Consider the following 288,358-nt stretch of genomic DNA (forward strand, 5'->3'; position numbering starts at 1 on the left):
TGTAAGATACAAACTTTGCTCTCAAATTGTTTGCCACCTTATTGGTGAGAAATAAGAGCAACATATATAAAATGCTTAGAGTACAACACATGATAGGAGCAGAGCAGCAAGAAGTGTGGCATTGGGTCTGCTAAGACTATCCCATGGACCATGAAATGAGCTGTCCAGGTCACTTTCAAGGACACAAGTTTACTTCTAAAAGAAGTATTGCTTTAGGATGAGGCAATAAACCCTTTATATTTCTTTGGTCCCTCACAACAAGAAGGCTAAAGGCATAGAGGGGTGGAGGCTTCATCAAAACTGTGTCAGGTAGAATTGGCCAGATTAGAGGAGCAGCCCTCTCTGTTGACCCTAAAAGGGAGTGATTCCACTCTGTTTCTTTTTCCTTTGTCTTGGAATTATGTAACTCTGGGATTTAAATGTATACAACTTGGATAGTTGTATACTATAAGCATACAACTGAGAGCAGGGGTGCAGTTAGGCATGAATATAGTAAATAGTTTTTTTGAGTAGAGGAAATAAGTACCATTCTACTTGGAGATATTGTAGGTTCAGTTCCATATCACTGCAATAAAACGAATTTTGTAATAAAGTGAGTTACATGAATTTTTTGGGCTCTCAGTACATATAGAAGCTATGTTTACATGACACCAATAGTTTTATGTTTAAAAAACAACATACAAACATTAATTTAAAATACTTTTTTGCTAAAAATGCTAATCGTCACCTGAACAAATTGTAATCATTTTGCTGGTGGGTGTTCTTGCCTTGATGTTAATGGTTGCCAATTAATTAGGGTGGTGGTTGCTGAAGGTTGGGGTGGCTGTGGCAATTTCTTCCCTTTATTTTTAACCCTTACCTTCCACCTTAGAATCAATAGGCAGAAGAGTGGTAAGGGCTAGGCAATGGGGGTTAAGTGATTTGCCCAGGGTCCAACACAACTAGGAAGTGTCTGAGGCTAGATTTGAACCTAGGACCTCCCTTCTGTAGGCCTTTTGCTCACTCCACTTAGCTACCCAGCTGCCCCCTTTTTTCCTTTTTAAAAAATATTTTATTTTTTTCCAATTACATGTAAAAACAAAATTTAAGTTTTTAAAAAAAAAATGTTGAGTTCTGTAAGATTTAAATTAATGTACAATACTTTAAGTATTATTTTTATAAAGTTTATTATCTGATGAAATAGAACCACATGACTAAGTTTTCTAAGTGCTTAAAAATCCCTGCTCCACCAAATCCATGACAGGAAGGAAAAGAGCAAGAAATGGAACTACAGAGAACTTATATCCTGTCTACATGAGCATGTAACAACAGGAATTGAGTAGGATGCTGGGAATCGTAGTTTTACTGGGGATTGTAGCTTTTAGGGTAACAGATTCTAATTACACAATACCTCCCTGGGATCCTTTGGGAGACTAGTCTCCCCAGTGAATCATGTAAACATAACCAACTTATAAATTACAATAATTTGGGGATAAAAGGGAAAGAGAACAAAACCAATGATTGCTAGGTGCATTGACAAAAAAAGTCAATTAGGGGGCAGTCCCCTTTGGTGTAAGAGTATACATACAAAAAAAATGTATTACAACCTCCCACAGTTCAATCAATTATACTCCCTGGTTCATTCTGGGTCTTCTGATGCTGAGTAGGTTTCTGCAGGCATCTTTCTCCAAACAGTTCATTTTCTGGATTCAAGGAGTTAGCAAGCTTCTTTCCTAAAATGTTTCTTTCTTATAAGATGGTTTAGTTTTATGACAATTATACAATCCCTATGACAATTATGTAATCCCCCCTGAGGAAGGTGTGGACCAAAACTCAGATCTACTCAGGTAGTCACTGAAGCTCATGGCTTTTAATCTCCGCTGAAATGCTCCCTCTTGGGGGCCATTTAGGGGTACCATGCCCCTTAGGAAAACTTTCTAAGACTATAACCCATCATGGGGTAACCAATCCCTTGGGTTTGCTCCCTCCTTTGGCATAGGGCTGTAACAGCTCTGAAAGGCATGTCTTTCATATGTCTCATCCATTTTAATGTGGAGGTGAGGAGTAGTGCTATAGCACTTCACTTCAGCTACTAAGTGGACCCTTACCTCTTGCTATAAACAACTCAAAGGTGCTTTTACAATGGTATCTTCTCTAATCCAGTCCTAGGGGAAAGGTACAAATACAGACAGTGCAACAGAATATATAGCTAATAGTCAAAACATAGTAGCTTAACATGATTCAGTGTAACAGAATTTAACAAACAAAATAAAATCTTAAAACAAGCAATTAGCAAATACAATATATGTGACAGGATACAGGCACTGAATTCAAGAATTCTTTTTTTTTCATTCCAGAGATTTCCATAAAACAATGGAGTCTGAAAAGGCTTAAAATCCACCTCCAAACTCTTTAAGATTCCTTCCCCTCCCCAGTATCATCATCCATCTAGGTTCCTTTTGGTCACACCTCTGGGATCTCCCATAGTGAGGGAGAATTCCAAGCTGAACATAGTGTGGAGGAATTACATATTGAATGTATTGTAGAGATTGGGCAGGCCAGAATGGCAAGGGAGTGTAGGGAGATGAATTTCTCCCCTGAATCTCAGGATTACCTAAACTAATCGCAAGGACCAGTGCCCCCAGGAATTGGAGGAAGAAAAGACATTCTAAAACTGGGAGCTGTTTGAGATAGGCAATGCACTGCTCTTTCATAGAGTGGGCCATGCTTGCAATTCTACTTCCTGTTTGTAAGAGTAACCTTCCTTCCCCTCCCCTCCAGGGATAAAAACACTAGTTCCCCTGCCACATGTACAGGGAGTTAAGAGGATAATAACTCTCCTCAGGTAAAAACCCTTTAGGAGGCTAATTATTGCCTAAGGGAAACATACCTGGGCTTCCAAGTCAAGCAGCAAGCAAGTACTCAGGTGTTGGTAATGTAAGGGAAAGAAGGATTTATACTTTCCCTGCTTGTTGACTGTAATCAGCAATATCAGCAGCAGCAGCAGCAGCAGCAGGTGTGAACCTTAAAAATTCTCAGATCCTACTTCAGAACACTTGGTTAAGACCATTCCCCATTTTAAACAATGAGGGGACTTAGATCAGGAATGTGAGACCTTTACTCCACCCCTACTTAAGCATACTTTAGGGGAAGATAAAGTTGTAAACTCCTTGCTGAACAATGAAAAGTACTTAACCTATACTTATAGTAAGGCAAAAGCCCTTAAGCTGTGCCTATTTTTAGATCTAATACAAAGGGGTGCTAAGTACCTATAAAGGTCAGGCAACTTGTGAACTTGCAAGTGGCAAAGAGGTGAGAACTTACTCAAAGGGTTTTAGTCTACTCAGGTGTGAATTAAGAATGGTCTGTCCTTTGGAAAATGTCTACTGTGATTGGTAGATGTGAGAACTTAGGGGAGGTGACATAGGAGAAAATTCTCTTTAAAAGGAGATGAGAAGCTGAGAGCAAGGGACTCTCTCAGAGAACTCTCTCTGGAGATTGAGCTGGCCAAAGCTGAACTGGTGTCTCTCTGAATACTAGAATCTTGCTTGGACAAATCTTGTGGTGAGTTGATAAAAGACTGACTGATCTCTCTCTTAGGGCTTGGGCCTAGCCTGGCCTGGGCTGGCCTGGGCTGGCCTAGCCCCTTTCTCACTATTTCCTCTTACTCTCTCTCTTTCATTAATTCCTTAATTGGTATTAATTAAAATCTCTATAAAACCCAGCTGACTTGGGTATATTTCATATTTGGGAATTTTCCCCTGGCGACCACTTTATATTTTTAATTTAAAACAAGACACTGTCTTGAAAACATATTTCTGCGGTCACAATTTAAGCCAACCACTCTTTTAACTGCCACAGTTTATGGCAACAACTATTTTAATTGCTACACAGGAGCTTAGCTGGGATAACCCAGTCAGGGAGACAGGATTGGCAGGAGTAGGCATCAGTGGCAATTCCAGGAAAACTCTGAAGAGAGTTCCCTGGAGTGGGGGCAGGAGAAATGTGGTTTCTTTTCAAACTAATCTACTCAGAGAGAATTAAGGGTCTTGAACCCCACTTCTGGTCACTATAAATGTAAGATTTAAATTAATGTCCAATACTTCAAATATTATTTTTATAAAGTTTATTATCTGACAAAATAGAATCACATGGCTAAGGTTTTCTACCTGGTCAAAAATCCCTGCTCCACCAAAGCTGAGACAGGAAGAAAAAGAGTGAGAGATGGAACTACACCAATTTATATCCTGTCTATGTCACCACTTAATGATGGGAAGTGAATAGGGTGCTAGAAATCATTTTGCTGGGGATCATAGTTTTTAGGGTAACCAATTCTAATTACTTCCAAGTTCTCTCCTTCCCTTTCTCTTCTGCCCCCTCTTTGAGAGGGCAAACCATTTGATACAGATTATATATGTGGAATTATATAAAACATTTCCATATTTAGCCATGTTGTGAAAGAAAACAAAGACCTCCACCTCAAAAAAAAACAAGAAAAACAAAGAAAGCAAAAAAACCCTGCTTTGATCTGCATTCAGATTCCAGTTTTTCTCTGGAAGTAGATAACAGTTTCTATCATAAGTCTTTCAGAACTATCTTGAATCCTTGTACTGCTGAGAATAGTTGAGTTGTTCACAGTTCACCATCATATAATATAACTACTGCTATGGACAGCGCTTTCCTGGTTCTACTTATTTTACTTTGCATCAGTTCATGAAAGCCTTTCTAGGTTTTTCTGAAGTCATCCTGCTTATTATTTCTTTTTTTTTTTAACATTATTTTATTTGGTTGTTTTCATATATTATTCACTGGAAACAAAGATCATTTTCTTTTCCTCCCCTCCCCCTCCCCCTCCCCCCTCCCCCACCTTAGCCGGCGCATGATTCCACTGGTTATCACATGTGTTCTTGACTCGAACCCATTTCCCTGTTGTTGGAATTTGCATTATAGTGTTCATTTAGAGTTTCTCCTCAGTCTTATCTCCTCCAACCCTGTAGTCAAGCAGTTGCTTTTCATCGGTGTTTTTACTCCTGCTTATTATTTCTTATAGCACAATAGTATTCTATCACAATCACATAACACAACTTTTTCAGCCATTCTTCAATTGATGGACATCCCCTCTGTTTCCAATTCTTTGCCACCACAAAAAGATCTGTTATAAATATTTTCACACAAATAGGTTCTTTTCCCTTTTCTGTGATCTAATATTTAACTGATTTTTGTGTAGGTGTCATGTACTATTGAGGGAAAGGTATATTTTTTTCTACCCCTTTAAATTTTCTCCAGAGGTTTGTTGATGTGGGCAAAGCTGATTCGGGTCTCATCCAAAGTACTGATTGAAAGCTCAGACTGATTGCATTGTAAGGGACCAGGCTTTATTATAAGAGAATATAGTAATAGTGTAGTTAGTAAAAGAAGCAAGTAAATAATTAAGGTAAGGTATGTAAGTAAGGCAAGCAAAGATAAGTAAAGGTAGATAGAGGTTTCAGGAATGCTTTTTTTCTTGATTAGTTACTAAGGAAGGGGGTCCTTTAGTTAGTTGTTGCCATGCCATTTCAAAGGAATTGATGTCACCTTACCTACAGTCCACTTTAGTTTGTATGCCTTTACCCATGATTCACTCTGTTTGCCCACTTTTCTTGGTTTTAATTGTTGGGCCAAAATTACCACAAGTAGCAGAGAATCAATCCATATTCTGTCGCATTTAAGCCTCAGAGGTGAGGAGTGCCTAATCACCTGCAAACAAAAGAAAAGCACCAACCCTCTTTCCTTTAGCCTTGTCTTATAGACTTTTCAAGTTAAATAATTTCCCATCAGTGCAATAGCTAAACTTGATGCCATTTTAGTTCTCATCAAAGATGTCTGATATCACTGAAACATCAAGCTAAAAAGCATAATGTAAACCTCAAATTTCCTTAGACTTATAATTGTTGGAAATTTCACCATTGGGATATTTCATACTTGGAAAATTTCTTACTGATAGTCTATTGGAATGGGAACTCCATTGGCATGGGAGGTTCCTTCTCTTCCCTTCTTAAGATTACTTTAGGACAGAAACCCTTTGCTGAACAATGGAAAGGACTTTGACCTATGCTTGAGCATAGAACAGGAATTTCTTTGAGTCTTGATTGATTTTAGAATTGATACAATGGAGATACTCCACCCTATTCAGTCCTAATAGGATTGAGTAAGGGCTGCAGCCTAGATCAAAATTTAATTATTCCAATCTCTACCATACTCAAGTTAACAGGATTTAGAAAGGGCTGTAACAAAGGAGTAAAGATTTAATCATTTGAAAAATATGACCTTCAACAGACATGTGCAAAAGCCAGAAACCTCTGGGCGGTCCTGGGTTAAGCGAGAGCCTCCATTGACAGGGAAATTGATGAAGAGTGATTGGTAGATGTGAGGACTGAGGGGAGGCAACTTGGATGGTTTCCTTAAAGATAGGAGGGTCTGGAGACTCGAGGGGTGGGGGTTTGAGTTTTGGTCGGTGTGGTTCCTGGGCTCTGAGGAAGCTTGCTCCGAAGGAAGCTGAAGGTGGGGGCCTCTGAGACTGTTTCTCCATTTTGGACACGTGAGTAATAGGGACTGATCTCTTTTCTTTGCCCCAGCTATCTAAGGGCTTGGGCCTTTTGGCCCAGCCTAAACAGAAGGGGTATTTAAGCCCTATTCCCTTCTCTCCCCTTTCTCTCTCTATATATATCTCTAATTCCTTTCTTGCTCCTATTGTAATTAAACTCCAAAAAAGGCTGACGGCTGACTTGAGTTTTTCATTTAGGAATTACATAGCTGATTCCTTGGCGACCTTAAATTAATATATATCAGTCTTTTAAACTGATTCCCTTGTAACAATAAGAGCAAGCGCACACTCCTGCTTCACTCCATTTGTGATTGGGAAAGCTCAAGAATATCATCCATAATCCAGAACCATCATGGAAATGGCATATATTACTGATGAACTTCTCTGGGCAATAAAATTTTGCCATGATGCCCTCATGATCGACAGTATTAAAACCCTTGGTTCAGATCAGAGACTCTTGTGTAAAGACTTCTGTTCTGTTCCTGGCATCCCTCCTGGAGTTGTCAGTAGCAAACACCACATTGACTGTTCTTCCACCCTTTCTGAAGCCACACTGATTCTCCTGGAATGGAATTAGCACCAGGTGCTTTGCCACATGGAGAGGAGCCTAGTAGCATTCAAAACCTCTTCTTTGATTGGAAATTCAACTAGAGAGGAATTGACTTCTACCTGAGGTATACAGTTAATGACTTCAGCATTGGTTAGTGATGGTCTACTGAGAACATTATGGAAGTGATCAACCCATTTCTCCAGGATCCTTATCATTCATTGACCAGTGTGGTTTCATCAGTGCAGAGTAACTGAAATACACCATAGGTATTTGACCCATAAATAGCCTTCAGGCTAAAAGAAGTGCATTGGGTTGTTCTTATCAGCATAAAACTGAATTTCATCTGCCTAAGACTGATCCAAGAATCCTGCATTTCTCTAAGCTTCTCTTGTACTTTACTTTTTTTTTTTAAGTTAAAACCCTTGATCCAACCTGACTTGGAATCAATACTGTGTATTGGGCATTACCCCAATAATCAAGAGCTTAATAGAACAAGGCATACTAAGACCAACAATATCATAATACAATAGTCCTATATTAGCAATCAAGAAACACAAATCATCAGCCAATGGCAAAACACATTGGAGATTCATGTAAGATCTCAGGATGATCAATACTTTCATAAAAAGAACCCACATAATCATTCCATCCCCTAGTGCTATAATATCAAAGATCCCTAGTTCAGCCAAAAGGTTTACCGTTATTGACTTGGCAAATGCATATTTTACGGTTCCTCTCTATAAGGAGAGTCAGAACATCTTCATGTTCACATGGGGGGACACTTAATTCTGCTGGACTAGATTGGTCCAGTGCTGTTCTGAAAGTGTATCTATATTTTACCAATTATTGAAAAGCGACCTAGAAGCAATAAAATTCAAACATAGCAAAATAGTGCACTATGTGGATGATCATTTGTTTGCATTGCCATCTGCAAAAATATGCATGCAAGACTCAAAAACACTGCTGATTGAACTTTACAAGAAAGGGCATAAAGTATCAAAGAAAAAATTGCAGTGGGTCTTACCAAAAGTAGAATATCTTGGCTTCATCCTAGAGAATGGCACTAGACAGATCTCAAGTAAAAGGATAGCAAACATCCAAAAACTAGGAGTGCCAAAAACAAAAAAGCAGCTAAGAGTATTTCTCAGGGTTTGTTTGTTTTCGAGAATTGGATTATTGGGTACACTCACATCTCTAAATGCCTGACTGACCTAACAAAAAATGAAATGAAAGAACCCTTGAAACTCACAAAGGAACACCTAAATGCTTTGGCACAACTAAAACAAATCATTCTCACAGCTCTGGCCCTTGGAATCCTAGATTACAGCAAAGAATTCCACTTGTATGTTCATGAAGCAAAGGGGATAGCTTCTGGAGTCTTAGCTCAGAATCTGGGACTTCAAATGAAGCCCATTGCATACTATAGCACAATACTGGACCCCATAGCTCAAGGCATGCTACATTGTTTAAGGTGCATAGCAGCAGTGGCAGCTCTAATGGTGAAAAAAGCAAGTGACTTAGTCCTGAGATGTAAATTGCATGTATACTCATCACACCAAATAGAAAAGATACTGAAGAAGAGTAACATGCAAGCTTTTACATCTGCCAGATCATCCCAGTATGAAGTCATCTTGTTAGGCAATGAGAACTTGTCCTTACACCATTGTGCACCACTAAATCCAGCTACCCTTATTCCTGAGTTACCCCTAGCAGGAGAATCACTACATGACTGTTTACAGACCATAGAACTAGTGCAAAAATGTAGACAAGACTTAAAAGATATACCATTAATTAGTCTTCACCTGGATATGTTCTCCAATGGATCTTCATATGTATCTCATGGTACAAGATTCACGGGAGTGTCAGTAGTCACCTAAATGGACATGCTATGGCATGCATGCCATGTCAGCACATAGGGAGCAGAATTTAAAGCTCTCTTTATGGCACTCACCATAGGAAAGGACAAGAGAATCAACATTTTTTGTGACTCACTTTATGCTTTTTTAAAGTTTTACATGGTATGGGAGATATATGGAAAAATAAGGATTTTATAACATCTGCAGGAAATGGGGAACTCATATCACAACTCTTAGATGCAGTTCAGTTGCCAAAGGAAGTAGTCGTAATCCACTGCAAGGCTCACTCCTTTTGCAAGGACAAGATATCCCAGGGGAATAACAGGGATGATATAACCACAAAATTTGCAGCCAGGTTTGGACCCATAAATGTGCTGAATTTCTCTCTAGAGAAAAGCAATAAATCACACAAGCTTATAATGAAAGAGAGGTTTGGGCATGGAAACAGCAAATGGGAGCCAAGCTAGTGCATGGAATTTGAATAGCAGAAGGAGGGAAACCCATTTTGCCCAAGACATTGTACTACCATTTGTGCAATGCCATGCACTCAAAAGGACATTATGGTACCCTTGCCCTGATAGATAGCATCCAGAGATTTTGGACATCCCCAGGGATATCAACATATGCAATAAGAGTATACTAGGCATGTACTCTTTGCAAGCAATACAATCAAGGGAACTTTAAAAGCAAAGTGTTAGGGGGTAGACCTTTAGCTTTCACACCCTTTGAATGCTTGCAAATCGACTTCATTAACATGCCCAGTGATAAAAGCTATAAATATGCCCTAATGATTATGGATAGGCTAACCAGGTGGCCTGAAGCTTTTCTAGCCAAGAAAATAACATAGCCTTTGTAGTTAAACCCTCTTAAAAGAAATCATTCTCAGATATGGTATTGCAGGCAACATAGATTCTGATAGAGGAAGCCATTTTGCATCTAAAATCCTACAAGAAGTCTATCAGAATGTGGGGAAAAAAGGAACTCTACACATGATTTATGTGTGTAGAGTTTTTATTTTTTTAATTATTTTTTTAAACCCTTGCCTTCTGTCTTATAATCAATACTATATATTGGTTTCAAGGCAGAAGAGTGGTAAGGGCTAGGCAATGGGGGTTAAGGGGCTTGCCCAGGGTCACATAGCTAGGAAGTGTCTAAGGCTAGATTTGAACCCAGGACTTCCCATCTCTAGGTCAGGCTCTCAATCCACTGAGCTACCCAGCTTCCCCATGAGTGCAGGGCAAGTGGAGCATCTTAATAGAGATGTCAAGACTGCAGTGGGAAAACTATGTGCACAAACACACCATAAGTAAACAGAAGTTCTCCCACTTGCACTATTCCATCTAAGAACAATGCCTCAAGGAGATTTACACATATCTCCCTATGAACTATTATAAGGACAACCACTTTGGCAGGGAAGGACCATAAAACCTTATATTTTCATGCTGGGAGGGGAATGCCAATTACATACTTATTTAACAACCCTAAAAGACAGGCTAAAAGAATTACACAATCTTGGCTTAATTGTACAAAGAGTACCACTAGACTTTGCCCTGCATAACATCAACCCTGGAGACATGGTTTTTGTAAAGACCTTTGCCAGGAAGATAGTAACAGACCAAAATGGAACAGACTACATCAGGTGGTAGTCACAACACCTACCTTGATAAAAACCATAGGGAAAGCCCAATAGTATCATGCCTCACACTTTAAACCCCAAAATGCCTTGATTAACTCAAAAGAAACAAACTCAGAGACCATTCCAGACCAAACACAAGATGAAAGACTCAAAGTGATGTTGACGTGAACAGGAGACCACAAACTGCTGATAGCTTAGATCAAAGTGATGCTGAGACATAAAGTAATGACAAAGAGGACTGATTCTTAAAACTTGAAAAGATGAAAAACCCATTACTCTCTCTTGGAAGAAAAACTATCACACATAATTAAAAAGCCTATTGCAGAGAAAAAACTCTACATACATTCTCACCCACACTCACACAATCTCAATCATTCTTATACACCCCCACTCACCTAATCGAACACAAATCTTACACACACACACATGTTCCCGTGCAGGAGAACAGATAATTCAAAAAATAGACAACAGGCAAAAATATGTTTCCTGAACAGATGAAGACAGAATCAACAAAGAGCAAGAGAGAAGAAAACTCCTAGGACCAACAAAAGATTTGAATGAACTATAAGGGATAGATAAAGAACTTTACCCAAGAACAATCTGGAATTAAGATCTTTACAGGACAGGTCACATAAGATAGTACACCATGAACATACTAACTTCACATTAGGGACATGCATCCAACATGCACACAACTCTGGGAAAGAAGATAGACCCCTTCAGAAAACATGTGACAAGGACATCCAGTCAACATGGAGTAAGTATATACACACCAACATGACATATTTAGCACATGACCATTAAACACACTGACTTAGGGATCCTGTCATAAATAAGCAGGAAATTAAGAATGTAAAAAAAATTGTAAATAAAGTACTTGCAGGGCTCCAACAGATAAAAAGGACGAAAGGAACCTTTTTGTCTGGTTGACTCCAAAGCAGAACTCTTGTATATATGTAATATATGTATGCATACAATATGTAAATGCTATACAGTAAAACTTAAATGTACATAATGTAAATAACAGGGCAAAAACCTACTAATACCACATAGAGATTAAAAATAGGGGTACCACTAACAATAGTAGGAATAACAAACATAGGATAACACAAGAGTAGGAAAAGCATAGGGAAATAGAAAGGTTGATACTCAATAAATTAAAAAGAAAGGGAGAGAATAGGATAAAATAAGATATAATAATAAGAGATTAAAGAATTTGTAATAGCTAAAGAGAATTTAAGTAAAATACAAAGTAGTATAAGGATTTACAAAATTACCATAGTGCAACTGTATCAATAAGAGATTGTTGCCATATAGTATTTAAGTTAAATTGTTGTAAATAGTTCTGGGACATTGTGGGTCTATAACTTGATTCAAATGTATCAACTCCATGTAACCCAGGAATTATTTACCCAAACTGTTTTTCCCATAAATCCCATGTCAGAGTAGGTTTAAGGAAAATAAGATTTTTTTTCTTTTGGGGGGAGGATACAAAAAACAGATAAAAACAGTGGTAAGAACAATAGCAGTAAGTCACTTGTTTAACTCTGGTGTGTTGTCTAAGTGACAAAATGCACAAGACAAAAAGGGAGATTTGTAAGAGAAGAGAGCTTTTACATGGGCAAGAGATTATCTCTTGGAGAGATTTGCTGAAGGAAGAGTGGGGGAAGGGAAAGAAAAAGGCTGAGAGTTCTAAGGAAGGAACAGAGGCTTGGAAATCCAACTGGCAACTCACTTCTGGCTTGGGGGAAGGAGAGGAGAGAGGTGGTGGATTCCCTGAAGCTAAGGAGAAACCTATTTCTTGGGCAATCTACTGTCCCTTCTGAACCTCTGAATACCTCCAATCAAACTCTCAATAACAGTAGTCTAAAGTCCTCAGTGAGATTATGGATTGGGATTTTTAAAGCAATCTATCCACAGATACTTTCCAAGGATTTCTCTCTCTGTCTCTCTCTCTCCCTTACCTGTTCCTGGACTCCTATATTCAAATTTTAGTTAGCTTAAGAACTAAATGGCAGTTGGCAAGAAAGAGAGATCAAGGCTAAGAAGCCTTGAACCCCTAGACCTTGGAGGGCCAAACTGGTAGAGAGAACAATTTGTAGGGCTTCTGTGTTTACCCACTTTCCTACCTGATATCCTTGCCACCCCTTCCCTGCTAGAACCGCAATAAAAAACCTGATATTAAGATTTACATCTGAGCCAGTCTCTAAACAACATAGTTAAGGGGATTGAAGATTTGGGGAGGTTCACACCTCTCCCCAAAAGGGGGTTGAATTCTAGATCCCGGTGATTTAATATTGCCAGGACCAAGGAACTGACATCTTTCCTTGGCAGTTGGGTAGTCCTAAAATCCTGAAGGGGACTGACAGATGCCCCAGCGGAAAGCAGAGGCATAGGAAATCATCTTGCCTCTCAAGGATAAATTGGACCACAGGATGCCTGGCTTCTCTGAAGGGGGCATCTTGTCATCTCACTAAGGCACTCCCTCTCTAATCTTCTGTCCTCCATCTCCCAGAAAACATTCTCTGGGGAGACATACTCCCCTTTCAAGGAGACAGGATTTGGCTATCTCCCCACAGGAGGGAGGAGAAGAAGAATCTCTTCACTCTCTCAACTCCATTCCCCCTTTCTCTCCATCATCATTATCCTTTCCATTCTCCTGTATTACAAGTGGTACCCCAGTTAGAGAACAAGAATCCACGATTGCCAATTACTGGCAGTTAGGAATGACTGGGGGGAAGGGTAGCCATCTTGTTTCATAGAATCCTGTGAACAGTGTTCATAGTAGGGAAATGCTAAGAAGGTGGATTCAAATGAACAACTTTTTTTCTGTGGGAAGGCTTGTACAAGAACAAGGAGTGAAGGTGGGGTACATTGATATACAAGATGTACCAAAAGATACTGTGGACCTGCACAGTGCTAATGATAATGGCACACATTTACTATTCACTTTTTGGGATGATAACTAACATCATTTATGATGTTACAGGGACAGTACTGAAGCTGACTAAGTACTGGGAGCCAATAACATTCCAGATAACAACCTTGTGGCCAATGTTTCCTGCCATTTATGGGTCTATAATGATGGCATGGCAAATCTACAGTACTGCAAAAAGGGGACTTAGAGTGATCATGGGCAAGGGTGACAACAACACTGATAATAAACTAGAGAGAGTGCTTTCTCAAATGTTCTCCATGACAGAAATGTACCAAGACTTCATGACCAAGATAGACAAGTTGGGAATGGGAAAGGACATTATGGCAAACACAGATACTGGAAAAGACAATGACAATGAGGAAATAACATCAACTGCTTTGACTATAAGGCTCTGCACAGAGAAAACAATGGTAGACAAGCAAACCAAGATAGAATCCACACAAACAGAGGGGGATGCAGAAGCACAAAGATCATGCCTCTGCAGGATTTTGCAAAAATAATACCTGATTCAGGCATCATCCATATGAAAGTTCACAAGCCCTTTTCAGCCCTGGACTTGGAGACACTTAGTAAATGAATGCCCCATTTTTGCACCAAACCTTTCAAATGTCTGAAGGAGCTGAAACAGGCCTTTAAATTTTTTGAGCCAAATTTTGAGGATACTGAACATTGCAGGAATTATTTACTCCCCAAGAGCAAGCCCAATTCATTAGGAAAACCAAAGAAGATGCAAATCTCACCAGCTGGCCAGAATATCTAGACCCCAGAACTTAACTTACCTCAAAAAAGCTAGAGAAGATCTATTAGAGGCAATTAAGTCATTCTGTGTTCGCCCAAATGCATGGGGCAAATTTGAGCAAATCAGACCCAAAGAGCACCCTTCAATCTATTTAGACAGACTGTTAGGGAATATGGAAGCCAATTTAGGATTCCCCCCAAGATAGTGAGCCAGCAATACCACATGTAAAGAGACAATTTTAAATACCACATGTAAAGAGACACTTAGAACTTTCTTCAAGGGTTTTTGTCCCACATACAAATCTCTCAAGAACTTAGGAGTTCTGCAACCTACTTGCATGACACAAATGCAGAAAAGCAGAGGGGAAAGGATGACCAGAATCATGGATTTAAGCAGAAAGTAGATGAGGCTAAGGAGTCATTAAACAAAAAGAGATAGAGGAAGTTAAAAATCTGGCAACAGTAACAACTTTCTCTCAAACAAGACCTCAATACCAGCAAAAGGGTCAAGGGATTGCAAAGAAATGCTTTTTATGCAACAAAATTGGGCACATAGTCAGATTCTGTCCCCTGAAATCACAATAAGAGCAAGGAAATAACAGATCACATTATAACAAAAATTACAATAAAAATAGAAATAATTACAGAGAAAACAATTACTACAATACTTACAAACCAAAATGCTGTGACCATTGTGATCTCAGAATACAAAATACCTCAGATTTGAAAACAATGCAAAAACTAATCAATGATGGCACTAAGCCTAGGTATGCAACAGTGGTTGCAAAAGGAAATGCCCAACATATCTTATGAAGCTAGAAGAGGGCTGTACCTACTACAAAAACAGTACGGGGGTGCAATTCAGGGGCTACTGCACATAAGGTACTGAAAGAGTTCTTAGTAGAGGAAATAGAATCTGGGGAGGCAGAGATCAAAAACAGAAACTTAAAACAATGGAAAAGAGAAAAGGAAGAGAGAGAGTTGCAAAAAGATATACCAGACACGAAAGAAAATCTTTGAAATACACAAGAGAGTAATGGATGAACAAGGAACAAATCAAGAGATACTTAGAGAATTTTCTGACATGCAATATGGGTTGGGAACAAGCAACATAGGGTTTCCTCACAAGTTCTCAAATCACATCCAGCATCACAATAGAAAAATTAGCAAGACCAAACCTTTTACTGATTCTACAAACCCCAAACAGAAGAAAATAGGCAAAAAGCAAAAGATAGCCCAAGAAAAGTCCAGTGTTACAGATCCTAGTACGCAAGGATGTATAGCCCCACATTCTGAAAAGCTAGGGCAGTGTCTGTACAAAAGAAAACAAAAGATTGTGAACAAAAGTCCAACTTAGATCCAAATGCAAAAAAAAATTTTTTCCCGAAACAATAGCTAGTCTACAACCCTCAAGTAACAACACAGAATCAAACAGTGGTCTCAAACCAACACCATAGATCACTGGGAGAAAGAACTGAGAAGGGGAGGGCAATGTCCAAACTTCAAATCAGAAATGCATGCCTTCCCATGAGCCAGTACTTTTCTTAAACTCCAGGGAGATGGATGTGGGAGGAAAGAAAGAAGATCAAACAACTTTTCCTGGTCTAGAAGACTGTTAACATTCAACTTATTCAAAAACAAGAAGCAGCTTTGTTACACTCTACAACAGAAGGTCAGAAAAAGAGAAACACAAAAGATTGCATATCAATACTTACATTACCCAATACAACATCAAGCTATACAAATGAAAACCAAATCATGACAACTTCACAAAACAGGGTAGATAATCAACATGTAGCAGAAGGGGTGACATGTTTACAAACTGAAGTCATGAGTCTAGAGCAAAAAATCATTGGAGAAGATTTAGTTCAAGGCATGGAAAACACGGAATCATTGAATGAAATCTTGCAAAGCAATGACGATCAAGAACCTTACATGTGAATAAAAGGTGGGGAACAAAATTACAAAGCTTTAAATGATACCAGGGCAACAAGGTCTGTTCTCATCTCCAGAGAACAGCACCATAGATATGTCTGTGAAAATCACTTTTAGTCCTACTCTTTTTTTTTTTAACCTTTACCTTCCGCATTGGAGTCAATACTGTGTATTGTCTCAAAGGCAGAAGAGTGGTAAGGACTAGGCAATGGGGGTTAAGTGACTTGCCCAGCATCACACAGCTGGGGAGTGTCTGAGGCCAAATAAGAATTTAGGACCTCCTGTCTCTAGGCCTGACTCTCAATCCACTGGGCTACCCAGATGCCCCCTAGCCCCTACTCTTAAACTGACTAAAACTTGAATATAGGAGTCCAGGAACAGGTAAGGGAGAGAGAGAGACAGAGAGAGAAATCCTTAGAAAGGATCTGTGGATGGATTGCTTTAAAAATCCCAATCCATAATCTCACTGAGGACTTTAGACTACTGTTATTGAGAGTTTGATTGGAGGTATTCAGAGGTTCAGAAGGGACAATAGATCACCCAAGAAATAGGTTTCTCCTTAGCTTCAGGGAATCCACCACCTCTCTCCTCTCCTTCCCCCAAGCCAGAAGTGAGTTGCCAGTTGGATTTCCAAGCCTCTGTTCCTTCCTTAGAACTCTCAGCTTTTTTCTTTCCCTTCTCCCACTCTTCCTTCAGCAGGTCTCTCCAAGAGATGATCTGTATCAAGTGTAGCAAGGGCTATTCCTGCATTCATAACATAGTGTTCTGTGTGTCAAAGGGAGGCAGAGTAGTCACTTCTAGACTCTTCACCCCCATCTTCTCCAAGGGAGATCTGAATTCCTGCCAATAGGGGAAACAGGAGTTTGAGGCTGGAAGTTTTCCCACTCTCTTCTCACAGGCAGTGGTCCTGGGCTGGAATCATATCTGTCTGCATCCTTAAATAGTATCAGTCTAATAAAACAATGGCAAACCTTTTAGAGACTGAGTGCTCAAACAGCAACGGTCATGCATACCAGAGACAGGGGAGGGAGGAAGCACTCCCATTGGGCTTCTGGGCAGAGGGGGGGGCCATATGAGAAATGTCCTCAGGTGCATGTGGAGACTGAGGAAGGGAGCAGCCCCCTGTGGCATGCTCCAGCACACATGCCATAGGTTCACCAGCACAGGTCTAGGGAATGTGACTTTTAGATGCAGTGTGGTCTCTCTTTTTGGTTTTTTTTAACATTGTTTTATTTGGTCATTTCCAAACATTCATTGGAAACAAAGATCATTTTCTTTTCTTCCCTCCCCCACCCCACCTCTCCCATAGCTGACGCGCGATTACACTGGGTATCACATGTGTTCTTGATTTGAACCCATTTCCATATTGTTGGTATCTGCATTAGAGTGTTCATTTAGAGTCTCTCCTCAGTCATATCCCCTCCACCCCTGCAGTCAAGCAGTTGCTTTTCATCAGTGTTTTCACTCCCACAATTTATCCTCTGCTTGTGGATAGTGTTTTTTAGATCCCTACAGATTGTTCAGGGACACTGCTTTGACACCAATGGAGAAGTCCATTACCTTTAATTGTACCACAGTGTGTCAGTCTCTGTGTACAATGTTTTCCTGGTTCTGCTCCTTTGGGGTGCTCAGAGAGGAGTAATATCTTTGGTATGGAGGGCTTGTCGTGCCCTTCTAGGGCAGCTCTCCAGCCTCTGACCCTCACCTGACACCCAGCTCTCACTTGTGGCTCCCAGTAGCTGCTGCCATGCGGCAGTGGCCACACCCCGGGCAACAGCTTCAACAGGCTGGCTAAACCTTGTGAGGGTAGCCATCAGGTCATCGACCCCTGGTGAACCAGCGCTTTGCTCACCCAGCATGTGAAGACTATTTTGGCGGAACAGGCGGAAGAAACCAACAAGAAGGTTCAACGGCTGAGAGGGCGACGCAGCAAAGCACTGTGAAGTGCTTAGGGCGTGTTGGAGCACAAAAGACCACACGGCCATTCAATGCAGCTGAGGAAGTCTCCAGGTGTAACGACTTTTCGTGCCACTGGACCCAGGCTTCCAATGCCGAGAGAGTGGGACTGTCTCTGTGCATCGACTTTTCCACTTAAATCTTCATGCACAAGTGTCTTTGAGTACAAAAACTCACAAACACAATCATCATCCTCAGTTACCGAGACTACTACTACTTTGCATCACTTCCTGGAGGTTGTTCCAGTCTCCATGGAATTCCTCCACTTTATTATTCCTTTTAGCACAATAGTATTCCATCACCAACATATACCACAATTTGTTCAGCCATTCTCCAATTGAAGAGCATCCCCTCATTTTCCAATTTTTGGCCACCACAAAGAGCGCAGCTATGAATATTCTTGTACAAGTCTTTTTCCTTATTATCTCTTTGGGGTACAGACCCAGCAGTGCTATGGCTGGCTCAAAGGGCAGACAGTCTTTTATCGCCCTTTGGGCATAGTTCCAAATTGCCCTGCAGAATGGTTGGATCAATTCACAACTCCATCAGCAATGAATTAGTGTCCCTACTTTGCCACATCCCCTCCAGCATTCATTACTTTCCATAGCTGTCATGTTAGCCAATCTGCTAGGTGTGAGGTGATACCTCAGAGTTGTTTTGATTTGCATCTCTCTGATTATAAGAGATGTAGAACATTTTTTTCATGTGCTTATTAATAGTTTTGATTTCTTTGGCTGAGAACTGCCTGTTCATGTCCCTTGCCCATTTATCAATTGGAGAATGACTTGATTTTTTGTACAATTGATTTAGCTCTTTGTAAATTTGAGTAATTAAACCTTTGTCAGAGGTTTTTATGAAGACTGTTTCCCAATTTGTTGCTTCCCTTCTGATTTTAGTTACATTGGTTTTGTTTGTACAAAAACTTTTTAATTTTATGTAGTCAAAATTATTTATTTTACATTTTGTGACTCTTTCTAAGTCTTGCTTGGTTTTAAAATCTTTCCCTTCCCAAAGGTCTGACATGTATACTATTCTGTGTTTGCCTAATTTACTTATAGTTTCCTTCTTTATGTTCAAGTCATTCACCCATTCTGAATTTATCTTGGTGTAGGGTGTGAGGTGTTGATCCAAAACTAATCTCTCCCACACTGTCTTCCAATTTCCCCAGCAGTTTTTATCAAATAATGGATTTTTGTCCCCAAAGCTGGGGTCTTTGGGTTTGTCATAAACTGTCTTGCTGAGGTCATTTACGCCAAGTCTATTCCATTGATCCTCCTTTCTGTCTCTTAGCCAGTACCAAATTGTTTTGATAACCACTGCTTTATAGTATAGTTTGAGATCTGAGACTGCAAGTCCTCCTTTCCTTGCATTTTTTTTCATGATTTCCCTGGATATCCTTGATCTTTTGTTCTTACAAATGAACTTAGTTATGGTTTTTTTTAATTCAGTAAAGAAGTTTTTTGGTAGTTCAATGGGTATGGCACTAAATAAGTAAATTAATTTGGGTAAGATTGTCATTTTTATTATGTTAGCTCGTCCCACCCATGAGCAATCAATGTTTTTCCAATTGTTTAGATGCAGTGTGGTCTCTTAATGGAGATTAGAGGACCTATAGTCAAGACCTGACTCTCTTACCACCAAGCGCCAGTTCTACAATGAATACACCTAGAAAATGGCAAAGAAACCTATTTATTCAAGTCAATAGCAAAACCAAGGAGAGGAAGTGTACAAAGAAAGTATAGCACATAATAGAGAGTGAAAGAGTTTCCCCAAAGGTGAGTTAACTCAATCAGTAGAGAGAGCATCTTAAAAGATCAAATGTAGCAAGATGGAAATGGTGGCATGCTAGAGACAGCCAGTTACCTTTCATCTTCTCTTTCAGAACTGGAAGCCAGAAGTGCCTGGAGCAATTGCAGAACCCAGAGACATCAAGAAGCCTCTCAAGACAAAGAGCGCAAAACTCTACTCCCTTCAGTGCTCTCTCCAACTCCTCCCCATCTTCATGAAGTCAAGACGCTGAGGAGTAAAGTCTTGTGACAATGAACCATAAATAAAAATAAAGCACAACAACGATGTTAATTTGTGGTTTTCTAAGTAAGTGTGCTGCAAGTGAGGATTCATTTTTCTGTGTTTAACCCCACTGCCTTAGACCTTGACCAGCATTACACTGGATCAACTGAGGGACTATAGCTCTGATTCCTAGGCTGGGGGCATGATTTTTCTCCAATTTTCTTTCACGTCATAATTTTGAGATGGGGAAATTTAGATCCCCTTCTCCCCTTTCCCTTTGCAACATGTGGTTGTGTGCACTTGGGTAGACTCCTTCTGCACTGAATATCCAACAGTAAATGGGTATGATGGGAGAGCATTTCTATTGTCTTTTGCATTTTAATTTGTTATTAAAAGTTCTGTAATCACAGTACACCAAGTATCTTAAACTAGGAATGGAATGTCCTTTAGAGTGGCAACAAGTCAGAATATAAAGAAGAGCTTTACAATTTGAATGTCTTATCAATATTTCATCTCTTAGATGAGACTAGAGTTTGGCAGCAAAGCAAAACACCACCTAGTAAGATGTGCTGGGGTCAGGAAAAAGCCATCCATGTTGTTCAAGCTGTTGGCTTCCTGGACAGCCAGTGTCCAGGCACAAAAGACCTAGAAACCTCACATAGGTAGAAGGTCACCTGGTGGTCAAATCCAATGTATTCTATAGCGAATCCAGCCCTCTTGACTGGATCTTCATTTTTGTAACACCATATCCAATACAGTGAAAGTCTGGGTAAATGCTTCACGTTAGGTGTTTACTTAGTACATGTAGAGGTTAAATAGGTTACATGTGCTTTCCGTCTTGTGTTGGGGACAGCAAAGGTCATAGGATAACATGCCTGAAATGAAGAATGGACTATGAACTTATAGCATGAACTTATAGAGTCTGGAGTCAGGGGAAAACCATAATTTTGGGGACATTAGAGAGACAGAGACCCTCCAGTGACCAAAGAAGTATAGATATGTGTCATGCAGCAACTGGCCAAGATCCAACTTTCTATCTCTAGAGAAGTTAGGAAGGGAGATTATTGTGCATTAAATAGCAAAAGTGTTACTTTTCAAAATTTTTTTTTGTAACTTTGAGATAGAGAGAATTATTGATAGTCTTCCTCTACAAATAAAGTGAAGTTATGGAGGCAGCTGTGTAGCTCAGTAGATTGAGAGCCAGACCTAGAAATGGGCAGTCCTAGGTTCAAATCTGGCTTCAGATACTTCCTAGCTGTGTGACCCTGGACAAGTCACTTAAACCCCATTGCTAAGCCCTTAGTCCTTTTCTGCTTTGGAACCAATACCTAGTATTGACTCTAAGGTGGAAGGTAAGGATTTTTTTAAAAAGGTGACGTTGAGAACAGATTAAAAAAAAAATACATTTATTTTTTTAAGGTCATCATTATTGTAGTTCTCTTCCTCCCCCTTCCCCAAGCCATTCCAGATAACAAATAGCATTTTTAAAGACAAAAAAGAAAAATCAGCATAACTGATCAATACAGCAAAATAGTTTAAAGAATGTGCAATGCACATTTATGAATCTCCTACCACTGCAAAAAGAGTAAGATGGAAAAAAGTCTTCTAATCGCTCTTCCTTTGTACCATGCTTATTCCTTTACTCCAGCCTCTTACCTTTACCCTGTGGGTGTCACCCTGCCTCAAGTGTGTTTCTTGTAAAAGACATATGGAAGGATTTTGGTTTTTAATCCACTCTGCTATCCACCTCTGTTTTATGGGTGAGTTCATCCATGCTCATTTTAATTTTAAATGCTTTTAAATTTTGCAACATTCACTTTTTTTTATGGTTGTTCTCTCTGGTCACATCATCTATATTGTTTTCTCGGTGTTGGGCACTTCATTTATTGATCTTTTCATGTTTATATCCATCACCTTGACTATTTCTTATAGCTCAGGAATATTCCATTCCATTCACATACCACCATTTGCTTAGCTGTTCCCCAGTCAGTGGGCATCTACTTTGTTTCCAATTCTTTACTCTCATCAAAAAGTGTTGCTATATGATGTTGGTGTATACGGGCACTTTTCTTATCTTCTGAGGACACAAGCCTAATGGTGGAAAGGGGATAAAAAGGGCACGGATGTTCTAGTAACTTTATTACCCAAGAGTTTTCATGCTGTATACATTTTTACTTTTTATTCCCGTCAGTAATCTAAACTGTGTACGTAGTGGGTAGAGGTATCACAAGTGGCCAGTCTTAGGACTTGAGTGCCTTTTCTTAGAGTACCATCTGGTGGCTGATGAGGAAGTTGTGCTCTAATCATTTCAACACATTTTTCAGCAGGACTGCTAGGCTTTTCTCTATACGGTTGTTATCCTTTCCACATTGCAGGGACAAGGGGCCCGGGATCCATGATCTGGAATATCTTCCATGTAAACATTTCTTGGTTTTAGTGTTACTTTTGCAAACTTTAACTTGTAACTTATTTTAACTTTTAAAAAATTGTGTATATTTATGGTATTAAAAGATACAATACATGGATATTATGCAATATTCTACATATATTTTATGCATTTCTGAGGTTCTAAACTTTTTTTATGTCATCTACTGGCTTTTGCGTTTCATTTGAGGCTTCTGCAAAACTCACTGCAAATTCCCATTTAGTTTCTTATGGTGACCTGCAATGGGGAAAGCCACGATATATATAGAAGATACCTGTTTGTCATCATATTACCTGTGAAAAGAGGTACTTTTATTACCTCTTTGACCATTCGAATTCTTCCAATTTCTTTTTCTTTTATTGCTATTGCTTGTATTTCTAATACAATATTCAATAATATTGGTGGTAATGTAGGGGGCAGCTGGGTAGCTCAGTGACTTGAGAGCCAGGCCTAGACATGGGAGGTCCTAGGTTCACAAATCTGACCTCAGACACTTCCCAGCTGTGTGGCCCTGGGCAAGTCACTTAACCCCCATTGCCTAGCCCTTACCACTGTTCTGCTTTAGAGCCAATACACAGTATTGATTCCAAGATGGAAGGTAAGGGTTTAAAAAAATATATTGGTGGTAATGGGTATCCTTATTTCACTCTTGATTTTGTAGGGAAGGCTTCAAACTTACTTTCATTACAGATATTTACTGATGGTTTTAAGTATATATTTCTTATTATCCTAAGGAAAAATACATTTATGGCTATACTTTCAAGTGTTTTTAATAAAAACGAGTGTTGTATTTTGTTAAAAGCTTTTTCTTCATCTATTGATATAATAATATGATTTTTGTTACTTTTTTTGTTGGTATAATAAATTCTGTTAAATATGCTAATAGTTTTCTTTTCCTTTTTTCTCTTACTTCTTTAAATCCTTAACTTCTGTCTTTGAATCAAGAGTGGCAAAGGCTACACAATGGGGGTTAAATGACTTGTCCAGAGTCACACAACTAGGAAGTATCTGTTGTCAGATTTGAGCCCTGGCAGGACCTCTCATCTCTAGGTCTGGCTCTCAATCCACTGAACCACTTAGCTACCCCTGAGTTTTTCTTATATTAACCACCCCTGCACACATGGTATAAATCCTGTTTGATCATAATGTATACTCTTTATGACAGATTTCTGTAGTCTCCTTTGCTAATTCTTTTTTTTTAGGATTTTTGTATCTATGTTCATTAATGAAATTGGCCTGTAATTTTCTTTCTCTGTTTTTGCTCTTCCTGGTTTAGGTATCATTGCCATATTTATTTCATAAATGGAGTTTGGCATTACTCTTTTACCAATTGTTCTAAGCAATTTATTTAATATTTGAATGAAATGATCTTTAAATATTTGAACTGTTTGGTAAAATTCATTTTAATCAATCTGGTCCCAATTTTTTCCTTGGGAATTTCATTTTATGACTTATGCAATTTCTTTGTTTAAAAATAGTTTTATTTATTCTATTAGATATTATTTAAATATTATACTTCTTTCTCTGTTCATCTAGGCAATTTATTTTTTTATGTATTCATCCATTGCACTTAAATTATTAAATTTATTGGTGTATAATTGGACAAAATAACTCATAATTGTCTTTATTTCATCTTCATTACTGGAAAATTAACTCTTCATTTTTTGATGCTAGTGATTTAGTTTTCTTCTTTTTTTTAAAATTGCATTAGTCAATGGTTTATCTAGTTTGTTGTTTATGTTAAGTAGAAGTCTAAGGGTATCTTGAAATAACAAGATATACCCTTTTCAGCAACTATTCAAAATGAGACTGGGAAAACTATCAATTAAAAGGCAATGCTTTATTGGGAGAGAGAGAAAAATATGAGGCACTGCCTCAAGTCATTGACCTAAAGATTGTATAATTGAAAATCTATTACCCTAAAAAAGAACTACATTTCACGGGAGCCCACTGTCTTCCTGTCCTTATGCACTTCCTGTAGGCAGAGGATATTAGCGAGTGGGAGGACCTCTTGGATCTCTTGGGCTTGTAGCCAGCATGGTGGCAGTGGTAACCCAAGTGTGGGGATTTTAAATGGGCTAATCAGCCATGGGTATGTGGCCTTTATTTTGTATCCTCTTTATTCCTTGATTTCTAATAATCATATTTAATAAATCTCCTAAAATATAATATTTTCATTATTGGGATCTAATTTAAATTTTTATAAGATTTCTAGAAAAAATCCCTTATTTACAGGAAAATCCGGATACAATCAAGCCTCCCTGAAGGGATTATAACATTTTTTACAAGGACTGGAGACAGAGATTTTCCTTTTGAATGAATTGAGTAAGTTTTACAAAACCTGGGAGTGGGGGACAGTTGGGTGGCTCAGTGGATTAAGAGCCAGGCCCAGAGATGGGAGGTCCTGGGTTCAAATCTAGCCTCAAACACTTGTAGCTGTGTGAACCTGGGCAAGTCACTTGACCCTCATTGCCTAGCTCTTACCACTCTTCTGCCTTGGAACCAATACCAAGTATTGATTCTAAGACAAAAGGTAAGGGTTTAAATTTAAAATTAAAACAACAACAACAACAAAAAACGAAACCTGGGAGGATTAACATTTATTATTATTTTCTAATTTTAAATGTACTTATTTAGTCAATTAATTTAGAATATTTTTCCATGGTTACATGATTCGTGTTCTTTTCTTCCTCTCTTCCCTTCCCTCTCCCATAACCAACTGGCAATTCCACTGGGTTTTACAGGTATTTGCACTAGGGTGATCATTTAGAGTCTACATCCCTAGTCATATCACCATTCAATTTTGTGATCAAAGAAATGTTTTCCTTCTGCGTTTCTGCTCCCAGTTCATTCTTTGTATGTGGATAGTGTTCTTTCTCATAAATTCCTCAGAATTTTCCTGGATCATTGCATTGCTGCTAGTAGAGAAGTCTATTACATTTGATTGTACCACAGTGATCCATCTCTGTGTATAATTTTCTCCTGGTTCTGCTCCTTTCACTCTGCATCAATTCCTGGAGGTCATTCCAGTTCACATGGAATTCCTTCATTATTCATTACTATTTATAGCACAATAGTATTCCATTACCAACAGATACCACAATTTGTTCAGCCATTTCCCAATCAAAGGGCATCGCCTCATTTTCCAAATTTTTTTTTTTTTGGCTACCACAAAAAGAGCAGCTATAAATATTTTTGTACAAGTCTTTTTCCGTATTACCTTTTTGGGGTATAAAACCCAGCAGTGTTATGGCTGGATCAAAGGGCAAGTAGTCATTTAAAGCCCTTTGGGCATTGTTCCAAATTGTCTTCCAGAATGGTTGAATTAATTCACAACTCCACCAGCAATGTATTAATGTCCCAATTTTGCCACATCCCCTCCAACATTTATCACTTTCCTTTGCTGTCATATTAGCCAGTCTGCTAGGTGTGAGGTGGTACCTCAGAATTGTTTTGTTTTGCATTTCTCTAATTATAAGCGATGTAGAACACTTTTTCATGTGCTTATTAATAGTTTTGATTTCTTTATCTGAAAACTACCTATCCATGTCCTTTGCCCATTTAGTGATTGCAGAATGACTTGATTTTTTGTACAACTGACTTAGTTTCTTATATATTTGAGAAATTAGATCTAGAGGTTTTGTTAAAAGATGTTTTACCAATTTGTTGCTTCTCTTCTAATTTTCATTGCATTGGTTTTGTTTGTACAAAAACTTTTAAATTAGGATTAACATTTTAAAGACACTGATTGTTACTGTTTCCCTCAGACCAAAGGGGATTAAGAGGTCTTGGTATTTCAGATGGAGTGGGATAATCTTATCTTGAAGGGAGAAGCATGGGGTTGACACAGGAGTATTGATTTGTTACAAGCCAAAATGATACTCTGAGAATTATACACTGATTTCATCCCAGTTATTTCTTACAACCAATTCTTAGTTTATTAATTCAATAGTCTTTTTACATTCAGCTTATTAACCTTACCTTTAGATTTTAGGATTTCAAATTTGATATTTAATTGGGAATTTAAAATTTGTTCTTTTTCTAGTTTTTAAATTTTATACCCAATTTATTGATCAGTTATTTCTGTTTTATTGATAAAAGCATTGAGTGATATAAAATTCCTTTAATTACTCTATTGATGGATCACATAGATTTTGGTATGTTGCCTTATTATTATAGTTTTCTTTAATAAAACTATTTGTTATTTCTATGACTTATTCCTTAACCCATTCATTCTTTAAGATTAAGCTATTTAGTCTCCAATTAATTTTTGTTTCCATAGTCTTTTATTAAGTATAATTTTTTATTGCATTATGATCTGGATAGAATCCATTTAATATTTCTGCTTTTCTACATTTAACTATAGTTTTTGTATCCTAATATATGGTAAAGTTTTGCAAAGGTACCTAGAACCCCTGAGAAAAAAGTATTTCTATTCTCATTCAGTTCTCTCCAGATTATCTATTATACCTAAATTATCTAAGATTTAATTATCTCCTTGACTTCTTTCTTATTCATTTTTTTGGTTAGATTTATCGAGTTCTTAGAAGAGAAGCTTAAAATTCTTCACTACTATAATTTGGTTTTCTCTTTCCACCTGTAACTCTTTTAGCTTTTCCTTTAAAAATTCAGATGTACAACATTAAATGCATATAGGGTTAGTATTAATAATATTTCATTATCTATTCTACCTTTTAACATAAGTTTCCCTGTTTCTCTTTTAATTAGATCTATTTTAGCTTTAACATTGTCATTATTGCTACCTTTTTTTGTCAGTATACAATATATTTTATTCCATCCCTCTATTTTTACTCTATGTGTTTCTCATTTTAAAATGCTTCTTGTAAGCAAAATATTGTTGGGTTTTGGTTTTTGATCCATTCTGTTTTGTGGGTGAATTCATTCCATTCACATTCAAAATTATAATGATTAGTTGTGTATTTCTCTCCATTCTATTTTTTCTCACTCTTTTCCCTTTGTCTCTTGTTTAATCTTATTCCTCCTCAGAAATCTAATTTTTAAAAAATCACTACCTTTCCAATCTTCACTCTTCCCAATCTCCAATCTCCAGTCCCTAGCTTTTTTTGCCTTATCCATTCTTGTATGGCTCCTAGCCTCTTCCTTTACCTTCCTAGTTGTTAATCTCTTTACCTTTCTACAGGTTCCTCCCTTATCCACACTCTTGTTTGTTAATATAAATTACTTCTATTATTCCTTCCCTGTCTGATCACCTTGCCATCTTTTTTCTTAATCTATATGCCTTTTTAAGATTCCGTCTTCCCTCTTATCTCCTTATAATTTAAGAAAGAATTTATCCTGCTATATATATGATTTCCTTTTTTACACAGATATGATAAGAATAAGTTATTAGCATTACCAGCCTTCCATCTCCGTGCTTCCTTTCGCTATAACATTTCTTTCATCCATGCCTTTTATATGAGATAATTATTCCATTTTATCCCTCCCAATCTAATTTTATTTTGTGACTCATTCCATTATATTTAATTCAGCTTCAAAGCTTCTATCAATAAATGCTCCTTCAAGCCACTCAGTTAATATCATTCTTAAGATTTAAATATGCCATTTTCTGATATGAGAAGTAAACAGTTTGACATCATTAAATCTTTCATAATTGCTCTTTCATGTAATCTTATGCTTCTTTTTATTCTGATAGATCAAATTTTCCATTCAGTTCTGATCTTCTTTTCAAGAATATTTATAAGTAACATAGTTATAAAGTTATATATAATTATAGTAACCTAATTCTAAAGATGAACTAAGACTCCTGACATAGTTCTAAAGAAGTAGGAAATAGTTTATCAAGCTATCTAAAAAAAAAGTAGAAGATAAATCCTTGTTCCCCTTTTAATCATGTTAGTGTGGCAAAAACGGAGCTGAAAGCTTACATTTCAAAAACTCTGTGATGCTCATATGTTCTCTCTACCTTAGAGACCAGTTATCTCTGACTTCCTTATGTAAACTGAAACACGGGAAAGTGAATTCAGAATCTGGAAATACCAGTTCTTGACTGTAGGTCATTGTTTTAAGTTAATTTTACTATCTATCTTCACTGTGACACCCAAACCCTTGACCCTTCAATTCCTTCTGTTGTGCTATCACCTCGTACTAGCCATTCTCTTTTCTCTCCATCTTTACTCCTTGTTAAACCATTTCAACTCTATACCTCCTCCTCTCTTGAACACCTATGCCATGTAGGGGGTTTTCTGGGAGGAAAGCCCTTTGGTGTTCCCCTTTCACTCAACTCTAACCTTTAGCTCCAAGAAGCTGTAGAATGGCTTGTGGTCACCCTGAAAGGCTAAAATGTCGGGCCTCAAACCATCAGTGCCTTAGGGGATGTCTGCCCCAAGCGTGCGAAGACTTCCCCCAGCAGAATGGACACATGAGAATGATTTGTTTCAAAGGCCATGATGGTGGCAGCATCAAGAACTGTGGAACACTTAGAGCTCCATCTGATGCCAAAGATGCCAAGGTCATTCACTGCATCTGACCTTTTGTCTTGCAAATGGACTTTGGTGATTCTGGAAGAGAGAATGAGGCTGACAATTTTGTGCAAGCCTGCTTCAATTAAATCCAATTAACACACTAGTTAAGACATTACTCTGTGATGTCATTGATCCTCTATGAAAGCAAAGGAGGAACGACCCCCTTATATCACAGATTATGTTTGGTCTCAGCGTTGGGATCACTCCCACCATTTGGCCTACATACATGCTACTGAATGAAGGTGGAGGCAGTCATGCAACTGCTATGACTGGGTTCATTACAAATTTATGTTACAGAACCTTGGCTGTACCCTTACTGCTGCTAGGCAATCCTACAATACTCTCATCAGGTCACTATTAGCTCCTCTCCAAAGTGGCTCTTCCCAATCTTTCATTCCTCTCCCACCTCCTGTGCCTCTCTGTCTACCCCTTCCCTTTCAGCTCAGAACTTTGCCTCATAGTTTACAGAAAAAAAATTGAGGCTGTTGACTGCAAACTCTTTCTTTTCTTTCATTTCCTATCACTTGGGTACCATCTACCATTTTCTCCTTTTTCATAGGATGAAGTGGGCTTACTCTTTTTTTAAATTTTTTTAAATTTATTTTTTTAAGCATTATTTTATTTGGTCATTTTCATACATTATTCTTTGGAAACAGAGATCATTTTCTTTTCCTTCTCACCCCACCACCACCCCTCCCCTAGCTGATGTGTGATTCCTCTGGGTATCACATGTGTTCTTGATTCGAACCCATTTCCTTGTTGTTGGTATTTGCATTAGGGTGCTCATTTAGCGTCTCTCCTCTATCGTGTTCCCTCAACCTCTGTAGTCAAGCAGTTGCTTTTCCTCAGTGTTTTTACTTCCTCAGTTTGTCCTCTGCTTGAGGATAGTTTTTTTTTCTCATAGATCCCTGCAGATTGTTCAGGGACATTGTAAAGCTATTAATGGAGAAGTCCATTATGTTTGATTATACCACAGTGTATTAGTCTCTGTGTACAATGTTCTCCTGGTTCTGCTCTCACTCTGCATCACTTCCTGGAGGTTGTTCCAGTCTCCATGGAATTCCTCCACTTTATTATTCCTTTTAGCACAATAGTATTCCATCACCAACATATACCACAATTTGTTCAGCCATTCCCCAATTGAAGGGCATCCCCTCATTTTCCAATTTTTAGCCACCACAAAGAGTGCAGATATGAATATTCTTGTACAAGTCTTTTTCCTTATTATCTCTTTAGGGTACAAACCCAGCAGTGCTATGGCTGGATCAAAGGGCAGACAGTCTTTTATCGCCCTTTGGGCATAGTTCCAAATTGCCCTGCAGAATGGTTGGATCAATTCACAACTCCACCAGCAATGAATTAATGTCTCTACTTTCCCACATCCCCTCTAGCATTCACTACTTACTTTTGCTGTCATGTTGGCCAATCTGGTAGGTGTGAGGTGATACCTCAGAGTTGTTTTGATTTGCATCTCTCTGATTATAAGAGATTTAGAACACTTTTTCATGTGCTTATTAATAGTTTTGATTTCTTTAGTTGAAAATTGCCTATTCATGTCCCTTGCCCTTTTTTTCAATTGGAGAATGGCTTGATTTTTTGTAAAACTGGTTTAGCTCTTTATAAATTTGAGTAATTAGACCTTTGTCAGAGGTTTTTGTTATGAAGATTGTTTCCCAATTTGTTGCTTTCCTTCTAATTTTACTTTCATTGGTTTTGTTTGTACAAAACCTTTTTAATTTGATGTAGTCAAAATTATTTATTTTGCATTTTGTAACTCTGTCTATGTCTTGCTTGGTTTTAAAATCTTTCCCTTCCCAAAGGTCTAACATGTATACTATTCTGTGTTCACCTAATTTACTTATAGTTTCCTTCTTTATATTCAAGTCATTCACCCATTCTGAGTTTATCTTGGTGTAGGGTGTGAGGTGTTGATCCAAAACTAATCTCTCCCACACTGTCTTCCAATTTCCCCAGCAGTTTTTATCAAATAATGGATTTTTGTCCCAAAAGCTGGGGTCTTTGGGTTTGTCATAGACTGTCTTGCTGAGGTCATTTACCCCAAGTCTATTCCACTGATCTTCCTTTCTGTCTCTTAGTCAGTACCAAATTGTTTTGATGACCATTGCTTTGTAATATAGTTTGAGATCTGGGACTGCAAGGCCACCTTCCTTTGTATTTTTTTTTTCATTATTTCCCTGGATATCCTTGATCTTTTATTCTTCCAAATGAACTTTGTTATGGTTTTCTCTAATTCAGTAAAATAGTTTTTTGGTAGTTCAATGGGTATGGCACTAAATAAGTAAATTAATTTGGGTAGGATTGTCATTTTTATTATGTTAGCTCGTCCCACCCATGAGCAATCAATGTTTTTCCAATTGTTTAGATCTAGTTTTAATTGTGTGGAGAGTGTTTTGTAGTTGTGTTCATATAGTTCCTGTGTTTGTCTCGGCAGATAGATTCCTAAGTATTTTGTATTGTCTTGGGTGACTTTAAATGGAATTTCTCTTTCTAATTCTTGATGTTGAACTGGGTTGGAGATATATAGAAATGCTGATGACTTATGTGGGTTTATTTTGTATCCTGCAACTTTGCTAAAGTTTTTGATTATTTCGATTAGCTTTTTGGTTGATTCCCTAGGATTCTTTAAGTAAATCATCATATCATCCACAAAGAGTGACAGCTTGGTCTCCTCATTGCCAATTTTAATACCTTCAATTTATTTTTCTTTTCTAATTGCTACTGCTAGTGTTTCTAGTACAATATTAAATAATAGAGGTGATAATAGGCATCCTTGTTTTACTCCTGATCTTATTGGGAAGGCTTCTAGTTTATCCCCATTGCAAATGATGTTTGCTGATGGTTTTAGGTATATACTGTTTATTATTTTTAGGAAAGGCCCTTCTATTGCTATACTTTCTAGTGTTTTCAATAGGAATGGGTGTTGTATTTTGTCAAAAGCTTTTTCTGCATCTATTGTGATAATCATGTGATTTTTGTCGGTTTGCTTGTTTATATGGTCAATTATGTGGATGGTTTTCCTAATATTGAACCATCCTTGCATTCCTGGTATGAATCCTACCTGATCATAGTGGATAACCCTTGTAATGACTTGCTGGAGTCTTTTTGCTAGTATCCTATTTAAGATTTTTGCATCAGTGTGGATGCAGCTAGATCCTGTGTTAACCTCACCGTGTTTCCATGGTATCTGAATGGCTTCTTCTTGGCAGCTTGTAATATCTTTTCTTTGATCTGATAGTTTTTGAATTTGGCTATCACATTTCTTGGTGTTGTCAGTTGGGGATTAAATACAGGGGGTGATCTGTGGATTCTTTCAATCTTCACTTTCCTCTCTTGTTCTAAGATCTCGGGACAGTTTTCCTGAATAATTTCCTCTAGTATTATGTCCAGGCTTTTTCTTTTGTTGTGGTCTTCTGGTAGTCCAATTATTCTTAAATTGTCTCTTCTTGAACGATTTTCTAAATTGTCTGTTTTGTGAATGAGATGCTTCACATTTTCCTCAAATTTTTTCATTCTTTTTGTTTTGTTTTATAGTGTCCTGCTGCCTTGTGAGGTTACTTAATTCCAGTTGTTCTATTCTGGTTCTTAAAGATTGGATTTCATCTCTGGCTTTTTGGTCATCCTTTTCCTTCTGGTCTGATTTTCTTTGAAGATCTTCTTTCATCTTCTTTACCTCTTCTTTCATCTCCTTTGCCTCATCTTTCATCTCCTTTGCCTCATTTTCTAGCTGGTTGATTTTGGCTTTCAAGACACTATTTTCTCGTTTTAATTCAAGTGCCTCTGTTTCCAGATGACATCTTAATTTTTAAGTTCTTTTCCCAATTGTCTTCAGCCTCTCTTAATTGTATTTTTAATTCTTCCACAGCCTGTATCCAATTCGCTGGGATTTCTGGTTTATCGTTTGCTGATCTCTCCCCCTCTGTTCTATTTGCTGAGTAGTAGCTGTCTATTGTAGTTTCTTTCTTCTTTTTCTGTTCTTTGCTCAAATTCACCCCTTCTTTACTCCCCTTATTTGTCTGTGCTCTTGTTCCTCTCATTTTTTTGTTTTTTGGGGGCTTCTCTCAGTCTCCCCTCTTGGAGCTTTAACAGAAGATCTCTTGGTGTCGTCTCTGGGGAAGGGTTGTTGGGGGTTTGAGCTTCCCTGTCCTCTGGGGGCTTTTGATTGGCTTAAAGTCCAGCAGTCAATGAGGATGGGTGGGGAGCCTGAGTTTCCCTTAGTTCTGGAGACTTTTGATGGGATTAAGTTCAGCTTAGTTGGGCTGGGTTTGCTCTGAGTCCTAAACTTCCTGGAAGGCTGGAGCAAATATGGAGATCTCCAAAGCTCTGGCCAGGCTGCCAGGTCTATGCTCCCTCTCTAGCTCCTTCCCCGCCCTCTGTGTTGGTCGCTCTGAACTGGGCCAGCCCTGCTCTCAAGCTTTGCCCTTCAGACCAGCACCTTTGCCCACCCAGAAGTTCCTGCTGCTGCTGGAATCTCAGTGCTCTGGGTGGGAGGGGGTATGGGTCCTGGGACCTTCCTTCTGTCTTCCCCTTAAACCCGAGTGCTCTCGGATTCCGGCTTTTCGGGGGTCGTACCTTTTGATTTAGGTCCAGCAGGAGGGTTCCTTGCCTCTGTCTTGTTAAGTTTGGTTTTCATTCCCCTGGGAGCATTCAGTTTGTGATCAGTAAGGAAGGGTTTTCAGAGGTCTGAACTTCTGCTCCTTCTAGGCTGCCATCTTGACTCCGCCTCATGGGCTTACTCTTTACCAAGGCTAATCCCATTCCATCTTGTCTCCTCCAACAGAAATTTCCCATCATTCCCACTCTCTCACTTTTCAATCTCTCCTCTCTACTAGATCATTTCCTATTGCCTACATTCTTATGTCTCCCTCTTCTGAAAAAAAAAAAAAACAAACCCTTCCTTGATCCTCCCACCCCTGCTATCATCTTATCATTTCTCTTCTCTCCTTTGTAACTAAACTCCTCAAAAAGGTCTTTAGCAATAGGCGTCTCCGCTGCCCAAATTCTCTTCTTAACCTCTTGCAATCTACCTTCTGTCTTTATTCCACTGAAACTACTCCTTCCAAAGTTACTAATGATCCCAAATCCAATGGTCTTTTCTCAATTCTCATTTTTGACCTTTTTATAGTTTTCATCATTCTCTCTTCCTTGATATTTTCTTCTCTCTAGGTTTTCAAGATACCACTTTCTCCTGGGTTTCCTCCTTTTTACTTGACCTTCCACTCAGGCCCTCCAATTGTAGGTATCTCCAGGTTCTGCCCTGAGGCTTCTTCTCTTCTACCTCTATACTGCTTCACTAGGTAATCTCATCAGCCTCCACATATTTACTATCTGTGCTGATGTTCTCAAATCCACTCATCTTGCCCCCCCCAGTCTCTCAGATCCAAATGCCTTTCAGACACTTCAAACTGGATGTTCAGTAGATATTTTAAACTTGGTATTTCCAAAACAGAATTTCTTTATCTTTCCTCCAGACCCCTGACCCCCCACTTCTACCTTCCCTATTACTGATGAGGACCACATCATCATCTTAGTTTGCCAACATCCTAATTTCTGACTTACCACCTATCCAAGTTGTTGCCCAAGATCTATTCTGTTTATCTTTGTAACATCTCTCAAACATACTCTCTTCCCTCCTCTGACATTGCCACCACTCTAGTATAGGCCCTCATCACCTCGCATTTTGATCATTGTTGGCGATTATTGCTTGTTGGTGGGGGGACCTGCCATTCTCCATTTAGCTGTTGAAATGATTTCCCTAAAATGCAGGTTTGATAATGTTACAGGGCACCCTCCCTTGCCTCCAGGGACAAACACAAAATGCTTTCTTTGGCATTCAACACTCTTCATGATCTAGCCTCCTCCTGTCTTCCCAGGTTTCTTACATCTTACTCCCAAACATCTACTCTTTCCTCCAGGAACAATGGATATTCCAAATAAGATGCTTTCAGGCATTTTCTCTGGCTGCCCCCCCCCCCCCCCCAATGCTCTGCTTTCTCTTGCCCTCCTGACTACTGAACTCTCCATCTTCTAAGTCCCAACTAAAATTCTGCCTCCCACAGGAAGCCTTCCGCAACCCTTCAGTGCCTGCCTTCTGTTAATTATTTTCTACTTACCCTATATGTGGTTGCTTTGTATATATGTTTGCATGTTGTCTCACTCATTTTCTGTTTCTCCAGTGCAAGTATAAATCTTCCACCTCTTTTTGTATCCCCAGTATTTAGCAGAGTTCATGGCATAAAGTCAGTGCTTAATCAATGTTTATTGAATTAAACTTAATTCATTTATTTTCCTCCATTCAGCTCAAAGCTCTTTTGGGCTAGGTTTTTTGTTTTGTTTTGTTTTTTTACCATCAGGTCACTAATTGTGGAACTTCAACAGTTATAAATGATAAGATTTCCAAATTACTGGAGGCTTCTCCATAGGCAAGAGTTACAAATGTCAGGCTTAACAAAAAACCCATTTTGTTGCTTGCTCTTAATAACCACCATCAAAGGTCTCCTAGGAAATATGATGAAAAGTGCCATCTTATGGCTTCTTTAGAGCTAAAACAACCATCAATCCCACCCCCAGCCCTTAAACCTGTGCCCCCAATATTAGGACTTTTGTGGGAAGGAGTCAGTTTAAATTTTCCCCGAACCTTTAGATAACCAATGGGGTGGATGTGAGAGCCAAATATTGGAACAATATGTGTGTGTGTGTGTGGGTATTGTTGGTAGCCCTACTTCCCTCCTTGTTATTTGAAGAGCAAGGCACAGTAGACATGAAATCCCTACTTTAATAAAACCATAAGAGCTAGAAGGGAACTCGAGATCTTCTCCTGGTCTACTGCCCTACCTTTAGTCAGGATAAGAGTCAAAACATCTAAGAAAGACACTTGTCTCTGCTTAAAGTCAGTCTTTTGGTGGCCTATTTGAATTTAGTTCAAATCTTTAATGACAATTATGATAACACCTCACAACAACCCTGAGGTAGGTAGTACAGTTTTATCATTCTCGTTATACAGGTGAGAAAACGAGAGCCTCAAAAAGCTGAGGCCTGCCCAGTCACACAGATGCTAAATGGTAAAAACCGGGGTATTGATAGAGCACTGTAAGGTTGGCAAAGCACTTTACAAATATTATGTTATCCTCACAACAAAACTGGAAGGTAAATGCTATTTATTATCACCCTCATTTTACAGATGAGGAAAGTGAAGCAAACAAAGGTTAAGTGACTTGCTCAAGGGCCACAAAGCTAATAAGTGAGGCTGGATTTGAACTCAGGTCTTCTTGACTCCAAATCGAGGGATTTATCCACTGCAGCACCTAGCTATGGTAACCAACAAGGGCTTGAACATACAAGTTATCTTCAAGTCTAATGTTCTTCCTCCTACACACTGCTTCTCACGTGCTAAAGGTCCCTTCTAGTTCTAAAATTCTGATTGTTTCCAAATTATCCCTTAAACAGAAGCTCACATTCTCTTATTCATCATAAGAAAAGAACTGGTCCGAGTTTTCTGAGTTGTTACCATTGGCTTTCTCTTTTTCAGGTTAAACTTAATTCCTTTAATTTTGCTTATCATTTATTTTCTATGTCTGTAATCATTCTGGTTTCTCACCAGTTTCTGAAATGGTTTCATTTCATTCATTCAGCAAGGGTCAACTTTTGACCAATCTTTCTCTAATAGATGCTAGAATGGACAAAATATGTAATCTGGCCACCATTTTAAGAAGTGTTACAAGGCTATGTTTTCCCAAGAAATGACAGGATTTTAATTATAATGGCTAGAAAATAAATATCTAAATATCACATAATTTACATTATAGAAAGTTGGCTGTTATAGCTATTCATCTTACCTGTGAAAATGAGTTTCATCAGTTTAGAGATGGATTGAGACAGAGGGTTTTGACAAGTAACTTAACCTCTCTGGGTCTGTTTCCTCATTGTAAAACTAGGTGATTGAGTAACCCCCAATAGCTATAATTCTATGATATCACTTCAAGCAAGAGACTCTAGTGTTACTGAACTGTTCAAACCTTATGTTTTCAGGAAAATATTGTTTTAAAATATTGAGACACATTTGTCAACTGTCCTTTGACAAGAACTGATTAAAAGTGGGAAAATAAATGTTTCCTATCATTTTTCCCTCTCCCCCTCTTATTTCTGATACAAGTATTAAAAGGTAGCATAAAATGTCTAAAAGGCATATGGCAAGATGTAAAAACAAAAGTAAAGGAATGGAGAGAATCTCCATCTTGAATAATTTAGTGGTGACTACACGACAGGGACTGGCTGTGAATATTTTTATTAAGGAATAAAATGATACTGCAAAATTGCATTGGTTCTGGAGAAAGGATTGGGTTCAAATCTTGCCTCTGATGTGTCCTACTTATGTGACCTTATACAGATTACAGTGTCTTCATCTATAAAACAAGGGGCTTGGACTAGAAGGTGGCTGAAGTCACTTCTGGCTTTATAGCTACAATCCCAGAATCTGGAACTAGACAGCTTATAAGAATCAAGTACAAGAGTCAAAATAATGTACATACAATTATTAGATTAAAACAATAGGAAATATAGCAGAATCCTTGAAAACCTATGGGGAAGAACCAACCACATTAATACAAACTGAAAAAATAAGCAATAATAATAGGTCACAGGAAGAAGTCACTGCTTGCAAATCTGTATTTTTTTGAAGATTATAAAAATAGGTAAAGTTACCTTCAGCCATCCATGTGTTCACTTTCCTAAACAGAGCTGGCATTAACAAGGCCAGCTTAATTATTCAGTTAAAAAACTTGCATAGAGCAATGGTTATGACACTTAATTTTCTTGGGCAAGATTCATTACCTCAGCAAGGGAAAAAAAACACGTATTTCACAAAACTTCTAATTCACAACACAAATGAAATGAGTAAGACAAAACTGTCTGCTTTAAAAGTTTATCAATAACCTCTTATATACACATATATATTCACAAAGTGGTTCAAAGAGTCCCCTTAAATAGTCCTGTCATGTTCCATTGGATAGGAACTCTCTAATGTGGCCATTCGTTGGCCATGTAAAGTAGAAATTGTGATGATTTTTAATAATCTTCATTCTTCTGACTTCACTAGTCTTTTAACTGGGAACAGAAAGTAGTCCATTTTCATCAGCTGTGTCTAAAATTTTACAGATTACTGGAGATTCTACCTACAGAACAAAAAAAAAAATAAAACATGGTTTAAAATTACAAATGTGAATATAGTCTTTAAGACAAAAGAATAAAGCAATTTGTGTTTCGGGTTTTAATTGTGTTTAACTGTTCAGTATATATATTTTTCAACCATAACTTTGTCTTGAAATGAGTACTATGTATTGGTTCCAAGGCAGAAGAGCAGTAAAGGCTAGGCAATGGGGGTTAAGTGACTTTCCCAGGGTCACAGAGCTGGGAAGTATCTGAGGCCAAGTTTGAATCCAGAACTTCCTGTCTCTAGTCTCTAGGGTTGGCTGCTCTCTCTATCCATTGAGCCACCTAATTGCCCCCTAGAATATTCTTTTAATATTATAAAATTATTTCAACATGTTATACAATCCTCCAATTGATCCCCAATGAATTCCACACAAGGTACAATATCATCAAAAAATTAAATAAAATACCACAAAAAGTTGAGATTCATAGTATATGTAACTTCCATAATTTTATTTGTTAAAAAGAATATTAAACATCTAAGATTGCATCAATATTGTTTAATGTCTATCTGAGTTCTGCAACAGGTTAGAGTTGTCTTAACTTACAATTATATTTTTGGATATTATTCAATTTGTTTTTGCCTTACTCACTCTCGTGATTTCATATAAGTCTTTTATATTTTTTTAAACCCTTACCTTCTGTCTTGGATCCAATATTGGCTCCAAAGCAGAAGAATGGTAAGGGCTAGGCAATGGGGGTCAAGTGACTTGCCCAGGGTCACACAGCTAGGAAGTGGCTGAGGCCAGATTTGAACCTAGGACCGCCTGTCTCTAGGCCTAGCTCTCAATCCACTGAGCTACCCAGCTGCCCCCTCATATAAGTCTTAACCACATATCTCTTTGAATTTTTCACATTTGTCGTTTCTTATGACAAGATTCCAAAGTAGTAATATACCACTATTTGTTTAGACATTCTCCAATTGTTTCCCTGTTTTTGCTCTTACAAATAGTGCTGCTCTAAATATTTTTTGTATTAATAAAACTTTTCTTGTCAATTATCTACCTTTGGGTATGAACCTAATGGTGGCACCACTAGGTCAAAAGTTATAAACAATTCCAGTCTATTTTACCAGCTGTCTGCTATTGCAGGTGATACTGCCACCTCCTTCCACTCCAAAGGAAAAAGGCAGGAAAAACTGTCGCTGGTAACCTCTCTTCCCCATGTATTGTCACTTCTGATTAGAACGTATGACCCTTGAGTTGGAACTATCTTAGGTCAGATTTGAATTTAAGACCTCCCATCTCTAGGTCTAGCTCTCAGTTCATTGAAACACCTAGCTGCCCCCAAATGATTGCTTTTTAAGGACTTTTGGCTCATAGAGAACATGTTCAATATGTCGCCTTTCTGTATTTTCTGAGTTCTATGTCTTTTTTGATGTCAGAATTCATTTGTAAATTATTTTGGATCTGGAGTTTTAGGTTTATTTTCCACAAGAAAATGATCATTTTTTGCATGTTATATATATTTGTATGCCATACATATGTTCTCTTATCTTCACAGGTCTCTCAAATAGTTTTGCTAATTCTTTTAAACTGTTTTATGTATTTTTCCTTTAAATTTGTCGTACTCAGTAGAGAAACATTTAAGCTGCCTAAAATTTGCGTTTCATTGTATAGGCAATTAGTTTCAAATATACATCCCTTACTATATCATGGTTCACTTATCACGGCCTCACCATATTGAGAATTAAAAAAAACCAACAACCTAATTCTGTATTGCAGTTTTCAATATACTGTGGGATCTTGTGGATGAATACCGTACTGTACACAATGGAAATGCACAGTACCCCCACTAATGCTTGTGCAAGTTTGCCAACATGAGATTGTACACACACACTACTGGCTGATGGAATGAAAGGTGACCAACCACAGCACTGTGTTCTATATCCTGAGCACTGATTGGCTCAGTGACTGTAGGTTAATAAGAGTTTGGAAAAGGTTTGTAGGAGAGTAGGAAGGGTTTATAAAGCCTCAAAATAGATAAAAATAATAAAATAAATATAACACCATTTCACAGATTTTCACCCAGTATGGGGGTCTCTGGAATGTAACTCCTGAGAGAGGTGAGGTGTCACTGTCAATCTTGCCCAAGCTACAATTTGGAGGGATGATGGTCAGGAAACAATATATGCTGGGTTTACCAAGTTTCTGACCTGAGCTGGTTCACCCTTCCCTGGGAAACTTAGCGGGACTCACTTTCCCATGTCATTCTGCTGAAGATCCCTAGGTAATCTTTAAAGTTCCTTCCAGCTTTAGCACACTAGGATAATGGAAAGTAGGGTAGCTGAGAGCAGAAAATACCAATGCTATTTAAACAAACAGTATTTGTGAAAATGTTCTCTTTGGCTCCGTTATGATATCTTGATGGGAAGACAGAATGGAATATTTGGAAGGAAAAGGAGGCTTAACTCTTTGGAGCAAGGAGTGAGGATACAGATAGTTAATGAAGATGCAGAAGCCAAGATTCTACTGACAAAACGAATATCAAAAACTATGGCAAGATAACATACACAATTAAGATAAAAGCAGGATGAAGAGGCTTTTAGTCTGAATTATCTAGAGAATTGTCTCAATTCACTCTATCAGGGAACATTTAGCTTCAAGATGATATGTCCTTACAAAGAGTTAAAAAAAAACTGCACCATGTTCTTTCATGGATCTAATATTATAGGTAATATTAGTAATTAATAAGGAGGATCAAAAGGCCTTTGGAGAAGGTAGTTCCCTTGATATCTTAGAAACAAGTACATATTCCTACAAGAGGAATCTAGGCAGTAATATATGAGGTAAAGATATTAAATACAAGAGCAGAAGAAACATATACTACAAATTCTGAACATGGCTTTGACAGTAAATGGACTTAGATGTTCATCACTTTTGTTTTCTCATTTTGTAGCAATGACAATGTGTCTCATAAGACTGTTGAGGGGATAGTGTACAAAATTATTCTATTTTTGCTCTTTATCCTCAATAAAGAAAATACATTTTTCTTGGGAATTCTTAGATGTCCAAGGGTAAATGAACAAGAAAATGAACTATCCTTTCCATTACAGGTACAGGAGAATCCCTCCCCTCCTCCCCCCCACAAAACATCCATGTAAGAGAGTCGGAACTGCAATGCTTGCCTGGATCTTCTTTCTGGTGTGAAGCAGAACTGTAAAATGTAGTTATGAAATGACTGTTGATTTCATGTTTGCAACACCTCTTCTATTTACTCCATTTTCTCCTCTGACAATTCACTATGCTGGCGGTGGATGTGTCTGCCTTGAGTCTCTCCCCATTCCAATCCATTGTGCATTTAGCCACTAAAGTGATTTCCCCAAAGCAGAGGTATGACCATGTCACTCCCCTACTCAATAAACTGTAGTGATTCCCTATCTCCTCCAGGATCATACAAAATGCTGTCTTTGGCATTTAAAGTCTATCATAATCTAGACCACTCCTACTTTTCCAGTCTTCTTATACCTTATTTCCCAACACACACTTTGATTCAGTGATACTGGCCTTCTGGCTATTCCATAACATTTCTGCCATGTTTTCTGGCTATTCCCCATGTCTGAGTTGTTTTCCCTTATTTCCTTTATCTCCCCTTTTGGCTTCTTTAAAAATCCATCTTCTATGAGAAGTCTTTCCCTCCCAATCTCTTCCCTCTATTAATTATTTCCTTCCCTCTATTAATTATTTCCTAATTATCTTGTATGTAAGTTTGATTGTATATATTGTTTTGCTTCTCAAGGTTGGAGAATGGCTCTCTCTCCTTTTCTTCTTCCTTCCTCTTCCCTCTTTGTTTCATTTCAGAAAGAAAGGAAAATTAATCTAAAGGAATTTAGGAAAAGCTTCCTACTTAAAATGGTACTATGGAATATGGATATGAACTAGACTTTTTGCAAGTTGAGATAGTTTGAGGAAAACAGTCATCACAAGTTCAGTAGGAGGAATGCTGGGTTTGTAGTCAGGAAAACCTGAATTCCTGTTTCATAACTAAATGCACCATGATCCTGGGTAAATCACTCAAGCTCTCTCAGGTTCTATCAATAAACATTTATTGTCTTCTGTGTGTCAGGAACTGAGCTAGGCACTAGGAATATAAAAAATGAGGCAAAAGATAGTTTCTGTCCTCAGGAAACTTACCATCTAACAAGAGGAGACAACATGCAAAGAAATATGAAGCAAATTATATTCAGGATAAATAGGAAGTAATTAACACAAGGAAGGTCCTAGAATTAAGAAGGATGGGCCAAGGCTTCCCCCCTAAAAAAAGAGATTTTAGTTGGGACTTAAAAAGGAAGCTAGGGAGGTCAACAGACAGAGCAGAGGAGGGAAGATAATCTAGATATGGAGAAAGCCAAAGAAATTTGTAAAATGAAAGAATCTTTAAGCTCTTTTAAGGCTCTAAATCTGTGATATTGTGAAAAATTCCTTTTGGACATGAGGATATAGTTTAGGTGCTCCTTATAGGCAGCAAAAGACCATAATTTATACTCTATACTTGACCCAAGACTGAATTTATGACATTTGTTGTACTTACCCCAAGAATGTATTGGCAGGTATGAGGCTCTAACATATAAACAGTAACAGCATGAGGTGATTCTGATTCTTTACATCTAAAACAAACAAAAAAGTAATTTAAAGAATTCTACAAACTAAAGCTATAAATCACAAAAAGGCTTAACTTAGGAAACAAATAAAACCAAGATCCTGTGTAATCCTAAACAGGATCTGCTTTTAGAAGTTTATTCTCTATTTATGAAAATTCTAATATTTAAAAAAGTATTTTATTTTTCCACAACTACATGTAAAAACAATTTTTAACATTCTTTAAAAAATTTTTTTTTCAGTTCTAAATTTCCTCTCTCCTTCCCACTCTTAATCCCTCCCTCCCACTCTCACTCCCCAGTGTCAGATAGTAAGCAATCTATTATTTATTTTACATCTATAATCATGTAAAAATTTCCCCATATTAATCATTTTGTGGAAGAGATCTCAAATGAAAAAAAAAGTGAAATATATCATGTTTTGGTCTGCACTTAGACACAATCAGTTCTTTCTGGGAGGGTAGATGACATTTTTCATCATGAGTCTCTGGGATTGTCTTGGATTAATAGCTGAGAATAATTAGGTCATTCACAGTTGCATCAAAAAATGTTGTTATAACTGTATACAATGTTCACCTGGTACTACTTACTTTTTATCAGTTCATGTAAATCTTTCCAGATTTTTCTAAAATCATCCTGCTTGTCATCTCTTACAGCACAATAGTATCCCAATACAGTCATATACCACAAATTGTGCAAGGCATTTCCCAATTAATGTACATCCCTCAATTTCCAATCCTTTCCACAAAAAGAGTTTCTTTTGATCTCTTTGGGATTCAGATCTAATAGTAGTATTGCTGGATCAAAGGGCATGTACAGTTTTAGAGGCCTTCTAGGCATAGTTAAAAATTGTTTTCCAGAATGGTTGGATCAAATCACAATTTCACCAATTTTCCTGCATCCCTTCCAACATTTAGGATGATTCAAATGTTAAACTCACTTTAGTTTTACAGTGACCTGTCTTGGTTTGTCAGTTATATCACAAATATCTCCATTTCCATAAAAATGTGATACCATCCTATCAATAGAGAAGAAAAAATTGTTATTGATAAAGTAAGTTTATTCATTAAGGATAAATGGAAGACCAGCTTTGAATTAGTATAAAATTTGACTCATACATGTATTTTAAGAGAAAAAAATTAAGGTTTTAAGTACATATTATAATTTAAAATGACTGTAACTGGTTGCCAAGTTTAAATCCTACTCAATGCTTTAATTACAGATAACATGCATTCTTCAATGAACAAATTATACATATGCTCTAGCAGTAAACTATGCTTAAAAACAGATTTCTTATTAAATTAGTCATATCCTACTATTTACACATATCTATTTCGCTAATGAGTGCCCTCTCCTTTTAATATATTAAAGTATACAGGCTCAATAACAAATTGTAAATTAATTTAATATAAACTAGTAGTTTTTCCTTATTTTCTAAATGTGTTTGTTTCTCTATAACTTTTTTTTAAGGCAGAAGAGTGGCAAGGACTAGGCAATAGGGTTAAGTGACTTGCCCAGGGTCACATAGTTAGGAAGTATCTAAAGCTATATTTGAACTCAGTACCTCCTATCCCTAGGCCTGACTCACAATCCACTAAGTCCCCACGCTGTCTCCTCCTGTATAACTTTAAAAACCTATTTTCTTTTTTATAATTATAGACTTGACAAACAACAATAAACAAGAATATTTGCATATACAAAGAACAGAAAAAGAATATAGTATATGCTATATGAAACCACAAATTTCTATTATGTAGAGCTTTAAAAAAAAATTGTCAAATTAAACACTGTTTTTGGAGCTGCCCTGCTTGTCTGTGGCTCCCACTGAAATTCTTCTGTTCTTTTCTAAGCATTTAAAAAAGTACTTCATTGCTGCGGCTTTGGATTTTTTTTGGCAACACTTCTCCCCCCAGTCCTTCACACTACCTTCTCCTTTGTAATAAGTAGTCAAGCATATCTGATATCTCATTCTGCACCTCTTTGTCAAGGGGTGGGAAGCATGTATCATCCCCAGTCTTATGGAACTGTGGTTGATAATTGCATTAATTAAAGTTTCTAGGGCTTTCAAAGTTGTTTTCTTTTACAATATCGTAGGCATGTATAAATTGATCTTTTGGTTCTGCTCACTTCACTCTTCATCAGTCATAAAAGCCTTACCAGGTTTCTTTGAATTTATCCCTTTTGTCATTTCTTAGGGCACAATAACATTCCATAATATTCATATACCATAACTTGTTCAGCCATTCTCCAATTGATGGGCACTCCCTTAGTTTCCAGTACTTTTCTATAACAAAAAGAACTACTATAAATATTTTTGTACATAGAGATCCTTTCCCTTTTTCTTGGATCTTTTTGGGGTATGTGTCTAGCAATGGTATTACTGGGTCCAGGGTTATATATAGCATAGTAATTTTTTGGATATAGTTCTAAATTGGTTTTCAGAATGGCTGGATAAAACTACACCAAGAGTTCATTAGTGTGTCTTTGGACATTTTCTCCAACAACTGTTATTCCTATTTTTGTTAGTTTTGTCAATTTATTCCCCCCCCCATATTTCTTTTAATATTCTTGACCCTTTATTTCTCCATATTAATTCTATCTAGCTCTGCAAAATAACACTTCGGTAGTTAGGTATGGCATTGAAGAAATCAATTTGGGGATTACTGTCATTTCAATATATTGTCACAGACTAACCATTTGCAATTAATAAATCTCTATTTCCTTAGGTTTGTATTTACTTCTTTAGAATGTTTTATAATTGTATTCATACAGTTCTAGTGGGTCTTAGCATAGACTTTCAAATATTTTATACATTTTGTCATCGTTTTGAATGAAACTTCTTTTTTACTTCCTCCTGGGTTTTCTTAGCATACAGAAAGGCTGATGAGTTCTAGGAGTTTATTTTACATACTACTTTTTTTGCTGAAGTTATAGTTTTATTTAATTTTTAGTTGATTGTTTTCTCTATGCATGGTCATCTTATCTGCAAAAAGTAAAAGTTTTGTTTCAATAGCATTTCTAGAACTATATCATGTAATAGCAGTGATAATAAATTGCTTTATTCTCAATATTAGTTTATATCTACTATATATAATTATATATATTGAATTTATATAGATTCTATTTGCCTTATTAAGGAAAGGTCTGTTTAATTCCTATGAGTACTTAACAGGAATCAGTGCTGTATCAAATGCTTTTTTTTTTTGTACCTCCTAATATAATTTGAAAAATTCAGTTTTTGCTTTAATATGGTAGGTTATGCTTAGTTTTCCCTAACTCAACTCTGAATTCTTGGTATAAATTAAACCTAGTTAATATAAGCTATTAAAAAAAATACTGCTATAGCTTCTTTGCTAATTTAAAATTTTGGAGCTGGAACTTATTAGAGATATTGGTCTACAGTTTTTTTTTTCTGTTTTCTCTTTATGGTTTAATGATCAAGTACATCTTTTGTATCAATGAAGAAATTTGGTAGGATTCTAAGCAATACGTTTTTCTTTGAATGTTTGATAGAATTCATTTTTAAATCTATCTAGTCTTATTTTTTATTTGAGAACTCAGTAAAGTTGATATTTTAAAAAATATTCATCTATTTTATTTAAATTGCCAGTTGTGTTGGCATTTAATTGGACCAAACAGTATCTAGTAATTTTTTATTCCTTCATTTGTTAAGTATTTGCAATTTTTGAGAGTAGTTTTTCTTTTTTAAATGTAAACTAGTTCATCTTTTTAGAAAATTTAACTGGTTTTTTTCCTTTTTTTGCTTTCAATTTTGTGAATCTCTATTGCCTTTCAGAATTTCTATTTTTGTGTTTGATTGGCCTTTTCCCTAAGTTAAAAAAAAAATATGAATGCCAAAATCACTGATTTGTTCTTTATTTTGTTGATAAAAACATTCTGAGGTAAAAATTTTCCTTTAAGGAGTGCTCTAGTTGAATAGTCAAAGTTCTGCTTTTATCACTTCACTCTTCTAATTTTCTTTGATAAAATGATCTATTGTTTCCATTATTCATTCTTTGATTCACTGATTCTATAGTAATGTTAATCTCAAAAAATGTTTACATATTTTTAAAAGCCTTTTATTGAACATAATTTTTATTGTACTGTAAGCCATAAAGGATGTATTTAATATTCTGCTTTTCTTTGTGAAGTTTTTATTTTTTAATAAAAGTTTTTGTAGAGGGCAGCTGGGTAGCTCAGTGGATTGAGAGCCAGGCCTAGAGATGGGAAATCCTAGGTTCAAGACACTTCCCAGCTGTGTGACCCTGGGCAAGTCACTTAATCCCCATTGCCTAGCCCTAACTGCTCTTCTGCCTTGGAACAAATACATAGTATTGATTCTAAGATGGAAGGCTCCTAAAAAAATAAATAAAAGTTTTTGTAAATGTGCCAAGAACCATGAAATGTTTCTCCTTTCTATTTTCATTCAGTTATTACCTGAGAGCATGATATTTAGCTTTTCCAATATTCCATGGAGGTCCTTAATTTCCTTTTTGTTTATCTTTTTGTCACATTTGTCTAGGTAGGTATACGTAGCTAGGATGGCACAGTGCTGGATCTGGAGTCAAGAAGACCTGCCCGTGGTCAACTCTCCTCCTCAGACATGGTCATGGGTAAGTTAAATAACTTATTTGCCTCAATATATTTGCCTCAATTTCCTCTTCTGTAAAATAGGGATAATAGCAGCACCTACCCTCCTAGGATTGTTATGAGGATTAAATAATATTTGTAAAATTTTTAGCTTAGTGCTTGGCACAGTTGTTCACATGTGACCTTGTGTGGACCATAGCATGCTAAGTCCTTCTGTCTTCCATTCTCTCCTGAAGTCTGTTTAAACTCATGTTCATTGCTTTCAAAATACCATCTATTCATGTTATCCTTTGCAGTCCCCCTCTCTTTTTCCTTTCAACCTTTTTCACATCAAAGTCTTTTTTAGTGAGCCCTGTCTTCTCATTATGTGGCCAAAAGAAACTTTCAGCTTCAGTATTTGTCCTTCCAATGAATAATCAGCTAATTTCCTTAAGTATTGATTAATTTGATCTCCTTGTTGGAATTTTCAAAAGTCTCCTTCAGAACCATAATTAGAAAGTATTAATTCTGTGGCACTCAGTTTTCCTTATAGTCCAACATGTTATTACTGGCAAAATCAAGACTTTGACTATCTGGACCTTTGCTGGCAAGCATCTTTTAATTTCATGGCAGCAGACACATAGTATGTACTTAACAAATGCTAGCTATTATTGTTGTTCTAAAATAGGTACACTGCGGTCCTTAATTATTAGAATTTTACATTTATCCTGGTGATTGTATCAACTTTTCCTTTAAATATTTAGAGAAGTATTGATTCTAAGATGGAAGGTAAGGGTTTAAAAAAAATTTGATATTAAGCTCAAGTATTCTTAGCAGGAATACTTAGAAGTCCTCTTTCATTAAAGGTCCATTATGATTATTAGCTATGTTCAGTAACTTATTCTTTGTAGTACACCTTTATCTTTTTGCCTTTTGGAATATCATATTCCAAGTTCTCATCTCCATTAGAGTATTGTGTTACTTGGGTTGTGGCTCCTAGCTACTTGAACTCTTATTATAATTACTTATAGTACTTTTTCTTTTCCTTTGAAGTTCTGGGTTTTGGCTATAAAGTTCCTGAGATTTTTCATTTTGGTGTTTTGTCTGGGATTATTTCCATTTTAACTTTGTCTTATGATCCTAAGTCTGGGTAGCTTCCATTCATGATTCCCTGGAATATGGTATTTAGGCTTTAAAAAGTGATTTTCAAGAATTCTGATTTTAATTATCTCTCCAATTTATTTTTGATAGGAGACAATATACATTATTTTTTTCAGTCTTGTTTTTGCTCTTATATTGTTTGTCTCATGGAGTCTTTGCCATTGACTTCCTATTTCATTCATAATATAATTCTTAGCTCTTGCTTCAATTCCTTTAGGAATTCTAGTAGATTTTGTTGTCAAGTTGTGTTTTTGTTTGAGGTTTTACTGAGAGAAATTATATTCTCCTCTTCTGGGGTTGTGCTTTGGTCAACCTTGGATTCATAATATTTCTTTAACATGTGTCTTCTAGTTACTTAATTTTTCTTGAATTGATACTCTAGTACTTCTGAAGAAATGTTGGGGTCTTGTTGGGTTCTTAGTTGGGGTTCTGTCAATGATTCTTTTGGGTACTGAGTGTTGTGTTCTTCAAGGAATTGAGGGGTAGCTCAGGTCAGTGAGTGGCAAACTTTCAGTCCTAAAGCACAGAAAAATGTAGGGTACAGTCTGATTGTTATGCTCCTGGTTGGAGTTTTTCATGCTCTCAATCCCTGTCTAGAGTGAAGATTACAAAATATAGGCTCTTAGTGTTGAGGGCTTACTCCTTGTTTATGTTTTCATCTTCTTACCCTTAGGTAAATTACTACTAGATTCAGTTTTTTTCTTGTTCACCCCAAACCCACAAGCCTATAAGGTTTCAATATATTGCTCTAAGGCTGGGCTTTTCTGACTGGACATGATTCACAGTGACTGCAAGCTTCTGGCTCTCGCTTTATGTGAACCTGAAATGCTTACTGTCTTTTTTATTAGACTTCATAATCATCTCTTATTCATGAGTTGTTTTTCTATACTCTTCCTAGAGCAGTTATGTGAAAGCTGAGCTGTATACTCCTGATCATATTGTCATCTTAGTTGAAATTCCTTTCTTTTCTAATTTTAGCTGCATTGCTTTGTCTGTGCAAAAGCTTTCCAATTTTATGTAATAACAGCTGTCCATTTTTCTCTCCTATGATCCTCTTTATTCTTATTTTAGTCAAGAGCTCTTCCCTTATCCATCTGTAAAATCCATTTCCTTCTTTGCTCCTTTAACTTGTTTATGACATGAACTTGCTTATATGAAGGCTAAGTATTGATTTAGTCATGTATCATGTGAGAAATTGGCCTAAACATAATTTCTATCAGATCCTTTTTACAGTTTTCCCAGATTTCCCTGAATAGTTAGTGAGTCTTTATGCCAGTAGTCGAAGTCTCTGGATTTATAAAAACCCAAATGCTAGTATGTTTGTTCACTTCTAGAGCACATATATCTAATTTGTTTCACAAATCACTGTCTATTAAAAGGGTATACCAATATGAGAAAATCCAAAGACTAGACAGGGAAAGTATTTAGGAGGGTATTTGAGTAAAGGTCCAAAGTTGGAGAAAAATGAAGTGATTTTTGTCAACTAAAATATAATACAGATTACCTTGATGGAAAGAGGAAATGAATAGTTTTTTGAAACAAACTGGGAATGGAAGCATGGTATAATAATGATGCTTAACTTCCATTATCTAATCATCTGCTAGCGTTCTCTCTCTGCCAGAAACAGGGTGGATAATAATTTAAGTACTACAGTGTTAATTTTACCTTTTAAAAAGTAGAGAGTGCAACAAGTCTGGATCTGATTCTTACTAACAGGAAGTAGTTATTGAGAAGGAAATGATAAGAACCTTGAGGGAAGTGACTACTCCTTAAGAGTTTATGACAGAGGAGAAGACATTTTGGCACAGTTCAAAAGATATGAAGTGGGAACTTAAAAAAATACCTTTTGGTTTGACATGCATCCTAGATAACGGGAAAGTTGAGAAAAGATAGATAGTATTCCACGGAATAAAATGCCTCAGGGAAGTCAGCCCAAGATAGATAGGAGATGTTTAAGAACAAACTTTTGAAACCTCATAGGGAAACAATTCCAGTGAGGAAAAATGGGATTTGTTTGAAAAGACTGATGTGAATGCAAAAGGAATTCATTAACTTAGATTTTAAAAAGTAATGTACAGAAGATGGAAGCAAGGCCAGATAACAGAAGATGAATGTATAAAAGAGGGTGGTATGATTCTGTAAAAACAAAATGCAAAAGTTCACAATGAGTTGAGACTGGTGAACAAAAGCAAGAACTACAAAAAGGGACTTTTAAAAGCTATTATGAGAGAAAAAGGAGAGCCAAAAAAGAAGTAAGGGTTGGATGAGATGACAGCAATTGACAAATAGTTTTTATTCTGTTTCTGAGGGTTTTTCTTTTTTTTGTGAAAGAGAATGACCTTTACACTGGAAATGATATAATAAAATGACTAGCAAGGAGCTGAACAAGATCATTAAGAAGATATTATTGAAGTCAGGTTGTCTACCTAATGTAAAGGATAATTTTATAGTTGTGACTTAAAATCTAAATTAATTGGTTGCCAGGGAAAATCCCAAATAATAAAATACCCAAGTCAGCTGGAAATTATGGTGATTTAATTAATATATAGAGAAGGAATTAAGGAGAAGAGAGAGGGAGAAAAAAAGAGTTAATTTAAACTGCTCTGACTTAGGCTGAGCCAGGCAGGAGTTGGCCAAAGGGGCCTCCCTGAGCCCAAGGGAAAAGGAAGTCAGTCTTATCACTCACTATGAGACCATCTCAAGGATGCTGTCTGAGTGAGCTCCTCTACGCTGAGTTCCAGGATTGAACTGGTGCCCAGCTGATCACAGGAAGTGATTAGCTAGATCCAACTTTCCAGGGAAAATGTTTTAAGAGATGTTTTAAGAGATGAAAAAAATCCCAAATCTATAGACCTTTCACCCTTGTGTCTCCTCTAAATTTTCACATCTACCAATCACATCAAAGGCTCTCTCCAGGATTGCCCATACATCTTTTAGAGTTACTTCACACTTTTTTGTTAAGTTCACCTTTTGTTAGTTACTTGACCTTTTTGTGATTAATTTAACCTTTATAGTTACTTAACTCCTTTTTGTATTAAGGTCTAAAAATAGACTTAGCTTAAAATTCTAGCTTCACTATAAGGTGAGAACTAAGTACCTTCATTGTTCAATTAGAAGATTACAACTTTGTCTTCCCCTAAAGTATGTCTAAGTAGGGTGGAGTAATGTAAAGTACTACAAGACATTCCTGATTCTGTTAGAGTGTCTTCATTGTTACAATCAGGAGATAGCTAAATCAAATCTTCTAAAATACAGTCTGAGTAGGGTGGAGTAGTTTTAAAATTCACACTAATCAGAGGACCTACATCTTTGGGTCCTGAAAGAATTAGCAGATATAAATGCCAAACCACTATTACTGTTTGTTTTTTTTTTTAATTATGGGAAAAGGGAGACAGCACAAGAATGCAGAAGAGTACTATTATGATTTTCAAAACAAAAAAGTTGAGTGTGCAAACTATAGGTCAGTGAGTTTGCTTTTGATTATTGAGAAAATTCTAGAATGACTCATAAAAGAGATGACTGAACATCTAGAAAGGGAAGCAATGATTACAAAAAGTCATCATGGCCTCATCAAGAAGAAGTCTTCCTAGATTAACCTCATACACATTTTTGACAGAATTACTAAACTAGTAGATTAAGGGAATGCTATGAACCTAGATTACCTTGATTTTAGCAAAGTTTCTGGCAAATATTTTATTCTATTCTCATGGACAATATGGAAAGATATGGAATAGACAATCATACAATCAGATGGATTCAGGATGGGTTAGATGGCTAGATTCAAGGAGTAACTAGTAATGGTTCAATACCAGCATGGCAGGAGGTCTTCAGTAGAGTACCCCAGAGTTTTTTGTTTATCCTTGTCATGTTTAATTAACATTTTATCAATGACTTGGATAAAACATAGATTTGCAAATGACATGAAGCTTGGTGGGATAGCAGCCCAATGAGAGTTAAGAGTCAAAAGAATCTTGAAAGGCCTTGAGTTAGTATATATTTTAAAATCCTTACCTTCCATCTTAGAATCAATGCTCTATATTGGTTCTAAGGCAGAAGAGCATGATGAGCAATATGGGTTAAGTGACTTGCCAAAGTTCACACAGCTAGGGAATGTCTGAGGTCAGATATGCATTCAGACCTCCTGTCCCTAGGTTTGCTTCTCAATCCACTGAGCTCCATATAGCTAATATTCTTGAGACCACAAAACTGAGTTTCTAGACAGAAAATTCAGTACATTCAGAAACTAGAGCTTCTCAATAATAATCAGCTCCTCAAAGGTTAATTTTAGAGCTTGAGAGGCAAAAGAAAGAATGCAATCAAAATCAGATGTCTTACCAACTTTGTCCTAAGACAAAAGACTAATGTTTAACTTATAGTTGGAAACCAGGGATAACAGCCAAGTCACTAAGTCTTATAATCAAAGAAGATCATTTAAGTTACATGATAACTTCTCTTTAAAGATGAAAAGGTACCAAATATATTGAAACCTCTATAATACTAGTATTAAGAATGAAGTTCCCTTGGAACCAGTCTAAACAAGTATAGTTACCAAAGCACCAGAGCAGTAACATATCTATTTTTTTGTCTTATTGATTCTAGTATAAGGTGATATCCTCACAGAGAAATTAGAAATCTTGAAGTTGTAAATTAAAACATTCACATTTTTAACATTACTCTCTGATTTTTCTTTGTTCCTAAATAAAATATTTACTCAGGTTAATAGAATTGGATTTTACCTAACTATTTGTGTACCATCGTCACGGAGATGATAGGCTCTGGCAGTATTCTTCTTTGCCCATTCAATATGCTCTTCTTTGTTCCATGTTCCCACAATCACAGATGTTTTTCCAACTTCCTTATCCTAAAAAATGGGAAAATGCTTGTAACAAGTTTTACAGTTTGAAATATCATATCTATATTGAAAACTCTCACCTCTCTCTTCCCAATGTGCTTTGACCATTAGTCCTGTATCTACAACTACCTACTGAATATACACATTTAAATACCTTGCCATTCCTCAGATTTAATGCAATCAGAATTTACCAACTCACTCAGAATCAGTTGTACCTTTTGAATTATTTTTTCATTAATGGTACTGCCAGTCTCCTAGTCACCCAGACTACAAACAATTCTCTGACTTCTTTATTTTCCATCTTCTTCAATATCTACAAGTACCATTACTTTCCTTGAAAGATCTCTAGCATCTGACTCTACCTTTGTCATGTAAGAAGCTGTAGTGTAGTAAGAAAAAAGCAAAGGGCTCTGTCACTCTCTAAATGTGTTATTTTGGGGAAATCATTCTCTTACGGGAACAATCTACAGTTTTAAGGATCAAATGACAGATACAATTAATATAAAGGCTCAGTAAATTACAAAACACCATTTAATTACAACTGATTTCTATCAACCTTAACAATAGCAACTGCCTCTTATGTGACCCCTTTCCCTTCCAACTCTCCTGTAGGCTTGATCACAGAATTTTGGAGTTGAAAGGGAATTTAGTGGGCAGTGTTATAGCCCAGAACTTAAAAAGAAGCCTGTGAATCTTGAAATTTCTCAGACTTGTGAATGTTAAAAAATTCCCCATTGGGGAATTCTCCATTGGGACAATTCTCTATTGGGACCATTCCCCATTTGGACAGTGAAAACTCTACTTAGATAAAAAATGTGAAGACCTCTACTCCACCCGTACTTAAGCCTGCTTTAGGGGAGAAAACTCCTTGCTGAACAATGAAAAATACTTAAGCCATGCCTATTTTTAGAATTAATACAAAGGGGTGCTAAGTACCTATAAAGGTCAGGCAACTTGTGAATTTACAAGTTGCAAAGAAGAAAAAACTTACTCAGAGATTCTAGCCTACTCAGGTGTGGATTACTAAAAGGATTAGTCTACTCTGGTGTGAATTCAGAATGGCCTGTCCTTTGGAAAACGTCTACTGTGATTGGTAGATGGAAGAACTTAGGGGAGGTGACATAGGAGAAAATCCCCTATATAAGAAAAGGACAGTCTGTTGAAAAAGACAGTCTCTTGAGAGACAGTCTCTAAGGAGGTTGTTGAGAGAAGGACAATCTCTAAGGAGGTCTCTCAAGGGAGGCTGACTCTGGCTGGAACTCCCTCTGGGGAGACTCTGTCTCCCTGAATCCTCGCTTGAACAGATCTTATGGTTAGTGATTAAGGACTAACTGATCTTTTCTTTTAGGGCTTAGGCCTGGGTTGGCCAGGGCTGCCTGGGACAGCCACTCCCTACCTCCCTCCCTCCCTCCCTTCCTCCCTTTCTTCCTTCCTCCCTCCCTCCCTTCCTCCCTTCCTTCCTTCTTTCTCTCTCTTTGATTCCTCATTGTATTATTAATTAAATTCTCTATAAAACTCAGTTGACTTGGGTATATTCATAATTGGGAATATTTACCTGGCGACCACCTTATATTTGATTTAAAACAAGACACTGTAGTGAAAACATATTTTCTGAGATCACAATTTACTCACCCACTCTTATATCTACTACAATTTATATCTTCCACTATTTAATCACTATAGTTTATGATCCAACCATTTTAATTATAACAGTTTATGGCACCCACTCTTTTAAATGCCATAAGCCTTTCACTACAAACCTCAAAGTGATTATCCAGCACTGGTTTGAAGAATTCAAATGTCAGCAGTGGTGGGGGGTGGGGGTGGGGTGAAATGGGGTGGGGGACATTAACTCCTGAAGCAGCTTGTTCCACTTTTGACTACTTACAACTGTTAGTGTGAATTTCAAAACTATTCCACCCTAATCAGACCATTCTTTAGAAGATCTGATTAAGCTATTTCCTGATCAATAACAATAGAGATACTTAGAATAACAGAATCAGGTCTTGGAAACTACATTTCTCCTCCCTTCTTAGTTTAACAAGATTAGGAAGGTCTGCATCAAACTCAAGATTTAATTATCTGAGAAAATGGCCTTCAACAGACATGTGCAAAAAAAGGACAGACCTCTGGGCTGTCCTAAGTCAAGTTTGAGCCACCATTGGTACATGTGAGATGCAGGAAGTGATGTAGAGAACAGTCTCTGGAGCTCTCGTGACTTCCTCTGGAAAGGGCTAGAATTCAGTTCGATCCTGGAGCTTGAGCTTGGAGGAGCCCCGGCAGACAGCTTTCCTTCAGACCGGTCACGGGAGTGCTAAGGACTGACCCTTTCTCTGCCTTGGCTCTCCAGGGCCTTAAACTCCCGCTTTGGCTCAGCCTGAGTCAGAGAGGTTTCTGAGTTAAACTTCTTACCTTCTCTCCCTCTCTCTCTCTTCCTCTAATATTTTTTCTTCCTCTTGTTATAATTAAATCACCATAAAATTTGACAGTTGACTTGGGTATTTTATTATTTGGGATTTCCCTTGGCGACCACTTAAATTTAGATTTTTTCAGTCTCAACCATAATTTCACCCTTTACATTAGGAAATAAAATTATTTATGTTGCCAGTCTAGTCTTCTTAAGATACTCGATTTAATCATGCTCCTTTTCTAGTCAAACATTTTCAATAGTTTCCTCCTAAAGAATAAAGTTCAGATTACTGAGCCTGTAAATCAGAGCCCTTGATAACTTGGTCTTGGCCAAATTTTCCAATTTTATCTGCAACTACTGTTTCAGGTACCCACCAGATTAGTTTCCATACCATTCACTGAACATGTCATAGCCATTTACAATGTCAATATTTTGCGAACTTTGTTCACCTCTCTCTGAATATCCTTTGTACAACAGTCTACTTATCCAAATTCTATCTATCCCTGACATTTCAGTTCCAGTCCCATATCCTCTGTAATACCTTCCCTAATTGATCCAGGACACTTTCATGTCCCATTCTCTAACTTCTCTATTATTTACTGTCTACATTCCTTTTTGTCACTTAAGTACACTGCTTTGTATTATTTTAGTACTTTAATAAGCACATATTTGTCAATTTAATGGATAATTTAATAAAAAGTACCAGGTTAAAGAATGCCTTAATTGTCTGGGATGATTTGAATATTGTCTTTTCTAAAATTAAGAGGATGAAAGTAAGGTGGCTTCTTTTAATTCCTTTAAAAATTTATGAATTTAATATCAAATAAAATAAAACGGGCATTTTCATATACATGGAACATAAAACCGAGGACTATATATGAATGTACACCTTGCTTTTCTTGGAAAGCATATAATAAATTCAACCTATAGCTCTCAAAGCTATCCTACTTATCTAAGTTTCTTTCTGGCCTTTTTTCTGTTTTTTTTTTCAATAGATGGCTCAATGATCCCATAATCTTTCCATTCTTTCTCTTCCTTCCTCTTTCCTTCTTTCTTTAAAAAACAAATAAACAAACCAACAAAAAAACTTTTCCCTTCTGTCTTAGAATTGACACTAAGTTGGTTCCAAGGCCGAAGAGCAGTACGGGCTAGGCAATAGGGGTTAAGTGACTTGCCCAGGGTCACACATATACAAAGTGTCTGAGAACAGATTTGAACCCAGGACCTCTCATTTACAGGCTCTCTTTCTTTCTTACCCTATTCCTATCATCAGAAAAGGATTTTCTCTCCATACCACATTTTCCCTCATTAATTAAAATTGGATCTTTTTATCTTATTATTACCACAAAAGTTCCAAAGAGGAAATACTATAAAACATAAAAAGTGGAACATAAAAAGCTGTTACCTAAAGGATTTTGAGTTCAGAACAGCATTTTCTATGAATACTTATTTTTTAGGCCCCTACTCAAATTCTAGTGGCTCCTTATTGTCTACAGAATAAAATTATAAATCCTTGGTTTGATTTTTAAAGCCCTTTAGAGCCTGGCTCCAACTTATTGTTCTATCCTTCTTATGCATTTATTTTGCTTCCTTTATTCTGTGATTCAGCTAAGTTGGTCTTCTTTGTTCTTGCACAATATAAACCCTTTTAAAATATTATATCAATCAACCTATCTTTCAATGTTTTATTCTATGATGTAACATAATGCAAGCTTTTTGAGAACAGTGATTGTTGGGATTTTTTTGGGGGGGGTCATTGTATTCCCAATGCTTAAAAAAGTAGTCGGCACAAAGTGGATGTTTAGTGAATGACTATTAATTGAAGGAAAAGAAGGAATAATGACTAATTTAAGAACTTATTTTCATTTTTTAAAATGAGGCTATTTTGCAAAAGTATTAGTAACTATAATATTTTACAAATATTTAACTATAGCTTAATTATAATTATTTTTGTCATAAGTTATAGGATATAATAGATCTATTTTCAGAGTAACTAGCTTAGTTTACTAAGATTTATTGAATAGTATAATAATATAAATATTATTCCATACCTCATGGTACTGATGTACATGTTTACCATAACAAAATTCGTATTTCCACCAACCTACACCCTAAGGATAATAAAAAACAAAACATTAGTGACAGTTTCAGGGGGTTTTCAGTACAAGTAAGAAATAATAGTGAAATCAATTCTACTTATACTGCAGAAGAGATGTTCAACAGATGTTTTTTGATTATGGTGATGATATAAAGGATATGAATACAGACAAAGAAAATATAGTTCAAAATGGAAATATTAGCAATTTAAAAACAGAATGCATTTCCCCATTTTCTTCTTGTTTTTACCACTGTGTCAGTAGGAATACATAAAATGAAGCTGCTATTTCAATAACTAAGTACAAACTAATTTAGGTGATGAAGTAGAATATTTCAGGAAATTTTTTTTAAAAGTCCACCTAAATACTTCCTTCTTTATCCTTTATAAGCTTGAAGCTAGACAACATCAATTTTTTCCATTTAAATTTAGACAAAAAAATAAACTGTGATTTGTATCAACTATAGGAGCTGCTCTAGATTATATATAATTTTTCAAAGTAATTGATTATTCCTTAAAATAAGAATTAGCACAAACATAACACATTCAGGTTATTTTGTGGCTATTAGCAAATTTAAATTTAAGAAATTCTGGTTGGATGTTTCCATGAAAATTGTGCAAGGTGGTTCAGTAGATTGAAAGCCAGGCCTAGAGACCAGGAGGTTCTGGGTTCAAATTTGACTTTAGACACTTCCTAGCTGAGTGAGCTGTGTAAGCCACTTAACCCACATTCCCTAGCCCTTACCAATCTTCTGCTTTGGAATCAGTACACAGTAGAGATTCTAAGAGAAGGTAAGGGTTTAAAAAAAGAAAGAAAATTGTTTCTTAAAAAGACAAGCATTTCCTCCAATTTTTAATCTTGTCAATATACAATTATCAAGTCACTAAAAAATTAAATAGATAATTCATTTCTCACCCCATGAAAACAATAAGAGCCACTAAGAAATTCCTTTATAAGTTGGTCATCAGTCAGTTTGGAGATGTGCGTTGTCCCAACAGTGAGTAGTTGATGAGTGCCAAGAGCAACTGGTTTTGGGACGAAGGTAAATTTGTCTTCTTTACCAGAATGCACTTCTTCCTGAAGTTGAACACATGGATCTTTAAGGATTTCAAATGTACACTTTAAATATGTTAAACTAATGTCTTATGCTACTCCTCTAACCAACAATTTCTGTTATTTCTCAATAAGCTTGACTCTGCAAAGAATCTTCTCTTGAAACAAATTAGTATTGTTTAACAAAATCAACTTGACATAATGATCCTATCTAGCAATATACTGTCTATTTCTACACCAGGGATCCACCACCTCTCTTTTTGGAGGAAGGACATCTATGTCACTGTTAGTCCTATAGGGTCAAGACTAGTCACAGCTCTGATTTCAAATCTCATGTCTTTTAGTATTGCTTCCTTTTTATATAAAGAAAAATGCTTATTCAAACATACTCTTAAAAGAATTATTATTGCACAGAGAGAAGACAATAAGATTACTTGGATTCATATCCTGCCTCTGAGACCACATACTCCTCATGTAACTTCAGTTAAGTGATCTAACTCTCTGAGTCTCAATCTTATCTATAAAATGAGGAAGTTGGCCTTTAATGTCCCATCCAGTTCTATGATCTCATGGTCTTATTGTCTCTTTATTTCTCTATATTGCCAATGATAACTGCCTCTCTGAAGAACAGTTTAAGAACAGGAGATAAAGGCAAATGGAAAGTAGTAAGAGAAGAGATCCATGTGTATAAGAAAAAGTAGAAATCAAATTATTAAAGTGATTTGGTTTCTAAAATATTTTTAGAATCTACTACTCTCCACTTTCCATCTATAGTTCTGCTTTGTTTGAGCTCCACAGACCATGAAGCCCTAGTGTAAGCAAGGTACTGCCTGATGGAAATGTTTCCAACCGCTCTGCTTTCCAGCTTCCTTTTTCTGTGTTGTCTTCCACCATAAGGTTACAAGCAACTTGAGAGCAGAGATTTTCTTTAGTAGAGTGCTTGGTACAGAGTAGGCATTTAATAAATGTTTATTGAAATTGACTTTTAATTTTTACTATCACTAATTCATCAAGTTTCTCATTATCATAACCTACTCAGAATATTAGTATGCCTCCTAAATTGGTCTTCTGTTACTCAAGATTCTCTTTCCTTGACTCACTACCCACATTGCTGTATTAATCTTCCTTATGTATGGATCTGATCATGTCTATGATTTGTTGAAAAATTTTCAGTGCTTTATAGAACATGAACATGGGTTGTTATTGCTACTTTAGGACAGAAGATAAAATTTCAGTCTAATAAGAGAAGTAAGCTCAAATTTCTATAATAATGTTTTCACTTTCATAACACCAAGTGTCAAGACAGTTTTTTTACTGCTAAATGAAGGCAAAGTATATAACTAGTTAGCACATAGAAAACTCAGAGAACATAAAATATTCTTATTTTTTGTTGAAGGGAAGAAAGCAAAAGAAAAATTAGAGGCATGAGAGGGAGCAAGGGAATGTGAATTTTAATTATCTGTATTAAAGCTTGAAGCTCTAACTGAACTTTACAAATTAAAACTAAAAACTTTCAGCAATTCAAATCAAGTTTTAACCACAGAATCTAGCCTATTATTCAAGAAATATTCATATTTAGGATTTGTGAAATGTTATGCCAGGAAAAATATTTTCAAAACATTAGATCACACAATTTCAACTTCATTTACTGAAATGGGAAATGTATAATAACGCTTAAAATTATGCTGCTGTTTCCTTGAAGAAAATATAAGAGGGGGCAGCTGGGTGGCTCAGTGGATTGAGAGCCAGGCCTATAGACAGGAGGTGCTAGGTTCAAATCTGGCCTCAGACATTTCTTAGCTGTGTGATCCTGGGCAAGTCACTTAAACCCCATTGCCTAGCCCATACCACTCTTCTGCCTTGGAACCAATACTCAGTATTGATTCTAAGATGGAAGATAAGGGTTAAAAAAAGAAAAAGAAAATACAAGAAAGTTGGATTTTGCCCAGCATCTTGACTAAAGTTAACTATAGGTATGTCAGTAACAGTTATAACAATAGATCATAGGATATGGAAGAGATCTAATTCTATCTCCTAATTTTATAGATAAGAAAACAAAATTCCAGGGTGATGGGCCCAAGGTCACAAAGTAGAAGTAGCAAAGCTGGGCTTCAAACATAGACATTTTTCAATCTAAGTCTAATACTCTAATACTACAAATACTACTAGGAAGATAGGCCTGGATTTCATTTGGAATGGAAACTCTTAATATCATGTTTTAAATCATTTTTTCCTCCTTCCAGAGTGACATTGTTGGTCATTGAATAAAAAAAGAGCGCCCACATTTTCTTTCAAAAAGCAAATAAATATATTATTGTGGCATGTTGAAATGATATTTTAATGATCTGTTAAAATCCATTTAGTGCCTTAAGGCTCAGGAAGCATGGGAAAAGTGTGGCTTGTATCTGAAGCTAAAAGTGGAACTTTAAAGGAACTGAACTGATTAAGAGGTTTACAAAATTTAAAATACTTTGAAGCTCTGTAGTAGTAGTAAAGGGAAAGTAGAAATGAATGAAATTAAAAAGGAAAGTTGAAATAAGGGGAAAAAAATTTAAATTTCATATTTGAAACCAATATAGTTTAGGTCATAAAAGAGAATGACTTTTAGAGATCATGAGCATATTAAGACAATACTAAAATCAATGAAGAAAATAGCATTAATTAATGACAAGAAATATTTTATACCTCTTTAATTCTTCTAAAAGGGATCTTCATTACTTCTTGTTGCTGTTCCAACTGCACCAGATTGTGAGGCTTAAGGGGTGATCCTGGGAGTGATTGGCAAAATATGTCATTCACTGGGGAAGATCTGAACCTACCCAGACAACAAGAAGGATATAAGCCATTATGTACAAAGGGCTGAGTAAATATTACAAGGATTGATGGATATGATGCTATTAACTCTAAAAACCTTACCTATATTTAGGATGATTGCACAGCAGAGGTGTCAATATGACAACTTCATATTCACAAGTAGTAACTTCAGCTACTGAAAGAATTTCATGTTTTGCTTCAGGATGACAGATGTACATCACCATACTTGATCTGGGGAGGTTCTGTCTCAAGCTACAAGGGGTACCATTTCCCATCCACACAGCATAGTAGGGAGTCATCTGACCTTCAATATTTTTAGTCGGAATCTTAAAAATAAAAGAAAAAACCCATCACAAAAGACATTTCTTATCTGGCCAAGTATACATATTGCAAAAGCAAGTTTTATATAGAATAATGAAATCATTTTAATAGCAATGATGAATAATTCTGATATAAGTCTGTTTTTAAAGCTATATGGTGTGCTCAATCATTTTGATTATTTTCTAAATCCCTACCCCAACAAAAACCTTGTACACATACACATGCAGACTATATGAAAATAATTAATATACATGAAGTTATTTACTAAATAAAGATCATTGTTTATGAAAGAGAAAAACTAGCAAATTCATTTATAGCCCTGTTTTCATTTTTATAGTCTCTCTATATATTATGAAAAGTTTCTGTATTTTAAATGCACTTATTATACAATAAAAGTACATATCTTTTTTTTTGAGATAATTATTGTATAGTGGATAGAGTAGGTTGACCTTGAAGAGCAGGCTGGCCTTGAAGGAAGGATAACTTAGATTCAAGTACTGCCTCAGAAATAAACTGGCTACTAGACCATGGTCATATAATTCCTCAGTGTCCCTGGCAATTCTTTTAAGATTTTTAATTTCATAATAGTTTTTGATCTGAATTGTTACAGGGGCTTTCCTTATCAGGCATTCTGTACAATTCCAAAGGTAGAGTTGTACAAAATGAATGTAAGCTCACATATGAATGTATCTTTTTATATTAGAAGTATTGTGACATGTAGTAGATAAATAGTTTTGAAGTCATCTGACCAAAGTTTAAGTCCTGGCTCTGAATTTTACTGTGTTTTTTATTATTAGTTTTTGGGTCATATAAGCCTACTAAACTTGAAAGTACTCATTTTACCTTTTCATGAAATCATTTGTAATCCTAAAAAAATTCCGAGTCCCCAAATTTCTTTCCCTCAAGCTTCTTTCCAACACACAGAGAAGGCAAGCAATATATCAATTATGTATGTGAAATACTACAAAATAGTCTTTTATGCTGGCCATGTTGCAAAAAAAAATCAAGGAAAAAAGTGAGAAAATTATATTTCAAATTGTACTTAAGAGTTCAATGGCTTTCTCTGGAGGTGGAGAGCATTTTTCATCATGATCTTTCAGAACTGTCTTGAATCACTGTATTGATCAGAATAGCTAAGTCTTTCACTGTTAATCATTGTTATATTATTGTTTCTGTGTATAATCATCTCCTGGTTCTTTTCACTTATGCTTTGTATCAGTTTATATGCTTTCCCAGGATTTTCTGAAACCTCTGTTGTAGCACATAATATTGTAATCATTTACCACAGCTTGCTCAATGATTCCTCAAATGATGGGTATCACCTCAAAGTTCAATTCTTTGCCACAACAAAAAAAAGCTGCAATAAATATTTTTGTACATATAGTCCTTTTATCTTTTCGGGATTCAGGCTTAATAGATATTTCTGGGTCAAAAGGTATGCAGTTTTATAGCCTTTTGGGTATAGTTCCAAATTGTTCTCTAGAATGTTTGGACCAGTTAACAACTTTACCAACAGTTCATTACTTTACCTATTTTCCCCACATACTTTCCAGGATTTGTTAATTCTGATAGGTGTAGTTGATGCCTCAGAGTTGGTTTAATTTGCATTTCTTTAATCAATAGTGATTTATCAATTGGGAATGGCTCTTTTTATAAATTTGACTCTTTTCTCTACGTTTGGGAAATGAGGCTTTTATGAAGGAAATTTAACTATAAAAATTTTTATTACTTCATTGTCTAAGGTACATTTTAGAAAAATATAATTTCCCTGATCACCTCTTTTAAGTAATCCTATTTTGGCTTTTGCTTTGTCTTGAGATAATGATTACTGTCTGCCTTTTTTTACTTCAGCGGATGTATAATAGATTCAACTCCAGTTCCATATTTTAACTTGATATGTCTTTCTCTTTCAAGTGTCTCTTGTAAATATATTGATGGATTCTAATCCATTCTATCTGCTTCCATTTTATGGGTGTGTTTAACCTCTCCTTTTCTCCATCTCCCAGTGCATCTCTCCTCACTCCATTTTTTTCTGAGATTATCCCATCAAAATTAACTCATATCTAAGTCCTCTATCTAGGTATATTCCAAATACTCTAATAATGATAAAGTTCTTAGGAGTTAAAAGTATCATCTTCCCATGTAGTAATGTAAACAATTTAATCTTACCTTTCCCCCCAGCCCCACTCCCACTCCCAAGTATTATACTTGTTTTTTTTGGGGTAATTGTTCTTGGTTATTATCCTAGTTTCCTTTACCTTCTGGAAGACTGTATTTCAAGGCCTTCATTCCTTTAATGTGGAAGCTGCTAAATCTTATGTAATACCGATTGGTGCTTCACAATTTAAAATTGTGCCCTTCTCGCTGCCTGCAATATTTTCTCCTTGACCTGGAAACTCTGGAAGTTGGTAATAATATTTCTGGGACTTTTCATTTTGGGATCTCTTTGAGGCTGGTTCCTCCTCTGATATCACAGACCTCATTTACTAACCTGCTAAATTGTCTTAGTCTTGAAACATATCTCACCCTGACCTTTTGTTGGCTCTGTTTCACTTTAAGGGTTATTGTAAAGTTGTTTGGAGGAGAATGTTGAGAGAGTTTGGCTGGATTGCTGCCTTTACTCTGCCATCTTGGCTCCATATCCCTCCTAATTCCCCCTTCCCTGGAAAATCCATATTTTAAAGTATCTACTACTTATGGACGTATTATCTCTTTGACTTGGAATTAACTACCAATGATGCAGACTCTAGACCATTAAGGATTTTGTACAACTCTTGTCTCTGTCCTCCCACAAGATTTCCTCATATTTAAAATGGGGATAAAAATGTTTCTATTACTTACCTCACAGAATTGTGAGGAAATGCTCTGTGTAATTAGTACTATATATCCATTTCACATTAAGTGAAATTTGCCTCTTCAAGACAGAAATCTTTCTAAACTTCTAAAATAGAATTTTTGACCTTAAAAAAAGAAATTATATTAAACCTAAATTTAATATTTTTTCTGATTCCTCAGGTTTATCCCATGAACATCAATTATTATAATAACTATTAAGCTTGGTGGATAGAATGCCATCTTTGTAGGTAGTAAACACACCTGCTCTACCACTTCATGAATAAAATCACTTCATTTCTTTGTGAAACTCAGTAAAATATGACCGATGTGTAGAACTGCATTGGGGAAGGTGTTTTTGTATTGAGAGATTTTTTACACTGATGACCTCAAAGATCTGGACTAAACATCTCTCTCTTGCGCATTTTAAAATGGCTCTGAACCCTGGGAGACTACATCTTCCAGGACTTGCTATCTCAGCTTCCTAAGACACATCCCACTTCCTTTGTGGAAGGTGTCTGAGAAGATGTAAAAGAGAGAAGTGTGGGTTTGGGGGTCCTTTTCTCCAGAGGGGTCTTTTCCTGAGAAAGAGCCTTTGGTCCCTGCATAGCCACTGGATATCTAATTTTCTCTAGCTTTCCCAAACCTTTATTTTCCTAGCCCAAATGAAACTAACTATCCCTAGAGTCTGGCTTGATTTAATTTAATTCCCTGGCCTAGTTATAGTATAGTTAAGAAAGCCTGGTCAATTTCCCTATGGGGTGGGGGGTGGGGGGTGGAACGGGACCCTCCTCCCCTGAGCTACCTTTCTTCCCTTCCTTTCCCTACCTTTTCCCTCAAATTTTCCTTCAACACTCCCCACTTCAAACAACACATGGAAGCCCTGATAGGTTTTCTTTTTTTTTTTTAAACCCTTACCTTCCGTCTTGGAATCAACACTGTGTATTGGCTCCAAGGCAGAAGAGTGGTAAGGGCTAGGCAGTGGGGGGGGGGTCAAGTGACTTGGCCAGGGTCACACAGCTGGGAAGTGTCTGAGATCAAATTTGAACCTAGATCCTCCCAACTCTACACCTGGCTCTCAATTCACTGAGCTACCAAGGTGCCTCCTTCTGATAGGTTTTTGAGACTTGCCAGTCTGCTTGTCACCATAACTGGCCATGTGGTTCTTTTTCTGTATCCATTTTAGATTTTATTTCTGTCCTGGATAGCAGATTGTCAGCTTTTTGCCATTTCTCATTGCTAACAGCGATCATGCTTCTAGTAGCCCATTTTTTCTAATCTTCTGCTTCTAAGTTGGTTAAATTCAAAAATCTTAGCAGAAAAAATTGTTCCCAAGACAAAATTTCCATTAAAGTAGGCAATTTCATCCCATTAGTCTTTTTTCTACTTTCTTTTATGATATTAATTCAGTTCTAATAAAGTGCCAAAGTCAAAATATTCACACAAACTCTAGGAAATTCATTTGCCTGGACCCACATTTGAAGACTGGCACTTCCCTCCAAATAGTCTTTTTCTTTTTCCAAGCCAGTAATTAAGGGGTTAAAAGGAAGATCAGTTAACATTTAGGGCAAAAAACATTAATTGGTAAATTATTTGCAGTGGTCACTTATAGAGCTGAAATATCAGGGAAAAACTCAGGAATCCCATGGAGAATATTAGGGCACATTGCATGATATGGACAGACCATCTCTTCAAGGCTGGAAATGGGCACTTCAGGCTGATATGTTAAATCACAGGTAACTTGATAGTTACTAGGTGACCTATAACTTAAAAGTCTGTCTTATATGCAGGAAAGAGTGTCAAGGAATATAAATGATTTGATTCTTAAAGGGATTAAAAAAAAAAGATTTCATTAATTTAAGTTGTTTGTAATATTCTTTTAACAGATAAAAGCCGAGTACAGAACTGACAATGCTAGGACTTCCTAAATTCAACTTTCGTTGGCTTTTATTATAGATTTTTAAAAAATGAATGAAATTATGCTAGTAGGTAGCTTTTTTAAAAGAAGCAAAGAAAAACAACAATAACTTCATTAAGAAGACATAAAACCAATGGTTTACATTGTTCTTAGTAACAGTCATTAAAAATACTGCCCTAATCTAAATAAACAATGGTTAATAATAGAAATATAGAGTCAATTAAATCCTTAGTTCAGTGGCCTCACTGTCAGTAAGTAGCAAGAAATGAAACTCGACATTTTTCACTTGCCTCCTTTGAATTCTCTTTGAATATTTCATTTTCCTTTTCTTCTTTTTCTATGGAGTAATATAAGAATGAAGTAAGTAAAGGAACTGATAATACAGTTATAAAAGAAAGTTTTCAAGTAATTTAGAAACTCAAAATTTGAAAAAATGGCTTCTAAACTTCCTTCTAAATTTTCATTAACATATTTCTGAAAGAAAATTTTAATATTGGACATAAGACGTAAGAGGTTTACTTTTATTGGTCAACATATAGTACATTTTAAATTCACTTCTTTGAAAAACTTTTGCATTAAAAAATTGTCATATAAGATTTTTATATTCTTTATTTTCATTTGGAAAATATTTTCAACTTTTCATACTAAAACTAAAAATGTTCTTTTGAAATGTTTTGGGTTTTTCTGAATAAAATATTCACTAGGGAACTTAGCGAAATTTTCACAAGTTGCCTTCGGAATTTTTGTATATGTGTATATACATGCAAATTTCCATATGTAGTTTCTTGAGAAAAACAGGCGGAGGAAGAAAATGGTATTTACCAAAGCACAGAATAATAAAAGAAAAGAATCTAAGAAATAACTTCTTTTTTTTTTAAACCCTTACCTTCCGTCTTGGAATCAATACTGTGTATTGGTTCCAAGGCAGAAGAGTGGTAAGGGCTAGGCAGTGGGGGTTAAGTGACTTGCCCAGGTCACAGAGCTAGGAAGTGTCTGAGGCCAGATTTGAACCTAGCACCTCCTGTCTCTAGGCCTGGCTCTTACTTAATCCACTGAACCACCCAACTGCCCCCTAAGAAATAATTTCTAATAATTTAGAGCTTTAGTATTTAAAAACTTTCAAGTCTCTGAGACCATCCTGGAAATAATTACTATTTAAACATGTACTTTAAGATAAATTCCATTCTTACTATTAAATTATCATGCAATGACAAACCTGTTTCAGTCACTGTATTCTTTTTTATCTTGTTTCCAAGGAAGTACTCCTGAATATTTATTTTCTATATTTGGAAATAAAATAAAAAGGAAAAAAATTAGTTCAACAAGATATACATTTCCCTCTGTCTTTGAAACCCTTTTGGCTCTTCACAGCCTGCTTGTCTTCAATTCTGGCCGCCTCTATTACCTGATTTTTCTACTCCTACTCTCAAGTCAATGAATAAGAGTTAATAGCTATTTTGTTTGGTTCTAGAGGGAAGAACTAGGAGCAAGAGATTTAAAGTTCTTTAAAACAAAGAAACCCTTACCTTCCATCTTTGAATCAATACTGTGTATTGGTTCCAAGGCAGAAGAGCAGTTAGGGCTAGGCAATGGGGGTTAAGTGACTTGCCCAGGGTCACACAGCTAGGAAGTATCTGAGGCCAGATGTGAACCTACAACCTCCCATCCCTAGGCCTGGCCCTCAATCCACTGACCCACTGAGCTGCCCCAAGAGATTAAAGTTCTTAAGATACCAGGAAAATATACCAATTAGACTTGTGCAAAAGTGGAATGGGCTACCTTATGAAGCAGTGGATTTCTCCTTATTGGAGGTCTTCGGGTAAGGGTTGTTATTGTTAAGTGTGTTGTAGTAGGGATTCTTTTTCAGGTATGTGTTGGACTAGAAGGTCACAGGTTTCTTCTAACTAAATTCTGAGAATCTCTGCTAAAAGTAACTTCTCTACATGTGCTTTTTAGCTAATTCCTGCTTTTCTTTTTAAGAATATAATAAATTCAACTGTAACTTTCAAATCTGTCCTGTTTATCTGTGATTCCTTCTGCTCTATTCTTATTTTGCGGGTAGAACAAGGGGAATTTTATCTCAGGTCATCTTCTTTCTGTATCCCTGACCCTCAAACTGTAAAAACAAAAACAAACAAAAATGAACAAAAAACAAGAAAAGCAAAACAAAATTCTTGTAACAAATATGTATAGTCAAGTAAAATAAATTCCCACACTGGTCATATCCTATAACATATGTTTCATTCTGTATCTTAAATCTATCACTACCTTTCTGTTAGGTGAGTGGCATGCTTCAAAAATGGCCCTCTGGTGTCGTGGTTGGTAATTTCTTTGTTCAGTTGTGAAGTCTTAGAAAGGCTTTCTTGATCTTCTAGCAAAAGAAGTGTTTTCTTCTTCCTCAAATTTTCCCAAAGCACTTTTTTTTTTGCAACTATCTTTGTCCCCATTAGTCTTACACAAGTCTACAAAAACTAAAGGTTTCTTGTCATTTTTTTAATCTTTGCTAGATGTTAGGAAAAAGAGTAGAACTTTGGTAGTTAATAAATATTTTATGGAATTGTTGACTTTGCTATATATAATTGCTTTAAAAATAAAGGAAAATTCTTCCTCTTGTTCAATTTCATTTGATAAATATTTATTATTGTACCTACTGCATATTTTTGGCATCAGCTGAGACAAGGTTTGGAAAAGGGCAAGGTGTAATTTCAACACTCAAATTACTCATAGCCAAGAAGGTGGATATAGTACAAAGAAATTATGATAATATAAAATACTAATTGTTTTTGAGAGGCTCAAAACAGTGTCACTGAAGTTCAAATTTCAATATGAAACTATAATAGTTTTTGGTCATGCTTTAAGAAAAACATACCTGACCAGTTTCTTTTTCTTCATGGTACTGCCGAATGTGTTTTCCATGACATACTTCATAAGTCCAATAAGACTCAATCTTTAAAAAACAAATTCCAACACATTTTTAAATATATGAAAACTTAAATTTTTTAAATCTAATTTTATATTGAGGAATTGCTCAAATGCATAGCTGATAAGATGGTTAAGTGAAAGTGGCTTGGAAAAATATGAGAAATCTCCTCTGTTGAATTGAAGGGGAGATTTTTTAAAACCATGAATTAATCATAATTGAATTTTTATGGGAAAAGGGATTAACTAGCAGATAGTTTGATTCTTCAGGGATCTGTCATAGTCACCAAGTTCAGAAATAATTTTCAACAATTAAAAATACATCAAAAAGCATTTACTTAAGGAATAAATTACCTCAAGAAGTAAAACAATATGCAAGTGTAAACCCAATTTGAAGATATTAAATATGTTCAAGAAATAAATCAAATAAATTTTTTAAAATTTGACATTCACTTATAAGCAATTTAATTAGATATAACAAAATATCTGTTCGGTTAGTAGGTAGGAATATTTTAAATTTCAGGTACTATACACTTATGTGTGTTTCTGAAAGTTTCAGAATCTCTCTCTTCCTTTAAGTCATAACTAAAATTCTACCTTCTATGGGAAGCCTTCCCTAAGCCTTCTTAATTATAGTGCCTTCTCTTTTAAAAGTTATTTCCCATTTATCATGGATTTGGCTTGCTTTGTATATACTGCATATGTTTGCTTGCATGTTGTCTCTCCCATTAGTTGTTTTTTAAAAAACCCTTACCTTCTGTTTTAGAATCAATATTAATAATCTGTTCTAAGGCAAAGGAGCCATAAAGGCTAGGCAGTTGGGATTCAGTGACTTGCTTAGGGTCACACAGCTACCAAGTCTGTGAGGTCACATTTGAACCCAAGTCTTCCTATCTCATGGCCTAATTCTCTATCTACTAAGTCACTTATCTGACCTCTCTCCCATTAATGTAACTTCCTTAAGGGCTGTCTTTCGCCTCTTTTTGTATCCCTAGCACTTAGCATACTACCTGGCACAAAGTGAGTGATTAATAAATGCTTCCTGATTAAACTTACACATGTAATTTATTAAATATCTGCTTATTTAGTCATAGCTTGTTTTCTAACAATGAATTACAACATATATTAAAGTAGGAACAATTATTTTTGATAACTAGGTGCTGAGTATTTGTTTTCTAATATGTGAAATAAGGTTAAACAGAGAGATATGTAGTATTTAAATAGCCAATAGCATACTATTATGCACAAGGATCTGGGCATAAGAAATGATATAAATAGCGAGTTTAATTCAAATAGAAAAAGAGCTGCATATTGACTTCGAAAACATCAAATTAATATTATCTATGCTGTATTTAAAAATTTTTTGTTAAACATTTTCCAATTATATTTTAATTTAGTTTGGCTTCACTAAAGAGTTTTGCCACACCAATTTTGACATATTTGGTATAAGGGATATTATTTAAGAAATGTTTGACTGGAATTTGATTTTGGTTAAGTCATACAGCAAGAATAATAGCTAAAAGATGGAAAGCCTAAGTCCAGCCCATGTACACATCTAATGTTAAGCAATCAAAAGGAATACCTCCAGTATATTGAGTATATTTTCTATGAAAGATTTATAGAAGTTGGGACCAAAACCCACTTTTTTGATAAAAACTGCTGGGAAAATTGGAAGACAGTATGGGAGAGATTAGGTTTGGATCAACATTTCACACCCTACACCAAGATAAACTCAGATTGGGTGAATGACCTGAATATAAAGAAGGAAACTATAAGTAAATTAGGCAAACACAGAATAGTATACTTGTCAGATCTTTGGGAAGGGAAAGACTTTAAAACCAAGCAAGAGCAAGAAAAAAAAATCACAAAATGTAAAATCAATAATTTTGATTATATCAAATTAAAACTTTTTTGTACAAACAAAACGAATGCATCCAAAATTAGAAGGGAAGCTACAAATTGGGAAACAATCTTCATTACAAAAACGTCTGACAAAGGTATAATTACTCAAATTTATAAAGAGCTAAACTAGCTGTACAAAAAATCAAGCGATTCTCCAATTGAAAAATGGGTAAGGGACATGAATAGGCAATTTTCAGTTAAAGAAATCAAAACTATTACACATGAAAAAGTGTTCTAAATCTCTGATAATCAGAGAGATGCAAATCAAAACAACTCTGAGGTATCACCTCACACCAAGCAGATTGGCTAACATGACAGCTATGGAAAGTAATGAATGTTGGAGGGGACGTGGCAAAGCTGGGACATTAATTCATTGCTGGTGGAGCTGTGAATTAATCCAACCATTCTGGAGGGCAATTTGGAACAATGCCCAAAGGGTGATAAAAGACTGTCTGCCCTTTGATCCAGCCATAGCTAATAATATAATATAATAGATAATAAGGAAAAAGACATGTACAAAAATATTCACAGCTGCATTCTTTGTGGTGGCAAAAAATAGGAAAATGAGGGAATGCCCTTCAATTGGGGAATGGCCATACAAATTGTGGTATATGTTGGCGATGGAATACTATTGTGCTCAAAGGAATAATAAAGTGGAGGAATTCCATGGGGACTAGAACAACCTTCAGGAAGTGATGCAGAGTGAGAGGAGCAGAACCAGGAAAACATTGTACACAGAGACTGATACACTGAGGTACAATCGAATATAATGGACTTCTCCATTAGTGGCAATGCAATGACCCTGAACGACTCGGAGGAACCTACGAGAAAAACCACTATCAACATCCAGAGGAAACACAGTGGGAGTAAAAACACTGAAGAAAAAGAACTGCTTGAATACATGGGTTGAAGGGATATGGTTGGGGATGTAGACTCTAAATGAACATCCTAGTGTTAACAACAACATGGAAAGAGGTTCTGATCAAGGACACAAGTAATACCTAATGAAATTTCATGTTGGCTGCGGGAAGAGTGGGTGGAGGGGAGGGAGGGAAATATGATTATTGTAACCAAGGAATAATGTTCTAAATTGACTAAATAAACTTATTCAAATGGAAAAAAAAAAGATTTCTAGAAGTACATGACAAGCATAGAACAGGATGAGAAGTGTGGATGGGTTGTAATTTGTACCCCTGGAATTAATATTCACACTGATGAGATCATAGACCTATTGAAGTTCTAAAGTAAAGGTCAAATTAATGGAAAGTACGTACCCTGTATGAACAACTGCTTTGTTTAAACAGTGGTTCCAATAATTCACCTGGAGTAGGGCCTTTATAGTCCTTATCTTCTTCCTGCAAAAATTGAGGTTTTACTAATTGTAAGTTTTCTGTATTAAAGATGGAAGGAGAAGGGAGAAGCATGTGTGTGAGAACAAGCAAAAATAGAGAAGTGACAAAAGGTCTGCCAGATTTATTTTTATCTTTAATATAAAAATGAACAAATATATATCTAGATTATATCTCGTTGTGAAAGCTTTGTTCTAGGTTTGGTCACTCATTTGATATTTATAACTGGGCACTAATTCTTCCAAGTGTAAAAAGGAATTCTTTATTCCTTTTTTAATTTAATGGGGGACCTGGAGGTCCTCTTACCATAGAGATGTGTAGGGATTAACCATCCCACAGTGGGAGGAAGGAAAAACCATAGAGACAGGAAGGGAGGTAGGAAGTGATAAAAGAGCCAAGCATCAGTTGGTTGGGCTGTCAGTTGCTGACAGTTCGTGGGGGGTGGGGGGTGTCAGTTGCTGACAGTTTTAGGCTGTCAGCTGCTGATATTGAGAGCTGTCAGTTGCAGGAAGTTGGCTGCTATGTGTGAGTTGGTCATTGGTGGTATGGGTTGGTGATTAATTGGTGGTTGGCGTTTAGTTGCTGGGATATAAAGGCAGGCCTGAGCTTACTAAGAGGGCTTTTGGGTAGCCTTTAGAGCAGTGGTTCTCAACCTTTCTAATGCTGTGACCCCGCAATACAATTTCTTATGTTGCAGTAACCCCAAACCAAAAAATTAATTTGGTGGCTACTTCAAAACTGTAATTTTGCTACAGTTATGATTCAGAATGTAAATACCTGATCTGCATTATGTATTCTCATTGATACAAATTGAGAGGTTGAGAACTGCTGCTTTAGAGGATTTTGGCTTGGACTGTTAGGTTTTTTCCCCTTCCTTGAACTTTTTGGAAGGTGGATGATCTTCATTGATAGACCTAATTGGGGTTGGATTAAACACTAATTGGGTTGGTTTGGATTGGGTGGATTGGGTTGGAACTTTGTGGGATAGTTGTTATTAGCAATAGTTATAGGTAATATAGGGTAAAATAGGGTTATAGGTAATATAGGTTATAGGTTATATAGGGTAATGTAAAAATGGAGACTTGAATTCAGGACTCCAATCCCCAGAAGTCCTTACACCAATTCCCCAGAATGCTTTGTAATCTCACTGAATTCTCACCTGGGATGAGAGCAAATTACTTTTTAAAGGGAGTTCTCCACCTACTGGGCCTGCTTTTCTACTTCCGCTTCAGAGCAGATGCGTCTCTCATGATGTGAGTAAAATTGAATTGTGCCTTTTGGCCCACCTAGCATGTGCCTTTCTTACTTGTATTTTCTTTAATCCTTAACCTTTAATAAACCTCATAAAATATAATACTCCTTGCAGAGAGAAACTAATTTCTACCTGCCTCAGTTTCCCCAAATTTTAATCTTTACAGTAATGAGTATAGACATTAGGAAATTTCTTTCTCTACCCCTTTCCTCTATTCATTTTACTATATTCTTTTACTATCTCTATTTTAATTAAACTAAATTGTTAATTGTTAAAAGCTGCTAGAAGATTTCTTTTCTCAGGTTTAAAGGGATAATATTAATTTACAAATCTACTATATTCTTTTTCTTTTTTAAACACTTACCTTCTATCTTGGAATCAATACTGTATATTGGTTCCAAGTGTATAAATGGAGATTTTGAACCTTTGATTTCATTCCCCAGAAGACCTTAGTATTCCCCAAAATTCCCTATAATCTCTCTTGCATCTCCACATTGGCGAGATCACGTTATTGGTATTTAACTGGTGGTAATGCCTCCCATTCTCTCTTTCTTTGCATGATGTAGCATCAGCAGTGATGGTGGTAAGGTGGGGAAAATTTGAAAATGGCTAACCAGCCATGGGCATGTGGTTTTTATTTTGTATCCTCTTTATTCCTTGATTTCTAATGATCTTAATAAAACTCATAAATATAATATTTTTATTATTAGAGATATAATTTTAGATTTTACAGTTGGTAACCAAAAGGGACAAGAGAAAAACTCTTGAAAAAATTTTTAAGATAGCCTAGATAGTTTTTTTAAGCCACATTTCTCCTGCCAAAGCTTTTTGCCCACCCCATCCACTCATTCTTGCAAAGCCACTTCTCCTAATTCTGCTCCCTCCTGCTGCTAAATTCCAGCGGCTTGCTTCTACTCTTGCTCCTGCTACTGCTGCCTACTCCTGAGTTGTCCCAGTCATCAAATCCTGACCTTCTCAACCCAGATCGTTCACCTGGCCTTGGCCCCGGCTCCAGCCTCTAGAAATCCTCCTCCTGATCTGACTCTGCTCCTAAATTTGGCCTCTCACCGGACCCCGACCCCTACCACTGTTGTTGATTGCTGCCACCGAGAAGTCAGGGCAGATGGTAAAAAACTGGGGTGTTGTTTCCTTAGGCAACAATTAGCCTCCAAGTGGCAAGGGACCTCAGCACGGGGACTAGGAGAAGGAAGAGACTCTTGCAAACAGGAAGCTGATTACAAGCATGGCATATTCTATGAAAGAAGCATTACCTATCTCAAACAGCTTCTACCATTCATGAGTGCATTGATCCTTTTATTTATCTTACCTGAGATTCAGGGGAGAAATTCATCTCCCTGTAACTATTTGCCATTTGGGCCTGCCCAGTTTGAGATTCCTAAAACCATGTTCTCCCCTGCTATGGGAGCTACCACAATACTGACAAAAGGAATCTCAATGGATAAAAAAAAGGAACTTTAAAGAGACTGGAGGTGAAATTTTTGAGCCTTTTCAGATTCCAATGTTATATAAAAGCCTCTATATTTTATTGTATTTTGCTGATTAAGATTTAATTTTGTGGTTTTAAGTTCACATATTAATGTATTTAATACTATCGTTACAATGAATCATTTTAATGTACTGGGTTTTAACTACTGTTATATTCTGTTGCTTTTCCCCTATAACTTTACTGAACAAATATTACTGAAAAAGCTGGTATAAAAAAGTATTTTTTTCTATTTTAGCTTTGTAAATTGTCACATAGAGGCTGGATGGACTTCATCAAAGTGGTTATAATTGTATAACAACCTTTGGAAAATTTAATGAGCTAAATATCCCAAATATATTTAAAGGGGTCTTTAGACATGATTGATAGATTTTTTTTTTCAACAACTGATCATTTTGCCTGCCTCTAACAGGAGGTAAGGTCCATTTTAGTAGCTGAAGTGAAGTACAAATATAATCCCCACCTCTTGATGGGACATTACAGTCTCATACCAAAGGATCTGGGAAGTTGATCCCAGGGCATGGTACCCCTGGATGGCTCCCAAAAGAGGGGAGTTTCTCATTTGTAACTCCTCAGCTCACTTTACCCTTTCACCAGAATGATCTCTAGATCCTTGGTAACATTCTTAGACCCAACATCAATAGTACAGAGGTTTGGTTTTTTCTAGACCCTCTGTCACATTTTTATAATAATGACAGTAATATATATATTTTTTTAATTTCTCAGTCAAGGTTGAAACATTGCTACACCTGAAAAACTTGGGCAAGTATTCATTAGCTTATAAGGTTTTTTTCATTATTTGTCATACAGCAGACCCATGTAAAATATAATAGTGGGTTTGTTTGCTATTGTCATTAAATGGACTATTATAACTGGGGATTTTGATAGTTTTTGAATGTGCATTACATGCTGTACTACTGTTCTTTATAAAAAACTGTTACTTTGTGAAAATCATTTGCTTATACTCACAGTGGATCATGGCCAAGTTTGAAAAAGGAAATGGATCTCATTTTTTGGTGAGAAACTTTTGTATTCCACATTTCCTTAGCTGACACAGTGTGTCAATATTGGATTATAAGCTATATTGTTTTTATTTTAAAACTCTTTTATTATTGTTTTTGCTTGCATGTGCAATATACTATTTCAGTTTTTTATTTTTTCTCTCCTTTTTGTATTTGAAACACAAGTCACCAGTATTGAGAAGATTTTCTTTTTTTGATTTTGCAGTAAGTTTAAGATACATTTTTCCTAATGTCAATGCATACCCAAAAAGCTTTAGACTATAAAAATTATGCCATTGATTGTTTAAAAAAAAATTTCATAGGAATTTGCTTAATGATTTTGTTTGATTCCAGGAGAGGAGAACAAAAGAGCCACTATACAGTGCCATAGAAGCACAGAATTTAACCTGAATAGTGCCAAAAAGAGCACACAGATCAAAAAAGAAACCAATCCATGTAGGATTGATGAATTTCTAAGCCAATACAAAAGGACTTGAACCTGGTGTGAGACTCGAGGTTGCGACGCTTGACATATGTTAAGATGTAGGACTCCTTGTATCCACACACTTTGTGAAATACTAACAGAGAAGTACTGAAGTTTGGCTATCATCCTGGCTACTCCTATCCCTGAATGAAGGTAAAATCAGACTAGGGAATGACACTTTCCTATCAGTCTTTTTTTTCTCTTTTATAGTATGGCAATTTCTTGTAGTCTTGGCTGCAAATGGGTAAGTGAAATATTACTACATTTTGTCCTACAGATTTGTGGGACAGAAATCACTTTATTTGGGCCCTGATTCAAAGACCTATTATGGATTTCTTTTTTCCTTTACTTAGAATTTTTACACATAAGACTTTGGTAGTCTGTATTTCATCCAGAATTTTTTTGGGGGGATTTAAAAAATATTTTTTATTTCTCTTGCCAATTGATTCATATACCTCATAACTCAGCCATGCATCCCTAAGTGATCCCTGTGTTTTTCAACACTCACTTAAGGAGGGAATGTATAATTGTTTTAAATTGCAAAGTTTAAGTTTTTTTTTAGAGTAATTTTAGGATAAGAAATATGCTACCTCTCCAAATCCATAAAGTAGAATCTTTAGAGAAGACACCATGAAGATGCCTCCACAGACCACAAGCTGAACAAGGTTTGGGATGTGGTGATCTGAACTGTGTGGGATTGAATGCGTTTGTTTTGTTTGTGTACTTTTATGCCAAAGTGGACTGCCCCCTAACTGGCTTTTTGTCAATGCATCTAGCAATCATTGGTTTTGCTCTCTTTTCCTCTTATCCTCAAATTATTGTAATTTCAAAATTGGTATATTTACAAGACCCACTGGAGAGACTAGTCTTTCGCAGGTCTCGGGGGGGGGGGGGGGGGGGGGGGAGGGGAGCGTGGAGGGGGCAGGGGATGGAGATTTTGAACTTTTGACTTCATTCCCTAGAAGACCATGGTATTTCCCAAAATTTCCTATAATCTTTCCTGAGTCTCCACATTGGCAAGATCATGTTATTGGTATTTAACTGGTGGTAACGCCTCCCATTCTCTCTCTTTTTGCATGATGTAGCATCAGCAGTGATAGTGGTAAGGTGGGGAAAATTTGAAAATGGCTAACCAGTCATGGGCATGTGGTTTTTATTTTGTAACCTCTTTATTCCTTGATTTCAAATGATCTTTAATAAACCTCATAAAATATAACATTTTTATTATTAGAGATATAATGTTAGATTTGACACAAGGCAGGAGAGTGGTAAGGGCTAGGCAATGGGGATTAAGTGACTTGCCCAGGGTCACAAAGCTGGGAAGTGTCTGAGGCCAAATTTGAACCTAGGATCTCCCATCTCTAGGCCTGGTTCTCAATCCACTGAGCTACCCAGCTGCCCCCAACTCTACTATATTCTTATTAAAACTTAAATTATTAAAAGTTGCTCTCTTATTTTGTCAAAACCCCTATTTTAACCTGTACACAAGGAAGAATTTTAATGTATGCATTGCATTACCATTAATAAATTTGTCAAAACTTACCTCATCTCCACTTGCTACGAGGGGGAGTATGCATTTATATCTTTCTTTATCTACTGTTGTCATGATGACATAATTCTCTTCTTTATAGAAAACACCAGCAGTAGGCTAGAAATATACAAAAATATTCAGACATTAATAAATTTAACTTTCTAAATGAATGAAATAATATGTAGTTATAGTTGTAGTTTATTAACACTATTCTACTGTTGCAACTAGTGTTTGATATATGTATGTTCTTTACATATTTGTAAGGGAAATATCTGTTACTGATACAATGTGAGGAAGAATAACTAAAATACTGAATAATAGAATTGAGATTTAAAAGTATCTTTTAGGTTGGAATAATGAATTGAAAGAGGCAGAAGAACGAATGACTATGACTTTGGAGAATTCACTTTTCTAGAGCATCTGAGACATAACAAGTGTGTGTATATGGTAGAGTTTGGATTAGAAAATATCTAATATCCCATTCCAACTTTAAATATATGATTTCAAAAAAGTAATTAAGTAAGCATAAACATGAAATTTGATATGTAGGTTCAAAATATCAACTCTACTACAGATCCTTTTTTACATGACAAATATATTCCAAGCCCCCTGCATAAGTTGAAAAACTTAAGCAATAGTAAATTGAGTTAATTTACAAGTATTTCTTATATAAACATAGCTAGGCACTTTGACTTTTCCTAGGCTTATCAAAAGTACCAGCATTACTACTTTTGTACTTTGGGGTCATTATTAATCACTAAATAGTGTTAATAAAATAAAGAGAAGCATTGCTCTGATGCAAATACAACCAGTTAAAAGTCAGAACTCTGGGCAAAGACTGATGCCAAACTAATGCTTGGAACACAAAATTGTAATGACTCACATTTATGCTTCTCAAAGAGAGAGTAAGCATGACTGAGCAAACTTGCAGCAAGACTTTATGTCATTTGAGAAAATAGTGCACGTTCAGTATAATTAAAACATTTTATTTTACATGGTTTTTTTGCCTTTATTTTTTAACAATCACATATACGTGAATTTATGTGTGTTGAGTTTGAGTAAATTAAATTCCTGCTCTACTCCCTACTCCCCATTATTTACCTTAATATTCCTTTTGCTCTTCCAAATCAATTTTACTATTATATTAGCTTAATCTATCTAAGGAAATTTCTTTATCTTAACTCAATCAAGTAATTTTAATTCAATCAGTCAGAAGTTTTTGAATCCTTTGATAAGAGTTTACACCCTCAGAGGAGGAGGGGTGGATCCCATAAACACTCCAATTGAAAGATTGCTATTGGTTTTTGTAAAGAGGGGGAGAAACAGGAAATGACATTGAAAAAGGAGTATAAAAAGAGACCAACATGGCCTGGAGGGGATTCCCTTCCTTGGTTTGTGGAAAGATTGGTTCCAGAGATTCCTTCCTCAGCTTGTGGAGAGACTCCTTGGATTCTTCATTGGCTTGCTGGAGACTACCGGACTTTCATGTGGAGATCGGGACTTGAGGAAGCCTTTGCCCAGGGCTGAACCGGACTTCACAGAAGAAACATGTAGGGCTTGTAGGCTTGTTAAGGCTTTTCTACATTTCCCACTTTCACTTTTTCTACCTTGTAAATAAAAGCTGCTAACAGTCATTTTGACTTAAGGGCTAATATTTTATAAACAGTGACCACTTTTATAACTCTTATATTGAGTCAAAACCCAATTATATTTCTTACATATCTATTAGTATTAATATTTTCCCAATTATTTAGATTTGTCTTTAAGAGTTTTGTAATTGGATTCATATAATTCCTTTGTCTTGACAGGTAAACTCCCAATTATTTTATGCTATCTATATTTATTTTCAATGCAATTTCTCTATTCCTGATGGATTTCTTTGGCAATATGAAGATATGCTGATGATTTTTGTGGGTTTACTTTTTATATACTGAAACTGCTGAAGTTACTGATTGTTTCAATGAGTTTTTTGTTGATTCTCCAGGGTACTCTAATAAGCTATCTGCAAATAGTGATGATTTTGATTCTTTACCTATGCTTATTCCTTTTCTTTTTTTCAAAAATCATTGCTACAGCTATATTTCTAGTACTATGCTGAAGAGAAATGGATCTAATAGAAATTCTTACTCTACCCTTGATCTGACTGGAAAAACTTCCAATTTATTTTCATTACAAATAATGCTGGCTCTTGTTTAAGAAAGCTACTGGGGACAGCTGGGTGGCTCGGTGGATCAAGAGAGCCAGGCCTAGAGACGGGAAGTCCTAGGTTCAAATCTGGCCTCAGCCATGTCCTAGCTGTGTGACCCATGGCAAGTCATCTGATCCCCATTGCCTAGTCCTTACCACTCTTCTGCCTTGGAACCAATATACAATATTGATTCTAAAATGGAAGGTAAGGGTTTAAAAAAAAAAAGAAAGCTACTACTTAATGAAAGCTCTGTTATTTTCCTGTGGTTTTTAACAGGAAAGGATTTTGTATCTCATCAAAAAGCTTTTTCTGCATCTAGTGATATAAACATCATATTTTTTGTCAGTTTGTCAGTTAATCCTTACGGTTTTTAAATATTGAACCAGCTCTACATTCCTGGTATAAATCTTATGTGGTCACAATATATAATCTTTGAGATTATACACATTTCCCATCAGATATAATGCTCTTACAACTTCTTTAGAACTCTATAATCAGGCATTGCTTTTCCAGGAAACTCATCTTTGGGAAATTTCATTATTTTGCAAGATTGAATTTGCCTGGTAATCACATCTCATCAGTACTCTTTGAACCCCAATTAAACCCTATGACTAGAGGATGGGGTCCTGGGTAACTTCTCCCTCCATACCATCTTTTTAAATTTCCTTTTGTGTGTTGCCTTCCCCTACTGGACTATAAACTACTTGGGGGCAGGGATTATCTTTGTTTTTATTTGAACTTGTATCTCTAGAACTTAGCACAGTGACTGACACATAGTAGGTGCTCCATAAACTAGTTTATCAACTAGTTGCTGTAGTCTCCTTGCTAATATTTAAAATTTTTGCACTTATGTTCATTAGAGATGTTGGTCTGTAGTTTTTCTTTCTTTGTTTTGACTCTCCCTGGTTTAGGTATTAAGATTATATTTGTGTCATCAAAGGAACTAGATAGCCCCTTCTCTAATTTTTTACCAAGAGAAAAAAAATTTTTTTCCAAAGAACCCTTTTACCTTTAAATGGAATCTAAGTATCACTTCCAAAGCAGAAGAGTAGTAAGGATTAGGCAATTGGGTTAAGTGACTTGCCCAGGATTACACAGCTAGGTAGTATCTGAGGCCAGAGTTGAATTATAAGAGAAAATTAAAGCCAAAGGTTTTGGTGTTAAACACAGAGAAAGGGAAAAGAATCTTGTTAACAGAGACTTTACAAAGGAAGCAAGGTGATACTCATGAAAGGAAGATGAGATTGGCTGGGGACATTTACAGTAAGCATTGAAGGTAATGTTTTTTTTTCCTCTTGCTATTAATCTCTTTTGATACAATTAAAAAAGATAACACCAACTTTCAAAACCTACAATATAGCAGAGATCATGAAAAATTAACCCTACTCTGGACCCTTTTTACTTTTATCCTAAGATTGACTTAAATTTTAAAAAGAGTGTCATATTGAGCTTGAAATAGTCCACTTTCTGACTGAATTAAGTTGTAATTTAACCCTACCCTTTGAATGAATTAAGAACAAAGTTTGGTGCTTACCTGTCAACAAACTACCTAAAAACACTAAGAAACACTTTGAAAGGGGGCAGAGAGAATGCCAGAGGCCTCCCTGGCATCATGAAGATGATGGTCTTTTCTCTTGTCCTTTGTGACTCCCTGGCATCTGGAAGACCCACCTCTTGCCCAAAGTGAGTTTGGAGTCCTTCAATCAGAGGGGTTTTGAAAAGGGATTAACTCATAGTGTATAAATTTTGAATCCCGAAATCTTTTTTGTTGGGAACAGAGAGTGAGAAGGTGTATGTGGGCATCACCCCTAAGCTGGGAGGAGACTTGGGTAAAGGAATGGCCAGCTTCATTTGGCTTTTTTACTCATTGTAAACTATGATAATATTGCCAAAGGTTATCTAGAATCATTTGGGAGAACTACAAATCAGATATATTATTTTAAAAATCAATTCAATTATTAAAGAAATTATTTAAGGGAAATAAATTAAAGCTAGATCAATGCACTAACTAGCTTTATATCTTTTATCTATGTCTACTCTCTACTTTAGTAACTATCTGATATCAGTTATAAGGAAACAAGAATTATTGGATGCTCTGAAAATGTGTTAATTATTGAAATTAGGAACATGGAACATAAGAAAAATGATTTGGAGCGAAAAGGGTCCTAGAGTTTATCTGTTCCAAAACTTAGAAGTCTAGTATGATGTAGTGACTTGCCCCAATATTAAATAGGTGGTAAGTGAAAGAGTTTGTGTCTACAGATCCAGCCTTCTCTGAAAAAAACTGGAGACTGCAAATGTAACTCTGAAGCCTCAGCAGAATAACTGTGTACAAAGAATACAAGACAGAATTAGCAGCCCCAGTTCTAGGCCTTCCCTATCACTCTGTGACACATGGCAAGCCATTTCATTTCTTGCTGGTCTGATGTAAAATAAGGGAGGTTGGACAAACAATCAAGCTCCAACATTCTATGTGTTAAAAAAATATTTCTTGCAGTCAAATATCAAACAGGCAGTACTGAAAATAAAGGTGAGACTGACGTGGGATTTTGAATTTACATTAGATGACAGACACAAGACTGATGACAGAGTCAAAATTTCTCTTGGTCTGACCCAATTCAACAATAATTTTCAACTAAGCCTCAGAAAACCCAAAGGGCAATGGAAGATATGGGCAATTATAAATGGCTGCAGCATATTTCCAACAGTGATCTCTGTCCATGAGGGAGGGTAAGAGAGAGTGCAACAGCTGATTCAACAAACAATTGTTAAGCCTACTCGGAAAGCCACTGGGAACACAAAGATAACGAGAAAAGCAGCTGCTATTATCAAGAAATGCAAGTTTGAAAAAGGAAGTGGGCTAGTTATATAGCAAGGTAACAACAGATGGACAGAATGGTGCTATACGTACTAGTGGACACAAAACATTTGAAAAAGGCCCAGAGGGCCTCTAGTACACTTGATTAACTTCACATGGGAGGTCTATAGAACAGGAATAGGAATTGAATAGGACAGGAAGATGTGGATAGGGTGTGGACAATTTACACTGATTCAGGGAATACCAACAAGTGATGAAATCACGGATGTACTAAAGGATTGGCTCACTACAATGTCTTCATGTGTCACTAACATCTTAAGAAAGGGATTCTCAAAGTGGAAAAAAATAATTCCTCAGAAAACTAAGGTCTGAAATCTGGGATGGGCAATAGTATATATATATAATTTGTTTTGAGCCAAGAATAAACAATAATAGTAGGGCCTAGCAGAGGACTATGTTTTCTATTCTAGGACCAGCCTAGCTAAATTTAGAAAAACTATTCCCCTGATTGAATACAGTGATAAATGTTCAACCATAGCAATTCAAGACTATATTTGGGCTTAAAGAGTTTGTGGTGCCAGTTAGAAAACATGGGACCTGATTATTGAGCTCCTGACCCATGTTCCAGGATTAAAATTTAAAAATTCAACTGTGTTGCATTTATATATGTTATTTCTTAGGGGCATTATGACTAATGAGCATGGGTAGTAAACAGTCTTACTCTTATTCCATTCTTCAAAATGGCCCTGAAGGGAGATATCTTGCTCTAGAATTTATATAGTATATTTGTAAAAGACAAAATGTCTATTTTTGAGGGCATAACCACCTTCTAAATTAACTAGGTTTATAACACTAGAATTTTTCTGGATTTTTTCTTCTTTACTCTTCCATATCCAATTAAGTTGCTAAGTTTTTTGATCCTTTCTCTACAATCTGCCCTCTTTTCTCTACTCAACAATGCCAACCTGCCATTTCAGGTCCTAAATGCTTCTCACTTAGATTACTGCAACATGGCCTGCTGACTTTTTAAATTTATCATCTACAAAGAGGACAAAATCATCTTAATGCTCAAATCTGATCATATTACTCTCTTGATCAAGAAACTTCAGTGATTCTCTTTCACCTCCAGGAAACCATTCAAACCCCTCGAATAGATATTAATGCCTTTAAAAATCTAGCTTAATTAACATTATTCCCTTCATGAATAAGCTCCATTCTGGACAAACTGGCCTAGTTGCTGTTCTCTTAGCACAGGACATTACCTCCTAACTCCTTGACTTTGCACAGGCATGCCAGAATGCATGCCTTCTTCACCTCTACTTCAGAATCCTTAGTTTTCTTCAAAACTCAGTTCATGTACCACCTATTTGATGCTAGTGCTTGCTCTCTGTAGATTACCCCCAGTTTATCACATGTCCTTCCAAGAATATGGTGAATTCCTTGAAAGCAGAAATTGTCTTTCCTCCTTCTTTGTATCCCCAGCATTTAGCATAGTGCCTGGCACATAGGAACTGAATAAAAACTTTTACTAAGAATTTACTAATAATTACTAAGAAGCCTGATCCTCTCTCACAATTATATCAGATTTACATATCTCTTTAGGATGCTATATCTTTCCTACCATGTCCTCTCCACCTCTGGAGGGCAGAGATGGTTATTCTTTTCTCTCCCTACGTCCAGCACCTAGCTCAGTGCCTGATATAGAGTAGTTTAAAAGATGCTGAATTGGTTTGGAAAGGAAAACTGCCTTTGAAGGCCTTTGAGAAGGCCTGGTGGTATGAATATAAGTAGAAAACCGTGGTTATTTGGAGAAGGAACAGCTGTTGGCCACTGTCCAAGGGGAAGGCAGGAATGAAACACATACTCTTAGTGTAAACATTTTATAAAATGGATATAAATGTGTATATAAGTACAGTATGTGGTCTCATACTGATAGTCTTTGGGATTCGGGTTACATTAATATTTGTGTATGTATATGCACAAGCATTTGTGCATGTTATGCGCATAGTTAAGTATGTTTTTGGAAATATACATGTGAAAATATACGTGTGTATACACACACACACAAATTATTATTTTTTTTTTTGAGGGCGGAATCTAGGAATGCTTCCTGGGGAAGGTGGGAAGGTAGTGGTTGGGCAGCCAAGCTCCTGCCGTAGGTGGCGGGTATCTGTGTGCGACTGTCAAGAGGCCAGAGAAAACCTGGGCCAAGTTAATGAGGAAAACCCTTGCTGGCTTGGGCAAGTGGGGCTGGGGACGCTCGGGGGCCACCGTGGGGGCTGGCGCGGGCACTGACCAGGGAGAATTCGGTGCCGGGCCAGTTGACTCGGAAGGGGATGTCGTCACTGAGCGGAGGGAGCACTCGACCGCCCCCGGACGCCTCCAGGAGTCCGCAGAGAACCAGCAGCACAGGCGCGCCCGGGACCAGCCTCCGTCCGCCACCGCCTCCTTCTTCCATCCTCCTCCGCCTCTTTCTCCAGCCACCGCCGCCACCGCCACCGCCGTCGCTGCCTCCTTGGCCCATAGAAAGGAGGCGGAGGCGGCGGGACTAGAGATCGCCCAGCGAACGGGAGCCCCAACCGCCGCCACGTCTTCTTCCGGGGAGCCCCTCGAAACCGCCCTCACTTTCGTGCCGCTGCTTCCGGGACAAACGGCCTATCAACATCCGGGTCCACCTACGGAGGCCGAGAGCCAGTAATTCCCATTCCTCCTCCCATTCCTGGTGCAACTGCGATTTGCTGGTCCAGTAGGGTAGTGGCTCCGCGGTGGGGAACTGACACCCACTTCACCAACCACTCACCCGCCCCACTTAATTCTGGGGCTTTTTGGACTCCAAGGGGCCGAGATTCCGGTCTGGGGGTCCTGGACGGCGGGGAAGTAGGTCGCGTAGTGGCCGCGCGTTAGTATCCGCAGCCGGTGAGTCCCGGAACCCCGGCTGAGCTGCAGGTTCTCTCGCCGTAGACCCTGGTCTCTACGCGGTTCTTTCCTTCTCCGCTTCGGTTCCAACTTTCCTTTGATTTGTTTTATACTCGGAAGGTGGAGTGGGTGGGGGAAGGGTTGTAACTTAGGTTTCAAAAAATTTAGGGAAAGTTAGGGAAAAGAGGAAGAGGGATTGCTTCTTCGGGTTTCTCGCTCCGGGGTGAAAACATTCTCCGCTGCGTAAAAGGGCTGTAGTTATTTTTGTTGAACTCAAAAGTCCCTTTGGATCGTCCACTATTCGTTAACCTGAGGTTTTCCCTGCGCTGCCCAACTCTCTCTGCTCCCCACTATGTCCAGATGACTCCCAATAGGTATAGGATTTACATTCCCAGAGGAGACGAGGTGAGCTTGACTATATGTGTCCCACTTGGGTTCGGAAGCCAAAATTAAATGGTGTGGCCTAAATATTGTTAACTAACGCAATGGAGAGAGCACAGATAGTAAAATAGATCTGAAATGAAATTCAGCCTCTGACATTTAATCTCAGTGTGACCCTGGAAAAAGTCACTTTTTAATTGTTTCCATTGCAACCTGTATATAGCTTGGTTGTACATAGTTGTGATGTGATGTCCTTACCTGTTAGATTGTGATCTTCTTGAAAGCAAGGAATAATTTTTTTTTTTGCCTATTTTTATATCCCCAGCACTTAACACTGTTCCTGGCACATAGCTGTTTAGTGGATTCAGATTTTTGGTGATGCCATTTGGGGTTGTCTTGGCAAAGATACTGGAATGGTTTGCCATTTCCTTCTCTAGCTCATTTTACAGATGAGGAAACTGAGGCAAATAGGATTAAGTGACTTGTCCAGGTTCACACAGTATCTGAGGCCAGATTTGAACTCTTTATCTTCCTGACTTAAGGTCCTATATGCTATCCACTGCCACCCAGCTGCCACTACATGTAGTAGGCTTGCTTAATAAATACTTTCTGACTTGATCAAGTCTAAATTTGTTTCTCTGCAACTTTCCCTCCTTTTTGCAAAGAGCTGCTCCCCTCTCCCTCTCCACTATGCCTGAGGACTTTTTCACATCCCCCACCCCTCTGCCAAGCAGCCTAATGGAAGTGCACTGGGAATTAGGTGCTGGATACTTGAACATAGCTGTAGGGAAGGGAAGTACTTGGGCCACTCCCTTCCCACTCTCTTTACTGGCAGAAGCAATTCCTCACATCACTCCCCCTTCCCCCAGCAGCTCAATGGGAGCATTTTCTCCATCCCATGTATGGGATAAGGGGCACAGCACGTGGGGGTGGGGTCTCAGCACTCCATCTCCAAAATTTTCACCATTGCTGTGGCACCTAATGGAACTCATGCATTCTCTTTTCCATCTTCTAGGTTTTCCATTTTGACATTATTCTGGGTTCTTTCCTCATCCCTCATCTCTAGCATTTGTAAGCTATCTTGCATTAGGTCCTTATGTTGTGGAGTGTTAAAGGTGAACCCCTGGGGTTCAGGAAGGGTACCTTTTGCAAGAATGCAAGACTCTGAAACTTAGCTTAAAAATAAAAAGAGAGATTTATTAGTAATGTTGAATTTTTGGTCAGCAAGACAGCATGAGTGGAACAACCTGGAAGGTTGCTCCCAGAATGCCTCAGTTTTGGGGTTCTTACACTCTTTACTACATCGAGGATGTGACTCTGTGCTAGATGTGGACGTGACTTAGAGTGGTAAACACTCAGGCATTCAATGGGAAGTTCAGTCATCTGACCTGGTCTGCCCGGAGACATAAGGGGTGACCCTCATAGTTTAGGGGACAGATGGATGTTTGAGATACAACTTGATGTTATCCAGGATGTGCTAAAGGACAATCCAAGGAGGATAATTTTCTCAGGGTCTTATAGGAGTTATCAGATGTTATGTTTTGGGTTAGGAGTTATCAGATGTTTTGGGTTAGGAGTCACAAGGGTGTAAGAGAGCAAAAGAATTTCCCTGCTAATAGTTTGCCTGAGTTTCTGGAGTACAGTGCCCATGCCACTTGGGTCCCTTTACATGGCTACCACCTTGGTTTAGGTTCTCATTCTCTCTTTTCTGTCTTGTTGAGATGGTCTGGCTTCTTCCACTCTTCTGTTTTAGAATCTTTTTACCATACAACTGCCAAAGTGATATTTCATTCTCAAAAACTTAAGTACTTCCTTATTGGCTGTAGGCAAAAATACAAATTCCCCCTTTTTTCTTTTAAAGCCCTTCCTAGTCTTTCTCCAACCTAGATGATTTTACATTATGGTACTTTGCCCATACACTTTGTGTTTCAGACAAATTGGCCTTTGTAAAGTATAATTTTAGTGTTGTGACCTAAACTATATTAATTATTGGCTGCCATGGATATCCCAAATAACAAAAAAAAATTACCAAGTAAGTCTGGAAATTTATGGTGATTTAATTAATATAGTGGAAAGAAATTTAAGAAGGGAGAAGGAAATGGTGTAGGATTTCTCCCGCCTGGCTTATGCCAGGTGGGAAGATTAGAGGCTCTCGAAGGTAAGGTTTTGGAGAGTAAAAGAGGAAGGAATCAGCCTGAACTCTAAGAGGGCGTAGCCAAGATGACTGAACCTGAATTAGCTCAAGGGCAAACTCACCAAAACCTGGACAAATAGCTGCCACCACACCAAGATGTCGGAAAGCTTAGCAAGCTGCCAGCTAGAGACGCCTCTCTGGGGAAAGGCCCCAAGAGAGGAAGTGGTGTGGCCTATATAGATGGTTTTCCGTTACTTTCCTGCATCTTATCTGTACCAGTGATAGCTTAGCTTGACTTAGGACAGCTCAGGGGTCTGTCCACTGTTTCTGCACATGTCTGTTGAAGGACATTTTCTCAGATACTTAATTCTTCAGTATGGTGCAGACATTTCTGACCTTGTTAAATTAAGCAGGGTGGAGAAATGTAGAGTTCCCAAGACTTGATTCTGTTAGACCAAGTATCTCCATTGTTACTAATCAGGATATAGCTAAATCAGCTCTTCTAAAGTATGGTCTGAGTAGGGTGGAGTAGTTTTAAAATTCACACCTTGATGCTTCCTCTACATACCATTCTTAAATTTCCTGCCTCTAGGCCTTTGCCCAGGCTGTTGTAAATTTTAAAAATTAATATTCAGTACTTCAAGTATTATATTTAATAATATTTAGTCATATTTAACTTGAAGCAAAAGGAAACTAAAAGCTAGAGAAGCAGGGAGAGCTTTCCTGGCCTCACACATGAAAAAAAGCACGGAGGCATTACCCAAAACTTATATACAATAACATAAAAGACACATGTAAACAGAAAGGGAAAAGGAATTTTGGGATGAGGGAAGGATTCTGGGAGCTGAAGTCCAAAGGATACAGAATTTCCACTTATACACTATTCCCATCACTAGTATACTCTCCTTCCTTGCCTCTGACTCTTGGAATCTAAGTTTCCAAAGTCCACTACAGAGAGGTGTCAAATACATATTCATTTTTTGGACCAAAATTTTTTAAATATACTGTCCAGATTCAGCTAAAGTGCTATTTCCCATTTGTTCCTTCCTGAATCTCTTACTTGTTAGGGCTTTCTTTTCCCTCTTCTCAAAATTACTTTGTAGTCATTTGATATATTTTGTATTTACTTTGCTGTCCATATGGTATTAACTACTCTGAGGAAAGAAGCCATTTCATTTTTGTCTTTGTATCCAAACCTAGTGAGTAGTAGATATATGTTGAATTTAACCAAATCTTGCCTTGATGTTCTTCTTGAACCTAGGTGCCCTCTTTTGTACCTTGTAGTTTGTTAGATCCCTTCTTGAAATTTGTTGTCTAGAACTGAACATAGTATTTCATGAGACAATGAATGAAAAAGGATTTATTAAATGCTCACTCTGTACAGAGCTTTGTGCTTAGTCTAGGAAAACAAATGCCTCCACTTCCCTAAATTATTCTCTGATTAGGCAACTCAGTAACATTATCTTGCACTGTTGAAATGTTTCCTGTATATATCTTGTCTTGATTAATAACTTCCTTGGGTATAGAGATTATTTTGGATTTCTTTGGTGATACTTTCATCCACCTCTTACCTTTCCTTTCTTTACTATGTTACCATAGTAGCCATTCCAGAAATAGCATTATTGACTGATTTAACTGAGATAAGTATATTTATCTCTATCTTGACTAATTGGATTGTAACAGTTATCCATGCTCTACTATTTATTGAACACTTAGGGACAGCCTATGAAAAACAGATTTAGATTCCAAGGAGCTTCTATTCTAATTGGTAATACATTATATAAAAAAAAAATATGTCCTGAAAGTCTTGGTGCAGTTTTAAGCTTTAATAGACCTTTAGGATATGTATACAGAGTATGTAGAAGGCAGTGTCAGAAAGGAAAACCTTCAATAGAAGCTGGGATTTGAGCTTAATCTTGAAGGAAGTAGAGAGAATTCCAGGCATGGTGGGCCAAAAGAGAGGCGAAATGGATTAGGCCAGTGTAGCCAGATGGTAACAGGCATATAGGGAAGTTAGGTGTAAGAAGACCCTATTTCTGTAAATATTCTTATCTTTGCCTTGGCCTGTGCTCTCTCCTAATTGAATGTACGTGCAATAGTTACATATGAACCCTTTTGTTTTTCATGATTCAGAACTTTATGTTGCCATCAAAAAAGTATTTATTAAGTAATTGTTTGGGTTGTCTTGAAATCTTGCAGAAATTAGGATAATATGAATATCTAACACAACATGTATAAAGAAATGCAAAAGGCTTGTTTGTATGTTGCAAATACTTAACATAAAACAATAATGCATCATACTTTTTTATTTTCCTGGGAGCTGAAAACAACTTTTGGAGGGCCAGCTAAAAAGATATTTCTCTTTCACCTCAGGCCTCTGCTATCTGAACAACTTACAAAGTCTAGATCCTCAGGCCTGGCAGTTATGCCTTTCTAACTCCTTGAACTGGAGGATTTTCTCATTGGTGTTTATCTCCTAAGAAAATTAGTACTTGAAAAAAAGTACTTTCTTTTTTTTGACAGCTGGCCCTGTTAAGGAACTCTTGAACAAACTAGGGTATTTTCTTCATTGCTCCTCCAATTTGCTTATGATGTGAACATTTATCTCTAAGTTCATATATCTTATTTTGGTATATGTATTGGTCATTTGTATAAATCTGATTTCTCCCAGATTTCTTTCTGGTTTCTGCAGCAGTTTTTGTCAAAACTTATTCTAGATGTTAGGGCATTTATGCTGCTGTGTATTCATTTGCTTCTGTAGATTATATATTTAATGTGTTCCACTGATTGCCTTTTCTGTTTTTTTAAACGGTATCAAGTAGTTTTGATGATTACAACTTGGAACATATGTTGAGATCTTTGAGATTGTTAAACCTCCTTTTCCCCTCAAATTGTTTTCATTATTTTCCTTGAGATTTCCTTTTTTTCAGATATATTTTATTTTCCTAACTCTATAAAGTAATTATTTAGTAGTTTGATTGGTATAAATAAATTAATTTAGGGGTCATTATTATTGTATTGACGTAGCCTACCCATGAGCAATTAATATTTCTCCAGTTTAGGTCTATTTTTTTCTGTAAAGAGTATTTTGTAGAAGTATTCATATAGTTCCTGTATTTCTTGGTATTTATGATCCCAGATATTTATATATTTACTGTTTATTTTGAGTGGAACTTATCCCTTCCTGATAGATTTTTTTTTGGTAATATACAGAAAAACCGATACCTTATTTGTTTTTGTATCCTGCAACTTTGATGGTTATTGTTTCCAATTAATTTCTAGTTGACTCTTTAGAGTTTTCTAGAATCCCCCATAACACCTGCAAAAAGGAGTAGTTATTTTCTTTTGCTTTTTCTTATTCCTTTGATTTCTTTTTGTTAAATTATTGTTATAGCTAGCACTTCTAGACCTATAATATATAGGTGACTTCACTTGCTCTTTTCTCACATAAATATATAATAACATAGTCTGACTTTTAATCTCTTAATTCTACCAAAACTTCTCTCTTCATAGTTACCAGTGATTTCTTAACCGGCAAATTTAAATGGCCTTTTTTCCAGCCCTCATTCTCCTTCATCTCTGCAGCATTTGACATTGTTGATCACTCTGCCTTCATGCTCTTTTCTCTAGGTTTTTTGGACACCACTTGTTCCTGATCCTCCTCATATGTATCACTCCTCATTCTCTCTTGCTGGATCCTTATCCAATCACATCTTTTAATCATAGGTATTAAGTAGGATTCTGGACTCTCTTCTCTTCTATGCTACTTTACTTGATAATCCCATAGATTTGCCTGCTTACTTGATTTCATATTCCATTTAACCATCAAGTGATTTTCCTAAAAGTGCAGGTCTGACCATGTTACTTTCCCACCCCCAGTAACCTCTAATGCAGGAATCCTCAACATATCGCCTACAAGCCACATGCGACCCCCTGAGGCCATTTATCAGGCCCCCCACAGCTCTTTCTGAAGGGGCACCTCTTTCCTTGGTGGTCAGTGAGAGGAGCCCTGTATGTGGCTCATGTACAGTACTACTTCCTGTGACATAATCCTTTGCCTGGTGCCTTGTTCTGAGAATGTGCAAAGGATTATGAAGGATTATGTGGCTGCACAATGGAAGACTCAACATAGTGAGTGGTGATCTGGGGGAGGGGATTCTATACTGTGTATACTGCTATACAGTATAGTGGTATAGTGGTGGCAGTGATGGGCCTGGGCAAGGTGTGATAGGCTCTAATAGTCCGGCCCTCCAATGGTCTGAGGGACAGTGAACTGGCCTCCTGTGTAAAAATTTTGGGAACCCACTAGATAAGATTCTAGTGATTTCCTGTTGTTTCTGGGATCAAATACAAATTCTTTTGTTTGGGATTTAAAGCTTTTCATAACTTAGCTATTTTACACCTCCTAGTGACCATGGGTACCTTGCTGTTCCACAAATCTTAGTCTCTCTCTTGACTCCAGGCAATTTCTCTGGTTGTCCTAGATACCCAGAATATTCCTTCCCCTCATCTCCATCTCTAGGATTCCTTCCTGACCCAAATCAAATCCTACCTTCTATAGGGAAGTCTTTCCTAACCCTTCTTGATTCTAGCAACTTTTTTCTTTTAATTTTTTTCCCCAATTTTTCCTGTATATAGCTTGTTTGTGCATATTTGTTAACTTGCTATCTCCCCCATTAGATAGCGGGCTCTTTGAGGGCAAGAATAGCCATAGAATTCTAGACATAAAGTTAAATTAATACTAAATCCAAGATGTTATAAGGCTCAGCTATGGTATCTTATTAATAGCCAAATTTTCAAAATTTTATTTCAAAGTAAATTTTTGTAATTTGAAAATTTTAGTAAATTATAGATTGCATCCTGTGGGTTACCAATTATTTTTTAATTGCCAAATCTAATGGTCCTTTTCTTTCTGTTTTCATTCTTCTTGGACTCTCTGTAGCCTTTGATATTATTGATTACCTTATTTTCCCTGATTCCCTCTTCTTTTTAGGCTTCTATGACACTACTGTACCTGGGTTGTCCTCCAACCTGCCTCATTGTTCCTTCTGATTGTCTTCTGCTGAACCTTCAACTGGGTTACAACTACTAAAGGTGAGCATATTCTAGAACTCTGTCCTGAGCTCTCTTCTCTTCTCTTCTCCCTCTCTACTATTTAATACAGAGATCTCATTTGTTCCCATGATTTCAATTGTCATCTCTGCTGAGTCCCAGATTTACTTATCCAATGTTAACCTCTTTTCCAGCTTCCAGACTTATTTCTTAACTAGCTGTTGGACATTTCTAACTAGATGTCTTATAGAAATCTTTTTTTTTTTGTTAAAACCCTTACCTTCCGTCTTGGAATCAATAGGCCTGACTCTCAATCTATTTCTGTTCCCACAATTCTTTCTTTGGATATTTTTTTAGAATATTTTTAGATAACCAAAATAAAATTAATGAGATTACAAAGGAAAAGAGTTCTATGAAAATAGTTATAAAAATATTTAAACAAATTCCCAGATCCCAACTTAGGAACCCATGTACTAGATAATCTTTTAAAGGCCACTACTAGTTCTAAATTATAGTATGTCAGGGTTAATAAGTTATGTTCTGTAATAATTACATATTTGCAAAAAAATTACTATTCAAGAAGATAAGGTATAATACATAATATTCACAGGAAAATTTTTATATGAAAATGTTAAAGCTTAAAGGGACTAACAAACCTTGAAAAACACAGAAGAGTGAGGACTGAAATCTTTGTGTTTATTACACTATATATAACAATCACATGCTAGTCTTAAGTTTTTGCATTTTTAACCATGGTTTGTTACAGAATTAATTTTACAAGCATAGATACATGCTACAGAATTTCAGGTTTCAGTTTGGTTCTCCAGTAATTTCAAAATAGTATTAACTTGGCAGGTTGGTAGATGTAGAGATTGTTTTTCCACAATTGATGGCAAGATACAGCTATTTCTACACTTGTATCAAAGGACAAACTTACCTACTATTTCATGCTTCCAAATTAGTGAAGGGAAAGATGTGATATTAGAAAACTACTTTACTTTCTAAGGCTAAAACATAGCAAGAATCCTCAGGTTATCTTGTTTCTCACCAAATTTCTCACCAAAGTTAAAATTTGTATTTTGTTTAACATTCTCAAAACAGGATGCATATTGATTTCTTTAGCTGTATATTTCTAAACAAGAATATATTCCTAATGGAAAAAAAGAGTCTCTGTCTTATAGCTTAAGAGACTGGACGTTATTTAAATCTGATTAGCTGGGGACTTTTACAAATGCTTGAACACAGATGTGTATGTAGTTTTTCCATTTGCAGACTACAAATAGCAAACTATGTTATTTGAACACACCATTAAGAAAAAGATTATAAATGACATGTAGGAGAAACCATTACCCTGAAGATGCAATGTTTGTTTGCAAAATCAATGATTATCTCTTTATATGCAATTGAGGTTCTGTTTTCGTTCAGAAAGTTCTTTTACTAATTTTTCCAAGGAAAAGAGATGCTCATCTGCATCTTCTGGCACAAGATTCCTGATGGAATTTGCAAGTTCAAAAAGATATTCAGTATTTCTTCCACTAGGACCAGCTGCATTAAAAATCTGTTCAGCAATGTCTTCTAGAGGGGCTGGACCAAGGTAATTAGGATTATCACATGTTCCAATATATAATAGTACACTGAATGGTTTCATGGTGTGATCTTTTGGGTAGAAAATGACTGTTGTAGTCCTGTAGCCTCCTTTCTCTCTGAAATCCAGATATGCTTTCACTTCCTCTTCTTTTCCTGCTGGTAGTCGGTATGCAACACCCCATACACAACCCTACAGAAGAATAAAAGTGTGTAAATTTATCTTATGTTTTAAAAGATAGGTAAAATATTTTCAGAACATGGGAAAATATTATATCCAGAGTATTTTTGAAAATTTTAAATCATACTGAGGAGGTATTTTTAGGCTTTATGATTATCTTTTGCTATTGGCACAGTTGGGAAATAGTCTATGCTATTGTTTTTTCTTTCTTTCTTCTCTAATCTAGGATTGAAAAAGAGGGTCCAGTCACTTAGCCAGAGTAAGGGATAACCAAAGAACAGCTCATGTCTTACATTGTTTTCCTCATGTCAAAAAGGCATCCAACATGCTGGTTGGACTCCATTGGTGAATTTATGGTAGGACATGGTTGAATCATATAAGATGGACAGGCATGGGTAGGAAATAACCACATCAGTGGGATCACAGTTTCACTGCAGTAGTTATATTTATTCTTAATTTATATTTAGTGAGACTGAAATTAAAGTAAATATATATTTATATATATAGTAAACATTTCTCTCCAAATATTACTTCTCAAAAACAAGAGATTCTTATGCTACATGGTAACCAATAACCACTTTGTAAATTTTTTTCTTTTGCCTAAGGCTTTCAATAACTTTTTGTAGTTTTCAATGAGTGGCTAAAAATGAAAGTACCCTTAAAAAAATCAGTATCTTATTCTAGAACAGCCGTTCTCAACCTCTCAATTTGTAACAATGAGAATACTGCATATCAGGTATTTACATTCCAAATCATAACTGTAGCAAAATTACAGTTTTGAAGTAGCCACCAAAATAATTTTTTTGTTTGGGGTTACTGCAACATGAGGAACTGTATTGCGGGGTCACGGCATTAGAAAGGTTGAGAACCACTCTTCTAGAATAATAGCATCATCATTTTATTTTAAAATAAAACTGTTTTTGGTGGTTGTCTTTATCCATTTTTATATAAAGAGAAGGCATAAAAAAATAAAGCAATGTACTTTTAACATCTGACATTTGTTCAGTGGACAGAGAAAAGAGGATTGTTTTTTAATTGTGTTTAAAGTTAAAGCATATGCTAAGTTAGATACTTGATTAAAAATGTGAGAAAAGTGGAAGCTATAAAGCTGGTGGAAAGCCAATCATTAAACTCTAGGTAGCTAATTATCTTTTTGAATAGATAAATTGTTTAAAGTGGTTTACAAAATCAAATGTCATTTATTAATTGTTCATTTTGGGGTTTATATCTACAATTGTTTAAAATCTTTACCACATAAAAACATGCATCAGTGCATTTTCTAATTTATAGCATTAACTTGCTCATATTATGAAGTATTATGATGCATTTGCTTTATAAAATTAACTCTTCAATCTTATTTTTTGGAATTAACTGTTTATCTCCCTAAACTGGTAAGTAAAAAAATCTCCCTAGAAATTGAAGAATATGAATTACTTAAACACGTGGAGTACCTCCTCATGTACAAAACATTGTCCTAAGGACAGTTAATAAAATTTAATCAATAAAAGAAAGAATTGCCACAGCAGGTTGTTAATCTAATGATTAGATTGTCTTTGTAAATGGGGAATGACTTTAAAGTTGCATTGATTAATCATTATTATTTCTTTAAACCCTTACTTTCTGTCTTACAATCAATGCTAAATATTGTTTTTAAAGGCAGAAGAATGGTACCACCACTACTATGGTAAGGTCAAGGCAACTGAGGTTAAATGACTTGCCCAGGGTCACACAGCAAGGAAGTATCTAAGGCTACAGTTGAACCCAGGTCCTCCCAATTCCAGGCCTACCTCCCTATCCTCTGATTCATCTATCTGTCCAGCATTGATTAAGTAAGAACAATTTAGCACTAGGTAGTTATGGAATAAAAATGAGCTTCCCTTAAACATCATGAGTTGACACTTGGTTGATATTCTCTGACAGATTTATGGAAAGGTAGAAATCTATTTTTTAGTAAACCTGTTAAATGATAATGGTAGTCAGTTTGTGAGGTCATGTGGCATAATAGGTAGAGAACCAGACTTGGGGGATCAGAATACCCACATATACAAACATCTTTATTTTTGTATGTGGATGTATATGTGTATGGATGGAATATATTTTTGTTGTGGGACAGTGAGCTGATCTGCTGTAGGGAGTTCTGACATCTCCACCCCCACAAAAAATCTTTAACATTGGTTTTGTGATCTGAATGTCCAAATCTATTTGAAAGAATGTAAGTTTACTCAAAAACACATTATTTTTAAAAATGCTTTCATTTTGTCATTTATACTATGTCTGCCTCTATACAACCATCTTCCCCCTACAGACCCAAAACCAAACCAACAATCAAAAGGATGTCTTAACTTCAAATAACTGGGGATCCTAGAATTAGAATAGCCATACATTCTCCTTCTATTATGCCACCTCCCTTTAGTACTTCTTTGCCTATTTTGATTGCAGTGGGATACATTTCTTATAATTTCATATAGACATCTTTATATAAAAACTGTACCATACCCCAGGATCTTCAACAAGAGTCACAACTCTTCCAGGCTGGAAAAAATTTCAAAAATATTTTTTTAAAAAAAGCCTTAAAATCTTTTAACCAATAAAAAATAAAACTAACTGAATAGTAGTATCAACCTATAGCTAAAATAGAAACATCATATACCAAGTTAATAAATACAATCATGTTCAGCAAAGGACTTAGTTTTCATATTTTATAATATAAATGTATTGAATCAGAAAATATACTGATATTTTTTCCTAAAAGATAATTTCAGTGAGTTTATATTGGATGTATCTTATACTAATATAAGTTGAAAACTAGAAAACATTGACAGAGATGATTCCAAAAATAAAGGCAAGGTGAGGCAAACCACAAGTAAAACAAAACATTTGTTTATTTTTTGTTACAAGAAAGTTTGAAAGTAAAATTATAATATGCTTGGGTACCATTTTACAGAGAGCACCAATAGAACAGAGGGAGCTCCTAGAGAACTAGGTAGCATGTACTTCTCAGTGGTCATGAGCTAATCTCGTCATAGGAACGGACACTTTTAAGATTTATAAAGCACTTTATACAGTCTCTCATTTAATCCTCACAGGGTGGTAATTAGACGTATTATCATCTTCATTATATGCCTAGTATTTGTCAGAAGCAAGACTTGAACCTAAGTCTTCTGATCCCAAGTTGGCCTATTCCTCTTTCCACTTCATCATTGTTTTTCAAAAATTTAGCTCAATATAGCATTTAAAAAAGTTAAAATTGCTATAAGTATTTCTAGTTTTGTCATGACACCTTCATTAATAAAAATTCTAATTTTTAATAATGGTACATGTGGTTTCTTTGATAGTTTGGGTTTACTTAGTATTTTGGAAATGTTAATTTAAAAAACTTATTTACTTTTCAGATAAATTTCCTAAATGCCATTGATTATTTTAAAATCAATATTAACTTATTACATTATTTTTCAATATTGAATGGGGTAGGATGATACAGAGAAAGTGGGACAGTAGTTGGTAGAATCTGATGTGGAGTGGGGAAGATCTGGGTTCAAGTGCTACATCTGACATAATGGCTACGTGATCTGGGTAAGTCACTGTAACCTACTGATATATAGACAACATAAGACTAGAAGACCACACATTTTTGAGACCGAGAAACAATAGTTATGTAATCTAACCCCCACATGGAAAGAATTGCCACTATAATATACTCAATAAGTATTTGTCCAGCTTCTGCTTGAAAGCCTCCAGAGGGTGGTGGGATCCTACCATCTCCCTAAACAATACATTCTACTTTTTGAACAACTCTAATTTTAGGAGGGTTTTCCTGTTATTAGGCTTACTTGACTCTTTGCAGCTTTCATTTGTATTTCTCTGCCTTCTGGGGCCAATCAAAACAAGCCAAATTCTTGCTCCATGTGATAGCTTTTCAAATCCTTGAACAAAGCTATCGAGTCTCCTTGCAGTCAGTGCATTTTCATATCATGAATTCAGGGCCCTTCATCAAGTTGGCCTCTGGACACTACCATAGCATTGGTGTATAAAACATATCACAGCTCAAAAGTGGGATTATGAACTCCAATCCTTGAAACTGAACTGTGCCCCTCTAAATGCAACCCAGATTGTTCTTTTGGATGCCATATATTACTACTAAATTATATTATACTTGCAGTTCACTAAGAAACCATGGGATCCTTTTCAAAACAACTGCTGTCTATCAAGCCTTCTCCATCATATTTTTGAAGCTGATTTTTTTGTACTCAAGTGCAGACTTTACATTTATCTCTACTTAATTTAATCTTCTTAGATGTTGTTTAATTTTGTACCCTAGAAGTGGCCAACATTGAGGGTATGAAACAGATTAAAATGTAATTGGAAAATATTTAACAAACTAAATAAAACAGAACTTTACATTTTGAAAACAATCATTAAAACAGAACTTTACATTTTAAAAACTGTAATTATGTGGCCCATAGAGATTCTTGTGTAAGGGCTAGTGGTCCCCATTTCTATTTGATACCACTGTTCTAGCCATTCGAGATTATTTTAGATCTTGACAGACTAGTGTTAGTTATCCCTATAAGTTTTCTGTCATCTGCAAATCTGATGAAACTATCATCTACAACTTTACCCAAGTCAGTGATAAAAATATTAAACAGTAAGGACAGACATATCTCTGGAGTATTCCATTAGAGACCTTCTGCCATAATGATTTGAATCATTAATAACTATTCTTTCAGGCTGGCTATAATTAGTTCTGAATCCATTTCCCTGTATTACTATCTGATCCACATCTCTTCATCTTTTCCAAAAGTATATGAGATTTTGTGAAAAGCTTTGCTAAAATTTAAGTAAATTATATCCATATTATTCTTCTTAGCTAGCTAGATGTGTTTAGTTTGATATATTCTTAATTATACCATGATAAATCAAAGTTTATTCTTTGTAAAAACTGCTTCCTTGTCTAGATATTTGTTTAGAATAGTTGTCCTTCAATCTTGTGCTACCTCTCCTGTTTTCCATGATCTTTTTAATGTCATTGAGAATGCCTCAACAATCACATCTACCAGGACCAAAGACGATAATTCATCTTGCCAGGTAAATTGAATGCAACAAGAACAACTGTGTTCTTATTTACTATCTTTTTTTCCCTAAAAACAAACAAACAAACAAAAACAACCCTCATATCTAGTCTTAGAATCAACACTAAGGATTAATTCCAAGGCAGGAGAGTCTTAAGGGATGGGCAATTGGGGGTAAGTGATTTGCCCATAATCATACTGCTAGAAGTATCTGAGGCTAGATTTAAACCTAGGACCTTCTCTCTCCAGATCTGACTTTATGCACTGAGCTGCCCCATCTCATTTTTCATTTTGTTCTGTCTCCAGTCTAAAGAATTAACACTTCTGCTTTTTATCATCCTATTGATCCAAGTAAAAATCCCATCTCTTCCTTAATTATCCTTTACTTCATAATATTACTTTGAAAAAATCCTTTTTGTTATCTTTAGTTGGAGAGCAGGTGTTGACATACATTAGTAGAGGGAGTTTCCTTACTCTGGGAACTCTTAATATTGATGAAATCATAGGTCTGGATGAAAAATTAGTAGGGGAAACAAATAAGACATGTCCTTACCCTAAATAAACTTGGAGAGACAAAAAAATATGTAGGAAATAAAGAGAATATACTAAATTGTGTAGTCCAGATTGTAAGTACTCTAGGTTTTTGTGGAGGTAAAACTGGGCCTTGTAATACATAAAGGACTTAAATAGATACAGCATTATACAGACGTATCTAAAAGGAACAAAGGCAGACCTGAGTGGCATGACTAGAGAATAGTTAGGAAACCAGCCATCCTAGTTTTTAAGATCTTGCTCTCTCCTAGTTCTCCCACCTCTTGGACCACTTGCTTAATGTCAGAGATTTTTGTAACCTTACTTGAACTTTATTCCAGTTCCATTACCACCTCTAGGTGTCCTCAAAGGCCCTTTTCTCTTATAGACATAGGGCTTCCCAAGGTTTCAGTTTTCTCTATGTAGATGGCTTCCAGATCCAGGCTTATTCTCTTTCAAATTTTATGACCACTTTTCTTTTAGGCATCAACAACTGCATTTTCCAAAGATTCCAAAGAAACCATAAACTTGATGTGTAGAAAATGGAGCTTATTGCTTTCCATGTCTAAATCAACCTCTCAAACTTACCTATTTCTTTTGAGGATTTGTCTGCCATTTTTTATCACTAAGGTTCACAATCTTAAGAGTGAGCTTCAATTTGTAGATGCTACTTCCACAACATTTCATGTCCTATTCTCTTCATTCACATCAATAAAAATGTATTAAGTTATCTACTATGTGCCAGGCATTGTGCTAAGTATATACAAAAAGCAACAAAAAAACAGTACCTTCCCTCCACACCTAACTACTTCATATATTCAATTAGCTCTTGCCTGGACTACTACAGCTGCTTCCCAATTGGAATTTTGATATTTGGTCCTTCCTCTCTCCATTATATCTTCTACATTGCTGCCAAAATGATCTTTCTCAAATAAAACTCTGACCATGACCTTTCATTGCCCCATGAGATTTAGTGACTTGCTACTTCTTCTGGGATAACATACAAAAACCTCTGGCATCAAAAACCCTTCACAAGAATGGCTCCAGCCTATTTTTCCCCCCAAACTTTTTGTACTTTATTTCCCTTCACACAGCTAAAATAGTCTACTTGATTTTCCATGTCCTATCTAGTTCTCTGAGAGCAGGTACTGATTCATTTTTGTAATTGTATGCCCTGACAGTGGCACTATGTCTGGCCCATGATAGTCTAGTACTAAATGACTGCTGATTGAATTTGCTTAGGCTGTTGGCTAGAAATCATTCCTTCATTTCTGCCTCTTAAAAACCTTAGCTTCTTTCAAGGTTCAACTCATGTGCTTCCTATGGTATTCTCCTTTCCTCAGCCTTTTAATGTCATCCTCATGGTTTAGATAAGTAGCCCCTGAACCATGTCTTAAAGGCCTAATCTCAGCCTCAATCAGGTCCAGGTCCCACCTAAAGAAGTTAAATGATTTGCCCAAGATAACTGATAGGTATCAGAGCTGGGATTAAAATCCCTCATGATTCCAAATCTAGTGTTCCTAAATGGCCAGATGAATCATGCAAAATAGTTTTGAGAGATCTAGAAAGAGAATCAATAGGATTTAATAAGAGAAGGGATCTTAAGCATAAGCTAATCAGTTCTTTCACTTTACAAAAAGGAAAAGCTGATTCCCAGTTAAAAACTGGTCTTCTGACTCCAAATGCAATTACATTCTGATAAGGTTTATTATCTCAGGGTTGGCCACCAGATGAACTATTTTTTTCAGTCTTTGTAGTGTGAGATTATTTATTAAGGCACCCACATATAAGAAATCACATTTTAGGTCTTAAACTATAGAACTTGATACTTTAAAAGATAAATTTCCTTTATGAAAGGGGATAATTTTAAAACTAGGTTAAATTATCTGAAACCCAATGGCTTTGCAAAATCTTCCAATGGGTCAATTTTTATTGTTTGACTGAAAAAGTATTTTAGAAATATTCCTAATAGGCATAGAAAAGATGATAAGCAAATATCTACTACACGTTAACCTATTTCTTTCCTTTTGATATTGTGTAAAAATGCCATTTCACATTAGAAAAATAAACCAAGTTTGGGGTGACAACTCATTGAGATATGAAATATCTTGATTCCATGTATTAAACAAATTATAAAATAAATGCATATTTAGCATTTTGGCTTTAGTTTCTTCATCTGTAAAATGAAGCAGCTTGGATTCCTTTGGCTTCTGTGGTCTTTTCTAGCCTTAAATTTATGATCTTATGTGTCAAAACACTGTGGACATAATTACTATTTTTACATATTACATTGTTTGTTAATGATTAGATGCTTTTATTTACTGAATTACTGGGAGTATATATGCTGCCTTAACTTACTCAACCCTTTAGCATCTATATCACTTCTAATTTGCTGGAAATATTTGCAATCTGTTGTATCATTTGTTGAGAGTACTTAGAATCTATAAAATATTGATCACTTGCGTAGTCAAATTAGTATAAGATTTCAAAGTGAAATTATGATGTGTATTTTTTGTATTTCTTTGGCTAGACCTAACTTGGAAAATGATTAACAGCAATAGGATATTTAATTTACAGGTTATTTTAAGTAAAAGAATAAGCAGAACTGTAGGGGTTTATACCTTTCCACCTTTGATCAACTTATGTGTGAAAATAATTACTATTTTTACACATTTGATTGTTAATGATTAGATGCTTTTATTCACTAAATCACTAGGAGTCTATATGCTGTTTTAAATTACTCACATTAATGATTGCTAATGATCACATCAAAGTAAATCTTTTAATAGAAATAGAGGTTGGCTTTGGGGGGGGTGATCTTCATTTTTGAAACCTGAGGTTTTTCTACTATTTTGAATGATCAAACACTCTAATTTGTAATTTTTTTCTGTGATAATTATTCTTGATGCCAGTAGCAGATTCGTTTAAAAAAAGATAGTAGCTGGTATGCTAGTAAAAATAGTTTCAAAATAGATTTTAAAATGGAAAACTTAAATGTTAATCAGTCTTGAATAATTTTCAAAAATCAGTATTTGTTCTCTGAAATGCCTATTGGTCTACATTATTTGCATTGGCCTCACTATTTAAATATTATCTTATCCCCAATCTTTAACTTCTCCCTGTACATATCAACAATCTAAGGAAAAATCAACACCTTAGGTAAATTGTAGGTGGAAAGTGCTTAGCATTTATATTTTGTTGTTATAAAATTCTGCTTCCCCACTTCTGATCATTTGCTTTCACAACCTTTAGCTTAAGGTTAGTGTGAAGGCCTAGGTCTGAATCCTGTCTCTGACATTTATTAGCTCTGTGACTATAAACAAGTCAGTGAGCCTTGGGTATAAAAAATGGAGACAATACTTCTTAGGTTGTGAGGATGAAATGAAGTAATGTTTGTAAATTTTGTAAACTTTAAAACCCTAAATAAGTGTCAGCTGGCTTAAAGTCATGTCATATTTTCTTCAACCACTTCAAACCATATTCTTAAATATATATCCTTTTAAAAAACCTGTCTCCTTGGTTGTTGATTTACCCAATAGATTGAAAAAGTTTAAAAAATAAAAACAAAACTGGGCAGTGGTTCTGCTGTACCAGCATCTGAAAGGTGAATATGAAAACAATGATATATCCTGTTTAGGTTTAAATCCTGCTTCTGACATTTAAACTGTATAAGACTCTGTAAGTCACTTCCCTCTTCTGAGACAAAATTTCCTGATCTGCAAAATGAGGATTACATTTGCCCTACCTCCTATGTTTGTAAAGAATGTACTTTGCAAAAAGTAAACTTAAAGGGGGCAGCTGGGGACCTCAGTGGATTAAGAGCCAGGCCTTGAGATGGGAGGTCCTAGGTTCAAATGTGACCTCAGACACTTCCAGTTGTGTGAACCTGGGCAAGTCACTTAACCCCCATTGCCTAGCCCTTATCACTCTTCTGCCTTGGAAACAATACACAGTATTGAGTCTAAGACAGAATGTAAGGGTTTTAAAAAAAGTAAACTTAAATTTGAGGAACTTACCTTAAGAAGTTTCATTATATAATTATTATATGTTACTTATGAATATTTAAAAGGATAAAAGGGATCATCAAATTTAAAGCTCTGTTTTCAAAACTTTATTTTCTTCAATAAATGATATAAGTCAAACATTTAAGGCAATGTAAGGCTGACTTAAATAACTGATGAGTTGCTGATTCTGTTTGTGTTATGTATACAATTGAATGCCCATAAATGAGGATTGTAATAATTGAGAAGATAATAGGAAAGATAAGGGAAACAAAGTTTCCTTAATTTAGCTTTAGTGGGGAACTAACAAAAATACACATTGGTTAATTAGTGATTCTATTTTTATCATCACTAAGTGCTTTTAGTAAATGGCTTTCTCCGTTGTGACAATAAAAATTGCTTTCCTTTTGATCACTCATTCAAGTCTAAGTATAATTTGAGAATTCTGAGTAGAGTATATTTGAATCCAAATTAGCACAAGTTTTAATGGTAGAATGTAGAAATTTCCAGGCATTTAATTGCTGGAAAGCATATTGTGGCCAACTTGATTTCAGTGCTGCTTGATAAGACAAGTTAAATTCACCTGTTTCTCCTGTTTGGTCTTGTTGTGACCTGACTCAATGAAACCTCGTCTTAGCACCAAAACCCAGTAGTGGAGGCACTTCCTAGATTATAAAACCTATATATTTTGCCTCTGCCATAGCGACTTTTCCAAAAGTAAGCAATGCCTCCTCGTTAACAGTTAACATCCCTGGTTTTCTCCTTAAATGCATTTTTGAGGGATTTGGGCTTGTAGGTAGTTGAGGAGGATGCAGACAGGATTGAGTAGAATAACTTTGTCTGGGCTTCCCTGAAGCTTTAACGGTGGAGGAAGTGGGGTGTATGTGTTCTATGGAGGGGGAGTGTTAGGGTCGCTAGGGGTGAACTGGGGCCCGGGTGGGAAGGGGCAGCAGCGGAGGTCGGGGCTGGTTCCTCACCTTGCCGGGGACCCCGCGGTGGTCGGTGCTGCCCTGCCAGAAGCGCCGGCTGTAGCCTGTGATGGACCCGACCAGTTTGTCCTGATAGGGGAAATCCACCTTCCAGATGAGGGACCCATAGCCGAAAACCCACATTTTCCTCCGCAGCCTCTTCCCCTCTCCAGCCTCCCGAGCCCCTCGTCTCCCGGAGCGGCAACTAACCGGCTATCCTGGCGTAGGCGTGACGGCTGCGCAGCCGCCGGCCACGCAAGGCATTCTGGGACATCTGGCTTAAACTTCTCTGAACCTGTTACTTGAGGATTCAGTTTTTCTGTACTCTTGGTTCAAGAACTGAGCCTTTTTCTCATCCTAGGACGACAGACTTCAATATTCCTTATTGTCTCTTCTCGTCCGTTTTCTGTGCTATGAACAACCGTGCCCACAATGCCTTTCGGCAAGTGGACTTTTCTCCTCGGCCCTCCTCCCTATCATTAGGGGGGCGGGGAGTTGTTGAAGCCCGGAGGGCTGGCACCTGGTGCGTCCAGATAGGGCCAAGGGAGGTGCCGGCTCCGGAGGAGGGACGTTGTGTACTGCTCCAGAATTTGGATTTCTGCCCAGGCACCACCTCCCCAGGAGTTTGCTTACAGCCAGTTCATTTCTGCTTATGTGTTTCGTCTCAAAAAACAAAGTTTGGAGAGGAGTTTGGTTAGCAGCTGCAGAGTCTTCCCCTATCCTCAATTTCATATGACTTTGTAAGTTTTACAAATGACCTTTTTCACCACAGTAAGGATGTCCCTGGTTTAGTGGAGACAGCTCTGGCCTTTGTGTCGAGACGCCTGGATTCCAATCGCGGCTGACATACTAGCTGTGACTGAGCCTCATTTTCTTCATCTGGAAATTGGAAGGATAATACCCAAAGGGCCGATTATACAGAATTCCTTTGAATATCAAGTAAGATAATGTGCATAAATCCCCTTGCAAACTTTAAAGTGCTTATTTGGCAATCCTCTGAGTGCAAATATTTTATAGATGAAGTTCCAGAGGCCAAGTGATTTCTCCCCAAAGCTCATAAATTTCCAAGCTGAAATTTGAGCCTCTCTGCTTCCTGACTGCAAGTCTGAGCCTCTTCTTTCTATTGCTGTTTTGGTGTTAAAAATGTTGCACTTTAAATTCTGGTTGTGATTCTTTATGAAGGATGGTCTCTTGCTCCTGATTCCTAGATGAAAATGATTAAATTTTGTTACTAGTTTGTATTAGTACTAGTTTGGGTACTCAAACATTCTTATAGAACTTAGTGTCTTTTTTCCCTTGCATTTTATTTTCTCAATTACATGTAAAATATTTTAGTATTTTTCCCCAAAATGGTGAATTCTAAAATTGTCTGCCTCTGGCCCTTCCCCCTTCTTGAGAAAGCAAGCAATTTTATGTAAATAATTCACGTGCAGTAATGGAAAACATTTCCATATTGGCCATGTTGCAAAAGAAAATAAAGACCAAAAATAATCCTCAATAAAAAGAAATGCTGGGGGCAGCTGGATAGCTCAGTGGATTGAGAGCCAGGCCTAGATATGGGAGATCCTGGGTTCAAATTTGACCTCAGACCCTACCCAGCTCTGTGACCCTGGGCAAGTCACTTGACCCCCATACCACTCTTCTGCCTTGGAGCCAATACACAGTATTGACTCCAAGAGGGAAGGGAAGGTTTAAAAAAAAAAAAGCTTCATTCTGAATTCAGACTCTATCACTTCTTTCACTGGAATTGGCTAGTATTTTCCTTCTGAATTGTCTTGGATCATTGTATTGATAAGAATAATTAAGTCATTAACAGTTGATCATCCTACAATATTGTCATTACTTCCTATAGTGTTGTTCTGGCTCTGCTCAGTTCACTTTGCTTCAGTTCATAGTCTCAGATTTTTCTGAAAGAATCCTACTCAACATTTCTTATAAAACCATTAGTAGTCCATCACAATCATATGCTGCCTTCTTCAGCCCTTTCCAGTTGATGAGTATCCTCTCAATTTCCAATTCTTTGCTATCATATAAAGAACTGCTATAAATATTTTTGTACATATAAGTCCATTTCCTTTTTCTTTGATCTCTTTGGGATAGAGAGTTAGTAGTAGCATTGCTGGGTCAAAGAGTATGAGTTCTTTGGGCATAGTTCCAAATTGCTCTCCAGAATGGTTGGATCTACTCACAACTCCAATATTAGTGTTCCAGCATTAGTGTTCCAATTTTTCCACATCCCCTCCAACATTTGGCATTTCCCTTTTTTGTCATATTAACTAAACTGATAAATGTGAAGTTATATCTCAGTTGTTTTAATTTGCATTTCTTTAATCAATAGTGATTTAGAGCATTTAAAAAATACTGTTATTTATAAATAGATTTAATTTCTTCTGAAAACTGCCTTTTCTTATCTTTTGATTATTTCTTAGCTAGAGAATGACTTTGTATTCTTAAAATTTTGCTCACTTCTCTATTTGAGAAATGAGACCTTTATCGGAGAAACTTACTCTAAATAATTTTTCCCAGTTTCCTACTTTCCTTATAATTTGGCTGTGCTGGTTTTGTTTTTGCAAACCCTTTTAAATTTAGTGTTATTAAAATTATCCATTTCATATCCTGTAATTTTCCCTTATCCATAGATCTTACAGGTAAATTATTCTATACTCTCCTAATTTGCTTATCATCTCATCTTTTGTGTCTAAATCATGAATCCATTTTGACTTGGTATATCTTGGAATACTGTATGAACTGTTGGTCTATACCTAGTTTCTGCCAAACCCCTTCCCAGTGTTCCCAGCAATCTTTGTCATATAGTAAATTCTTGTCCTAAAATCTTGGATCTTTATATTTGTCAAATACTAGATTACTATGATATTTTACTGCTGTTTATTGTGTACCCAATCTATTTCACTGATTCACTACTCTGTTATTAGCCAGTACCAGATTGTTTTTGATGATTATTGCTTTGTAATTGTTGTTTTTCAGTGTCAGACTCTTGATAACCCCATTCAGGGTTTTCTTGGCAAAGTTTTCAAAGTGGTGCCATTTCCTTCTCCAGCTCATTTTACAGATGAGAAAAACTGAGGCATACACAGTTAATTGACTTGCTCAGAGCCACATAGCTGTCTGAGGCCAGATTTGAACTGAGGAAGATGAGTCATCCTGCTGTCCACTTAGCTGCCCACCACTTTGTAATACTCTTTGTAATATCTCTTCTACTTCTCAATTTTCCCTTTAACATTTTGATATATTGTGGGTTGACATTAGAAATTAAATGGGAATTTTTTTTTTAGTTTTGTGGAAGCTGAAGACAGTAGGCCAGCAGACAACACAGAAAAAAGCTTAGGAACACAGAAATGCTTAAAATATATGTATAGCATTATAATACAATAAGTATACACAATTTCCTTTTTAAAGTTAAAATAAGTAAAAAGTTGCAGCAAGAAGAACATGAAAGCTAGGAAAGACTAGAAATGTAGGTATCTTAAAAAGTTTAACTTATAAATGCACAGAATGTGTGTACTGTTGTGCATATTATCTGTATAGTGTGTATTTTACTATTTAATAACATAAATGAACAGCTACAAAAACTTTCTTAAAATTAAATTCGTAGTAAAAGGACTGTGGTTTTCTACATTATTTTTGGGGATGTTCAGCATGTTTATGGCAATCTCTCATGTGATCTTGCAGTGATATTTGCATTTTGAGTTTCTCATATTTTATGCCATAATCTATTAAAACCTGAGTTCCAAGCATAGAATTCTTGGTGATTTGGAAGGTGATCTCAAGAAACAGAGGAAAGTGATGATTATGAAGAAAAAGTAGAATATTCTTCTTTCAGGCAAAATAGCTGCTGAGGTTGGCCTCCATTGTGATTTTAATGCGTTGACCATAAAGCCTATCTAGAAAAAAAGTGAAGGAAATTGCTCTTGCTATAGCTACACCAACACTTGCAAACATTTGCATAAGCCATGGAAAGCCCATCTCAAAAGAAAAGTGCAACATTCTTTTGGGTGTAGGATTGTTAGAAAAAAGACTTTCTGGTAGGCTTTAGCATCACAAAAAAAAAGACTGTCTTTTTTCCCTAAAGGAAAATGAGTGTGAAAGGCTTACCCTAATGGATTTTCAGCCAGTAAAGTCTGGTTTGAAAATGAAAAAAAAAAAAGTTAGCCAGCTCAATGTAAAACTAATGGGAGAGTCAGCATCTACTGATCAAGAGGCAGCTAGAGTTTCCTGAACCGCTGAAAAAATTGATTGAAGAGAAAAGCTATAAACTAGAACAGACATTCATTCAGTGTTGATGAAAATGCCTAATATTGGGGGGAAAAATGCCTTAGATGACATACATCAGCCAAGAAGTGAGCTCCAGGTTTTAAAGCCCAAAGGGATAGAGTAACTCTGCCCTTTTTGTGCTGTCATGAGGTTCATAATAAAGACAGCGCTGATATAGCAAACTGCTAATCCTCGACATTTGAAAGGACAAGTACCTGCTACCTAACTTCTGGATGTTCAAAAGAAAACATGAATGACTGAGAATTTAACATTTGCTCATACCCATTTTCTTGGTATCCTAAGATCAGCCTTGAATTTTAAAGGGAGTTTTAACACTAAGTTTGATTGGTTTGGATTGGATTGATCCTGATTGGATTAAGTTATAACCTGCCCCACTCTCTGGTCACATCAAGACAGTGGGGGAGGAGGAGAACAGACATGCATGGGGATGCTGGAGACCTTGTGACTCCCTAGCATCTGGAAGACCTGCTTCTTGCCCAGATTAAGGTTGGAGCCCTCCAATCAGAGAGGCTCAGAAAAGTGACACCACAAGCAGCATAAATGGGACTAGGGAAAGAAAATAGAGTTCTATTCCCTTGGAACCATATAGAGAGGCTAGGAATGCCCAGTGGTTGGTGCAGCCTCCTCAGGGAAGAGGTTTACAAAGGGAACAACTAGCCACATATAAATTAAGATACATTTCCCAAGAATTATAACATGATCAGACTCTTTTTTTTGGACTGGTTCCAGAAGTGTTTTGTGCTGGAGGTTAGAAAGTATTTTGCCAGCATGGGATTACCCCTTAAAACATCGCTGCTTTTCGACAATGCTCTGTGCAACATGAATTCAAAGTTGAAGGTGTCGAAGTCCTCTACATTGCCAATGTCTCAGTCTCATGATGGAGTTGGGGGGTGGGGTGTGATATGGACATTTATAGCAAATTACACACACACTCTTCAATGGAGAGGATCACAGAAATCCCTGACAAGATGAAAAATTTGATGTGGATTTTCCAGATTTGAGAAGAGAGTAGAGTACTGTGCTCCTAACCCCTACAAAAATATGGAAGGGATACCTGTACAGTTTGAGATCTGATATTGCTAGGGCCTTTGTTTTCCTTTTTTCCCCCTTTTTACCCCCATTGATTCCCTTGATATTCTTTGCTGGGTCTAATTTATCGTAGTTATTTTCTGTTTGTTATATTTGCTATAGTAACTATTTGTTTACCAACTGTCACTTATGGTAGTCAGGGACTGTTATTTTTCATAATTTTATCACTAGAACCGTACTTCTTTGTTGATACAACATTTATTACATTGATTTGAATGGATACTATCAGGATTTCTTTTGTTGCCTTTTTATAAGGTAGGATATTAGGCAAAATTTGACATCAGTTTTCCTTTTAGTGGAAATGTGATTTGTTCTACCTTAATTTACTTCCTTGCCTCTTCTGACTAGTATTCTTAGCCCTCAGAAGTCTTGAGAAAAACTAGGACAGTTTACTACCTTCTATCTTCTGAGTTACTAGACAGTGTAGTTGATTATATCTTAGAGGATGAGACTAATTCCACAAAGATGTGTGCATGAAAAGAGGGTCTTTCAAATTATTGTTTCATTTTAGGAAATTTAAAGCTAATATCATGGTTTTTGCTTTTGTAAGAAAAAACTACCTCCAAGCAGCCAAGTTCAAGTGGATATAATTTTTGTCCTTGGAAAGAAAATTACCTAATGCAAGGGTAATAGTGTGAATGAGAAGGGCACCCCACTGTAGAAAAAAGTATGTATTGTTTTAAAAGACATCAAAGGGTTTTTTTTTTCAGTAGTCTTTTTGAGCTATCTTATCCTTTCTGACATTTCTTTAAATTATGAACTATTATGGATAGCATAGACAATCACATTAATATATTTTAAAGAAGAATTAAAGTTGTATGGCTTTAAGCTGTCTGATACCAAGTTTCTTTTGCACTATAGAATGGTACAATGGAACAATGCAAGATTTGGGGTCAGAGGACCTGGTTTTGAATTTTATTTCTACCCCTGACTATCTTTTTTTATGTATGTAACTGAGGAGAAAATCATTTGGCTTCAGTTTCCTCATTTATAAAATGAGGGAATTGAACTTGATGGAGGCAATTTCCAATTCTTATTTCTATGGTCCTAAATTCCAGTGTGTGTCATAGTAGGACATTAGTAAATGCATGTTATTGGTTGGTTGATATTTTTGAAGAGGCTCGCTGTTTTCACCATGTAGTATAGTAGATAGAGAATAGGTCTTGGAATCTTGAAGACCTGAATTCAAGTCCTATCTTTGACACATACTGGCTTTGACCTAGGCAAGTTGCTTAAGTAATGAAGACTTTCAGAGGCAACTTTCTGATTTTGAAACTCTGGACATCCACAAGGATTTTGTTGAGAATTCTTTTCTGGATCTTCACTAACCATTTCTGAAGGTCCTAAAGAAGCAGTTGCCAGGCTACATTAACATGGGAATTACTTCTTGAAGTTTTAGATGAGTATGGAGGGACTAGGCTGGAAGTGACTGAAAGTCTAGATAGAGCTGTCATTCCTAGGCTCTTGTCATTGGGAATGTCAGCAGTTGGTATTGGAAATGAGGAAGATAGGCTCCTTTTCTACAGGGATTGCTGTCCTCAATGATGTCTGTAGGGCCTTATTATAATAGCAAGGCAAGTGTTTGGGGGGGAGGGCTGTGCTCTTGAGTTTTCAGGGATCGTGGATACAAGATTCAGGGGTTTTTCCATTGAGTGGGAAATGATGGTGGTGTTTTGATTTGCTTGGCACTTAGTGTCTTTTCTCTCTTCCCTCAGGGTACATTGTAGCTTTAGCTAAACTGACCTGTCTGTCCTTTAGGAGGCAATAATAGTTGCCTATGGATGGCTGGCCCCTTCTCCATAGGATGGCTTTAGGGACTGGGTTGAAAGCAGAATAGGTGGTCTGGAAGAAGCTTCAAGAGCTCTTGGACTTACTTACCCTATTATGTTGGTATCGGTGTTGGTAAGTGTAAGGATAATTTTATAGTTGTGACTTAATATCTAAATTAATTATTGGTCACCATGGGATATCCCAAATAATAAAATACCCAAGTCAGCTGGAAATCATGGTGATATAGAGAAAAGGAATTGAGGGGGGAGGGAGGATGAGAGAGAGAGAGAGAGAGAGAGAGAGAGAGAGAGAGAGAGAGAGAGAGAGAGAGAGAGAGATTAATTTAAAAAGTTAAAGGTCTTGGTCTGAGGGAGCTCCTCCAGGCTTGAGTTCCAGCATCATCGAACTGGTGCCCAGGCTGCTCACAGGAAGTGATCAGCCAGATCCACCTCTCCCGGGAAAGAGAGCGAAGAGAGGAAGTGACATGCCCTATATAGATGGTTTTACATTACTTTCCTGTGTCTTATTTGTATCAGTGGTACCTTAGCTTGACTTAGCACAGCCCAGGGGCTTGTCAGCTGTTTCTGCACATGTCTATCAAAGGCTATCCTCCTAGATTCTTAATCCTTAAGTATGGGTGCAGACATTCCTGACCTTGTTCGACTAAGTAAGGTTGAGCAATATAAAATTCCCAAGACATTCCTGATTCTGTTAGACCAAGAATCTCCATTGTTACAATCAGGAAATAGCTAAATTAAATCTTCTAAAGTATGGTCTGAGTAGAGTGGAGTAGTTTTTTAAAGTTCACATAAGGAAAGTGGGCCCCTTTTTCACAGGGACTACTACCATCAGTGATTTCTATGGGCTCCAGGTTGAAAGCTGTGCCAGTGGAACCCATGGATCAGGGTCTTGGGCTATCTTTATTAGAGTTCAAGTAGGGGTGGTAGTAATTTAACTTGCCTAATACATGTCACCTAATGTCTGGCCCTCAGGTTGTCTTGTTGCTATTTAAGGTACTCTCTTCCATTCCCCCTTCCCCCCCCCCAATTTTTCTGATGTGCCTTTTATATCTAGGCCATAGATACATAACTTATTACAGAATAAGATGTTGTTCTCAACAAGTATCTCTATTGTTATTGATCAGGAAATAGCTAAATACCATCTTCTAAAGAATAGTTTGAATAGGGTTGAGTAGTTTTGAAATTCACAGTAATGCAAGGAAATCTAGTAACTTTTGTGAATTCATTCATTATGTGCTATTGAATCTCCAGATGGCTCTAAACCAAAATATTATTTGTGTATATAGATAACTTTACTTTTTCTTTGCCTGTGCTTATTCCATTAGTATCTTTTTCTTGTTATAGCTAGCATTTCTAGAACCAGAAAAAATAATTGTGGTAACAATTTAAATCCTTTCTTTGCCCCATATTGCATTGGAAAGGCTTTTGTTGTTTCTCTGTACAGACAGATAGATACTGTATGATATGGTATATATATGAAAAAATTATTTTTTAAAACCATCAAGTGTTATGTTTTGTTGTTTTACAGTTTTCAAAACATTTTTGTTTACATTATTTTATGTGATTCTCACAATAACCCATTTAAGTAGTGTCAATGTGGAAATCCAGAAGTCCCCAGTTTATTTAGTAAGGAAGTAGAAACCCCAGGTTTTGACCTTGTCACAGAAGAGTTTTCCCCCTGAGAGAAGGTCCCACTTCACCAGACAATAGACAATCCACTTCAAGTGGGAGATAAACCCAATCTGAAGTCAAGTGACAAGTAGGTAATTCATCTATCTGGGTCCCCAGTTCTATCCTCTGAAGGAGGGTGTGATATACTGGGAAAGGCTTCTGGGGACAAAGAGTCACTTGACTTCAGATTGGGTTTATCTCCCACCTGAAGTGGATTGTGTATTGTCTGGTGAAGTGGGACCTTCTCTCAGGGGGAAAACTCTTATGTGACAAGGTCAAAACCTGGGGTTTCTACTTCCTTACTAAATAAACTGGGGACTTCTAGATTTCCACATTGACAGTGGGAAGGCTGAGTTATATATACTCTTGTAAGTTTATTGGTGAAAAAGTTGAGACTCAAAAGATTTGGACCAGTCACACAACTGACAAGGGGGCAGGGAGCAATGATATAGCTCAGACAGACTGATTATGAATCCATAAACTTTCCTATTACTACACAGGTTGGTTTCTGTGACACTGGAAGTTTTGATGAAAGGGATTTACTGAGGTAAAAAAGTTTATCCATGCTGTCACATTCTTTATAGAAAATTTAAGTTTGGAATAATATTTTCATTCTATTTTGCTGAGGCCAACACATATATTCAATGGCTCACTTAAAAATGTAACATTTGAATGCTGACCCATTTATTCTGCTCAGGAGCAGATAAGCTATCTTGGCATAATAGGAGAACCTAGAACTAATAGCCATTAGAATGACAGGCAGAGAGTAGTGGTCTCCATTGAAGATATCAGGATGGAAATATTAGGGAGACAGTGACAAAGGCTGTTCCTAGGGAAGTAGAGAACAATGGTTTTCCACTGTTATTATTGTTAAAAATTGCACAGGCTGAGAAGGTACACACATTTTTATGTTATCAACCAAACTCTCTGTTCCCAGGCCTGGACATTCCATCTCCTGCCTCCATACTTTTGTCTAGACTGTCCCCATGCCCAGAATGCTCTCTTGACTAATTTTTGCCTCTTAGAATCCTTAACTTTTTAGAAGTTTCAGCCCAGGTTCCTTTTCCCTCAAAGAAGGCTTTCCTGATTCCCCAGTTTTGAACTGTCTCCTGTTATTTGGGGTTTTAGTAAATCTGAAAAGATTTTCATCATAACAATTTTTTATAAGGATATTTGAACTCACATTTGAACTTTCATTTGCTTATAGAAGAGATAAGAATACATTGGAGAGAAAAAAAAGATGTGAAAAGCAGCTTGGTTGGGCAAAGTATATTTAAAGGAGATGTATTTGTGTTGAAGGAGATGTGATTGTAAGAGTGTTGAGGGATTGGTTTACTAGGTTTTCTGGAAGAGAGAAGGAAATATATTAAAAAAAATATTTTGGAAAATAGTAATTCCAAGAAAAGATAACTGGGAGAACATCAGCTACAAATTTATATACCTATTTCCCCTTTTATATAAATTTTTATGTAGATCACATATATTCAAGGTCAAGGACATCCTCCATGAAGGTGTTAGTAGGGAAAAGGAAATATTTTGGAAGTAGTTTTTCACAATGGATGATGTCTTTACTATACAGATTACTGAAGGATATAGAGTATAAGATCCCACACTGTGCTTTCTATTGCTTATAAAACAATATTTGATTTAGTTTCATCAAATGTGACCTTCAAGACTTTCTTCTTCTTTTTTTTAATTTTAAACATTATTTTATTTGGTCATTTCCATACATTATTCACTGGAAACAAAGATCATTTTCTTTTCCTCCCCTCCCCCCTCCCACCACCTTTCCCTCTTCCATAGCTGACGCACGATTCCACTGGTTATCACATGTGTTCTTGACTCGAACCCATTTCCCTGTTGTTGGAATTTGCATTAGAGTGTTCATTTAGAGTCTCTCCTCAGTCATATCCCCTCCAACCCTGTAGTCAAGCAGTTGCTTTTCATTGGTGTTTTTACTCCCACAGTTTATCCTCTGCTTGTGGATAGTATTTTTTAGATCCCTGCAGATTGTTCAGGGACATTGCATTGACACTAATGGAGAAGTCCATCACCTTCGATTGTACCACAGTGTATCAGTCTCTGTGTACAATGTTTTCCTGGTTCTGCTCCTTTCGCTCTGCATCACTTCCTGGAGGTTGTTCCAGTCTCCATGGAATTCCTCCACTTTATTATTCCTTTTAGCCCAATAGTATTCCATCACCAACATATACCACAATTTGTTCAGCCATTCCCCAATTGACGGGCATCCCCTCGTTTTCCAATTTTTGGCCACAACAAAGAGTGCAGCTATGAATATTCTTGTACAAGTCTTTTTCCTTATTATCTCTTTGGGGTACAAACCCAGCAGTGCTATAGCTAGATCAAAGGGCAGACAGTCTTTTATCACCCTTTGGGCATAGTTCCAAATTGCCCTCCAGAATGGTTGGATCAATTCACAACTCCACCAGCAATGAATTAATGTCCCTACTTTGCCACATCCCCTCCAGCATTCATTACTTTCCTTTGCTATCATGTTAGCCAATCTGCTAGGTGTGAGGTGATACCTCAGAGTTGTTTTGATTTGCATCTCTCTGATTATAAGAGATGTAGAACATTTTTTTCATGTGCTTATTAATAGTTTTGATTTCTTTGGCTGCGAACTGCCTGTTCATGTCCCTTGCCCATTTATCAATTGGAGAATGGCTTGATTTTTTTGTACAATTGATTTAGCTCTTTGTAAATTTGAGTAATTAAACCTATGTCAGAGGTTTTTATGAAGATTGTTTCCCAGTTTGTTGCTACCCTTCTGGTTTTGGTTACATTGGTTTTGTTTGTACAAAAACTTTTTAATTTGATGTAATCCAGATTATTTATTTTGCATTTTGTAACTCTTTCTAGTTCTTGCTTGGTTTTGAAGTCTTTCCCTTCCCAAAGGTCTGACATGTATACTATTCTGTGTTTGCCTAATTTTCTTATAGTTTCCTTCTTTATGTTCAAGTCATTCACCCATTTTGAATTTATCTTGGTGTAGGGTGTGAGGTGTTGATCTAAACCTAATCTTTCCCACACTGTCCTCCAATTTTCCCAGCAGTTTTTATGAAATAGTGGATTTTTGTCCCAAAAGCTGGGATCTTTGGGTTTGTCATATACTGTCTTGCTGAGGTTGCTTGCCCCCAGTCTATTCCACTGATCCTCCTTTCTGTGTCTTAGCCAGTACCAAATTGTTTTGATGACTGCTGCTTTATAATATAGTCTGAGATCTGGGACTGCAAGACCCCTTTCCTTTGTATTTTTTTCATTATTTCCCTGGATATCCTTGATCTTTCCAAATGAACTTTGTTATGGTTTTTTCTAAATCAGTAAAAAAAATTCAAGACTTTCTTCTAAGAAAGTATTTCCTGTTTTTACTTTAAAAACATTTAAAAAGAGATACATGTTGGTTTGGAGTGGGCAAGCACATCAATTAAGTAATATATCCACCAAAGTATAATATTTTAAGACAAATGTCTTGAGGGATGGAGCCATGACAGCAGAGTGGTAGGAAGCAATGCAGTGGTCTCCACTTCAAAAATTCCTCAAAATAGATTTAGAAAAGGAAATCTGAAAAAGATTACAGTTAATCCTGTCTAACCCAACCCAATATAGGAACACATAAAGGCAATTCTGGGGTATTGGGGACATATCCAATCAGTGCTAAGGGAAAGGCCATGTAACTGGGCAGGAGGAAATCTGAAACCTATAGTGGAACTTCACCGAACCCCTACCAAGACTTTTCAGTTGGGACAGATATGAATGGCAGCTTGGTTGCCTACCTTCTAGTTCTGGATCACAGAATCATGATGAATTGAAAAGGGAACCTGTGCAGGGGAGTGGTGTTGCTGAATGAGAAGGCCCTGGTCTGTGTATAGAAAAAGGGGCAGAATTTAGAAGCCCGAGTACAGCAGTGGCATAGCTTATACCCTAGGAGCAAAGCAGTTTTACTTTCAGCATCTAGTCTAGACTGCAGAAAAATAACCAAGATAGGAATTCCTGACCAAGGTGGAGCCTACAATTATTCTACCTTGAAATTCTGAAACAATAGAGCTTGCCACCTGATAAAAGTGGAGTCCAGGGGCATTTTATTTTTGCTCAGATCCAAACCCAGAATAAGAACTTGCAGAGCCTACTGGAGAGGTTGGGCAGGTGGGCAATGCAGAAATTAGTCTTTGGATCCTACCACTTTTGGGGCACTGAAAGCTTGAAGGTCCATAGCCTGTTCCTGGAGTCCTAGAATAACACAACTCTCAGTACTCCAAGAAAGTAGCAACAGGACCAGCCCAATCCTTCCTTTCAAAAGTGTGGCAGAATCCAGCTCTAATATCAAGTCTGAATTGACAAAGTAAGCTGGAAAAAATGGACACAGAAAGATAACCCTGCCATATCAAGTTATGATGGCAGAGATGCTCAAGACATAAACACAGATATATCTTCAGATATCTCCTCAAAGAGAAACCCTATACAGATAAAATTCAACTAGAATTCCTGGAATAAGTAAAGCAATTATTTAAAAAAAAAAGTTAAAAGTAATTTTAGAAATGTAATGAGAATGCTTGAAAAATTGTGAAAAGAAATTGAGTTACAGAAGAAAGAATTGCAAATGGAATTAATAGCTTGGAACAAGATGTACAAAACCTTTCCTAAGCAACAAATTCCCTGAAAATTTGAATGAATTAAATAGAAACCAGTGATTCTATGAGGCAATAAGAAATACTAAAACTGAGTCAAAAAGGCTCAAAAAAATAAAATACAAGGTGTTACTTGGCAAAAACAACTGACTTGGGGTAAGAAATAAAGTAGAAAAAGATGAAAGGATAATTGGACTATTTGAATGCCATGACTCCTGACCTACCCTCCTCCCCCATCCTGTAAGCCTAGAAATTATATTTCAAAACATCTTAAAATTGCCCAGATCTCTTAGAACCAGAGGGCAGTGTATAAATAGAAAGGATCTATAAATTGTCTTCTGAAAGAAACTCCTAAATAAAAATTGTCAGAAACACCATAGATATAATCCAGAACTTTCAGGTCAAAGGACAAATACTGCAAGCAGCTAAAAAAAAGAATGCAAGTAGCAAGGAGCCACAGTGAGATTACATATGATCTACCACTATAAATGAGTGGAGAAATTGGATTATGATACTCTAAAAGGCAAAGCATATGGGTTTACAGCCAAGAATACCTTATCCAACAAAATTGAGTATAACACTATTAGGAGAAAAATAGATTTTTAATGAAATAGAGGATTCCCAAGCTTTCCTGAGGGAAAATAAAGGACCAGAGCTGTGGAGAAGTTTTTGAAGGAGTGAAGAAAAATATGAAAGAATAAACATGAATGAACGATGATAAAAGACTAAATGAGGATAAACTACTTACATTCAAATATGGGACGGTGATATGTGTGTCTCCTCAAAACCTTTGTTATCATCAGGGTCTGTAGAGAAAATACAATTAGACAGGGTTTGGGAGTAGTTTGGTTATTCTTTATGATTTTTTTTTTAAACCCTTACCTTCCGTCTTGGAGTCAATACTGTGTATTGGCTCCAAGGCAGAAGAGTGGTAAGGGCTAGGCAATGGGGGTCAAGTGACTTGCCCAGGGTCACACAGCTGGGAAGTGTCTGAGGCCAGATTTGAACCTAGGACCTCCCGTCTCTAGGGCTAGCTCTCAACACACTGAGCTACCCAGCTGCCCCCCCTATTCTTTATGATTTTTAAGAAAACAATGGAAAGAGAAAGGAAAGTTGGGAGAAATTAATTCTCATATAATGAGAATGTGCAAGTCTACATCTATACAAACAAGGAGGAGGGTAGGGGTTGGTTAATTTTAATTCTATCTGAACTGGTCAAAAGAAGGATAAATACCCATACAGAGTTGGGTACAGAAATACATTTCACTCAAGGCCAAAGGATAAAAGGAGGATAGGAGGGAAGGGAAATTAATAAAAAGAAAAGTTCATAGCATTCATAAGACTATTTATAGCTCTTTTTGAGGTGACAAAGGATAGGGCTCTAATACCCACAAATTGGGAAATGGATGAACAAGTTTGGTATATGAGAGGATTAATGATGAAACATTCTCCCCCATTTCTTGATAAAGAGGTCCCAGAATGTGAAATTTTTTTTTTAGACATGATTAATGTAGGAATTTGTTTTGAATTTGACTATGCTGGTAATTAATTTTATTTTTCTTGTGTTCATGGTGGTGATGGTGGCAGTCAGGAATTGAGGTGGAAGGGAAAAAAGACCGAATCTTTGCTGATTAAAACAAAATAGTAAAAAAAAAACTAAAATAAATATCACTACAATACTAATTAATCTTTTCAAAGAGAGATTTTTAGAAACTTGCTTCAGCTTAGGCTATAGACATAAGCTCTAATCTAAATGTAGACTATTTTCTTTCTCTCCTTTTTTCTTGCCTAGAATGTGTGAGATGCTGGGCTATTCCATTGGGTATAGTTAATTTCTAAGTGTATTATTCTTTGTTGTCCTTACAGAAATATACTTGTAGCCCCATTGATAACATGAATCATTTTTTCCCTTTTTCATCTTTAGATCAGTCTGAAGTAATGGATTTTACAGAGGCTTACTCTGATACATGTTCTGCAATTGGCCTTGCTGTCAGGGAAGGAAACGTAAAAACCCTAAGGAAACTCCTCAAGAAAGGGTATAGTGTTGATGTTGCCGACAACAGAGGATGGATGCCAATTCATGAAGCAGCTTATCACAATTCTGTAGAATGTTTACGACTATTGATTCGTTCAGGTAAAGTCAAATTGAGGTATGAATAATTGGAATCATTGAGCTGTTGCCTAATTTTATAACTATTATCAGGAGTATTTTCTCTTCACCTATACAATAAATGACTGAAGGGTCATTTGAAGGCTGGTGAAATCCCCTGCTCTTCATATAAGAAGTAGTATTGTGCTGGGGAAATATTCATGAAGTGAATTTAATTTTTTTTAATGGAAATACTTGACTAACCTCTTATTGTCTTAACCAAGTAAAATGACAAAAGGGAGTCAGGTATTTTATGTTTCAAATAACAAAAGGACAATTTGAAATTAGAGTGTATGCTTATATTTAATATATACTATAATATTTATTGCTTTTTAGTTTTCCTCATTTTGGGCAATCTGGTCAATTACTTTGATTTTATTATCTTGCTACATGTTCTTGTATCTGGCCCACAAGGTAATAAAATAGATGAATGTTTGTTGCCAATGTCAATAGAAAAAATAGTTGATTAAGTTAAACGACAGTAACTTAACTTGGCAATATGGCAGCTAATCACAGCTAGGTTTCTCCAAGTTCTATAGATTGCCTTCTGTTTACCTTCCTATCTTAGGAATTTGAAATTCATCCATGAAATATTTTGTTTCCATGAAGAGAGAGTGATTTTTCTAGTAGTAGTAGTGGTTTTGTTCTTACCAGTTAAGACACATTCTTCTTTTCCTCAAATATTCAGAATTATTCATTTAAAAAAATAGCATTTCTGTTTCATATTTCTTAAATCTCACCTTTTCATTTCATATTAATCAGATAGAATGCAACAAAGGACCTAAATAAGAATCATCTATTTATCTCAATCCAGAATCTTTCATGGGAGAAGAAAAAATCAGTACATATATCAGAATATGGAAATTCCTTTTAAGTCAGTGCAGAATTGGAGAGCCTTCCCTTGAAAGCTACTTAGAATAATATTCTGCATGTGTGTCTATGCAAATGTAAATGTGGTTTGTGAATGGGACAGAATATAATTGGGACTTTTAGAGGACCTTAAATTTTTGATCACTTACGAGGCATTTAATAAGTAGAATAGGCAGAAAAGAATGTGGGGAAAATGCTTAGAGAAAAGAATGAAAAGAGAGTTCCTTTTGAAGATTTGCTGAAGCAAATAAAAAAGATAACAACAGAAACTTATCTGTGTCAATGGAGAAGAAATTGACTTTAGAGTAAGACCAGAAAGTATTTAACCTTTTCTGTGTTATAGACCTTAAGCGACAGTTTGGTGAAGCCAATGAACCCCTTCTCAAAATAATGCATAAAATAAAATACATAGTATAAAAGAAATTAATTATATTCAAATACAGTTATTTAAAAACAAACAAACTAAAATAAGATCATTGACCTTGATTTGAGAACTCATGCTATAAAACATGGAGAACTAGAAGCAGGAGCTAAAGAAAGAAAACTTAAGGAAGTTTCTATGAATTTGGTTTTACTGAAGCTTAGTAGCTTCTGACTATTCTTCGTTGTCTTTCCAGTTTGGAAAGTATATAAGTATTCTTGTGGAGAGGAGGTTTCATAGTCTCTTGTAATAACCAGTTATGCTCCTTGGTTATTTGTCAAAATTTAATTTAGGGAATCAGGTAAGAGATGGTGCTGTTTTATTCCTGCTGATTAAATCAGCCCCATGCAGCTCAACTCAACTCCTCATTTTGTTCAGCTCAGCAGCAACTTTGATGAAAGTAAGTGTTGCTCTCATTCTCCCAACCCTAACGTTTATTGGAAGATTTCCCAAGATAGTCACTTCAGAATTCTAGAGGTAATCCTTATGGGTTGTCATTTTTGTCCTCTTTGCCTGGCTGATAAACTGCTTTTATTTTTATTTTTTTAATTACTAGTTATTTGGAACATTTTTTCATATTGCTGTTGATACCATATTTTGAGAACTGCCTGCTCATATTCTGATCACTTTTCAGTTGTGGAGTTACTTTTTCTAAAAATTTGAGATAATTCATCATTTATCTTATAAATGAGACCTTTTAAAGGTAAATTTGCTGCAATGATTGTCCCCCGCCCTAGTTAACTGGTTCCTTTTTGACTTTGGCTGCATTGGTTTTGTTTATGTAAAATCTTTGAAAATTTATGTAATCAAAATTATCCATTTTGTCTTCTCTAATCCTCAGCATTCCTCTTTTAATTATGAATTCTTCTCCATAAAGGAAGGATATGTTTTCCTTGTTCCCCTAATTTGTTTATTATGTGACTTTTTTTTTCTTCCTAGGTCATGTATTTATTTGAAGCTAATCTTGATGTATGGTGTAATGTGTTGGTTTAAACCTGATTTTTGCCAGATTGATTTCCAATTTTTCTAGCGGTTTTTGTTAAATACCAAGTACTTCAGTATCTAGGGTCGTTGGGTATATCAAACACTAGTTTAATAGGATTATTAACTTCTATGTATAATGCACCTTATTCTACTAATTGAGCTCTCTTTTTAAAACAACTTCTTTATAGATGTTCCTATGTTGCAGGAACATGGTTCTGTATTCCCACTCATAGTAAGTGGATCAACAGGGTGTGATGGGTGAAATAAGAAATAACTGGGGAAAAAAGGTTTAAACTCCTCAACATATTAGAATATATTAAGTAATGCTTGCAATTATAGAACATCAGGACAAAGCCTCTTCATCTTGGTACTGGGCCCTAAATATGGAGGAGACACAGATTTTTATGCATTAAATGAAAGCGACTTACAGTATATAAACCAGGATACAAGAATGGGTAATCTGATTTCTAATTGGAGGAAGGATTGGGCATTTTTCATGTTAGGAGGGGGGGAATGAACAGAACTTTGAAGAACAAGAGTAAATGATGGTATTACTAGGACAATGTATATTAGGAGAAGATGATTTGGTCAGGTGGCAAAGATGAAAGATGACAAATGAACAGCTTGAGTTATACTGGTGCCCTCATGATGTCAGGAGCATTTGAAGTTTCTAGCATTATTAGACAGAATTTCTGTGGTCAGCCTATTGGAAGACGTGGAGAGGGTTACAAAAGTTGGTCAGGTACAAATGGACTGTACATCATTGTAGAGTATATGTAAATCATTGAGATTGTAATATATGGCCAGTAAGGGGGCATCATACCCACCTACATTGGGGAATTGGAGAGAAGGAGAGAAAGAGTTGAGAGAATTGAAGAGAGGGAAGAGATTGATTTTCCCCTCACTTCTCTTTGGGAAAGGTAAACCAGTTTTGTCTCCTTGAGGGACTGCATATGTCTCCTCAGAGAGTGGTTCTGGAAAGTGGAGGTTAACTAGAGGCAAGAGCTTTAGTGAAGTGACTCACTGCCTCCTTTCTTGGTCTCAGCTATTGTTGAGAGGCAGAATACTTTCCTGCCTCTGGGTCCTCCCAGTACCCCAACTGCCACTTCTTCCCCTTAAGACCTGATCACTTCTTCCCCTTAAGACCTGATGATACTCCTCAGCCCAGGGGAGAAGATTGCTCTTTGGATCTATCTGTTGGATCCCTAGGATCTTGAGCTAACCCCTCCTCTTTGGGGAGAGGTATAGTTCTTCCCAAATCTTCAGTCCCCTTCTTTAGTGTCAGAAAGTAGGCAGACCTGAACTAAGTAGTAACACTTTAATTGGAATCACTCAGGGAAGGGAAAGATGAAGGATTTGGGTGAGGAAAGTGGGTAGCAGGAATCCCTATTGGCTGGCATACTGACCCCCTCCCCAAATCTCATGGGTCCAGGCTCTTGGCCTCAACCCCTTTTCTGGTCAGCTGCTTGTTTGTCCCTACTCCTGAGCTAATCTAATTAGAATAATGGAGGTCAGGACAAGTTGGGGAGAGAGAGGTGGGGAATAATCTTTGGAGAGGATTTTTAAGTAGATGGCTTCTTTCAAAGTCCAGTCTACAATATTTGAGCTGAGTAAGAGATTTCAGATGTTCACTAGGAAGCAGTTGATGTCCAGAGGGATCATCAACTTCAGAGATCTTCTCACACTCTCAGCATGATGAGTGAGTGAGCTGGCAGTTTTTGAGTCCCCCAGCTTCTGTTCTCTCACTGGAATCTTGGGTTTTTCTCTCTACACCTTCCCTGCATGAGCTGTTCTTTGTACCACTGGATCTGATTTCTCTCTTTTGCAAATTCCTCTCTTACATGATCACATATACATATAAATATTTTTTGGTGCATAAATATAGAAAAAAAACTTTTAAGTAATACTTTTTTCATGTTGTATCTGTTCTCTCTGCTTTGGAATATCATCCTTTCCTGACTTCTTCCCCCCTCAAAAGAAGACAGAATTTGGTATTTAAGAGAAAGGAAACCTCATTAATTTTTTTTTTCTTTTTAGCTCAGGAAGTAAGTGATTCTGAGAAGTGAAAAGGAATCAGATAATAACAATGAAGAGAATAAGCAAAATAATAGGCTGGCAATTATGGTGACCTTTTTTTTTTTTTAAAGAAGAGTGCACTAAACATTCCATAACCAGAAAAAGAGAAGAATTTGTTCATGATTTTAGGCATAGAAGTTGCTAATGTATAGTAATATATAGTTTACACCAATACTAAATATTTGATGTTCTGTAGTTCTTACTTGTGACCTCAGAAACTCTTCTCTTGACTCCAGTTGTGATGAGTCCTGTCATTAGGTATTTTTCACTATCCAAAAATTCTTTGAATGTCCCTTCGTTTAACTGAAGAAATCTTTGCTTTATAGAATCAGTGCAATGAGATTTGATATTTTACCTGTTTTAATGGTTTTTCTTTTTCTTCAGAACCATCTGAAAGACACGTTAAAACGAAGACTTTTGAGGGCTTTTGTGCAATACATCTTTCAGCAATTAAAGGATTCTTGATGATAACAAAAATGCTTTTAGAAGCTGGGGCAGATGTTAATGAAACTACTGTAGAAGAAACCACTCCACTATTTTTAGGTAATGTAGCCTAACAAAGATGTTGAAAAAGGAAATATCTTTTTAACTGCATCTAATCTTAACTGCTTCTGTAATGTCATGTTCTACTTGTGGAATATTTTACTGATAAATATTTTGATACTTATTTTTGCTTACAAGACTGTTAATATGTTCTTGAGTTTCTCCTGATTTTCTAATTCCTGTGTGAAAACAAGTGCTTTCAATGCTCTCTTTATGTGTTTGAAATTGGAATACCTATTGTGAGTTACAGACACAATAATTTTTTCTTCTAGCTGTGAACCTTAAAAATTCCCAGACTCTACTTCATAAGATTGGATTAAGACCATTCCCCATTTGGGCAGTGAACTCTACTTAGATCAGGAATGTGAGAACTCTACTTCACCTACTTAAGTCTTCCCAAAGGGAAGATAAAGTTGTAAACTCTTTTCTGAACAATGAAAAGTACTTAAACCCATACTTATGAGACAAAAAGTTCTTAAGATAAGTACCTATAAAGGTCAAGCAACTTGTGAATTTACAAGGAACAAAGAGCTGAGAAACTTACTCAGAGCTTTCCTGGTGTGAATTACTCAAAAATTTACACCTTCTTAGGTATGAGCTAAGAATGGTCTGTCCTTTGAAAAACGTCTACTGTGATTGGTAGATGGAAGAACTTAGAGGAGGTGACATAGGAGAAAATTCCCTATATAAGGAGATGATAGGCTCTTAAGAAAAAAACAATCTCTAAGGAGGCTGTTGGGAGAGAGCTCTGGAAACAGGTTCTTGGGACAGTCTCTTGAGGACAGTCAGAAGAATCTCTCTCTGGAGAAGGATGGCTGGCTGAACTGGTATCTATATTCTTGCTTGGACAGATCTTGTGGTGAGTGATTAAGGACTGACTGATCTCTCTCTTAAGACTCAGGTCTAGGCCATGTTGGCTTAAGGTCCTTCATACTTATTCCTTTCTTACTCTTTCTCTCTTTAATTCCTCATTGTATTATTAATTAAATTATCTATAAAACCCAGTTGACTTGGGTATATTCATAATTGGGAATATTTCCCTGGCGACCACCTTATATTTGATTTGAAACAAGACACTGTAGTGAAAACATATTTTCTGTGGTCACAATTTACTCATCCACTATTATATCTACTACAATTTAAGTCTTCCACTATTTTAACTCCTACAATTTACTGCCTCAACTATTTTAACTATTACATAGCAGTTTAGTGAGACTAAAGTACTTAACAAATTCTTAATCATTCAATGATTTATGTTTAGAATTGATTTAAAATTCTTTGATTTCATCATTAATTACCTTGGACACGTTTGAAAACAGACAATATTTTTAGCATATATTAATGAAGTTGTGGTTTAACATTGTCGTCTGTTAGAATATAGTTAACTTATAACTGAAATGCATTGTCATCTTATTTCTGTAGTACAACATTAAGGCTCCTCAAATATTTGGAAAATATTTTCTAGCAATGGTAAAATATAGATGTGGAGATCTGAATGATTTAGATTTAAGTATAGGTAACTTGAAATTACTTGTACTTATAAGGGGATTCAGTGATATAATATTCCAGCATACAACTAATTCTAAGTTATTTTTAACTTATTGTGGTGATGTGATTTCATTGGCTGCAAATATAACCTTATATAATTTTTTAAATTTAGCTCAATAAAAAGGAAATCATTTGTATCTTTTGAACTCATAATAAATTCCGTCTAGGGAGAAATGGTACCCTATTTTCACTGAGGTAGCATGGTATAGTGCAAAATACCCAGAGTCATAATACCTGGATTCAAATCTTGACATTACCATTTTACTGGCTGAGTATCTTGGCAAGTTCTTTAACCTTATCTAACCTCAGTTTCTTCATCTGTAGAATGGGGATAATAATTACACTACCTACCTTACAGCGTTGTTGTGAGGAAAACACTTTATAATGCTTAAATTTCTTTTTAATTGTGAAAGTACTTAAGGGATACAAACTAATTTTTGTGTTAGCCTAATAACATTAATATTAATACTTTGAGGATATATGACTTCAATCTGGGTCTTCCCTCTGCTAACAAAGATCACAATTCTCCAATGCCTCAGTAAACAGTTTCTGAATGATGACATGTGGTTGAAAAATTAATCACCCTGGAGCAAAACAGATAATGAGCCTGCTGTAAGCTAGGTTAGTCCTTTAACAGGCCCGTTCTCAAAGCTTTTCCAACTTAGTATATAGATGGAGCTTCTGCTCTGCTCACAGCTTTTGAGGACCCAGGATCCTTTGAGGATGCCATGATGAAGCATTCAAGTAGGCCTTTAAAGGAGGATTATTATTATACTAGATGGATTATCAAGACATGGTAATATGTAGATTTAAGGTAGCTTGGTTCTGGGCAATGTTTGGCTTTTGACTTGGCAAGATGTAGTTGAATGAGAACTGAGGTAAAAGTTAAAAGACCTAGAATATTATTCTTTCTTTTTTTTAAAACCCTTACCTTCCATCTTCGAATCAATACTGGGTATTAGATCCAAGGCAGAAGAGTGATAAGGGCTAGGCAATGGGGGTTAAGTGACTTGCCCAGGGTCACATAGCTGGGCAGGTTATGAGGCCAAATTTGAACCCAGGACCTCCCATATCTAGGTCTGGCTCTCAATCCACTGAACCACCCAGCTGCCCCTCTGGAATCTTATTCTTACTCTTTTATAGAAGCAGTGTGGCAAACTTCTAGCAAATCTAACCTTTTTTGGTGTCTATTTTTTTTTTCCATCTCTGTAATGGGGGATGATAATCCTTTCTCCTATTCTATCATGTGGGTAGTCCAAGGAGGAAATAAATGACATATAAATGTTTTGGAAATAAAGGTGTTCCAAAGAACATCTTTTTTTTTTTTGCATTGTAAAGGAAAAAAAATCCTGGCATTTTCTTCAGTTGATCCACCCTCATGTTATGTGCAAAATAACATTGATAAGTAGGAAATTCACATTTAACTCTGTGTGATTTCATGGAAAAATTCTGTGAAAATTGCTCAGCATATAGCTTTGGCTTTTGATGGATTATTGTGTTCAATTTTGTTTATTCTAAATCTCTTTTGTTTGTTCTATCTGACCTTCAGGTTTAAGAGTAACATTAATGTTTTATTTAGTTAAGACTATTTTGTAAGTAGAGTTTGCAATAGTTTGCATGTTTCAATATGTAATAAATAAAACACCGGTCAATCATATTTACCTTGAAAGGGTGTATCTTGTACCCTTTGGAGAACCTAAAAAAAAAAATAGCACTATTCTTCTTATGCTTAGCTATTATAATTTTGTTGTTCCCACAATTGCTTTTCTATGGAACAATAATAGTGTCATTTTCCAAATTGCTAGGAGCATATAGTTAGCACTTTTATTGTTTAATTCTCTTTGAATTTTTTTAATTGAAAGATAATTCATTTTATTTTAGGGACCACTGACAAAGTTCAATGAAACCAGGACATTATAATAATAATCCATTGTGCTTTAAGATTTGTAAGTTATTTTATGTAAATGATTTCATTTAACCTTTTAACAGTTCTCTGAAGTAGTTACTGTAGGTATTTCCCCTATTTTATAGATGAGTAAATAGAGGTACAGAATTGAAGTCATTTATTTAGACATACTAGTGTATATAAATTAGTGACAGAAATGGAATTTTAAATTTTTTTTTCTGATTCTTAAGTTCAACTATGACTTTCCACCACATATCACACTACCTCTTGTCTATAATGTTCTGGTTTTGCCATACATATCAGCATTTTTATAAAATATAGTTTTTATCACCGATTAAATAATCAGTATATTTCAATTCTAATATCAGGCTTCAGTGTTTTGCATGAGGAAATGCAAATGAAGAAAACAAAAAGATGATGAGAAACATTGAACTAGAACAAGGATATAGAAAGAAGATCCATGCTGGAGGTTTAATAATTTTTAGGGCATTTCAGGATCAATTTTAAGATAATTGAAAGAATGGACAGCACATTAATCATAGAAAGCAATCTTAGACCTTATCACTACTTAAAAAAATAAAGACTAAGAGAGTATCCATAATTACTTTACCTATTTGCCTAATTTCTTATCTCTTCAGAATTTAAAGACTACTATATACATACAATTGAAAGCATTCTTGGTGAAAGTGTAAGAAAGAAGACATGGAGGCTTTCACAAATAAAATTCTATAGTAGATCACATCTTTACAAGTCACAAAATTTACTGAACCATATAGTGTATTGTTTAGGGACTATAAAGAAGGATTTGAATCATCACAGCCAAATATACTATAAGGGTGTTGCTTCAGTAATGGATCTTCCATTCATATGTCAATTTTTTACATAATTATATTTCAAGATTCCATGAATTATGTAATAACATAAATCACATTGCTTAGTGACCCTCTGGTCACATAAAGGCATAAAACAGTTAGATGTATGCTTACCAAAGGTATTTTCTTCTCTTATGGAAGATATTAAATTCATAATCCTGATAAAAGGGAGTTTCTTTATGGGAGATGAGGTCCTCTGGATTTTCTGATGGAACTGTACTGATTGTATATCCTCCTGGGTAAGGTCCATAATTACTCAGAAGCTGCCTTGACCTCTCTTCATCCACTTTTGAGTGGATAAAGAGACTAGAAGGACTGGAAGATTTGGACTTCTCATCAGCTTCTCCATGGCTAACAGTATATTCATATTGGGAGCCAATGACTATCTGGACATACTGAGGAATTGTAGTTTTAAGACCTATGAGGACCTAAGGGTAAGAGTGACACTGTGCTTACGGGAATGTCATGAGTACCCCACAAAGGGAAGAAAGGAATTTCCAGTACCATGAAGCTCAAGGTTGCCCTTTGCCATCTGTGCTTTCTAAGCTTTAAGCCCACTTTCCTATGGACCATATATATCCTGGTGGAAGAGCTGGTGAATGAATTTTAGAGGCCTTCTAAAAAGATCATTTGTTCTTACTATACCACTTTAGTAAACACCCATTTCTAAAGGCAAATTAAATCTGCCTGAATAAATTATAGCAACTGGTAATACTTTGAAGCAAACAGGTGGGACTTCATGAAATGAAGCATTAGAAAGATGTCCCTACACCCTTCAGGGTTAACTTTAGAGCTCTGAAGGAAGACAGCAGTTACTCTGCCTGTGCAACTGGTGGCTGAGGGGATAGAGTACTGGGCCTGTAGATAGGAAGCTCTGAGTTCAAATGTGACTTCAGCCACTTTCTAGCTGTATGGTTGTGGGTAAGTCATTTAACCAATGTTTGCATCAGTTTCCTTAACTGTAAAATGAGATTATTAATTGTAACTACTCCATAAGGTTTTTGTCTGGATCAAATGAATTAGTATTTGTAAGAAGTACTTAGCCCAATGTCTGGCACTTAGTAAGGTCTGTATAAATATTTTTTCCTTGCCCTTCTCCTTTGCATGTCTAAAGGATGATGGCTCCAGAGCAGATGTTACATAATATGAACTATTCTTTTTTCCTTCATCATCTATATTCCTCATCATGGTAAATTGATTACATGTAATCTTCACTGATCACTTAATGTAGTCCTAATAATCATATTGACCCTGTTGTGGTCCATTTCTTTTTTGCTGTATGATTGAAGTGTAGTCTTTTCTCACATAAAATTAATACTTTGGCTTGAAGTTCATCTGTTCCCTTTTCTTTAGTCTAAGATAAGAACAAGAAAGCTCTCAAGAAAAATAGATTTTTGCCTTTTTTTTCCTCTGAGCCTTTACATGGATATTTTCACATCCGTGTCTATACAGATTAGCCTTGTTCTATAGAGACTTGTTTTACAAAGCACCTAATTTAATAGTTACAAGGAATGACTACTTTTTATAAGTAGGTATACTTTTTATGTATGGCTGATACACTAGAAGGTAGCTGTTATCAGAGTTACTCTGCCTAGATAAAGAGACTGCTCAGAATGCTTGATAGGTGACTAGTTTTTCCATATGTTTAATATGAGATTCTTGTGTCCTTGGCCAGTTTCTAGACTTTGTGTTTTTAGTATATGCTCCTTATTTTCTACCATTGATGGTTTCTTTTAATGTTTCTCTGACAGTAACTTCTCATAATGCTGCATGTTAACAGCAAGAATAGAGACTAGCATGTCTATTTGAATCTTAAGAAGGTTTGCTGTATTTTTTATTGTAATTTTTGTTAATCAGTATAATTTTTATTAAGCAATTTAAAAAAAAAACCTTACCTTCTTTCTTAGAATCAGTACTATGTATTGGTTCCAAGGAAGAAGAGTGGTAAAGACTAGGCAATGGGGTTAAGTGACTAACCCAGGGTCACACAGCTAGGAAATGTCTGAGGCAAGATTAGAACCGGACCCATATCTAGGCCTGACTCTCAATCCACTGAGCCACTAGTTGCCCCCCCCCCCAAACTTTTTTTTCATAAAAACTAATTTCTGAAATTGTAATCTAAATCAGTATGAAGACATGTTTAGTGATAACAAAATTAAGTATTTCTGATTCTTCATAAATCAATTATACTTATCATTTCTAATACCTCCTCAGAATAAAGTTTACTAAACTTCAGTATAATGTTTCATTATAAAGCTTGCTATATTCTTGATTGTAACTTATTAATTAGTAAGGCCAACTTTAAAAAAATTTAAATACAAAGCTTACATTATAATCTAAATCAGTATGAAGACAACAATTAGTTTTATTAAATCCTAACCCATGCTACCATTTAAAGAAATGTAAGAGCATGATTCCATGGCTGAATACTACATTCTCCATTTTAATTATCATAAAAATATATTTTTAAAAATTTTATTTTTAAGTATTTCCAAGATTACATGATTCATGTTCTCTCCCTCTCCTCTTTCTTCTCCCCTCCCAAAGTTGAAAAACATTTCCACTGGGTTATACAATTCATCATTCATTCATCCTATTAAAATCATTATAGAAACATACTCATTAAAAACTAGAATTTGATCAATTTAGGCCCATTTTCACATTGGCGTAAGTAAAATGATAGATGCTTCTGGGTTTCTACAAAATATATTGTCATATAAAAGAGTTGACTAACTAGTTCAAGCAGATATTGTGTTAAGAATTGTACTTCAAGAGTCTTGTTGTTCCCAATTGGTGTTATTCCTTGGAAGTTCCATTTGAGGAAGTACCCATGCTAGCCATGCTCTCTTCAAAGTCCAACTTAACTAAAAACTCCTCAGACTTCTGTCACTTTACCTCAGTGGCTTTCTTAATACTGAGTCACTTCTTTTCCCATTCTCTTTTGTGTGTCGTCTTCCCCTTTAGGCTGTAAGTTCCTTGAGGTTAGGCTCTGTATTTCTTTTTGCTTAAATTTATACTCCCAGCACTTAGCACAGGGCCTGATACCTATTAAGGCCTTACTCTATACTTTAGTTGGCTAGCTAGCTAGTTATCTGCATATGTAAATGTGGCATTGGGGGGGAAAGGTACAAAATCTTAGGCCATGGAATTAATTAGCAAAAACATTTTTTTTGTAGAAATTTTTCATGTAGAAATCTGACTAGTAAAATCTTACTGTAATGAAATTTCATTTCTGGTTCCACCAGATGTCAGTATGACCACAGAAACTGCAGGAAACTAAAATGGGCTGTATGCATTCAAGTATGCTTCCTATTGTAATAAGTAGTAAGAAGGGACTATATTGATTGGTAATTGATAACTAACAGATTAGACTGTTATCTATTTCTTCTGTCTTTCCCTCCTCCCTCTCTTCCTCCCTCTTCCGCCTTTCCCCCTTCCTTCTTCTTCTTCTTTTTTCTTCTAAGTCAACTTAGGGTGAGTTTATGATGTTTCAAATGAAATGCCTTTTCTCTTCTTTATCTTAAATAAATAAAGGGTTTATTGGAAAAGACAGGGAAGGAAATGAAAGGAAAGAGGATTTGGGGATTTCCCTATCACTAGGAAGAGTCTTAGATTGGAGGATGGTGGAATATAGTTCAATTGAGAGAAATGGCTGATAGGTCTTTAAGTTCAGTCACTATCACCAACAGAGCAAGTCAAAGAGATATCTGGACTTTTGACCTTCTTTCTTCAGTCTCCAAAATCAGAGAAAAACTTCTTCCTTCTTTCAAGCCAAAAAGGTTCAGCCACAGGTTGAACTTCAGTTGGCTTCCAACTGCCTTGCCGGGTAACATTCCAAATAGAACACTCTTATTTGACTGACAGTACATCATTCAGCTGCTCCAAACTCCTGCCACAAAATCATTCTCAATTTCTCACTTCCATAGTATTCTCCCTTTTCGTCTTTTGAAAAAAAAATGCAACCAGCATTTTTTAATGTTAGATATATATATTTTTGTTATATTTCTAACTGTCTAATTCTTTAACCCTGTACTATGTTAAATATTCCTTTACCCTCCCAAAACAACAAATCTTAATCTATTTTAGCTATTCTGTCTATCTAATCCTATGCTAAGTTTGGGTATAGGAAAATGGTTTAGGTAATAGGAATTTTACATGAACATAGTTTTTTGAACATAATAACAAGTCATGTAACAATTTTAAACAATTTCAACAGTATTTTGAATGTGTAACTGTCTTCTAGTGTCTATAAATTCATCTAAGTAAAATGTTTTTATTATTAACAACTGCTAACTCAAAACCATAATGTAATTTGGCTTCTATATTTAAGTACTTTTATGTCTGTCCCTACTTCTCTAAGTCTTTGAAAAAAATTTTCTAAACTATCCCTTTTGTTAGTTGTCAGAACATTAATAAATCATTCTAATATAGTTAGTTTGTTAGTATATTAGTATTCATGTATGTATATAAGTTGTATCTATACAGATTTACATATGTACACATATAATACATTGTTCTTGATTTCTGTGCAAACTCATGCAGATAAGAAATTTCTTTGTCTGTTTGAATTTTCCACAGAAATTTATATATCAGTGTGAATTTTCTGTTTTGCAATTATGCATATATTATATACTTACCCAGTCCATGAGATTTCTTCCACATTGTATTTCTGTGTATCATATGTATGTATTTATGTGATGTTAATGTGTATGTTGCATTCTTTTTTTTTTTTTAATTTGGTCATTTCCAAACATTATTCATTGGAAACAAAGATCATTTTCTTTTCTTCCCTCCCCCCCCCCCCCCACTACCTCTCCCATAGCCAAGGCGCGATTTCACTGGGTATCACATGCGTTCTTGATTCGAACCCATTTCCATGTTGTTGGTATCTGCATTAGAGCGTTCATTTAGAGTCTCTCCTCAGTCATATCCCCTCCACCCCTGCAGTCAAGCAGTTGCTTTTTATCAGTGTTTTTACTCCCACAGTTTATCCTCTGCTTGTGGATAGTGTTTTTTAGATCCCTGCAGATTGTTCAGGGACATTACATTGACACTAGTGGAGAAGTCCATTACCTTCGATTGTACCACAGTGTATCAGTCTCTGTGTACAATGTTTTCCTGATTCTGTTCCTTTTCGCTCTGCAATCAGTTCCTGGAGGTTGCTCCAGTCTCCATGGAATTCCTCCACTTTATTATTCCTTTTAGCACAGTAGTATTCCATCACCAACATATACCATAATTTGTTCAGCCATTCTCCAATTGAAGAGCATCCCCTCATTTTCCAATTTTTGGCCACCACAAAGAGCGCAGCTATGAATATTCTTGTACAAGTCTTTTCCCTTATTATCTCTTTAGGGTACAAACCCAGCAGTGCTATGGCTGGCTCAAAGGGCAGACATTCTTTTGTCGTCCTTTGGGCATAGTTCCAAATTGCTGTACGGAATGGTTGGATCAGTTCACAACTCCACCAGGAATGAATTAGTGTCCCTACTTTGCCACATCCCCTCCAGCATTCATTACTTTCCATAGCTGTCATGTTAGCCAATCTGCTAGGTGTGAGGTGATACCTCAGAGTTGTTTTGATTTGCATCTCTCTGATTATAAGAGATGTAGAACATTTTTTTCATGTGCTTATTAATAGTTTTGATTTCTTTGGCTGCGAACTGCCTGTTCATGTCCCTTGCCCATTTATCAATTGGAGAATGGCTTGATTTTTTTGTACAATTGATTTAGCTCTTTGTAAATTTGAGTAATTAAACCTATGTCAGAGGTTTTTATGAAGATTGTTTCCCAGTTTGTTGTTTCCCTTCTGATTTTAGTAACATTGGTTTTGTTTGTACAAAAACTTTTTAGTTTGATGTAGTCAAAATTATTTATTTTACATTTTGTGATTCTTTCTAAGTCTTGCTTGGTTTTAAAATCCCTTCCCAAAGGTCTGACATGTATACTATTGTGTTCACCTAATTTACTTACAGTTTCCTTCTTTATGTTCAAGTCATTCTGAATTTATCTTGGTGTAGGGTGTGAGGTGTTGATCTATTCCTAGTCTCTCCCACACTGTCTTCCAGTTTTCCCAGCAGTTTTTATCAAATAATGGATTTTTGTCCCAAAAGCTGGGGTCTTTGGGTTTGTCATAAACTGTCTTTCTGAGGTCATTTATGCCAAGTCTATTCCACTGATCCTCCTTTCTGTGTCTTAGCCAGTACCAAATTGTTTTGATAACCACTGCTTTATAGTATAGTTTGAGATCTGGGACTGCAAGTCCTCCTTCCTTTGCATTTTTTTCTTCATGATTTCCCTGGATATCCTTGATCTTTTGTTCTTCCAAATGAACTTATTTATGGTTTTTTCTAATTCAGTAAAGAAGTTTTTTGGTAGTTCAATGGGTATGGCACTAAATAAGTAAATTAATTTGGGTAGAATTGTCATTTTTGTTATGTTAGCTCATCCCACCCATGAGCAATCAATGTTTTTCCAATTGTTTTGATCTAGTTTTAACTGTGTGGAAAGTGTTTTGTAGTTGTGTTCATATAGTTCCTGTGTTTGTCTCGGCAGATAGATTCCTAAGTATTTTATATTGTCTAGGGTGATTTTAAATGGTATTTCTCTTTCTAATTCTTGATGCTGAAATGGGTTAGAGATATATAGAAATGCTGATGACTTATGCGGGTTTATTTTGTATCCTGCAACTTTGCTAAAGTTGTTGATTATTTTGAATAACTTTTTGGTTGATTCTCTAGGATTCCTTAAGTAAACCATCATATCATCCGCAAAGAGTGATAGCTTGGTCTTCTCATTGCTAATTTTAATACCTTCAATTTATTTTTCTTCTCTAATTGCTACTGCTAGTATTTCTAGTACAATGTTAAATAATAGAGGTGATAATGGGCATCCTTGTTTTACTCCTGATCTTATTGGGAAGGCTTCTAGTTTATCCCCATTGCAGATGATGTTTGCTGATGGTTTTAGATATATACTGTTTATTATTTTTAGGAAAGGCCCTTCTATTCCTATGGTTTCTAGTGTTTTCAATAGGAATGGGTGTTGTATTTTATCAAAGGCTTTTCCTGCATCTATTGTGATAATCATGTGATTTTTGTCAGTTTGCTTGTTTATATGGTCAATTATGTGGATGGTTTTCCTAATATTGAACCATCCGTGCATTCCTGGAATGAATCCTGCCTGGTCATAGTGGATGACCCTTGTGATGATTTGCTGGAGTCTTTTTGCTAGTATCCTATTTAAGATTTTTGCATCTATATTCATTAGGGAGATTGGTCTATAGTTTTCTTTCTCTGTTTTTGACCTGCCTGGCTTTGGGATCAGTACCATGTTTATGTCGTAAAATGAATTTGGTAGAACTCCTTCTTGGCCTATTCTGTCAAATAGTTTGTTTAATATTGGGATTAGTTGTTCTTTGAATGTTTGATAGAATTAATTTGTGAATCCATCTGGACCTGGGAATTTTTTCTTAGGGAGTTCTTTGATGGCTTGTTCAATTTCTTTTTCTGATATGGGATTGTTAAGGTAATTTATTTCTTCCTCTTTTAGTCTAGGCAATTTATTTTTTTGTAAATATTCATCCATATCACCTAGATTGCCATATTTGTTGCCATGTAATTGGGCATAGTAGTTTTTAATGATTGCCTTAATTTCCTCTTCATTAGAGGAGAGGTCTCCTTTTTCATCTTGGATACTGTCAATTTGGTTTACTTCTTTTCTTTTTTTAATTTGACTGACTAGTACTTTGTCTATTTTATTTATTTTTTCAAAGTACCAGCTTCTAGTCTTATTTATTAAATCAATAGTTCTTTGACTTTCAATTTTATTAATTTCTCCTTTGAGTTTTAGGATCTCTAATTTAGTCTTCATCTGAGGATTTTTAATTTCTTCACTTTCTAATTTTTTAATTTGCATGCCCTATTCATTGACCTCTGCCCTTCTTAATTTGTTAATATATGAACTCAAGGATATAAATTTCCCCCTGAGTACTGCTTTGACTACTGTATGTTGCATTCTTACATAACCTCGTGTTCACAAATCCAAAATTTCCAAAATCCTTCCATGTCTTTTGATGTTGATTGTAGGAACTGTCTTTTGATCTCTTTTTTCATTTGTGCTGCATGTCTTATTTTGTCTGTTGTCTATTTTGATTATAGTCCTGTGTTCTTTAATATTCAGGAACATACTGGAACAATCAGGAACATGCATGTATGTAAGGTTTTTATATGTGCATGTATGTAAGATTGAAATTTTCATTGTGCATGGAAGTAAGATATGAGTGCTTGTCAATATTCATTAGTTATTCTTCATGTGTGGAAGTAAGCTTTACATATGATCATCTTCATGAGTGGTTATTGCATAATATATAAGTTCTTAGATTTATGTTAAGAATATGAATTCAAGGTTTTCTTATCTTTTGATGTTTGAATTTTTCTTTGACAAGGGGATTTATTGTTTTCTGTCTTTTAGATATATCTTGGAGATAGAATTTGGATATAATGTATGGAGTTATGTTTTCATTTGAAATAACTTTGTTACTTTCTTTGCTATTACTATGGTTGGCAGAGACTTTGTATAGATTTTGGAGAGACTTTTCTTTGGAGCTAATTTTTAAATGCATGTTTTCTTTTGTTCTGTGTTACTGGCTATATTTCTTTCCGGGGCTGTTTTATTTGCTTTAGCAGAGCTTTTCTGTTATCATTTTAACATGTACAATGCTCTCTTGTCTGTACTTTCTGTTGATACGTACTCTCGTGTGCTTTCCTTTCATAGGGGCTGTTGTTGATTTTTTGTTAGAGCTAGTCAATGTTATGGGTGTGATGCAATTTTACATGTGAAGCATGGAACCATAGATCTTTTTGATCAACCTTTATTGATGTTGGGGTTGTCATTATGACCGTTGTTGGACTGACCCATCTTTGTTCTGTAGGAGATTCCCTATTAAAGTTCTTGACATATACCTTATCTACTGGTTTTATCTTACGCAATGAAAAATCTAGTAGTATTCTTTGCACAAGCAAGCCCAGTTTTCTTAGTTCGTCTAGTCTATGTTGTATCTGTTTTAAATATTCATGAAGTACACATTCCCCCTTTAACATGGACAAGTATGGTGGCTTTACTGTCCTACCATGCCAAAGTGGCTGACCATATAGCTTTTCAAGTGGTGATATATGCAAGTCAATCCCAGGTCTAGTTCTTATGTTGAACAAAGCAAGAGGCATAACATCTGTCCATTTAAAATGTGTTTCTGAACAGAGTTTACCTATTTGTGTCTTCAATTCTTTGTTTATACGCTTGACCTGACTGGAACTTTGGGGCCCATAAACTGAATGATAATTGCATTTAATCCCCAAGTTCTTGTAGATTTCTTGCAGAACTTGGGAAGTGAAATGGGACCCCCTATCCGAATCTATGGTATTGGGAGTGCCATGTCTAGGTATTATCTCTTTTAATAGAAATCTCACTACTGTTGCTGTGTCATTTTTCTTGGATGGACATGCTTCTTGTCAGTCTATCCACAATTACCAATGCATATTTGTGTTCTACTCTTTGGGATCCCATTTGGGATTTTCTTGCAAAGATATGGGAGTGATTTGCCATTTACTTCTCCAGCTCATTTTACAGATGAGGAAACTTTACTTCTCCAGCTCATTTTACAGATGAGGAAACTGAAACAGAGTTAAGTCACTTGCCCAGAGGCAAATAGCTATTTGAGGACAGATTTGAGATGAGTCTTTCTGACTTCAGACTCAGCAATTTAGCCACTATAGCACATACCTGCCCTATTTTGGTTCTAGACACCCAATTTGGCTTTCCTTTTCCCTCTTTACTTGGGAAATGTATCGTTCTCAACTCTTTACTCTCTTTTATTCTTCATATCTAATAAGTAGGCACCTTGCCCTCTTTACCTTCCTAATATTTCTCTTATACTTCCCTTTGGCCCTTATCTATAACCTTAGATTTGGACTATTGCAATATCTTTCTGGTTAGTCTCTGTGATTCAAGTTTTTCTATACTCCATGCCATTTTCCATTCATCTGTCACATTGATCTTCCGTGTCTGACCATATTATCTCTCCCTATTCTGCCAACTCTAGTGACTCCCTTTTACTTCCAGAATTAACTATAAAATCCCCTTTTTGGTTATTGAAGACCTTTATAACCTTACCCTTTCCTGCCTTTCCAGTTTTATTCTCCCATTTACTGTCATTCAGTGACACTGATCTCCTTACTATTCCTCAAACAAGACACTTCCATCTTCCAACTTCTGCCTTCCCTCAGAGATTACTCCAAATTTATCCTGTATAAATATTGTTTATTTTGCATATATATATATATATATTCCTTTTTGCACCTTGACTCCCCAGTAGACTATGAACTCCTTAAGAGCAGATATTATTTTTTGTCTATCTTTATAACCCCAGATTTAATTAGTTCTTGTTATAATAAGCTTAGTAAATGCTAGTTGACTGACTGACTCATATAGCCTAATCAAACACTATACTTCAGGACCAGACCATTGCAATAACTTTATATTTGGTCTCCTAGACTCTCTTTTCCCTGTCTAGTCTACTGTTTACACAGTTGCCAAAATGAATTTCATTAAGGGCAGGTAGCAGCATGGTACTCACTCCCCACCTCCTAGTTCTAGTAGTCCTTTGTTACCTCCAAGCTCAAATATAATCTCACTTTTGGCATTTAAAAACCTGCTACCACCCACCCCAGCCTACCACTTCCTGGATAAACTGCCCTTTATTGTTCTTTTTTATATGACATGCCATCTCTTATCTTCATTGCTTTCTACTGGCTGTCCCCATGCCTGAAATGCACTTCATATCATAGTGTTGCTAATTTCCTTTGTCTCAAGGGCTGTCTCTTCCATGAGATCTTTCTTGATCCATACCTGCTGCTGGTTCTCCCCTCCCCATTATTTTGTACCTATTTCATATCTATTTTGTATATACTTATATATGTATAGGTTGTCTCCCTTGTCTGGATTGTAAAACTCCTCAAGGGTATTGTGTGTATTGTTGCCTCTTTTTTCTTAGCACCTAGCAGAGTGCTTAGTAAATAATAGACAAAAAGAATTTGTAGATTCTGGAAAAAAAGCTTATTCCAAAATACCCTGGGACAAATTTTTGAAGTAGTTGGCCCAATATAGTCATAGATAAAGCCAGAATATTTAGCGGAATAGGTATAAGCTAATAAGGACATACCTTTGCCTACTTTATATGCAATGTAGAAATAATGGATAGTATTTTAAATTGTTCTAATGTGGAGATCATTAATTGGAAGAAGTGGTTGATAATATTACTTTTTGGGAGAATGTTGCTTTTAACCTTTGATTCAGCAATATTTATGCTGAAAAGCAACTATTAACCCTGCCCAGGATGCCTTTATTCACCTTTCTGAGAAAGAGTCAAATAACCAAAAAGTTAATTGTCATCAGGGACTTTTTAAGAAAAAAATTCCAGGGCTTCAGTTGAGGTAGGTATCCATTCAGTCCTATTCATTCCCCACATAGTCAGTATATCATAGCATTCAGAATAATGACCTTGTCATTTATGAAAAGTTTAATATATGTTCTTAAGTGTGAATTAGGAACAGAGAATATTTTTGAAAAATATTAGAAAAATTTCTACAAAATCTAATTTAAAAGTAAAAAAAAAAACACATTTAAAGGTTCAGGCTCTCAACTATCTGGAAAATGTTGCTAGCTAAGAACACTGAATTTCCCATTTTTGGTTTTACTGTAGTGTCCTGCTCTCTTGATACATAGGAATTGTAGTGAACTGATATATATATATATATATATATATATATATATACATATATATATATATATATATATATATATATACATATGTATATATTTTTTTAAACCCTTACCTTCCGTCTTGGAGTCAATACTGTGTATTGGCTCCAAGGCAGAAGAGTGGTAAGGGCTAGGCAATGAGGGTCAAGTGACTTGCCCAGGGTCACACAGCTGTTAACTGATATTCTAGACATCTGATGTGAAAACTAGTGATGTAGTTTTTCCAAATCATTTCAGAAGAGCAAAAGTTTGATAGTATTATGAATATTTAAAATAAAGCTTTTTATTTGTCATTTTAAAAAAATGCTTAACTTCTCATTTATCAAATTTTAGAGGGCAAAATGATAGGGAAGTTTTTTTTACCCTGAGATTTTCTGAGTCTTCACAATGTGAATATTATCCAAATTACTCAATTTTGTGTATAATTATTCAGTAAATATCCAGGAACCTTGAAAGGACAAGGACTTTACTTTATTTCATAAGGTTATAGTAATAAACTTAGAAGGGACTTTGAGATATTATCTAGTCTAATCCATTGATTTTGCTGATTAAGAAGCTAAGACTAAGAGAAGTAAAAATAACTTGCCCCAAGTCCTACAGCTTAGAACTGAATTAAGATGATGTAGAACTGGCAGAAATCTAGGAATATTATGCCTTTATTTTATATATTATTATATAGGAAAAAGAGGCCCAGGGAGTGTGAAGAGTGAATCAAACTCTTTTTGTCTATCAATCAGAACTTTTAAGTTAATCAATAAAAAACTTAAATACTTTGTACCTCACCAGTCATTAATTATGAGAGTTCACAAGCCACTTGCTAGAATGGGTGATAACTTCAGAGGCCAGTGCCCTCCTCCCCTCCCCACTTTGGCAGTGCTAGGCAAATTGAAAGACTGCTATTGGTTCCCATAAAGTGGGGGAGTGACAGGAAGTGACATTGCAAAAACCGCTTTAAGAAGGCCAGTTCAAGGATTCAGTCTCTGAATCTGCTTTGGTGCAATGGACTGGAATAGGAGACTCTTTCTTGGATCCTGCAGTGGTGAGTAGAGTGATTCCTTCTTTGGTGAGGAGACTCTTCTCTGCTTGTTGGTGCTTTGGTGAGACACTCTCTTCAGCTTGAGTTCCGGTGATATTCTTGGCCATCATAGCCTCATGTACACTGAAGGTTGGCAATTCTTCAGGGTTTCCTGACTCTGGATTTTGGCTTCCTAGTTAGGATTTAGGATTCTGGTGAGATTTGCATTTGCAGTCAAAAGACATTAGGATTAAATTCAGGGTATTTGTAGCAGGCAGTACTTTCTGTCTCTTTACATTTTTCCACTTTCACTCTTTCCACCTCTTTGTAAATGAAGCTGCTAAAAGTCATTTTGACTTAAGCTGTAATATTTTTAATATGGCGACCACAATGTTACTTTAGAATTCTTATATTTAGCATAACACCTAAATTTAAATTCTTATAATAGATTGCCCAATAGTTTTTATGAGACATATCCTGCTACTCTAATGAACTTAGTAACTTTCAGTTAATTTTAATTCACTCTCTGGAAAGAACAATAATTTTGGTTCTTTTTTGTCACTGCTTATTTCTTCAATTTATCTTGTCTTAATAATTAACATTTCTACAAGTACATAAAACAATAGTCTTTTTTATTTTAATAATATTTTATTTGATCATTTCCAAGCATTATTTATTAAAGACAAAGATCATTTTCTTTTCCTCCCCCACCCCAATAGCCGACACGTGATTCCACTGGGTGTCACATGTGTTCTTGATTCGAACCCATTTCTATGTTGTCAATATTGGCATTAGAGTTTCATTTAGAGTCTCTCCTCTGTCATGTCCCCTCAATCACTGTAGTCAGGCAGTTGCTTTTCCTTGGTGTTTCCACTCCCATAGTTTATCCTTTGCTTATGCATAGTGTTTTTTCTCCTAGATCCCTGCAGATTGTTCTGGGCCATTACACCACCACCAATGGAGAAGTCCATTACATTCGATTATACCACAGTGTATTAGATTCTGTGTACAATGTTCTCCTGGTTCTGCTCCTCTCGCTCTGCATCACTTCCTGGAGGTTGTTCCAGTCTCCATAGAATTCCTCCACTTTATTATTCCTTTTAGCACATTCCTTTTAGTATTCCATCACCAACATATAACACAATTTGCTCATCCATTCCCCAATTGATGGGCATCCCCCTCGCTTTCCAGTTTTTGGCCACCACAAATAGCGCAGCTATGATTATTTATGTACAAGTCTTTTTGTCCATTTTCTCTTTGGGGTACAGACCCAGCAGTGCTATGGCTGGATCAAAGGGTAGACATCCTTTTGTCGCCCTTTGGACATAGTTCCAAATTGCCCTCCAGAATGGTTGGATCAGTTCACAACTCCACCAGCAATGAATTAATGTCCCTACTTTGCCACATCCCCTCCAGCATTCATTACTTTCCTTTGCTATAATGTTTGGTGTGAGGTGATACCTCAGAGTTGTTTTGATTTGCATCTCTCTGATTATAAGAGATTTAGAACACTTCTTCATGTGCTTATTAATACTTTTGATTTCTTTATCTGAGAACTGCCTATCCATGTCCCTTGCCCATTTATCAATTGGAGAATGGCTTGATTTTTTGTACAGTTGATTTAGCTCTTTATAAATTTGAGTAATTAAACCTTTGTCAGAGGTTTCTATGAAGATTTTTTCCCAATTTGTTGTTTCCCTTCTGATTTTAGTTACATTGGTTTTGTTTGTACAAAAGCTTTTTAATTTGATGTAGTCAAAATTATTTATTTTATATTTTGTGATTTTTTCTATGTCTTGCTTGGTTTTAAAGCCTTTCCCCTCCCAAAGGTCTGACATGTTTACTATTCTGTGTTTACCCAATTTACTTACGGTTTCCTTCTTTATGTTTAAGTCACTCACCCATTTTGAATTTATCTTGGTGTAGGGTATGAGGTGTTGATCTGTTCCTAATCTCTCCCATACTGTCTTCCAATTTTCCCAGCAGTTTTTATCGAATAGTGGATTTTTGTCCCAAAAGCTGGGATCTTTGGGTTTATCGTATACTGTCTTGCTGAGGTCATTTATGCCAAGTCTATTCCACTGATCTTCCTTTCTGTTTCTTAGCCAGTACCAAATTGTTTTGATGACTGCTGCTTTGTAATATAGTTTAAGGTCTGGGACTGCAAGGCCCCCATCATATGTGTTTTTTTTTCATTATTTCCCTGGATATCCTTGATCTTTTGTTCTTCCAAATGAACTTTGTTATGGTTTTTTCTAAATCAGTGAAGAAGTATTTTGGGAGTTCAATGGGTATGGCACTAAATAGATAAATAAGTTTGGGTAGGATGATCATTTTTATTATATTGGCTTGTCCTATCCATGAGCAGTTAATGTTTTTCCATTTGTTCAAGTCTAGTTTTAGTTGTGTGGTGAGTGTTTTGTAGTTGTGTTCATATAGTTCCTGTGTTTGTCTTGGGAGGTAGATTCCTAGGTATTTTATTTTGTCTAAGGTGATTTTGCATGGGATTTCTCTTTCTAGTTCTTGCTGCTGAGCTGTGTTGGAGATATATAGAAAAGCTGATGATTTATGTGGGTTTATTTTGTATCCTGCAACTTTGCTAAAGTTGTTGATTATTTCAATTAGCTTTTTGGTTGAATCTCTAGGATTCTTTAAGTAGACCATCATGTCATCCACAAAGAGTGATAACTTGGTCTCCTCCTTGCCTATTTTGATGCCTTCAATTCCTTTATCTTCTCTAATTGCTACTGCTAGTGTTTCTAGTACAATGTCAAATAGTAGAGGTGATAATGGGCATCCTTGTTTCACTCCTGATCTTATTGGGAAGGCTTCTAGTTTATCCCCATTGCAGATGATATTAGCTGTTGGTTTTAGATATATACTGTTTATTATTTTTAGGAAAGGCCCTTCTATTCCTATGGTTTCTAGTGTTTTCAATAGGAATGGGTGTTGTATTTTATCAAAGGCTTTTTCTGCATCTATTGAGATAATCATGTGGTTCTTGCTAGTTTGCTTGTTGATGTGGTCAATTATGTGGATGGTTTTCCTAATGTTGAACCAGCCCTGCATCCCTGGTATGAATCCTACTTGATCATGGTGAATGATCCTTCTGATCACTTGCTGGAGTCTTTTTGCTAGTATCCTATTTAAGATTTTTGCATCTATATTCATTAGGGAGATTGGCCTATAGTTTTCTTTCTTTGTTTTTGACCTGCCTGGTTTTGGAATCAGTACCATGTTTGTGTCGTAAAAGGAGTTTGGTAGAACTCCCTCTTTGCTTATTAGGTCAAATAGTTTGTATAGTATTGGGATTAACTGTTCTCTGAATGTTTGATAGAATTCACAGGTGAATCCATCAGGCCCTGGGGATTTTTTCTTAGGAAGTTCTTTGATGGCTTGTTGGATTTCAATTTCTGATATGGGATTATTTAAGAATTCTATTTCCTCTTCTGTTAGTCTAGGCAGTTTGTATTTTTGTATATATTCATCCATTTCTCCTAAATTGGTGTATTTATTGCCATATAATTGGGCAAAGTAATTTCTAATGATTGCCTTAATTTAATCTTCATCGGATGTGCTGTCCCCCTTTTCATCTTTAATGGTATGAATTTGCTTTTCTTCCTTCCTTTTTTTAATTAGATTGACCAGTACTTTGTCTATTTTGTTTGTTTTTTCAAAGTACCAGCTTCTTGTCTCATTTATTAAATCAATAGTTCTATCACTTTCTATTTTATTAATTTCTCCCTTAATTTTTAGGATTTCTAATTTGGTTTTCTGCTGGGGGTTTTTAATTTGATTGCTTTCGAGTTTTTTCATTTGCATTTCCAATTGATTGATCTCTGCTCTCCCTTGTTTGTTAATATAAGCATTCAGGGATATGAATTTACCTCTGATTACCGCTTTGGCTGCATCCCAAAAGGTTTGAAAGGATGTTTCGCCATTGTCATTTTCCTCGATGAAATTATTAATTGTTTCTATGATTTCTTCTTTAACTAAACAGTTTTGGAGTATCATATTGTTTAATTTCCAATTGGTTTTAGATTTGGTTTTCCATGTACCATTACTAATCATTATTTTTATTGCCTTGTGATCTGAGAAGGCTGCATTCATTATTTCTGCTTTTTTGCATTTGTATGCCATGTTTCTGTGACCTAATGTATGGTCAATTTTTGTGAATGTGCCATGTGGTGCTGAGAAGAAGGTGTATTCCTTTTTATCCCTATTTATTTTTCTCCATATGTCTATTAATTCTAATTTTTCCAAGATTTCATTCACTTCTTTTACCTCTTTCTTATTTATTTTTTGATTTGATTTATCTAAATTTGATAATGGTTGGTTTAAGTCTCCCACTAGTATGGTTTTATTGTCTATTTCTTCCTTCAATTCTCCTAGTTTCCCCATTAGAAATTTGGGTGCTATATTATTTGGTGCATACATGTTGATTAATGATATTTCCTCATTGTCTAGAGTCCCTTTTAACAAAATATAATTACCTTCCCTATCCCTTCTGATCATGTCTATTTTTGCATTGGCTTTATCAGATATCATGATTACCACTCCTGCCTTCTTTCTATCAGTTGAGGCCCAGAAGGTCTTACTCCATCCTTTAATTCTGACCTTGTGGGTGTCAAGCCGCCTCATGTGTGTTTCTTGAAGACAACATATGGTAGGGTTTTGGATTCTAATCCATTCTGCTATTCGTCTACGTTTTATGGGTGAGTTCATCCCATTCACGTTCAAAGTTATGATTGTCATTTGTGGACTCCCTGGCATTTTGATAGGCTTCCCTAATTCTAACCTTTTCTTCTTCGGCTCTACCTTTTAGTCCAGTGATTTACTTTGAATCAGTCCCCCTTGTCCCCTCCCTTGATGTTTCCCTTTTTAGTCCCTCTCTTTTTGTTCCCTCCCCCTCACCCCTCTCTTTCTCTCCCTTTTTGTTCTCCCTCTCCCCCTCCCCCCCTTGGTTTTCCCTTCTCCTTACCCTTGTTGGGTAAGATAGAATTCAAGATCCCAATGGATTTGGATGTTTTTCCCTCTCAGAGTTGATTTCCCTGAGATTGAGGTTTAAGTAACCCCCCCCCCCCTCTTCCTCTCCTTCTTATAGGAGTTTTCTTCCCCTCCCCTTCCCATGTGAATCTTTGTGTGAGAACGATTATTCTATTTGGTCTTTCTTTACCCCCTATTTATACATTACATTTTCCCCACATATTAGTATACATAGATTGATATAAATGTAGTCCTTATAGAAGAGAGTTTGAGTAAAAGAAGAAGATAACATTTTCCCCTTTCCTTGATATTTACTTTTTCAGGTATTCCTTGTTCTTTGATTTTCGGTATCAAACTTTCCACAGAGCTCTGGTCTTTTCTTTGCAAAAAGTTGGAAGTCTTCTATTTTGTTGAATGCCCATACTTTCCCTTGGAAGTATATAGTCAGTTTTGCTGGGTAGCTGATTCTTGGTTGGAGACCCAGCTCTCTTGCCTTTCTGAAGATCATGTTCCATGCCTTACGATCATTCAGAGTAGAACTTGCAAGGTCTTGTGTGACCCTGATTGGCATTCCTTTATATCTAAATTGTCTTTTTCTGGCTTCCTGTAGGATTTTTTCTTTTGTTTGAGTTTTCGAATTTGGCAATTACATTCCTGGGAGTTGTCTTTTGGGGGTTTAGTGTAGAAGTTGTTCTGTGAGCTCTGTCAGTGGCTGTATTGCCCCATTGTTCTAGAATCTCTGGGCAATTTTCTTTGATTATATCTTGTATCACCATGTCCAGTTTGGTGTTTATTTCTGGCTTTTCTGGGAGTCCAATTATTCTTAAATTATCTCTTCTCCCTCTATTTTCCAGATCTATCACCTTGTCGGTGAGATATTTTATGTTCTCTTCTAATTTCTTGGTGTTTTGGCTTTGCTTTATTAGTTCTTGCTTTAAAGCCTGGTTTTCTTTTACAGTTTGGTCAAACTGGTTTTGTAGATGCGTGAATTTCTTTTGCATTATTTCCCACTTTTCCTCCCAGAAGGCTTCCATCTTTTTGGTCATTTCTGATTCAAATTCTTCATGGGTTTGTGGAGAGTTTCCATTTCCTTTGGAAGATTTTGGAGCATTTTCTTGTATATCTTCTTCTATCTGCTCTGTATTTTGTATTTTGGCTCCATAGAATGTGTCCAACGTAGCCCCTTCTTATTTTTCTTGGTATTTTGGGGCTTATGTGCTTCTGTGGAGTTTGCCATCTCTGAATGTGGAGGATTAGCTTTTCTTATCTCTGTCTGGTGTTCAGAGGCTTTAGTCCTGGGCAGATTGTCGGTTCTATGAGCTTTCCCTGGGTTAAACTGAATATGCCTCACTGGAACTGGAATGGAAGGGTCGGACCACGAGGCCACACTCTCCCCCCGGCTCTCTGGGTCGGGTTCCTTTCCGGAAGTTGCCTTCAGAATCGCTGGCCGTGAGGCTGTTTCGTCCACCTGCGGGGGGATGGGCTGCAGCTTCCCCAATCTCCGAGGGCAGGGACTTTCACTGAGACTTGGATAGCAGGATCCAGCCCGTGAGGCTGTCTTGCCCGCCCTGAGGGTTGCTGTTGTTTCGACCCTACTCTCTGCCGGGGGAGCTCCAGGCAGTGACTTTCACTGGGACTCGGATAGAAGGCCCTGAGGGTTGTTGTTGTTTCAAAAGACCCTGCTCCCTGAGCAGGGCGGGGCTGCGGCTTCCCGGAGCCTTGGACTCTGTGCTCCTACCCCTTAGGTCCAAGTGATCTCGGGTTCTGGCTTTTGAGGGGAGCCGTACCTTTTGATCCGGGTCCAGGTCCAGGAGGAGGGTTCCCAGGGTCTGTGCTGTTGATCGTTTTGAATTTCTGCACCTTAGGAGCTTATAGTTTGAGATCGGTCGGGAAGGGTTTTCCGGAGATCTGAACTTTAGCTTTCTCTAAGCCGCCATCTTAACCGGAAGTCCGCAAAGTAATTTCTAATGATTGCCTTCATTTCCTCTTCATCGGAGGTGCTGTCCCCCTTTTCATCTTTGATGCTGTTAATTTGCTTTTCTTCCTTCCTTTTTTTAATTAGATTGACCAGTACTTTGTCTATTTTGTTTGTTTTTTCAAAGTATCAGCTTCTTGTCTTATTTATTAAATCAATAGTTCTATCACTTTCGATTTTATTAATTTCTCCCTTAGTTTTTAGGATTTCTAGTTTGGTTTTCTGCTGGGGGGTTTTAATTTGATCGCTTTCGAGTTTTTTCATTTGCATTTCCATTTGATTGATCTCTGCTCTCCCTAGTTTGTTGATATATGCACTCAGGGATATGAATTTACCTCTGATTACCGCTTTAGCTGCATCCCAAAAGGTTTGAAAGGATCTCGCCATTGTCATTTTCCTCGATAAAATTATTAATTGTTTCTATGATTTCTTCTCTAACTAAACGATTTTGGAGTATCATATTATTTAATTTCCAATTAGTTTTTGATTTGGTTTTCCATATACCTTTACTGATCATTATTTTTATTGCCTTGTGATCTGAGAAGGCTGCATTATTATTTCTGCTTTTCTGCATTTGTGTGCTATGTTTCTGTGACCTAATGTATGGTCAGTTTTTGTGAATGTGCCATGTGGTGCTGAGAAGAAGGTGTATTCCTTTTTATCCCCATGTCTATTAATTCTAAATTTGCTAAGATTTCATTCACTTCTTTTACCTCTTTCTTATTTATTTTTTGATTTGATTTATCTAAATTTGATAATGGTTGGTTTAAGTCTCCCACTAATATGGTTTTACTGTCTATTTCTTCCTTCAATTCTCCTAGTTTCCCCATTAGAAATTTGGGTGCTATATTATTTGGTGCATACATGTTGATTAGTGATATTTCCTCATTATCTAAAGTCCCTTTTAACAAAATATAATTACCTTCCCTATCCCTTTTGATCGGGTCTATTTTTGCTTTGGCTTTATCAGATATCATGATTACCACTCCTGCCTTCTTTCTATCAGTTGAGGCCCAGAAGGTCTTACTCCATCCTTTAATTCTGACCTTGTGGGTGTCAAGCCGCCTCATGTGTGTTTCTTGAAGACAACATATGGTAGGGTTTTGGATTCTAATCCATTGTGCTATTCGTCTACGTTTTATGGGTGAATTCATCCCATTCACGTTCAAGGTTATGACTGTCATTTGTGGACTCCCTGGCATTTTGATAGGCTTCCCTAATTCTAACCTTTTCTTCTTCGGCTCTACCTTTTAGTCCAGTGATTTACTTTAAATCAGTCCCCCTTATCCCCTCCCTTGATGTTTCCCTTTTTAGTCCCTCCCCTTTTGTTCCCTCTCCCTCCCCCTTCTCTTTCCCTCCCCTTTTGTTTTCCCTCCCCCCCTCCCCCCCCTTGGTTTTCCCTTCTCCCTACCCTTGTTGGGTAAGATAGAATTCAAGATCCCAATGGATCTGGCTGTTTTTCCCTCTCAGAGTTGATTTCCCTGAGAGTAAGGTTTAAGTAAAAACTCTCTTCCTCTCCTGCTTATAGGAGTTTTCTTCCCCTCCCCTTCCCATGTGAATCTTTGTGTGAGAAAGATTATTCTATTTGGTCTTTCTTTTCCCCCTATTTACACATTACATTTTCCCCACCTGTTAGTATACATAGATTGATATAAATGTAGTCCTTATAAAGAAGAGAGTTTGAGTAAAAGAAGAAGATAACATTTTTCTCCTTTTCCCTTTCCTTCATATTTATCTTTTCAGGTATTCCATGCTCTTTGATTTTCGATATCGAACTTTCCACAGAGCTCTGTTCTTTTCATTGCAAAAAGTTGGAAATCTTCTATTTTGTTGAATGCCCATACTTTCCCTTGGAAGTATATAGTCAGTTTTGCTGGATAGCTGATTCTTGGTTGAAGACCCAGCTCTCTTGCCTTTCTGAAGATCATGTTCCATGCCTTACGATCATTCAGAGTGGAACTTGCAAGGTCTTGTGTGACCCTGATTGGCATTCCTTTATATCTAAATTGTCTTTTTCTGGCTTCTTGTAAGATTTTTTTTCTTTTGTTTGAGAGTTTTCGAATTTGGCAATTACATTCCTGGGAGATGTCTTTTGGGGGCTTAGTGTAGAGGGTGTTCTGTGAGCTCTGTCAGTGGCTGTATTGCCCCCTTGTTCTAGAATCTCTGGGCAAATTTCTTTGATTATCTCTTGTATTACAATGTCGAGTTTGCTGTTTATTTCTGGATTTTCTGGAAGTCCAATTATTCTTAAATTATCTCTTCTCCCTCTATTTTCCAAATCTGTCACTTTGTCAGTGAGATATTTTATGTTCTCTTCTAATTTCTTGCTCTTTTGGCTTTGCTTTATTAGTTCTTGCTTTAAAGCCTGGTTTTCCTTTTCACTTTGGTCAAACTGGTTTTGTAGATGGGTAAATTTCTTTTGCATTATTTCCCACTTTTTCTCCCAGAAGGCTTCCATCTTTTTGATCATTTCAGATTCAAATTCTTAATGGGTTTGTGGAGAGTTTCCATTTCCTTTGGAAGGTCTCGGAGCATTTGCTTGTGTTTCCTCTTCTATCTCCTCTGTGTTTTGTATTTTTGCTCCATAAAATGTGTCCAAAGTCTCCCCCTTCTTCTTGTTTTTTTTTTTTTTAATTTTGGGACTTTTGTGCTTCTGTGGAGTTTGCCATCTCTATCTGAGTGTGTGTGTATGTGTATAATTAGCTTTTCTTATCTCTGTCTGGTGTTCAGAGGTTTTAGCCCGTTCTATTCAGTTGTTATTCTGTCTTCCCGGGAAGCCAGGAGTTTCTGGTGTGTCCCTGTTACTGCCCTCCTCTCCTCGGCACCCCCCTGATGCTTCTCTGTTGCCTTACTTCCACGCTCTAAGCCTAGCTTGGCCCTTGTTCCTGTGCCTTAGCTGGCCAGCGCCTGCACTCTGTGGGGGGAGGGGCCGCGGCTTCCCGGAGCTCTGAGGGCTCCTAATGAGATTAGCTTTCCCTGGGTTGAATTTAGTATGCCTTGAGGTAGGGACTTTTTTTGTGAGACTCTGATGGAAGGATCCAGCCAGGGGGTTACAAGCTCCCCCCTCTCTCTCTCTCTGTTTCCCTGCTGTCTGGGTTCCCCTCTCTGAGGGGGAGGTGCCTCAGCTTCCTGGAGCTCTGGGCAAGGGCTCCTGATAAGAAGATTAGCTTTCCCTGGATTGAATTGAGTGTGCCCTGAGGCAGGGACTTGAGACTTGGATGGAAGGATCCAGCCAGGGGTTTACAAGCTCCCCGGGCTCTCTGTTTCCCTGCTGTCTGGGTGCCCCCTCGACTGGGTCAGGTTGTTTTCAGGATGTGGCCTTCAGAATAGCCGGCTCCCGAGGCCCTTTTGCCAGTCCTGAGGGTTGCTGTTGTTTCAGAAGACCCTCCTCTCTGAGGGGAGGGGCCGCGTCTTCCTGGAGCTCCGAGGGCAGTGACTTTCACTGAGACTTGGATAGAAGGCCCTGAGGGTTACTGTTGTTTCAGAAGACCCTGCTCTCTGCGGGGGAGGGGCCGCGGCTTCCTGGAGCTCTGAGGGCTCCTCCCAGGGTCTTAAGAGATCCCCCGTCTCTCTCTATTTCCCTGCTGTCTATGTGCCCCTCCACTGGGTTGGGTTGTTTTCAGGAAGCGGCCTTCAGAATAGCAGGCCGTGGGGCTCTGAGGTTGCCTCTGCTGCCTCGGACTCGGACTCAGCGCTCTGGGTTGGGGGGGATGGGTCCTAGGACCTTCCTTCTGCCTACCCTTTAGGTCTGAGTGGTCTCGGGTTCTGGCTTTTGGGGGGGGCCGTACCTTTTGATCCAGGTCTAGGAGGAGGACTCCCGGGGTCTATGCTGTTGATCGTTTTGAATTTCGGTGTCCTAAGAGCATTCGGTTTGAGATCGGTAAGGAAGGGTTTCAGGAGATCTGAACTTTAGCTTTCTCTAAGCCGCCATCTTGACCGGAAACCATAAAACAATAGTCTTAATGATGGGTACTCTTGCTTTACTTGGACCTTATGGGAAAGGTTTCTATCATTTAAGATCTCAGTTTTAGATAAATACAATTTGCTGCTTCACAATTTATTTATATACTTTTAATTTTTTTTAGTAGAAATTGTCATTGTATTTTGTTAAATGGTTTTTTCTGCATATTTTGATTTAATCATGACATTTTAACTTAATATGGCCTACTGTGTTAATACTTTCAATAATAATTATAATAATAGCTAGCATTATGTAGCACTGTGTTTGCAAAGTGCTGTACTTGTTATCTCATTTGAATATTGAACATACATTACCTTCCTGGCATAAATGCAATATTCCTATGGTTTTCAATCTTTTTAATCTATTGCCAGTTCAATATTTTTGCATCAAGATTATTTAGAATGCTTTGTCTATATACTATGCCTTTTTTAACATGAACTCAGCTCATGTGATTTCAGGTATATGTGATTAGCAATAAAAAAAATAAAGGCTGAAAAATACATAAAATAAAGGTTTTTAATTGCACGCTAAATCTGCACCATATTCCCAAGCAGTAGAAAAAAATCTTACAATAGTTTGCCCAGTCATCCTTATTCTCATTTTGGAAGCATTAGTGTAAGTCATTACATTGTTTTGCACCAAACATTAGTTTCTGTGTCTCTTTGTCTGGAGTTTCTGCTTGTAACAGGTTGGGCCCATGTCAGAGCAGTGTTTTTCTTATTTTATTAACGCTACTTAATTATAGATAATGTCCTTAAAGTATAAGAATATTGATGCTGGTAGCTCTGACAAACCTTAGAAAGGTCATAAAGTACCTACGTATGTTAATATAAGAATATTTGCTAAATAATGCAGTTTGCTATCATGTGTGATTTTCATCTTATGTGAAGGGTCTTGTAACATATTGATTGTGTAAAACAAGGCCCAAATGTAGTTTTCTCTTTCTTTTATGTAGATTTGATTTCAATATCATGACAATATTGTCTAATAGGAGTTTTTAGAATATCCCTATTTTTGAAATAAATTCAGGTAATACTAGTACTAATTTGTCCAAGGTCAGATTTTGTAACGGTGAAATGCACAGCTGAGAACTGTATATTCCTCTTGGCTACCTACCATATCATAGTCATCAGAGAACTCTCATATCCAAGTTTTTAAAAATTCTTTCCAGGTATTTCTTTCATGTTTATCTTTTTTGTTAAAATTTTTTAGGTCTAAAAGAGTCTAAAATAGACCATCAAGGGTCTGTTTTATTTTCTATGAAATCTTTAAGCATAATGTAGTTTCCCTAAGGCAACATAGCATAGTTGATAGAGAGCCAATCTTGAAGACAGGAAGATTTGAGTTCTAAGCCTGCTTCTTGCACAAAATGGCATTCTGACCTTGAGAAAATCACTCATCTTCTCAGTGCTCTGGACAACTTGCTAGGACAATAAATTTCAGAGATGTAGCTTTGTTTGGGAGTCGATAAGTCATGTCTAGACTCTATCCTTTGTTTAGTCTCTTTATCCATATTATACTCTCTAAGCAAGGATGTCCTGGGACTTTTTTCATTTTCTTTCTCTACTATTGATACTTTTTTAAAAAATAGCCTTACCTTATTTCTTAGAATTAATATTAAGTATTGGTTCCAAGGCAGAAAAACAGTAAGGGTTAGGCAGTTGGGGTTGCATGACTTGCCTAGGGTCTCATAGCTAGAAAATGTTTGCCATTGAGCCACCTAGTTGCCCCTCTGCCCCGTTGGTTCTTAATGTGAGGATCATGAACTTAAAAAATATTTTTACAGTTATAATTCATTGTTATTTTCTTTGTATTCTAATGTATATTACTTGATGCATTTAAAAACATGGAGAAAGCATCCACAGACTTTCAGATTGCCAAATGGATCCATGACACAAAAATGGTTAAGAAACTCTCCTCTGTACTCTTTTACTGAGTGATCTCATTAATTCTTGTGAATTCACTTTATGCATGTCTATGAAGATATTTCCCAGAACATCCAGCCCTCGTTTCTCTCTTGAGCTGTAGTCCTGCATTGCCAGTGAACTGTGAGACCTCGTATTGGCTGACCTGTAGATGTCTCAAAATTAGCAAGTCCAGAGTAGAATTTCTTCTAAACCCTCCCTTTTCCCCAACTTCCCTTTTACTGTCCGGGCATTACTATTGTCCCAGTCACCTAGATTCACAATCTTGGTGCCATCTTCAGCCCCATACTCACTCATCCCATACATCCAATTCAATTTTTTCTTGTGATCTTTTAAGACAAATCTTTCTTATCTTCATATTCCTCATCTGTCTTCGTGTTTTATCTCAGACAGATCCTCTCTTAATTCAGGTACTCATTACCTCTCACCTGGCTTATTTCAGTAGTCTCAGTAGTCTTCTAGTTGGTCTTTTTCTTGCCTCAAGTCCCCCTTTAAACCATCTTCCACTTAGCTGCTAAACTGATTTTTCTAAAGCATGGTTCTCGCTGTGTGAATCCTGCTTTTTGAACTTCAGTGTTTCCCTCTTATCTCCAGGATAAAATACAAAGGCCATTGTTTGGCATTTGTAAGTTTTTATAAACTTACCCCTTCCCATTTTTCCAGCTTTCTTATATTTTAGTTTCTTTCATGTGCTCCAGTATTTAGTACACTGGTCTGTTTTCCATTCTTTTCACTTGATACTCCATTTCTTGTCTCAGTGCTTTGGTACTGGTTGCCTCCCATTCTTGTCACTTTCACTTCTTAGATCTGACTTTCTTCAAAACTTAGCTCAAATCTTGCCTTCTTTGGGAAGCTTACTTCCAACCACCACCACCTCCTAAACCCCCCCATTACCCTAGTGCTTTCCCTTTGAGATTACCTTACATATTTTCTGTATGTATTTTATTTATTTATAGTTATTTACGTGTTGCCTCTCCATTAGAATGTGAGTATTGTTAGGGCACTGGCTGTTTTTGCCTTTCTTTTTATCCTCAGAGATCATAGCATAGTTCCTGGTGTCTTGTAAATGCTCAATAAATGCTTGTTGACTGATCCCATATCCATTTGAACACTATGTTTTTTCTTAACTATTGACTCATCTGAGAGTCAACTTTTAAATTTCCTTAACTTTCAATTCTTTTAAATACCCTTTTAAGTTCTGCTGAGGCATAATATATTCTTCTCTAGTCCCTCATTTTAATTCCATGTGAATCTTTATTTTACAAGTATTGTTGAATTTTGCTTTTTAATCTATTCTTGCTGCATTCCTCTATTGTAAGTCATTGATCTCACTTACCTTCACTCTTATGATTCTTAATTTTGTATTTTCCTTTCATGTACAGCAATCTCTCACCTTGAATTACATTTCAGAGACCCTCCACGATTGATGAAAATCTGCAAAGTAACAGCATTATATTTATTTTGTTATTCTTTGATGGGAAGCATCTTTCTCTAATGCTTGGGTTCACTGCCAGAAGCTTTAGAAGGTGCAGAATGTTTGGGTGGTCTAGGGCTTTAAATAAATTCAAACTTTTAAGAAAACTTCACAAAAACAATACTGCAGGGCAACACTATACACAGTGATCAGATGTGAAGTGGGCAAGGAGAGATACTGAATGTATGGGCACAGTGCAGGAGAGCAAACAGACCAGTGTTAGAGTCACTGAGCAAATGCATGCCCAGGATACAGAACACAGTGCCATGGTTGCTTGCCTTTCATTCCATCAGCCAATAATGTTTGTGTACAATCTCACATTGGCAAACTTGTGCAAGAGGTAATGGTGTACTGCATTTCCATTGTGTACAGTATGGTATTCATCTGCAAATTCCACAATATAATGAAAACTCTACAATACAGAATTATATATAACTACATATATATATATTTTTTAAACCCACTATATAGTGAAGCCATGATAACTGAGCCATGATATCATGAGGGACAACTGTATTACCCTTTTATTTTAACTTTTTTATTACTTGACCCATTTTCCATCCTTGCTATAAGAGTTGGTAAAAGACAATAATGTGATCAACATTAATTATATATATTGTGACAAGGAAATCACTTTTAAAGGACTGATATATATTAATTTAAGGTCGCCAAGGAATTCAGCTATGTAATTCCTTAATGAAAACTCAAGTCAGCCGTCAACCTTTTATGGAGTTTTAATTACAAACAGGAGGAAGAAAGGAATTAGAGATAGAGAGATAGAGGGAGAGAGAAAGGGGAGAGAAGGGAATAGGGCTTAAATACCCCTTCTGTTTAGGCTGGGCCAAAAGGCCCAAGCCCTTAGATAGCTGGGGCAATGAAAGGAGATCAGTCCCTATTACTCACGTGACCAAAAATGGAGAAACAGTCTCCGGGGCCCCCACCTTCAGCTTCCTTCAGCGCAAGCTTCTCAGAGCACACCGCAACCACTCCGACAAACTCCTCCACCCCCTCCTCGAGTCTTCAGACCCCCCTATCCTTAAGGAAACCATCCAAGTTCCCTCCCCTCAGTCCTCACATCTACCAATCACCTGTCCATCAATTTCCCTGTGCCAATGGAGGCTCTAGCTTAACCCAGGACCGCCCAGAGGTCTCTGGCTTTGCACATGTCTGTTGAAGGTCATATTTTCAAATAATTAAATCTTTGATCCTTTGCTACAGCCCTTTCTAAATCCTGTTAACCTGAGTAGGGTAGAGATTGGAATAATTAAATTTTGATCTAGGCTGCAGCCCTTACTCAATCCTGTTAGGACTGAATAGGGTGGAGATTGATTCCAAGTATCTCCATTGTATCAATTCTAAAATCAATCATGACTCAAAGAAATTCCTGTTCTATGCTTAAGCATAGGTCAAAGTCCTTTCCATTGTTCAGCAAAAGGTTTCTGTCCTAAAGTAATCTTAAGAAGGGAGGAGAAGGAACCTCCCATGCCCATGGGGTTCACATTCCAATAGTCAAGACCCACTATCAATAGGAAATTTTTCAAGTATGAAATTTCCCAATGGTGAAATTTCCAACATTTATAAGTCTAAGAAATTTTGAGGTTTACAATATGTATATATAAAATTAATGTATAATTGCAATAGTCTCTTCGTTTGCATAGAATCCTGTCACTGCCTCTTACATTTTCTTTGTCTCTTATTTTTTCTCTTTATGAACCATCCTCTGAAACTGAAGATTGTTTTGCTTGTGATTGTTCTCTGCTCCCACTTTCTTTAACCCCCCTTTTCCCTCCTCCCTTTCCATTCCCATTTCTTTGTGTATTAGTGGGGGACTTTGAAGAAGGAACCAAAGTTCAGCTACTTGGGGATTGAATACAATGTGACACTTCCTTCCTTCTTCCCCCTTCCCCAAGTTGAGCTGTTGACCAATGGAGTCAGTCTGACTAGTACTAAAAGAGTAACTGAAATGTTCCCTTCAGCCTCCTTCTTAGAAGTGATGTTTTTGAAGTTCCCCTCCTAACACATTTGAATCTGATTCAAATTTCTATTAAAATCAAGATGCCTAATTTATTTAGATATAAAGGGTTGAAGGGTAAACAAGACAGGGGGAAAAGGAAATCCCTAGGTATTTTCCCTATACAGATCTTGAGGGTTTGAACTGGGTGGTCCTCTTTAGAAGTAAGCTCTAGGTTCCCCTAAAGCAGTGGTTATCAACCTTTCTAATGCCATGACCCTGTAATACAGTTCCTCATGTTGCGCTGACCCCAAACCAAAACATTTATTTTGGTGGCTACTTCAAAACTGTAATTTTGCTACAGTTATGATTCGGAATGTAAATACCTGATATGCATTATGTATTCTCGTTGCTACAAATCAAACATAATTTAAACATAGTGATTAATCACAAAAACAATATTTAATTATATGTTGAGAAATATTAATCCAGCAGGAGACCAGTACATGGATAACCAAAGTCACAGTAAATGGGAAGTATATTTTATTTTCAAGAGGGAGAGGTTAAAAGGGAAGGGGAAAATCCCTAATGCTAATTTTACTAATTTAAGTACCTCAAAATCTAAAGCCTTCACTTGAAGGATCTTCAGAGAATTGATTTCCTACCCTTATCTCCCTGTCCTAGGTAAACTGTAAAATCCCAGTCCCTGTTCCATATATCCTGCACTAAAATCCTCTCCTGGTTGTTACTAGAGATACTGGTCATAGATCAGACAGGGATCTAGGGGAAAGGTCCCAAGTCCTGATGGACTCAGACTTCTGCTTATTGACAGCTTGATATTGATACAGGATAGTGACAGGTTCTTAAGATCTTCTTCCAGGACACATAGCACAAAGACAGCAACATAGGCAGCAATAAGGATAGGGTTAAATCCTCAGTACTTGGCATCCATTCTCTCCAGGTTCAAGTCCAGAGAGAGCCAGACTCCTCAACAGTCTTCGAGTTTTCAGCTTAAGCCCCTCACCCCCACCCCCAGCATTCCAGAATTTTTTCCTGCTGGTTTTATGCCTCTGTCCTCTGCAAACCTTCATTTTCCTTATAACAGTACACAAGATGTACATATGGTAAATGAAAGGTAATCTCAGGAGAGAGGTATAGTAGTTGGGAGGGTAGCAAAGGTCTCCTCCAGAAGGTGGGACTCAAGATTTGATATTTGAAAGAGGCTAGAGAAGCCTGTCATAAGTGAAGAGGAGAGAGTATTTAAAGCATGGGGGTAAGTGAAAGAAATGGGGTGGAGGCAGGAGATGGACTATCATCTATGAGGAATAGCAAGTATTCCAGTGAAGCTTTATCTAGAATATGAGGTGAAGTCAATTTCCCTGGCTATCTTGTTCAGTGTTGGTTGTACTTTTACACATTCCCTCCAACTCACTAGTTAGTGTGAAGATTGGATTTAGCTCTCCCCAGATTGTAACAATGAAGGTACTCAGCTCTTCCTTTATTGTGAAGATTAAATTATAATCCCCTGTCCCTTTTTAGATTTGAATCCCTAAAGTGTAAACCCAGTACTCAAAGTAGATCTACCCATTTTAACCACAAAAAGGTATGAACCAACTACAAAGAGGTGTGAACTAACCACAAAAAGGTACATTCAGTTGGGAGGTCTGCGACCCATGTGTGAAAAGAGTTGGCAGTCCTGGAGAGAAACGTCAACTGTAATTGTTAGACTTAAAATTTAGGGGAGGTGACACAAGAGAAAAAGGTTTTCAAATAGTGGAAACAGAGACTCACAGATCAATTAGTCACTCGGGCTTGGAGTGAAGATCAGTAACTTGGAGCTTGCCTGCTCGCTCTCTCTCCCTCCCTCCCCCCCCCCCCCCATCTCTCTCTCTCTCTCTCTCTCTCTCTCTCTCTCTCTCTCTCTCTCTCTCTCTCTCTCTCTCTCTCTCTCTCTCTCTCTCTCTCTCTCTCTCCCCCCCCTCTCTCTCTCCCTCTCTCTCCCTCTCTCTCCCTCTCTCCCTCTTCCTCCCCCTCTTATCATTCAGTAGCCTATGTTCCTTTGAAGTTAACTCTACTGTTAAATCCAAATTCTGGTGATTGTTGTCTGCTTTAAGGGCCAGAATATAATGGGTTAAAATTAAAGGATTGGACTAAATTATTTAAGAGTATGGTTGCCAGGAATTATTATTCATATCCAAATGATTTTTATTTACAAAAGGAGAAAGAGTGAAATTGAGAAAATCAGAGAGAGGATGGGGAAAGATATCTAACCTAACACACTATTTTTCTCTGGACCCTGGCTCAACTCAGGCAAGGCTAGTCAGTTCTCAGCCAGAGGAGCCTAAGCCTTGAGTTGAAGGCCCAGTGATGAATAATGCAAGGGCTTCAGCCAGGAGAGAGGGGAGGCCTCTCCTGAGGCTAGTCCCTCCAGAAAATCCAGGAAAGGGAGAAATTTAAGAATAGTCTCACCAAGTCCAAGGTCTCAGGTCCAGTAAGCAGATTCTTCACCAGCCTCCAACTCAAACTCTGAAGAATGAAGCAGAATTTTCACAGGAAGTTTTAACTCCTGACACTTCTTTGTTTCACTTCCTGTGCCTTCCTCTACTTTATATGGATTAATTGTAGTCTATACATTTTCTTAGGACTGCCCAGGAGGCAGTCAGTGGGTTCTGATTTGTCACCCACTTTCACACACAGACCTCCCCCACTTTAAGGGTAAGAGGGGTGTATACCCTTCTGGTGATTAAATCTAAAAATGGGCAGAGGAGAGTTAATCCCATCTTCACACTACTGAATGCCAGGGCATCATTCTTCTTCTTTTCTTGATGAGTTTGGTGCCTGATTCAGAATCTTGCTCTCTTCTCCAAATCCTTCTCTCATATCAGGGGACTTCAACATGCTTATTGATAGCCCCTCAAAACACTTTTAGCTCCTTGTTCTTCAACTTATTCACATGGCCTACTCTTCCACCCCACCTCAGCCCCACCCAGAAATGGTCATATCATTGATCTTGTCATCACCCCCAAATGCTCTACTTCCATGTTTATGAGCTCTGAAATTCTCTTATCTCATCACGGTCTGTTATTTCACCTTTCCCTCTACTTTGTAACCTCAAACCCTGTTCTTTGTCCTAGTAATTAAGTCCAGTTCTCTCTGTCAAATCATCACTTCTTACTGACTACATTCTCTTCCTTTCCCTATCTTGACCCATTAGTGATCTAGTTCAACTGCTCATTATCATCTTCTCTTGAATCCTTTATCTAATCACTGATCTTGCCCTGCCAGACCTCACCATCTGTTGCCTTCACTTCATTTCACCTGCTATTGTCTGAAGCTAGAGAAAATAATGAAACTGGGTTGATTGAATCTGTTAAGAGTTTATGTTCATAATCTCAACTGGGCCCTCACTGTAGCAAGATGGTCCTTTTATACCTCCCTAATTAAGTCATTTTCTCCCTCACTCCCAGAACTTTTCTAAACATTTAATTCTTCTTCCAATCTTCCATTGCTTCCCTCAACCCACTCTCTTGACTAAGAACCTTGCCTCATATTTCACTGAAAAAAAGACTTGTGTTGAAAATTTCCTTTTCTTCTCTGTTCCACTACTCAAATCCATGATAACCTTTGCTCCTCTGCCTTCACTTGTCTCACATCTTGAGGTAGTCTTTTTCCTTGCCAAGGCCAACCCTTCTACATGCTATCCTGTCTTCTCCAGCATATTGTTTCCTCTATCATCTCCACTCTCTAATTTATCTTTAGTCTCTCCCCTATTTATTGACGACTTCCCTCCTGCCCTCAAACATGTCCATGGTCCCTCTATCCTCAAAAACTCTTTGCTTTATCTTTCTAGTCTAGCTACCTGTTGTTTCAAAATTCTTTTTTGTAACTAAATTCCTTAAGAAGGCCATCTTTAGGAGGTGCCTTCATTTCCTTTCCCCTTATTCTCTTCTTAACTCTACAGACTGGCTTCCTGTCTCATAATTTACTCAAGCTACTCTTTTCAAAGTTATTAATGATTTCTTAATTGCCTAATCTAATGTCCTTTTTCTCAGTTATCCTTTTTTTTTTATCTCTCTGTGGTGCCTTTGACACTGCTGATTACTCTCTTAACCTTGACAAACTTCTCTCTAGGTTTTCATAACACTTTCTAGGTTTTTGTGACATTAGTTGCTCCTAGTTCTTCTTCTATCCATTTTGACTGTTCCTTCTCAGTCTCTTTTGCTCTGTCTTCTTCATTCACACCATGCTTGCTAACTGAATTACCCACAGGATTCTGCCCTAGGCCCTCTTTGATTCTCTATTGTTTCACTTAGTTCATCAATTCCCATGGATTCAATGACCATTTCTATGCTGATTCTTAGAACTATTTTTTAGCCTTATCATTTCTCTTAACCTCCAGTTCAACATCTCCAACTCTCTGTTGGACCTGTGGAAGTGGATATTCTGAAGGCATTTTAAAGCCAACATATAAAAAACTGAACTTGTTATCTTTTCTCCAAACTCTCTGGGCTTCCTAACTTCCTTATTATTATTGAAGGTGCCACCATCTTCCCACCTGACTAGGCCAGCGGCCTAGTCTTTGATTCTTTGATTCTTCACTATCTCTTACATATATAATTTGTTGTCAGGGCCTGTGGATTTTACTTTTATATCTCTTATATATGTCTTCTCCTCATCTTGAACACTGCCACCACTCTGGTGCAGGGACTTATCACTTCATACCTACACTTTGAATATTCTGCTGATTGGTCTACTGGTCACAGGTCTTTCCCCAGTCCAATGCATTCTCCAATTAGCTGCCAGAGTGATCTTCCTAAACACAGTTCTGACCATATCAATTTCCTATTGAGTAAACTCCAGTGGCTCTTAGATGCCTTTAGGATCAAATATAAAACCCTCAGTTTCAAAACGAAAGACATTAAAAATGCACAATCCTTTATGACCACCTTCTTCCGTTTTTCTGCTTTTTCATTTTTTATTCCCCTCGCACCACAGTCTAATGATACTAGCCTCTTTGCTGTTCCATACACAAGGCATTCCATCTCCAAATCTGATCACTTTCATTTTCCCTATGCCTAGAATTTTCTCCATCCTCATCTGGGCTTCCCTTATTTTTTTGGCTTCCTTCAGGTGCCAAGTAAAATCCCACATACTACAGAAAACCTCTTTCTTCTTCCCTTCCACTCTCTCTTCTGACTTAAAATTGATACTAAGTATCACTTTCAAGGCAGAAGAGTGGTGTTAGGCAGTTAGAATTAAGTGACTTGTCCAGGGTCATACAGCTAGGAAGTATCATAGTCCAAATTTGAATCCAAGATTTCCTGTCTCCACTCCTGATTCTACCCATTGAGCAATCCAGCTTCTCTCTCTCCCCCAACTTTTTAGGAAGCCTTTTCTCAGCCCTCTTTAATTCTAATCTCTTCTCTCTATTATTTATCTTGAATTTATTCTGTATATATAGCTGACTTGTTCAGAGTTGTTTACCTGTTGCCTACCCCATTAGATTGTGAGCTCCTTGAGAAAAGGGACTCTTTTATGCCTTTTGAATAAGAGGTCCCCATGTCTGGAATGTATTACCTCATTTCTGCTGCAGAGAATACTTGACTTCTTTCAAAGCACAATTTGGGTACCATCTCTTAAGTGAAGTCTTTCTTGATCCACCAATTGTTATCAGTCCTTTATTCTTCAGATTTTATGTCTATGTGTCTGCCTCTGTATCTACCATCTATTTGTCTGTCTTATCTGTCTGTCTGCCTGTTTTATATATTACTATATATGTGTGAATAAATAGATTGATAGGTAGAAATAAAAATTAGAAGACTCAGAGAATACCAAAGTAGAAGGTGGACTGGTTTGTACAATATGTAGCTCTCAAGGCAGTTTGATTAGAAGGAATAGTGCATGTAGGGATGTAATATGAAATAAAACTATATATATATTGCTTCCATGGCAGGTAGCTCCATTCTTTGAGTAGTTAATTGCGTAAAACTTCATTAATTCTGACCTCTACTGTAAATTTTGATAATATTATTATGAACTTTATTTGTGGAAAATTGGATTAGTTAAGCATTTAATGGTATGGATAATATTGCAAGGGGAGTATTTAAGGCATATAATGGAGCAAACTATCTTCAAGTGACTTAGAAGCTTACTCTCTCCGGACTCCAATTCCACTTCCAACATCTTGGCATGGAAGTAGAGATCTGGGGTTCATGATACATCTACCTTTTAAAGCAATTCATGAAATTTCTTTGACATGGAATGGTTGTAGTCTGCATGAATGGAGGTTGTACTTATATGCAGGAGTAGAAGGATGGGTTTATTTAGAACTAGGAGGGCAAAGGGAGAGGAGAAAGGAGGGATTCCAAGAAGGGGAGTTAATTGGAGAGGTAGTAGAGAAATTGGACATTTGAAGAGGGATATACCAAAAAGAGAGGAAGAGAATGATAGAATGAGGAAAAATAGAATAGAGGGAAATAAACTAATAATTACAACTTTGAATATGAATAGGATGAATTCACTAATAGAACAGAAATGAATAGCAGAAAGGATCAAAACCAAAATCCCAAGAATATGCTGTTTATAAGAAACACACTTAAAAATGAGAGACATGCATAGAGTAAAAATAAAAGGCTGGAGCAAAATATATTATGCCTCAGCTGATACAAAAAAAAGTAGAGGTGTAGTAGGCATGATATGACAAAATTAAACCTAAAATAGAAGTAATCCAAAGAGATAAACAGAAATTATATTGTGCTAAAAGGTACCATAGATAATGAAGCTTTATCAATACTAATATGCACCATATTTTATAGCATCCAGATTTTTAAATGAAAAGACAAAATAGTTACAGATGGAAATAGCTAACAAAACAATAATAGTTAAAAAACTTCAATCTGTCCTTATCTCTAGATAAATCTAGATAAATATAATAACCCCCCAAAATAAGATAGAAGTCAAAAAGATGAATAGAATTTTATAGCTATCTGGAGGAAACTGAATGGGAATAGAAAATAATATAACTTCTCAGCAGTACATTGTATCTTTACAAAAACTGACCAGGGCACAAAAGCATTATAATTTAAAAAAGAGAGGGAAACCAAATCACTGGCATTAAAGATGAAAAGGATGAATATACTACCATTGAAGATGAAACTGAAGAAATTATCATGAATTTGGCTCAATTATATGCCAACAAAATGAATACTGTAGTTGAAACAGAAGAATCATCCTGGATCATTGCATTGTTATTAGCACCAAAGTCTATTACATTTGATCATCCCACAATGTTTCAGTTACTGTAAATAATGTTCTCCTCGTTATGCTTATTTAATTCTTCATCAATTCATGTAGGGCTTTACAGTTCTTAAAGAAATGAAGTGATTCATCATTCCTTTTAGCACCATAGTATACCATCACCATCATATACCACAATTTGTTCAGGCATTCCCTAATCAAGGGATACCTCCCTCATTTTCCTTTTTTTTTTGCCACCACACCAAAAAAATATAGCTATAAATATTTTTATGCAAACAGGTCCTTTCCCATTTAAAAAAAAAATCTATTTGGAGTACAAATGTAGAAGTGATATTGCTGGATCAAAGGGCATGCATTCTTTTAAAGCCCTTTGGGCATAATTCCAAATTGTCTTCCAGAATGGTTGGACCAATTCACAGCTTCACCAACAGTGCTTTAGTGTCCCAATTTTGTCACATCCCCTCCAAAATGTATTATTTTCCTTTACTGACATATTGGCCAATCTGCTAGGTACAAAGTTGTTTTGATTTGCATTTCTCTAATCAGAAGGAATGCAGAACATTTTTTCATAGATTATTGATAGTTTTGATTTCTTCATCTAAAAACTGCCTATTCATATGCCTTGACCATTTGTCAATTGTTGAATGACTTGGTTTTTTTAAATTTTGACTTAAAATCTTTATATATTTGAGAAATCAGACCTTTATCAGAAAAATTTGTTATAAAGTTTTTTTTTTTTAAAACCCTTACCTTCCATCTTAGAATTAATACTGTTTATTGGTGCTAAGGCAGAAGAGTTGTAAGGGCTAGGCAATGGGAGTTAAGTGACTTACCCTGGGTCTGAGGAAGTGTCTGAGGCCAAATTTGAACCTAGGACCTCCTGTCCCTAGGCCTGGCTCTCAATCCACTAAGCTACCCAGCAGCCCCATTTTTAAAGATTTTATCCCCCAGTTTGTTGCTTCTCTTCTTATCTTTGTTACATTGGTTTTGTTTGTACAAAACCTTTTTAATTTAAGATAATCAAAATTATTCATGTTACATCTTGTAACATTCTCTGTCTCTTGCTTGGTCTTAAATTCTTCCCCTCTCCATAGATCTGTTATGTATAATATTCTATGTTCACCTAATTTACTTATTTCCCTATTTATAGTTAAGTCATTTACCCATTTTGAATTTATTTTGGAATAAAGGGTGAGATGTTGATCTAAACCTAATTCTTACCATTCTGTTTGCCAAGCTCCCCAGCAGTTTTTGTCAAATAGTGACTTCTTGTCCCAAAAGCTGGTATCTTTAGGTTTATTGAACACTGATTTGCTGAAGTCATTTAGACCAAATCTATTCCATTGTTGCACCCTTCTATCTATTAGTCAGTACCATGTTGTTTTGATGATCACAACTTTAAAGTACAATTTAAAATCTGGAACTAGGCCACCATCCTTTGCATTTTAATTTTATTAGTTCCCTTTATATTCTTGATCTTTTATTCTTCCAGATGAACTTTGTTATAATTTTTTCTAATTCTATAAAAAAGTTTCTTGGTAGTTTGATAGGAATAACACTGAATTAGGTAAATTAATTTAAGTAGGATTGTAATTTTTATTATATTAGTTCATCCTGGGGGCTGCTGAGTGGCTCAGTAGATTGAAAGCCAGTCCTAGAGATGGGAAGTCCTATGTCAAATCTGACTTCAGACACTTCCCAGCTGTGTGACCCCGGGTAAGTCACTTAACCCTTATTGCCTATCCCTTACCACTCTTCTGCTTTGGAACTAATATATAGTATTGATTCTAAGACAGAAGATATGTATTTTAAAAAATTATTATATTAGTTCGCCCTACCCATGAGCAATTAATGTTTTTTCAGTTGTCTAGATCTAGTTTTATTTGTGTGAAAAATGTTTTGTAGTTGTATTCATATAATTCCTATGTTTGTCTTGGCAGATAAATTCCCAAATATTTTATATTTTCTAGAGTGATTTAAAATGGAATTTCTCTATCTCTTGCTGCTGATTTTTGTTGGAAACATGGAAATGCTGATGATTTTTGTGGGTTTATTTTGTATTCTGAAATTTTGCTAAAGTCATTATTTCCACTAGCTTTTTAGTTGATTTTCTAAGTATGCCATGATATCATCTGCAAAGAGCAGTAATTTAGTTTCCTCATTGCCTACTTTGATCCTTCAATTTATTTTTCTTCTAATTGCTACAGCTCAAATTTCTAGTCTGATATTAAATAATAATAATGATAATGGGCATCCTTGCTTCACTCCTGTTCTAATTGGGAAGGCTTCTAATTTATCCCCATTACAGATGATGCTTGCTGATAGTTTGAAATAAATACAACTATTATTTTGAGGAAAGGCCTTTTTATTCCTATGTTTTCTAGTGTTTTCAAAAGGAATGGGTGTTGTATTTTGTCAAAGGCTTTCCCATATCTATTGACAATCATGTGACTTCTGTTAATTTGATTATTGATGTGGCCAATTATGTCGATGGTTGGCTTTCCTAGTATTAAATCAGCATTTGCCTTCCTGGTATAAATCTCACCTGGTCATAGTGAATAATCCTTGTGATATGTTGCTATATTTTCTTTGCTAATATTTTATTTAAGATTTTTGCATCTTTGTTCATTATGGAGATTGATCTATAATTTTCTTTTTCTGATTTTGGTCTTCCTGGCTTGGCTATCTATGAAATATTTGTTTCATAAAAAGAATTTGGTAAGACTCCTTTGCTTATTTTGTCCAATAATTTGTATAGTATTGGAATTAGTTGTTCTTTAAATGTTTGATAGAATTCACTTGTGAATCCATCTGGCCCTGGGGATTTTTTCAAGTCTGGTCATTTTTTCAAGAATGCTTGGAAATCTTCTATTTTAAATGACCATTCTTTCCCCTGAAAGAATATAGTTAATTTTGATCGGTAGGTGATTCTTGCTTGTAAACCCAGTTCCTTTGCCTTCTGGAATATCATATTCTAAGCCTATGGAAGCTACCAGATTCTGTGTAATCCTGACTGGTGCTCCATGACACCGGAATTGTTTCTTCCTGGCTGTTTGTAGCATTTTCTCTTGGCCTGGAAGCTCTTGAATTTGACTATAACATTCCTGGGAGTTTTCATTTGGGAATTTATTGCAGTAGGTGATCTGTGGATTCCTTCAATCTCTAGTTTACCCTCTTGTTCAAGAATATCAGCAGTTTTCTTGGAAAATTTCTTGTAATATGATGAGTCATGACTTTCATGCAGTCCAATAATTCTCAAAATTGTCTCTCCTTGATCTGTTTTCCAGGTCAGTTTTTTTTTAATGAGCTATTTCAAATATTCTTCTATTTTTTCATTCTTTTGATTTTGTTTTATTGTTTCTTGATGTTTAATGAAGTCATTAGCTTCTATTTGCTTGATTTCAATTTATTTATTTATTTTTGGGGGGGGGGGCCTTTTCTTTCCATCTGTAGTAGAAACATGGAGAGAAACTGAGAGAACTTATAAACCAAGATGCAAAAAAATGGAGATCTATCTGTCAATCAAAAGAAGGAGTTTCCAAAACGTTCCCAGGAGAATGTTCCCAGGAGTTGGCAGTTTGACCTGACAGGGGGAGGGGACTGGAATTCTTTCTCTCTCTCTCTCTGGAGGTTGGAAACCTGGCTGAAAGACCCTGGTGGGGCTGACTTGGTTTTGGGGGTTCTCTGGTTTTGGACAGTTGAAGTTGACAAGAAGGAGAAACTTGGCTTTTGAGTTGGTGGTCTATATGAGAGTTGAGCTTGCCAGGAGAAACTGAGAGACTTTGAACTTTGTTTCTCTCTGGGGTTGAAGCTGAGAAAGGAGACAAGCCAGACTGATTTTGTGAAGAAGAAGAAAGAAGGTTTTGAACTGTTGTTGTCCTCCTTCTCCCTAACTGTCTAAGAGTCACAGTTTGTGAATGAATTACTTCCTCAAACCCTCCTAAAATTATCCTTCTAGTTTAGGGAAATCCTCATCCCTCTCACCTCAGTTTCCCATCCTCTTATTACAGTAAACCCCTTACCTGAGAAAGAAAACTAGAGTATTTTATAGTCCACTCAGTGGGGGAGGGAGGAAGCCAAAGGCTTTCAGAAGAAGGTGGTTAACAGAGAGGGAGATGGAGGAAGGAAGTTAGGAAATCGATTGATCCATCAGCCATCAGTAGGGATCAGTAGGCAGACCTCAGAGTATTCTCCAGAGTAGTTCCCCTGTGTACCAGCATCTCTGTGTGGCAGTATCCCTGTGTGGTAGCATCCCTCAGTATTTCTCAATTTTATCTCCATTATAAATAAGCAGCCTCAGGTTCCTGTAGCAGCTCTCTCTAGTCAAAAGCCAGAGAACAGCAGTCATTGTAAGAAGAAAGTTTCCCCTAAGTTTACCTTCTCTATTTCTTTTTTTTTTCATGAACTAACTCCCTTATTTATTTATTTGTTCATTTATTTATTTGTTTGTTTATTTGAGGGATAATTTTCTTTCTTTCTTTTTTTTTCTGGTGACTAACATTTTTTTATTTGACAGAGAAGATTGAGAGTGTTGGTTGAAGCAATTTGCCCAAGGTCACACAGTGGTAGAATCGGGATTTCAGGCCAGGTTTTCTTTCTTTTTTTTAACATTGTTTTATTTGGTCATTTCTGAGCATTATTCATTGGCGACAAAGATCATTTTCTTCCCCCTCCCCCCACCTATCCCATAGCCAAGCCGATACGCGATTCCACTGGGTATCACAAGTGTTCTTGATTTGAACCCATTTCTATGTTGTTGGTATTTGCATTAGAGTGTTAGAGACCCTAAGGTCTCTTCTCAGTCATATCCCCTCAACCCCTGTAGTCTAGCAGTTGGTTTTTCCTCGGTGTTTTTACTCCCACAGTTTGTCCTCTGCTTGTGGATAGTGTTTTTTCTCCTAGATCCCTGCAGATTGTTCAGGGACATTGCATTGACACTAATGGAGAAGTCCATTACGTTCGATTGTACCACAGTGTGTCAGTCTCTTGTGCACAATGTTTTCCTGGTTCTGCTCCTTTCACTCTGCATCACTTCCTGGAGGTTGTTCCAGTCTCCATGGAATTCCTCCACTTTATTATTCCTTTTAGCACAATAGTATTCCATCACCAACATATACCACAATTTGTTCAGCCATTCTCCAACTGAAGGGCATCCCCTCATTTTCCAATTTTTGGCTACCACAAAGAGTGCAACTATGAATATTCTTGTACAAGTCTTTTTCCTTATTATCTCTTTGGGGTACAAACCCAGCAGTGCTATGGCTGGATCATAGGACAGACATTCTTTTATTGCCCTTTGGGCATAGTTCCAAATTGCCCTCCAGAATGGTTGGATCAGTTCACAACCCCACCAGCAATGAATTAATGTCCCTACTTTGCCACATCCCCTCCAGCATTCATTACTTTCCTTTGCTGTCATGTTAGCCAATCTGCTGGGTGTGAGGTGATACCTCAAAGTTGTTTTAATTTGCATCTTTCTGATTATAAGAGATTGAGAACACTTTCTCATGTGCCTATTAATAGTTTTGATTTCATTATCTGAAAACTGCCTATTCATGTCCCATTCCCATTTATCAATTGGAGAATTACCTTCTCTATTTCAACAAGTAATAGTTTCCCTTCAGTTTACATTTTCTATTTCACGTCTTAGAATCAATACTGTGTATTGGTTCCAAGGCAAAAGAGTGGTAAAGGCTAGGCAGTAGGGGTCAAGTGACTTGCCCAGGGTCACACAGCTAGGAAGTGTCTGAGGCCAGATTCAAACCTAGGACCTCCCGTCTCTAGGCCTGGCTCTCAATTCACTCAGCTACCCCGGTTCCCTCCCCCCCCCCATTTTAATTTTTAAGGACTGAATTTCTATCATGATCTTTTGATCCTCCTTTTCCATTTGGTCCATTCTTTTCATGTCACTCTTTTCTTCACTTGATTTTTGTGTGTCTCTTTTTCTAGTTGGTCAGTTCTGGTTTTTTAGATACTATTTCTTAATTTGATTTTCTATGTTTCTTTTTCCAGTTGACCAATTTTGCTTTTGGAGCTGTTTTCTTTTTCCCATTTTTCTTCATCCTGTATTATTTGATTTTTGAATTCCTTTTTGAGTTCTTCTAATGAATGAGTCCAATTTTCAAGGTTTTTTTGAGGTTTTGCTTGCCGTTCCTTGTATCCCCTCATCCTCTGTTGTTTCTTCTCTCTGGTCTTTTTCCCAATAGAAAATTTTGATAGTTACCCTCTGTAGTGATGAGGGATACTGAGAGAGGGGAAGTAGAAAGATGCTGACACAGGAAACAGTTGATGTAAGGGCCTGAATTCAAGGTCACAACTTCCTTCATGTTTCTCGCTGCTAGGCAGCCCTAACAGATGTTGTGAGCCCTCCCAAACCTTCCTCTTTGCCCTTTGAAATTTCTCCCTCCTATTATAAAGTTCTGAGGACAGTTCTGTAATTAAAGATCTAATTTATTTCTTGGGGGAAGGAAATAAGGGAGAGAGGGAGAGATTTTCACTAGCTCTAACTCCTATCTCTTGTTGAAGGCTTCAATTCAAAAGTCTCTTCAAAGGAAATAAGGTTGACTTCCCCTGAGGGAAAAACAGTTGTAGTTGTAGTTCAGCAGGGGTTTTTGCTGGACAAGACTCTCTCTTCAGCTCAGCCAGGTAGAGGAGGGTAAAAGCCAAGCACTTCTTCTGCCTTCCTCTGACAGAGGGGTTGGCCAGAAAGAAGAGAAATGAAATAGTCAAGTCAAATGAATAAGTGACCAGTCAACAGTTCTGGCTAACTACTCCTACTTTTGAACCCTTCCATGGAATTCTCCCTTTCTCCACTGGGTCTAGAAAATTCCATCTATTCCTCCTGAGCTCATCTTCTTTGTATCTCGTTTTCTTATGTCTTTGCCCATTTCTTTCCATCACACCTCTTTTTCTGTTGTTTACTTATTTTCACTGCCTTTTGTTTTTATTGGTGTTTTTTGTTTGTTTTTGTTTTTTATTTTTGCCTATGGGCTGTTAGCTCTCTTCTCTGTTGGTTTTACTGGATTAGGCCAGTTCAGCTAATCTGCCCTCAGGCCAAGTTTTCAGATGTAACTGGTTGCTGAAGCCCAAAAGTGTCCAGCCAGATAACCCCTGGCCCTTCCTGCCAGCTGTTTTGGGGGCACAAGACCTCAAGGGGTGTATCTGAGGTGTTCTTCTGTGGATATAGCCCCTGTCCTAGAGTCCCAAAATGAGCCTTAGCCTAAACATAGATCCCATTGTGGTAGGTGGTGGGTGGGTGAGGTTGACCAAGATTTCCCTGTGTGCCATTTTGTTTCTGGTACCAGATTATCCTGTGAAAATTGACTCTGTCAGTATACCTTTCAAGTTGTATTCGGCAAAAGAGGCCTGTGACTCTGTCTTGTTATTGGGTTTGGGTTCCTGTCTTTCTGAGACACTTTTTAAAGGTCAGTATAGAAGGTTAGTCAGAGCAGTTTCAGTTTTAGCTGCTATTGAGCCACCATATTGACTCCTATGAATATCAATTTTCAACCTATTAATCTAAAAACTAGCTTCTTTGATTCTGGAGTTTTTGGCAGTGCAGTTTGTTGGTAAGGATGTATGAAATTTATTTTCCTTGTCAAAAATCATGTTGGTGTTATTGATAAAGTGGAAAGGAGGGGGAGGAAGGGTGGAAACACTTAAAAGATTTAGAGGACCAGAGGGAGAGAAGTTGAGTGAAATCATCAATCATCTTCATAAAGTAAGGAGATCATATCTTTTGGAGAAGGAAAAGGGTAGTAGCAGGTGGTGTTGACATAAAGAACAAAGAGAAATTTTGGGATAATTATGAGAAATGTAAAAATATAATGGCAGTCAGCAAGCATTTATTAAATGTCTACTATATGCCAAGTACCTTCCCTATTATGTGCGAGTCACTATGATAAATTTGGAATACAAAGAAAGGTAAAAGGCAGTCCTTGGTCTTAAGGAATTTATAGTGTAATAAACTCACTTTTGACTAAAGATAGTCAACTAAAGGGTTAATTAGAGGATAGGATACAGTAGTAAGAACCAGTAGATAGTAGATTTCTTAAATTTGTAGTAGTTCCAGTTAGGACGCTTTTCTGATTTCCTTAAGCAATGTTAGTTTTTGCTGTAGTAGGAGAGAAAGAGGTGGATATTAGGAGTTATTCAGGGTTGGGAGTTGCCTGAATTTGAATGATAGAAAGTAAAAAAGTATGAAGGATTTAAAGGTGAAATTAAAGATGGAATAAAAGGCATTATGCTTAATATTGTGTGGAGTGGAATTTTGGGGAAGCTTGCACCTCCAAAAATCATTCTAATGAGCAAATAGGAGACTTAGATAAGATGTCAGAGAAAAATATTACTTTATTTGGAGAAAACAGTGGACAGCAGGGAAGGAGGGGAGAAGGGGAAGCGGAAGGGAAGGAAAAGGGATTCTGCCCACACAAGCTGCTTGCTTGGGGTAAAAATGTCTTCTCTTCTTCTATGTATAATCATAGACTTTTATAATAATCTGATGCAAGATTCTCCTCCTCATTGTCCAATGAGGGTGTGGTGGTATGTGTCTGTGTGTGATGTTTCAGAACTTGAGCATGTGATTTTCATCATTATGTACCCCTAAAGATCCTCATTATCTAACAGTCTGTGACTATCATGGGATTTTCAGTCTGGTTTAATAAAGATACTTTTGAAACACTTTGTTCTTTCCTCCTTCAGCCTATCTTATAGTTGGCATGTTTCCCAGGCTATAGATAAACTCTTCTCAAGGTTTTAAAAAATAAGTTAGGAAAGCTAAAAATTTTATGGGGTTGGGGGGAGCAGTTTTTGTCTACAGAATAGTAATATTAAGGGGATCTTGAAAATTGGGGTTACAAGCCAAATACTACTCTGAGAATTACACAATGAATCTCATTCCACACAATACAATAAGGTGTCTAAGTTATAAGATCAGGATTGACTAGAGAGAAAATAAAGTCTGAATTGGGTTTTTATAGTCTGGAAAAAATGAGAGACTGGAGGTCACAATAAGAGTGAAAAATAGATCTGGGAGGAATAAAGAAGTAGAAGAATTAAAAGATAAAACTGTAATCAAAGAAGGAGAATTCAGAGTTCTGGATCTTGGAAGTAGAACAGTTTTGGGTGATCATGTAGATGAAGGTAGTCATGAGAACCTGAATTCTACCCAACGTAGAGTGGAGAGAGAGATCATGGAAGTTAAGTAGGTGAGAAAATGAAACTGTAAATTAGAGCCATTGTTTGAATGTTGTACGGATAATTTTAAGGTTGTGACCTAATCTAAATTAATTTGGTCGCCAGAGAAAATTCCCAAATAAAATACCCAAGTCAATTTGGAAATTTATGGTGATTTTAATTAATATAGAGGGAAGGAATTAAGGAGAAGAGAGAGAAGAGGGTGTAGAATTTCTTCTGCTTGGCCTGTGTCAGTGGGAGTTCTAAGAGGATAGTGTTTGGAAGGTAAAGGAGAAAAGAATCAGCCTAAACTCTGCGAGAGCTCAGTGAAGATGCCTCACCTGAACTAGGCTACTCAGCTTCTCCCAGTATAGTATCAAGGAAAACTCATCAATAAAACCGGACAATAGCTGCCACCATGCCAAGATGCCGAAACGCTCAGCAAGCTGCCACCAGAGCCACGTCTCTGCCGAAAAAAAAGCCAGACAGAGGAAGTGAAGCGAAATATATATATGTATATATATATATATATTTAAAAAAAATTTTTTTTATTAAAACCCTTACCTTCCGTCTTGAAGTCAATACTGTGTATTGCCTCCAAGGCAGAAGAGTGTGGTAAGGGCTAGGCAATGGGGGTCAAGCAACTTGCACATGGCTACACAGCTGGGCCAGTCTGAGGCCAGATTTGAACCTAGCACCTCCTATCTCTAGGCCTGGCTCTCAATCTACTGAGCTACCCAGCTGCCCCTGAAGCGAAATATATAGACGGTTTTTATATCACTTTCCTGCGTCTCACATGTACTAATGGTAGCTTAAGCTTAACTTAGGACAGCCCAGGGGGTCTGTCACTTGTTTCTGATTTGTCACTTGCTAGCACATGTCTGTCATAGGCCATCCTCCTAAATACTTAATCCTTAAGTATGGGTGTAGACATTCCTGTTTTTGTTAGACTAAGTAGTGTGTAGTAATCTAAAGTTCACAATGTAGACATGTGAATGTAGACATCACTAATAATAATGGAAAAATTCGGGGTGCAGAGGAAAACTATTGGTCATTTGCTAAAATAATTGAAAAAGATGGGAGAGCTTTTATTAAACAGTTTGTACAAGCTATTGTATAGACAAAAACAGTTCCTTCCCTTGGGGAACTTACAAATGGGGAAGATAACGCATAAATAATTAAGCACTGGAAGGATGATATTAGATAATAAGTATTGTTTTATTAGTTTAGGGATAAGAAGTAAAGTGACTGGCTTGAGAAAAGAACTGGAGTTTGAAGCAGAGCTGAGAGAGCATGTTAATTTCAGATGTGACAGTTATAACCATTTTTCTATGTCAATTACTGTCCCTGGCAGTTGGCAGAGACACTCTCTGGGAAAGACTCTTCTTTCAGGACTGGAGGAGGTAACATCTTAGCCTTTCTGCCTGAGGGAAAGATCTGAAGAAGGTTAGTGTTTTCCTTTCCATACTCTGGAAGCACTAGTGACTATCTATTTTGGTTTTATAGATTGTTTAACTCTGAGAAGACCAAAGAAAAACCTAGTCTTTGGTTTGGACTCTGAGTTCTAACTGGATTCTTTTTTTTTTTAACCCTTACCTTCCATCTTGGAATCAATACTGTGAATTGGTTTCAAGGCAGAAGAGTGGTAAGGGTAGGCAATGGGGGTTATGTGACTTGCCCAAGGCCACACAGCTGGCAAGTGTCTGAGGCCAGATTTGAACTAGGACCTCCCATCTCTAGGCCTGGCTCTCCATCCACTGAGCTACCCAGGTTCCCCCTCTTAACTGGATTCCTGCTGAGACTTAACCAGCTAGCCGTTGCTATTTTATAATTTGAAGGTGAAGTTAAGATTTATAAGGAAAATAGTGGTAGATTTTATTTAGATAGTATAAATTTGGGTTAGTCAGATCAGGGAGGAGTAGTGTAGCCTATGAAACACAGGAGAAGAGGTTCCTTATGGAACCTGGGAATTTACTTGGGTGGATTTAAATCCCTTAGAATTAGAAATCCTTTATTTATCCTTATATATTTCAATAAATACTTTATTTTATAATAGATAATTTAGCATCCTTGGGCCTGGCCCTAAAGGGAAGTTCACATTTGAGCTTCATTTCATCACTGAGGATACTTTTGATCAAAAGTAGTGGAACAATTTGAACCTGATTGGTGAGTTAAATGGTTTTGAACAGTTTTTCCATCTAAATATTTTATTTTATAACTTGCCAATTTTTTTTACAGTAATACAATATCTATTATAGATAGATGGATGGATAGATAGATAGATAGATAGATATCCATCAACACAAACATATGCTTATATTTGGATGGATGAATATTTGGAAAGTATAATCTCAGAGAATAAGAAACTAGTGGCTGGGGGACTGAGAATGACATCCCATAGAAGGTAACATGTGAGTTGAATCTTGACAGAACCTAAGAAAGCTAGGAGGCAATAGAAAAGGGAGAGCATTTCATGGAAGATGGAGTGTCATGTTTGAGGAATAGCAAGAAGACCTGTGCTGTTGGATTGTAAACTGTAAAAAGATTGGAAATGTAGGAAGGGATCAGGTTAATGAAGAACTTTAAATGTCAAACAGAGAAGTTTATATTTGATCCTAGAGCTTAGATTGGAAGTTACTGCAATTTATTCCAGGGTAACATGAACAGACCTCCGTTTTAGAAAAAATAATTTTGACAGCTGAGTATAGTATCCTACAGTTTGACAGCACATAGAAAAGATGTAATTCACTGTTATAATCTTTAAAGGAGGTGATGGTAGCAGAGTAGTCTTGAAGTATCATGGAAAGCAAGAAGTGGGTGAATTCCTATTCTAAGTCCTGTGATTATGGTAGCATGAGAAAGTGAATTACTAGTGATGGAGAAAGGATATGTTTAGGATATGCTCAGTGTAACTGCCAAAACGTGGTTGCCAAAACTGAATGTTAAAACCTGTAAATGCCAAAACTGTAAAGGTTTTGGCCAAACTGGTAAAGATGATTTTTAGTGTTTTGACTTAAAATCTAAATAAGAGGTTGCCATGGGAAATTGCCAAAGATGAAAAATACCCAAGTCAGCTTGGATTTATGGAGATTTTAATTAATATAAAGAATGAAGGAATTAAGGGAAGGAGAGAGAGAGAGACAGACAGACACTAAGGGGGAGAGCAAGTCAGTCTTTATCACTCACCACAAGAGCTTCTCCAAGCAAGCTCCAGTCCTCCACTGAACTCAAAACTCCTGAACTGAGTTCAGCATCCAACTCAATCCTGAACTGACTTCCAATCCAATACTCCATTACCTGAACTGACTTCTCCTTTTAAAGAAAATTTCTCTTATATCACCTCCCCTAAATTTTCACATCTACCAATCACAGTAGCCGCTTTTTCCCAGGACTGCCCATTCTTAGTTCTCATTTTCTTTTGTTCTCACCTTCCCTGGTTAGATAAAATCCTCTGAGTACTTCACACCTCTTTTGTTAACCTTGCCTTTTGTAGTTTGCTTGACCTTTTAGGTACTAATTTAACCTTTATAGGTACTTAGCACCCTTTTGTATTAGATCTAAAAACAGACCTAGCTTAAGGTTCTAGCTTTAATATAAGGTATGATTTAGGGACTTTTCATTGTTCAGTCAGGAGTTTACAACTTTATCTTTCCTTAAGGCACACTGTCTGAGCAGGGTGGAATAATTTTTAAAAGTTCTCAATACATTCCTGATCAAGTACCTCCATTGTTAAAAATGGGGAATAGCTTAACCAAATCTTCTAAGGTACAGTCTGAGCAGTTTTAAGATTCACATCAGTTAGTATATTTTTTGTCATAATTGATAATTCAAGTTATTGCATATTTTGTGGTAATCAGACCTACTTTGTAAACATTCCTTAAGTCTGCTAAGGCTTGTTTACCTTATTCAAATTGGAGAAGTTTCACTATATTTTCATTTGTGCTTCAGTTGCAGTGTGTAATGAATATGTTTCTTGTAAATGTGATTAATTTTAAAGTAGCTTTTTTGGCATTATTCTCATTTTGTAAATATTGTACCCTTGATAAAATAATTACATTATCAGAATTTTAGTCTTCATGATACTTCATAATTAGCTTTTTCCTAATTAATTGTTGACTGTTGTGCTAAAATGTAATTATTAATATGAAAACCTCAAATTAATATAAATCATTGAGTCTGGTTATTGGAAATGAATAGAAAATGAGGTAAAGAGAAATAGATTGTAGGGAAGGGAACAAACTTATAGATGCCTCAATCTTCATTTTTTTCCTTCATTTTCTTTTGCTATATATTTTAAAGAAATGTTTTATCTCTTACACATAGAAACACTTAAGAAAAAACAAACAAACCCTTACCTTCTCTCTTAGAATCAATACTGTGTATTGGTTCCAAAGCAGAAGAGTGGTAAGGGGTAGGCAATGAGGATTAAGTGTCTTGCCTAAGGTTACACAGCTTGGAAGTGTCTAAGGCCAGATTTGAACCCAGGAACCCATGACTTTCTAGACCTGGATCTCCAACCACTCACTGAGCCACCTAGCTGCTACCTAGAAACACTTTTTGACAATTATTTTCAACATTTTAAAATTAAGATTTTCTCCTTCCTTACCCCTTCTCCCCTGCCAAAGGCAGTAAATAGCCTGATATAGGTTATATCCATGCTTTTTTCCTTGATTTTTAAAAGACAGTATTGGAAATTATAATAAAGAGATACATGTGGTAGAGGGACACCACAAAAAGAGCTTGGGTAGGAGGAAAAAAGGAAAATCGGCTTATTGGCATAACCCTCTTCTGTAACTCTGTCCTGTATATGACTAGCTTGGAGAGGTCATGAGGGAATTCTTGGAAGAGAAGTTTTGGAAGACTTCTAAAAGAAAAGGAGTTCACAGGCAGCTCTCGGTTCTTGAACCCAGAGGAACCTGAATTGAGGAGCACCAAGCTAATCAACATCAATATAGAGGAGAAAGCACTGACTTCTTCATTACTAGACCTATAACTGGGCCATTTCTTGATATACCTAGGAAGAACTTGGAGTGTAGGTACAAGGCAAAGAGAGTGATTTCTGGGACATCTCCAAAATAGGTCTAGGACTCAGTAAGCCCAAAATTGGGGGAAGAAGCTTTCTAGGTGATGGATTATAACTATAGCACTACATTTAAATTAAGCTTTATAATTTCCAAAATATTTTTACATTTATTACCTGTGATCCTGCTAAATTGTTAGTACTTCCTCTAGTGTTTTTTAAAATTTTTATATATTGTGTCTTCTGGTAGAATTTAATCTCAAGGGCAGAAACCACTTTTCATTTTGCTCTTTGTTTTTCCTAGTGCCCAAGATGGTGTCTTAAATATGTGTTAAATAAATGCTGATTTAATTTCAATGTACATAGAGATTTAAAGTGTATGCTAACTGAATTTAAAGTTAGATGACCAAAATGATCAATGTTATTTAGTCACATGGTGATGTATTTGTATTTAATTGGTAGCTGCCAACAAAGCATTGATGTGAAAAACCAGCAAAAAAAGTAGCTCTTTAAACATTTTTTTAGTGGCAGTGATGTCTTTGTTCTCTTTCAGCTGTTGAATATGGACATGTAGATTTAGTAAAGCTTTTGCTTCGGTATGGAGCAGATGTTCACGGATCCCATTCTATGTGTGGATGGAATTCCCTGCACCAGGCAGCTTTTCAGGTAACCATTCAAGTTATTTCATTTCTCTGTATATTATACATGTTGCCCTTTTAAGATGAATACGTCCAGTTTTTGCTTTTCATTTGCCTTTGATTTCTGATGATTAAGTTAGTGCAGAAAGGCAGTCTAAAATGCTAATGATTATGCTAAATAAAGCAACTGATAATGTGAGTTTGGGATTATTTCAGTATTTAAAGTACAGACAGCATAGTTAAGATGCCATCCTATAAAATATTTGGAATTTAATTTAATTATAAGCAGTCATTTTTGTTTTGAGAAACTTTGCAGCAGTAGGTAGAAAGCTATATTCTGAGTCAGAGATTTCTTTGCTTCATTTCTGAGGTGCTTATATTTTTCTGTTTACATTTATTTGCTGTGCTAACTTAACGTAAAGGATAAAATTAACTTATTTGATCATTTAGCCCTATAAATTACATTCACTATGCCAGTGCATGAAACTATTTTGTAGCCTACATCTAAGTTTGTTATGTTAGGATGTTTAATTAGAAATCATATCTTTCCCCCTGTTTTTCTCATTTTAATTATGTATCTTCTTCAGGAACACACTGATTTAATAAAATTGCTTCTTAAAAAAGGAGCAGACAAGGAATGCAGGGATGACTTTGGGATCACACCTTTATTTGTTGCAGCCCAATATGGAAGGTTGGAGAGTTTGAAAGTACTAATTTCATATGGTAAGATTTGAGCTATTCAGCTCAAATTCAGTATGATTAAACTCAAATACTTTATCTTTAGTTCTTCCGTGAACAATATAATGATTGAATAAATGTGAGCTAGATCATAAAGTTTTTTGATTGTATATATGAAGCGTGTAAGAATAAAGACCATTTGATTTATAGACTATTTAATAAGAATCTTTTGCTAACATACTCCAATTCCAGGCTTCCAGTTTATCAGAGTCTGAGCATTATGAACTCTAAAGCAAGATTATTGGTTGAGTGGTAGGCTGTCCTTCCTACAGGGACATAAGTAGTACCAGCCCTCTACTAGATAACTTTTTTTTCTTAGTTTCATGAAATTTTTAGATATCAATTTTGTGGTTTCTGCTCTGGCTTATCTATTTTGATTGGATTGTATAATTATCTAAAATAATCCTGCTGCAAGTTTCTCTGACTGTCATCAATTGAAACCATTAGGTTTCCTCTTTTTTATTGTTTTGTCCTGCATTCTCTATTCTTATTTTAAAAAAGAGAGCCACAACTTTAATGCGAATAATGCTATGATGCCTTTTCATTGTGGGACCTTTCCATCTTTACTCGCTGCCTGAGATCTTGTCTTTGATACAAACAAATGACATTATTCTGCCTTCTACTTTATTCCTTACTTTGTCGGGATTCAGGCTGTCTCTTGGTAGTTTTCACATCTCATATGAGGTTTTGAAGTTCCTTTTATTCTACCTAATTTTATTGCCCTTATTATCATCATTATATTTTCTTGTTTCTTGACCATGAGAATCTTATATTCTGTCTCACATTGAAATTCATAATTTGTTGCTCAGACTTCCATCTATCTTCAGTTTCTCCAGGTGACATGATGTTTTTATTTTGGTTTTAACATGTCATGGGTAAGTATAAGAATATGGATTTCTTGCTATCTGTGACATTTCTATCACTGTAAACAAAGTTGATATTACAGCACATGTTACATAAAGACATTTTAATTCTTCTGTATTAAGCTTATACTTGGGCAGCTACTAGTGGTCCTTATTAAGATACAGGCATGATATTTAGGTATACTTATCAGAGAAGAAAAGATATATACAGAAAGACAGACTAATTTATGCAACATGTGTTATATATATACTGTTAATTTAGAAAGGAGGTTAATTGATTATTTTGGCCCAGTAAAACTGAATGATAGCCCTGATAAAAAGAAACAGTAACTTTTAAGTAATAATACTACTTTGTCACTAACTGAGAAATTTTGGCTTACATTCAAACTTCCTCCAGTATTTACTTCTTGTATGCCTGGGCAAGTCACTTTATCATAGGCAATTTCCTAGAACTAACCTAATAAGGTACATCTGGCTTAGATGTTTCATTCTTCATGGTAGTCTAAATTATATTTCAGGAAAAGCTAAAGCAGGTGAGGACATTAACAATAAAGAGAGAAGTTTGGATTAGATGATTTTTGAGGTCCCATGGAACACTCAGTCCTTTCTCTCCTGCTTTCTCCCTCCCTTTTTTGCAATGCTTATGACTAATTCATTCATTCTTTTGCTTTTTCTTCCCTTACAAGTCCAACTGTCTCATTACTACATCCTTTTTGATGCTATTGAACACCTTACAAACATATCTTCATGCTTTTTAATACTAATAATATTTTTGCTTAATATCAATAATTTGTTGTCTTTGAAAAGCTTTATCTTTGTAGAATTTATCAAATAATATCATGTGCTCTTCTAAGCATGTGAAGGACATATTTCTTGTTGGAGGAGAATCTTGTCAACAATCAGTTAACAGATAAAAGTATAAAATAAACATTCTTTGTTCTCTGTACTAAACAAAAACTTGGCCTGTTGCTGGGAATCATTTGTGAGACTGTGCTTGTTCATTTTTCATATTTTCACTTATGATACTTTGAATTGAGATGTAGATCGTTCAAGTAAATATTTTGTAGTGATGATAAAAGTAGTGACTTTGAGAATTATTGAACTTTTCTGTCCTTTTCTTAGGTGTGACTTTTCTCTTCTTTTAGTGTCCTCTTTTTCCATAGTAATGCCTAAATGCTTTCAGGATTTTTTTGCCTCCAGCATGGATTTCCTTTTACTTGGCTTGTTTCAACTGCTCTTTCTAATTTCATCTTCTTAAGTGCCATTTCTGCTTCTTCATATATCTCATTAAGGACTGAAGTATTGGTCTCTAAATGTATTGTTTAGTCTCTCTTCTCAAGTATTTTTTTCTCCCCATATCTTCTCTGTTTATCTGTCCAAGTGATTTTACTAAAGCATGTCTGACCATATCATTTTTTTTTTCAAACCCTTGCCTTCTGTCTTGGAGTCAATACTGTGTATTGGCTCCAAGGCAGAAGAGTGGTAAGGGCTAGGCAATGGGGGTCAAGTGACTTGCCCAGGGTCACACATCTGGGAAGTGTCTGAGGCCAGATTTGAACCCAGGACCTCCCATCTCTAGGCCTGACTCTCAATCCACTGAGCCACCCAGCTGCCTCCTGACCATATCATTTTCAATCAAACATTCCTCTGGCTTTCTATCACTAGTAGGATAAAATATAAAATGACATTTTTAAGTCCTTCACAAACTGGCCTTAATTCCAGCCCAATTATGAATTTCATCAATCAATCAGTAAATATTTATTAAGCACCAATTATGTGCCAGGCACTAGTATAGAAATTATCCTCCTTCATTCAAATAGATAGTTCAGACAAAAATATCTCTTTTCATTCAAATATAGTCCATCTACAGCAACCTTTTTGCTATTCCTTATCCATGATATGGAATCTTCTATCTGTGTGCCTTTGTACTGGCTACTTTCCTTGCCTGGAATATATTTCCTCCATTCTAAACCTCTTTTAATATTCAACTAGTATTTACCAGCTTCTACATGAAGCCTTTTCACGATGTCCCAGCTCCTACTGTCCAGATGAAATTATTTTGTATATATCCTGTATATATTTATTCATGTATATCTCCTTCAATAGAATAAAAATGCATTGAATCTAGGGATTATTTCATTTTTGTATTTATATCCTTAGTGATATGAAAAGTACCATACTACATAGTAGCTATGTAATAATGCTTATTGATTGATTGGACTGACCTTGATAATAATAATAAATATTTGAAAAAATTTTAATAGATTGTTCAATTTTATTTATTTATTTATTTTGTGCTCTTGCTAGTAGTAGTAGTCTCTCGGAAGCTGAGAATGACGATTGTCTTTGTGCATTATCATCTATTGATGTACCCTCATGTGGCTTTGGAGTCCAGAGACTGAGGCGCAGAGTTTGTGGCTGTAAACCTCAAAATTTCTTAGACTTAGAAATGTTGGAAATTTCACCATTGGGAAATTTCATACTTGAAAAATTTCCTATTGATAGTGGGTCTTGGCTATTGGAATGTGAACCCCATTGGCATGGGAGGTTCCTCCTCTTCCCTTCTTAAGATTACTTTAGGACAGAAACCTTTTGCTGAACAATGGAAAGGACTTTGACCTATGCTTAAGCATAGAACAGGAATTTCTTTGAGTCATGATTGATTTTAGAATTGATACAATGGAGATACTTGGAATCAATCTCCACCCTATTCAGTCCTAACAGGATTGAGTAAGGGCTGCAGCCTAGATCAAAATTTAATTATTCCAATCTCTACCCTACTCAGGTTAACAGGATTTAGAAAGGGCTGTAGCAAAGGATCAAAGATTTAATTATTTGAAAATATGACCTTCAACAGACATGTGCAAAGCCAGACCTCTGGGCGGTCCTGGGTTAAGCTAGAGCCTCCATTGGCACAGGGAAATTGATGGACAGGTGATTGGTAGATGTGAGGACTGAGGGGAGGGAACTTGGATGGTTTCCTTAAGGATAGGGGGGTCTGAAGACAGGAGGTGGTGGTTGAGAAGTTGGTCGGTGTGGTTGGTGTGTGCTCTGAGAAGCTTGCTCTGAAGGAAGCTGAAGGTGGGGGCCCCGGAGACTGTTTCTCCATTTTGGTCACGTGAGTAATAGGGACTGATCTCCTTTCATTGCCCCAGCTATCTAAGGGCTTGGGCCTTTTGGCCCAGCCTAAACAGAAGGGGTATTTAAGCCCTATTCCCTTCTCTCCCTTTTTCTCTCTCTCTATCTCTAATTCCTTTCTTCCTCCTATTGTAATTAAACTCCATAAAAGATTGACCGCTGACTTGAGTTTTCATTTAGGAATTACTTAGCTGAATTCCTTGGCGACCTTAAATTAATATATATCAGTCTTTTAAAGTGATTTCCTTGTCACATGGCACATGGGGCATGGGACGCCAGTTGTTACGGGAGGTGAGGTTGTGGCCTGGTGTCGGCGTTCACGTGCAGCGGCAAGACGTTGGCGTCTTTCATCTTCAAAGGTGATGGCGGCATGGTTAATGTGGGTTCGCCAGCTGCTTCTGTTAGAGGCAGCAAGTTCTAGTTGCTTGGGTGTAATGCCAGCCCACTTCAAGTTAGACTTTAGCTGATCCTTGAATCTTTTCTTTGGTTGGCCTTGTTTCCTGAGTCCAGCTGACAGTTCGCCATAGAATACCTGTCTTGGTATTCACTGTGGGTCCATGCGGATGACGTGTTCAGACCATCGTAGCTGGGTTTTGAGGACCATGACTTCAATGCTGGTGGAGTTGACTCTGTTGAGGACTTCCTGATTGGTGATTTGGTCCTGCCATCGGATCCTCATGATTGACTGGAGAGAGCGTTGGTGGAATTGCTCCAACTGTTTCATGTGCTTCCGGTAGAGTGGCCATGTCTCACAACTGTACAGGAGCGAGCTGAGGACCACTGCGTTGTACACTTTGAGCTTCGTTGCAGTGCTTACACCGCTGTGTTGGAGGACTTTGGAGCGCAGCCGCCCGAGTGCCTGACTGGCCTTTTGGATCCTGGCATTGATCTCATGGTCTAGGGACCCGTTGTTGGCGATGGTGCTGCCCAGGTACTTGGAAGTGTTGACGTTAGAAAGCTGCGTGCCGTCGATAGTTATGCATGGCTGGTTAGTTGGCCTCCCTGGTGCAGGTTGAAACAGTACCTCTGTTTTGCTGAGGCTGATAGTCAGGCTAAACAGTTTTGTTGCAGTAGAGAACCTGTCCACAATGGTTTGGAGATGATTTTCTTGGTGGGCCATGAGAGCACAGTCATCTGCAAAGAGAGATTCCAGGATGAGTCTCTCTGTTGCCTTTGTTTTTGCGGTCAGGCGGCGAAGGTCGAATAGTGAGCCATCCAGTCGGTATTTGATGTAGACGCCCAGGTCGAGATCCATCACAGCATGTCGTAATACTTGGGTGAAAAATAGGTTGAATAGCACCCGATCAAGGACGCAGCCTTGTTTCTTGCCATTGGAGATGTTGAAGCGATTGGAAGTCTCTCCACCAGATAAGACTTCCCCTGTCATGTTGACATGAAAGGGCTGGATCAGTTTGATGAATTTTGCTGGGCAACCGAGCTTGCTGAGGATCACCCACAATCTGTCCGGGTTCACTGTGTCGAAAGCCTTTGTCAGGTCTATGAAGACAATGTAGAGACTCAGGTTCTGCTCAAGGCATTTTTCCTGCATTTGCCTCACCGTGAAGACCATGTCGATGGTGCTGTGATCTGGTCAGAAGCCACATTGTGATTCAGGCAGGTTCTGCTCTGAAACAGATGACAAGAGTCTGTTGAGTATAACACGGGCGAGGATCTTTCCAGCAGTGGAGAGTAGTGAGATGCCTCTGTAGTTGTCACAGGCTGCTCGTGAGCCTTTGTTCTTGTATAGGGCTACGATGGAGGCATCTCTGAGTTCTGGGGGCATGTCCTCCTCTTCCCATATGCTGGTCAGCACTATGTGGAATGCCTGGAGCGCCTTTCCATTTAAGGCCTTGTACACCTCGGTTGGGATCCCATCTTTACCGGGTGCCTTACCTACACTCATTTGTTTAATGGCTTTTTGGACTTCTTCTAATGAAGGATGGACGTCAAGTTGCTCGATGATGTGGTTTTGAGGGATCTGATCAAGGGCCCTTTGGTCGACTGAGGAGGGTAGGGTGAAGAGCTGGCTGAAGTGTTCTTTCCACCTGTTGCTGATACCTTTTTTGTCTTTTATGAGAGTGTCACCGTCAGAGGATAGCAAGGGGGTGGTGACGGATTTTAATGGCCCATAGACAGTCTTGAGGGCACTGAAAAATTGTTTATAGTTTTTTGTGTCAGCAAAGTGCTGGATTTCTTCTGCCTTTTTTTCCCACCATCGGTCTTGCATCTTCCTGATCTTATACTGTGCTGTGGCTTGGAGAGACTTGAATCTGTCCTTTTTAGGCTCAGAGTTTGGGTTATTTTGCCACTCCATAAAGGCTTTGTTCTTTTTATTCAACAGGTCTTCAATAGCAGTGTTGTTCTCATTGAACCAGTCCTGGTGGTTGCGTTGCTTGGGGCCTAGGACTGCCTTTGATGTTTCCGTCAACTAGTCTCTGAACTGGTTCCATTTCTCGGTTGGGCTTACAATGAGTGATCCCTTGGCAGACAGCTTGTTGTCCAGACAGTACTGGAATGTTTGCAGATAGAACGGATCTCTGAGACGACTCACATTGCAAGATGCGTGAACTGTCTGGGTACATTTTGGATGGTGAGGCGCAATGCGTATTTGAAGAGTTGCTGTAACCAATTGGTGGTCTGTCCAGCATTCAGCTCCTCTCATGGCTCTGGTGATCTTTACATCCTGGATGTCTTGCCGGCGTACAATGATGTAGTCAATGAGATGCCACTGTTTTGATCATGGATGCATCCACGTTGTTTTATATTTGTTCGCCATTCTGAACAAAATGTTTGTGATGGTGAGTTCGAACTCTGAGCATTTGCTGAGTAGCAGTAGGCCGTTGTTCATTTTGCCCACGCCATGTTTGTCGAGCACTCCTTTCCATCTTTCATGGTCCTGGCCAACGCGGGCGTTGAAGTCTCCCAGTAGTATCAGCTTGTCATTTGTGGGCACTGAGTGCAGGACGGCACTCAGGTCAGAGTAGAACTGCTCGATGGTCTCCTCTGTGCTGGTCAGTGTTGGGGCATATGTGCTGATGATTGTGGCATACCAGTCTTTGCTGAGAGGTAAATGGATCTTCATGAGCCTCTCACTGATGCCCACAGGCAAGTCTAGCAGCTGTTTGAGCAAACTGGTCTTGATAGCTAGGCCAACACCGTGGATTCTGTCTTCACTTGTAGCTCTACCTTTCCAGAAGAAGGTGTATCCTGTGTTGGGTTCGCTGAGTGATCCCTCTTCTGGTAGGCGTGTTTCACTTAAGGCTGTGATGTCGATGTTATATCGTGCCAGTTCTTTACCGATTAGAGCTGTTCTTCTCTCAGGTCTTGGTGTATTCTCTCTATCAAGTAATGTCCTGATGTTCCATGCTCCTAGTAGGAGTTTCTTTGTGTTTGTTTTCTTTGATTTCGACTGCTTAAAGGGATGACCCGCCAGCCACAGTGTGCTGACCAGGTGTTTGTAGGGCAGGCAATGATTGGGACACCTTTTCTAGTCCCCTCCCTTGATTAGGGTGAGCAGTGCTGTCCTAGAGAGGCTGCGCAGTCGCCCAGGATGCTGCCAAACGTCTCTGCTGCCCACAGGGCCGAGTGACCACTGGTCCATGGGCCGCCTACATGCAGGATCGTGACTACAACTGCCAGTGGTCACCTCCACCTGTTGCGTCGCCACTCCCCCATCACCGCAGGTAGGCAGGGTTAGGATAGATGAGTGTGCACAAAGATACTTGTACAGGGGCAGCTGGGTAGCTCAGTGGATTGAGAGTCAGGCCTAGAGATGGGAGGTCCTAGGTTCAAATCTGGCCTCAGACACTTCCCAGCTGTGTGACCCTGAGCAAGTCACTTGACCCCCATTGCCTAGCCCTTACCACTCTTCTGCCTTGGAGCCAATACACAGTATTGACTCCAAGACGGAAGGTAAGGGTTTTTATAAAAACAAACAAACAAACAAACAAAAAAAAACAAAGATAATTGTGCGTGAAGGAGATATAAGTGGAAAAGTCGATGCACAGAGACAGTCCCATTCTCTCGGCATTGTAAGCCTGGGTCCAGTGGCACGAAAAGTTGTTATACCTGGAGACTTCCTCAGCTGCATTGGATGGCCATGTTGTCCTTTGTGCTCCAACACACCCTAAGCACTCCTTAGTGCTTTGCTGCATTGCCATCTCAGCCGTTGAACCTTCTCGTTGGTTTCTTCCACCTCTTCCGCCGAAACAGTCTTCACATGCTTGGTGAGCAAAGCCCCAGTTCACCAGGGGTCGACGACCCGATGGCTACCCTCACAAGGTTTGGCCGGCCTGTTGAAGCTGTTGCCTGGGGTGTGGCTGCTGCTGCATGCTAGCAGCTACTAGGAGCCACAAGTGAGAGCTGGATGTCAGGTGGGGGTCAGAGGCTGGAGAGCTGCCTTAGGAGGGCACAACAAGCCCTCCATACCAAGGGTGCTACCCCTCCCTCAACACCCCATACACCCCAGTATCTTGCCAGTATCATCTGTAAATACACTGGATGTGGCTTAATTGGAATTCATACCAGGCTTTCTTTGGATTATTTTTCCTAATCATCTGTTAGCCATTTCCATAGTTTTTCTTATAACTGAATTTTAAAATTCTAAAGCATTGTTGACTTTTACTTCATTCAGTCTTCTTCCTCTTGGCAAGGAAATCTCTAGATTTTTTTGGGCTCTTTGTGTAAGCATTTTTTATTATTCTTAGGAAATTAATATTACAAAGAAATGGTATTAGTCATGGCCAGTTCCTTTGCCCATTTTACACTTCCCAGCTTTTAAAATTGACCATTCATAGGGGCAACTAGGTTGCTTGCTCAGTGAACTGAGAGCCAGGCCTAGAAATGGGTTATCTTGAATTCAAATTTGGCCTCAGATACTTCCCAACTATGTGACCCTGCAAGTCACTTCACCCCCATTGCCTAGCCATTACCTCTCTTCCTTCTCATATTGATTCTAAAAAGAAAAATGTAAGGGTTTAAAAAAACAAAAATATTGACCATTCATTTGAATAAGTCATATTGAAAGTTTTTCACTTCTCATTGCTAGTCAAATTTTTAAAAATATAATGAAAATTAATAATGTACATTATTAATACCATTTGTAAAATGAAATGAAAAACTATTTATTAAAGATTCATTATGTGGTAGACAACTTATCCTAAACACTGGGTATGCAAATAGACAAGATGAAAGCTCACCAATCAGAACTGTGGTTCCAAGGTGAACCTTATTTCTTCTTCTTCTTCCTGGCCCCTACCCCTTACTGAATCTATCCCTGAAATAAAGAAAAACAGCTAAGCTAAAGACATCCCATCTTGTGGCTGCACCTGATATTGCATATTATGTCTTAGTGGTCCCGTGCCTCTTTGTCATGAGGTAGTGAGTACGTCTGATCTGTTACATTTATTTTCTCATTTCTCAGATCTGTGTTATGTTTTCCAATATATATTTTACCATTCACCCTTTTGTCCATCTTCATATGGGTATTACATAAGTCATATGCTGACTTGTTTTGAATGATCTTGTTAGGTAATTTTTAGAATTTCTTTTTTTTACCATATCATTTTCTATAGTAGGTGTTGGTAAAGCTTCCATGAATGCTCTTCATAGTGACCTTCTTGCTCATGTTTATTGACTCACTAATTTCTCTTATGACTACTTGAAAGGTTGATTGATGTAATGTATAGAGGGAGGGCTAGTCTTCGAAAATTAATAAGAAGCCCAAGACTTGCCTTTCACATATTTGTGTGTTTGTGGGTCTGTGTGTATCCATATGTGTGTATATATATATATACACATATATATATATATATACATATATATCTGTTTCTAATACTGCATGGATAACTTGCTGATCTCCATTAGTGAAGGGAATTTCCATCTTAGGAGTTACCCATAATGCTGAAATTACAGGTCTGGAACAACTACAATAATTGGTTGCTACTTTTTAAAAGTGTAGTATTCTTAAAATTGGTAAGAAATCTGAATCATTTTAGCTCTTCAAAATTTTATTGATGTTCTGGTATCCAAATTTACCCTTTTATATTAGTTCAGAAGTCTGTTTATATAGACTTCTTTGCTTTTTTTTTTTAATAGGAGTAACTCATGCCCTTTTGTAGGGAAAAAGATATATAAAATTATGGTAAACTTGAATTTGAGTCATTTTATAGACATAACTCACTCACAGTATGGCATTATTACTTTCAATTCCAATTGATATATTTTGAAATTTTATTTTCATAATTTTCAGCATCAGTGATTCATAGCCTCCTCAATGACGTACCTCAAAATTCTTGTAACCTTTTCAGTCAGTCAGTAGCTTTGTTATTAGTAATAGATCATTTTCTCCTTCCTTCAAAATTGCTAATCATTAAATCCAAATGGTTCTCTTTGGAGAAATAATTAGAATAGAATGGATTCTTTAATGAATGAGATATCTGTCTTAGTGTACAAATGAAATTTTCAGTGCTAATCATTTATTTTAAACTACTATGAAAGCACAACCAATTTAAATGGTTATCAACAAATTAGAAAAATGAATAAGCTTGTACAATAATGTTCATGGGCAAAAACAGCTGTGCCACTCAAAACTTTTTAGTGCTTATTGTATAGTTATTAATTTAATTTATGTTTATTGTAATTTTTGTTGTTGTTTATATAATAATTGCTTATTAAGTGTTTTGTTTTGTATCAGGTGCTGATATCAATAGTCACGCTATGGACAGAGCAACTCCATTATTCATTGCTGCACAAGAGGGCCATATAAACTGTGTGGAGCTTTTGCTATCTAAAGGGGCAAACCCCAATCTGTATTGTAATGAGGACAATTGGCAGTTACCTATTCATGCAGCTGCACAAATGGGCCATATAAGGCAAGTGATCAAAAGGACTGGTGAGGGTCTCTTCATTAAACATTAATAGTGAATGCTTTTTCTGTTAGTGAAAAGGAGACAAAAAATTGATTATAATATCATGACTTGTTTTCTCCGAATATGACATAATTTACCTTAGATTATCAGTTTATTAGCAATAATCACCTAGTGTTATTATTTGAAAAGATTTTGGTAGGATGTTGTTCTCTGATCATGGTCAAAGTAGGAAAACACCTTAAAGTATAACTCTATGTATATGAGTATGTGTAAATGTTTGTGAAATATGGAGTAATAATTAGATTGAATCAAAATAAAGACTTCAGTTTTCCACAAAATTATATATATACCACCACTGAATAATTTTGAATTACACATTCCAAAGACCCTTTGATTTATCATTGCAAGATTGAAAATCTTTTATAATTAATGTTAGTCATAATTTAAATCCAATTGTACTAAAACTTTTATTTCGTAGTAAGTTTTGCAGATTCATCCCTTGGTGACTCCATGTATTTCTCCTCTACCCTTAAAATTTGGATATATCTGAACTCCTGAAAAGTATTATATGATAGCCATTCCAAGCAGAAAGGAATTTTTTATTGAGAAAAAGGGATTAATATGCTCTTCTAAAAGAAAAAAATTTTTAAAAAATTAAATAACTGTAAGCCAATATTATATTTTAAAATAATACTCAATGAGGGACATGAATAGGCAATTTTCAGATAAAGAAATCAAAACTATCAATAAACACATGAATAAGTGCTCTAAATCTCTTATAATCAGAGAAATGCAAATCAAAACCACTCTGAGATACCACTTCATACCTAGCAGATTGACTAACATGTCAGCAAAGGAAAGTAATAAATGTTGGAGGGGATGTGGCAAAATTGGGACATTAATACATTGCTGGTGGAGTTATGAATTGATCTAGCCATTCTAGAAAGCAATTTTGAACCATGCCCAAAGGGCACTAAAAGACTGCCTACCCTTTGATCCAGCCATTGCACTGTTGGGTTTGTACCCTAAAGAGGTCATAAGGAAAAAGACTTGTATCAAAGTATTCATAGCCGCACTCTTTGTGGTGGTAAAAAATTGGAAAATGAGGAGATGCCCTTCAATTGGGGAATGGCTGAACAAATTGTGGTATATGTTGGTGATGGAATACTATTGTGCTAAAAGGAATAATAAAGTGGAGGAATTCCATGTGAACTGGAACAACCTCTAGCAATTGATGTAGAGTGAAAGGAGCAGAACCAGGAGAACATTGTACACAGAAACTGATGCACTGTGGTACAATCAAATGTAATGGACTTCTCTACTAGCAGCAATACAATGACAGTTTGGAGGGGACTTATGAGAAAGAATGCTATGCACATTCAGAGAAAGAACCAAGGGAACACAGAAGAAAAACAACTGCTTGATCACATGGATTGGTGGGGAAATGATTGGGGATATAGACTCTAAATGATTACACTAGTGTTAATATTAATGATATAGAAATGGGTCTTGATCAATGACACATGTAAAACCCAGAGGAATTGTGTGTCAGCTACGGGAGGGGTTTGGGGAAGGGCAGGGAAAGAACATTAATCTTGTCACCATGGAAAAATATTCTAAATTAATTAAATAAAATTTTCAATAAAATAGTTAAAAAATAACATCCAAGAACAAACTTAAAAAACCTCTGAATATGTCTGAATTTGATATATTTCTCAATTCAGTCTTTTAAAAAAAAGTTTTAGTTTAGTTTTCAATTCCAAATTCTTTCCTTCTTTCCTTCACTCATTGAGAAGACAAGAAAAACAAAACCCATTACAAATTTGTATTGTCTTACAAAATACATTTTTATATTAGACATTATCCAAAAATATAAGAAAACAAAATATACTTTAGTCTTCATTTTGAGTCCCATCAGCTTTCTGTCTGGGAGTGGATAGCATATTTGATCATGATCAGATTTAGGAAGTCTTTCTAAGTTGATTCCTTTTACAATAGTGTTATTATTGTATAAGTTATTCTCCTGGTTCCGTTCCCTTTACATTGCATCAAGTCATGACGGTCTTCTAAGGTTTTTCTGAAAGCATCTCCATCATTTCTTACAGCACAATAGTAATTCTATCACATTCATATATTTAGCCATTCCCTAATTGATAGATATGTCCTTAGTTTCCAATTCTTTGCCACTACAAAAAGAACTGATGTAACTATTTTTGTACATATGGGTCCTTTATCTCTTTCTTAGATCTCTTTGGGGTATAGATCTAGTTGCAGTATTTCTGGGTCAAAGGATATGCACATTTTAATAGCTCTTTGTGTGTAGTTCCAAGTTGCTTTCCAGATTGGTTGGTTCACACTTATACCAACAGTGCATTAAAGAACCTGTTTTTTTCCAGCTCCCCAGCCTCTGCCATTTCTGTTTTTATCATTTTAGCCAGTGTGATGTGTGTCAGATAGGATCTCAGAATTGTTTTAAGTTTCATTTATTTAATTACTTAGAGCCTTTTTTCTTATAGTCATTGATAGTTTGGATTTCTTCCTCCAAAACCTGCTTGTTTATATCTCTTGATCATTTTTTCAAGTGGAGAGTGGCTCTTATTTTTATAAATTTGACTGAGTTCCCTGTATATTTCTTATTATTCTTAATTTTCACTTGTTATTTTATTCTAATATGTCTTAAACACAGTTGTTTTTCTAACTCACTTTGAATCTTAAACTAGTATCAGAACTCTTCTGGCTTTGGTCATCAGTTCTTCTGATCGATTATGATCTTATGAAATAATTTTTCTGTGAGATCTTGTCTTTCACATCCTTTTTTTTTCCTTTAGGGAATTCTCCTAGTAAATTTTATGTTCTGCTAAATATTTCCTGTCAACTTCCTTTTACATAGAAGGAACAAAGAGAAAGCCACATTTGTCTTTTGCCTCTCTGGGTAGATGTTTTACTTACTGTTATCTTAGCTACTTTTTTACTCCTCTTGTTTTAGTATGTAATTTTAAAATTTCCATAAACTGTAGGGTGTAGTAGAAAAAGCATCAGACAAAGAAACCAAGATACTGCATTTAAATACCAGCTCTGTCTCCTTAAACCCATCGTTTAACTTTTCACTGGCCCATTTCCTTGTAATCTCTATTTTTTTCCAGTCCCAATGTCCAATGATTCTAAATTACTTACTAATCAACCTTTACTCATTTTCATTAATAACTACCTTAGGAATTAGCTTGTTTCTAATTGCCCCAGAACTTAAAGGGAACCTATCCTTTGCACAGAATGGAACAATTTGAATAATAAAAGTAGGCAGAAATTTTGAATTGAGAATAAATTGATTTCATTTCATCAGTAATTCTTTTTTTCCTTGTTGAAAATAAAAACTGTTCTTTATTATCACTCATTTAAAAATATTAATTAAAAATACATTACTTCATACTTGTAAGAGGAAAAGGTTTTTAATTTAATAGCATGTTAATAATTAGCTATTATAGTGATATTTTATTTCCTAGGATTTAGATCAGATGTTTGACTATTTATTTTTAATTTTTGAGCAAATGTTAATAAAGAAAAATTAAAAATACTGCCATCAAAAGTAAATTATGGTTAATTAGATTTGACTTCAGATATACTTATAGTCCTTTGGGTAAAATAGATCTTAGATATACCTTTTCAGTCAATGGATATATTTTATCATAAAACAGAACTATAGGCTATTAGAGCAGAAAGGGAATCTAAGAGATTATCTGGCAATTTTACAGTTGAAGAAACTGAGAAAACCAAAGGCAAGTGATTTATTCAATATTACATGACTATTCTGTAACAGAGTTATTGTGTACATAGAGGAATGAGGGATGATGCTGGTGGTAATATGTTAGAAAAATGCTCATTTCCCCAGTTCTAAAATATTTATGAATTCATATGTTTGCAGAATCTTGGACTTGCTAATCCCAATTACTGATAGAATTTGTGACACTGGTCCAGACAAAGTGAGCCCAGTATACTCAGCAGTGTTTGAAGGTCGTGAAGATTGCCTAGAAATGTTACTTAAAAATGGCTACAGTCCAGATGCTCAACCAGGGCTAGTCTTTGAATGCAGTTCTCCCATGTGCATGGTTTTCCAAAGGGAGTATGTATATTTGATGCCTTTTTTTTCTTATTTTTCCATACTAAGTTCTGTTCCAAAGTGATTTTCTGGCTCTCATGATAAAGTTTAATTTTGTTATTAATAACTAAATTGTAAAGTAATCTCTCTTTAAAGCACTTCTCTCTTTACATCTATAAAAATGATACAAGTAAAGCTTTACTATTAAACTTTTTTAAAATCTACTTTTATTATTTTAAAGAAGTATTAGGTGCTTTTCATCTGATTTCCTTGCTTTTTAAAATATTATAGAAATTTAAGTAGGATTTTTACCAGCTATATTCAGATGCAATAACAGTGTGAGTTATATCTGTCAATATTTACTGTATTAGAAATTTAAAATGATGAATTAAAAATATTTATTAATTTAAAATAATATTAATTAATCCATTATGTTAGTTAGGCAACTAGCATTTATTAGGTGCCCACTGTGTACATGGACTGTGCTAAATGCTAGGGATACAAAGAAAGACAAAAAACAATTCCTGCTGTCAAGTAGCTCAAAGTGTAATGTGGGAAGCAACATGTAAAAAAAAAAGATAAATACAGGATAAATTAAGGGTAGTCTCTGAGGAAGAGCACTAAGGAGGACTTAGAAAGACTTCTTACAGAAAGAAGGATTTTAGCTGAGATTTTGAAGGAAGCCAGGAGATGAGGAGACAGAAAATCCCAGCTACGTAGAAGAAATATGGAGTGAAAAATGTTCAAAGTTGGGTGATTGGTGTTGTGTGTGAGGGAGAGCAAGGTCAGGGTCACTTGCTCAGAGTATGTGGATAGTTGTAAAGATCAAAAGACTGGAAAGGTAGGAATGGATTTTTTTCCAATCTCTTTTAATGTCCAGCTTAGTGGAAGACAACTGGATTCTTATAGCCACTTCTGCATTCAATCTATTGTGATATGTTTTTTGGTTAAAGTATTGGGAAAAAAAAAAATCTTAACTCAGACATAGCTGGAAAAGGGAAGAGTATTTTAGTTACCTTTTCAGATAATTGTGGATATTCTTCTTTGATATGACACTAAAACTTGATTAATAGTAGTTTCTTAAAGGTTACTTGCAATGTGGACTCTGAAAACACATTATTGAGCTTTTCATTATACTCTGTTACATTAAAATCCATTGTTTGTTTTTGCCAAGCATGACTTTGTAGCATCATACATCATCATTTGGAAGATAGTGATTCACAGAGCTATGTAGATTTTCCAAATATTGACACATTTTATTTTATAATATTAATAAATCAGAGAGTTAAGTACTTGCGCAGGATCACATAGCTAGGATGTGTCTGAAGCCAGATTTGAACCTAGGACTTCCCATCTCTAGGCTTGGCTCTCAATCCACTGAGCTCCTTGGCTGCCCCCACATTAATAGCTCTTTATAGTTTTGTGCCATTGCTTCTGATTTGTGCACCAGCAGTTTTACCCACCATTGGTTTTGCATTGTCAGTGCAAATGTGAGCACAGTTGTTCAGGATTAACCAGGAATTAAACATTTTTTCTTTGACCACTTTTGACTATTTTAGTGCCACTTGTGTTTATTATCAAGTATTCATATAAAAGAAGTTCTTTTATGATCAGTTAGTGCTAATACCTGATGAATACAAGCAACACAGCATGCCCAGCCATGTCTGTCGATTCATCCATTATTAAGGCAAATGTTCAATTCTGTAGATGAGATATTAACAGTCTTAATGTTTGCAGCTGATTTTTTAATTCTCAGATATTATGTTGATACTGAAAAACTCCCCTGTGTATTTGTGAGAGAATGAAAGCAAGAAATGCAAATAACATTATAGTATTATTTTTAAAATAGTTTTGATTTCAAGGAAGATCTCGGGAACCCCCAGGAAGCTGTATGTAGTTTTAAAAAGTCTAGGTTATTTCGTGAGTTTTTTTTACATCCCTCCCATGTCTTTAGCTAGCTTCCCTTTTTGACTCTCACTGAAATTGAATATGTCTTCAGAATTTTATTTCTAAGAGCTTTTCATCCTTTTTGGACTGACTTCTCCTATAGAATCCTTGGGACCTTACCTATCATTCCTCTGAATTTTCTGAAATATATTCTCTCCAATCTAGATTATATGACTATTCTCAGATTTGTGTTTTCTCTATCACAAACTTGAATATGGAATGGTCAGCATCCCTCTAAGGTTCCCATAATTTCCACTAGATCATCTCTTTGTTGATACTGAATATTTTCCCTTTGTTGGTTCTGACATCTTTCAAAGGATGATGTTACCATTAAGGCAACTAAATTGTTGGCTGCTCTGCTCTTGGCAGATAGAGCTCCAGAATATGACTAGATGATTTGGAGTCCCCCATCAGTACTATATCATACTTTTGTGCTAGCCTTGTAATCTATTTCTAAAACTATACTCTTCTGCCTTCACTAATCTTCATTCATACTTCTCTCTTATACTTACCCCCTAGAATTCCTGGATTTTTCTCTCATTATTATTACTATATAATGATTATCTTTTCCCTTACTCTCTACCATGCCTCACTATAGCTGTCATTTCTTTTTTTTTTTAAACCCTTACCTTCTGTCTTAGAGTCAATACTGTGTATTGGCTCCAAGGCAGAAGAGTGGTAAGGGCTAGGCAATGGGGGTTAAGTGACTTGCCCAGGGTCACACAGGTGGGAAGTGTCTGAGACCAGATTTGAATTTATGACCTCCCATCTCTGGGCCTAGCTCTCAATCCACTGAGCTACCCAGCTGCCCCCTGTCATTTCTTTTGAATAACTAGTGTTCCAGGCAAATTGACCTACTTGGTGTTCTCTGTACATGACATTCTATCTTCTGCATGTATGCTTTTCCAGAAGTTTTAACTCCTAGAATGCTTTCCTCTCTCTCTCTCTCTCTCTCTCTCTCTCTCTCTCTCTCTCTCTGTCTCTCTCTCTCTGTCTGTCTCTCTCTCTGTCTCTCTCTGTCTCTCTGTCTCTCTGTCTCTCTCTCATTGGAAGGCTAAGCCTAATTGCCACTTCCTCTGAGAGATCTTTTATGATTCATCTATTTTTTTAGTTCTTCCCTTTCCAAGTTATGTTTTTGCTTCTTGTATCTACCCAATAAAATATAGGGTCCTAGAGGACAGATATTGTTTTGTTTTTGTCTTTGTGTTCCCAGTGTTTCATAAATACTTGTTGAATTAAATTGTTGAAAATTCCAGGCATAAATTTCAGTGATATGTATGAGGTAAGGTTTGCCTCCTTGAGTTAGAATCTCTATTTTTGATAATATTAATTAATATTAATAGCTACTATTTACCTGGTGCCTACTATGTACCAGTTACTACATAAGCACTTTACAAATATTATCTCATTTGATTCACTGATTTTCTACCCTTATTAAACTTAGCCATCTAATTAATTTAATTTGCCTAGGATTAATGTTCTGAAAGATCTCACCTGAGTATCCCTCTGAAATTAGCAGCATTTGAAGCAATGACCTTAACCTTTTATTAAAAACTTTAAAACAAAGAGAAATAGTATGTTACCCACTACTGTACAAGTCTGTAGCCAAAGTGATTAATGTTATTCCAGTCAAACATTAACAGATATAATGACATAATGGCAATTTCTTAAGTGAATAGATGAGCAAAATCAATTGGTAGAATTTTAAAAAATTAGTTCTGCAGCTGGCGTTGCTAAAGAAGGAAATTAAAACTTTGAATGTTGTTCTACTTAAAAAAATTTTTTTTAAAAACTTAATTGTTTAAAATTATTTTGAAATTAAATTTTTTTTCTATTTTTTTTCTTTTTTTCAAAACCTTTCCGCCCATCTTAGAATTAATATCATTTATTGGTTCTAAGGCAGAAGAGTAGTAAGGGTCACACAGCTAGGAAGTATCTGAGGCCAAATTTGAAGCCAGCACCTCCTATCTCTAGACCTGGTTCTCAATCCACTGAGCCACCTACCTACCCTCTTTTCTTACTTTCTAATACACAAGTCAGTAATTGAAAAACAATTCTAAGAGATTTGGTAGTGAGAAATCAAATGTCATATGTGAGGAGTAGCTGAATGTTATTCAAGTAATTTTTAATATATTTTATTGAATGATAATATTATTAATTTCAGCAACATTTTAGTATGTGGCTGGTTAGAATCCTTCATTCCGTTCATTTCAGAAAGCGTTTGTTAAGTGCTTACTATGTGCCAGGCACTGTGTTGGGCCTTGGGAATTCAAGGACAAAATCAAAATAATAATTTTTAACATAAAATGCTAAAGATCATGGAGCGGAAAGACCTCACTGTATGGATTCATGCCATGTGCTATCAGAGGACCTGGGTTCCTATGTTATCTTTGCCACAGATAAGATATTCCTCTTCACTTTGCTAGACTTGAGTTTTCTCATCTGTAAAAGTGAGGGTTTTAACTATGGAAGGGAATAATCATCTATATAAAACCTACTATGTACCAGGCACTGTCCTAAACACTTTACAATTCTTATCTCATTTGATCTTCACAACAACCCTGGAAGATAGGTGGTATTACTAATAAGTGTTTGAGGGCAGATACTTCAAGCACAGCTCTCTATCCACAGCACCAGCTAGCTGATTAGCTGATTCTAAGATCTTTTTTAGCTCTGTTTTGTGATTCATCTAAAATGACCTATTTGCCCTTTTTCTGTTTCTCCTTTTCCAAAAAAAATTTCTTGTTATTTTTTTTTATTTGTTAAATAGAATTTATGTGGTTTCCCCCAAAATTCAGTGTTCTTTTTCTATTTAGGAATTGTATCTTGGCTTCTCTGTGAAATGGAAAATATAGGCATACATGGTAACAGATAATTCTGAGAACAAGACCTATTCATTATTCTTTGTAAAAACCAAATCAAAACCCCAAACTCTTTTTAGTTACATTTTAACTTTACTAAGGGGTCTGATCCTATCTATTCTCTGAACAGCTTATATTATTTTAGTCTCTTAGTGAGTTCATTTCATTCTCTGTATATGTAAAAGAAATACTCTCACATGAACCTTTATACTCATACTTCATATTTGTGCTCTGGCTCAGCTTCACATCATTTGGATATTTTGTTGAGATTTTTAATAATAACTATCCATTTCTATCTATATCTTATATTGGTTGAAAATATTAAAATTAAAATTTAGATGATAATTATTCTCTACTTTATGATGGGATATGGATAATAATCTCCTATCTCTAGACCTGACTCTTATCTACTGAGCTTCCTAGCTGTCCCAGTTTGCCCATTATTATATTAAAGTATTTCATTTAGGGTTAATTAGAAAAGTTAATTCTATATCTGTAATTCTAATATTGGCTTTGTAACCCTGACCACTCCCCTTAATTTATTAGTATTCCAGCCAAATCAATTAAGACCATTAGTTGAAGAGAAGGTACCAGTCTGCATTGGTAGAGGAAATTTCTGAGTACATTCCCCATACTGATTAAATTATAGGTCCAGTTAGAAAACAATTTGTCTAGTATTTCTCTTTTGACTGATTTTGCCAATATGAATATTTCAGAAATTAATCATATTTATAGCACTTAAAAGATATTCATAGTAGTTCATATAGTTATTGCTATATTTCTGATGTTACAGGAAGTTGAACAGGCATGTATATTCCTATCACAGTTTTAGAGAGGATTTTTAGCCTTTTAGCTTTGCCAGCAGAATCTTAGCCCTAGGTAGGGACTTTTCTGGACTTTGTGAAAATGACACTAGATGATCATTTAGATTAAATTTATCTCACTTCAGGTAGAAGAATGTTTTAAGAGGATCAAACTGCAAAGATACTATCATCTATCCCCTCCTGCAACCTAACCCTCTTACCAACAAGATATCCCTCTGACTATGCTTATTATATAACTTGTTTCTGTGCTCACAGTTTATAGATAATTGTTAGTGACGAGGCAAGAACTGATCTTTTTTGTGAATTGCACTTGGGCATATATGTGTCTGATCAATAGCCAAAATGTGTCCTGCCAGGGCTCCTATAACATATATAAGATTTTTAGTGAATAAATAACTTGAATTTATCATACAGTTCAACTCCATATACCTTTTGGAACATGTTCACAACATTTAAGAACCTAGTTAATTATATTCAGAATGGTTGACCTAGAGAGGACAATTAGCATAGGTATATGATAATAACTATTTTAAAGTCATCCTATTGCAGAATTCTTTAAATGGAAAACTATATGTAATTAAGCAAAGCCATATTATCATTTATTCTTACTAAACCCACTAAATTTTAAAATGTTTCCCTTTAATAATTTCTCTGAGAATGATCAGTAGCTAATGGTTTGGATAGTGCTATTTAGTCTTTAAAATGAGGAAGATCACAAATTGAAATTTTAGTGAAGTAGGTATAAAAAATTTATATGAATTAGGTGGCTTTTTGAATATAATGATGGGGGACATAACTGCTTAAAACACTAATTTAAAAACTGCATAAATAATTCTTAGAGTTATAATGTTTTATTTGACAAGTTCAGGATTTTATATTTGCTTTACCCAGTCTAAGATTTTATGTTTAAGAATTTAAATTTTCCAGCCAGTACCGTTTTCTTTTAAAGTATTTGAATATTAAAACTAATTTAAAATTCAAACTATAATTTTCCCTTTGTTTCCTGGGCTGAAAGAGTTTTCTGCTAGTTTCCCATTTTGAAAACTTCAAAAATAAGGAGAAGTTGCCTAGAATGGTGAAAAAGGGAACTGAAGCCTTTAAAATTTCCTAGTATCAGCCAATTGACCATTAGAGTTAGGAATTGAATGTATTATTTAATAATTAATGAGATTTTTTAAAAGCAACTTTTTCATATTAAATGGAGGAACATGATCTATTGCAAACGTGCATGTAGTTAAAAGATTTAATTTGTTTTTATCAATAGTAATAAATTAAAAAAAATTTTTTCTAAGTGTCATCAATATTCTAATTCAATTATCTTTTTTTTTTTTTGGTGGAGTTCTGGACACTTCAGAATGGTGGATATTTTTCTGAAATATGGAGTCCAGCTAAATGAAATGCATTTGGCATACTGTCTGAAATATGAGAGGTTTTCAGTATTTCGGTACTTCCTGAAAAAAGGCTGCCCATTGGGAACATGGAACCATTTGTCTGAGTTTATAAAGCATGCAGTTAAAGCACAAGCAAAATATAAGGAATGGCTACCATCTCTCCTGTTAGCAGGATTTGATCCAGTCAACCTACTCTGCAGTTATTGGTAAGGAATCCTACAGCAGGCATCTCCCAACCTTTTGTGTGGAGGAAATGAATTTTATTTCCTCAAAACCTCAAGATCATTTAATGTTAGGGAAATCCAATGAAAAAAAATGACAGATGAGTAACCAAAAGTCTCAGTGAAATGCCCATGAAAATTTGGGGTAAATGGTCTGTAGTGGTAGCTTTGGAACATGGACTTCAAGAGAGGGGTATAATTTGTTCTTCTACAATTGACCATTTGGACATCCCTGCCCCACAGTAAACACATTTTTGTGTTTAATAGGAAACAAAAACCATTTTCTGAAGTATTTGATCACAGACAAATATCATTATAAGCATCCATTGTACTTTGTGGTTTTTAGACTTAACCTAAATGACCTTTTGTGATTATGATTTTTTTTTTCTTACTGTGAGCTGCCTCTTGTCTATGTTCCTGCTTTTAGCAACACACTCATTTGGTTCTTGTTTGTCCAGTTAAGGAATAGCATTCATAAATATCTCTGAGGGTAGTGATCTCCAGAAAGTATTCCTTGATGTAGACAGGGATTAGTCATTTGGAAGAAGTGTGCAAATGGGTGTAGTATCTGCTTTTGGAGATGCTATAAGCAGGAGGGAGGAAAGATAGTTTTTGGAGAGAGGCAACCATCCAACCAATTACCCAATAAGTATTTATTATGCACCTGTTATGTTCCAGGTGCTGCTAAAAAATGGGGAATGAAATAAAAAAAAACAGCTTCAAGGAGCTTACATTTTGTTGGAGGGAGACAACATATACAGAAATAAATATGTATTTAAAAATTAAAAGGAAATTTGTGTTAATGGGAGCAGTAGCAGCTGGGGGAATTGGGGAAAGTTTTGTGTAGGTATTGATTGAGTAGGGTTTTGAAGGAAATCAGAATTCTAAGAAGTGAGTTGAGGTGGGAATATATTCCAGATATGGAGGATATCTATTAAATATGCTTCAAATAGAAGCAGTCCATCTAGGATATAGATTATTATATGCGAAGAACAGAAAAAAAGACCAGTTTGGTTGGATCTGAAAGTGAAGAGAAGAGAACAGTAATGTATAATAAGGTTGGAAATGTAGGTTGGGGCCATTTTGTAAAAGGCTATAAAAGTCAAAGAGCTGTTCATATTTGATGTTAGAGGCAATAAAGAGTTGCTACATTTTATTTCATCCAGTAGCATGGTTAGACTTCTACTTTAGGAAAATTACTTTAGTAGTAATGGTGGTTGAATTAGAGAGGGGAGAAACTTGAGACTGGGAGAAGATTTTCCTTTTCTCAACCCTCTCATTCTGCTTAGTCTCTGCAGCCTTTGACACTATTGATCACTCTCTTCAACTTGATAGTCTCTTCTCTGTAGGCTTTTGGGATATCACTTGCTCCCAGTTCTCCTCCTTCCTTTTTGATTATTATTTTTTTTTTGCTTCACAGCCTTTTTTTCTGGATTCTTCTTCGTATTATGCCCTCTAACATTAGGTGTCCCATATGGATCTGTCCTGGATCTTCTTTTCTCTATATATATATTCTCTTGGTGATCTCATCAGCTCCCATGGATTTAATTACCATCTCTGTGCTGAGGATTCTGAAATCTTCCTATGCAATCCTAACCTTTCTGTTGACTAGTCTCACATCTCTAGCTGCTTTTGGGATATCTCAAAACACCTTTTCAGTAGTCAGCTTAAACTCAGTGTGTCTAAAACAATTCAGCATCTCCTAATACCTCCTAACTTCCCTATTGTCAAGGATACCACCATCATCCCAGTCCTGCAATCTCACTACAGATGTGCCATCCTGGACTTCTCACTACTTTTTACCCTGTATTCCATCTGTCACCAAGATCTGATGATTTCATCAATGATGAATATGACTCTTTCATTCTTCTGACACTATCACCACACTCTGGTGCCAGCCCTCATTATCTCATGACTGCATTATTAAAACAACCTGGTGATAGGTGTGCCTTTCTCAAATCCCTCCTTAGTCCAGTCCATCTTCCATTCAGCCACTTAAGTGATTTCCTAAGTGCAGGTCTGACCATGTCACCTCCTACTTAGTAAGCTCTGTTGTTTCCCTATGGCTTACACAAAATGCTTTGCTTGACATTTAGAACCCTTCATAGCCTAGCCCTCTTCTACCTTTCCAGCATCTTAAGACTTTACTCCTTATCACGTATTCTTTAATTCAGTGATATTAGCCTTCTTGCTATTTCCCAAACAAGACACTCCATCTCTTGGGTAAGGGAATTTTCTTTGGCTATCTCATATGTCTGGAATGTTCTCCCTCCTCATCTCTGTCTCCTGACTTTCCTGTTTTCCTTTAAGTCCAAAATAAAATTTCATTTTCTATGGGAACACTTTCTTATTCACTCTTAATTCTAGTGCCTTCCTTCTGTTGATTATTTCCTGTTTATCCTGTATATAGCTTGTTTGTACTTAATTGTTTTTTGTTTGTTTGTTTGTTTGTTTCCTCTTCAATTAGATTGTGAGCTCCTTAAGGGCTGGGATTTATATTTTTGCATCTTTGGCACTTAGTGCAATGCCTGGCTTAATAAATATTTATTGACTAAGTGATTATCACATGTATTTTTATTTCACTGTTTATGTCTATAAGATATGGAACACTGTAGTCTCTTAAGAATTAAAAATCAACAACACCTAGAGAACAATTGAAAAATATAAAAAATGTGAATAGGCTGCAACACATTATAAATAGGGGATCACAAAGGAGAAGTAGAAAAAAGTTATCATCGAAGGAATTGAGTGAAAAAGAAGGTGGTGTTCTATTCAGATGGAACGAGCAAGAGATATCTTTTAGGCTGTGTGCCCTTTTGTTATCCTTGTGATATCAAGAGAAATTGAGAAATATCCCTACTGGTTTGTGTGGATTCTCTTTGCTAAACTCATGGGAGGATACAAACTAGAATCATACAGGATGGGTAGGCGTGGATAGATTTCAGTCTTTATTAGTGGAAGGAATCCATTAGCTAGATTTTTTATTTTATTATAAGTGAAATGTACATCTAAATGTGTACTGTGGGATAAATATATTTTTGTGTTACATGCTATTATTTTCATGACCATTTTACAGATGAGGAAATGGGTTAAGAGTTTGTTATTTGCTTAGGGTCACACAATTAATGAGTATCTGAGACTGGATTTGAATTCAGCTATTTCCCATGTTCTCTACACTGTGCCAGTTTGAAAATTACAGATTTTCATATTATTTGCAATTTTTGCTTTGGCACTGAAAATGCTTGACTCAATGAAAATTTAGTTCAATGATATTGTGTACCATTTTATTGTGGGTAAGCCTGATATAATAAATAGTTAAAATTTTCTATATTTCATCAGATTTATATAGAGAGGGCAGAGTATAACTAAAAGTAAGACCATTCTATAAAAATCTCAATGTTTCAAGTGGATTTTAAAAATTTTATGTAAATTACTGGTGTTTTATTTTTTGCCCACCATTTGTTGGACATAGTTTTTTAAACACATACCTGGAAAAATAATTACCTGCTAAAATGTAATCTAGAAACTTGATACATTTTTTCAAACTTGATATATTTTTGCAATCCAACACAATACAACTTTCCCCCCTGGAATGTGATAGAAGAATAATAGAAAGTAAATGTCATATGTAACATTTTGTTGATTAACTGCCATTGGTTTATGGATATACAACTGTTTTGTATGATGTAATGGTCAGTGTGGCATAGTGGTAATAAATTTTTTAGTAGCATTATCAACAATAGTAAATATTTATCATTCTATTAACTAAAACTGTGTAAACAGATTTACCCCTTTTATGCATTGTTCAGATCACTGCATAAAAATGTTTCTGTGTTCAGTCACAGTCAGACTTGAACTATATTAAAGTAGAAAAATGAAATTATTACAAAAGAAATAAAGCACCATTACTAAATAACCTTTGATGCAGCCTAGGAATTTTGTTGGCCTTTACATGTATTTTGTCTTTGCATTTTCTGATCAGTTATGATTTAACTGAGATAGCAGATAGCTACAGAAAATTGAAATATTTTCCAAGATATAAAGCAATATATTCTATCCTCCCCCTTTTTAAACCCTTACCTTCCATCTTGGACCTCAATATTGTATAAGGGTTCTTAAGGCAGAAGAACAATAAGGGCTAAGCAATGGATATTAAGTGACTTGCCCCGGGTCACACAGTTAGGAAGTGTCTGAGACTAGATTCGAACCCAGGACCTCCCATTTATGGGCCTGGCTCTCTATCCTCTGACCCACCTAGCTGCCCCCAAAGCAATAAATTCTTACTTAGATTTTTGCCTTCACTTCTTTTTTCTGTAGATCTGTGTCTTGGAAAATTATGAGAAATAAATTTAATAACCCTCTACTTAATGATTTCACAGGCAACATCTTTAAATTGTAGAAATAAGTTGCCCTTGAAATGATCATTTTTAGCATATTTTAAAACTTGACTTTATTATTTTATCTCTTATTTGCCTTAATTTTCACTATAAGTTTCCAAAGCAAAGTGAAGGTTGAATTAGCCAGATAATTCAAGCAAAATCTTAGTTTACCTCTAAGTGAAATTGCTTCAAATATTTTGGTAACAAAAAAAGGGTTTAATTGTCAGTAGTGGGAAAGGTTTATTATGTTTAGGATATGGTTGGAAACCATATTGGACAGCCAGTTTCTGTCCATATGTGTAATAATAACTAATGATTTCATGGGACCTGGAGGGTTCAGTAGTAGCAGGTCCCCTGGGGGACCTTTTCAGTTTACCTTCTCTATCAGCTCCTTTTTCTCATTTTCCTTCTTCTGACTGGACATTCATCTTCCATTCCCACTCCTGGAAGGAACCCAGAACCTTAGTTGATTATGACTCTAGGGGGCTCAATACCCCCTCACCCTTCCAACATGGCACCTTTTGGATTTGGAATAAGATGGAGGAATACCAAATTTTACTATCTGCTCTGCTGTTATGCCCTTCTTGTTCCTTGGGCATTGCAATTTGAATTGTTAATGCAACTTAAGGAACTCAAGATCTTAACTAGAGCCTTTTTCATACTTAGCGCTGCTTTGATGAGAGTGAACTGAATGTATACAAATAATCTTCCTATATATAACCAACCATTATTTTCTACTCAGCAATTTTTCATTAGCCCATCAAGTACTTTCTTACCCTGATGTGTGAGTGTGGTTAAACATGTGTGTGTCTGCATGAGTATGTGCACATGCGAGCTCACTGGAGAACATATTAAAGACCCTGAAAATAACTGGAACTAACTCTTCTCAATGTTCTCCTGACCAGAAATGATTTTGGGTTGTTGGGGTGCCATATAATAAAGAAATTCTTGGATCTGCAATGGTTTATTCTATTATGTAGTAGAATTATTGATTGGAAAGTGCAGTTTTTTGGAAGACATTCTCCCTTATTTCCATTTATTCCTTAGAAAATGGATTGACTCTACAGTTAATTATTTGGCACTTATTATGTGCCAAGTGTTTAGTCACAAAGACAATAGTGAAACAGTCCTTGCAATGAAGGAACCTATATTCTATTGGAGGAAACTATGTATACATGTAGATGCACAAGTAAACGTAAACTATTTACGAAGTAAAAACAAGGCAATTTTTGTTAGAGGAGGCACTGACAGCAAAGAGAATCAAGATGGGTCTCAGATAGGAAGCGGTACTTGAACTGTGCTTGCATGACAGATAGGGAGATAGGAAGTGCCATGATGTAGGTAAGGAAGATCAAGAGGGCCAGTTTATCTGGATCAGCATGTATAAAGGGGAGGAATATAGAATAATTCTTGAAAGGTAGATTGGAGCCAAATTGTAAACAATTTTAAATGACCAAAAGAGGAGATAATAGGGAGCCAAGGGAGTTTATCAAACAGGGTATGACCATGTCCTGTGCTTTGTACATATCACAGGACAGGGAAGGTGCCCTAACGCTGGTCAGTCAAGGATTCCAGGATCACTCCTTCATGGAGTGGGGATGGAAGGTGAATGAATGGCCATTCAGAAGATGGATAAACTAAAGAAAGCAACAGTGTGAGAGGCAGGGACCCAATTAAGCGGCTATTGCAATAGTTCAGATGAGAGATGGTGAGAGTTTGAACTAGGGTGGCAGCTCTGTGAATGTAGAATAAGGGATGAATGTGAGAGATTTGGGGAGGTAAAATCTGGCATCTTATTAGATTTGTTGGGTGTGTAGTGGAGTAAGGAGTTGGTGATATCTGGGAATTGAAAAGTGGGAAATTACTTTCAAAAAAATATTTGTCACATGATTATCTTTCAAAGTTATAAAGATACTTCTGCATGGACAGATAGAATCTTTTCAATAGTAATGGGTAGTGAGGTAGGTAGCACAGTGGATACAAATGTTAAAAGACCAGGGTGCATGTGTAATTGTATGCAGTTGTTATTGTGTTAATATTTTTGGATATAAAGGAGCTACTGAGGCATTTTATTATTGTTGGCTTAATATATAGAATATTCCCAGAATATATTGCTTACTCTATTTTGTACTGAATTTCTTGTTATGTAGGATTCACTCAGTCAGTGATGACATCCTCAACTTCAGCCTGGAGTTCACTAATTGGAAACGGCTTCCCCTTGCTATTGAGAAGATTCTTTCTGCTCATGCAGAAAGCTCTTCCTGGGTCCCACTAAATCATTTTGGTAAGCCACTTTTTTTTTCCTTTTTGGTGAGCCACATGTTTTTATTTTCATCTTGACCTGCCCTGATTTTAAGTCAGAAATGTCCCTATAGGCCATTGTGGTGTGAAGATTTGAAAACCAAAAATAAATCAGATGCAAATTGATTTTTTTCATTTGAGAAAAATGTAGCTTAACTGCCTTAAACTGAAACCAGAGTCAGAGTCCCAAGGTAAAATAACTACCCTTTGAAGTAAAGCAGGTGTTCAGAACTGATGTTTCTATTTAGTAATATCCACTTTTTTTGTAGTTTACTCTAATTAAAATATATCCTTAAAAATATCTGGTTATTAGATGAATTTAAGTGGTGATCTAATGTACTGTATAGTTAACTTTAAAGCCCTATCACTTGAAAATGGAAAGAGTGTTAATCATTCTGTAAAATCAAATGAAATCATGTATGTAAAGTACTTTGTAGTCATGATGTATTGTTAATAACATTTAAAAATATCATAAACCTAACCATAGAAAATTATTATGGAGACAAAAGAGCAAAGAACAAACTCAAAAGGAGACCATGAGATCAAAGCAGCTGCATGCAAAACTTCAAAGAAAAATGTGAATTGGTCTCAGACTCTGGAAGAGCTCAAAAAGAATTTCAAAATCAAATAAGAGGCAGAGGAAAAAGAAGGAAGGGAAATGAAAGCAATGCAAAAAAATTAACACCTTGAAAAGCAGAATTGGCCAAATTAAAAAAAAAGAGGCACAAAAATTTAAAGAGCAAAAGCATTTCTTAAAAAAAGTTAAGATGGAGGGGAATACACAATAATCGTAAGTGAATATGGATGGGATAAATTCACCCATAAAATAGAAGTGAATAGCAGATTGGATTATAAGAAAGCACATTTGAAGCAGGGAGACAGACACACAGAGTAAAGGTAAGGGGCTGGTGTAGAATTAATTTTGTTTCAGCTGAAATAGAAAAAGCAGAGTAGCAATCATGATTTCAGACACAGCAAAAGCAAAAATAGATATAATTAAAAAAGACAAGAAAGGAAATTACATCTTGATAAAAGGTACCAGGAACAATGAAGTAACATAACATCAGTACTAAACATATATGTGTGAATACTAACCATGTATCCCCTTCCATCTTATAGGCCATTACAGACATTTAAAGAACAAAAAATCCGAATACTATGTAAACTGTTTAGGAAAACAGGCAAAGAAAAAGTTCTACTAGATTCCTTTTCTGACATAAATGTGTCATTAAAAAAAATGGTACCTAAGCCAGAAAGAGCAAAAACAGAGAAAGAAAATTATAGGCCAATTTCTTGAAGAAGCAAAGGTATAAAAATTTTCAATAAAATACTATCAAGGAGATTATAGCAATATATTACCAGGATCGTTCCCTATGACCAGGTGGGCTTTATACCATGAATTCGGGATTGGTTAACTATTAGCATATTTGACCTGATAAGCAAATTAAAAGAAATCACATGGTTATCTCAAAAGATACAGAAAAAGCCTTTGACAAAATGCAACACTTCTTCATATTAAAAAACACCAGAAAGCATAGGAATAAATGAGACTTTCCTTAAAATAATAAGTAGTATCTATCGAAAACCATCAACAAATGTCAACTATAAAGGAGATAAGGTAGAACTTTTCCCATTAAGATCAGAGGTGAAGCAAGGATGACTATTATCATCATTATTGTTTAATATTGTACAAGAAATGATAGCGTTAGCAATAAGAGAAGAAAAAAGAAATTGAAAGAATTAAAGTAGGCAGTAAGGAAACAAAATTGTCTCTCTTTGCAGATGATATGATTTGCATGCACACTTAGAAAATCCATGAACTATCTAAAAAACTAGTTGAAATAATTAGTATCTTTAGCAAAGTTGCAGAATATAAAATAACCCCACATAAATCATCAGCATTTCTTTGTATTGCTGACAAAATCCAGCAGCATGAGATAGAAAGAAAAATTCCATTTAAAACACCTCCAGACATTATAAAATACCTGGGAATCTCCTTGCCAAGACAAACACAGGAATAATATGAACACAATTACAAAACACTTTTCACTCAAATAAAGTTAATGCTAAACAATTGGAAAAATATTACTCATGGACAGGCTGAGGTAATATTAAAAAAATGACTCAATCTACTTATTCAGTGCGGATCAATCAAACTACCTAGTAATTATTTTATAGCACTAGGAAAAAAAATAACAATCTGGAAAAACAAAAAATCAGCAATATCAAGGGAATTAAGGGAAAAAATGTGAAGGAAGGTGGCCTAGCACTACCAGATCTTCTTTACCAAACTTCTATAAGGCAGTAATCATGAAAATAATTTAGTATTGGCTAATAGATTGGTTGATCAGTGGAAAAGATTGGATACATAATGTATAGGGATAAATGACCTTTGTAATCTATTGTTTAATAAACTGAGAGATCCCAGATTTGGGGGTAAGAACTCACTATTTGACAAAAACTGCTGGGAAAACTGGAAAACAGTATAGCAGAGACAGAGACTAGGTTAGGCAATATCTCACCTTATACCAAGATAAGGTCAAAATGGGTATATGACTTAATCATAAAGGGTGATGCCATAAGTAAATTAGGGGAACATAGAATAGTTTACCTGGCAGATCTTTGGAGAAGGAAAGAATTTATGATCAAACAAGAGACAGAAGACATTATGAGATGTTAAGTGAATAATTTTGAGTATATTAAATTAAAAAGGTTTTGCAGAAACAAAGCCAGTGTAACCAGGATTAGAAGGGAAGCAAGAAATTGGGGGCAAAAATTTGTAGCAAACTTCTTGGATAAAGGTCTCATTTTTCAAATATATTGAGAACCAGGTCAAATTTATAAGAATACAAGTCATTTCCCCAATTGACCAATGGTCAAAAGATATGAAAAAGCAATTTTCAGTTGAAGAAATCAAAGCTATCAATAATCATATGCAAAATATTCTAAATCAATCTCAATTAGGGAAGTGCCAATTAAAACTACTCTGAAGTACCATATCATACCTGTAAGATGGGCTAATGTGACAATAAAGAAAAATGATAAATATTGGAAGAGATGTGGCAAAATTTGGACACTAATATATTATTGGTGGAGTTGTGAACTGAAGCAACCATCCAACCATTTGGAACTATACCCAAATGACTGTAAAACTGTACTTGAGTGGATTCTTGAAGGATAACAGGAACTCCAACAGTCTGATGTTATGAGGGGAAACATTCCAGGTAGGAAGGAGAGCCAGTGAAAGGTCCGCAGAGATAGAAGGTAGAGGGAAGAAATATATAAGACTATAAAGGTAGAAAAAGAACTTTAAATGGCAACCAAACAGTTTATATAGAGTATCTAAAAATCTTAGCAAAGTTTTAAGCTATTAAAGTTTAAAACTATTTTATGTCTTTTGGGACACCCTGTATAGATAGGTCAAGCTGTTAAAGTTTAAAAGTGCACTAAGGTTTTTGGGATACCCTGTATTTGGTCCTCTAAGAAATAGGAAACAAGTGTGCTTCATTGCCTACACCACACAAATTGGCAAATAGTGACAAAAAATTCCAACAGTAATTGCTGGAGGGATTTTAGAAAGATAGGGACACTAATACATTTTTTATAACTATTTTGGAAAGCAATTTTAAATTATGCAAAATGATCAAAATATCTACAACTTTTGATCCAGATATTCTATCCCTTGGCTTATATCCCAAGGAAGCCACTGATAAGAAAAAAAAAAGTCTTCATATTTTTCAAAATATAGCAGCAGTCTTTGTGAGAGCTAAGAATTGGAAACGAAATAGGTGCCTTTCCATTAGGAATGGTTAAATAAATTATGGTACATGAATATAATGGAACATTACTATTCTTTAAGAAATGATGAACGATACATGGAAGTATGAAAAGATCTATATGAACTTATACAAAGTTAAATAAGCAAAGCCAAGAAAACTATATACACAGTAACTACAGCAATGTAAATGGAAATAACAATGATAACCCCCAAATAAAAAGTAAAGGTAACAAAGTTATAAATATCAAAAAGGACTGGAATGAAGAGATATGAGAAAATACCCCAGTCCACCTCTTTGTGGAGGTGAGAGGTCCACAGGTATTATGCACTGAACATGTTTTCTAAATTTTCTACCATTATTGAAATTGTACTGGCTTCATTTTTCCTCTACAAAAAATGCTCTTTGTAACATAGGATAGTTCTTTGAGAACAGTAGGGGAAAGGATATGTGGAATATCATGGTGATGTAAGAGATCAAAAATATCAATAAAGTGTATATATAACTATATCATGCCCTGCTCAAAAAGAAATCAAACAATAGAATCAGAATGATTTATATAAAATTATTACATTGTGTCATGTCTATTTTTACCTGCTAGTGCAATATATCACAAACATTGTAGAGGTGGGCTGGAACTAAATATAGATTTTGTAACCTAGTTAGTATTAAAAAGAAATTAGCACACCTCATTTTGCCCTCAATTTGACCTATGTGTTAAAGCTAGTTCAAAGCACTAACGAAGGCACAATAGGAGAAATCTTTGTATAAGAAAAGCACATATAAGCTAGCAATAGTGTCTCAAAAAGTTCTTGAAGCAAAGCTGTGCAATTTAACTAAAGGGCATAGATGTATATACCTCTTTAATTTTTGTAACTTTTTTTTTCTTTTTTGGTAATGTATTTTGTCTTTACATTACAGCCATTTCCTACTTCTTCCTCCTTGTTACTCTCAGATTGAATAAAGATCTGAGGTTCCTGTTAGCTTTCAAGTACAGAGGTTTCTTTATTGATAGTATTGTAGTTCTGACTTGTATGTAATTCTTAACATCGAGAGTTTCATCTGATGATATTAATTTACTCACACCTGTAAAGAACAAATATTCAGTACAGATAGATGAGAGACTGTGGTTTTGGGAACAAAGGGTCAAAAGAAAGGACATTTGCCAAATGGGAAAATTATTGCAATGTATCAATTAGGAAGGAAATATGAAGGCTTACTCTGAAGACCTTAACATATGGCAAATCTTTCCTGATGAAGGCAAAAAATGGTACATGAGTGCATTACTACCAAAATTAAATTAATCCATTAATACTTTCCAGTTTAATTAGGCACTTGGTAGAGCTTATATAGAGTACTAATCATCCCATTTTAAGAAGATTTTGTTTTGACTGCGGATTCATAAGAATTTATTTCATAGGCATTTATCTTGATCATATTTTTCCTTTGCTATTGTTGAAGGTGATGAAAATTTAGCAGGATAGTCTCCCTCTGGTTTGAGATTTTTCTGAATTATTCTCTAATTCTAGGGTATTAGTAAGAAAATTATCATGTCATTATTAATGTAGCCCTATAAATTGATTACTGGAATAAAAAAAGAAATTGGGGGGATAAAGTGATTTCTTTAACAGAAATAGTTTCCCCCCTTACCCCCAGATGGTATCAGTGCTTCAGGTATTGCATTACTGGTAAGCAGAATACATACTGGGTCATTTGCTCTGTCCAAAAGTAGAGCCTTTTCTAAGTGGCGAGAGTTTTTGGCAATGAACAAGAGGGAACACATAGCTATCTTATTTATAATGGGTGGTTATCTACAGATAGTTGGGTACTACAGGTAACAAAAAAGAAATACTATGTCAGACTCTATCCTACCCTCTCACAAAGTCCTAAGAATCTCTGGACACTTCTGTAGAGTTTTCTCCAACCCCTTCCCTACAATAAGAGGCTTATTCTTTACCCTGGGGCACCAGACAATAGAGAATGTACCCAAAACTTAGGGAGATAGACTGAATTAGATCAAAGATTGACTTGAAAGTATTAGATGATTTAGGACATAATTTTATAGGAAAGGTTGTTGTCTCAATCTAATAAGCCAAAACTCTATTTAATAGCTTAAAGTTTCCTTACAGTGGATTTTAGCTTCCCTTAAAGTATATTTAAATTATTGTGGTGGGCCAGTTAGATGTAGCCAAGCCTAGGGTCCTGGGTTCAGGTTTGATCTCAGATACTTCCTAGCTGTGTGATCCTGGGCAAGTCACTTACCCCCAATCACCTTGCCCTTACTATTCTTCTACCTTGGAATAAATAAATACTCAGTATTCTGAGACAGAATATGGTTTTTTTAAAGTATATTTTACCTCTGTTTCTGCTGAGACATTTGTATTTTAATATAAGAGAGAGCTCGACCCTCAACCAATTAAAAAGATTTAGCAACCTTTACAAAGTTTAATTTAGTAACTTTACATCTGGAAATTCTACTTAGCATTAAAACTTTCATACACATTTTGCACATGCACAAGTGCTATACAGATGAATTGAAAGCTCCCTTAGTATTCACCAGCAAGTTAAGCAAAAATGGCACCAAGGGGCTGGATGTAATAATCCACAGATTAAAGACTCCCTCAGTCCAAATGAAAATATCTCTGAGCAACTATGGTTCTTCAGGTCAGTGATCTGGTAAGGCCTCAGTAGAACCAAAATGGTGCTATTAAAAGTAAAATCAGTTTTTAAAGTGCCTGTGCCCTTTCCATTCCTAATGCCCAAGTCTTTTAAGACTTTTAAGATACAACTGATTTCAGTGTTAAGAAGACATCAAAGAATTAAGATATAATCTCTGGAGAACAGTGCAATTGAAAGAACATCAGCCTCACTGAGTCTAGGACCATGCCACAGATACAAATCATGTAAGCCCGAGCTCTCTCATCTGACAGAGGGGCAATGTTTATTGTGTTATTAAACTTAAAGATATTTGAGATTAAAATGGAGTAATAAATTTAAAAGCAATGGGAAATAGATATACTCTGTAGATTTCCACATTAGTCATTATTAGTAGGAAGAATATTGATATATGAGGCTTAAGAAGCTGTCAATTTTTGCCTTAGAGCCAGTTTTCAAATACAAATTCAAGAATAGTTTCTATTTAAACATTTAACTTTTTCTCATTTTGGATTTTGAAAAATGTAGTTCAAAGGGACAGGCAATGTCAAGCTCTTCCTTTTCTTGATTTGTTAATCACTGCTGTATTTTATAAGGATTTATGTAAAACTTAGTGAATTAACAGAAAAGTTATGGTCTTGATTCACATGGAATTGCAATTTTTTAAATTTTTATTAGTTCTCATGGACATTAACCTTCATGGTAAACACATGGTAAAAACAAAAAAAATATTTTGGGAATTAAGTTGCTGTCATTAAAAGGTGATTCCTATTGAAGTCATTGAAGATTTGTTTTGATTGAGATTGTCTTTTTTTAGAAATGTACCTTCCAAATTAATTTTTATACTTTTGTGCTTAAATTTAAGGGGGTCATTTTGGCAAGTGGTTCATTTTTAAGTGCTTGATTTGTTATACCTGGGGGCCATTTACTGTAGGCAAAAAAAGATAAGCATTTTTTGTTGTTTGCTTTGTCCTATTATTAGTGCTAGTAGATCCACTTTCTTAATTTACATTAGTATTACTAACTTTAGAATTTGAGGACTTAATTGTGTGTAATGACACTCTTATATTAAAAAAAATTTTTTTTCCATCTTGATTTTATTTATTCTACAGCCTCTGTTCCTTCCCTGACTCACCTCTGCCGCTTGGAAATACGATCCATTCTAAAACCAGAACGTCTACGATCTGATAATTTTATCCATCAATTACCACTTCCTACTAGCCTACATCGTTATCTGCTCTATGCAGAAGTCTTGAGAATGAATGAAGTACCAGAACTGATATTTACACAAGATGGAGAGACCAGTGAAACCAGTTAATGGCTCATCTATTACTCTAAAGATCAAGAGGATAGTTGTGAAGTTGCTTCCTATTATTGTACATTAAAGTCAGGACATTTGAACTCATGGAAACCATCTGTTGTGAAGCACTATTGTTGCTACATTGCTGGTTTATGCTATAAACCTTAGACATGCTATTTGCTATAATATTTGTTTTGTTGAACTCTTTCCTTTTTCACAGTATGCTCAACTTTTTCTTCCCAAAAAACTTTTAGTGAATTTTGGATTTGTACTATACTGTTGCTTCTTAACACTAGTGATTCAAAAAGTATGTTTTCATCAACTATTCTGTGTTTATTGGAACTGGAAACATTTAGTAGAATGTATATAGCTTCAGTGGAACTATTCTGGTATCAGTTGCCTATAATACTGATAAAGGAATCAGTTCCTCCTTGCTCTATCCCTTTCTCATTTCTTAGTGACTTTTATGGACAATTGATTTTTTCATATGTAACCTCAGGGAAGAATTCTCTTGAAAATTATGGAAATTTGTTCATTCTCCCAGTTTCTTTTTTCCTTTTATCTTCTCTTTGTCATAAGGTTCAGTTTTTAAGTTTATAAGGGCAAGGGACAGATCTAGATGCACATACTCAACTGAAAAAATAATCAAATATGTATTGACACAATCTTTTATTTGATTTTGAATACTAATCAAAATATTGAAGGAGTCATCCTCCACCATTTTTAAGGAAATAGTGTCTCTTCCAAAGTTTCTCACTTCTGTATTTAGGTTAGACTATATGGTCTTCGAAGTCCCTTCTAATTCTGACATTGTGATTTAAGATTTAGGATTCAACCTTGATTCTAGGCCAATATCAAATGTTTCAGTTTTGAACCTTTGTAACTGAGTGACAGTTCCTTTAACATTTAATTACATAAATAAGGCTATTAGATGGTCCAAAATGAATATGCACACACACATTTAAAATTCTAATTTAATGAGTGACAAAAAGTTGTTTTTTAACTATACTGGGTAAAAAGTTGATCCGCAATCAGTAATCACTAAATAGTGGTTCTTTGTGACTAGGTGACCTGTGATCAATCAGTCTAGTACTTTCACAGACATACTTTTACTCTGGAATTGACAGCAAAAAAAGTTGTGGATATTCTTTGATGAATTCTGTTCTCATCTATCAGAAATAAGCCAAGTTCTTTGTCATTGTGCTGAGGTAAAATGGCTTAGAACATAACAGATGTGCATAAGTCAGCAAAGTTCCTCTGTGATAGGAAATGACTTTTGTTCATCTGAAGTAATGTGGAGGCTAGAACAAATAATGGTGATATACTATTTTTTTAATGGCCCAAAGAAATAACCAAAGCTTTGTATTTAAAAATATTTGCTGATTTAGTTGCAAATATTTTGTTTTGTACTTTTGCCATTGCTGTTTCTGAGGAGGGACAGTGGATGGTGAGACACCTGATAATTTGGATACATTTGTATACATGCAAGAAAATCTGATTTGTGGTAAGTAAAGTAAAAATTGAGTCAATAAAATGAATTTTAAAATATGATTCCTAAATCTAGGCCAGACCATGTCTTCAATGCATCACAGTAATATTCATTTTTCAAATATTCATTGTATATTCTTGAATGATATTTCTATTTTTACTAAACAATTAAGATAGAGGCAACTGTAGGTAGATTTTTTGCTGCAGCTATATCTGTCTCTTTGTTTTGTCATGTTATTCAAATGTACAATAAAGAAATTTATGTAGAGTTAATCATTCAATGTGGCTCTTAATAGTTGAATAACAATATATTGGAAACTCTTGCCCAATTTACTTAGGATGCTTCTCTGGATCTTGCTTCCCTGCTCCTCTGCTTCACAATGGGTCTCGGATAGCATTCTAGCTTGGGGTTCTGCTCTTCTGATGGGTGAGAATTCACTATGTCTAGTGACTAGATCTCCTGCTGTAGTCTGCCATTCTCCTGCTTTGCTGCCCAGCCCAATTGTTTCTTGTGTCTCTTTCTACCTCTAGCTTTGAGATCAATAATTAAGTCAATATTATAATTTCTGGATAGGACCTGCCAATCAGTCTCACTATGAGTCCATTCACCATCCTGACTTATCAGAACAAAATATCCCCTCCCTGGCCACCACTCCCCCATATCTGTTGTTTTCTTCCTCAAGGATTCCTTGATATCAAGAACTGTACCCACGCCACTTAACACAGTATCTGGCACATAGTAAGCCCTTAAATGCTTTTTTTTTCTTCAATCATCCAAAAACTTATGAGACAGATGAATAACATAATAACTTGCTTACTTGAATAAAAATACTTTTTCAAGTGATTCTTTAATATGATTTTTTTATTGTTTTAAAAAACCTGTGTTAAATATTGAAGTTAAATATCTACTTAGATGGACTTAAGTAATAAATAAGTAAATACATTCAGTTAGCCTTAAAAGAAACTACTGTCTCAAGAACTTGTTTTTTAAAAGAAATTATATAATCTGTGTGTATGTACATATATATATGCACTTACACATACCCACCACACACACATACAAAGAGAATCAGGGAGGGAGCCTAATTAGAAATTAAATATATTTTTACTTTCTAGTATTTTCTTTTTTAAGTATGATTTTATGGGAATCAATATTTGGGAAAAATTTCTGAGCAGACATTTTGCAGTCAAGGGAAATGATAGTGGCAATGTAGATTCTGTTGCCTGTAGTAAGAATTTTAGCCCTGATAATTTTTTAATAACCACTTGTCAAACTGTATCCATTATACCATTCTCATAAAATCTCATGGAACCAATTTCACCATAAGTGATTTGTTTAAAAAATTCTCAGTGGAAAGAGCCTTGGACATTTCAGAGGAAGTAACCTCCTCCCTAGAATCTTCTCCTGTATTTTTAGTCCTAGACTGCGGTTGCTGCAGCTATTTTTCTTCCCTAAAAATTAATTTAAAGATATAAGTCAATCAGTAAAAGTCTTGGCTGATGAGTCTATATAATCCAGGAATAGATTTCTCTTTCTGAAATCTACTGGAAGGCAAAGGGCTGAAAACTAGGAAATGAATGACAGATTCTACATAAGTGGGAGCTTATCTCTTTAAGCTCATACTGAAATACATGCATTATGAATGGTTTTGGTTAAATACAGATTGAATTTAAAGTGTTAATGGATATAACATTTTTCCCCACATGCTTATTTTTAAAAATTGATTTGCTCTTCTTTCTTGAACAGCCTTTTAAGTTTGATTCTAGTAGACACATTCTCCTTTCATTTTGCCCCCCCCCCTTTTTTTTTTGCTCTGACGCTGTATTTTAAGCTTACTCAATAATTAGTTAACTCATGTAACTAAACAACTGTTAATCATGAAATAGCCGTTTCACTCAAAATGTTACAGTATAATATTTGTTTTCTAAGATTTACTTTTGTATTGTTTGATCTGCAGAGGAATTTGCCATCTCAATTTGCAATGAAAACTCAATAGTCTGGATAAATTAGAGGGAAAATTATAAAATAGTTTTAATGGGATGCTCTTATAGTCAATTTTCAACCTTTGAAATGGTCAATAGTGTCACATACTGCAGGAGGGTCAAGAAAGATTAATTGTAACTCACTTAAATCTTTTTCCCTTTGGATTTGAAATAACTTTTAGCTGAACTCAATGTTCAAAGATTATAAATTCTGAGTGGGCCAAGTAGGAATAGTGAAGATTTGTCTCCATTTCAGTTATTTCTTACAACATCTCTGTAAAGCATGCAATTCCCAATTTTTTAGAGAAAGGAATTGAAATGTCCAATGCTATTGGATCTTTTTGAGTGTATACACATCAGTATGCTCTCATCCAGTCTGTTACTTTACCATTGAGTTATTCTGTTATGCCATATGTAGTCTGTATTGTTAATGAAAGAATTAAAAACCCATTTGTAGCAGTGAAGATTGGTGTCTGCAGAATTTTTCTATCTCTTGGCTTATATTTCATGCATGGCACTAATAGATGAAGTAGAGCAGGTGGTAATTGCCATTGGAGCACTGAGATGTGTGAACAGCATCTGTTTATGTCTCCTTTACCATATAATGGTTATCATAACCTCCTGCTCTTTACTCTTTTCCTATGTGGATGATAAAAGTCCATCATGAGTCATTAAAAGGTGCTAATTTATACTCTTCTTCTAACATGACAGAATAAGTGGAGAAGAAAGTCCATCTAATGATAGATGATCATTTAAAGTAAATGATAAAAAAAGAATAATTCTGAAATTAATATGCATTTTTGCATCAAATAATATGAGCTAAAGGGATTAATTCCAAGTCAGAATATTGTTTTAATGGAAGTTAATTAATAAAGCACACACATTGACCTTTGTTTTTGACACTTTCAAAAACTTTTCATACTTTTAATTATTTTGGGAAGTAAATGATTCAAAACCCTTCTCTCTGCCCCCGTGCAGTTAAATATTTCCCTATTACTTAGACTACCTTTTTAGACTATTTAAACAAACACTCAGTATATACTTTGTGTTTGTAAGTATACAAGTGGCATAGATAAGTGGTGCTTAGAACAATGCTGGGCATATAATAGGTACGTAATAAATGTTTACTGAATTATAAAATAGGGATCATGATACTGTAATAATTAAAATGTTTGAGTTTATAAACTGTAGTGACTAAATAGTGGAAGACTTAAATTGTAGTAGATATAAGAGTAGATGAGTAAGTTGTGACCGCAGGAAATATGTTTTCACTACAGTGTTTTGTTTTTAAATCAAATATATTTGATTGTCGCCAGGGAAATATTCCCAATTATTCAAATATGCCCAAGTCAGCTGGGTTTTATAGAGATTTTTAATTAATATACAAATGAGGAATTAAAGAAAAGGAGAGAAAGAATAAGAAAGGAATAAGTATGAAGGACCTTAAGCCAACATGGCCTAGACTTGAGTCTTAAGAGAGAGATCAGTCAGTCCTTAATCACTCACCACAAGATCTGTCCAAGCAAGAATATAGACACCAGTTCAGCCAGCCATCCTTCTCCAGAGAGGGATTCTTCTGACTGTCTCAAGAGACTGTTTCCAGAGCTCTCTCCCAACAGCCTCCTTAGAGACTGTATGTATTTTTAAGAGCCTGTCATCTCCTTATATAGGGAATTATCTCCTATCTCACCTCCCCTAAGTTCTTCCATCTACCAATCACGGTAGACGTTTTTCAAAAGAGAGACCATTCTTAGTCCACACCTAAGAAGGTGTAAATTTTTGAGTAATTCACACCAGGAAAGCTCTGAGTAAGTTTCTCAGCTCTTTATTCCTTGTAAATCCACAAGTTGCTTGACCTTTATAAGTACTTATCTTAAGAACTTTTTGCCTTATTATAAGTATGGGTTTAAGTACTTTACATTGTTCAGAAAAGAGTTTACAACTTTATCTTCCCCTTGGGCAGACTTAAGTAGGTGAAGTAGAGTTCTCACATTCCTGATCTAAGTAGAGTTCACTGCCCAAATGGGGAATGGTCTTAATCCAATCTTATGAAGTAGGGTCTGGGAATTTTTAAGGTTCACAATACCATTTACCACCTAGGCCTGTTATGAGAAGTGAGATAATATTTTTGAAGAGCTACTTGTCTGGCATGTAATAAATACTTAATAAATGCTTGTTTCCTTCCCTCCTTATATTTATTTTTTTGAAGCAAAATTCACATAGCAACTCTAATGTAAAAGTGACTGTGAAATCCAAACATTCCAGAAAGTCACATAAAACAGACAAATATAATCTTAATCTATGTTCCAAGGGGTCTGACAGTTCTAAAAAATGCTATCTGGGGTACTGAACCAAAACACTTTGTATGTGGGAACATTATTTCTTAATTTCCCTTACAACAGGGATTCTTAAAGTTTTTTAAGAGATGACTGAACTTGTATAGGAAAAAACTACATAAAATGTTTTGCTAACTTTTGATTTTCTTTGTGGTCCTGTGTATTTTATGTTTGAAAGGGCTCATAGAGGCTTCCAAGGCATCCAAGTTACAGACAAGTTTAAGAACCTGTTCTAGAAGATCTTTCATGGTCAGGGATTCTTATAACCATCTTGAGCTTCACTCTTTCACTTCTCTAGATACAAAAGATCCAAGTATGAATTGCATCATAGACTATCAGACTTACCAAGATATCTTAAAAATGAGATTTTTGCTCTGAGGTAAAGTAATGTAAGCACAGATTTAGTTTGATAAGAGTAACTATAAATATTTTATATGTGATATATACAAGGTGGGAAAAAACCTTTGAAGAAAGAATTTTCTTATTCAGTATTGATTTTATAGCAATTTCACTGGACTGTTTGAGATCAGAATCAATTCTTCATTGTTTGCAAAAAATGTAAATAATGTTGGTTCCAACAACCCTCTGCAAGCATCTGCAGAATATTTATAGGTGATTAGTGCCCTTGGCCAGTTAATAGTTTAGGTTTGTTCGTTTTTATCTTATTTTTAACCTCTAAAGAATCATTGTAATTGATATATGACATATTTAATTCCGAGTAACTAGTTATTCCTAGTAATCATTATGGATGATTTTTCCTCTATATAAAACTACCTGAAGAGGGGTAAAGACTGTAAACTCTCTATAGAATGTTTTAAAATTTTAATAAACTAATATTAGTGGTCCAGGAAAAAATATGCTTGCTAGACAAAGAAATTACATATTGTGTAATTTGTTTTAAGACAGTTTATAAGTTGGTGAATGGAAAATAATTATTCTGTTCATCAAAGTGAAAATGAATACTTATATTTTTAACCAAAATGTATATTCATTTACTCTTTCAATATTTTAATTTATAGGCAATTGAATGATATTAGATACTAGATATTAGATTAGATGTATCTTATTTTAGAGACATTATTTTATGGCAAATTTTTCTTTATATTTCTAATGGAACTGGTTTGTGGAACCTCTAAGACAAGGTGTCAAACTCAGAAAGAAACAGATTCCTGGTGGTAACATATTGACTTACTTTTTTTCAACTTTCTTTTTAAATTTTTTTCTTTAGAATACTTTTCCATGGTTACAGGATTCATGGTCCTCTCCTCTCCCCCTCCTGAAGCTGACAATCAGTTCCACTGGATCATTGTTCAAATCCTATTTCCATGTTATTCATATTTGCAGTAGAGTGCAATAGAGCAATATCAAAACCGTAATCATATCCCCATCAAACTATGTGAATGATCATTTGTTTTTCTTCTGCATTTCTGTTCCCACAGAACACAGAACTTTCTCTGGATGTGGATAGGGTTTTTTCTCATAAATTCCTCTGAATTATACTGGATTGTTGCATTGCTACTATTAGAAAAATCTGTTACACTTGATTTGTGCCTCAGTGTATCAGTCTCTGTATACAGTGTTCTCCTGGTTCTGCTTGTTTTGCTCTGCATCAATGCCTGGAGGTCTTTTCAGTTCACATGGAATCCCTCCAGTTAAGCATTCCTTTCAGCACAGTAGTATTCCATTACCATCAGCTACCACAGTTTGTTCAGCCATTCCCTAATTGATAGATACTCCCATATTTTCCAAATTTTTGCCACCACAAAGAGTGTGGCTATACATATTTTATATAACTCTTTTTCCTTATTATCTCTTTGGGGTTCAAACCCAGCAGTGGTATGGCTGGGTAAAAGGATAGGCAGTCTTTTAAAGCCCTTTGCACATAGTTCCAAATTGCCCTCCAGTATGGTTGGCATAGTAGTAGTGGTAGTCTCTCGGTGACCGAGAATGACAATTGTCTTTGTGCATTATCATCTACTGATGTACCCTCATGTGGCTTTGAAGTCCAAAGGCTGAGGCGCAGAGTGTGTGGCACATGGGGCCTGGGACGCCAGTTGTTACGGGAGGTGCGGTTGTGGCCTGGTGTTGGCGTTCACGCGCAGCGGCAAGACATCGGCGTCGCTCATCTTCAAAGGTGATGGCGGCATGGTGAATGTGGGTTCGCCAGCTGCTTCTGTCAGAGGCAGCGAGTTCTAGTTGCTTGGGTGTCATGCCAGCCCACTTCAAGTTGGACTTTAGCTGATCCTTGAATCTTTTCTTTGGTCGGCCTTGTTTCCTGAGTCCAGCTGACAGCTCAGAATACCTGTCTTGGTATTCGCTGTAGGTCCATGTGGATGACGTGTCCAGACCATTGTAGCTGGGTTTGGAGGACCATGACTTCGGTGCTGGTGGAGTTGGCTCTGTTGAGGACTTCCTGGTTGGTGATTTGGTCCTGACATCGGATCCTCATGATTGACCGGAGAGAGCATTGGTGGTATTGCTCCAACTGTTTCATGTGCTTCTGGTACAGTGTCCATGTCTCACAACCGTACAGGAGCGAGCTGAGGACCACTGCGTTATACACTTTGAGCTTCGTCGCAGTGCTTACACTGCTGTGTTGGAGGACTTTGGAGCGCAGCTGCCCGAGTGCCTGGCTGGCCTTTTGGATCCTGGCATTGATCTCGTGGTCTAGGGACCCGTCGTTGGCGATGGTGCTTCCCAGGTACTTGAAAGTGTTGACATTAGAAAGCTGCCAGATTCAAGTCTCTCCAAGCCACGGCGCAATGTGAGATTAGGAAGATGCAAGACCGATGATGGGGAAAAAAAGGCAGAAGAAATCCAGTGCTTTGCTGATACAAAAAACTACAAACAATTTTTCAGTGCCCTCAAACCCACCCTCAAACCCCAGTGCCATTAAAACCCACCACCACTCCCTTGCTATCCTCTGATGGTGACACTCTCATAAAAGATAAAAAAGGCATCAGCAACAGGTGGAAAGAACACTTCAGTCAGCTTCTCAACTGACCCTCTTCAGTCGACCAAAGCGCCTTTGACCAGATCCCCCAAAACCGCACCATTGAACAACTTGATGTCCCTCCTTCAATAGAGGAAGTCCAAAAAGCCATTCAACAAATGAGTACAGGCAAGGCACCCGGTCAAGATGGGATCCCAACCGAGGTGTACAAGGCCTTAAATGGAAAGGAGCTCCAGGCATTCTACATAGTGCTAACCAGCATATGGGAAGAGGAAGACATGCCCCCAGAACTCAGAGATGCCTCCATCGTAGCCCTATACAAGAACAAAGGCACACGAGCAGCCTGTGACAACTACAGAGGCATCTCACTACTCTCCACTGCCGGAAAGGTCCTCGCCCGTGTTATACTCAACAGACTCCTGTCATCTGTTTCAGAGCAGAACCTGCCTGAATCACAATGTGGCTTCCGACCAGATCGCAGCACCATCAACATGGTCTTCACGGTGAGGCAAAAGCAGGAAAAATGCCTTGAGCAGAACCTGAGTCTCTACATTGTCTTCATAGACCTGACAAAGGCTTTCGACACAGTGAACAGGGACGCATTGTGGGTGATCCTCAGCAAGCTCGGTTGCCCAGCAAAATTCATCAAACTGATCCAGCTCTTTCATGTCGACATGACAGGGGAAGTCTTATCTGGTGGAGAGACTTCCAATAGCTTCAACATCTCCAATGGCGTGAAACAAGGCTGTGTCCTCGCTCTGGTACTATTCAACCTATACTTCACCCAAGTATTACGACATGCTGTGATGGATCTAGACCTGGGCATCTACATCAAATACCGACTGGATGGCTCACTATTCGACCTTTGTCGCCTGACTGCAAAAACAAAGACAACAGAGAGACTCATCCTGGAAACTCTCTTCGCAGATGACTGTGCTCTCATGGCCCACCAAGAAAATCATCTCCAAACCATTGTGGACAGGTTCTCTACTGCAACAAAACTGTTTGGCCTATCAGCCTCAGCAAAACAGAGGTGCTGTTCCAATCTGCACCAGGGAGGCCAACTAACCAGCCATGCATTACAATTGATGGTTGTCATATTCATTTTAAAAACCACAAATGGACTTTATTTTTCTTGTTTTAAATTTTATTTCATTAAATATTTCACATTTACATTTGAACCTGGTTCTGACCACCACAAGTTTTGTTGTCTAGCTCACTGGGCAGGGAAATTTGATATTTCTATTTTAAAATGCTATAACTCTCCATGAATGGCTACACAATACCTATTTTGTTTTAGGATACACAATACTGCTTTTGCTTCTTACTGGGTCCCAAACAATACATTCATATCCTGGAGACTTTCACATTGTCTGAACTTTCTTTCAGTGTCTCTTACCTAGGCAAGTTCTAATGATTGAGAACTGGGATAGGATATTGTCTTACCACCCAGCTCTTTCATTTTTATATTTTTATTTTGAAACATCAACATTTTCATTTTCTCTATTCCTTTGGACATTGTTTTTCCACACTAGTTTACTGTTTCCATTTATTAAGTTCCGTGTATGCTTCAAATTTTTATCTTTATTAAAACTCAGGTTCCTTTTAGCTTCAGATCAGGAATCCAAAGATAATTATTACATGATGGTGATTAGTAACATTTGACCTAGAATATATGGAGAAAAACAGTACATAATAATATGGAAATATAGTGTTGTGCTTGATTTTTTAAAAGTCTTGAATATCAAGTTATTGAATGGAGCAAAATCAGTTTATTTTATTTTTATATTTTATTTTACGATTATATGTAATAACAAATTTCCATATAAGTTTTCCCAAGTTATATGATTCAAATTGTCTCCCTCCCTCCCTTTTCTCTCTCTTCCCTTTAAATCATATTTCTATATTGTTCATTTTTATAAGAGAATAATTATATAAAACCCAAACCCTAAATAAACTACAGTGAAAAATTGTATGCTTTGATCTGTATTCAGATTCCAACAGTTCTTTCTCTGAAGGTGGATAGCATTCTTTGTCTTAAGCCCCTCAGAACTGTCTTGGATCCTTGTATTGATGAGAGTAGCTAAATCTATCATATCAATTAGTATTTTTTAAGCTGTTATTATGTGCCAGGTATTGTACTAAGCACTGAATGTATAAAGAAAGGCAAAAACATGTTCTTGCTTTCATGACCACATTTTAGTTGGGGAGACAACATGCAAACTACTTACCTTTGATATCTATATCTATGCATGTAGATAGATAGTATAACTAGTATGCATATAGATAGTATAAATGGGAGGTAATCTGAGGAAGGGTGTAAGATTAGAATTAATATCCAATAATTCCAAGTATTATTCTTTATAAGATTTATTAATAATCACTTGAAGTAGAGGGAAGTAAAAACCATGACCAAAGAGTTTACCAGACTGTGAAAGAGGGAAAAGAGAAGAGAGAGCCTCCGGTGTGGGTATCCTGAAACTTTATGTACAAAACATAAGGACATAACATGGGGATGAAAGAGGAATTCTGGGAGATGTAGTTTTTAGGGTAACACAATTCTAATTACACAACCCCCTTGATCATAATTTGGGCATAAGAGGGAAGAAAAAGCAAAAAAGAGCAAAACCAATGATTTCTACATTGACAAATAACCAATTTGGGGGCAGTCCCCTTTGGCATAAGAGTGTACATTCAAAAGAAATGCATTTAACACCCCTCACCCCATTTCAAATCACCATATCCCAAAGTTCACTGGATCTTTTGGTGCAGCATGTGGTCTCTGCAGGCATCTTAATGGTGCCTTCTCCAAATAGTTCACTTTTTGGATTCAGAGAGATAGCAAGTTTCTTTTCCTAAAATTACTCTTAAAAGAATTTAAATTTTACATTATAGGATAATAATACAACTCCCCCTCCCCCAAGGAGGGTGTTGACAAACACACAGATTACCCTGGGATACATGGCTGAGTTGTGAGGTATATGAATCAACTACCAAAAGAAAATCAAAAACATAAAAAAAAATCCAAATAAAAGAAAAATAACTTCTGGATGAAATATAAAATATCAAAAGACTCATGTAAAAATTCTAAGTAAGGAAAAATAAACGTATAACAGGTCCTTGAATCGGCCTAATTAAAGTGCTTTATGTCTCACAAGCTAGGACTACAGAACATTGCCACACTATGAAAGACAGAAAAGGGATGATTTTAGTAGCAAATGGAAAATAGCATTCCCTTGTCTGATTTTGTTTTTCACTCTCAGGGATAGGGTAACCAGGGTGGCAGCCAAAGTGAGGTGCTTGATAGAAGTGTGACACAGGGAAGACCTGCATCTGACATATGTCAAACAGTCACAACCTTGAAATCCAAACAAATTCAAGTTCTTTGTTTTGGCACAGAATCTCATCAATCTCACTGGGATTTGTTGTTCTCTTTGACCTTGTGCTCATTGGTACTAGGCAGGTTAACTTTGTGCTTCCTTGGCACTGTGCAGTGACTTTTGTGTGATCCCTTCTCCTAGAATCAGACACAATCATTAAGCAAAGTCCCATAATTTTTAAACAATGAATGGCGGGTTTCTATAATCTAAAGCTTTTGGGTATGCATTGATATTAGGGTTAATAGACATTTTAAACTTACCCTAGTGCAAAAAAAAAACTATTAATACTGATAACATGGGCTTGAAGTACAAAAAAATGAGAGAGAAAATAAAACTGAAATACTATATTGCACATACTAGGGAAAATAATAAAAAATATATAGCTTACAATAAGTGACACACTCAGTCAATGAGAGGTAGAATACAAAGGTTTCTCACTCCAAAATGTGGTCCATTTTTTTTTAACTTAACTATGATCCACAGTATGAGTGCAAATGATTTCCACCAAGTAACAGCTTTATAAAACAGTAGTACATCAGGTAATGCACATTCAAGAAGTACCAAAATCATAATAGCCCATTTAATGACAATAGCAAACAAACCCTCTATCATTAGGATTCACATGAGTTGCTGTGTGACATTTAAAAAACTTTGAAGTTCATGGATACTTGTCACAAGTTCTACAGATCTAGTCAATCTTTCAACCTTGGCTGAGATATTTGTAACATTCCAAAATGTGGCAGAAGAACCCAGAAAAAACACATACCTTTGTTCTGCTGATGAAAACCTTTTGGGTCTAAAATGTCACCAAGAATCTAGATCATTCTAGCATAAATCATAGATCATAAAATCATAGATCATAAAAATTCATGCAGAGTTACTAGGTTTCCCAGGAAAATCCTTCCCACATCCCAGATGAGATTATAACCCATCACAGAGTAACTTAGCCTCTTTTTTGGGGAACCTCACTCCCTCTGGTAAGAGACTATAACAGTGTAAAATACCTGTATCCAATATGTCCCATTCATTTCAATGTGGAGCCAAGGACTAAAAAGTGAAAATCACTTCAGATGTCTCATCCATTACATTTTTAATAAATGCAGAGATGGAGAATACAAGAGTGCTATTGCACTTCACTTCAACTACAAATGGATCCTTACCTCTTTTACAAACAACTCAGAGGTAGGCAAATGATCAACAAGAGGTAGGGATGCTACTAAATATCTAAAAAATCACTTATTGAAGACCCCTTACAATCAATTAGAAAATTTTAGATCATTAAATTCTACAAAGGTTGTATACAGGTTTTAACCAGTTTGATGGAGTCTATCCATCATCATCTATGTGATAATTAACAAAGGAAAAAAGAAACAAAAGACTGTTTAGGCAACATGTGACCTGGATGGATCTGGTGACAAACCCAGTATCTGTAAGGATCTGTGGTTTTGCCACTGAAAAGCATTTGTCCACGTTGTCTATGGGCTTTTACAATGGCATTTTCTCCAGTACAGTTATAGGGGGAAAGGTACAAATAAAGACAGCTTAACAGAACATATAACTAATAGCCAAAACACAGTAGCTGAAATGATTCAGTGTAACAGAATAGTATTGGTTATATTAATATTTTAACTTGAGAAAACAAAATTGAATTTTAAAGCAAACACTCAGCAAATACAATATGCATGACAGGACATAGGCATTGTATTCAAGAGTCCTTTTCACCAATTCCAATAAAGAACTGTTTACTATTTGGAGGGGAATAAAACTGAAAGAGTTACCATCAATAAAAACAATGGAGTCTGAAAAGGCTTAAAATTCACTTCCAGATCTCATTAAGTTTTCTTCCCCTCCCCAGTATTATCACCCATTTAAATTCCTTTGATCACACTTCTAGGGTTTCCCATATCCACACTGGGAATAGTGTGGACAAATCCCATATTGGATGTGTAGCAGAGACTGGGCAGGCCAAAATGACAAGGGGGTGTAGGGAGATGAATCTTCCCCCTGAATTGCAGGATTACTGAAGCTAATTGCAAGGATAAGTGCACCCAGGAACCATAGCAAGAAAAGACACCCCAAAACTTTAAACTGCATGAACTTGGTAGGGCTCTCTGGAAACAGGAGCTGTTTGAGATAGGCAGGAAACTGGGCCAATCTTGCAATCTCTACTTCCTGTCCATAGGTCACACTATCCTAGTTTGCATTGCCTAGGAGTAAAAGCCTTACAAGGAATGTTTGGGAGAAGAGTTCTGTCCTTTCCCCTCCAAAGGTGTAAAAACAGTGGCCCTGTGATACCTCAGTCTCCACCCCCATAGCCAGGAGCATGAAAATCCCCAGGGTCAGCTTAAAAATTGGCTTGAAATTTGGATGGGTTTGGGGGTGGGCAGTGTGGAAATGGCTGCTCTTGAAAACAAACAAACAAACAAACTGTGAATCTTAAAACTGTTCAAACTGTACCTTAGAAAATTTGGTTAAGTAATTCCCATATTGTAACAATGTGAGAACTTTTAAAATTACTCCACCCTGCTCAGACAGTGCCTTAGGGGAAGATAAAGTTGTAAACTCCGGATGGAACAATGAAAAGTCCCTAACTCATACTTATAGTGAAGCTAAAACCTTAAGCTAGGTCTATTTTTAGATCTAATACAAAAAGGTGCTAAGTACCTATAAAGGTCAAATTAATCACTAAAAGGTCAAGCAACTTACAAAGGGCAAGCTTAGCAAAGAGGTGTGAAGTTTTAGTCTACTCAGAGAAGGTGATAACAAAAGAAGATGTGAACTAAGAATGGTCAGTCCTGGGGAAAACGTCTACTGTGATTGGTAGATGTGAAAATTTAGGGGAGGTGATATAAGAGAAATTTCTCTTTAAAAGGAGCTGGCTCTCTGAACTTGGAGTTTGGAGTTAGTTGGAGGAGCTGGGTCTCTGAACTCAGTTCAGGAGTTTAGGATTTCAGTGAAGGACTGGAGTTTTGCTTGGGACAAATCTTGTGGTGAGTGATAAAGGATTGACTAGTCTCTCTTAAGGCTCAGGCCTAGGCAAAATGGCCACTCTCTTCCCTTAATTCCTTTATTTATATTAATTAAAATCTCCATAAAACCCATCTGACTTGGGTATTTTTCATATTTGGGAATTTTCCCATGGTGACCACTTATTTTTGATTAAAATCAAGACACTAAAAATTATCTTTTACAGTTTGGCAATTCACAGTCTTGAAACCCACATTTTCGCGGTTACAAAATAAACAAACTAGGCTTGGGAAGTCACAACCAACAAGGGAAAAGGGGATTTAGCTCTCACCTTTCATGCAGGAACCTCTGGGGATCAGTAATGCTTTGGAGGCCTCCGCTTATCCTTTTTGGCAAAGAGTCCCAGGCTAAGTCACTCAAAGGAAAGGGGGTGGGTGGGGTTTGGGGGTGGCCATCTAGAAACAAACAAAAAAAGGGCAGTAGCAGGGCACCAGAAGCAGCAGGAGAGAAACATAGGCTGTATAAAATTTATCTACTCCCTATTCTTTACTCAAAGGCTTTCTTAAAAAACAACTGAGAATTCTTTTTTTTCAATTTTGCTGGTTGCCAGGAATGTAAGATTAAAATTAATTTCCAATAACTCCAAGTATTATTTTTTATAAGATTCATTAACAATCACTTGAAGTAGAGGAAAGTAAAAACCTTGACCAAAGAGAAGTTTATAGGACTGTGAAAGTGGCAGAAGAGAAGAGAGAGAGCCCCCAGGGGCAGAGCTCTGGAAACTTTATATACAAAACGTAAGGATGTACCATGGGAATGAAAGGGGAATTCTGGGAAATGTAGTTTTTAGGGTAACAATTCTAATTACACCAGGGCATTAGCTGTGGTAGAACCCAGGAAAACCATCTAAAGGAGAGGCAATTTGAGCTGAGTTTTGAGAGAAACCAGAAGGTATAAGTGAGGAGAGAGAGCATTAAATGTATGGGAGACAACCCATGAAAAGTTAGGAGATGCTATGTCTTGTGTGAAGAATAGTAGTCTGGATCATAGAATATGGGAAGAGAAATAAATTGTAAAAGCTTGTTGTGGGTGGGAAGAGGTCAGGAGAAGGGTTATAAATGCCAAACACAGGATTTTATATTTGACCCTAAGGCTAACAGAAAGTCACTGAAGTTTATTGTGTGGATGCGTGTGTGTGTGTGTGTTGGAGGGTGAGATGACAGTGAGATTTAAGGTCTAGGAAAATCACTTTGATAGCTGAATGGAGGTTGAATTGGAGTCGGGAGAAAATTGAGGTAGCAGTCATGGAGGTATAATCATGGTGATGAGGGATTGTGCCAGGATGCGAGTATGAAATGCTTTGAAAGAAGCAAAGTAGGAAAGATTGAATATGTAGAAGGAGAAGTCAAAGATGACAACGAGATTGATAACTTGCATGATGATGGTGGGATGATGATGGCCTTGACAGAAATAGGGAAACAACATAGCCAGGTGTGTAGACTCATGATATGGGGCTGCCCACCCAATTGCATGGTATAGCCTGGGCTGGAGTGATGTGCACTATAATCATTTGCTTCTCTTATTCCCTCTTTGAGATTTTATGTCCCCCAGAACAGAGACTGTGTCTTAGTCATCTCTATCTTCTCTTGCAACACCTAGCATGGTGTCATACAGTAGGCAATGTTTGTTGAATAGAGATGAATTGAATTCTGTCACTTTCGAAGTTAAGTACAGAGTCGTCCCATATATTTCACTTGGGAGTCAGCTGCATGAGCTGTTTGTTTTGAGTTGATAAATGCCTCAGCCTGTGGATGTGTGTACATGTGTGTTTTACTGTTGTACTCCATGGGAAAATATAACTCAACAATAATTAGGAGCATAAAGGCCTGAGAGATACTGACAACTGTTATTGACTTTTAATGGAATAGAGGGCTCATTGGAAAATCACTGGGAATTAATGGCCTAAATAATGAGATGAAATTACCACTCTAAGCACAAAGAAATGCATATTATCTCCCCCACTCCTAATACATTATTGTCAGTATATTAAAGGGATTGGTATTTTTAAACTGAAGGAAGATAAATACATATTAAAGTCTACATTACTGTGCTAAGTCCTGGGCCAGCACCAATTCTCATAATTCTAATAATCATGATTATTATAATAGATAGCATTTTTTTAATAGCAACCAGTACATGCCAGGCACTGTGCTAAGTGCTTAACAATTAATCATCTCATTTGATCCCCACAACAATCCTGGAAGGTGTTGTTATCCCCATTTTACAAATGAAGAAACTGAGGAAAACAGAGATTAAGTGATTTGCTAAAAGATACACAGTAAATGTCTGAGTTTGGATTTAACCTCTGGTCTTCCAGATTCCAAGCCTAGTGTTCTACCTATGCCACCTAGCTGCCTCTGGAACACAGTGGCCTATTCATCACTCATTACCATTTGACACTGACTGGTTAATTCATTTATCCTTTCCTTCCTTCTTTCAATATATTTATGGAACATCTCCCATATGCAAGGCTCTGTACTAGGCACTGTGAAGTGCACAAAGTCTAGTGGGGAGGACAAGCTATTTATATCTTTTTTTTTTTAAAACCCTTACCTTCTGTCTTGGAGTCAGTACTGTGTATTGGCTCCAAGGCAGAAGAGTGGTAAGGGCTAGGCAATGGGGGTTAAGTGACTTACCCAGGGTCACACAGCTGGGAAGTATCTGAGGCTAGATTTGAACCTAGGACCTCCCATCTCTAGGACTGGCTCTCAATCCACTGAGCAACCCAGCTGCCCCTAAGCCATTGTCAACATGGAAATCTAGATATCCCCAGTTTATTTAGTTGGAGTATAGGAATCCCAGGTTTTGACTTTCTCACGGGAGAGTTTCCCCCTGAGGGAAGGTCCCTCTTCACCAGACAGTGAACTTCCTGGTAGTTTGGGTGGGAACAGCAAATCCCATCCAATGTTAAACATCCCTTTTGTCCCAGTGGTTTCTTCCCCCTAGGCTAAAGTCCAGGACCAAGGTGATCCAGCCCTAGGCTGAGTCTTTCCCTTTTGTGTCCATTGTGGGACCCCAGCCCCTCACTATTATTCCTGTCTGGAACTTCTCATTTTCCTTTCTCACCATTGTAAAGTCAATCAACTGTCCCTCTAATCCTAAAGCCCCCAGGTCATCTAGAGTGTTACATAGGTTCCCCAAGTTCTTTTGTTCCTCGGAGTCCATCCTGAGTCGGTGGCACTCCCAGGGGCTGGTGACCAGAGCGTCTTGACTCCGGTGCAGTCTTGGAAATCAGCTCTGTTGTCGTAGTAGCAGCACTAACCCCTTTTCCCTTGATTAAAGAGTGATTTTGACTATTTAATAGTTCTGTGTTTTTTCTAGTCGACACCATTTATATCTTAATACTTTATAATATGAATATAACATATATATTTTGTATATATATATATATATATATATATATCCATTCATATAGGATCAGTATCAGGGTGTATATATGTATGTGTGTGTGTGTGTGTGTGTGTGTGTGTGTGTGTGTGTGTGTGTGTGCCTTATGATTGGTAGAAACTATGCTATAGTTTCAGAGGGGAGAGAATACTCTTGGCTGGGTGGATCATTCATTAAATATTTATTTCATCTACCATGAAAGTAGATTGTAGCGGAGAAATAATAAATCAACAAATATTGATTAAGCATCAATTTGGTTCCTGACACTGAGTTAAGTGCTAGAGATAAGAGCTCTAGCTTTGGTTTTCAGAAGTATATTGACTGTGAGCAAAATATTTGACCACTGGGGGGGTTGGGGGCGGCTGTTTCCTTATCTCTAAAAGGGAAATTATAACACTTGGACTGCCTGCCTCACGGTGATGTCATGAGAAAAGTACTTAAATGCTTCCTTCAAAGGAAGCATCTAAATCCTCTCAAACTCTGAATTACTATAGGACCAGGAGCTGCTATTATTGTATACTTAGTGTTCATCATTCCTTCATGTCTAAACATGAAGAACAATAACGACTGACAACTTCTTTATGGTAAATTATCAGCTATGGTTGGGGGAAGGTTTTCAGATTAATTCAGTAATATTGTTAATAGAAAACTGATCGTTTTTTATCATATATAGTTTAGTAATTCCCAGAGAATTAGGATACAATAAAATAAGCTTGGCATTAAAATTGTACTTACATTCATCTCTGATCATTAAAAAGTTGCATGGTGAACTAGAAAAACTTTAGGTTTTAGCAAATGAGATAATGTATATTGCAAACTATGAAGTTTATCCTGAGAAGATGTCAACGTGGAATCTAGAAGCCTCCAAATTTGTAGCCTAGAAAGATTTAGGGACCCCCAGTTTACTTAGTTTAAAGGTGAAAACCCCAGATTTGACCTTGTCACCTAAGAGTTCCTCCCTGAAGGAAATTCCTACTTCACTGCCTCTCCGACTAACAATAGACCTTAAATTAGTTTGGGTGGGAATGGCTAATCCCAGCAGATATTAAGTATCTCTTTTGTCCCAGTGGTTTCTCCCCTTAGGCCAAAGTCCTTTACCCCAGTGACCCAGCCCTTGGCTGGGTCTTTGCCTTTTGTGTCCATTATAAAGCGTCTGCCCCTCACTGTTATTCCTCTCTGGAACTCCTCATTTTCCTTTATTACCATTGTAAAGACAATCAACTCTCCCTCTCATCCTCAGCCCCCATGTTTCACCTAGAAAGGAATTTAAACTCCCCAACTTTAATGGCTCCTTGGAATTGTCCAATCTAGTGTGATTGGCTTTCCCAGGGGTCCATGCCCAGAGCAGCCAGAGTTCAAACCTCAGACTCTGCACACAGCTCTGTGTAGAGGCCTACTATCCCTTTGAACCCCTTTCCCTTGATTAAAGGGTGGTTTTTCTGACTATTTAATAGTTTTGTGTTTTTCTAAGTCAACAAAGGCAAAGTACTGTAAATATAATATTGGAACTAAAGTTCAGGCCCCAGTCATCTGTCACCTGGATGATTTGGCTCCCTTGCTTTTCATTTCTTTCCAATCCATCTTCAACATAGATACCAAAATTATTTTTCTAAAGCCTGAGTCTAATTGTTACTTTCTTGTGTTAGGGTCAGAGTGGAAGTACCCCACAGAGGAACACACAAAGACAATGCAAAAAACAGTAGGGAAAGGTTTATTTACTAGCTCCAGGACGGTTCCCCAAACAGGCCTTGTTCTTGTGGCCTTGTCTGTTTCAACAGTTGTGGTTTTCCCGGTTATCTGTCTCAACTGTGGCCTTGCAGTTTTCCCAGGAACTGTTCATTTGGACACAGTGCAACCCCCTTCCCTTCATTCCCCAGTTCTTTTTATGTTGCTCATTCAGGGGAGAGCGGAGACCTCCAGGGGCAGGGCATTAGCATAGCCATGGGGGGGGGGGGGCTGTCAGGGCCTGATACTGCTGCCTGAGGACCATCAGGGGGACTGTGTGGACTTGGTTCTTCACAAAGTGGACCAGTCAGTGGACAATACAAGGCCAGAAAGTGATAAGGAAGAAAAGAATTAACATAGTCACCATTCTGCCCCGAGTACTATACCATCTGGGGATGGAGCTGCTGGACTATTGGGAACATCAAAGAATTGGCCACCAGTAACGGGAACCTGTCCATGCACTGACCCTAGCCACGCTCTTTGGCTTGGCAGGGATTGATACAGGTATAGCCTCCCTTTGTCAAACAGCAGACCTAAGGCACCTACACACTGCTGTAGAGGGGGACCTCAGGTGTACAGAAAAATCACTAGAAGCCTTTAGAAATCACTATCCTCCCTTTCAGAAGTACTCCAGAACCGAGGGGCCTTGGTCGTTCCTCAAGGAGGGAGGCCTCTGTGTCACCTTCGAGGAAGAGTGCTGCATATATGCGGACCACACAGGGGTAGTCAGGGAGTCAGTAGCTGGACTTAAGTGTAGTTTAGATGCCCAAGAACAAGAACGCACTCACACCCAACCTTGGTACCAGCAAGTGTTTGCGAAATCCCCCTGGCTCACCACTCTCATCTCCACTATGGCTGGACCAATGTTAATTCTTTTCTTCCTTATCACTTTCCCGCCTTGTATTGTTCACCCACTGGTCCACTTTGTGAAGGACCAGGTCCACATAAACCCAAGGTCCTAAATTCAATTGTTGAAAGGGGGATGTGATACAATGGGAGAATATTCTAAGGCAAAAAGAGCCATCTGATGGGTTTAGCCATCTCCACTCAAGGTCTATTGTTAGCCTGAGACCAGTGAAGTAGGACCTTCCCTCAGGGAGAAAACTCTCCTGTGACTCCTGTGACAAGGTCAAAACCTGGGGTTTCTACCTCCAAACTAAATAAACTGGGTACTTCTAGATTCCATGTTGACAGACAAAATACAAATTTCTCAGCCTCTCATTTATATCCTCCTAAGATTTGACTCCAACCTACCTTTACAAATCCATCATGTTGAAGTAGTCCAAAATGGGTAGGATAGTAAAATTGAAATAGATAAAACTGATAAAAAAACCCTGACAACATTTTTTAGGAAACAGACCTGGCTTCCCTTCCCCAGGAAGTGGCTGTTTATGCAGATAGCAGACCAGTCTCTACTTAGCTTGGGGGTGAGAATTAGAAAAGGCAGGTAGACAAGGAATTTCGGGACTATCAAAGAGGTCAGGATGGAAGCAAGATGGCTAAATAGGGCTACGTGACTTAAAGGATGTGAAAATAAACAGCCCCTAAATAACAGCCCCCACATAAATCTGAGGATTGTCTCCTCAGCTCCAACCCCACATTTCTGTGTCAGTCATAAGGGTTTGTTTAAGGAAATAACTTTATATCTTGTAACCCTATATAAACTGTTCCAAAATGTTAGATCGATGCAGCTTCTACTAGGGAAGGCTGTCCTAGCTGTTGATTCTTTATTTGTTATTTTATTAATAAATCGCGGTTCCAATAATTGAATTCTGGGTGTTCAAACTCACTTTGTGAAGTGCACCACTTCAATGTCACTCCTCTTCATGCAGTCTGTGTCCCAGCCAAAGTGCCTTATTTTTCTTCAACCTCAGATATTCCAATTCCCTCCTTCATCTAATTTTTAAGATTCTTCCTTTTTCCTGGAATGTTTCCTTTTTACCTTTATCTCTTAAAATCCTTCAAGGTAAAGGGTTTCAGTAAATGAGGAATCATGAAGATATTAAATATGTATTCAAAAGCTGACTCTAATGAACAACATGTTCGTGGACCAGACTTATGGATATATTTCTAATATTTCACAGGATTGATTTCTGAATCCTTAAATTGAATTGGGTTAATAATTTTGTTAAACTTAAAAACTAAGCCTTACAATTGTGTTACTCCTCATTTCTTTATCTTTATAATTGGATGCTAATATTATGTTAAAACCTTTGCTGTTTCCCTTGTTTAACTGACATCCTCAAAACCCCAAATCTAAAAACTTATAATAAACACTACAGTGGGCCCTCTCTCCCTCTCCCTTACTCTCTCTGTCTCTCTGCCTCTCTGTCTCTGTCTCTCTGTCTCTCTCCGTCTCTCTGTCTCTCTGTCTCTGTCTCTCTCTGTCTCTGTCTCTCTGTCTCTATCTCTCTCTGTCTCTCTGTCTCTGTCTCTCTCTGTCTCTCTGTCTCTCTCTCTCTGTCTCTGTCTCTCTCTCTCTGTCTCTCTGTCTCTCTCTCTCAGCTGCCTCCCTGACCCCACTCTGAAGATCTCTCTCTGTCTTTTGTCTGTTTGTTTGAACTGTCAACATGGAATCTGGGAACCCCAAACTTGTGACCTAGTGGAATCTGGTGAACCCCAGGTTTCAGGACTAGCTTGTAGGTTGGAGACCCCAAAGTTTGTATTGTTCTCTGTTCCCATGGGAATCCACTCTGAAGGGAATCCTAGGCCAGCAGTTTTAGACTGAGTGCGTACTGGGAGCCATCAGAACACGATGCCTTGACAGAGTCATGCGTAGTAGCTGGGGAGACCACAGAGTGGTGCTTGGCGAGATGTGATTGCCCACCCAACCCCCTTTTACATGACTTCTTTCATCAATGCCCCTTACCTATGAATTGACATGATTATTATTCCCCCTAGTCTCAAAAGAAGTAGCAGTAGTCTCTCGGTAACCGAGGATGACGATTGTCTTTGTGTGTTTTCATCTATGATAGATGAGTGTGCACAAAGACACTTGTGCATGAAGATTTAAGTGGAAAAGTCGATGCACAGAGACAGTCCCACTCTCTCGGCTTTGGAAACCTGGGTCCATTGGCACGAAAAGTCGTTACACCTGGAGACTTCCTCAGCTGCATTGGGTGGCTGTGTTGTCCTTTGTGCTCCATCACGCCCTAAGCACTCCACAGTGCTTTGATGCGTCGCCCTCTCAGCCGTTGAACCTTCTTGTTGGTTTCTTCCATCTGTTCAAAAGAAGTAATGCAAGAGCATAACGCCTGTACCCTAATTCTCCAAAACATCACCAAAAGATCAGACCCTGAAACCCAATCCCAAAAAGACTAGCATGGGTTAACTTTTACTTAGGTACATAATTCCCAGCAAAACCGCAGCTACAGGCCAAGCCAAAAACTTTCCCAAATACAGAAGCCTATTCTCATGAAGTCAGCACACAAATCAATCATAGAGGCCCAAGTGATAAGTACAAGTACATCAAGCTTCAGTATGCCTCAGTGACTCTATCACACAAATCAGTAACTCCCTAGAAGCCACCAGTCTAAATTTGAATTGTGTTCCCAGACCCCTCAGCCTCCATGATATGATTGTTGAACTGTCTTCTAAGAACTGCTGATTAATTATTCCATTTTATTAAAAGCAATACATAATTTTCCTTGATTGTTTGTAAGCTCAAAACTTCTCACAGGGTAATGAGAAAATTAAGCCACCTGTGACAAAATCATTTATCTTGTGTGCAACCTTTATTTTGTCTGCAATCACAACACAAGAATATAGAATGTTAATCGAGTCATTTGTTAAAAGTTGATGTATCACTTTTCCCATTATCTCTCTTTGATTTTGTGTATTTGCTTGCAGAGAGAATGGGTATAAAAATAAAGATCAGGCATCAGGGAAAGAGGAGTAGCTGTCAGATGCAAAGCAATCCCATGGCTGTTATGATTAAGCTGTCTTTTGTTTGTTATTTTTGTTGCCACCAGTTGGGATACCCTGGAGTCTCAGGCAAGGGTGAACTTTGCCCCTGACAAGTGGGGGACCCTCAGGTGAATGAAAATTCTAGTTGAGTGGGACTTAGCATATGCTAAGGACCCTCTTTGTTTTAGGTAATCTCCCCTATTGTATCAGAGAACCTTTCCCTAGGAGACCCACACCTGGGCTGGAGCCCTCCTTTAGTATCTATTGTAAGCAGCCCCTTCTCTTACTCAAGCCTCAAGCTATGATTCCTTTCCCAAGCTTGATTGTATCCTGTCAGTGAAGTTTGAACACTCCCATTTCCTTTGTAGCTATAGCAATGTCAATCATCTTTCCCTGTCCCTGGATTTCCTCCAAGTGGTATATAGATTCCCCAAATTCTTTTGTTCCTTGGAATTGTCAATCTCTTAAATTTGGCATTCCCAGGAATCAGTGTCCAGAGAAGCCAGAGTTCAATCCTCTGACTCTATGCGGTTGTGTGTCATGCAGTTCTTAGTCGAGGCCTACTCTTGCATTGAACCCCTTTCCCTTGATTAAAGAGTGATTTTGACTATTTAATAGTTCTGTGTTTTTTTCCCAGTCAACAGACCCATGTCCTTTCTTCCCTAGTCCTTAAACCCTACACTCATTGCTTTCCCAGTCATTAGACTCCCTCCACAGGTGATTAAAACCCATGGAGGAACTCTGTAGAGGCTGGGCACAAAGCTCAGTTTAAAGACTGTTTTCTAGGGGAAAACTTTCTGGTTTTCCCTAGTTGCTAGTGTTCTCTCCCTTCTCTACTTAACTTGTATTACCTTATTTAGGTACCTGTAGTATTCTTCCCTGTACAAGCAGATTATAAATCTCTTGAAAGCACAGATTCTAATTGTTTTTCTTTTTAATCTACACTGCTTTGTATAAAGTAGGTATTTAATAAATGTTTATTATATATAAATGATCAATATAATATAAATATGTTTAAATTCCTAAGAGGGAATTTTAATGAATTGAATTAATTTTTAAAAAATTTTATTTAATTAGTCAATTTAGATCATTTTTCCTTAGTTACAAGAATCATATTCTTACCCTCACCCACCTCTTCCCATTGCTGATGTGCAATTCCACTGGGTTTTACATGTGTCCTTGATTAAAACTTATTCCATGTTGTTGATATTTGCAGAAGGATGATCACTTAGAGCAGTGGTTCTCAACCTGTGGGTCGCGACCCTGGCAGGGATCGAATGACCAAAACACAGGGGTCACCTAAAACCATCGGAAAATACATGTTTCCGATGGCTTTAGCCGCTGAGAAATCCTGCTACTTTACAGCAAGATCTTGAAAATAATGGGGACCCTGCTGCCCACACATTGTACTAATATTAGTTACCTATCAGCAGCCCTCCTCCTATGAGGGGCGATGGATTTACCCTGTTGCCTGGAGACTGGACTCAAACAGAGACCCAGAGAGAGGACCTGGGCACTAGCTCTGGAGGGGTTAAGAACAAGTCCTAGCCCACGTGGATAACTCCTAGAGCGGATAATGGAGCTGAGTAACCCCAGAAAAGTGAAGCTTCAGCTCTAGCTGGAGGGAGACGACAGGAAGAAGAAGGCAGCGTCTGCGGACCCCTTCCCCAGGCAGGACTTACCTCCCACCCATGTGCTCAGGCTGCCTCCTGCTGGATTAATATTTCTCAATATATAATTAAATATTGTTTTTGTGATTAATCACTGTGTTTAAATTATGTTTGATTTGTAGCAATGAGAATACATAATGCATATCAAGTATTTACATTCCGAATCATAACTATAGCAAAATTACAGTTTTGAAGTAGCCACCAAAATAATGTTTTGGTTTGGGGTCACTGCAACATGAGGAACTGTATTGCGGGGTCACGGCATTAGAAAGGTTGAGAACCACTGACTTAGAGTCTACATCCCCAGTCATATCCCCATCAACCCATGTGATCAAGCAGTTGTTTTTCTTCTGTGTTTCTATTCCCACAGTGCTTCCTCTGAATGTGGATAGTGTTCTTTCTCATAGATCCATCCAAGTTGTTCAGGATCACTGCATTGCCACTAATGGAGAAGTTCATTACATTGATTGTACCAGAGTGTATCAGTCTCTGTATACAATGTTCTCCTGATTCTGCTCCTTTCGCTCTGCATCACTTCCTGGAGGTTGTTCCAGTCTCCATGGAACTCCTCCACTTTATTATTCCTTTTAGCACAATAGTATTCCATCACCAACATATACCACAATTTGTTCAGCCATTCCCCAATCGAAGGGCATCCCCTCATTTTCCAATTTTTGGCCACCACAGAGTGCGCAGCTATGAATATTCTTGTACAAGTCTTTTTCCTTATTACCTCTTGAGGTACAAGCCCAGCAGTGCTATGGCTGAATCAAAGGGCAGACAGTCATTTAGTCATGAGAACTGAAAATATCCATCTAAATTCTAGCATTCTCTTTCTCATTCTTTTACTTTTATTCATATTTGTTTGTAAAATGCCCCTACAATGAAAATATAAAAGCAAAGTTATTTTTGGTAGTAAATATATTATTGTGTGAATTTAATGAAGCAAAATTATACATAAAGGAATTATATACTCAGTCTTTAATTATGTAGTTAGTCCATCAGTTTTTGGTTTGCAAGCAACTAAGTAACTATGGAAGAACAATAATCATTAGAGATATGGGGGCAATGGGGAGAGGATGCATTTTAGGACCTAGAGAAAAAAAAATCTATAGTGGACCAGCTGGTGAGGAGTCCCATTACCACTAGGGGGAGACAATCCTCCCATATCCTTGAGAGTAATGACTTTTAAATTCATTCTATTTGTTTCCCCACAGTTTAGCACAGTGCTTGGAGCATAATAAGTGCTTAATCCATTCATTTGGATTCTTTCCCCTTTTCCCTTATTTCATCCTCTGAAAGGTTTCCTTTCCCTCAGTTTGTATAGGGACATTTCTTCTTTTTTTCTTTGACTTTTGGGACTTTGCCTGACTCCCAAATTGCTACAAGAGTTCCCTTTGTCTGTTTTGATGCAGGGAATCAGTGTAGCTATGAGCTGCCAAATTTCTGTTGCTCAAAAATTATCCCTTTGCTAATACTGCCCATTGACTCAGATAATTGAGAATTGAATGCAAGAAAAAAATAAAACAACTGTGAACTTTTTTAGAATCTTTCCCATTTGCATCGTGGTATATGCTTTGCTTAGCCTTGCTTGAACCTTCATGAAGAGGCTTACCATGTGCCTGACAAAAGCAAGGGTCCAAGAACTATTCCAGAACTGAAAAGGCTAAATCCTCCAGAGTATGGTCTCTGCACACATGGTTAGAGTGGAGGTTTGGCAGTTTAGGTGGATTTTGTTAATCCTTTGGGGTACTTTAGGTAAAGTGTCCTAGGGGGAATTGAAATATAACTGCTAATTAATGATGGGATAAGAGAATTAAACAAGCCAAAATTTCAGCTTGTCAACCTTGAAAAATACAGAACCACCAAAGTACTGAGAAAGAACAAGACTTTAATGAGGACAAAGGAGACTGTGCTCTAAAGGCTACTGAACCAGACAAGCTCAGGGACTCTGGGTACAGGGTTTCCCAGAAAATACACCTCTGAAGGGGATTTTCCAATAAGCTGAGTAAGTTGGGGTCTTTTATCCCTTTTGGGGAAAAAAAGGAAAGGAAACACACTTTGATTGGTTACTTGGAGGATTGAGAGAGAGGCTGTAGCTGGAGCCTGAGGTACCAGGGAGTGGCCCAAGAGAGACAAAAAAGGTTCAAACATCTCCTCACTTCTATTCAGAGTGCTTAATGGATGCTTAATGGTCTATTGTTCATTCTAAGACCAGGGTCAGTCTGGGAGCTCCCTGAAGGCAGATTCCCAGGGGGCAAAGGTAAATTTTGGGGTTCCATAAAACAAGATTTTCAAGCTTTATTTCATTTCAGTGGGGCAGCTAGGTGATGCAATGGTTAGAGCATTAGGTCTGGGGTCAGAAAGAACAGAGTTCAAATATGATTTCAGACACTTAATATGGCTGTGACCTTGGGCAAGTCACTTAACCTCTGCCTATATAAAACTGGAGAAGAAAATGGCAAGCCATTCCAGTATCTTTGCCAAGAAAACCCCACGGACAATTGGTCTGTAGATATCATAAAGACTGAACAAAACAATTTAACAACAACAAAAAATATCTTATTTCAACTTTCCCCACTAAAAGTGTATATGTTATATATAATCTCTTTCCTTGTAAAGCACAGCTATTATATCATTATGAATCAGAGAAAGGACTTGTATAGGATTATTTGTCCTTTTGAATTAACCCCAACTAACCCAATTGACTGTGCCATTTGTACAATATTCATGGAAATATCCTTATTGGAAAGAGATTTTTGTGATATTATTCACCTTAATAGCTTTTATTTGTCTCTGAGTTTATGTGAATATGGGCATGTCTGAGGGTGTTTAGTTTGGGAAGTTATAGGGCCATGTACATTGTTAAAATGTTTGTTTAACAAGTAGCCAAGGGAGGTTACAGGAATTCATAAAGGACTGGCTCTTGGTATTTGTCGATTTTGTGCTTGAAATCTTGAATGCGTCATATAATTCACCATCTTCATTTAAAAAATAGGGTCTGTACTGACCTACTTCAGAAAGATGTGAAAGCTAATTAATTGCAAATCACACTGAAAAATAAAGTGCTAGGTAAATGATGAAGAATAACACTGACATTTGTTAGGGAGCTTAATCACATATGGTCCTTTTTGCAATATGATTTCACGGTTTGCTCTGACCCACTTCTTTCCACGAATTTTTCCATTTCCTTTAACAAATATTCACTTAATGCTTTAAAATTCTTCACTTTAGAAATGAATTGTTGAAGAGGGTATAATTCATAAAGATTTCAATTTTGAAGCAAAAGTAGATAAGCACACATATCTACATATCTATAGCTTCATTTGCAGATATCATATGATGTCATTAAAATGGCCAATTTACTGTTCTAATATAGCTTCCACATTGCCTAGTTTATACCAATTGCATCTGAGAGCTTTTCAGAATGAACCATGACAGTCAGTCAATTAGCATTTATTAAAAATATACTATATGCTGAAGTGCCCGGTGAATTGATCCCAAATGGTACCCAACAATGTAACACACAAGAGGGATTTATTCACAAACTGCAGTTTGGGCGCAGCTCTAAAAATGGTTGGCCCTGAGTCTGGGGTTTGCAGGCTTTTTATACACTTTTGTGGTAGAGGGAATGCAGAGGAATTCCTGGGGTGGGGGAAGTGAACAGGAACTCCTAGGGCTGAGGTGTTATCAGTTCCTGACATAGGTCAGGAGGGGGAGGGACAGGAACTCCTGGGGTTAGGGGTCAGGGAGGGGAAAGAAGAGGTTTAGGAGCTGGCTCTTCAATGCCAGGCCCTGGGCTAAAAGCTTAAAGGTAAAAGAAAGGCAAAAGAAAATCCCTGCCCTCAGGAAGTCTATAATTTAATAGAGGAAGACCCAGAAAAGGAAGCTGAAAAGAAATAGGAGGGATTTTTCCTCCCTCCCTTTCTCCCATCTCAGCCAGGGGCATAATGGAGAAGCCCAGAGAACTGGAGTGAGGGTGAATATAAAGAGATGGTTGGTTTAGGCACATTCTTTAAATAGAGATTTGGAGAGGTGCTCTCTATGCTTCAATTAGAGAGATGGAGGGGCCACAGTGGCAGAGGGCCCTAACAGGTTGTGAGTTCCGGGTCTAACATGATCTTAGAGAAGGAAAAGTTTCCTGGGACATGAGGGAGAAATCCAGAGGAGGGTAGTCAGTTATGAAAAGGGCCATTTTTAAAATATTTTGGAGTTGGAGTATAATGTGCTATTAAGAGATTTTATGCTCCCATAGAATGAAAGAATGAAAAAAGTACTTATTAATTGCTTACTTTGCCCAGTAATTTACCCTAAGAATACAAATAGAAAAAATAAGACAGTTCCTTTTCTTAAGAAACTCACATTCTAAGGAGGAGGCAAACCTATCTGGAAGATTGCAAATGCAAGAGAGGAAGGTCCTGAAGTGGTACACTTCACAAATGAGTTCAAACACCTAGAATTTCAATTATTGGAACTGTAATTTATTAATAAAAGAGAGACATAAAGAATATACCAGCTGGGACATAATTCCCTAATGGAAAACTGTGCTGGTTTGACATTAAGGAACAGATTATATACATTACAGAGTTATACATGTCCTTATCTGACAACAAACAAACCTTAACACAGGAATGTGAGGTTGGAGAGGAGAAGCTGATCCTGGGGTTGTGATCTGTTATCTTCACTTAGTCAAATGTTAGTTCACTGACACTTTGATATTCCTGAAATTCCTTTTTGCCTCCTGCCCTCCAAGCTAAGTAGAAACCAGTTTGTTATCTGCATAAACAGCTTGACCTCCTGGGGGAGGGAAGCCAGGTCTGTTTACTAAAAATGCTGACAGGGGTCTATCTGCTTTATCTCTTTTTAATTTTTCCATCTTTGGTCTTTTTGGGGCTACTTCAGTCCCACGGTTCTTAAGGTCTAGCAGCAAAACAGATGGTAATAACTCTTTGTTTATTTTATTTCCATTGATAAAATCTGGCAGGGTCAAAGCCTTTGGTGACAAGAACTTTCTTTTCTGGATCTTTAAGAGATGTGACTATAGTATTTGTAGGAGCAGTTGCCAGCCTCCACCTCTTTAGGAGTAGCTTCTCAGGATGGTATCTGAGAGTGCCCGGGCTGGAAGCATTGCTCCTCCAAAGGCTCTTGGGGCCAGGGTCCTGGGCTGTCTCCTTAGGGGTCAGAGAGGAGATGATGGTGAAAGTCAGGATGATGATTTGACTTGCCTTGAATATGTTTCTTCTTGTCTTGCCCTCATGATGCCTTGCCACTTCACTCAGACTAGGTTGATGACAGTTATTTTGACAGTTGGTAAGGATGACTTGTCTCTTTTCTTTAAATAAAACAAAACAAAACAAAAAAAATACTTTATTTTCTGTCTTAGAATCAATATTAAGTGCCTGTGCCAAGGCTTAAGAGTGGTAAGGGGTAGGCAATTGGGGTTAAGTGACTTGTCCAGGCTCATGAAGTTGGGAAATTTCAGAGGCCAGATTTGAACCCAGGACCTCCCATCTCTAGGCCTGACTTCCTATCCACAGAGCTACCTAGCTATCCCACACTGCTTTTTTGTTGATGTTATTATTTTCTTGGATGAAGGTCATGATGGTTGGACCAGTCATCAGGGTAGGGTGAGGATGCTGCTACCCCAAGATTCTTCTCTTTTTCTGCTTTTTGGAAGCAATGGGTCAGCACTATAGAGCCTTGGGAAGTGTACTTCCTTAATATAAAAAGGAATTCTTTATTCTTTTTTTAATTTAATGGGGGATCTGGAGGTCCTCTTACCATAGAGATATGTAGGGCTTCACTATCCCACAGTGACAGGAAGTAGAAACCATAGAGACAGGAAGGAGGAACCATAAAGACAGGAAGTAAGGTAAAAAAAGGTATAAAAGGGGCCAGCATCGGTTGGTCAAGTGGTCAGTTGCTAACAGTTAGGGGTGGCAGTGGGGGGAGGAGGAAGTTGGCTGCTGAGAGTGTGTTGAGTTGGTGGTTGGTGTTTACTTGCTGGAATATAAAAGGCGAGCCTGAGCTTATTGATAGGGCTTTTGGACTTTAGCCTTTAGAGGACTTTTGGCTTTAGCCTATAAAGGGTTTTTTGGCTTTTGAGTTTTTGGCTTTTGGTTTGGGCTGTTAGTTTTTTTTTTCTTTCTTGAACTTTTTTTGGGAGATGGTTGGACTTTGTTGACAGACCTAATTGGGGTTGGATTAAACATTTATTGGGTTGGTTTTTATTGGGCTGGAACTTTGTGGGGGTGGTCATTATTAGTGGTAGTTATAGGCAGTTACAGGTAGATATAAGCAGTTTTTGGTAGCAATTATAGGTAGTTATAGGATAACTAGTATAGACATTAGGAAATTTTCTTTCTTTACCTCTTTCCTATATTTCCCTCCTTTACTATATTCTTTTCTATCTCTATTTTAATAAGATTGTTAAAAGCTGCTTTTTCGTTTTTGTCAAACCCCTATTTTAACCCTTACATTAACTAGTACAAATCATAATCTGTCTCTTAATTTTTTAATTAAAAGTTTCCTTTTAATATCTTAGGTACACCAATATAACACTGAAGCAATCCATTTGTAGTTTTTCTTTCAGACTATATGACCAATACTTTCTTCTTCCTTTTACTTATAATAATGATAATAATAATAGCAATTAGACCATTTTAATAAAATTATATAGAGGTGAGAAAGTAAATGTATATTTCCTCTTATGTGAATTTAATATAAAAATGTATCCCTTCCCCCCATATTGAGGCCATATAAAGATTGGGTTTGACCGAGATTTACAATCTAGTCACAAAGCTGTCTACCCTAGTCATCTTACTGTCTGTCTGCTGCCACTGTCTTGCTTCTTCCCTCCTTAACCCCAGCATTCTCTCTCTGCATTGAACCTGGCCCTTCATATCTATGGACGTTTTGCAGTAATGACCCTACTCCCTAGGGGAAGTTGATACATTTGTCTTTGGAATTTCTGCCCAGTTGATTTATACTCACAAATCAAATTGAATGAAAGTAAACTAGCCCACTATATGTACTAGCTCTTTCTAGGCACCAGATCATACTTCACTATAACATCCTATTTATCCATCCACTTTGTACATATTGCCTAGTTCCTGCCCCTGAAGAAATACTATCCTCCCCACTCTTCCCTTTCTACTTTTCCTTTGGGCATGGTATTCAAATCAATATTTCCATCATTTCTAGAAAGGATATATTTATCAATTGACTGTTTTATATATAAATATATATATAAATATAAATATATATATGAACTCACTTATGAACAATATAATGCTAGCTAACATTCATATAGTAGTAGTAGTAGTCTCTCGGTAACCGAGGATGACAATTGTCTTTGTGCGTTTTTGTGCACAAAGACACTTGTGCATGAAGATTTAAGTGGAAAAGTCGATGCACAGAGACAGTCCCACTCTCTCGGTGTTGGAAGCCTGGGTCCAGTGGCACGAAAAGTCGTTACACCTGGAGACTTCCTCAGCTGCATTGGATGGCCGTGTTGTCCTTTGTGCTCCAACACACCCTAAGCACTCCACAGTGCCTTGCTGTATTGCCATCTCAGCCGTTGAACCTTCTTGTTGGTTTCTCCTGCCTGTTCGGCTGAAGCAGTCTTCACATGATGGGTGAGCAAAGCCCTAATTCACCAGGGGTCCACGATGACCCAATGGTTACCCTCACAAGGTTTAGCCGGCCTGTCGAAGCCGTTGCCTGGGGTGTGGCCACTGCCACATGCTAGCAGCTACTGGGAGCCACAAGTGAGAGCTGGGTGTCAGGTGGGGGTCAGAGGCTGGAGAGCTGCCCTAGGAGGGCACGACAAGCCCTCCATACTAGAGATACTACCCCTCCCTGAGCACCCCATACAAACCCTAATATTCATATAGCATCTAATATATGCTAAAGACTTAACAATTATTATCTTATTTGAACCCTGATAGGTAGATTCTATTATTATTTATATTTTATAGATGAGGAAACTGAGGCAAACAGGGTTTAGGTTACTTGCCCAGAGTCTAGATTGGAACTTAAATCTTTCTGACACTAGCACTCTATCCTCTATGCCATCTAACTGATTCCTCAAACTAAAATTCCCTTCCTTGGACACCGCAATCCTATATGTGTTTGATGTTCCCAAGTTTCTTGAGGTGTGAATGAAAAATCCCCTACTCCCTTATATGAGAATTAAAATTTAATATTAACAGTAGTTTAGATAATCATAATTGTAATTCTAAGATAGTTAGATGTTAGTATAAGTGATGGTTTTAGTAGGTCTTTTTTGATTTTTTTAGTATAAGTTCTAAGGTCTTAAATTTAAGTAGACCTTCAAAATCATGTTGTGTTCAGCACAGATTTCTCCTGTATTTATTTTTGCAGCTTCTGTGGTTCCTACTAACTTCACTTTCTTAAATGTGATTTCCAATTTATTGCATATTACATTGGATACTGAGATAAATGTAGTCAAAATGTGCTGATCTCCTTATTGTTACCAATTTAAAAACTGAGTCATAGCTTCCTATTTGCATCAGTTTGTTCTTTCAGTTTCATCTACAGATGCTATTAGAACTTCCAGGCTTGCCAAGTTGTCTACACAATTTTTTTTTAGTAGTTTGTGAGGTAGTACCTCTAATATTGTGTTATCTTCCCCTTAAAATTGTGCAAATAAGTTTATATTCTAAACTAGTTTTATCTCGAGCTGTAAGATATCTCTACTTGGTAATAAAATTAGGTGTGTCTAAGGACTGAGGTGATTCCTAATCTCTTTATTTCCTTTTGTGGAGTGCTTTACATAAATTAAACTTTTCTAAGGGAGAGGGAATCTATCTACCAATTTCCCCTTTTCATTCATTTTTGGCACCTTATTTAAATAGGTCTGGTTGTTTGTATTGTAATTATAAATCCTTATTCCTTTTTTAGATTTATTATACATGTTGATCTTTGCTTTAGTTCTTTGGTTTGATTGCACATAGACAACTGATTCTGAAATGATTTCTATGTCTATAAGCAGTTGTTTCCTACCTGTCAGGATATAGTCACATTCATTTCTTATGATAGTGTTTCTTGCTCACTAAATCCAGCATCTGCTCCTCTTCTTGAAGGAAGGCTTCATGATACCCCAGTGGGAGGCTTCTGAATAGAATACAAACTTTTATAAACTCATTGGTTGTTAGACAAAACTACACATGAAAAAATTGATAGTTAAATTAGTGATTATGGGTGATGCTTAGATTTGTATTATTTTTGATACATTCTGTCCCCCTTTCCACTATTCTGTCACTTTGGAAATAGAAGGAAGTCAAGTAGAACTGAGCACCATTTTGCATTTTTTTTCTATTTCAGTGGTTACTCACTATAGTGGCCAATCAGTTAAATTTAAAACACCTCTTTTATTTTATCATTCTTCTGCAAAAAAAACTTTTAGCCTTCTTTCCAACCTGCTTTTTCTACTATTCCCCAATGTCAAAGGTCTACTTGCCCCTGAACATGCCTTATAGAATTACTAGCATGATTTTTATGCCCTATCACTTGTTCCCTTTTGCCTTTCTAAATCCAATCAATTCTTCAAAGTTCAAATTAGGTCTCACTATCTCTCTGAAGATTGCTTTGATACCTGAGCCTCATCATCTCTCTTCTGTAAAAATTTAAATTATATCTCTAATAATAAAAATATTATTTTTTTTGAGATTTATTAAGGATTATTAGAAATCAAGGAATAAAGAAGATACAAATAAAAACCACGTGCCCATGGCTGATTAGCTCATTCAAAATCCCCCCTGCCCCCTTAGTTTAGCTTAGCTTACCACTATACTTCCTACATCATTGCAATGGTAGAGGGGAGAGAGAGGGAGGCGTTACTTCCAGTTAAATACCAATTGTGATCTCGCCAACCTGGGGACTCAGGTGAGATTATAGGGAATTCTGGGAAACACCAAGGACATCTGGGGATCGAAGTTTGGGGTTCAAAATCTCCATTTATACACTTCTGATTTCCATAGTATTTACCAACCATTTCCTTCATATGGCACATAACTACTGCCTTGTAACTTTTTTGATATATAGTCTGTTTTTCCAACTAAACTTTAAAGTCTTTGAAGTTAGGAATTGTATCTTCAGTTTATCTATATTTCCCAAAGCACCTGTATGTAGTAGGTGCCTATTTGTTGACCAAGTTGGTTCATAAAAAAAAACAAAACAAAACAACCAAATTAAACACCTATAATTTGGAAAAGCTAATCCAAGTTCTGAGGGAGATTGAAAAATATTTAAAGTTGAGTCCATACCCTATTGTATCTTCAAAACTAGCACAACATTGAGAGCCAGACCTAGAGATGGGAGGTCCTGGGTTCAAACTTGGTTTTAGATACTTCCCAGCTGTGTGACCCTGGGCAAGTCACTTAATCCCCATTGCCTAGTCCTTACCACTCTTCTTTCTTGGAACCAATACACAGGATTGATTCCAAGATGGAAGTTAAGGGTTAAAAAAAAAAAAAACTAGCACAAGGATGTAGTTAATGTGTAGCTATGCTGACAGATTTCTTTTTCTACAGAGAATAATCTTTAAAATTTTCCTTATTAGAATATGTCATATGATATTGAGTGCCAAGAAATTAGGAATATTATTATTATTTTTCCAATGAACAACTCAAATGAAATTAAAAGACAGAGGAGCAAATTTGAAGTGATCATTGTGAAAAAAATCATGAAAATGCATTTCTTTAAGGATATATATCATGCCTTTTTTACTAATATTGTAAACTATTAATTTATTCAGTGACTATTTTAGTACAAATTAAGTGCCAGTCACTTTTCTAGATTTAAGGAACATGAGCTAAAAAACAAAATAATTTGTGTCCTCAAAGAACTTATATGTTGTGGTAAGAAAAAAACATGTACACAGATAAGTATATAAACATGAACATAGATACATGTTTCAACATAGGTAACTAAGTATGTAATAAATTCTTAGGTAAAACAAAGTTATTTTCAGAAGATGAGAATGAGGAGAGAGAATGTAAAATGGTGCAGATAACATGAAACAATTATAGCTGCAATATAATTTTTAGTCTTGGTTGAATTAGCAAATATTGTCAGAGCTGTTATTTATAATTCAGTACATGATTCTTTCTGGAGGATGTTCATTTTTTATTTTGTAAGCTTAAATCCAAGCTGCTCCCGGCCATTTGTCTGTTTAGGGAGGTGTTTCTTTTTGAATTTACCATTCTTGATTTGTGTAGACATGACTTTTCTCTAGACAGATTTTCCCTTTGCATGATTTCTAAATTCATGCTGAAAGAAGAGAGGAGGAGCCTAGCAGAGAAACATATAGACTTCAAAAAAGATGATTATGAAATAACAAAGTCTGAAAATTTTGCCTTGTAATGATTTTTCATAGAATCTCAGAATTTGACAGTTTAGAAAGGTTCAAAGGGGCCATTAGTCCAGCCCAATTTTATTACTCTGAGCTAACAGCAATGAAATTCTGGTCCATACATTTGGTGATCAGTTGCCCAAATTGTAGAATCATTTAGTAAAAATGTATATTGAAAAGTCATTCTACCCAGAACTGCTATTGATTAGAATACGAGTTTTGCCAGCCCAGCCAATTTGATACACACTGAAAGTGGTACAACTCATGTAAAATATAAATTTTTCACTGACTAATGGCTTGTAACTGTTTTATAGTGATTATACATTTTTCATGTAAAATCAATTTTTAAAATCTTTTATGACCAAATGCCACTTTTTAAAATAATTGGGTGCTGCTAATTTGTTAGGCATTGCATGCAGCCTCCTTTAGAAGCCAGGTTTAAGGAGACCCTAGATGGAAAGGAATGTAGCTAGTGTTATATTTACTTTCCTATACCAATCATATGTACCCTCACTTGTTTCTTACCATAGAGATGTCGTTCTGGAGAAAGCCTGCAGTAACCTGTTCTTAAAACAGCTTGGTAGGCAAATAAGTATATTCACCATTTAATTTTAGGGAAGATGCCCCCTCAGAACATAATTAAATCTGATCTTTCTCACTTGAAGTGGAATGAATAATTCATGAGACTTAGGCATAATCAGGTTTTTTGCTTTGTGAAATTCTAAGTTGGTTTCTAGAGGTTAACTTAAAAATTTTAAAGGAAAAACACATAAGGGATTGGCCCTACATCAGGATGCGGGTTGCCTTGGATACCACACTAAAGGAGCATAAGGGTTCAGATGTCACTGTGTTCCTTTACATGGAAGTAATTGTACTCTTGTAAGTACCTAATTGACTATGCTTATTTGAACATGACTTTTTTTCCTTTCATTTCTGTTGATGGGGGAGGGAGAGAGGAAGCTGGTTTCTTTGATTTAAATATGTGAAAGGGAAATTTGATTTTTATTGGTATGACAAAATCCAGAATGATGAGAGGAATCTCAACTCTTTGGGCTTTCCTGAAGTGGACTATGGCATTAGAGACTGACAGCAAGTTCATCAGTGACATTTAATTGTCAAATCCAATGACCTTTTCTCAGCCCTCATCTGTCTTTACCTTTTTCTGTATAGCATTTGACACTTGATCACTCGACTCCTGGAAATTCTTTCCTCTGGGAGTTTTTGTGACACAGGTCTCTCGAGTTTCTCCTCTTACCTTTTGACCATTCTTTATGTCTTTTTTTCTCATTCAGCTCCAACTCCTGTCCTTAAAGGGATGATACATGCCATAGCACTGACCTGCCCCCTCTTTTCTCAGTTCATCTCTTCTAAACTCTCTTGATGGATTTACTAATTCCTATGGATTCAATGAGCTCTAAGCAAGTGATTCTTTACTTTCTTGAGCTCTATGAATGATGAGCAAATTGGTTTGATAGAAGCAGAGGACAGAATGACATAGGACTGGAAAAGTAGGTTGGGGTCAGATTATGGAAGTCTTTGAATGCTAGAACTAAGGAGTCTGTAATTGTAGGTATTAACTATGATCCAAGAATGATGGCTCTTTATGAGAAGAAAAAAAAAAGGACTGTAGCTCTGGCCTCAAGTGAACTTGGATTCATCCTGGAGGCATCCTGAATTGGATGAGAATGCATCAGGATGTTTTTCCATCTCCAGCTCATTATGTACCTACTCAAGAATCTCTAAAACAAAGTTTAGGTGTGGCTCAGAAGAACATATTAGCAAAACCTAAAAGAAAATAATAACCCATAACTATGATTATACATATATATATATACATACATATATATACATATATATATATATACATGATTATGAATTTGAGGCTATAGAATCATATTTTACTTTCCCTTTAGACCTGCCTTCTTGGGCAATTCAGATGGTCTAAATGGTCAGCCAGGTAAGTGCAAGGCTTGAGCTTTCTTCGTCCTTTCAGTTGTAGCATCTTTCTGGCGGTAGTCATTATTTTCCTTGAAAAGTCATTTTATCCTTTTGAAGACAAGGCACAGAGGAACTCTCAAATTCACTAAGTAGTCACTACTGGCTGGAAATATCTGTTTTTCAAGATTATTATTTGATCCCCTATGCTCAAAGAAGGAACATAAAACCAGAAAGGGCAGCCAGGAAGCTGAGTTGCTCTCTCAAGTTTACCTAGACAAGAATATGTTCTTGCCATTAAGTATTTCAGTAATAGTTGCTATTACTGCTGGGGGTGGGGTGGGGGGGAGTAAATTCCTTTCCCTTTGATGTAAGTCCAAGAGAAAACTAACGGGGTTCCAAAATAACATGCTTAAAAATGGTGGGGGACATATATACATATGAATATGCATATAAAATATAATACTATTAATACTACTACTACTAATATTATTAATATACTAATATTTTATATTCCCATATATAAAATATATGGGAATAGTATCACTTTCAGTGCATATAAAATTGGCTAGGCTGGAAGAAGTGATTTTCTAGTCAATAGCAGTTCTGGGTAGAATGACTTTTTAATATACATTTTTTAAACTCATATATATGTGTGTGTATGTATGTATGTATGTACATGTATGTAGTATAGTCTGCTGAGGGGGCAGCTCTTACTGGCTCAGTTACCAATCTTCAGTGTTGTGAAATAGAAACCCACAGACTCCATATAGACAATTTAGGTAAATAAAGTCAAAAAGCCAAATTTTTCCAAGTCAAGGTAGAAAGTTAGATTTTATTGGAAGAGGACCAAGTCCTCCAATAAAAGTGTTCTCCTGCATGTATTCCATTGTCGGACCCCAGAAAGAGACAATGACCAGAGGCTGAGACCTGGTTTATATAACAAAATGAATACTTCCGTACAAGATCACAAGACATAACATCATACAGACTTTATTTAGAAACAGTTCCCCAATTACAAAGCTGATTGGCTAGTTCATTTCGGAAAGCCCATGTTAATCTTTAGACTAATGACTTAGTCAAGTCAAATGACCATTACCTCTCTCTCATCTGATCTGGGGGGAAGGATTGACTATTTCCAAACAGGGAAGGGTATGTGATGTTTGTGCCCTATAGGGATTATATGTATATTCAGATAGTCAGCATCTTATGATAAAGGGAAGTACAGACTTAGGGAGGGGCTAGATATCCCTTTAGAAGCAATTTTTATGCTTTAGTTAGAAATCCTTGTACAAATCATGAATTCTACTGATGATATTAAGATTATAATGGAATTTATACTAATCACTTTAGAATCATAATACTGATTATCTTAAACCTATTCCTATCACTAAAATCCAATCAATTATAAGGGGTAGGGGTCTTTTATCCCAACATTATTGGCATAAACAGGCTTAGATGTCCCCAGTCCTGACCAAGGAGTCAACTGGGTCATTATGCTCTTTACCAAGGGGTCAAAGGCAGGACCCATGCACATTCCACTCATATCCAACTCCAGATATTTACCTTTTTATGTAGGTCATGGGGAACCATTTGCATTTTTTGAGCTAGAGATAAGAGGGTAGGATGAAGATATGTAATAAGATAAAAGTAGCATTTTTCAGATATTTCATGAATAGTAATGGCATATAGAATGGATTAGAAGACCTCATGAAGAAAGGTTAGGATTTTAGGAAGGAGAGCATTTCAATCCAGATATGAAGTGGTGAGGGCAAGGAATGCAGTGGGAATGAAAGGGAAGGCAATTTAAGCAACAAATATAAAGGAAAAAATGACAGGATTTGGCGAATGATTGGATTGGGGAGACAGCGAAAAAGCAAAGTTAATCTTTGTTTTTTTAAAAAAAATTATTCCTCTTTTCAACACTTGGACTTTTTTATTAGGAAGGAAAGAGATACAATACAACTAATACATACTAAAAAGTTAGAGGTATGATCTATTACTTTTCACAGAATTATCTGAATCTTTTAAAAGGGCTGAAACAAAAAAGCAATGTTTTATACAAACAAATCAGCAAGGGACAGCAAGAATTATTTGGGGCAACATCCTTCAGATTAAAGCACATATAATCAATCCCTCTACCTAAAAGTGAGGCTGGGTTAGGGTGTCAGTTTACACTAGGGGAGAATCTCCTTTTATTTTTATTTCATATTTAGGTTTTCATCATTTTTCTGTTGAGACCATAGATCTTATTCACAAATTTATTTCAGGTCCTTATAAATTTCAGCTGTCCTTTTTTTCCAGAAATGTTTATTGAAAACATTTTCCTGATCTATTTTTCTTGATGTATTGCTTTTATCATGTAAATATTCTTTTTAAGATCTAATTAATATATTTTCCTCTTATTTATTAATTTATAAAAATTCCTTTCATTTGTAAATAGCTAAGAATTTTCTTTTCCTCCATTCTTATGTTTCTAGCATATTTATTTCTACTTAGATAGGTTTTAAATGTTTAGATCATTTATCCATTGGGTGCTTATTATGGAATGTGGTGGGTTTGGCCAATTTTTTTTTTTGGTCATACTTCTATCCAATTTTCATAAATAATGAATTCTTCCTTCCTCTATTTTTAATCCTTAATTGATCAAACATTGGTCAGTCGAAGTCTTTGGATTCTAATTCCAATGAATATATTCTATTCCATCTATTTTTCTACGAATTTACTAAATATTAGATAATTTTAAATATTATAATTAGCCTTTAAAACCCCCCCATACCTAATTCCTTTTGATATTTTTACCAGTTTGATCTTCCATATAAGTTTTGTTGTCACTTTAAGCAATGCTATGAAGTAGGACATTGGTATTTTGATTGATATTTCATCCAATCTACAAACTCATTTGGGTAATGTTGCCATCTTTATGGAACTGGTTCATTTTAATCCTTAGAGAGCTCTTTATTTAATTATTTCTTCATTCATGACAACTTTTTTCAAGCTGGCTTTATATAATTCTGTACATTTTAGCAAGCTAATTTTCAAGCATTTTATATATTTTGTAGTTTTTATAAATAATTTTTGTAAATTATATTTCTCATACTAGTTTCTTTAGCTTTTTGTTAGTAACATAAAGAAACAATAGTGAGTTTGGGGATTTACATTCTTTACTAGCTTCCTGAATTATGTAGATTAAGCTTTCTGTTGAGATTCTTATAGTTTATGAAATTATATGTTAATAGAGATATTTTAAGTTCTTTTTTGATGCTTATTCTCTTTTTTTCTTTTCCTCATTTCTATAATTAAGATTTAAAAATTTGGTTATATAGTAATGGTCAGAGTGAGCAATCCTATTTTGTTCTCATAGTCAATAAGAAGTAAATTTTTTAATTATACCTAATTCTTTATATTGACTTGAAATAATATTTATTTATTTATTTGTTTATTTATTTATTTATTTTTACTGAGAGCTAGCATAATGGAATAGACAGAAATCTGTCCTTGGAGTCAAGAAGACACGATTTGAAATTCTGCCTTTGACATAACCCTGGGAAAATAACAACATTCTTTGCCCTGAGCAAAGATTTTTCTAAAATTTAGGTTACAATTTTCCAAGGTTATAAAGGTTATACACACATGTACATATAGATATGCCCACATACTATAAAACTATAGTGGTGAGGCAAATTTCCTTATTGTGAGTTCCCCATGAAGGATAAAATCACAGGCCCAGCAAAACCCACAAGCATACACAAACCCCAAACCCCAATAACTTAAAAAAAAACAAAACCCATAGTGATAAGAATAGTGACCAGTTTTATGATTTTAAATCTTAAGAGATTTTTCCCCTTAAAGTTTTTAGTTTTTTAAACTTCAATGAGTGTTTCATTTTACTAAACCTTTCTCTAGACTATTGACATAATAAAATTTTAAAATGATTTTTTATATGCATTATATTATTTTCTTCATATATGGTGTGAAATATTGGTCTGTATCTGGTTTCTACCAGACTTCTTTCCAATTTTCCCAATAGTTTTTGGCAAATAGTGAGTTTTTGCTCCCAAAGCTGATATCTTGGAATTTATCAGTCACTAGGTTGCTGTGTTGACTTGCTTCTGTTTAGTGTACCTGACCTATTCTACTAATCAATCTTCTTATTTCTTAATTAGTACCAAATTGTTTTTGACAATTATGACTGTATAAAATAGTGTGAAATCATGTACTACTAGGCTTCCTTTCTCCCGTTTTTCTCATTTTTATTTCCTTGATATTCTTGACCTTTGCTCCTTCATATGAAATTTGTGATTATTTTTTCTAATTCTATAAAGTAGTTCTTTCAAAATTTTATTGGCATGGAAAAAATAATTAAATGAATGAAGACACTATTATAATTTTTATTGGCTCAACCTACCTATGAACAATTAGTATTTATTTGTTCAATTATTTAGAACTTCCCTTATTTGTGCAAAGACTGTTTCATAATTATTTTCATAATGTTCCTGTGTATATCTTTTCAGGTAGATTCCCAATTATTTTATGCTGTCTATAGCTATTTTAATTACTTACTACCTCTTCCTGTTAGCTCTTGTTGATTATCTATGGAAATGTGGATGATTTCTGTGAGGTTTATTTTTACATATTGCGATTTTGCTAAATTGTTAATTTTTTTAGTTGACTTTCTAGATTTCTCTCAGTAAACCATCATCTAATTTGCAAAAAGAGATAGATTTGTTTCCTCTTGGTCTATATTTATTCTCTTAATTTCTTCTTCTTGTCTTCTTTTCAGAGCTATGACTTCTAGTCCAATAGTGAATAGTGCATATCTTTGCTTTACCTTATTGGAAAACATCTTTTATAGATCATGCTTATTCTGTTTTAGATAGATACTAATTATCATTTCATAGAAAGCTCCTTTTATTCCAATGCCTTCTAGTTCTAAAAAACAAACAGGAATAAATACTGTGTTTTGTCAAAAGTTTTTCCTGAATCTATTAAAATAATCTTATGATTGCTGTTGGTTTTATTAACATAATAAATTCTGTTTACAGTTTTCTCAATGTTGAACCAGCCTTGCATTCCTCGTATAAATTAAGCTTGCTAGTAGTATATGTTCTCTGGGTTATATCCACAACCTCTTTGCTACTATTTTATTTAAAATTTTGTATCAATTTTCATTTGGGAAATTGGTCTATTGTTTTCTTTCTTTGCATAATTGTTTTTGTGATTTTTACACCCACTATTTAGAATAAATTCGTTTCCAAATAATTTTTAATCCTTGTTTTAAAGGTCTTTTATTGAATGTAATTTTTTTATGGTTGGAAAACAATGATGATGGGGAAAATGAAATTATTATTTTTGAATTTCTGCATTTATCTTAGGGATTTTTATTCTATAATACATAGTTATTTTTTGTAAAAGTGCCATGCATAGCTAAGAAATGGGTATTCTTTTCTGTTCTCATTTAATATTGTCTAGAGGTCTACCTTATTTAACTTTCCTAAAATTCTATTTATTTCATTATCTTCTTTCTTGTGTATTTTATAGTTAGATTTATGTAGGGCTGAGAAAAGCAAATTGAGATTCCTTACTTATTCCATCCTTTAACTCATTTAACTTTTCCAAGAATAAGATTCTATGCCATTTGATACATATTATATATTTAGTATTGTTATTAATCTATTAGCTTCTAGCAAAAATGTAGTTTTTTCCTGCTTATCTTTTTAAATTAGATCCATTTTTCTTTTGCTTTGTATGAAATCATGATTGCTACCTCTGCCTTTTTTTATGTCAACTAAAGCTTAATAAATTCTACTCTAGCTCCTTATTTTAACTGATAAATCACATGAGTTTTCCATTAACTTTAGTAGCTTCTTGGTTTATCCTTCATAATCTGTACTGTAGTCAAATCTTACTGTATTCACTTGCCAGAAAAAAAAGCAAAAATGGATCAGCATCCTTTCTTTTCTTCTTGTTGATATACTTTTTTGTTGTTGTTGTTGATATACTTTTAAATAATTTTTTTCTGACATTTTGCAATCTTGGTGTTTTCTATTCCTTTTACTCCTCCCTTCCCAACAAAGCAGGTGTTATGGTATAGGTATAAATGTGTTACCATACAATCCATATTTACATGCTTGTTATGTTGTGAAAGAAGATATGTATCACTCATGCTAGAGAAAATTAATGGAGGAATAAAGTGAAGAATGGTGTGCTTCAATCTGCATTCAGACTCTTTCAGTACCTTCTGTGGATAGTCTTTTTTGTCATGAGTCCCTTGAGTTGTCCTGTTTCCTTGCATTATTGATAATAGTAGTTATTCACAGTTGATTGACATATGCTGTTGTTACTGTACACATCCACTTGGTTCTGCTCACTTTTTTTTGCATCACTTCATATAAATCTTTCAGGGTTAATTTTATTTTGTGTGTGTGTGTGTGTGTGTGTGTGTTTGCCTTGCTTGTTATTTCTTATGGTACAATATTATTCCATTACAATCATATTCTACAACTTGTTCAGCCATTCCCCAATTAATGGATTTCCTTTCCTTTCACTTTCTAATTCTTTGCTACCCCAAAAAGATATGATATAAATATTTTTGTGCAAGTAAGTCCTTCTCCCCTATCTTTGATCTCTTTGGGATATAGATTTAGTAGTGATATTGCTGGGTCAAAGGGTATGCACAGTTTGATGGCCCTTTGGTATGATTCCAGATTTCTCTCCAGAATGGTTATATCAGTTCATGGCCCCACCAATAGTTTATTAATGTTCCAATTTTCCTACAACATTTATCATTTTCAATTTTTGTCATATTAGCCAGTGTGATGGGTATGAGGCGGCACCTCAAAGTGGTTTAAATTTATATTTCTCTAATTGATAGTGATTTGGACCATTTTTTATATGAGTAAAGATAGTGAAGAAATAGACTAATATCATGGGAATTTGACCTCCAGATGACCCCCTAATGGATCCCTTATCCCAAGAACTAAGATTGACATGTCCTTATTTATGTAGTACCCTAAGGATATGTTATCTCAGAACTTTAGGTTTCACTGACCTGACCTAGGTCACCATGACCATATGTTAAAGAGACTAAGGGTAGCAGAGACTAAGACTGATGTGTCTTCCCTTTTGGCGCCTGGGTTTCAGGACAATCCCCCATCCCTAGTCCCTCTATATAAGCCAGGTCTAGGAAAGGCTCAGGGTCTTCCACTGCTTGTGGAAGCCCAAACTATAGCTTGAATAAAGTACCTCTTGTGTGTTGCATTATTGTGTGTGTCTCCTCCTTGGAATCTGAACCAGAACCGGACTGAACACTAGTTTTAATTTTTTCATCTGAGAATTGCTTGTTTATATCCTTTGACTATTTATCAACTGGGAAATGCTTTTTACTCTTATAAAATTGACACAGTTCCCTATCAATTTGAGAAAAGAGACCTTAGTCTGAGACGTTTGATATTTGTAATTCACCGAATTTCCTTTACAATCAATTGTTTCAAACATAAGTTTTCTGGAAGCAGGCAAAATTTACAAATTTACAAAATAGTGAATTTTAGTACTCCAACACTTTGTTCAACAACATAGAGGCTTGTTTGTGGGACGATGCTTGTATATTGCCTAGTTGCTAGACCTTAGAGTAAAAGAAAGGTTGGATTGCTCATGAGAGTACTAGAGAACTTAAGGACCTGTGAAATTCTGAGGAACCAATCATCAACCAACAAATTTATTAAATATTTATTAAGTTCATACTATGAGCCAGTCATTATACTTGATGCTTGGGAACACAAGTACAAAAGTGAAATACTTCTTGTCCTCTAAAAACTTGCTATCAACTATTGGGAAAAGCCTGGATCCAGCAGAGTTAAGTATTTTAGGCCTACTCCATGCAGTGTATTTCTTCAAGGCTAGTCCATATTAACATTTTTCTAACATCTTAAACATTACATTAATCTATCATTTTGGTGTGTGTGTGGGACTAAATCTTCTCTAAGGTAATATAAATGCAGCTGCAAACTTGCAGAAGATTCACACATCTGTGATTGTGGTTAGTGGGGTACACATACCTCAGTAACAGAGCATCTGGTAATGGCCCAATGGTAAAAATGGAAAATTTTGTGTTTTTATTTTGTGTTGCCTGAAAACAACACACAATGCTAATATTTTAATTCAAATATAATTACCATGAAAGAGGAATTCAGACCTGTGATTTGTATAACATATTGAAGTAAAGAAGTAGAATAAGAGAAAGGAAATCAATGGTATTAAGGATCAGAATGTTCATCTCTTGTTTGTATAAAAGCATTGCTTGAAAAGCATTTGCAAAATTTTATTAAAGTACATGCTGGCTTGACTACAGGGGTTGAGGGGACATGATTGAGGAGAGATTCTAAATGAACACCCTGATGCAAATACCAACAACATAGAAATGGGTTTGAATCAAGGACACATGTGATACCCAGTGGAATTATGCGTCAGCTATGGGAGGGTTGGTGGGAGTGGGGGGAAGGAAAAGAAAATGACCTTTGTTTCCAATGAATAATGTTCGAAAATGACCCCCCCCCCAAAAAAAGTACATGCTGGGAGCCACAGTATAGGTATTCCAGAAATGGAAGAACCTAATAGTAGTATTTGTTCTTTGCTTTTGTCTCTTGGAGACTCTTGGACCTGTGATCTACCTCATCTTTTCATCTCCATTCCTGGGTTTGCCCCTCATCCCCTCAAAGGTCTATCATTTTTCTTTCTTTGGGTATGTTAGGGAGGTTTAAGGCTGAAGACCCAAAAGCTATGCACAGTGTCTCATTAGTACTTTGTATAACAAAGGTGTTCAAATGTTTGAATGAATTATTAAAAACCCTGGACAATCCATTCACATTGACTTCTGTTACAAAACACCAAATTTGAACCTTGGAATTTAGTCAGTCAAAAAACATTCATTAAGTATATATTAAGTGCTGGGGAATTAAAGAAAAAGGACAAAAGACAGTCCCTGCTCTTAGGGAGTTTATAGTCCAATGGGGGAGACAACATGCAAACAACAAACAAGATATGTATTATAAAAAGTGGAGATAACTGATAGAAGGAAGACACTAGAATTGAAGGGATTTGTGAAAGGCTTCCTATAGAAGGTAGGGTTTATCTGGGACTTGAATGAAGCCAGGAGGCAGAGAATTCCAGATATAAGGGACAGTCAATGAAAATGCCTGGAGTTGGTAGATGGAGTATCACATACCAGGGAGTATCAGGGAGGCCAGAGTCACTGGATGGGAAAGTACATGATATGGGGGGAGGGAATATAGAGTGTAAAAATATTGACAAGATGGGTGGGTGGAAGATATGAATAACTTTGAATGCCCAAAATAGGACTTTATATTTGATTCTGGAGGACAATGAAATTGGGAGCCACTGGAGTTTGTTTAGTAGGGGAATGTCATGATTAGATCTGTACTTCAGGAAGATCATTTTGGCAGCTTAGTGGAAAATGGACTGGAGCAAAGAGAGATTTGTGGTCAGGAGGTCAAGTAGTAAACTCTTGGAATTGTCTAGGCATGACACAATGAGGACCTTCTTCAAGGTGGTAGAAATGTCAGAGGAAAGAAGTAGAGCTCTTCAAGAGATATTACAAAGGTAAAATCCATAAGCTTTGGCAACAGATTGGCTAAAAGTGAGTGTGGAGTCAAGAATGACTTCTAGGTTGCAACCTCAAAGAGGATATCCTCTATAGTAATAGGAAAGTTGGGAAGAGGAAAGGATTTTGGTAAAAGATAATAAATTCACTTTTGGACTTATTGACTTTAAGATGTTCATGATCTCTTGTTCAAGATATCCAATGATCAGTTATAGAGAAGACACTGGTGGTGAAGTAGTCTCAATAAGGGAAGATAATAAAATTGAAGAAGATGAAGCAGATCAATCCCTTCCTGCATTTTTAGGGAACAGACCCAGCTTCCCTCCCCCCAGGAGGTCAAGCTGTTTATGCAGATAGCAGACCAGTCTCTACTTAGCTTGGGGGTGAGAATTAGAAAGGGCAGGAAGACAAAGGAATTTCAGGACTATCAAAGAGGTCAGGATGGAAGCAAGATAACATATGGCTAAATAGGGCTAGGTGACTTAATGGATGTGAAAATAAACAGCCCCTAAATAACAGCCCCCACATAAATCTGAGGAAGTGTCAGTGATAAGGTTTTGTTTGATTAATAACTTATATGTAAAAGGAAGTAACTTTGTATCTTGTAACCCTATATAAACTGTTCCAAAATGTTAGATCAATGCAGCTTCCACTAGGGAAGGCTATCCTAGCTGGTAGATTCTTTATTTGTTCTTTTATTAATAAATCGCGGTTCCAATAATTGAATTCTGAGTGTTTGAACTCACTCTGTGAAGTGCGTCACTTCTGCAGTCCACAGAGAAATTAGGGATGAATAAGTAGCTTTAAGAATCATCAGCATAGGGTTGATAATTGAATTCATGGGAGCTGAGGAGATCACCAAGTGAAGTAAAATAGAGGGAGAAGAGAAGAGGGACAACCATAGCAGGTGTGATTTAGTTGGAAATCTAGCAAAGGAGACTGAGGAGAATTCATATTGTTGTGGGGTGCAGAGGTATACCCCTGGGGTTTGGGAAGAATACTTTTTGCAAGAATACAAGACTCTGAAACTTAACTTAAAAGTAAAGAGAGATTTATTAGTAATGTTGAATTTTTGGCAAGCAAGACAGCATGAGTCCCAGAATGCCTTAGCTCTAGGGTTTTTATATTCTTTTACAGCAATGAGGATATGACTCTGGGGTAAGGAGTTGGGGAGGAGGTTTCTCTGAAGGCATGGGGGTGGTTCTGATGATTTGGAAGACAGATGGATGATATGGGTCCATCTCAAATCAATGGGACAATCAAAGGAGGATAATCCTCTCAGGGTCAGATGTTTTGGGTTGGGAGTCAGAGGGTGTAAGGGAGCAAAGGAATTTCCCTGATACTAGTTTGCCTGAATTTCTGGGGGTACAATGCCCATGACAATATAAGAGAGAGGTGTCAGAAAAAGCTAGAAATAAGAAAGTACCAAGGAAAAGGTTATTAATAGTGTCAAGGGCTAAAGAAAGGCCAAGAAGTATGATAACTGAGTATGAGCCATTGATTTGGTAATTAAGAGATCACTGATAATTTTGGAGAAAGGGGGTTCAGTTGAATAATGAGGTCAGAAGCCAGATTGTAGAGAGTTAAGAAGACAATGAGAAAAAAGGAAGTAGAAGAACCCACTATAGATAACCTTCTCAAGGAGATTAGCTGTAAAAGACAGGAGATAAGGGATAAAAACTAATGGAAATGGATGGATCAAGTGAGGGTCTTTTTGAGGATGAGAAAGATGGGGTTATGGTTGTAGTCCTTAGGGAAGCACTTAATAGGCAGCAAGAGATTAAAGGTAAGTGACATAGAGGATGTGATCGGATAGGGGAGATGGCATTGAATAGCATCAATTGTGAATGCAAAAGAATTTGCCTTGGCAAGAAGAGCCATATCATCATGTGAGACAGCAGGGAAGGATAATATAGTGATATCTCAGTCAAAGACATCTGATTAATGTGAGATGAGGAGGAGAAAAGAGAAAGTTCTCAGTGAACAGCTTCAGTTTTTCCAGTGAAATGTGATGCTACATTCTCAGTGGAGAGGGTAGGTATATAGGGATCAATGAGAAGTCTAAGAAGGGCTGAAAAGGTTTGAAAAAGCCATTGTGGTGAGTGGGATAGTAAGCTAAAAAGAGAGGTATAAAAGGGTTTACTTGCTGCAGTGAGGGACTAGTTGAGATAACATTACATAAATTTGCATTGGATCTTTTCATCATGGCTTCCAGATTTTCTCTAGATTCTGATTTCCATGATATTTGCACAACTTGTTTATGGCCCTCTTGGGATTTCCTGCCCAAAGTTTGTAAAACTTTTTAAAAAAAAATTAGGTATTGAAATGACATATAAGCTGACATGGAGGCTAGAGTGAACTCTACATCCACCTGACTCCAGGGGGGTGAGGGAGACAGGTACAGATTCTAGGAAGGGAAGGGCAAGGGGACTCCTATTCCAGCTTGGACTGCACTTAGCCAGTGTCCACATGTGGAGAGATTCGGAACATTGCTAGCAATCATCATAAACTCACATAGAGGGGATTAGTGATAATCATTAGTCACTTCACTATGCCATCCTATAGGGTGCTTTAAGGTCTGCAGAATACTTACATCAGTCCTGTGAAAGTTTAAAAAGAAGGAGGAAGGCAAAGAGTTAAGCAAGATCTTTGATGTAGTGAAAATGCATGACTGTGCCACAGGTATCTTTTTTTTCTATGTGGATAGAATTTTTCTCCCCAGGACTCTCTTACCCAGAATCCCATTTGCATGCTCACGCTGAGTGCAAGCACTGTGAGCATACTTACATAGGATAAAGTTCTGGTTGATGCTCTCCTCTCTTTTCCCCTGATTGGGGCTGCAGAAGCTGGCTTTGAGCTGGGCAGGAGAATTTACTCACATGGTCTTATTTTGGTTAGATAATTAGGTTTTATACTTCTGTTTCTTTTTATTCCTTCTACTTCAAGTGATTATTAATAAACTTTATAAAATTAATACTTGGTGTTATTGATATTGGTTTAAATCTTACATTTTTTTCATGTGTTTGCACTTTCCTAGCATATCTCCTGTCTTGAGAAGGTAGTCAGGTATCAGAATGATGTAGTGTATTGGCATTGGTTTCAGAATCAGGAAGGTCTGGGTTCAGATCCTGGCCAAGATAGTTGACAAGTAACTTAGTTTCTCTGTGCCTCAGTTTTCTTATTTGTAAGATGAAGGATTTGGACTTAATGTCCTCTAAGATTCTTTCCAGCTCTAAATCTAAGATTCTCTATCCTAATGTGTGTTTCTTGGCACTATCTTATAAGTGCATATCAATAGAATTTTAGAATGGTGGCAAACTAAATGTAATTTGTTTCAGCCCTTTTGCTTTACAGATGAAGAAACTAGCCCCAAGGGGTTAAATGACTTTCTCAAGGTCTATAGCTAATAAATGGCAGACACAAAATTCAAACTCAGATCATCTGTTTCTTAAACTCAGTTATTGCCTTCTTAGACCATTCCCTCCCATTCAAAATCACTGATCATGGCAGTAGTCAGAGACCTTATAAAATATTACAAATACAAATGTCAAAATTATAAATACCACCCACTGTTTATTACGACCAGGACAAATCTTGTGACAGGATTGTTGACAAATTCTCCTAATCTGGTAGATGTTCTCAAAGGATGGATGAGTGAGCTATATAGGAAAGATGTGATTTGTCTTGGGGGTTATGGTGTCACTATTATCTCTACTTTGGACATACTTTCTTCCCTCCACATAATTTGACCTACAATAATGACATGCATACTGCAATTAGATCACGTATAAATCTAAACATTCTATAACATCTGTAAATACAATCTTTAACACATTCTATATATCAATTGTTACTTTTTTTCATACTGACTAGCAAGTTGCATTCTTCTTACCATCTATGTCCATGTAGAGGACAGAATCCTATATTCTCTCTCTTGTTCAGATGAATAGTTAACTTTCCTGTATGCCCTTAGTGGGCAGGTGAAAGGTTTCCACTAATACCCTCTCCTTGGGTGTGTATGAAAAGAAATAGATGAATAAGAAAACAAATCTCTCTCTCTCTCTCTCTCTCTCTCTCTCTCTCTCTCTCTCTCTCTCTCTCTCTCATTGTCTGTCTGTCTGTCTGTCTGTCTGTCTGTCTATGTATCTATCTATGTCTATGTGTCTGTCTGTCAGTCTACTTATTTATCGTTCATAGATGGCACAAAGGATAGAGCATCACACCTGGGATCAGAAAGACTCCCTTTTCCTGAGATACTTCTTTAGACACACTTCCTAGCTATGTGACCTGGGCAAGTCACTTAACCCTATTTGCCTCAGTTTCCCAATCTATAAAATGAATTGGAGAAGGAAATGGCAAAACACTCCAATGTCTTTGCCAAGAAAACTTCAAATGGGGTCACAAAGTCAGACATGACTGAAACTGCCGAACAACAACATATATATGTTGTGAAGATAATTTTAGGGTTGTGACTTAAAATCTAGATTTAATTGGCCGCCAGGGGAAATCCCAAATAAAATACCCAAGTCAGTCTGGAAATTTATGGTAATTTAATTAATACAGAGGAAAGGAATTTAAAGAGAAGGAGGGAAGAGGATATAAGATTTCTCCTGCCTAGCCTGTGCCAGGGAGAGTTTAAAATTCCCGCCTCTAGGTCTCTGAAGAAGATTAGAGGCTTCTAAGAGGATAAAGTTGGAAAAGTAAAGGAGGGAAACTCAGCCAGAAACCCACCAATGAACTGGACAATAGCTTGTAGCCATGCTAAGATGCTGAAAGGCCCAGCATGCTTCTATCAGCCAACTCTCCACTGCAAAAGGTCCTAGAGAGAGGAAATGAGCCAATATATAGACCTTTCACTCTTGTGTTCCCTCCTTTAAATGCCCATTCTTTTAGAGTTCTCATCTTCTCTGATTAGATTATATCTTTAGAGTTACTTAACACTTCTCTGTTAAGTTCACCTTTTGTGAGTTACTTAACATTTTTGTGATTAATTTAACCTTTATAGTTACTTAACACCTTTTTTTGTATTAAGATCTTAAAATTGACTTAACTTAAAGTTCTAGCTTCACTATAAGGTAAGAGTTAAGTATCCTCATTGTTCAATCAAGAGATTACAACATTATCTTCCTCTAAAGTACAGTCTAAGTAGGATAGAGTAATTTAACATTCACAATCCCCCCTGATTTTGTTAGACTAAGTATCTTCATTGTTAAAATCAGGAAATAGCTAAATCAAATCTTCACAATGTATATGCTTATGTATACATATACATATAGACAAACACACACACATATTTCCTCTATTTATTTACTTCTGTAAAGTCCGGGGAATATCTTACTTTTGTGTTTGTATCCCAGTGTCAGGTACTGTGCTAAGTGCTTTACAAATATCATCTCATTTATCTTCACAATAATCATGGGAGGTAGGTGCTATTATAACCCTATTTTACAGTGGAGGAAACTAAGAGAAACAGAAGTTGTTACTTTTAAAGGACACGTAGCAATTAGTATCTAAGGTCAGATTTGAACTCAAGTCTTCTTGATTTCAGGCCCAGTGCTCTATCTACCATGTCACCTAGCTACTTTGTAGCAGGAACTTAAGGAACTTAAGTAGTAGGCTTATTGGTTGGTCAATTGATTAACTCCCTTTACCACTTGAATTATTCATACTTGGCTCAGTTTCCTACTGGGACAGAATAGTTAAAAAGCTTAGTGGGCAAGTGTTTTGTGTTCAGTCGTGTCCAACACTTTGTGACCCCATGGACCATACTGCCCATGGGATTTTCTCAGCGGAGATACTGGAGTAATTATCCACTTTCTTCTCCATTGGATTAAGGCAAACAGAGGTTAAGTGACTTGCCCAAGGTCACACAGTTAAGTGTTTAAGGCCAAATTTGAACTTGGGTGTTTCCAATTCTGGATCCAGTGCTCCATCCATTGAGTCATCTAACTGTCTTTGGGCAAGTGTTTACTCCCAGGTAAAGTTCATGGAGGTTAAGTAGACTTAAAGCCACTGCAACTGATATGGAGGTTTGAGTGAATTCTAAGAACTGAAATAATAGTTGGTACATAATTTATATGGCTTTTGAGTTTGACAGATTGAATTCAGATTCTTGGTTTTGCTCTTCTGTTTATCACCAATCTGAACTGCTGTAGCCTAAATCTTGGAATTTGCTTCCTCTTAATTGTTTTTTCTTGGATTGGCTAAAATTCTGTATTTGCTCTTCTTTCCATCTCTGATAATACTTCCTACCCCTAGCTCTTTCTAGCTTCTTAATCTACTCACAAGTTCTTAGAATTACATTGCTTTACCACATCCCCCACCACTGTCTGAGCTTTAACTTCTTAATGTCTTTCTCAGTATTCCCACATTTCAAAGAAACGAGAGGTTTCATTCAATACCATGGAAGCTTTCCAACCATAATTCTCACCAGACCTCAATCTAGATCAGGTCAGGTGGGTCAATTTAATCCCATCACCATACCCCACAATATATTACCTCTAAGCTTGGGAAAACCAACAGTTAGCTTGAGAATCCCAATAGCAATTATGAAAACTGCAGCAGAGTAAGGTCATGCTATGAATGGGAGTGAGTCAGGGTGGCAACTTGGTATGAAAAATTATGTCTACCCATGCTTCTTGGGGGAAGGAATAGGTATCAGTATGAGCAACTTCTGAGAAGTTTTGCAACCAAACTACTGATATTCCTGGGATCAGTGCCCAGTTCAAACTATTCTTTAATGCCCAGTCTTGAGAGTTTCCCTTTGAGCATTCTCTGAATAGCTTTTTTGATGACTGAATAGGCCAGGCTGCCTATTGGCCCATAAATGGCCTGACCAATGACATCTTTCCTCTACTTCTTCTTAAAATACCTAGAGCACTCCCTTTAGGACCTATGGGAGACTTTCATGCCCATTTCCTACCAAAAATACCCACTTATCCAAAGAGATTAAAAACTCCAGCAAGAGAGTGCATTATACATCAATCAACGAACAAATATCAAATTCCTACCATATTCTAGCTATTATGCCACGTGATGAGGATACATTTAAATACAATTACTCCTCTCAGTATCATATTTATACATCACATAGAATATGCCAGAAATTTTTTGGTTTAACTCAGGACAACTGATAGAATGAATGAGACCTAAAGGATCAATTTATGGAAGGTTTGGTTGATCTAGTCCTGGACATTCCATGGTTTATCCCATTTTCAATAGAGGGACTGCAATTCTTCCATCCACCTACCCAGCTTCCCACCTATATGTCATCTTCCACATTTCACTCTCATGTACTCTTTGTATCAAGCCTAATTGCCAAGTACTATTGATTCTTCCACCACAATATCTCTTTTATGCCTAATACCATACTTTGAAAGTAAATCTGTATCTCTAGTTTAGAAAAGTCTGAATAACAATTTGTCACTATCTTTTAGAAATGATTCTTGTAGTAATGGTATGGATTAAATGGATTATTCAATTTTTAAAGATTATAGTTTTATGATAACACATTGGATATGGTAGGTGAGGGAGTAGAATGAACCAAAGATTAACCCTAAGATTACTTATAAGAAAGGCTTACTTAACTTGTCCATGACTACTCCTTCTTCTAAAAAAATGGGAATAATAATATTGGAATTACCTGTATCTCAAGGTAGTTGGGAAAGAGGTACCACAGATAGAAATAGTGAAATTAGAAGAAAAGTCAAGAAAGATAACCCAGTTTGAGGCATTTTGAAATTGTGATAATGTTGGAACCTTCATTCTATTGGCAGTTGGAGACATAATCTAGGTAAAAAATAGATTTGGGAGTTATTTTCATAGAGGTGGTAGTTGAATCCATCGGAATGAATAAGTTGCCAAGGGAGAGAGTATATAGAGAGAAAAGAACCAAGAACAATCTTGAAGGAAGACTTCAAAGACAAAAAAGAAATGTAGAGAAAGCATCTAAAATTGAGGGAAGAAAGAGGATTCAGTAAGAGAAGGATGGTCAATAGTGTCAAAGGAAAAAGGGAGAAATGAACTGCAAATAGGATGTTAGATTTGTTAACTGAGGTTTTTATTTTCTTAGAGAGAAGAGTTAGGTTGTAAAGCCATTTTGGCAGATGGCTAAATCAAGCTGAGGGTAACCAACAGGCCTTAAACCTGTTGGTGATTTAGGGAAGATGTCTGCCCCAAGCATGTGAAGACTTTCCCTAGTAGAATGGGTAGATGAGAAAAATTTGTTGTAATAGCCTTGAAGACAGCTGGAATGGGCATTGTGGAGTACTTAAAGCTTGGTCAGACATTGAAGATACCGAGATCATCCAATGTATCCTGGGCTAAGGCCAGTCATTCTGACTTTTTTCTTGTCATTGGGTTTTGATGATTCTAGAAGAGAGTGAGATTGATGACTTTGTGCAACTTTGCCTCACTTAAATTCATTTCATGCTTGAGTTAAGATATCACCCCAAGATGTTATTGGTCTTCTTCAAAAACAAAGGATGAGCACAAGAGTAGATAGGTATTGCAGAAATCAGACCTTAATGGATTAAGGGGGAAAAGGTAGAGAGGAAGAAGAAATATTGAGTGTAGACTTCTGATATAAGAAATTTAGCAGTGAAAGGAAGGAAAAAGGTGGTGAAAGAGAAAACTACTTCCAAAAGGAGATAGTTTAATGGAAAGGACCTAGAGGCATTGGAAATGGAAAAAACCCAATTAGGAACATCCCAGGGCCAGTGAAGCACAACCCTTGCAATTATTATAATACAAGTTTTATTGAGGGTAGGAAAATGATAAATAATGTCCTAAATCCCCACAACTATATCTCCTCCCACCAATCTACATTCCCCCTTGCAGGGTTTGCTCTTCTGGTCTTCTCAAGCCCTTCCTATTTACTTCCTGATTTTATCTAGACCCCAAAAAGCTATCTGACTACCTATATACTACAGCTTATCTTTAAAAGGCTGAGGATGCAGGACTCACAGATATACTGAGTCTTTACCTAGCCTGGGTTTTTTTTTTTTGGTAAGGAGGGTCTTTACTAAGCCTGGGGTTGGCTTCCTAGGTAAACCCAAAGTCCTAGGTGACGAAACCCTTGGGTTTACCTTAACCAAGTTGTTTCTGACAGGTCGATCTCTGACCAGTTGATCTCTGTACTTCAGGGAAAGGCAGGTCTCCTCCAAGGCAGCTCTCCAACCCAGGAATTTCCTAATCTTTCCACAAGATTAGTTTTTCCCCAGGGGATGCCAGAGCAAAGACCCTCCTTACCAGTTCAGAGGAAAGCCATATCAGGAGATACTGTTAAATCTAGTAAACTCCCAAGATCCTTCTCTCCTTCCAGAATCTTCTCCCAGGGTTTGTGTCTAAATTCTCCTCCTGTCCTCTTAAAGATAATTTGTGCATTTTTCTCTATCCCTTATCAATTATCCTTATAGTGGGACAATAAGATCATAAATTCAGAGCTAGAAGGAACCCTAAATTTCATTTAGAACAACATTCTCATAATATAAGTTAGTAAATTCAGGTCAGAGAGATTAAACGACTTGCCTATGGTCATCCAGGTAGTAAACTATAGAGGTGAACTGAAATTCAGATCCTCTGCCTTAAAGTCCAACACTGTTCGAATACATTGCTTGACTGATTTTGGGCTCAAGCTAAAAAAGCTTGAGGAATAGATGATAGAGGATTAGGAAGCTCATGTTGGATCACTTTAGTTTTCTCAGAATCTAGATCAGTGACTGTTAGGATGAAAATGATCAGAAGAATAAAAATGGAATAATTCCACTGATAGAGGTAGTATGGTATAATGGATAGAGGGACCCAGAGAGTTCACATTGTGAAACTGGCATTTATTTGCTGCATGAACATGGCAAAGTCACTTCATCCTTTTTGGATCAGCTTTCTTTATTTGTAAAATGGTCATAAAAATAACTAAAATTTCCATCCACAGGGTTTTTGTGAGGTTTAGATGATCTAATGTATATAAATAATTTTGCAAACTTTAATACACTATATAAATGCCAGGTATTAGTGTGATTGTCCTCAGGTTGTGGTCTGCCTGGCCAGTTACAGAGTTCTGCTTTGGTAACTCAATCCATTTCTCTACATTGGGCTTCACTGAGACTCTGATTTTCACTTTCAGTTCTTTTCCAAGTTTGGCATTTGCTACAAATGCTGATTTTATAGTAACACAAAATGCAATGGAACATCATTTACTGAAAAACACTAAATGCTCCCTTAGTGGTTTCAAAGAGGTGATTCATCTCCCAAAGCACGTAATGTACTCCCAAGAAGGAAATTATACCCTGGTGGAATTTGGCTCACCATAATAAAGTACACTAAACATCCTGGTGTGCTATACTGTGTGCAAGATGTAAGAGAAATGTAAGGGAATTGGGTATCTTTCCCAAACTCTGATTTAGTAGTGGCCTTTTTAAATGAAGATAGAGGAAAGAGCTTTAGATCCATGACATCAAAGAGGTAGTGGAAGGATAACTGGTTTTGGAATCAGAAGACCTGAGTTTGAGTTCTGACTTCTCTGCTTACTGGCTATGTTGCCACAGGAAAGTCATTGAACTTCCTTATGACTATTTCATCTTCTCCAAAATGAGAATAATAACACTGGAATTACCTGTATCTCCAAGTTGTAAGGAAAACACTTTATAAACCTTCACTGTCCATTCTTATCACAATTGCTACCAGGTCCTTGTGTAAACAGGCAAGAAAGGCCCTACTGTATTTTTGCATTTGGTTTAGCTACCACAGAGGACAGTTTAGCAGTTTCTAGATTCATCTGTTTATATTTCTCAGTCATTTGGATGGATGTGAGCAGAGCATGCTCAATTTTGACATTAACATCATCAGGAAATTGAAGCTGATGTGGGATTGTGGGATGAGATACTTGAACTATTGCTATAGTGTGGCATATACTACGAATGTGATAACTCTCCTTTAGAATTTGTTCCTGGTTATAACTAATATTGGAGAAATGGAGGAAGAGAAGGAACTGCAGTCTTAGATTGTTATATTAAAATTTAATCATTCTCTCATCATCTCATCTCTAGGTATATTTCCACGCATATGAAAAGGCTATGAAAGCAATAAGTTGCTTTAAATGCATATTCTCCCTTCCCTGTCCTGGCCTCCTGTTCCTTTGCAACATATTTTATTTAAGGACTAAATGCCAAGTTGAGATTAATATAAGAAGTATTAAAGCTCATTTTGGGGGTAGTGCTAATAAATATCATGCTAGTCATGAGTCAGTAGTTGACCCTATAAAAATAGAGACATTTCATATGTGTATGTGAGAAAATTTTATTTTTTGCTCTTTTTGTGTACTAGCTTAGTTCTCTCCTATACATCTGCATCTTTGCTATGGCTAATATTGCTCAGGTTTCTTTTTGGGTATCTTTGTGATAAACTTTGGTCCAGATAGGGTTCTCTGAACTCTTTTTTTTTCTTTTTTTCAGGGAGCCATCTCCTTTTATTTATTTATTTTTTTTAATTTTTATTTGGTCATTTCCAAACATTATTCATTGGAAACAAAGATCATTTTCTTTTCTTCCCTCCACTCCCTCCCGAGTTCTCTGAACTCTTAAGAATTGTTTTAGTAATTTATAGCTGATAGTCAGTAAAGGAGGCAGAATCCCCTTTTCTGTCTAATTTTAAGGGTTCTCTCAACCTCAGGGCAATTTTTAGGGTCTGGATCCCATGGTGGGGGTGATTATAAGTGAAAAAGGCAAATGAAAAGGGATAATAATATTTCCTCCTCTCAATAAGACATTCAGTGAGAAGAAGTGACTAAGTATGTGTGTGGCATGCTACCTTAGCACAGGGAAGAAGAAGCAAATTCAACCAGGTTGATGTGTAGTAGAGTGAAGAATGATATATTTGGAGTCAGATGATGTGTTCAAATCCTGCCTCTTCCATTTACTACTTAAGTGACCTTGGCCAACATCCTATGATCATTCACTAAAATATTTCTCATTATTCATGTAGAAAAGATGGAGAAATGTGGGTTAGAATTATTGTAAACAGAAGGAATTTAGAAAATATTACTAAAGGTTATTGAATCTTGGGCAAGAAGCTGAAATTTTAAAAAAATTCATTAGTATTGATACAAAGTAGGGGGTTTAGAAAAGAAAGATGTATTTAGGAAGTGAATAGCTGATTAAGAAGGTTGTGTCTGAGTACAGAATTTTTCTAGACCATAAATTAAAATACAGGGATGATTAATTGTTGACCAAAAATGGAATGATCCTAATGAGGTTTGGAAAAATCATATTTTTCTAGAGTCTTGGAAATTCAATTAAGAGGAACTTCAATGGAAAATCTGGGTGTCAGAAAATAGTTGCTATAAATAGCTACTAAACCTACTTCCATAGAGTATAAGAGTTATCATAGGAAGAAGAATAGCAAAAAAATGGAAGATCAGTAATTATGAGGAAAAATTATCCAAAAGAGAGTCACATTATCCAAGATACAGTCACATTCCCCAAAAGAGTGGCATCAGATATCTATATACAAATGCTGAAAGCCTGGGCAATAATGCAAGGAGGAAAATATGATTTCACAGGTATGTTATGAGTTATGCATGCATTAGGTGTGGCCTAGTAGGAGTTTTAAACAGACTTGAACCATTGATATGTCTTTCTTGTCACTTGAGACTCAGAGAGTTCAGTCAATGTGGAATTGTTTTCCTGAAGCTTAGTAAAGCTCCCATTGCCTTGCATAATGCTTTTCTGACCCAGAGTTGCTATCCTTGGCAAATGCAGAAGCAGAGGGGAGCAGAATCCATTTTTAGTTAATTTTATCCTTTTAATTTTACAGTTAATAATATAATTTTAATTGTAAATTTTATAGCAAATAAAAATTTAATTTTATTGTGAGTATAAAAATTTACAATGAAGTTTATCATGAAATTATTGGTGGGGGGAAATAACAAAGAAAACTAATATTTTAGACCTGATTCTGGCAGAAAAGAGAGAACTTGTTGCTGAAATAGAAATGTTGGAAATTGACATCAGGAGACTATTATATCTTGAAGTAAAGTTAGTAATAGTCTGATGTGAACCATAGATTTTGGAATAGCAGATTTCAAGAGGTTCAGAAAAAAGCTAGAGAGTATATGTGGCTTAATATTTTTCAGAGAAAATATGACTACTTTGCATGAAAAGCTCTCAAAGCTGATATTCTGAAGTACAAGCAGAAATTATTCCAAAGAAGAGGAAAGGGAAGGACCTGCTTAAGGATCTGACTTTGTAGGGAACATACTGACTGACTCAGATTTTAGAAAGATGGAGGTAACAGCAAGGACACAATGACAAATACACAAGATATGCACTTTTAAGGAGTGTGTTAAGTGTATTAGATTCCAGAATAAGTTGAGACTAAGGGCAAAAAAAGTTGAGGTGTTTTTAGCATTATTAGAGTAAAAAAGAGACTACTATTTCTGCTCAAAGTGTGTGAAACCAGTAGATAACAGGAAAAAACTGAACTAATCCACTCTTTTTTTAAAAACTCTAAGAGAGCATTCCTAGGATTGAAAAGGGGAAAAAATGGGTTAACAGGGATTGGAAATCCAAGATAAGGTAATCAATCCTACCATAAGGGAGATGGTAACATCTAATTGTCCTCACTGAATGTCATTAAATCCAATTCAGCTCCATTTTAGAGTACTGGAAGAACTGTCAGATGTGATTATTAAATTCTCATTGATAACTATTAAAGATGTTGGAGAATGAGATACGTGCTCCAAATGTACAAAAGTAAAATGTCCTGATTTTCAAAAAAATATTGAATTTGACTCCCAATTTTTAGCAATATTATAGAACACATAGTTCTTTAGCATCTTGATAGGGAAGCCATGGTTATAAAGCTCTTCCATCAATTACATATCCTTTCAGACTAACACCATTTCCTTTTTCATTCAGGGAAATTCTATCCTTTGATTTCATCATCAAACTTATAAAGGTCTCATATAATAACTTGGTAGATAAGAATGAGAGATACAATCTAGTACAATTAAATGAAGTCAATATCAGTGAATAATCTGACTCAAAGAGTAGTCATTTCTTTAAGTATGGGTTTGAATCAGTAGGGAATTCTGTAGTGGAGTCTGATCTGTCCCTATCTTTGTGCTTATTAATGTCCTGGATGAAGCCATAGATGGTCTTCTTATGAAGTTAACAAAACAAAACAAAACATGAATCTGGGAGAGGCAGCATTGGATGCTGGAGGTAGAAGTCAAGAAAAATTTCAGTAGACCAGAATGATGAGCCAAATGTAATAGAGATGAATGGAAAACTTTATACTTGGGTTAAAAAATAAAATGTATAAGTATGGATGGTATATGGCTAAATAATAGTTTTTTTATAAAAGTAGCTAGCATTTATATAGTGCTTTAAGGTTCACAAAGGACTTTTTACAAATATTATCTCATCCTCACAACAACCTTGGAGGTAGGTGCTTTTATATTCCTTTTTGTCACAGATGAGGAAACTTATACAAACAGAAATTATATGACTCATTTAGGATCACATAGCTAGAATATATCTATTGGTGTGAATATTGGATTTAGCTATTTTCTGATTTTAACAATGAAGATACTTAGTCCAACAAAATCAGGAGGGATTGTGAATGTTAAATTACTCCACCCTACTTAGACTGTACTTTAGGGGAAGATAAAGTTATAATCTCCTGATTGAACAATGAAGGTACTTAATTCTTACCTTATAGTGAAGCTAGAACTTTAAGCTAAGTCTATTTTTAGATCTAATACAAAAAGGTGGTAACTATAAAGGTTAAATTAATCACAAAAGGTTAAGTAACTCACAAAAGGTGAACTTAACAAAGAAGTGTTAAGTCTAAAGATCTATTTCTAAAGATATGATCTAATCAAAGAAGATGAGAACTCTAAAAGATATAGAGGAGGAGACACAAGAGTGAAAGGTCTATATATTTGGCTCACTTCCTCTCTCAGGCACCCTTCTGGCGGCAGAGAGTTGGCTGGTGGCAGTGTGCTGGGCCTTTCGGCATCTTAGCATGGCTATAAGCTATTGTCTGGTTCGGTGGTTAGTTTCTGGCTGAGTTTTCCTCTTTTACTTTCCAACTTTATCCTCTTAGAAGCCTCTAATCTTCTTCAGAGACCTAGAGGTGGGGATTTTAAACTCCCCCTGGCACAGGCCAGGAAGGAGAAATCCTATATCCCCTTCCCTCCTTCTTCTTAAATTCCTTCCCTCTATATTAATTAAATTACCATAAATTTCCAGACTGACTTGGGTATTTTATTTGAGATTTCCCTTGGTGACCAATTAAATCTAGATTTTAAGTCACAACCCTAAAATTATCTTTACATTGGTGAATTCAGCTCAGATCTTCTTGACTCCAGGTCCAGTGCTTTATATATTGCATCATTTAGCTGCTTCCCTTTATGTGAAAAATATTCTTGATTTTTTTAGAGTCACAGAATCCAAGAGTTGTAAGGTACCCCGCATGTCATCTAATCCTACATCTAATACAAGGTGGTCATACTTTCTCCATTTGAAAACTTTAAAGTGAAGAATTTACTATCTTCTTAGATAATTTGTTCCACTTTTAGATGCTTTGAATTGTTGGTGAGTTTTTTTTCTTAACAAAAGCCTAAATTTACAACTTTTGAGGACCAGTAGAACAAGTTTAAGTCTCTTTTCTATGTCATCCTCTCAAATACTTAAAGACTTTTGCCCAAGCCTTCTCTTTTTTATAAATGTACCAAATTTTTTCAATTTGATTCTTATATATCATGACCTATAGTCTTTATTCCATATTGACTGCCTTTTTTCCTGGATGTTTTCTAGCTGATCAATGTTTTTCTCAAACAACTTGTGGCACCTGGAACTGAACATAGTTTTCAAGTTATTATATGGTTAGGATAGAGTGCAAAACTGTTACTTCCTATTATGTTCTCTTAATGAATGCTAGCATACTATTTTAGTTCCCCATGTCACATTGTTCATTCATATTGAACTTTTGTCCACCAAAATCACAGAATCTCTAAATGGGAAGGGATTTCAGAGGCTAAGCATCTGAGCAAGAATACCTTCCCCAACATCTTCAATAAATGACCATATAGCATTCACTTGAAGTCCTCATGTAAGGGGAAACCTAGAACCACATAAAATACTCCATTCAACTTTTAGATATAGCTAATTGTTAGAAAGGTTTTCTGTATAGAGATCCTAAAGCTAACTTCCACCCATTGTTCCTAGTTCTCTTCATGGTGAAGCAGAACAACTCTAATCCCTCTTTTTCATTGGAAGCTAAAGGACAGAGTGGAGTAGGATGAGCATTTTCTCTCTTCCTCAGAAGGGGAATGAATATTAATTCCACACCTCTACACCTCCAATCCCACATCTGGAGCATTCATTGTGTTCTAATCTTTGAGTACTCCAACTCCTTCCTAAAAGTCATGGGGCTGAGACCCTTTCAGGCCCTCATTCCTGAAGCAAATATGGTTTTTCTTATTACTTTGAAAAGCAGAGAGTCATAAACTACAATCATAGTCTTCCCATCTGCCCTACTGCTGTGCCCTCAGGAACAACAGGACTTTCCATCTTCCCTGAAACTGAACCTTCTATATATGTTGCTTTCCCCAAAAAGAATGTGAGTGTTTGAGAGAACGGAAAATCTCCCTTTTCTTTTTTTATCCTCTTTAATTAATATAGTATTTGATACCCAGAAAGCTCTGAATAAACATATTTTCATTTATAACTGTAATACCTGTCTCCAAATCCATTGGTATGCAGCTCTCTCCTTATTGATGGAGATGCAGGCAGGGGTGGGGTGGATTTGGTGGGAGGTAAGAGAACTCCAACCATAGCCAGTCTCCTTTGAGACTCTTCAATGCCAGTTCCCTTTGGTATTCTTCAAGTGCTTTTTGGGACCCTTCAATCTTCGAGATCTTTTGGGACTCCTCAGTCTTTAAGTCAGGTTTTGACTCACTTTGGCACTTCTGGCTTCTAGCTTCAAGAAGGAAGGGGGAAGAGACCAATGTTACTTAAGTTTACTGAAGGAAAAGACTCTGAAAAGACATGACAAGAGCTGACAGACTCCATCACATCCACATGCCTAGTTTACTACACCAGAGACTGTAGAGAATTTTCCCTTGGATGAGATTCTGGATACTCTCTCTTGGTTGAGCTGAATTACCTGATTCTCAATTGTAATGCTCATTCATTCTGCATTATTTTAGTGTACATCCTCCAATGTATTTCTCCTTTGATTACTGCTTTTTGACTGATTTGAATAATTGGGTTTATTTTGCTAGTCACTCTATATTCATTGTTGAACAAATGGGCAAGGAGTCAAGGCTTGGATATGAAGTTGAGGTCTTCTTTTTCCCCAATAATTACAAAGTGATCAGAACTTAGACTGAACCCAATCATGTACTTCCTAGAAGAGCAATATTTAAGAAAGCAGATGTACTTCTAGTCTGATAATCCCTCTAGCTGTGGAGAGCAGAGTGGCCTTTGGTTCCAACTTCTTGCTTCTTCTGGCAAGAATGAAAATCTTTCTTGGAGAAATGTTGGGGTGGAGTAGAGAAGAAGAGGCCACAGGTGGATCTTGCTGCACATGGGGTTCTTTCTCCTTATATACTTATGGCAGATTTAAAAATACTTGAAGACGCAGTCATGCTTTTCCTCCTAAATATTGTTAATGAATGAAAAAAAAGCATTTATTAGGCACTTACTATTTGGTAGTCACTGTGCTAAAAATTGACAATACAAATATAAGTAAGCAAAATGATTCCTGCCCTCAAGGAGCTTACACTATTATTGTTATTTTTTTAAACCATTACTTCTCTCTTAGAATCAATACTGATTATTGGTTCCAAGGCAGAAAAGAGTAAGGGCTGGGCGATTGGAGTTCAACAACTCATTCAGGTAGCTAGAATGTATCTGAGGCCAGATTTGAACCTAGGACCTCTTGTTCTCTAGGCCTAGCTCTCTATCCATTGAGTCATCTAGCTACCCTATAATTATGTTCTAATAGAGACAAGACATAAAGGGGAGCTAGAGTTGGAAAGAGGAGGGTAGAGCTTTGGTAAGAGGAAGAGGAAAAGGAGGGCCAGAGCAATGGTAGCATGGTTTAGGGTTATTAGAAATAGCTAAACTTTACAACAACTTTATTTAACTAAGGTAGCCAAGTGGCACAGTGGATAGAAGGCTGGACTTGGAGTCAGAAAGATTTGGGTTCAAATATGGCCTTAAATCCTTACTAGTTTTGTGAATGTGCAAATGACTTAATCTTTAGTCTCTTAAACTGTAAAATAGGGATAACAATGCATCTAGTTTGCAAGGTTATTGTGAGCATTAAATGAGATAATATCTGTTAAGTGCTTAATAAGTACATAGTAGATGCCTTGCTTTCTTTAACCAGCCTTCATTCATCATGACACAGCCTCTCGACAATTTTTTTCAGAAGAATTGTTGTCTAGACATACTCAAACCCACTCTGTATTTGTGAAGTTGACTTTTTGAACCCAAGTATAAAATTATACATTTACTCTCTTCCTAATTTAATCTTTTTCAAATCAGCTCATCATTCTAGTCTTCTGATGTGTTAAAAAATCTTGACTAAGTCATAGGATCTCTGTAAAGGATTGGGCAATGTGACATCTGTCTGGGAAGAATAGTGCTAGTTGCATATTGTCGATAAAAACATCAAACAGCACAGGGTCACAGACTAATCCCTGGGACACTCTGCTGGAGTTTCCCCACAAAACTGACATAAACCCTTTAATTCTTTGGGTCTGGTTATTTGTCAATTTCAAATTCATTTAATTGTCTTATGATTCAATCCACCTCTATCTAACGTGTCTTCAAAGATAGCATGAAAGACTTGGTGAAATGCTTTGCTGAAGTCAAGTATTTTTTGTCTTTAATATCTTCCTTATCTACCAGGCTAATGTTAAAAAAAAGAAATGAGATTATTCTGGAATAATTTGATCTTCATGAAATCATTCTAACTTTTAGTGATAACTACTTTTGATATCCTGCAGCTTCTAAACCTTTCTTCCTAGCATGGGTTTCTCTCTTCTCTAGGAACATATTTAGTTATTAATAATTAGTATTGAGAGGTTTCAAAGGTCAGTTAGCACCTTCCTTTTTAAAATGTTCACAAACTATCCTCTTAATAACCCTTTATAATTTGTCCAGGAATAAAAGTGAAACTCACTGACCATTCACTTCAATATTCTAACCTCTTCTCTTTCTTCAAAACTGAGACATTTGGCCTTTTCCAGTCATTTGATGCTTCTTCCTAATTTTTGAAAGATTGCTGACATCAAATCTGTTATTCTACTGTTCTTTCCCTAACTTTGGGTTTAGTTTACCTAGACCTGGTAACTTGAACTCTTTGATGACAGCCAAGTGCTTTTCATTTTCTCTTCAGGTAAGTTTTTTTGTATTTCAACTTCCTTTT

The 288,358-nt window shown here is 36.6% G+C and overlaps 3 protein-coding genes across 12 annotated transcripts; 1 reads left to right on the forward strand and 2 right to left on the reverse strand.

Moving 5' to 3' along the window:
* Nucleotides 1–37,395: 37,395 nt before the first annotated feature.
* ERLEC1 (endoplasmic reticulum lectin 1) lies at nucleotides 37,396–86,429 on the reverse strand. 3 transcript variants are annotated; one of them, XM_003339682.4, is made up of 14 exons: nucleotides 86,202–86,429; nucleotides 78,912–79,016; nucleotides 73,053–73,133; nucleotides 69,827–69,904; nucleotides 68,174–68,237; nucleotides 67,248–67,294; nucleotides 61,989–62,212; nucleotides 61,758–61,887; nucleotides 58,935–59,096; nucleotides 57,975–58,034; nucleotides 53,398–53,522; nucleotides 43,872–43,949; nucleotides 42,865–42,940; nucleotides 37,396–38,297 (listed from the first exon to the last, which is right to left on the reverse strand). In XM_003339682.4, the coding sequence occupies exons 1-14, from the start codon at nucleotides 86,427–86,429 to the stop codon at nucleotides 38,226–38,228; spliced, it is 1,530 nt and encodes a 509-aa protein (XP_003339730.2). In that variant the 3' UTR covers nucleotides 37,396–38,225. The 3 variants fall into 3 exon arrangements, with proteins under 3 accessions (XP_003339730.2, XP_056670000.1, XP_056670001.1); XM_056814022.1 differs by lacking the exon at nucleotides 73,053–73,133; XM_056814023.1 differs by lacking the exons at nucleotides 37,396–38,297; nucleotides 42,865–42,940 and adding an exon at nucleotides 45,089–45,215.
* A 253-nt stretch (nucleotides 86,430–86,682) lies between these two features.
* Nucleotides 86,683–221,890, forward strand: ASB3 (ankyrin repeat and SOCS box containing 3). 7 transcript variants are annotated; one of them, XM_007475284.3, is made up of 11 exons: nucleotides 86,683–86,821; nucleotides 94,330–94,430; nucleotides 122,136–122,345; nucleotides 127,096–127,254; nucleotides 182,689–182,801; nucleotides 183,361–183,496; nucleotides 194,207–194,384; nucleotides 198,301–198,498; nucleotides 205,446–205,703; nucleotides 212,248–212,381; nucleotides 219,942–221,890. In XM_007475284.3, the coding sequence occupies exons 3-11, from the start codon at nucleotides 122,150–122,152 to the stop codon at nucleotides 220,145–220,147; spliced, it is 1,578 nt and encodes a 525-aa protein (XP_007475346.1). In that variant the 5' UTR covers nucleotides 86,683–86,821; nucleotides 94,330–94,430; nucleotides 122,136–122,149; the 3' UTR covers nucleotides 220,148–221,890. The 7 variants fall into 7 exon arrangements, with proteins under 7 accessions (XP_007475346.1, XP_007475347.1, XP_016288895.1 ...); XM_007475285.3 differs by lacking the exon at nucleotides 205,446–205,703; XM_016433409.2 differs by lacking the exon at nucleotides 94,330–94,430 and having other exon boundaries at nucleotides 86,684–86,821.
* CHAC2 (ChaC glutathione specific gamma-glutamylcyclotransferase 2) lies at nucleotides 95,064–106,866 on the reverse strand. Of its 2 annotated transcripts, XM_001375348.4 has the most exons (3): nucleotides 106,732–106,866; nucleotides 98,650–98,685; nucleotides 95,064–96,165 (listed from the first exon to the last, which is right to left on the reverse strand). In XM_001375348.4, the coding sequence occupies exons 1-3, from the start codon at nucleotides 106,864–106,866 to the stop codon at nucleotides 95,782–95,784; spliced, it is 555 nt and encodes a 184-aa protein (XP_001375385.1). In that variant the 3' UTR covers nucleotides 95,064–95,781. The 2 variants fall into 2 exon arrangements, with proteins under 2 accessions (XP_001375385.1, XP_007476887.1); XM_007476825.2 differs by lacking the exon at nucleotides 98,650–98,685.
* Nucleotides 221,891–288,358: the final 66,468 nt, after the last annotated feature.

This window comes from Monodelphis domestica, chromosome 1, assembly GCF_027887165.1.
Source record: "Monodelphis domestica isolate mMonDom1 chromosome 1, mMonDom1.pri, whole genome shotgun sequence".
In the NCBI taxonomy this organism is placed as follows: domain Eukaryota; kingdom Metazoa; phylum Chordata; class Mammalia; order Didelphimorphia; family Didelphidae; genus Monodelphis; species Monodelphis domestica.

Coding starts and splice junctions, on each gene's coding strand:
- ERLEC1 (XM_003339682.4), bottom strand. CDS start 86,429: ATGGGCCAAGGAGGCAGCGACGGCGGTGGCGGTGGCGGCGGTGGCTGG. Junction 79,017..86,201: donor CCGGCACCGAATTCTCCCTG/GTCAGTGCCCGC, acceptor GTATATTTCTAG/CCTACTGCTGGTGTTTTCTA. Junction 73,134..78,911: donor TCGTAGCAAGTGGAGATGAG/GTAAGTTTTGAC, acceptor CAATTTTTGCAG/GAAGAAGATAAGGACTATAA.
- CHAC2 (XM_001375348.4), bottom strand. CDS start 106,866: ATGTGGGTTTTCGGCTATGGGTCCCTCATCTGGAAGGTGGATTTCCCC. Junction 98,686..106,731: donor ACCGCGGGGTCCCCGGCAAG/GTGAGGAACCAG, acceptor AATTTTTTCCAG/CCTGGAAGAGTTGTGACTCT. Junction 96,166..98,649: donor CTCTTGTTGAAGATCCTGGG/GTATGGTACAGT, acceptor ATTCTTCTGTAG/GGTTGTGTATGGGGTGTTGC.
- ASB3 (XM_007475284.3), top strand. CDS start 122,150: ATGGATTTTACAGAGGCTTACTCTGATACATGTTCTGCAATTGGCCTT. Junction 127,255..182,688: donor AACCACTCCACTATTTTTAG/GTAATGTAGCCT, acceptor GTTCTCTTTCAG/CTGTTGAATATGGACATGTA. Junction 182,802..183,360: donor TGCACCAGGCAGCTTTTCAG/GTAACCATTCAA, acceptor TATCTTCTTCAG/GAACACACTGATTTAATAAA.